This window comes from Salvelinus fontinalis, chromosome 29, assembly GCF_029448725.1.
Source record: "Salvelinus fontinalis isolate EN_2023a chromosome 29, ASM2944872v1, whole genome shotgun sequence".
Lineage (NCBI taxonomy): Eukaryota > Metazoa > Chordata > Actinopteri > Salmoniformes > Salmonidae > Salvelinus > Salvelinus fontinalis.
In genome coordinates this window covers 19,951,195-20,237,547 of record NC_074693.1, presented here as the reverse complement: position 1 = coordinate 20,237,547, position 286,353 = coordinate 19,951,195, and the positions used below count along the sequence as shown (strand labels likewise).

Here is a 286,353-nt window from a genome sequence, read left to right as displayed (position 1 = left end):
TGAACAAAAATGTTATGAGCCTTAGAGCACATCATAACCATCGATTGTTCTGAACAGAGTATTTAAAAAAGGCTAAACATATTAGATATACAGGTATAATGTTATCAGAAGGACAATGCAAACTAAACAGCTATATCATTAACATACAGGATTGCTATGAGGCAATCAATGTCACATATGAAATTGGTGCAATTCTGAAATCCATCAGTTATCAAACATTAATGGACTAATTCAAAAGCAGAATGCCAATATGCATTATTGGACTTCATCCTAATGACAGTACATCTAGCCAATCCACTGCTTGGCTGACCCCTGACCCAAGACATACTGAATTCAATGTCAAATACATTGGATGCTATCCAAATTGTTTTATTGTAATATGTATCCAGTGAATAACAATTACTCTTAACTCTTGACACAATTATAATGCAGAGTTAAAACAAAATACAAGAGATTTAACTAATGGTTTTGGTCAAATTCATTGACTTCTTCCATTCTACTGTGTAGAGTTCTTCAATGCTACTTTTGACATATTTCATTTTCTCTCATGATCAGACAAACAATATTTTCTGATTGTTGGAACTTCTATAACCTAAATTAGAAAAAAAGTAATTCTAATTGTTGTGATCTTTATCAGAATAACCGTTAGATTAGATAATTGAAACGTGGAATGTCATATCTCTAAAATATAACATTTTGTTGTGGCATTTAATAATGACCCGCGTTGTATAAGTAAGTACTAGAGATTTGAAGAGATTTGGGCCACTATAGATCCTCAGAATGCATTTAGGGCTCTAACAAAGCTTTGGGTGATAGACTAGGGCCTGCCATTATCCATTCAGCAAGAGTAATAAATTACTAGGCCAATGCATGCTATATACCACCCAACCAAGATAACAGCTGAGAGGGAAAATGAAATTCTGCTTTTGTTGAAACATTATGATTTATGTATTTGTAATATAGCACTGGGCTGTTTGTGTCTGCCGTAGTGTGTGTGTGTGTGTGTGTGTGTGTGTGTGTGTGTGTGTGTGCGTGCGTGCGCGCGGGGGTATTTATTTTCATTGAAGTCATAGTTTTGCAAATTGCTTATGATTACAAGACGCATACTATTCATTAACTGTTATTATTGTTATAATTATTAGTAGCACAAATTCTGGAAAAAAGTGTGCATCTGACATTATCTAAATTTGAGCAATTACAGTACAGTATATTACATTACATTACAGTATATAAAATTACAGTACATTACATTACAGTATATTATATTACAGTACATTACATTACAGTACATTACATTACAGTACAGTACATTACATTACAGTACATTACATTACAGTATATTACACAAAATGTAGGTCCTACTCACCTATGGAGGGAACCTATAAATCAAGTTAAAGTAGCTAGCTTGTCTAACTACATTATATACACAAAAGTATGGGGACACCACTTCAAATTAGTGGATTCGGCTATTTCAGCCGCAGCCGTTGCTGACAGGTGTATAAAATCGAGCACACAGACATGCAACCTCCATAGACAAACAGTGGCAGTAGAATGACCTTGCTGAAGAGCTCAGAGACTTTCATTGTGTTACCTTCATAGGATTGCCACCTTTCCAACAAGTTAGTTCGTCAAATTTCTGCCCTGCTAGAGCTGTCCCGGTAAACTGTCAGTGCCGTTATTGTGAAGTGGAAACGTCTATGTGCAACAGTGGCTCAACCGCGAAGTGGTAGGCCACACAAGCTCACAGAACGGAACCGCCGAGGGCTGAAGCGCATAGCGTGTAAAAATTGCCTGTCCTTTGTTGCAACACTCACTACCGAGATCCAAACTGTCTCTGGAAGCAACGTTAGTACAAGAACTGTTCGTCAGGTGCTTCATGAAATGGTTTTCCATGGCCAAGCAGCCGCACACAAGCCTGAGATTACCATGCACAATGCCAAGCGTCGGCTGGAGTGGTGTAAAGCTCGCTGCCATTGGACTCTGGAGCAGTGGAAACACGTTCTCTGGAGTGATAAATCACACCTCACCATCTGAGTTTGGTGGATGTCAGGAGAACTCTACCTGCCCGAATGCATAGTGCCAACTGTAAAGTTTGGTGGAGGAGCAAAAGTGGGACCAGCAAAAGTGGGACCAACTCCATATTAATGCTGATGAATTTGTAATGAGATGTTCGACGAGCAGGTATCCATATACAGTTGAAATCGGAAGTTTACATACACTTAGGTTGGAGTCATTAAAACTCATTTTTCAACCACTCCATAAATGTCTTGTCAACAAACTATAGTTTTGGCAAGTCGGTTAGGACATCTACGTTGTGCATGACACAAGTAATTTTTCCAAGAATTGTTTACAGACAGATTATTTCACTTATAATTCACTGAATCACAATTCCAGTGGGTCAGAAGTTTACATACACTAAGTTGATTGTGCCTTTAAACAGCTTGGAAAATTTCAGAAAATTATGTCATGGCTTTAGAAGCTTCTGATAGGCTAATTGACATCTAATTGAGTCAATTGGAGGTGTACCTGTGGATGTATTTCAAGGCCTACCTTCAAACTCACTGCCTCTTTGCTTGACATCATGGGAAAATCAAAAGAAATCAGCCAAGACCTCAGGAAGAAAATTGTAGACCTCCACAAGTCTGGTTCATCCTTGGGAGCAATTTCCAAACGCCTGTAGGTACCACGTTCATCTGTACAAACAGTAGCACGCAAGTATAAACACCATGGGACCACGCAGCTGTCATACAGCTCAGGAAGGAGACGTGTTCTGTCTCCTAGAGATTAACATACTTTGGTGCGAAAAGTGCAAGTCTATCCCAGAACAACAGCAAAGGACCTTGTGAAGATGCTGGAGGAAACAGGTACAAAAGTATCTATATCCACAGTAAAACGAGTCCTATAACGACATAACCTGAAAGGCCGCTCAGCAAGGAAGAAGCCACTGCTCCAAAACCGCCATAAAAAAGCCAGACGACTGTTTGCAACTGCACATGGGGACAAAGATCGTACTTTTGGAGAAATGTCCTCTGGTCTGATGAAACAAAAATAGAACTGTTTGGCCATAATGGCCATCGTTATGATTGGAGGAAAAAGGGGGAGGCTTGCAAGCCAATGAACACCATCCCAACCGTGAAGCACGAGGGTGGCAGCATCATGTTGTGGGGGTGCTTTGCTGCAGGAGATTCTGGTACACTTCACAAAATAGATGGCATCATGAGGGAGGAAAATTATGTGGATATATTGAAGCAACATCTCAAGACATCAGTCAGGAAGTTTGGTCGCAATCTTCCAAATGGAAGCATACTTCCAAAGTTGTGGCAAAATGGCTTAAGGACAACAAAGTCAAGGTATTGGAGTGGCCATCACAAAGCCTTGACCTCAATCCTATAGAACATTTGTGGGCAGAACTGAAAAAGCGTGTGTGAGCAAGGAGGCGTACAAACCTGACTCAGTTACACCAGCTCTGTCAGGAGGAATGGGCCAAAATTCACCCAACTGATTGTGGGAAGCTTGTGGAAGGCTACCCGAAATGTTTGACCCAAGTTAAACAAGTTAAAGGCAATGCTACCAAATACTAATTGAGTGCATGTTAACTTCTGACCCACTGGGAATGTGATGAAAGAAATACAAGCTGAAATAAATCATTCTCTCTACTATTATTCTGACATTTCACATTCTTAAAACTGCTTGTAACTGACCTAAAACAGGGAATTTTTACTAGGGTTAAATGTCAGAAATTGTGAAAAGAAGTAGTTGGCTAAGGTGTATGTAATCTTCCGACTTCAACTGTATGTAGTATAGCATAGCTGGCATGCCTGCTGGTAAGGTTGGCGAAGCAAGCAATATTTAAATGCACTGAATAAGACTCACATTCCATTCAATCTTTTACCCAGATTTGAGCGGGGATGCAGAGAAGCAGATTTCGTTTCTTTAAAAAAGAACTACCAGTCAGGAGGATACAGACTGATGAGGAATGATTAGAGATTCAGAAAAATAGACATCTTTTTTACATAGAAGTAAGTATAATGACTGTAGCTCAGGAAAAATACAAATTCTCCAACTTCCGGACGGAGGGCCTTAGCCCTCCTCACATACTTTGTGTCCCCTCATGACTCCCCTGGAGGGAGCACAAACGGTGTGTATCACTGTAGCCTTCTTCTCTGAGGTGACAGCTGAAATCAAAAAGCTGAGAAGATAATCGTTATATTTTGCATGCATTGGTAAACATAAGCAAAATGCTCATTTTCCTCATAGCTCACGCTCAGCGAGCTCATCAATCCTTCAGTCTAAGCGAGAAAAACACAAGTGGATAGAAAATCCATTGAGGGAAAAAAGGCCCCCAATCACAATAAAGAGGTCAAAACGCTGGCTGCTTGGGCAGATGATACATCCCCATTAAAATGGGGGAGCATCTACAACAAACAAATTTGAGGGTCTTCATATCGTATTAACAATGAGCCGTCTGATCTGAGGGAGAGGGCCATGGAGGACTCTCTATGGGATACAGGCTAATGGTTGGGACTTAGAGTAGCCGCAGTCAGTTGACCCCAGAGCAAATCACTTGACCCCCAACTCCCTCTGGCTCACACTCATATGAGCCCTCTGAAAGAGTGACTCACACACATACATGACACACACACACACACACACACACACACACACACACACACACACACACACACACACACACACACACACACACACACACACACACACACACAAACACACACACAAATACAAACACGAAAATATAGACATACAGTATACACACTCACAAATAAACATTTGAAAATACATATTAATAACACATCAGATAAACAAACTGTGTAGCCTTTTGGGACATACGTTCCATTAATTTGTAATTGGTTTTGACAGAGTTAAATAGTAGCTATACTATTACAGTTAAAACTGTTGATTCTGTTTCCTGTTACTACCTCGACACAAAACCTATGAAATGGCTTCGGAAACTTAAATTACCACTATATTCTAATCATACATTTCTGTGATATAGATATCTAATCATTCTAGTCATTCGGTGTTATATGTGTGTGTGCGTGTGCGTGTGCATGTGGATATGCGTGTTTGTTTCATGAGACACCGTCTCCCAGAGATCCCGGCTACTGCGGCTCACGCCTCAGGATTCCAACTGCTGTCCAGGTCACAGTTATGTCACAGGCAGGGAAATTAATACCATGTACCATGTTTCATATTGATCACAGGAGATACAAGAATGTCTTACACAATGTTTTAATACATTATCCTGTGGAGCAGGAATCATGATTAGGTAGATTAATGTGGTCCAATCTGACTTCTCAGGGGCCAGGAAGGGGGTGTGTGGAGAGGGAGGAGGATGAGGGTGGGCAGACAGCAGCTTGTCTATCTGTCTGTGTCTGTGTGTGTGTGTCTGTGTCTGTGTCTGTGTCTGTGTCTGTGTCTGTGTCTGTGTCTGTGTCTGTGTCTATCTGTCTGTGTCTGTGTCTGTGTCTGTGTCTGTGTCTGTGTCTGTGTCTGTGTCTGTGTCTGTGTCTGTGTCTGTGTCTGTGTCTGTGTCTATCTGTCTGTGTCTGTGTCTGTGTCTGTGTCTGTGTCTGTGTCTGTGTCTGTGTCTGTGTCTGTCTGTCTGTGTCTGTGTCTGTGTCTGTCTGTCTGTCTGTGTCTGTCTGTCTGTCTGTCTGTTCGTCCTGAAAGAGAGACCATTGAGAGAGACCATGACATCAGCATATGACATTATTACAATATATCCCTACTGCAGTATATGAAAGTTAAGAGTAGGTAATATGTTTATGAAGTCACAGCTCATTCTAGAGTAATATGGGGACATAGAGAACGGCTGCAGGGAATCCTATTGTCTGTGTGGTTTGACTTCTCGACGATATGTAGCTCTCTCACCAACACATTAGCCATGGGTTTGTGGGAGTGATTTCTACATGCTCTCTTTAAACCTTTATCCTCATTGATTCAAATGTAACTCTTGCTTGTGAACTGTGTGAGTAGGACTCAATCAAGAGACATGGGGCATGACCAAAACAAAATAAATAACTATCCTTCTGAAAATAATGACAGCCTTGACTTTGAATCAACATAACTCGAGGCTTAAAATTGAACAACTCCCTGTCATCTCCACCTATGTTAGACAGCATCTCAGTTTCTGACACTTTTAGAGATATGTATTTAGTAGTAAATAGAGGGATGGGTCAAAATGATTAGTGCCCTCTAGTGGCTACTGGTAATGTTGTGCTAATGTATGTCAGACACTGAAGGTTGTTGACTATAATATTATCAAAGAAAATCACACGATAATCACATTACTGTATCTGAAATATCCTGTAAAATCCGATTCTACATGCAAATGGATACAGAATGTAATAGCACAGAATGTAATAGAGCAGAATGTAATGGAGCAGAATGTAACGGATACAGAATGTAATGGACACAGAATGTAATGATGCAGAATGCAATGGTGCAAAATGTAATGGTGCGGAATGCAATGGATACAGAATGTAATGGACACAGAATGTAATGGATACAGAATGTAATGGTGCAGAATTTAGTGGTTGAGAATGTGATGGATAAAGAATTGAATGTGCAGAATGTAATGGACACAGAATGTAATGGACACAGAATGTAATGGTGCAAAATGCAATGGTGAAAAATGTAATGGTGCAGAATGCAATGGACACAGAATGTAATGGACACAGAATGTAATGAATACAGAATGTAATGGTGCAGAGTTTAGTGGTTCAGAATGTGATGGATAAAGAATTGAATGTGCAGAATGTAATGGACACAGAATGTAATGGATATAGAATGTAATGACGCAGAATGTAATGATGCAGATTGTAATGGTGCAGCCTGTAATGATGCAGAATGTAATGGTGCAGACTGTAAAGATGCAGAATGTAATAGATACAGATTGTTATGGATACAGAATGTAATGTGCAGAATGTAATGTGCAGAATGTCATGGTGCAGAAAGTAATGGTGCAGAAAGTAATAGATACGGAATGTAATGGCGCGGAATGTAATGTTGCAGAATGTTCCGGTGCAGAATGTAATGGTGCAGAATGTAATGATGCAGAAAGTAATGGTGCAGAATATAATGGATACAAACTGTAATGTCGCAGAATATAATGGTGCAGAACGTAATGGTGGAGAACGTAATGGATACAGAATGTATTGGTGCAGAATGTAATGGTGCAGAATGTAATGGACACAAAATGTAATGTCAAAGAATTTAATGGTGAAGAATGTAATGGTGCAGATTGTAATGGTGCAGATTGTAACGTTGCAGAATGTTCGGGTGCAGAATGTAATGGTGCAGAATTTAATGATGCAGAAAGTAATGGCAGAGAATGTAATGGATAAAGAATGCAATGGTGCAGAATGTAGTGGTTCAGAATGTAATGGAGACCGAACGTAATGGATGCAGAATGTAATAGTGCAGAATGTAATGGATAAAGAATGTCATGGTTCAGAATGTATTGGTGCAGAATGTACTGGTGCAGAATATACTGGATACAGAATGTAATAGATACAGAGTGAAATGGTACAGCATGTAATGGTGCCAAATGTAATGGGTACTGAATGTAATGATAAATAATGTTATGGATACTGAATTTAATGGATACAGAATCTAATGGTGCAGAATGTAATGGATGCAGTATGTAATGGTTCAGAATGTAATGTATACAGATCATAATGGTTTAGATCGTAATCCTCTCCGGGATACCTTGTCCTGGGCTTCGGGTCTTCCTGTATCCTGTCGGGCACACAAACTCAACTCCCTCGGCTTAGCTCGGGTAACCGTATCCAACCACATGGAAGTCACCTCACTTCCCCCAGTCCTCTCCCTGTGTGCTGCCCTTCTGGCAGCTTTATGGGCCTCGCACAGCTGGTGAGCAATCCGCCCTTGATTACTCACCAGCTCCCAATCAGCCCCAATTAGTCCTGTCCGGAGAGCTCGTCGAGACCTGGCACATCCAGCAGATGGAGCCACCGCCAGATGGAGCCACAGTGCAGTATTTCATGTTGCAGAATAACATGGTGCAGAATGTAATGGTGCAGAATGTAACGGATACAGAATATCTTGGAAACAGAATGTAATGGATAATGGCTACCGCCTCGTGATGTATACTCCATCTGTTACCAGCCCTCGACGAGTCTCCCCCTGGTGGCTGACCTGCTATTTATTTTCCCTAGGCATCAGCTTTCGGCTGATGTACATGATGGGGTGCTCCTCCAAACACGTGTACCTGGGACAGAACGGCCCCTAGTCCCGTATCACATGCGTCCGTCTGGACCACCCTCGGCACCTGGAAATCGGGTGTTAAGAGAATTGAATGGGAGCACAGCGCTTCCTTCAGACTGTTGAACGCCGCTTCTGTCTCGTCCGTCCATTTCACTGTTTTTTTGGGAGGCAGGCCCTGGTTAGATCGGTGAGGGGGGAAGCTATAGCCGCAAAGTTGGGAATAAACTGGCTATAGTATCCTGCCAGTCCCAGGAAGGACTTGAACTGTGTCTTGGTGCGTGGAACTCGCCAGTCACGCACCGCGTGAACCTTCCTCTCCTGGGGCTTGACGTTCCCCCGTCCGATCAAATACCCCAAGTACTCCGCCTCCTCAAACCCTAGCTTGCATTCCTTGGGGTTTGCGGTCAACCCGGCTTGTCTGAGCACATCCAGCACCGCCTGGAGGCGCATCAGGTGCTCTTCCCAACTTTGGCTGTGGATGATGATATCATCCAGATATGTCGCTGCGTACTGCTGGTGGGGTCAACGCACTCTGTTCATCAGCCGCTGGAGTGTGGGCGGGGCTCCGTGGAGACCGAACGGGAGCACCCGGTACTGATACAACCCGTCTAGTGTCGAAAACGCCGTCCCTTTCCCAATCGGTCGATGAGCTCGTCCACCCTCGGCATGGGATATGCGTCGAACAAGCTGATGTCGTTCACCCCCCGGAAATCGTTACAGAAACGGAGGCTACGGTCCGGTTTGGGCACCAACACAATGGGGCTGCACCATGCACTGTGGGACTCTTCCACGACCCCGATCCTCAGCATAGCCTCCACTTCCTCTTTCACGGCCTCCCTTCGGGCCTCCGGAATCCGATATGGCCTCTTTCGTACCGTTTCCCCGGGCCGGGTACGGATGTGGTGTTCAATGAGGGTCGTGCGGCCTGGCTTCTCGGAGAACAGCGCCATGTTCCGATCGACGAGCTCCCTGAGCTCTTGCTTCTGGGCCGAGTCGAGGTCCTCATTGCTCGGGACCTCCACTGGTACAGTTGGCGTCCTGGGTTCCGACCATAACACGGCCAAGGCTGTCCTCTTGTGCCACTTCTTCAACAGGTTCACGTGGTAAATCTGTTGGGGTTTCCGTCTCCCCGGTTGGCGTACACGGTAATTGATAGGTCCCAGCTTCTTGATCACCTCGTATGGTCCGTGCCATGTTGCCAGGAACTTTCTTTTGGCCGTGGGGATCAAGACAAACACCCTGTCTCCCACCTGGAATTCTCGGGGCTGGGCTCCCCGATTGTAGACCTGGGCTTGGGCGCATTGGGCCTTCTCCATATGTTCCCTCACGAATGGCCATATGATTGTCATCCGCTCCCGCATCGTCTCCACATGCTCTACCACGCTACATAAGGGGGTCGGTTGGGCTTCCCACACCTCCTTGGCGAGGTCCAGTAGGCCGTGTGGCCTCCTCCCATAGAGGAGTTCGAACGGAGAAAACACAGTGGAGGATTAGGGTACTTCTCGGATTGAGAACATTAGGTGGGGTAGTAGCTGGTCCTAGTTTTTCCCGTCCTGCTCGATGACCTTCCCCAGCATCTGTTTGAGCGTTTTATTAAAGCGCTCGACGAGCCCATCCGTCTGCGGGTGAAAAACGGATGTCCGGATCTGCTTGATCTGCAGGAGGGCACATAACTCTTTCATGAAGCGGGACATATCCTGACAGAGCAAGGTACGGGGTTTCTCGTTCGGGATGCCCAACCGGCTAAAGAGGTGGAACAGCTCCCGGGCGATTCCCTTGGACACCGCCGCCCGTAGGGGAATGGCCTCGGGATACCGGGTGGCATAGTCCACTATTACCAAGATGTACCTGTGTCCTCGTGCAGTCTTTACCAGGAGTCCCACTATGTCCATGGCGATGCGTTCAAAGGGCACCCCGATTATTGGCAGGGGGACCAGAGGGTTTCGGAAGTGTGCTTTCGGGGCAGTGAGTTGACACTCCGGGCAGCTGCGACAGTAGTCTTCCACGGCCCTCCTCATCCTGTGCCAGTGGAACCGGGCGACGATCCGTTTCCGGTTCTTCTCCATTTCCAGGTGTGCCCCCAACAGGCGGGTGTTGGCCAACTGTAGAACGGTTCCTATTTACCGTCGGGGCAGCAACAATACCTCTCAAAGTTCCCCCTGTTGGCGCGAAACCTGATACAAAAGGTTATTCTTAATTTGGAAATGGGGGTATCGCCAGTCACTCACCCCAAGAAGTAGCTGTCCATCCACTGCTATCACTTGGGCGGCTGCAGCTTTCAAATTCGGATCCTTCCACTGGGCCGTCCCGAATTGTTCCCTCAGTTGACTCCCCACGGGGGTCTCGACTGGCACCTTGAAATCGAGGAGGGGGAGGCTGGGCTCCTCTTCCCGTGGGTCCCCAGGGGGTTCGGGTTCCGGCCCCCCCTCAGAATCCGGACCCGTAGAGTCAGGTTGGTTAACCGGTGGCTTCCGGGCCGTATAGGCGATGGGTCGTCCTCGCTCTCTTCTTCGGCCAGCTCGTACTTTCTTCCTCCATAGGGCCGCGAACAGTGGACAATCCCTTCCCACTAGGAGAGGTACCGGAAGCTCTGGTACTGCACCCACCATCATCTGACAGCTCCCTTGTGGCGTCACGATGTTGGTCCATATGGTGGGATACCGTTTTGTGTCATCGTGGACACAGGAAATTGACATCTCCCTACCCCATTCAGTCTCCTGGTACAGCAGGCTCGTGGTTACGAGCGTAACCATGCTTCCGGAGTCTAATAGCGCTTCCGTGTAGTGTCCGTCAACCTTCACCGGGACCATGGGTGCAGTTGACTCATGGTGCGCCCAACAGGAGGTGACATAGTTCACGACGTGACCCACCTCGCCTCCGGGGCTAGCTGATGGCATCGTCTCCTCTCGAGCCGGGCAATTCCAGGCAATGTGCCCCGGGGCGCCACACTGAAAACACCTCCTTTGGTCTCCATCTACCTGGGGTCATCGGTGTCGGGTTTGCGGTCCTTTGGCCCTGCCGACTGTCGGTTCGATTGCGGTGGAGCTGTCCTTCCTTCGGACGGGTCGCCGACTCTTCCCGGCTCCCACTCAGCAGTGCCTGAGTGTTCTTCTGGGTCTCCACTGTTTCCAGGAGGCCCTCCAAGGTCTGGGGTGCGCATAAATTTGCTGCCCTCTTCATGTCATGGGGTAGCTGCCGTAAGAAGTGATCCAGGACCACTTTGTCGAGGATGGATAGTGTGGATTTCGTCGGTGAGGAGCCATGCCCTGGTGTTGCGCAGTAGGTCGCTCATCTGTGCTCGGGTACGAACCTCCAGTCGGGGAACCGTTGAGCCTGATGGGCCAGGCTGTACCCGTAGCGGCTGAGTATCTCCCGCTTGAGTCCATCGTAGTTATCCGCCTGTTCAGGTCCCAATACGCCTTTTGGGCATTCCCAGAGAGGAACGGTGTCAGCAGACTTGCCCACTGCGGCCTTGGCCATCCCACTGCTGCCTTGGCCAATCCGCCCTTGATTACTCACCAGCTCTCAATCAACCCCAATTTATCCTGTCCGGAGAGCCCGTCGAGACCTGGCACATCCAGCAGATGGAGCCACCGCCTCGTGATGTATACTACATCTGTTACCAGGCCTCGACGAGTCTCCCCCTGGTGGCTGACCTGCTGTACGCCACAATACATAGTTTAATGGTGCAGAATGTAATGGATACAGAATATAATGGTGCAGAATGTAATGGATAAAGAAAGCATTTTTTCTGAATGTAATGGATACGGGTTGTAATGGTGCAGAATGTAATGGTGCGGAATGGAATAAATACAGATTGTAATAGATACAGCATGTAATGGTTCAGAATATACTGGTTCAGAATTTTCTGTTGCAGAATGTAATGGATAAACATTGTAATGGATTCAGAAAGTAATGGTGCCGAATGTAATGGATACCGAATGTAATGGTGCAAATTGTAATGGATACAGAATGTAATGGTACAGAATGTAATGGATACAGAATGTAATAGATACAGAATGTAATAGATACATAATGTAATTGATAAAAAATGTAATAGTGCAGAATGTAATGTTGCAGAATGTAATGGTGCAGAATGTAATGGATACAGAATATATTGGAAACAGAATGTAATGGATACAGAAGGTACAAAATGTGATGTTGCAGAATATAATGGTGCAGAATGTAGTGGTGCAGAATATAATGGATACAGAATGTAATGGTGCAGAATGTAATGGATACAGAAAATTATTTTGCAGAATGTAATGTTCACGGAGTGTAATGATGCAGAATATACTGGTGCATAATGTAATGGATACAGAACGTAATGGTGCAGGATGTAATGGTGCACAATGTAATTGATAAAGAATGTAATGGTGCAGACCGTAATGGTGCAGAACATAATGGATATAGAATGTAATGGTTCAGAATGTAATGTTGCCGAATGTAACGGTGCAGAATGTAGTGGTGCAGAATGTGATGGATACAGAATGTAATGGTGCAGAATGTAATGGATACAGAAAATTATTTTGCAGAATGTAATGTTCACGGAGTGTAATGATGCAGAATATACTGGTGCATAATGTAATGGATACAGAACGTAATGGTGCAGGATGTAATGGTGCACAATGTAATTGATAAAGAATGTAATGGTGCAGACCGTAATGGTGCAGAACATAATGAATATAGAATGTAATGGTTCAGAATGTAATGTTGCAGAATGTAACGGTGCAGAATGTAGTGGTGCAGAATGTGATGGATACAGAATGTAATGGACACAGAATGTAATGGTGCCAAATGTAATGGATACAGATTATAATGATGCATAATGTTATGGATACTGAATCTAATGGATACAGAATGTAATGGTGCAGAATGTAATGGATACAGAATGTAATGGTTCATAAAGTAATGTATACAGATAGTAATGGTTTAGAATGTAATGATGGAGAATGTAATGCTTACAGATTGTAATGGATACAGAATGTAATGGATACAGAATGTAATTGACAAAAAATGTAATAGTGCAGAATTTAATGTTGCATAATGTAATGTAATGTAATGTAATGGATACAGAATATTTTGGATACAGAACGTAATGGACACAGAATGTATTGGTGCAAATTGTAATGGATACAGTATGTAATGGTGCCAAATTGAATGGTGCAGAATGTAATGTTGCAGAATGTAATGGATACAGTATGTAATGGTACAGAATGTAATGGATACAGAATGTAATGGTGCAGAATGTAATGGATACAGTATGTAATGGTACAGAATGTAATGGATACAGAATGTAACGGATACAGAATGTAATGGTGCAGAATGTAATGGATACAGTATGTAATGGTACAGAATGTAATGGATACAGATCGTAATGGTTTAGAATGTAATGATGCAGAATGTAATGCTTACAGATTGTAATGGATACAGAATGTAATGGATACAGAGTGTAATTGACAAAAAATATTATAGTGCAGAATTTAATGTTGCAGAATGTAATGGTGCATAATGTAATGGATACAGAATATATTGGATACAGAATGTAATGGATACAGAATGCATTGGATACATAATGTAATGTTGCGGAATGTAATGGTACAGAGTACACTCGTACCGAATGTACTGGTGCAGAATGTACTGGTGCAGAAAGTAATGCATACAGAATGCAATGGTTTCAGAATGTAATGGATGCAAAATGTAATGTCGCAGAATATAATAGTGCAGAATGTAATGGTTCAGAATTTTCTGTTGCAGAATGTAATGTATTCAGAATTTTCTGTTGCACCTTGTAATGGATTCAGAATGTAATGGTGCCGAATGTAATGCACACAGAAGGTAATGATGCGGATTATAATGGATACAGAATGTAATGGATACAGAATGTAATGGTGCAAATTGTAATGGATACAGTATGTAATGGTTCCAAATTGAATGGTGCAGAATGTAATGTTGCAGAATGTAATGGATACAGAATGTACAAAGAATATTTTTGAAATCCTAACAAAAGTACAGTTTTTTATCGTTATGTGTTTGACATACTCTTGTTATTAGAAGCATTTTCCAGCCCTAGCTGCAAATCAGTGAGCAACTCACTAAGCACAACGGATTATAAAACTGTTGATGAGGAGAATGAGGGTGCTCAGTGCTGATCTCCTGCACTGCCAAGTAATAGTGTGCCTGCCCAGGGAACATGGCTGCTACAATGCTAATCAAGGCTAATCATCCAGCTATGCATAATAATTGTGAGTGCCAGAGAAGGGATGGAATCCCTTCCAATTAGTGTTTTGGGAAGGATGGACCCTGATGGGCCCTGATGTAGCAGAACAGGACAGGACAGGGTTGCGTCCCAAATGGTACCCTATTCCCTATATATAACTCCTCACCATAGACAGGCAGAGGCCATCAGCTCTCTGTCACATCGAGGTGTCATGTTTGGCACGCTTTGGTGCCATCATGGCAGAATATTCACGTTGACAAAAACAATAATGAGGGCTTTGTCTTTTTGGCCTGGTTTCTGAACTGAGTCATGTAGATTGGGGTTTAATGAGTGTGGTCCTATGACGTGATATTGTAGATGTGCTAAGAGGAGAGCTGAGAGCTGTCAATGTGTTTGTTTTCCTCTGGTTATGGTAAGAAACCTCCAGTGACAAAAACAAATAATGTTCTTCAGTAGAAACATTATTTGAAAAGGCTTGAGTGTCAAGTTTTTCCTCTCTTTATCTAGATAGTATCTCTAAAACCAGCTCCCTCACTCCTTCTCTCCCTCACTCACACACAAACACATACTCTCACACACACAAACACATACTCTCTCACACACACACACATACACACACGAACACACGAGTGCACTTGTCTAGCATGTGCAATCCCTCACACAGTCAGTGATCCTCTGGTTTGGCCCTGGCCCGAGACTCCTGGTTCCCCTGGCAGTAGATACAGGCTATTTAAATGCTCCATTGGAGAGAGAGTAAAGTTTATGCAAGGTCACTGGGGATGTGATAATTATAATCACAGGTTTTTGGCTCTGCAATGACAGTCATTTGTTATTTTCACTTGAGTAATTCCTGCGGCCCGAGGATGTTGACAAGCGTGCACTGATTTAGTGGCCTCCAGCCCTCTCCTCCCTAAGCCCTCCCCATGGAGACGCCAGCCAGCTAGCCAGTCAGCCAAGCGGCCAGTCAGCCAGTCAGTCAACCAACAAGCCAGCCAGTCAGGCAGCCAGCCAGGCAGTCTGCGTCCCCCCTGCTAGAGGCTGACACTCCCTCAGAGACCAGAGGCACACCAGCGCCCGACCGGCCCCATCAGTCTGGGAATAGGGACTGGACATAAACAGAGGCAGGAGCAGAAACAGAAAGGGAGAGTAGTGGGGTCAAAGAGGGATTTGGGTGAGGGACTCCTTTAAACCCAATGTAGTCCGTTCGATTTCTGCAATAGGTTTCCGATCTTTGTCTGTTCAGTTTTCTCCATTTGAGAAGGTTGAGTAACACTAGTAACACCATAGTTCTTTTGGGGCCGCACAGCCTAGAAACAGGAGGCCAGACCTTTTAAAGTGGAGATGGGCTTGTGACTTTATCAGTGAGAGCATACGGAGAGAATGTACTTCTCCTACCGCTACTTCCACTATTGAGGTCTTAAGTCTTCTCCTACCGCTACTACAGCTATTGAGGTCTTAAGTCTTCTCCTACCGCTACTACAGCTATTGAGGTCTTAAGTCTTCTCCTACCGCTACTACAGCTATTGAGGTCTTAAGTCTTCTCCTACCGCTACTACAGCTATTGAGGTCTTAAGTCTTCTCCTACCACTACTACTGCTATTGAGGTCTTAAGTCTTCTCCTACCGCTACTTCCACTATTGAGGTCTTAAGTCTTCTCCTACCACTACTACTGCTATTGAGGTCTTAAGTCTTCTCCTACCACTACTACTGCTATTGAGGTCTTAAGTCTTCTCCTACCGCTACTTCCACTATTGAGGTCTTAAGTCTTCTCCTACCACGACTACTGCTATTGAGGTCTTAAGTCTTCTCCTACCGCTACTTCCACTATTGAGGTCTTAAGTCTTCTCCTACCACTACTACTGCTATTGAGGTCTTAAGTCTTCTCCTAGCGCTACTTCCACTATTGAGGTCTTAAGTCTTCTCCTACCACTACTACAGCTATTGAGGTCTTAAGTCTTCTCCTACCGCTACTTCCACTATTGAGGTCTTAAGTCTTCTCCTACCGCTACTACAGCTATTGCGGTCTTAAGTCTTCTCCTACCGCTACTTCCACTATTGAGGTCTTAAGTCTTCTCCTACCACTACTACTGCTATTGAGGTCTTAAGTCTTCTCCTACCACTACTACTGCTATTGAGGTCTTAAGTCTTCTCCTACCGCTACTTCCACTATTGAGGTCTTAAGTCTTCTCCTACCACTACTACTGCTATTGAGGTCTTAAGTCTTCTCCTACCACTACTACTGCTATTGAGGTCTTAAGTCTTCTCCTACCGCTACTTCCACTATTGAGGTCTTAAGTCTTCTCCTACCGCTACTTCCACTATTGAGGTCTTAAGTCTTCTCCTACCACTACTACAGCTATTGCGGTCTTAAGTCTTCTCCTACCGCTACTTCCACTATTGAGGTCTTAAGTCTTCTCCTACCACTACTACAGCTATTGCGGTCTTAAGTCTTCTCCTACCGCTACTTCCACTATTGAGGTCTTAAGTCTTCTCCTACCACTACTACTGCTATTGAGGTCTTAAGTCTTCTCCTACCACTACTACTGCTATTGAGGTCTTAAGTCTTCTCCTACCGCTACTTCCACTATTGAGGTCTTAAGTCTTCTCCTACCACTACTACTGCTATTGAGGTCTTAAGTCTTCTCCTACCACTACTACTGCTATTGAGGTCTTAAGTCTTCTCCTACCGCTACTTCCACTATTGAGGTCTTAAGTCTTCTCCTACCGCTACTTCCACTATTGAGGTCTTAAGTCTTCTCCTACCGCTACTACAGCTATTGAGGTCTTAAGTCTTCTCCTACCACTACTACTGCTATTGAGGTCTTAAGTCTTCTCCTACCACTACTACTGCTATTGAGGTCTTAAGTCTTCTCCTACCGCTACTTCCACTATTGAGGTCTTAAGTCTTCTCCTACCACTACTACTGCTATTGAGGTCTTAAGTCTTCTCCTACCACTACTACTGCTATTGAGGTCTTAAGTCTTCTCCTACCGCTACTTCCACTATTGAGGTCTTAAGTCTTCTCCTACCGCTACTTCCACTATTGAGGTCTTAAGTCTTCTCCTACCGCTACTACAGCTATTGAGGTCTTAAGTCTTCTCCTACCACTACTACAGCTATTGAGGTCTTAAGTCTTCTCCTACCACTACTACAGCTATTGAGGTCTTAAGTCTTCTACCACTACTACAGCTATTGAGGTCTTAAGTCTTCTCCTACCACTACTACAGCTATTGAGGTCTTAAGTCTTCTCCTACCACTACTACAGCTATTGAGGTCTTAAGTCTTCTCCTACCGCTACTACAGCTATTGAGGTCTTAAGTCTTCTCCTACCACTACTACAGCTATAGAGGTCTTAAGTCTTACAGTGCAAATACCAGCTCTAATGATGGTGCAAGGGAATATTGAATCACTTGTTCAGAAAGAACCCAGTCAGCGATAACAGGAGAAATGTGTTTATCTGTCAAATCTTTCAATAAACTAATTGCCTTTCGCATAGCCACCTTGAGCCAAGACCCAGCTGGCTGCAGGCATACAAGGCAGCCACGTCTCCAAGGTGACAATTTGCAACTTATTCTCCCTCTAATTGCGATGCAACTGTAGCTTCTTTCACAGTCAACATGTGAAGGACAACCAATCCTTCGCCGAAGCTTCATTAGGCATTCCACTCCAAAGGCCCTAATCCCAATTGGATTTGTGAGAAATCTGAAGGCAATGCAATTGTGCAATTTGCACTCAAAGTGGTCTGAATTGATCTAAAATAAACCCTCAACTTTAAATGTGCAAAAAAGACTAGCAGATAATTACATCATTTAGGAAATGGATTGCTTTGGCATCAATGCAAAAGCTTTCGGAAACAGAAGACAAATGGCGACAGGGTCTGATTTAGAGGGGAACCATTGACGTTGACGATGACCAAAGAAAGATTATATATTTCAAGCTGCACAAAAAGGTGATGACAAAATCTAAGTGCTTCTGAGGGCAGACAATGGAAGACAGAATTAGGGCCAACAAAAGATGTCATTAAGCCAAACAAGGATTACTACAAAATCAATATGTCATAATTAAACCAGGAGCTTTGCCTTTAGTGCAGAGAAAGAGAAAAGGTAGAAATGGACTTATTTGGACTAAAGGATGGCCAGGTTTATTAAGATTTGAAGATAAATGCTTTGGCCACACAAAAGACACTACTCAATATATATTTCTTCCTTTCCTTTGTGGAAGGCTTTCTTTCATGGTCAGAATCTGAGAGTAGTAGCTTGGATGTATCAGAGGGACTAAGCAGCACTACAGAGGGCAGACAGTGGAAACACTGGCCTGTTGGAGGAACCTTACGGGATACGGAGACAAGTGAAAGTTCTGTTGTACAAGTTTAACCAGGTTTGTTTTGCTCTTTCGCATTTAAGCAAAATCAACAGACTAGGGCTCTAGGCCTATATAAACCATGTCACACCAAGCAGCACATTTCCAAAAGAACTATTCAATGATTCAAAAAGAAAGCTAATCAGAAACATAGATGTTCATCTTAAAGCTGAGATTCACAATATGTAAACCAATAGCACTGGCTGCTCCAGGCGCATTTGTTATTGTTTTTGTTTTGAAGAAATTAGTATCCAGCATCGTGGTAAAAAACGATGTTGTTCATACTCTGTTGTTGTATTGCGTGTGCAATGACGTCAGAGGGGAAAAAACAGTGTCCATTGTTTCAAGTAATGTCTTCGTTGTTGTACTATCGCTAACGGACTTGGCAATTTCACCGCTATGGATTCCAGCTTTAAAATTCTGACCGAATATTTCATGTTATTTAGATCTCTTTGGCAGTTTTGAAAGCCTTGAAAATAATTATCCAATTGACATCTATACTATCTTAGAAGGGTAGCCATTGATCATTTCAGAGTTTTATTTTGCCTTTTAGAAGTGCCTCTTATTCTAGGTTATTAACTGTGAGCATGTTATAAACTGTGATCATGTTATTAACTGTGATCGTTATTAACTGTGATCGTGTTATTAACTGTGATCGTGTTATTAACTGTGATCATGTTATTAACTGTGATCGTGTTATTAACTGTGATCATTATTAACTGTGATCATGTTATTAACTGTGATCATTATTAACTGTGATCGGGTTATTAACTGTGATCATGTTATTAACTGTGATCATTATTAACTGTGATCATTATTAACTGTGATCGTGTTATTAACTGTGATCGTGTTATTAACTGTGATCATGTTATTAACTGTGATCGTGTTATTAACTGTGATCATTATTAACTGTGATCGTGTTATTAACTGTGATCATTATTAACTGTGGTCGTGTTATTAACTGTGATCGTGTTATTAACTGTGATCATGTTATAAACTGGGATCATGTTATAAACTGTGATCGTGTTATTAACTGTGATCGTGTTATTAACTGTGATCATGTTATTAACTGGGATTATGTTATAAACTGTGATCGTGTTATTAACTGTGATCATTATTAACTGTGGTCGTGTTATTAACTGTGATCATGTTATTAACTGTGATCATGTTATAAACTGGGATCATGTTATTAACTGTGATTGTGTTATTAACTGTGATCGTGTTATTAACTGTGATCATGTTATAAACTGGGATCATGTTATAAACTGTGATCGTGTTATTAACTGTGATCATTATTAACTGTGATCGTGTTATTAACTGTGATCGTGTTATTAACTGTGATCATGTTATAAACTGGGATCATGTTATAAACTGGGATCATGTTATTAACTGGATCATGTTATTAACTGGGATCATGTTATTAATGGGATCGTGTTATTAACGGGGATTGTGTTATTAACTGGGGATCATATTATTAACTTTGATCATGTTATTAACTGGGATCATGTTATTAACGAGATCATGTTATTAACCAGGATCATCTTATTAACTGTGATCATGTTATCAACTGGGATCCTGTTATTAGCTGGTATCATGTTATTACCTGGGATCATGTTATTAACTGGGATCATGTTATTAACTGGGAGCCTGTTATTAACTGGGATCCTGTTATTAACTCTGATCATATTGTTAACAAGGATCTTGTTATTAACTGGGATCATGGGGGAGTAGAGTACAGTAGATGTGGATGGTACATACTGGGATCGGTCCATTTTAGGATTCCTCTTTGTACAGAGAGGTCATCATTTGAGTGAATAAATTTAAACACCGTTCCACTTGAGGCGAGGGGTAGAGATTTAATGCATTTCAGTTGAATGGGAGTGCAGAATACCTACACACAGAGAACCTGACAAATGAACTTTTGTTCTACCTCATCTACATTTTATGAATACGGCGCTACATACGGCGCTACTACAATCTGAAAGTCATTGTTATGCTTTCTAATATCATCCTCTTTTTGTCTGTTTTATTCATTTGAGGCAGTGGGTGGGAATCTTCTATTCCCCCCCAAATAACCCTCACTGTAATTTATCAAATGAACATTCTGGACAGATGTAGGCTTTCCGTAAGATTCAGAAGTGATTGTTAACATGTTCATCTACTCTAAGTAATTTATTTTGCAATGACAAGGTTTTCAGCCAGGTCATAGTAAGGTCAAACACAATACCCCTCAGGCCACCGGCCTGGGTTGTCAGTACACAATGTTTGTGACAGACCATATAGGTTTTATCTTTCCATTCATTAGCTGTTATCAATTAATAGACTTGTAAATGTGTTCATTTTTGTCGACTTAATTTGGGAAATTTGCTTCTGAAACACTTCCCCTCAGACATGTGGGAGGGTGGGACTTTATACAGGAAAAGGGAGAATAGGGAGAGCGCCACCTGCTTAGGAAAAATGAGAGTAGAGTTGGTCTGGGCATTAAGACAATGAATCATTATGCGTTAAGTGCTATTAGCACTAATCCTGTTAGCAGTGTAATTAGAACATATGAGTATTATAGTGGGAATGTAGTATTAACCAAAAGGTTACTGGTTCAAATCCCCGGTGATGTAATGAGTGTTGTACTTGAGTTAGGTACTTACCCTGGATTACCTATCCAGCTGTTAGTGGACTACGCCAAATATTTGCATACATGGCTGCTGCAGCCCTTTCATTCTGGGAATTATAGACAATCCAAAATGTATTTTAAATGAATGAGCACAGATTCCTACTGGTAACTGATTTGCTATTGCCTTCCTGGGTTGGCAAATTTTCATTTTGCAAGTCAAAGAACAGAAAAGGGAAAACCAAGTAACAGTATCCCACAAAAATGAGGATTCCAAGCGCCCTTACAGGGATAATAATCCTAATCAGTGACACACACCTTTTTAATGGTCCCCATATTTCTCAGGTGTCAGCCTTATTATGGATACAACTTCTCTGAATCAATTATGAAATGACATACAGTATGTAGTAGAAATGACTGTCTTTCGCCTAATCTGTTTAGGGTCGCGACAGCCACCTTCCTGCAAGGAGTCTTTCATTAGTCCTGCCCGGGGCTCTGTGGCTGGTCGGTGGAGGGAGTAGGGCAGTATATGGGGGAGGGGGGAGCTGGGGGTGGGGGGAGGATATCTCTAGCAGAAATAACAAATGAGACCACTCTGCTGATAAGGGGAGCTGGTGGCCGGCTGCCTGGCGATAGCAGGGCCCCACTGCATCCGTCTCATTTCCAGGGGTCAGCCTCCGCCTCCCTCCCCACGCCTCCCTGAAACGCAGAAATGAATACGCCTCCCCCAAGTCATCACAGGAGTTTAGCCCCCCAGCGCCCCCCCCCCCCCCCCCCCCCCCCTTTAGACTCAGGGTTTTATCAATCTATTTATTTTCAGTGCATTAAGTGTTTGCAGGGTATGTGGGTGTTACACACTACAACTGTGACCACTGTGACACTAATGTGAAAGGAAACCAAAATCATCAGAACATGGTAGTGAATATTATAACCAGTTAAGTCAGAAGAATAGAGAATGTGCTGAACATTTTTCTCCTACTGCAATGTTGACTGAAAAGAGTGTCCGCTGCTACACACTAGCACGCTGATGTCGCTCTTGGCATGCATGATTTCACAGATACTGTATGTAAGCATAGGGTTAATATGCTTGCGCAATCTCACACAAAGCAGCCTAAATGCTGACAGGCTCCAGTGGATGACGACGTTAACCCTGGCTTCTTGTGACGACATTAACCCTGGTTTCTTATTTTCTACACATGTTCTGAAGCGTTAATCTGTGAAATTAATCTGAAATTGCTGTTGACTCCAAAGTTGTTCTAAAGTAACCCGGCCTCTCATGTGTCTTCTGTTTCAGGAGATTTATCTCAAACAGCGATTGCTCCTAAATGCTTTCAGAAAGTGGGTTTAACTGTCCAGCCGCTCCAAATACAACTAAAAACACTTTTAAAGAGAGAAAATGACAATTTCTGCTACAATGGATAACACAGCACAAAAAAGAGGACATAAAAATGTACTTTCACTATGGGTTTCATAATATTTCCTTTTATCATCTGAATTATAACACATTTTTCGAAGATACATTTTAGAACATTCTGCATTTAACATGAGCATAATAAGCATAAGCTTTATACTTTGGAAAAGAGTAAGGTATGACAGAACATAGGATTTTGTATCTCTGAAAGAGGTTACAATGTAATAGCATTGAATAATATATTACAGTAGAATCTGAGATGTGAATATTAGACTACAATATGCTACTCTCCCTCTTTTTCTTTTTAACATGGGACCTCTAATAGGAGTACGTCTTAGGGCCCCTTTTCTTCTGCAGGATGGCTTCAGCAAATAGGGGGAGATAAGGAAATCCCTGTAATTACACAGAGATGCATTGGTCAATTCAGCACTGTAAGTATCTGAGCATGTTTGCAAGAGAGGGAGAGAGAGAGAAAGAGAGAGAGAGAGAGAAAGAGAAAGAGAAAGAGAAAGAGAGAGAGAGAGAGAGAGAGAGAGAGAGAGAGAGAGAGAGAGAGAGAGAGAGAGAATGGGAGGGAGGGGGGAGAGAGGGGAAGGAAGAGCAGGAAGCCTTATCCTCTGTGATATTAAGTGATTGTAGTGAGATCAATAGAAGTGCATCAAGCCAGACTGTACAACGAGCTCCTGGGGTTTGGTCCCTTTGTAGCTGCTGGCCCCTTTGTGGCTGCTGGCCCCATTCTGGTTGCTGGACCCTTTGTGGCTGCTGGCCCCTTTGTGGCTGCTATCTCGCTCTGTAATTTTTTGGTAATATCATTTCTGAATTACATTTTATGGCTCATTACTTTTCCGGTGGAGACTGCCTGTAATGAAATCTAAAGTAGGGAGCCTTTGTGCCTGGGCTCTCGCTCTGTTAACATGTTATTTATTTCTAATTGACTGATTATAAAACACTGCATTATCATTTCTGATGTTTAAAAGTGAAGGAGTCAATCATCATTTGGTAAAAAGGTTTCCAAATGAACAATTAAGTTGTAATGGGACACTTGTTCTATCTAATGCAATGGTGTATGATGTCATTAAACAAGCTCCAATAATCAACTTGAGAAGACTACAGTTTTCACATGGTAGTCTATGACCTCATACCATGATAAAACAATATTCTAAGCTCTTTCATGCGATGTTATGTGCAGGAGCTGTATAGACTCAGGTATATTGAATCTATATACTCAGGTGTATAGACTATAGACTCAAGTGTATAGACTATAGACATGTGTATAGACTATAGACACAGGTGTTTAGACTCAGGTTTATAGACTCAGATGTATAGACTATAGACCAAGAAGGCAAAGATAACTGAACTAAATGACTATCGCCCCGTAGCACTCACTTCTGTCATCATGAAGTGCTTTGAGAGACTAGTCAAGGATCATATCACCTCCACCTTACCTGCCACCCTAGACACACTTCGGTTTGCATACCGCCCCAATAGGTCCACAGACGATGCAATTGCCATCACATTGCACACTGCCCTAACCCATCTGGACAAGAGGAATACCTATGTTAGAATGCTGTTCATTGACTACAGCTCAGCATTCAACACCATAGTACCCTCCAAGCTCATCATTAAGCTTGAGGCCCTGGGTCTCAACCCTGCCATGTGCAATTGGGTCCTGGACATGCTGACGGGACACTCCAGGTGGTGAAGTTAGGAAACAATATCTCCACTTCGCTGATCCCCACAAGGGTGCGTGCTCAGCCCCCTCCTGCACTCCCTGTTCACCCATGACTGCGTGGCCATGCACACCTCCAACTCAGTCATCAAGTTTGCAGATGACACAACAGTAGTGGGCTTGATTACCAACAACGACGAGACAGCCTACAGGGAGGAGGTGAGGGCACTCGGAGTGTGGTGTCAGGAAAACAACCTCTCACTCAACGTCAACAAAACAGAGGAGATGATCGTGGACTTCAGGAAACAGCCGAGAGAGCACCCCCTCTATCCACATTGACGGGACAGTAGTGGAGAAGGTTAAAAGTTTTAAGTTCCTCGGCGTACACATCACGGACAAACTGAAATGGTCCACCCACACAGACAGTGTGGTGAAGAAGGCGCAGAAGCGCCTCTTCAACCTCAGGAGGCTGAAGAAATTTGGCTTGTCACCTAAAACCCTGACAAACTTTTGAGGACAATACAGTGCCACTGACACGGCCCGCTACCATAACCTGCGGGCTCTCCTTCACCGCAGCCAACGTGAGTAAAACATTTAAACGTGTTAACCCTCGCAAGGCTACCGGCCCAGACGGCATCCCTAGCCAAGTCCTCAGACCAGCTGGCTGGTATGTTTACGGACATATTCAATCAATCCCTATCCCAGTCTGCTGTTCCCACACGCTTCAAGAGGGCCACCCTGGTTCCTGTTCCCAAGAAAGCTAAGGTAACTGAGCTAAATGACTATCGCCCCGTAGCACTCATATCCGTCATCATGCTTTGAGAGACTATTCAAGTGCTTTGAGAGACTATTCAAGGATCATATCAACTCCACCCTACCTGATACGCTAGACCAGGGGTCGGGAACCTTTTTGACTAAGAGAGCCATGAAAGCAAAAAAATTGGAAATTTATTTCAGTGAGAGCCATATAATATATTTTAAAAGTGAATTCAACTAAATGTCAGTATAATAAGCCTCTGAATTTGTCGAAGTGCCGCTTTACATTCGACCGTTTCATCGATGTAATTTTGTCATTGCAAATTAGACACACCGCAGAACCTGCTCTCTCCACAAAGGCGAATTCTTCGATCCATTCGTCCTGAAATGTACAATACTCGTCATCTTTTTTTCTTTTCGCCATCTTCTTCGTCGAAGGGTTAGCTTCGAGCTAATGACCGAGCAGACTGATTCAAAAGGAGGCGTTTACCTGTTTTACCTAGCAACGGCCAACGTAGGCCAGTATCATTTAATTAAAATAATGGAGAATTGCTCCTGCAGCCCTGAACAGGACATGAGCAGTGAAAAATCGATGGATGGATTAAAACAAGTGAGAATAGGCCTCCCGGGTCGACGCTAAGCCAATTGTGCGTCGCCCCACGGACCTCCCGGTCGCGGCCGGCTGCGACAGAGCCTGGGCGCGAACCCAGAGACTCTGGTGACGCAGTGCTCTAGACCACTGCGCCACCAGAGTCTCTGGGTTCGCGCCCAGGCTCTGTCGCAGCCGGCCGCGACCGGGAGGTCCGTGGGGCGACGCACAATTGGCTTAGCGTCGTCCGGGTTAGAGAGGGTTTGGCCGGTAGGGATATCCTTGTCTCATCGCGCTCCAGCGACTCCTGTGGCGGGCCAGGTGCAGTGCGCGCTAACCGAGGGGGGCGGGTGCACGGTGTTTTCCTCCGACACATTGGTGCGGCTGGCTTCCGGGTTGGAGTCGCGCTGTGTTAAGAAGCAGTGCGGCTTGGTTGGGTTGTGCTTCGGAGGATGCATGGCTTTCGACCTTCGTCTCTCCCGAGCCCGTACGAGAGTTGTAGTGATGAGACAAGATAGTAATTACTAGCGATTGGATACCACGAAAATTGGGGATAAAAGGGAATAAAAGAAAAAAAAAGAAAAAAAAGAGAGAATATTTTGTTTTATCTGCGAGACAGATGCAATCATCAAAAGAGCCACACCTGGCTCGGGAGCCATAGGTTCCCGACCCCTGCCCTAGACCCACTCCAATTTGCTTACCGCCCCAATAGGTCCACAGACGACACAATCGCAATCACACTGCACACTGCCCTAACCCATCTGGATAAGATGAATACCTACAGTGGGGAGAACAAGTATTTGATACACTTCCGATTTTGCGGGTTTTCCTACTTACAAAGCATGTAGAGGTCTATAATTTTTTTTATCATAGGTACACTTCAACTGTGAGAGACGGAATCTAAAACAAAAATCCAGAAAATCACATTTTATGATTTTTAAGTAATTAATTTGCATTTTATTGCATGACATAAGTATTTGATCACCTACCAACCAGTAAGAATTCCGGCTCTCACAGACCTGTTAGTTTTTCTTTAAGAAGCCCTCCTGTTCTCCACTCATTACCATCCAACTGCACCTGCTTGAACTCGTTACCTGTATAAAAGACACCTGTCCACACACTCAATCAAACAGACTCCAACCTCTCCACAATGGCCAAGACCAGAGAGCTGTGTAAGGACATCAGGGATAAAATTGTAGACCTGTACAAGGCTGGGATGGGCTGCAGGACAATAGGCAAGCAGCTTGGTGAGAAGGCAACAACTGTTGGCGCAAATATTAGAAAATTGAAGAAGTTCAACATGACGGTCAATCACCCTCGGTCTGGGGCTCCATGCAAGATCTCACCTCGTGGGGCATCAATGATCATGAGGAAGGTGAGGGATCAGCCCAGAACTACACGGCAGGACCTGGTCAATGACCTGAAGAGAGCTGGGACTACAGTCTCAAAGAAAACCATTAGTAACACACAACGCTGTCATGGATTAAAATCCTGCAGCGCACGCAAGGTCCCCCTGCTCAAGCCAGCGCATGTCCATGCCCGTCTGAAGTTTGCCAATGACCATCTGGATGATCCAGAGGAGGAATATGAGAAGGTTATGTGGTCTGATGAGACAAAAATAGAGCTTTTTGGTCTAAACTCCACTCGCCGTGTTTGGAGGAAGAAGAAGGACTCATGTGTAGACTCTATAGACTCAAGTGTATAGACTCAGGTGTATATACTCTATAGACTCAGCTCTGTAGACTCAGGTGTAGACTCTATGAACTCAGGTGTATAGACTATAGACTCAGGTGTATAGACTCTATAGAGTCAGCTCTCTAGACTTAAGTGCATAGAGTATATATACTCTGGAGTATAGACTCTCTAGACTCAGGTGTATAGACCTAGGTGTATAGACTATAGACCCAGGTGTATAGACTATAGATTCAGGTGTCTAGACTCTATAGACTCAGCTCTCTAGACTCAGGTGTATAGACTCTCTAGACGTAGGTGTATAGACTCTCTAGACTCAGGTGCATAGACTACAGACTAAGGTGTAAAGACTATAGACTCATGCGTATAGAATCTCTAGACTCAGGTGTATAGACTCTCTAGACTCATGCGTATAGAATCTCTAGACTCAAATGTATAGACTCTATAGACTCAGGTGTATAGACTACAGACTCAGGTGTAAAGACTATAGACTCAGGTGCATAGACTACAGACTCAGGTGTAAAGACTTTAGACTCATGTGTTTAGACAGGTCTAGACTCAGGTGACTCAGGTGTATAGACTCAGGTGTATAGACTACAGACTCAGGTGTTTAGACAGGTCTAGACTCAGGTGACTCAGGTGTATAGACTCAGGTGTATAGACTACAGACTCAGGTGTTTAGACAGGTCTAGACTCAGGTGACTCAGGTGTATAGACTCAGGTGTATAGACTCAGGTGTATAGACCACAGACTCAGGTGTTTAGACAAGTCTAGACTCGGGTGACTCAGGTGTATCGACTCAGGTGCATAGACTACAGACTCAGGTGTTTAGACAGGTCTAGACTCAGGTGACTCAGGTGTATAGACTCAGGTGTATAGACTACAGACTCAGGTGTTTAGACAGGTCTAGACTCAGGTGACTCAGGTGTATAGACTCAGGTGTATAGACTACAGACTCAGGTGTTTAGACAGGTCTAGACTCAGGTGACTCAGGTGTATAGACTCAGGTGTATAGACTCAGGTGTATAGACCACAGACTCAGGTGTTTAGACAAGTCTAGACTCGGGTGACTCAGGTGTATCGACTCAGGTGCATAGACTACAGACTCAGGTGTTTAGACAGGTCTAGACTCGGGTGACTCAGGTGTATAGACTCAGGTGTATAGACTACAGACTCAGGTGTTTAGACAAGTCTAGACTCGGGTGACTCAGGTGTATAGACTCAGGTGTATAGACTACAGACTCAGGTGTTTAGACAGGTCTAGACTCGGGTGACTCAGGTGTATAGACTCAGGTGCATAGATCCCACTCAGAAACCCAACCACATAACTGTACTAACGCACATCCCTTTGTTTCCATTTTCACACCGGTCCGTCTTTCAGAGTGCAATAATGCTCATATTTGTCTGATCAGATCAACGTCATATCCAGGTATAGTGAATGATATTTGTCTGATCAGATAAGCATCATATCCAGGTATAGTGAATGATATTTGTCTGATCAGATAAGCATCATATCCAGGTATAGTGAATGATATTTGTCTGATCAGATAAGCATCATATCCAGGTATAGTGAATGATATTTGTCTGATCAGATAAGCATCATATCCAGGTATAGTGAATGATATTGTCACGCCCTGGCCTTAGTATTCTTTGTTGTCTTTATTATTTTAGTTAGGTCAGGGTGTGACATGGGGAATGTTTGTGTTTTGTTGGTTTTGGGTGTTTTTATGGTAAAGGGGTTGTTGGGTATAGTATATGGGTTTGTGTGGAGTACATGTGTCTAGTGTTGTCTATGTATGTTTAGTTGTCTAGGAGAGTCTATGGTTACCTGAATGAGTTCCCAATTAGAGACAGCTGATTTCGGTTGTCTCTGATTGGGAGCCTTATTTAGGGTAGCCATAGGCTCTCATTGGTTGTGAGTAATTGTCTATGTCAGAACGTTTGTAGCCTGTTGTATGTGCACAACGTTTATTAGCTTCACGATCGTTTGTTGTTTTGTTAGTTTGTATTAAGTGTTTCGTGTTTATTTTTCGTCATCTTTTAAAATAAAAGAAGATGGCTTATTTTCCTAAAGCTGCGTTTTGGTCCATCAATCCTCCACACGATCGTGACAGAATTACCCACCAAAGGATCAAGCAGCGTGAATTGGAGCAGTGGCCTGCTACACAGGATTATTGGAGTTGGGAGGAAATATTGGACGGAGAAGATCCATGGGCACAGCCGGGAGAATATCGCCGTCCCAAAGCTGAGCTGGAGGCAGCGAAAGCAGAGAGGCGGCGATATGAGGAGGCAGCACGGAAACAAGGCTGGAACCCCGTAAGTCAAACCCAAAAATTTCTTGGGGGAGGGCTCTCGGGTAGTTTAGTTGGGTCAGTCGGGAGACGTGAGCCAACTCCTCCTGCTTACCGTAAGGAGCCGGTGAGGGCGGATTTGGAAGTGAGCGACGCAGAGACAGTAAAGGAATTAATGGAGAAATTGGAGGAGAGAGTTATGAGGGATGTACTGGTTTGGTGCATGAGGCACGGCATCCGTCCGAATGAGCGTGTTGGTGAGTTAATGTCACCGGGAACAGCTCTCCATACTCGTCCTGAGGTGCGTGCTAGCCGTCTGGTTAAGACAGTGCCTACAGCACGCACAAAGCCTCCTGTGTGTCTCCAGAGTCCTGTGCGTCCTGTTACTGTTCCTCCACGTACTAGCCCTGTGGTGCGTGTCTCCAGCACATTACCACCAGTGCCTACACCACGCACCAAGCCTTCTGTGTGTCTCCAGAGTCCTGTACGCACTGTTCCTTCTCCCCGTACTCGTCCTGATGTGCGGGTCCTCAGCCCGGTACCACCAGTACCGGTACCACGCACAAGGCCTATAGTACGCCTTGAGAGTCCAGTATGCCCTGTTCCTTCTCCCCGCACTAGCCCTGAGAAGCGTGTTCCCAGCCCGATACCACCAGTGCCGGCACCACGCACTAGGCCTAATGTGCGTCTCCAGGGTCCAGTATGCCCTGTTCCTTCTCCCCGCACTAGCCCTGAGATGCGTGTCCCCAGCCCGGTGCCACCAGTCCCGGCACCACGCACCAGGCCTACAGTGCGCCTCAGCCGGCAGGAGTCTGCCGTCTGCACAGCGATGCCTGAACTGCCCGTCTGCCAAGCGCCATCTGACCCATCCGTCTCCCCAGCGCCATCTGAGCCATCCGTCTCCCCAGCGCCATCTGAGCCATCCGTCTCCCCAGCGCCATCTGAGCCATCCGTCTGCCATGAGCCTGCAAAGCCGCCCGTTTGCCATGAGCCTGCAAAGCCGCCCGTCTGCCATGAGCCTACTGAGCCGTCCGCCAGACAGGAGCCGCTAGAGCCGCCAGCCAGACAGGAGCCGCTAGAGCCGTCCGTCAGACAGGATCTGCCAGAGCCGCCAACCAGACAGGATCTGCCAGAGCCGCCAACCAGACAGGATCTGCCAGAGCCGCCAACCAGACAGGATCTGCCAGAGCCGCCAACCAGACAGGATCTGCCAGAGCCGCCAACCAGACAGGATCTGCCAGAGCCGCCAACCAGACAGGATCTGCCAGATCAGTCAGCCAGCCATGAGCAGCCAGATCCGTCAGCTAGCCTTGAGCAGCCAGATCCGTCAGCTAGCCATGAGCAGCCAGATCCGTTAGCTAGCCATGAGCAGCCAGATCCGTCAGCTAGCCATGAGCAGCCAGATCCGTCAGCTAGCCATGAGCAGCCAGATCCGTCAGCTAGCCATGAGCAGCCAGATCCGTCAGCTAGCCATGAGCAGCCAGATCCGTCAGCCAGCCATGAGCAGCCAGATCCGTCAGCCAGCCATGAGCAGCCAGATCCGTCAGCTAGCCATGAGCAGCCAGATCCGTCAGCTAGCCATGAGCAGCCAGATCCGTCAGCTAGCCATGAGCAGCCAGATCCGTCAGCTAGCCATGAGCAGCCAGATCCGTCAGCCAGCCATGAGCAGCCAGATCTGTCAGCCAGTCATGGGCCGTCCCTCAGTCCGGAGCTGCAGTCCCTCAGTCCGGAGCTGCCATTCCTCAGTCCGGAGCTGCCATTCCTCAGTCCGGAGCTGCCATTCCTCAGTCCGGAGCTGCCCCTTACCCTGGTGCTGCCCCTTACCCTGGTGCTGCCCCTTACCCTGGTGCTGCCCCTTACCCTGGTGCTGCCCCTGACCCTGGTACTGCCCCTGACCCTGGTACTGCCCCTTACCCTGGTACTGGCCCTTAGTCCGGAGCTGCCATTCCTCAGTCCGGAGCTGCCCCTTAATGCAATGGGGTTAATGTGGAGGGGGGTCATTTGGAGGAAGCCTAGGAGGTGGTTAGGGACTGTGGTGACGTGGGGACCACAACCAGAGCCGGAGCCGCCACCGTGGATGGAAGCCCACCCAGACCCTCCCCTAGACTGTGTAATGGTGCGCCCGGAGTTCGCACCTTAAGGGGGGGGTTATGTCACGCCCTGGCCTTAGTATTCTTTGTTTTCTTTATTATTTTAGTTAGGTCAGGGTGTGACATGGGGAATGTTTGTGTTTTGTTGGTTTTGGGTGTTTTTATGGTAAAGGGGTTGTTGGGTATAGTATATGGGTTTGTGTGGAGTACATGTGTCTAGTGTTGTCTATGTATGTTTAGTTGTCTAGGAGAGTCTATGGTTACCTGAATGAGTTCCCAATTAGAGACAGCTGATTTCGGTTGTCTCTGATTGGGAGCCTTATTTAGGGTAGCCATAGGCTCTCATTGGTTGTGAGTAATTGTCTATGTCAGAACGTTTGTAGCCTGTTGTATGTGCACGACGTTTATTAGCTTCACGATCGTTTGTTGTTTTGTTAGTTTGTATTAAGTGTTTCGTGTTTATTTTTCGTCATCTTTTAAAATAAAAGAAGATGGCTTATTTTCCTAAAGCTGCGTTTTGGTCCATCAATCCTCCACACGATCGTGACAGATATTTGTCTGATCAGATAAACATCATATCCAGGTATAGTGAATGATATTTGTCTGATCAGATAAGCATCATATCCAGGTATAGTGAATGATATTTGTCTGATCAGATAAGCATCATATCCAGGTATAGTGAATGATATTTGTCTGATCAGATAAGCATCATATCCAGGTATAGTGAATGATATTTGTCTGATCAGATAAGCATCATATCCAGGTATAGTGAATGATATTTGTCTGATCAGATAAACATCATATCCAGGTATAGTGAATGCAGTATTTCCAAGTGGTACATTCATTCCTTAGTGTCTATGTGTGCAGGAATATCTAGCAGGAAGTGTTTTACTATCCTACTGCCTCCTCTCTTTCCATGAAGATAGAACGGCAGGCAGTTTCCTGGAGACTCTCAGGTCCTTGGTTGTCACAAGGTCATAGAGAAGATTTTAATTGCTGTGGGCTGTTATGTGCTTTCCTGGGCCTCGCCATGATAAATTACTCATTGGTTGAAAAGCTAGTCTATATAAACAAGCTTATCTCCTCTCCTCTGTAATGAAAAATGAGTTGTGAGTATCATTGTTAATCACAGTAATTGTTAATGTTAAGAGGGCTGGTTTTCACCATCTCCCCCTTATTGATTGATTTTTTTTACATTACAATCCTGCTGCTTCCGCCTCACATTCTAATTCCATATAATCCTCCTAATTAGTTCTGTTTGGCCCCGTGTCTCTCATATACACTTATCTACAACACAAAGGGAACTGCTTCTCCCACTATTCACACATTATAGTGTAGATATCCATGGTCTGTCTCCATGGTCTGTCTCCATGGTCTGTGTCCATGGTCTGTGTCTCCATGGTCTGTATCCATGGTCTGTCTCCATGGTCTGTGTCCATGGTCTGTGTCTCCATGGTCTGTATCCATGGTCTGTCTCCATTGTCTGTGTCTCCATGGTCTGTATCCAGGGTCTGTGTCTCCATGGTCTGTATCCATGGTCTGTGTCTCCATGGTCTGTATCCATGGTCTGTATCCAGGGTCTGTATCCAGGGTCTGTATCCAGGGTCTGTGTCTCCATGGTCTGTATCCATGGTCTGTGTCTCCATGGTCTGTATCCATGGTCTGTATCCATGGTCTGTGTCTCCATGGTCTGTATCCATGGTCTGTGTCTCCATGGTCTGTATCCATGGTCTGTTTCCATGGTCTGTGTCTCCATGGTCTGTGTATCCATGGTCTGTCTCCATGGTCTGTGTCTCCATGGTCTGTATCCATGGTCTGTGTCTCCATGGTCTGTATCCATGGTCTGTGTCTCCATGGTCTGTATCCATGGTCTGTCTCCATGGTCTGTGTCTCCATGGTCTGTGTCTCCATGGTCTGTGTCTCCATGGTCTGTGTCTCCATGGTCTGTGTCTCCATGGTCTGTATCCATGGTCTGTATCCATGGTCTGTATCCATGGTCTGTCTCAATGGTCTGTAAATTAATGGTCTGTCTCCATGGTCTGTCTTCATGGTCTGTCTTCATGGTCTGTAAATCCATGGTGTGTGTCCATGGTCTGTCTCCATGGTCAGTGTCTCCATGGTCAGTGTCTCCATGGTCTGTAAATCCATGGTCTGTAAATCCATGGTCTGTAAATCCATGGTCTGTATCCATGGTCTGTATCCATGGTCTGTAAATGCATGGTCTGTGTCCATGGTCAGTCTCCATGGTCAGTCTCCATGGTCTGTATCCATGGTCTGTAAATCCATGGTCTGTATCCATGGTCTGTAAATCCATGGTCTGTCTCCATGGTCAGTGTCTCCATGGTTAGAGCGTTGGGCCAGTAGCCGAAAGGTTGCTGGATCGAATCCCTGAGCTGACAAGGTCAAAATCTGTTGTTCTGCCCCTGAGCAAGGCAGTTAACCCACTGTTCCCCGGGCGCCGTGGATGTCGATTGAGGCATCCCCCTGCACCTCTCTGATTCAGGTTAAATGCAGAAGACACATTTCAGTTGAAGGTTTTCAGTTGTACAACTGACTAGGTATCCCCCTTTCCCCCCTAAATCCATTGTCTGTCTCCATGGTCTGTGTCTCCATGTTCTGTCTACATGGTATGTGTCTATGTTCTATATCTCCATGGTCTGCATCCATTGTCTGTATCCATGGTCTGCCTCTCCATGGTCTATGTGCATGGTCTGTGTTTCCATGGTCTGTGTCCATGGTCTGTATATCCATGGTCTGTATCCATAGTCTGTGTCTCCGTGATCTGTGTCCATGGTCTGTGCCTCCATGGTTTGTGGATTTTACAACTGCAACATAATAACTACTGATTTTAACCTTTAATTCTGAGCTAGATTAGTGACTAACTACAATCAAGATGATCCGCCAGCTCTTGCAATGGGGAGGGCTTTGATAGCGTGAAGCCTAATTCATTTTATTCCTTTATCAAAAGGAGAAATCACTTAATTTAGCTTTCTCAAGATGGCATTATTGGTGCAGAGGATTTAGCTGATGTAATACTCTCATAATCAGGTAATATCACAGAGACACTGAGACGCTGCTGTGGTTAGGGCTCAGGGTTCGCCTATACTTCTTCGATTTATGAATATTAGTGATCTTCACCAGAATTTGAGAGGGAGATCGGATTGCATACTACCTATGACACAATAATACAATTACACTGTTGAGTAATTAAATGAGTTATCAGTAACTAAGTGATAAATCAATAGACAACAGTTTAATCTTAGCCAACTAAACAACTGAAGTAACAGGAAAGCCCTACTACCTACTGCAGTTCTGACTGAAGCGGAAGAGTAGTATGTAGCTAATTAGTTTCATAGAATGGAAAGTGAAATGTTTCAATATTTCATGGCACCTGCATGACTGTTATGATGTTAATGAATGATCTGTTTGACAGTTAAAACAAACCCAAGGCCCCAGCCACCACTAACTCTGTGATGTTGTGCGATGGGAAGTCATTAACCTTTCCACTGCAATAGGATTCTCTTACAAGATCATCACCATGTTGATTATATAATTATTATAAATTCAATCTCTCTGTTTGGTTGGCGTTGTTAATTACTTGTCGGTAATCAGTGTCTGCTGATTATGCTGCTTCCTTGCGTCGCTTCAGAGAAGGCGGCATGGTGGAATTAGTGTGACTGGGCTATGTCCCGCTCCAGCTAGCTAGCTACCCCCCCCCCCCCCCCCCCCCCCTCCACACCCCACCCCACTAGAGCCTCCTCATGGGTGAACACTAGGCAGGCAGCCATGGCAGGCGCCAAATCTACTCACAATTAATTATCTTTTCAGTGGGAAAGATCCGTGCCAGATCGCAGATTTTTTCTGTCTAATTAGTAGGAGCTTCTTCAATTATCCAGAGCAGGGAAGCAAGTCCCCATTTGTCAATAAATCCACCAGGGCAATAGAAGCTCATTTGAGGCTAAATTTAGGAAATTATCCTATTTACAGACATGCCAATAAGCTACATGAAAGAGCTGAATAGTGTTGAACACTTCTTTCCGTGTTTCTCTTTAGAGGTAATTGCTGTCAGAGATTTAAGGGAGGAAGAGGGTTTTACTGTTACAGCTGGTAGGAATGAACAGAACTAGTTTCTTAGATCAGTACACATAATCACAATTAGGTTATCATGGCAAATGGCAGACTGAGTGAGGATTCATTCGTTCATCCAAGCTTTCCCATAAACTATAGAAATAACACAATGTTTCATCTAACAGGATCGGAGGTTTAGATATTTTGCGTGGAAATATTGGTAGATATTGTCCTCCTCCAGTAACACTGGTAAATGATGTGATGTGCATCAGCTGAACATCTCTCCAGATGACAGCAGACTGGTAGTGGTGACATGACAGGAGTCTATGCTACATTTACATGTTCTCCACTGATCACCGTTTCATCCCAGCATCCCGCCACTCGACCCACCCAGAGAATACATTTCTCAATTCACTGATTCTCAACCTTAGGAGGAGGAGTTTTGTGCATGTTTCTGTTTTCAATGATATTGTTAATTTCAACAACTTGTGACATGATACGCTTGTCTCACCAGCATCATACTGTAGCTGTCTACCAACACTACGCTATTGGGTTGTATTGGGTTGTAGACTATGGACCCCATCTATCCCCACCTCCAATGTTGAAGTGACACTTTGGGGAGGCATACAGCAACGTTCATTTAGCCCTGCGAGTTTTCATTCCCCAACCGTAACAGAATAGGACTTAAGGTCCTACTGCATGATTTTAATTAAAGATAAGTTCCCTTTGTCTGAGTCCATACTTAGGCTACTAATCTGAATTCAATACATCCATACGTGGCAGGTAGGAGGCTAATGTGTAAACAGGGAAAATATTGAAACCCATTGGATTTAATTTGGCTGTGATCAATTCAGATTGACTGCACTTAACATGCAAATGCTTCTCAGGTCAAATCTCCCTTTCTCTACATTGGCGGTGGTCCCAGAACCGCGGCTCTCCTTAATCTCTCCTTCCTCTTACAAGACACCAGTATCCACCCACTGGTCACCTAAAAGCCCTGTCTGGGGCAATGGGTACATATCATTCATTCATAAGTCCAAAAATGGATGTAGCAACAGCAGATTGCTGCTTTAAGCCATTTGGGTGGAAGAAGGAGACAAAAACCATATTCGAGCCAGGTTGTTGTTGACTACTTCATTATTCTCAGCATCAAATACAGGCAAAACATATATATTGAAGAGAAACAATTCCATCAAAAGCTAGGTAAACAACTTTGGGAACATTCCCATTGCCTCTAAAATCTAAACTTAACCCCTGTACATATCCCTTTCCTGCAGTCAAATGATCAAATCATACTCTAGTGGCTTCATGGGTGGAATTTTATTCATATTTTTCATAATTTCATCATTAATAAACATAGCTTTTTTGCCGTAAATCTGGTGTTTCTATGTCAAATGATTGTATTATATTTCAGTCTTCCGTGACGTATATAAAGTGTCATATGCAAAGTCAAAATTGAATACATTTCAACTCTATATCTGACATGGTACAGGTGTCTTTTTTTATAAGACTACCAAGAAACACTGTTTGTGACCCTGATTTAGCCCACTGCAGTAAAAGGTTAAAGTTCATATTGAAAAAAACAGAATAATAAACAGTGTGTTTTCTGGAGTGTGTTTGCTGAAGTGTGTTTTCTGGAATGTATTTTCTGGAGTGTGTTTGCTGTAGTGTGTTTGCTGGAGTGTATTTGCTGGAGTGTATTTTCTGGAGTGTATTTTCTGGAGTGTGTTTGCTGTAGTGTGTTTTCTGGAGTGTGTTTTCTGGAGTGTGTTTGCTGTAGTGTGTTTTCTGGAGTGTATTTGTTGGAGTGTGTTTTCTGGAGTGTGTTTGCTGTAGTGTGTTTTATGGATTGTGTTTACTGTAGTGTGTTTTCTGGAGTGTGTTTGCTGTAGTGTGTTTTCTGGAGTGTGTTTGCTGTAGTGTGTTTTCTGGAGTGTGTTTGCTGTCGTGTGTTTTCTGGAGTGTATTTGCTGTAGTGTATTTGCTGGAGTGTGTTTTCTGGAGTGTGTTTGCTGGAGTGTGTTTTCTGGAGTGTGTTTGCTGTAGTGTGTTTTCTGGAGTGTGTTTGCTGTAGTGTGTTTTCTGGAGTGTATTTGCTGGAGTGTGTTTTCTGGAGTGTGTTTGCTGGAGTGTATTTGCTGTAGTGTGTTTTCTGGAGTGTGTTTGCTGTAGTCTGTTTGCCTAAGTGTATTTGCTGGAGTGTGTTTGCTGTAGTCTGTTTGCTGAAGTGTGTTTTCTGGAGTGTGTTTGCTGTAGTGTGTTTTCTGGAGTGTGTTTGCTGTAGTGTGTTTGCTGTAGTGTGTTTTCTGGAGTGTGTTTGCTGTAGTCTGTTTGCTGGAGTGTATTTGCTGTAGTGTGTTTTCTGGAGTGTATTTGCTGTAGTGTGTTTTCTGGAGTGTGTTTGCTGTAGTGTGTTTTCTGGAGTGTGTTTGCTGTAGTGTGTTTGCTGAAGTGTGTTTGCTGGAGTGTATTTGCTGTAGTGTGTTTTCTGGAGTGTGTTTGCTGTAGTCTGTTTGCCTAAGTGTATTTGCTGGAGTGTGTTTGCTGTAGTCTGTTTGCTGAAGTGTGTTTTCTGGAGTGTGTTTGCTGTAGTGTGTTTGCTGTAGTGTGTTTTCTGGAGTGTGTTTGCTGTAGTGTGTTTTCTGGAGTGTGTTTGCTGTAGTGTGTTTGCTGTAGTGTGTTTTCTGGAGTGTGTTTGCTGTAGTGTGTTTTCTGGAGTGTGTTTGCTGTAGTCTGTTTGCTGAAGTGTGTTTTCTGGAGTGTGTTTGCTGTAGTGTGTTTGCTGTAGTGTGTTTTCTGGAGTGTGTTTGCTGTAGTGTGTTTGCTGAAGTGTGTTTTCTGGAGTGTGTTTGCTGTAGTGTGTTTTCTGGAGTGTGTTTGCTGTAGTGTGTTTGCTGTAGTGTGTTTTCTGGAGTGTGTTTGCTGTAGTCTGTTTGCTGGAGTGTATTTGCTGTAGTGTGTTTTCTGGAGTGTATTTGCTGTAGTGTGTTTTCTGGAGTGTGTTTGCTGTCGTGTGTTTTCTGGAGTGTATTTGCTGTAGTGTGTTTGCTGAAGTGTGTTTGCTGGAGTGTATTTGCTGTAGTGTGTTTTCTGGAGTGTGTTTGCTGTAGTCTGTTTGCTGAAGTGTGTTTTCTGGAGTGTGTTTGCTGTAGTGTGTTTTCTGGAGTGTGTTTGCTGTAGTGTGTTTGCTGTAGTGTGTTTTCTGGAGTGTGTTTGCTGTAGTCTGTTTGCTGGAGTGTATTTGCTGTAGTGTGTTTTCTGGAGTGTATTTGCTGTAGTGTGTTTTCTGGAGTGTATTTGCTGTAGTGTGTTTGCTGAAGTGTATTTGCTGGAGTGTGTTTGCTGTAGGCTAGAGCAGAAGAAACCAGTGAATCAATAAAAAATGGTCAAGTCTTTGTTATTGTTCGAATTACACATTTCCACACTGCTGCTCTGTAAAGGGGCTTGTTAAGCATTTAATAGATGAACGCTCTATGGGGTCTGGATCAGGAGTGAGTGGAACAATCGCACAGTTTTACAAGGTAAGCATGCTCAAATTGATTTGTTAAACAGCATTTTTAACTCCCCCTGTTTCCACTGGCCGTTGTTTGCCCTTTGCGAGTGCCACCGAGACGACGGTAATTACAGCAAAATGTAGCGCTGTATCTGTGAATAATTTCATGAAGCAAAAAGCCGTTTTGACATCAGTAAGAGGCTGACACACTTATTGCTTCCCACCGAGACACATCAAGGAAGTTTCAGATATTTAATTTGCAATTATGCTCCCCGTTCCATCTCGGTCACATTAGCGACCTGCTGGAGACATGACAGCGGAGAAAACAGGGCTGTAAATAAGAACAATATCAACAACTAAAGGAAGATAATGAGGCCTCGCCCAGGGAGAGACGTGACGACCGGTGGAATCAGCAGGCTAAACAGGGACACAGTCAGAATGCTTAATCACCAAGGAAGGAGGAGGAAACAGGGAAACCCAGAGAGAGCTGGGGATCATACTGACTACTGCCATGATGGGACTGCAGCCCATCTCTACTGAAGCTACGACTTCATGACCATCACAGGTAGGGTCAAATACCAGATGGTCTGAACTTTCAGTGACATTTTTAAAAATGTGTTCATAACTTTATATGAAATGTATTATGTAACTCAGATAATGTTTGCATTTTGAGTATTTATCATAGAACAGTACGGTTCACCCCAAAAAGTGTATCTTAAAAACGTTCAGATAGATGAGTTTCTCCCACGTTGGCAGAGTGATATCTAGGTGCTCTGCTTGACTCCAGGGCAGTGAGGGACTGTGTGTGTGTGTGCGTGTGTGTGTGTGTGTGTGTGTGTGTGTGTGTGTGCGTGTGTGCGTGTGTGCGTGTGTGCGTGTGTGCGTGTGTGCGTGTGTGCGTGTGTGTGTGTGTGTGTGTGTGTGTGTGTGTGTTTTCACGTGGGGAAAAGACACCGGTATAAAGGATGAAATTGAACGGATTAGCATGGGCCGTTCTGCTTTTGATTGCCTCTGACTGAAAATATTTGAAAGCCACCAGGGGCCCCTCAGATGTTATGATATGGTCAATTCAGGCCCCCTTTGTGTTTTGCGACGGGTTCCTGTTATAGAAATTGAATTGATATTTTGTAAACTTCATTTGCGGATAATGTGATCTGACAGGGACAAATTCAGAGCCGAATTGTTTTCAAACCGACTCCAAATGAAAGTTATTACGGGGTAAATGGGCATTTCTTTGTCTTCCCTCTTCCCCTCCTGCATTGGCCCAGTCCCTTATACCCTGAATATGTATCCATTTTCAGGGTAATTGAATTGATACTGTCATGTGCAGGGCAAACAGCATCACGCAGCAGGGCGGATAGCCCAGGTGATTGAATTGGAAAGGGGAGAAAATATTTCCTTCTGTGCAAGCCCACTAGGTCACAGTGTCATCATAAGATAGACACACCTCACTGTTTTCTGATTACACAGACGGCCCCAATTGTCTTTCCAATAATCTCCCCCTGATATAATGCAGACTTTTCCAATTCCGCAGGCTCCAGCCAGACCTCAGATGTGTTACATATTAATTCCCCTCCCCGGAAAATTTGCTCAGCTTTAGTTCAAATTCAGTTAGCTGGATTGATGAAAGTGGCAAAAGGATACGACGTTTACTGATTCTCCCTTTTCACCTTTGATTAGCTCCACTTGTGAATTATTCCTCTGCTGTCACTGCTATTAAGCTGCCGGGAGGCCCGGACTGCAGCTCCACAGAGGGAAAATTAGATGGGCCAGCCACTGCAACCTGCTGCGCACCGCTCTCTCTACACCTGCCCTAGGGCTAGGCAACAAGGACAGGGGGAAAAGAAGGTGTTTTATACCAAAACTAATGTGTGGGGTAATGCCAACACAATAACACTGAGAAACCTGATGAATCCTGTTGTAATGCAGATATTTGCTGTGCCTGACTTGGGGTCGACTGACACTTATGTTTGAGGCTGCATCTTATCTTTTCTGAACCACTTATATTAGGTGGGATGTTAAACTCCTCCTGTACACTAAAACAATTTCCATACAGACAAACAACAGAAAAAAAGAACAGTGTGAACTTGTATTTACACAATAGGTCTTTGTTAGTGAGTAAACACAAGCCTAATTACCTATCTCATGTTAAATAATTCTTTATGGACATTTAGAGGGCATGTAATTTCCACGGTCATAAACATTGACTTGGGTCTGCAGGACATGACTTGAATTCTGCCATAAAAATCATCTCTGATGGCAACCTGCCAAGCTAGCTTGATGTTGGCGCTCACACTTTGTCATAAAATACTAATTGCTTATTGACCAAGACTCTATATGGAGATAAGAGGCAGCGTGGACGCCAAGCATAAAGGAACAGATATCACGGGTCATTTGGAAATGTGATGGGAGGAGGTGAGTACTTAGTGCAAGTGTCTGAGAAATCTATGCACCCCCATATTCATATTTATGTCCACAGAGACTGTTGAAGAATTTAAGGTTAACCCACTGTCATTTTCCCCTGCAGTATCAACAACATCACAGTTCATCCTCCCTGTGCACTTCACCCAATTCATGGTGTGACTGTGATCAGTGTGATGTGACTATGGCAGGTGTGCATTTGACCATTTAATAGTGGAGGGACAAGCCCTGGTGGTCTTGCAGACAGACAGGTAGCCAGGATGACTGTCAGACATTCAGTGACACACAGCAGACCATTTCTGCTCAATGTGCACCCACAGCACCACCACCGCTTACCTTACAGGAGGCTAAAGATCTTTTAATGCTATGATTTCCAAAATGGTGTATTAACAGCAAATATTTAAGGCTCCAGCTAAGTGGACTGTTAATGGGTTAGATAGACTTGGGCTCTCAACGACACTCAGAGAAAAAAGTTGATGGGAGAAATTCCAACTGATGGTGGTTGGGACCATTAGGACGAGGGCTAGCTGATTAAAGCCACACGTCTTTATTTGGTCTCTATTACATTAAATAGCAGGATCTATTAAAGATGCACTCCGGGATCTTAAAAGCCCAACAAATTCGCAACATATTACACGAAATGGGATGCCGTACACAATTGGATGACATAGTACACAAAAACAGGTACCCGTTTTGACTCGTGAGCACCACTTTCAAAACTACTGGCTGAAATTATACAAAAGTTTGAGAGTGCATCTAACAGATAAAAGGACATGGTCTATTTCTAAGACTATTCAAGGAAGAGATTGGTTTGGTTCTGTAGCTTTTATTCATTAATCCTATTTTTAAGTGCTAGTATCAACTTATTGAAAAGGGGCAACTGCTTTTCAATGAACCTACTTGGTAGAAAAATAAATGAAATGTATGAATAAAACAGCATATTTGACTCTATGTGCATTATTCAGGACATATTGTATGAAAATGTCTTGTGATTGTTTTAGATTCACCTGCTGACTTTGATCTAAGTGTCTGTAGTCACTCACTGTCCCTCTTAAAACAGAAAATCAATGAATCAATTTCTAACCTTTACTCCTTTTATGAAATCACTGAAGTTGCTGCACTGTGATTGGGAATGGTTCCCTCAGGATGAATCTATACTTGGTTAACGTTATGTGAATATTCTGTTGCAAGCAAGAAAAACTTTTACATTGCGTTCAATACATGTCCCCTGCAGCTAAATGAATGCACAGTACATTATTTTCATATAGCCCTAAAAGTACAATGTCAGCAAACATGGGAACACATAACACTGATGCCTGTGTAAAATAGAAAGCCATATAAAATACACATTTGGTAATTTAGACAACAATATTGAAGAACCAAGTTAGGAGATAGAGGAGCTAGAAACAGATACAGTGACACACACACACACACACACACACACACACACACACACACACACACACACACACACACACACACACACACACAAGTTAGCGCTTCTGATTTCTTTCCGTGCCATGAAATTCCAGCAAAATGTAGTGTCCTGCCTCCCCTCCACAACTGAATGTGTTCTATTATTATGGTGTGGATGTCTGGGACAGGATTAGGCTGTGAGACTGTGTGGACTGTTATTACTACAGAAGATCAGGGCTTACACAGAGAGACACACACAGAGGTCCCCAAGGCCTGATGATACCCTGTTATTTCTGCATCATAACTTCAGAATCATTTTCCTCAAAAGGAATGTGCCTTTTAGATCATTAAAAAAATTCACAGACCAGATCCAATTTGAGATTATTCTATATGAAGTATCAAATAAAATATAATGTTATTTGTCACATGCTCCAAATGCAGACCATAATGCTGTGTGTGTATGTGCTTCTTAGTAGGAGGCAATCTGTAAGCCAACTCTAAATCACCAAACAAAATATTGAGACAAGACAATCACCATGGAACTATCATTGGCAAATGGCTCCCCAACCCTTCTCCAACATGTATTATCTCCAGTCAGAGAGTACCACTGCCAGGTGATGGTGCTTAGGGCAATAGGCTGAATGAAAGAAAGAGCTCCCTCAGTTACGTATATCCTGATCAACTTCCTCACAACTACTTCACGCAAAGTGTTGTGTCTTCAACACTGGTTCAATTAAACAGCCTTTTACCTCAGTATGAATCAGTAGACAGCCAATGCTCTGCAGCCAATATTCCAACACTTCAACCATACAGCACACTGGATAATATCACAAAAACCTCCTACAGTATAGTACCACTTTAAATGGTGAAATATGATTTCATTTTTTTTTTGTGAGCATCAAGTATCCCATAGCAGAAAGCTTCATTGGGGTTTTCTTAGGTTCCAGATGCAGAGGTAAAGAAATGACTCCTTGTCCTGCTCTTGCTCAGTGGCTCAGTGCCACCCAATGATGGTGCTGTTTTCATCACCCGCCCCCCGAACCCCACCCCACCCACCCCAAAAAATAGAGCGTAAAAAAGCCATAGAGAGAAATTAGATTCCTTTTTTCCATTTATACAACTGTGATAGCAAGTAAAAAGACCAAACATTATTTGAAGATAGAAGATACCCATGATAAGGGGAGCTGGCGGGCCACGGTGGCGCTGTGACTATTTCATCTTCCATGGTAACTTAAACACCAGAGAAAGGCCTTCACACTCCATGGCCCACTGCTGGCTTGCCAAGATTGACTGGGATTGTAATAATTCATAGAGTTTGGGTTTCGTTCTAGCCAAGGTGAGGAATCACATCAAGCTCTGATCAGATGGCCTGAGAGACTCTCTCTCTCTGCTGCGTGCGTGTGTGTGTGTGTGTGTGTGTGTGTGTGTGTGTGTGTGTGTGTGTGTGTGTGTGTGTGTGTGTGTGTGTGTGTGTGTGTGTGTGTGTAGCTGGTTAGTCTGTTCCAGGGGAGAGAGAGAGAGGGAAGGAATGGACTGGAGAGAGCGGGCTGCAGCGCTGCACTACATAACACTATGCCTGGACATCCATTACCCTTCTCTCAGAGCCTCTGGCCCACTGACATTAGGAATGTGTTTAGATACAGGGGGGCGCTCGCTCCTTACACTGCGTGACATTGGGAAAGCATGTTCAATTCACAGGCCTGGGGCAAGAGCTGTCACCGTCCTTGACCTGAAGTTAAATATGCCAGTTGCTAAGGGATGGACAGGTTGGTGCTCTAGGAAGCTCGTTGGTTGGACAGGTAGGTACTGTTACCTACTGTATGTGACTTAAAACAATGGATTGGTGATGAAGCTCCCCATTACTTTTAACACGACATCCAAATAAAAATTGCATAAACTAAATTGCCTATACTTGGAGAAATCTTTAGACACCCGTACACCAGTTTCTCCTGTGCTGTTTTGAGCCAAGGTCTAGAAGGCCATTCAGGATGACTCCTGCCTAAACAATGTGGATGACGCTGAGACTCACTTTGTCCACCCAACATCTTCATCCGCTTTCCCTGCATGCACTCAGCCACCCCCCATCCCCCCTTCTTATCATTAGCTATATTCCCTTGGATACTGATACTAAATAAGTAGCCTTTACAGTGGGCCATTAAACTGGCATTTAGGCAACTGTGCGTGAAGAGCCTTCAGATAACGCTCAGAGCTGATGCAGAACCAAGTTTTTGAATCATAGCCGTCTGCAGGGTGCTTAAATCCCACCCGGCACTAAAGCATTCGAGGGTTTCATTAAAGAGGAAGTCACTCAGCAAGACAAATACCATCACAGTGAAGGAAGGGGAAAAAACATCAACAGCATGCACCCAAATCTACTGGTGGGGGGGTATAATGATGTTATATTTCCTAATTGGATGTTTTGCTATATCAATGGAGGATTACATTGAATATACGTTGCATTCTTTGTTGTTTCTTTCAATGGTTCCAAATGTTGTTAAATTGGACAATATGGGTTAAAATGCTGCTTGTGTCTCCTTTTAGAAGAAAGCCCTTTGCATGATTTGTTATCTTTGCCTTAACACGAAAAATGATACCCTGCCCTCAGCATGTGAACGTGAGATACAGATTATGAATAGCATTTCTGGTCTGAATAAACTGCCTCTTACAGACACGATCTGAGCCTTGTTGAGGCCCCACTCTACATCTGTAAGAGTCATTCATTCACAGGAGCTCTCCGCTTTCAAAAAGCCCTCCTGCCAATGCATTAAATCCATCAGCTGGCGGAGATAGCATCGTTTATAGGGATCGTTCATGATGTGCTGCCTGTCGGCAAAGTAGCCACCGTGGCTTGAATAGCCTCTCTCCAATACCGTTTTTTTTTCAACACAGTAAATCAGCACTTGAAATAAATATATATTTTAGGAAGATAACCCCCATTTCCGGCAAGTATTCATTGAAATGATGTAATAACTGCCATGGAAAAGGAGTAGACCAAGAGTAGAAAAAAATAACTAGATAAATATGGTATTTGCAAGTTCCTTTGTGGAATGGTCTTTTGTAGCGAGAGGAATTTAAACACCCAGAGGCAGAGTTAAAGTGAATGCCAAAACCCCTCTAAGCTTGTATGTCTAAAAAGAAATTCAATTAAATGGGATTTTAGGGTTCTGAATGCGCCGGAGTCTCCTCTCCACTGATAAGGGCTTCACCAAGCTGAAACCACCTTTATGCCGGGGAAATATCTGCTGCCTCTAAACGTGTAATCCTTGCTCAAAGCACAATATGGATCGCTGAAATATCAATGCACCCTGGAACCAATTTTAACACATCAAATCAACCAGGGGGTGAGAGTTGAAGATGGACTTCCTGTGGCTCAGACAGGGGGGGCCACACAAGATTTGGCGTTGGACTCTGAAAAACCCCAGTGAAGCTCTCACTAAGGCTCCCACCCCACTCGACTCAGAGACCCACTCCTTATTGTTGCCTCTGGGTGACAGACATTTCATTCCTCTTTTCCTTTAAAGAGTTGAAGTACCTGCTCTACTGTAACTACTACAGATCATCTGTCCTTTATGAGTTCCTTACGAGTCCCTTGCGAGTCCCTTGCGAGTCCCTTGCGAGTCCCTTGCGAGTCCCTTACGAGTTCCTTATTAACTCCCCAAGGGTGGCAAATGGTGGTCATTGAACCTGTGTGTGATTTAAGTGTGTACTGTAGGTTTCTGCATAAGCCTGTATGAAGTACTTACACTAGTCTGTGATTTAGGAAACATTTAGTTTATATTTTAGTCATTGTGGCGCACTCTTTTAAAAAGTGAAGGGGTTGGTTTCAAACTATCATAAATCACTCAACTTAGAGTAACCAACAATAACGTGCACAAGACCAGAGGTAAGCATAATGTAAACACTGTTTACACACCTTTTTTATTAAGCGGGCATTTAACCACCTTTGGTGAAAAAATTCATTGAAAGTATAGGGAGTGTTACTTTAGGCTACTTTACCACGAACAGTGACTAGAGTTACCCACCACATCACTGCACAATACCCAGGTTTAAGATACCATAAACTCTTTCGGAGGTGGACTTTCACATTACAGGATTATCAAAAGATACTGTATATGTTTAATCCAAATGTTTAACTAATAGTTTGAGAGTGGCAGTATTTGAATAACATTGCAATAACCTACAGACAGCCACAGCACGCAAGATAAACATTCAATCTGAATGAGACTATACCTTCTTCAATAAAGTAGTTTATGGACAGTGCCCACCCTTTTAACAGAGTAATAAAAAGTAAAGCTACTGTAAAATGGGATCTGTATGATAATGTCTGAGACTGTTTATACAAAAACCACAGTGTATCAGCTAGATAAAATGGAGAGTTGAAAAGGAAAAAATATAAACACTACTTGATTAAAAACAGCTCTTGGACTCTAATCAGTTCAACAAACATTTAATTTAAATCAGTTGAAGATCAGAGCGAATTAAACAAAACCAAATCCCTCCCTTGCAGCCACAATGGAGAACCACTGTGTAGACCCTTAAATGATCCATCCTACATGAGTAATTGAATGTCTAAGATCAGGGTTAATTAATGAATTACAGGCAGACCCACACAATGAGCAACCATTAATGGGACTAAGCTGTTGGCGGGATGATTGGGTACATGAATGTTCAAGCCTACATATAGGAGGAAACTTGCGCAATCTCAAATTATTAATTAAACAAAATCTATGAAATTACTTGCTCCATTATGTACGCGAGGTCCTTCAATTTGCATTGTTGAGTGTTTCTTCACCTTTTCAGCACGGCCCAGATTAAAGTGCCTATTTGAAATCAATTTCTCTAATAATGATCTTAATGAGCTCATCAATTAAGCCTGCCATAATGGGATGTTACTGTGTGGTTCCAGTTATCACTTTAACTCTGCCACTAATTTCCATGCTTCATCTATCAAAAATGATTGGCTAATATTGTTGAGCTTCTGCTCAGGGTGATAGGGATATCAGAGCAGTGAAAGGAAATCAGAGCGCTGAGAGGAAGTCAGAGCGCTGAGAGGAAGTCAGAGCGCTGAGAGGAAGTCAGAGCGCTGAGAGGAAGTCAGAGCGCTGAGAGGAAGTCAGAGCGCTGAGAGGAAGTCAGAGCGCTGAAAGGAAGTCAGAGCGCTGAGAGGAAGTCAGAGCGCTGAGTGGAAGTCAGAGCGCTGAGAGGAAGTCAGAGCGCTGAAAGGAAGTCAGAGCGCTGAGAGGAAGTCAGAGCGCTGAGTGGAAGTCAGAGCACTGAGAGGAAGTCAGAGCGCTGAAAGGAAGTCAGAGCGCTGAGAGGAAGTCAGAGCGCTGAGTGGAAGTCAGAGCACTGAGAGGAAGTCAGAACGCTGAGAGGAAGTCAGAGCGCTGAGTGGAAGTCAGAGCGCTGAGAGGAAGTCAGAGCGCTGAGAGGAAGTCAGAGCGCTGAGAGGAAGTAAGAGCGCTGAGAGGAAGTCAGAGCACTGAGAGGAAGTCAGAGCGCTGAGAGGAAGTAAGAGCGCTGAAAGGAAGTCAGAGCGCTGAGAGGAAGTCAGAGCGCTGAGTGGAAGTCAGAGCGCTGAGAGGAAGTCAGAGCGCTGAGAGGAAGTCAGAGCGCTGAGAGGAAATCAGAGCGCTGAGAGGAAGTCAGAGCGCTGAGAGGAAGTCAGAGCGCTGAAAGGAAGTCAGAGCGCTGAGAGGAAGTCAGAGCGCTGAGAGGGTCAGAACCTTGATAACAATGACCATTAGGAACTCATGACCGCAACGTACATATGTGTGTGTGTGTACGTGTATGTGCGTGTCTATGTGTGTCTGTGTGTTTGCATGTGTGTGCATGTGCGTATGTGTGTGTCAGGATGGGTGGGGCTGGAGGAGCCAGGGTTACAGGCACCCTATTTGAAACTGCTTATGTAAATGAGTTGGATAATGGATTTCAACGTTTCGCCAGTATTTACATAAGTAAGCTGCTCAGTGGTCCGTTCCACATCAGTGATCCTATTATTCTCCCTCTTTCAGGGATGGTTATGAGCTTTGCCCTCTCCCCTGACCCCTCTCCTCACACTATGATGGCTTAACATACATATAGCTAGCCTACACACACCCACATACATATAGCTACCCTACACACACCCACATACATATAGCTAGCCTACACACACCCACATACATATAGCTAGCCTACACACACCCACATACATATAGCTAGCCACATACATATAGCTAGCCTACACACACCCACATACATATAGCTAGTCACATACATATAGCTAGCCTACACACACCCACATACATATAGTTAGCCTACACACACCCACATACATATAGCTAGCCACATACATATAGCTAGCCTACACACACCCACATACATATAGTTAGCCTACACACACCCACATACATATAGCTAGCCTACACACACCCACATACATATAGTTAGCCTACACACACCCACATACATATAGTTAGCCTACACACACCCACATACATATAGTTAGCCTACACACACCCACATACATATAGCTAGCCTACACCCACCCACATGCATATAGCTAGCCTACACACCCACATACATATAGCTAGCCACATACATATAGCTAGCCACATACATATAGCTAGCCACCCACATATAGCTAGCCTACACACACCCACATACATATAGCTAGCCTACACACACCCACATGCATATAACTAGCCTACACACACCCACATACATATAGCTAGCCTACAAACCCCCATATACATATAGCTAGCCTACACACACCCACATACATATAGCTAGCCACATACATATAGCTAGCCACATACATATAGCTAGCCACATACATATAGTTAGCCTACACACACCCACATACATATAGCTAGCCTACACACACCCACATACATATAGCTAGCCTACACACACCCACATGCATATAACTAGCCTACACACACCCACATACATATAGCTAGCCTATGGGGAATAACTACCTCTGTAGACTGTGTGATGGGGATATCTACCTCTGTAGATTGTGTAATAGAGGATATCTACCTCTGTAGATTGTGTAATAGGGGATATCTACCTCTGTAGACTGTGTGATGGGGATATCTACCTCTGTAGACTGTGTGATGGGGATATCTACCTCTGTAGACTGTGTGGTAGGGAATATCTCCCTCTGTAGATTGTGTGGTGGGGGATATCTCCCTCTGTAGATTGTGTAATAGGGGATATCTACCTCTGTAGACTGTGTGATAGGGGATATGTACCTCTGTAGACTGTGTGATGGGGATATCTACCTCTGTAGACTGTGCGGTAGGGAATATCTCCCTCTGTAGATTGTGTAATAGGGGATATCTACCTCTGTAGACTGTGTGATAGGGGATATGTACCTCTGTAGACTGTGTGATAGGGGATATCTACCTACACAAGGTTAAATATATTGGGCAAGAATCTTTTCAGTTGTCTTGAACAACTGAAAGTGAAAACTGTTCCACTAAGGAACAGGAGTCAAGCGCTGCTACCATGGCTCAAAGATATCGTTGATCACTTATTTCCTGGGTGAGTTGTATTTTTAGGATATCACCTGACCAGGGGCATCATGTACCCATTTTTTTTTTTAGAGGGGGCACAAAGTACGTGAAGATGGATTGGGGTGAATTCAAAAAGTTGGAGAATTTTGCACTTTCAAACATCTAAAACAGCTTTTTCCTGCATCTAGAGCCATAATCATTATGCCTAATTCTATGTCAAATAATATGTGTTTTATTCCTGCACAGGTTATCTAAGCATACCTCTTTGCACACCTCTTTGCTTAGATAAGCAAACATTGTGTTTTATTTGGAATAATACTGTGAAACTGTTAAAATTATGACAATGTCACATTTACTACTGCTCCCACTCTCCGGCGCTCAACGTCGCCAGTTTACTCATTATTATGCACACCTGCCACCATTGTTACGCGCACCTGTGCCTCATGAGACTCACCTGGACTCCATCACCTTCCTGATTACCTCCCCTATATCTGCCACTCCCTTTGGTTCTTTCCCCAGGCGTTATTGTTTCTGTTCTTGTGTTTAATGTCTGTACGCTACTCTTGTTTTGTTCCATGTTCCGTTATTCACTCCCTGTACTTGCTTCCCGTAACGGACACGTTACAGATAATGCCCTTCTAGTGCAAAAGCTGTTTGAAAAGACTGCCTGGAATTTAAGCCTGTTTGATGGGATGGAATTTTGGCCTGCCTGTGACATCAGCAGGTGGTAAATGAGTTAATTGACCAAAAACCTCAACCTCTCTGCCAATAACGGCTAGTTTCCCCTCCCCACTCAGACCACTCCCAGACAGTCCAAGCAAAATTCTTCCTTAAGTTATTGCTCTTTGTTAAGAAGCTATATTTGTTTCTTTTTGACTGTTTTAATTGAAAACAATCACATTAAGGTACTTAATTCTTACCCAGAAATGAAATGAAAAAAGCGGCTGCATCGGACCTTAAAGACTGTTATGCCTTAGGTGTTTGCACAACCGCCACACTGGTGTATGTGATCATAACCCAAGAATTAAAGCAATTCATGAATTGTGTATTTATTTATTGTCATTTGTCTTTTGAAAATAACAATCTTAACGTCTGTCAATCTTTGCATGCATAGCTGTCTATGAATTTCACAGTGGAAAATGCCTGAATTCACCTTCTATGAATTTCCAACTTCATTAAATTGCTAAGTAACTAGTATTACAGAGAAAAACATTTTAATTCCATATATTCATCAAGAAAAATCAATAACCTACATAGCTTGATTAAATCCATTTACAAACATTCTTCCTGCCATTCACCGGAAGCTAAAATCAAATCAAACACTGTGTGTGTCACTCTACACTCTCTCTCCTCCTCCACTGACAATATTGCTTGCACTAGAGTATCTAACATCCTGAATAGGCATCTTGCTCCATGCACCTTGGAAGGAACCACTTACTAGCGACAACCTGGTCAACTCAGTGTGCCCCCTCCGCAAAATAGAGCTGACAGAGAAAATGTGTTCTTAAAAATGAAGTTTAGTAATTCATTTAAAATCTGAAATTGTTTAAATATGTCAAATCTGAGGGGGCACATGCCTTTGACACCAAGGCACCTGACTTTCTCAGTATGAGAATGTTTTTTTACAGTACTTGAGGAATCTAACTTTGGATGGTGAAATCTTTTTTTTAATAAGCCAAACAAATACTACATGCCAGTGGAACTGCTAATCACTCAAGATTAAAAAGGTATTGTGACGTGTTGCAGTGATAAATTAGTGTACGGTTGCAAATTATTAATTGATTTATCACATTTTTGAAAAGTGCCATTTGTTATATCATGGTAAATGGTTAAAACGCAAACTCCAAGAGGGCAGGGAAAAGGAGGGGTGACAGTGGGTTAAATGATATTAATATGGTAGAACCTTTAATAGAAATGCTTAATTACTAAAGGGGGGTAGTGGAAACCCCTGACAAATGAAAAATGTACCACATCGTAAATGTCTGTTTAAAATTAATGGTATCTAAAGTGTCAAACTACTGCATAAATCAACAATAGCTTTTGTATTAGAAATTTTGACTATTAGAAATTTTGACTAATTCCAAAACTTTTGGGGAATTGATTTTGGAAATGCCAATGATTGTCTCTCATTCTGTATAACTTTAATGGAAGTTGCAGAAACAACCTCTGCTGGATAAGTTTGAACAGCTAAGTGAAAATATACTACATTGGAAGCTTCAGGATTGGCCATTTGAGAAATCTTCCATTTTCCAGAATATGTGACACACCCAATAGACAGATTGAGTTGAGGCGGGGGGGGATAGTGAGTGCACTGTGGAGTTAAACATGGTGGAGAGAGGAGAGGAGGCAGGCTGTACATCACTGGGGCGTAATGAAATGCAAAAATCACCCAGACTAACAACTGGAGGCCTGTGTAGCAGCTTAGCCTGTTGGTCCAAGGCTATTCATCATAATCAGCGGCACTTTTCTCATTAGTAAAAAGCCATTACCATTCGACTTTATCAGCCAGCCACTGTTATCGGCCTGCCGCAAGGCAATCCCAGCATGCCGTGGCAGGGGACGGACGACGACGGGCGTACTTACCCGTTCTTTAATAAGCCAACTATTCCAGAAGTCTGCGGTCAGATGTCACTTAATGCAGAGTTAGTCACCTACAGCCCCCCCCCCCCCCCCCCCCCCCCCCCTCGCCATCCCATCCTGCTCGTTAACTCATGCACTGCCAGGAGTACTTACCATGTGCACTAACCCTAATATGTCTCCACTTAGACCCTCTTTCGCTGTGATCCTCCATGTTAGGTGCACAGCGTGGGGGCTGTGGGAGTCCAGTACGAGGCCTTTGTTAGGCCGTCAAGAAGACCAATGAGGGCCATTGCCTTTTTGAGTGTGATGCATGAAAATGACCTAACGTTCACACTGTGATCAGATCTGACACCATCTAATCAGTAATATGCCTTATTCATTTGCCTGGACTAACGGTGAGATTGTGTTTTCGTTAGCAGTAGCTCTGCAAGTAACCTGAAATTTAACAGCACTCTGTCGGATGGCACCATGGTGTAGCCGGAGGACAGCCATTTTCTGTCCTCCTCCGGGTACATTGACTTCATGGTTCTCGCCCCCTTCCACAGACTTACATAGTAATTATGATGACTTCCGAAGGACGTCCTCCAACCTAAGAGCTCTTGCAGTGTGAACTACCTTCTTGTCCAATTTAAGGATCAGAGAATTAACATAGTACTGAAAGCATATGCTACAGCTAGCTAGCATTGCAGTGCATAAAGTGTGCTGAGTAGTTGACTCAAAGGGAGAGAAAGACAATAGTTTAACAGTTTTGAACAAATTAGTTTCTTCTAAAATTAAGGAGAAGCAGCAGAGAGAGAGAGAGAGCGAGCTAGCTATATTTCAAAGTATTTTTCTTCTTAGTTTATCTTTCACTTACTTAGCTAATGCAGCTAATTTAGCCTACTCAACAACCTGAATCAAACAGAGTGTCACGTTCCTGACCTGTTTTCTGTTGTTTTTGTATGTGTTTAGTTGGTCAACGCGTGAGTTGTGGTGGGCATTCTATGTTATGTGTTTCTATGTTGGGTTTAGTGTGTTGCCTGATATGGTTCTCAATTAGAGGCAGGTGTTTAACGTTTCCTCTGATTGAGAACCATATTAAGGTACGCTGTTCTCACTGTTTGTTTGTGGGTGATTGTTGCTGTGTCTGTGTTTGTGCACCACACGGTACTGTTTCGTTTTGTTTAGTCTGTTCGTGCGTTCTTCGTTTTATGTTAGTTTGCATGTTCAGGTCTGTTGACGTCGTTTGTTGTTTTGTAGTTTGTCTTGTATTTTCGTATTCGTTATTATAATTCAATTTCATTATGTCTACATACAACGCTGCATTTTGGGTCCGACCCTTACTCCTCCTCCTCGTCCGAGGAGGAGGCATTAGACAGCCGTTACACAGAGAGGAATGCTATTTATGTTCGCTAGTTGGCTAAGGCTATCCAACACGGCAACTCTTCAAGGTTGCCGTGATTGTACACATGGATTTGATTGTGGGTTTACTAACGCGTTAGTTTTAGTTTGTAGACTATAATGTTAATATGGTAACAACAATGTAGGCTGTGTAGCGGTTATGGTATGAAGGTTTGGCTTGGATACGGTTTTGTGCCTGGCCACAGACAGCTGTTGTGTTGTGCACAGAAGTCCAAAAGCAAAGGGAAAAGGTGAGAAGAGGAGAGCGAGTAGATGCAAGAAGGAATCCAACTATCCAAACAGCAAAATGATGATGCTGTATGTGGCTACTATCAAAGTGAACTGTGTGTGCGGGTGATCAGGGGTGTATTTATTGCGCCGATTCTGTTGTAAAACGTTTTTTAAACGGAAGCAAACAGAACGAAATAGGGAGGGACCTACCTGAATATGTCCAATATAAACTTGTTTTAGTTCCTAAACGGAACATTTTGCAACTGTTTGTAATAATGATTACAACCCAGATCAGCTAGATGCAGGCAAGAATGTGCAAGGTGGTATTGAATGTGTCACTGGCTACACTTGACACTTAGGCCTACTTACTGTACATATGACTTCTGCTATCAGAATACAAAGAACGCATTGAAAATACAGGTCTAGACGCACAAAAGTCGCATTGTGGTCGGATTGTGTTCAGATTGTGTTCCGATCTGGCTGACCACTTCAGGAGGTGATCAGCCAGTGGGCGACATCATCAACGTATACAGTGGCTGATGCCATCAGCACTCGCCCACAAGTCTTCAGAAAATGTGTGTTTTAGGGGAGAGAGAAATACGTTTTTAATGTGTAAAGAACGTGTTTGCTGGCTTCATAAATGCTGGCCAGCTAGCTTATCGGGAAATTCGTTTTTTGTTTGGCTAGAGTTATGCTAACCTGTTTGCAATCACTTTAGCTTTGCTAGCTAGCTTGCTGGTTAGTTACAGGGGTTCGCTGGCTAGTTAGCTCCAGTAGTTCGCTACTGCCCTCAAGTTGTAGTTGTGTTATTATCAGATTTAGCCTGTTCCACCGTTTGCAGAATGCATACTGGCATTTGAATATAGTGTCAGAAAGGGAATCCAGACACACTGTGGATACGGTAGACACATTTAAATGTAGGTGTAGATGCATGACGCGTTCGGAATTCCATGAACAGAACTCTATGATCAGAATACTAAAGCTGCATGAACAGTTACGTCTAGACACAGCATCTGTCTGTCACCTTGATTCCTCCACATTGTCTCCAGACTTGTGCACCTGCGTTATAAACTTTAATTTGTGGCTAGGTTGTAGCAACCTCATGATGGGTACAGGGAACATTTAGTAGTCTAAACCTATCAATGTTCCTTTGAGCTGGGTGAATGAAATATGATTGACAGTCAACCAATATCCTGTAATAGAAATAAGGCCTTGCTCATAAAAAAAAGTAATCCTCCCTAATCTTGAACTGCACGAACCACCACTGGTAGATAATACATTTACCAAACTTTTCATGAAAGGACCAAGCATGCTAAACCGTTTCAGTACAAGCATATAGACCAATCTAAAGATGCCTTTATTTTAATAATTTTATTAATTACAAGTAACAAGACTGCAGCCATGTCTAGAGCATAGGCTGTTCTTGCCATTTGTCTCAGGGTTCATTTCCAAACTAAAGGTCACTGCACTAAACTTTTCACCACTTTCAGAGGTGGCTCAACCATATAATCTCTGACCATAACTTTATCATATGAGTAACACTTTAGTTTTATACGTAAAAGGGTTGTGTTTTTTAAGATATTGTCACGGCTGTCGTCTACCTCCTCGTCTGAGGAGGAGAAGTTAGAAGGATCGGAGGACCAATATGCAGCGTGGTATGTGTTCATAACTAATACAAAAACAATAAACGACAACCGTGAAGCTAAATAACAAATAGTGTTGACACTAAACACTACACATAGACAATCACCCACAACCCACAATACAAAACAGGGTACCTAAATATGGTTCCCAATCATAGACAACGCAAAACACCTGTCTCTGATTGAGAACCATATCAGGCCAAACACATAGAAATAGACAAACCAGACATACAACATAGAATGTCCACTCAGATCACACCTTGACCAAACAAAACATAAAACATACAAAGCAAACTATGGTCAGGGCGTGACAGATATGGTACCACATCTAAGGCGTTTATATTAACTTTAATTCCCCCCAAAATGATCCTGTGGTTTTGAAAATACATATCATTAAATTGGTGGCATGTCAAGCCTCAGTCAGTTTTGTATCATTAATAGCCTTTATATTTCCAGATTGTTCACCTTTTTAAGCATTTGAATAAATATTAAATTGAATCCCATTTGAGTTCCTAATCACCAACATCCTTCCAAAAAGCTGAATACATGACTCTCCATTAGCTAGGTGTCTTAGAGCCAGCCCAACCCCATTAGCTAGGTCTCTTAGAACCAGCCCAATCCCATTAGCTAGGTGTCTTAGAAACAAGCCCAAAACCATTAGCTAGGTGTCTTAGAGTCAGCCCAACCCCATTAGCTAGGTCTCTTAGAAACCAGCCCAAACCCCATTAGCTATGTGTCTTAGAGTCAGCCCAACCCCATTAGCTAGGTGTTGAAGAGTCAGCCCAACCCCATTAGCTAGGTGTCTTAGAAACCAGCCCAACCCCATTAGCTAGGTGTCTTAGAAACCAGCCCAAACCCCATTAGCTAGGTACCTTAGAACCAGCCCAACCCCATTAGCTAGGTGTCTTAGAGTCAGCCCAACCCCATTAGCTAGGTGTCATAGAGTCAGCCAAACCCCATTAGCTAGGTGTCTTAGAGTCAGCCCAACCCCATTAGCTAGGTGTCTTAGAAACCAGCCCAACCCCATTAGCTAGGTACTTTAGAAAAAGCCGAACCCCATAGCTAGGTGTCTTAGAGTCAGCCCAACCCCATTAGCTAGGTGTCTTAGAGTCAGCCCAACCCCATTAGCTAGGTGTCTTAGAAACCAGCCCAACCCCATTAGCTAGGCACCTTAGAACCAGCCCAACCCCATTAGCTAGGTGTCTTAGAGTCAGCCCAACCCCATTAGCTAGGTGTCATAGAGTCAGCCCAACCCCATTAGCTAGGTGCCTTAGAGTAAGCCCAACCCCATTAGCTAGGTGTCTTAAAACCAGCCCAACCCCATTAGCTAGGTGTCTTAGAAACCAGCCCAAACCCATTAGCTAGGTACCTTAGAATCAGCCCAACCCCATTAGCTAGGTGTCTTAGAGTCAGCCCAACCCCATTAGCTAGGTCTCTTAGAAACCAGCCCAAACCCCATTAGCTATGTGTCTTACAGTCAGCCCAACCCCATTAGCTAGGTGTTGAAGAGTCAGCCCAACCCCATTAGCTAGGTGTCTTAGAAACCAGCCCAACCCCATTAGCTAGGTGTCTTAGAAACCAGCCCAAACCCCATTAGCTAGGTACCTTAGAACCAGCCCAACCCCATTAGCTAGGTGTCTTAGAGTCAGCCCAACCCCATTAGCTAGGTGTCATAGAGTCAGCCAAACCCCATTAGCTAGGTGTCTTAGAGTCAGCCCAACCCCATTAGCTAGGTGTCTTAGAAACCAGCCCAACCCCATTAGCTAGGCACCTTAGAACCAGCCCAACCCCATTAGCTAGGTGTCTTAGAGTCAGCCCAACCCCATTAGCTAGGTGTCATAGAGTCAGCCCAACCCCATTAGCTAGGTGTCTTAGAGTAAGCCCAACCCCATTAGCTAGGTGTCTTAAAACCAGCCCAACCCCATTAGCTAGGTGTCTTAGAAACCAGCCCAAACCCATTAGCTAGGTACCTTAGAATCAGCCAAACCCCATTAGCTAGGTGTCTTAGAGTCAGCCCAACCCCATTAGCTAGGTGTCATAGAGTCAGCCCAACCCCATTAGCTAGGTGTCTTAGAGTAAGCCCAACCCCATTAGCTAGGTACCTTAGAACCAGCCCAACCCCATAGCTAGGTGTCTTAGAAACCAGCCCAAACCCATTAGCTAGGTACCTTAGAAACCAGCCCAAACCCATTAGCTAGGTACCTTAGAACCAGCCCAACCCCATTAGCTAGGTGTCTAAGAAACCAGCCCAAACCCCATTAGCTAGGTACCTTAGAACCATCCCAACCCCATTAGCTAGGTCTCTTAGAGCCAGCCCAACCCCATTAGCTAGGTCTCTTAGAAACCAGCCAAACCCATTAGCTAGGTGTCTTAGAGTCAGCCCAACGCCATTAGCAAGGTGTCTTAGAAACCAGCCCAAAACCATTAGCTAGGTGTCTTAGAGTCAGCCCAACCCCATTAGCTAGGTGTCTTAGAGTCAGCCCAACCCCATTAGCTAGGTGTCATAGAGTCAGCCAAACCCCATTAGCTAGGTGTCATAGAGTCAGCCAAACCCCATTAGCTAGGTGTCTTAGAGTCAGCCCAACCCCATTAGCTAGGTGTCTTAGAAACCAGCCCAACCCCATTAGCTAGATACTTTAGAACCAGCCGAACCCCATAGCTAGGTGTCTTAGAGTCAGCCCAACCCCATTAGCTAGGTGTCTTAGAGTCAGCCCAACCCCATTAGCTAGGTGTCTTAGAAACCAGCCCAACCCCATTAGCTAGGCACCTTAGAACCAGCCCAACCCCATTAGCTAGGTGTCTTAGAGTCAGCCCAACCCATTTAGCTAGGTGTCATAAAGTCAGCCCAACCCCATTAGCTAGGTGTCTTAGAGTAAGCCCAACCCCATTAGCTAGGTGTCTTAAAGCCAGCCAAACCCCATTAGCTAGGTGTCTTAGAAACCAGCCCAAACCCATTAGCTAGGTACCTTAGAATCAGCCCAACCCCATTAGCTAGGTGTCTTAGAGTCAGCCCAACCCCATTAGCTAGGTGTCATAGAGTCAGCCCAACCCCATTAGCTAGGTACCTTAGAACAAGCCCAACCCCATAGCTAGGTGTCTTAGAAACCAGCCCAAACCCATTAGCTAGGTACCTTAGAAACCAGCCCAAACCCATTAGCTAGGTACCTTAGAACCAGCCCAACCCCATAGCTAGGTGTCTTAGAGTCAGCCCAACCCCATTAGCTAGGTGTCTAAGAAACCAGCCCAAACCCCATTAGCTAGGTACCTTAGAACCATCCCAACCCCATTAGCTAGGTCTCTTAGAGCCAGCCCAACCCCATTAGCTAGGTCTCTTAGAAACCAGCCAAACCCATTAGCTAGGTGTCTTAGAGTCAGCCCAACGCCATTATTAAGGTGTCTTAGAAACCAGCCCAAAACCATTAGCTAGGTGTCTTAGAGTCAGCCCAACCCCATTAGCTAGGTGTCTTAGAATCAGCCCAACCCCATTAGCTAGGTGTTGAAGAGTCAGCCCAACCCCATTAGCTAGGTGTCTTAGAAACCAGCCCAATCCCATTAGCTAGGTGTCTTAGAGTCAGCCCAACCCCATTAGCTAGGTGTCTTAGAAACCAGCCCAAACCCCATTAGCTAGGTACCTTAGAACCAGCCCAACCCCATTAGCCAGGTGTCTTAGAGTCAGCTCAACCCCATTAGCTAGGTGTCATAGAGTCAGCCCAACCCCATTAGCTAGGTGTCTTAGAGTCAGCCCAACCCCATTAGCTAGGTGTCTTAGAAACCAGCCCAACCCCATTAGCTACGTACTTTAGAACCAGCCGAACCCCATAGCTAGGTGTCTTAGAGTCAGCCCAACCCCATTAGCTAGGTGTCATAGAGTCAGCCCAACTCCATTAGCTAGGTGTCTTAAAACCAGCCCAACCCCATTAGCTAGGTGTCTTAGAAACCAGCCCAAACCCATTAGCTAGGTACTTTAGAATCAGCCCAACCCCATTAGCTAGGTGTCTTAGAGCCAGCCCAACCCCATTAGCTTGGTGTCTTAGAAACCAGCCCAAACTAAATTAGCTAGGTGTCTTAGAAACAGGCCAAAACTAAATTTGCTAGGTGTCTTAGAAACCAGCCCAACCCCATTAGCTAGGTACCTTAGAAACCAGCCCAAACCCATTAGCTAGGTACCTTAGAACCAGCCCAACCCCATTAGCTAGGTACCTTAGAACCAGCCCAACCCCATTAGCTAGGTGTCTTAGAAACCAGCCCAAACCCATTAGCTAGGTACCTTAGAAACTAGCCCAAACCCATTAGCTAGGTACCTTAGAACCAGCCCAGCCCCATAGCTAGGTGTCTTAGAGTCAGCCCAACCCCATTAGCTAGGTGTCTTAGAAACCAGCCCAAACCCCATTAGCTAGGTAACTTAGAACCATCCCAACCCCATTAGCTAGATGTCTTAGAGCCAGCCCAACCCCATTAGCTAGGTCTCTTAGAAACCAGCCAAACCCATTAGCTAGGTGTCTTAGAGTCAGCCCAATGCCATTAGCTAGGTGTCTTAGAGCCAGCCCAACCCCATTAGCTAGGTGTCTTAGAGCCAGGCCAAACCCATTAGCTAGGTGTCTTAGAGCCAGCCCAAACCCATTAGCTAGGTGTCTTAGAGTCAGCCCAACCCCATTAGCTAGGTGTCTTAGAATCAGCCCAACCCCATTAGCTAGGTGTTGAAGAGTCAGCCCAACCCCATTAGCTAGGTGTCTTAGAAACCAGCCCAACCCCATTAGCTAGGTGTCTTAGAGTCAGCCCAACCCCATTAGCTAGGTGTCTTATAAACCATCCCAAATCCCATTAGCTAGGTACTTTAGAACCAGCCGAACCCCATAGCTAGGTGTCTTAGAGTCAGCCCAACCCCATTAGCTAGGTACCTTAGAAACCAGCCCAAACCCATTAGCTAGGTACCTTAGAACCAGCCCAACGCCATTAGCAAGGTACCTTAGAACCAGCCCAACCCCATTAGCTAGATGTCTTAGAGCCAGCCCAACCCCATTAGCTAGGTGTCTTAGAGCCAGGCCAAACCCATTAGCTAGGTGTCTTAGAGCCAGCCCAACCCCATTAGCTAGGTGTCTTAGAGTCAGCCCAACCCCATTAGCTAGGTGTCTTAGAATCAGCCCAACTGCATTAGCTAGGTGTCTTAGAGCCAGCCAAACCCCATTAGCTAGGTGTCTTAGAATCAGCCCAACGCCATTAGCTAGGTGTCTTAGAAACCAGCCCAACCCCATTAGCTAGGTAACATAAAACCATCCCAACCCCAATAGCTAGGTACCTTAGAACCAGCCCAACCCCATTAGCTAGGTACCTTAGAACCAGCCCAAACCCCATTAGCTAGGTACCTTAGAACCAGCCCAACCCCAATAGCTAGGTACCTTAGAACCAGCCCAACCCCATAGCTAGGTGTCTTAGAGCCAGCCCAACCCCATTAGCTAGGTCTCTTAGAAACCAGCCAAACCCATTAGCTAGGTGTCTTAGAGTCAGCCCAACGCCATTAGCAAGTGTCTTAGAAACCAGCCCAACCCCATTAGCTAGGTGTCTTAGAGCCAGCCCAACCCCATTAGCTAGGTGTCTTAGAGCCAGGCCAAACCCATTAGCTAGGTGTCTTAGAGCCAGCCCAAACTCATTAGCTAGGTGTCTTAGAGTCAGCCCAACCCCATTAGCTAGGTGTCTTAGAATCAGCCCAACCCCATTAGCTAGGTGTTGAAGAGTCAGCCCAACCCCATTAGCTAGGTGTTTTAGAAACCAGCCCAAACCCCATTAGCTAGGTACCTTAGAACCAGCCCAACCCCATTAGCGAGGTGTCTTAGAGTCAGCTCAACCCCATTAGCTAGGTCTCTTAGAAACCAGCCAAACCCATTAGCTAGGTGTCTTAGAGCCAGCCCAACCCCATTAGCTTGGTGTCTTAGAAACCAGCCCAAACTAAATTAGCTAGGTGTCTTAGAAACCAGCCCAAACTAAATTAGCTAGGTGTCTTAGAAACCAGCCCAAACTAAATTAGCTAGGTGTTTTAGAAACCAGCCCAAACTAAATTTGCTAGGTGTTTTAGAAACCAGCCCAAACTAAATTTGCTAGGTGTCTTAGAACCAGCCCAACCCCATTAGCTAGGTACCTTAGAACCATCCCAACCCCATTAGCTAGATGTCTTAGAGCCAGCCCAACCCCATTAGCAAGGTCTCTTAGAAACCAGCCAAACCCATTAGCTAGGTGTCTTAGAGTCAGCCCAATGCCATTAGCAAGGTGTCTTAGAAACCAGCCCAAACCCATTAGATAGGTGTCTTAGAGCCAGCCCAACCCCATTAGCTAGGTGTCTTAGAGCCAGGCCAAACCCATTAGCTAGGTGTCTTAGAGCCAGCCCAAACCCATTAGCTAGGTGTCTTAGAGTCAGCCCAACCCCATTAGCTAGGTGTCTTAGAATCAGCCCAACCCCATTAGCTAGGTGTTGAAGAGTCAGCCCAACCCCATTAGCTAGGTGTCTTAGAAACCAGCCCAACCCCATTAGCTAGGTGTCTTAGAGTCAGCCCAACCCCATTAGCTAGGTGTCTTATAAACCATCCCAAATCCCATTAGCTAGGTACTTTAGAACCAGCCGAACCCCATAGCTAGGTGTCTTAGAATCAGCCCAACTGCATTAGCTAGGTGTCTTAGAGCCAGCCAAACCCCATTAGCTAGGTGTCTTAGAATCAGCCCAACGCCATTAGCTAGGTGTCTTAGAAACCAGCCCAACCCCATTAGCTAGGTAACATAAAACCATCCCAACCCCAATAGCTAGGTACCTTAGAACCAGCCCAACCCCATTAGCTAGGTACCTTAGAACCTGCCCAAACCCCATTAGCTAGGTACCTTAGAACCAGCCCAACCCCAATAGCTAGGTACCTTAGAACCAGCCCAACCCCATAGCTAGGTGTCTTAGAGCCAGCCCAACCCCATTAGCTAGGTCTCTTAGAAACCAGCCAAACCCATTAGCTAGGTGTCTTAGAGCCAGCCCAACCCCATTAGCTAGGTGTCTTAGAGCCAGGCCAAACCCATTAGCTAGGTACTTTAGAACCAGCCGAACCCCATAGCTAGGTGTCTTAGAGTCAGCCCAACCCCATTAGCTAGGTGTCTTAGAAACCAGCCCAACCCCATTAGCTAGGTACCTTAGAACCAGCCCAACCCCATTAGCTAGGTGTCTTAGAGTCAGCCCAACCCCATTAGCTAGGTGTCATAGAGTCAGCCCAACCCCATTAGCTAGGTGTCTTAGAGTAAGCCCAACCCCATTAGCTAGGTGTTGAAGAGTCAGCCCAACCCCATTAGCTAGGTGTCTTAGAAACCATCCCAACCCCATTAGCTAGGTGTCTTAGAGTCAGCCCAACCCCATTAGCTAGGTGTCTTAGAAACCAGCCCAAACCCCATTAGCTAGGTACCTTAGAACCAGCCCAACCCCATTAGCTAGGTGTCATAGAGTCAGCCCAACCCCATTAGCTAGGTGTCTTAGAGTCAGCCCAACCCCACTAGCTAGGTGTCTTAGAAACCAGCCCAACCCCATTAGCTAGGTACTTTAGAACCAGCCGAACCCCATAGCTAGGTGTCTTAGAGTCAGCCCAACCCCATTAGCTAGGTGTCTTAGAAACCAGCCCAACCCCATTAGCTAGGTACCTTAGAACCAGCCGAACCCCATTAGCTAGGTGTCTTAGAGTCAGCCCAACCCCATTAGCTAGGTGTCTTAGAGCCAGCCCAACCCCATTAGCTAGGTGTCTTAGAGCCAGGCCAAACCCATTAGCTAGGTGTCTTAGAGCCAGCCCAACCCCATTAGCTAGGTGTCTTAGAGTCAGCCCAACCCCATTAGCTAGGTGTCTTAGAATCAGCCCAACCCCATTAGCTAGGTGTCTTAGAGCCAGCCAAACCCCATTAGCTAGGTGTCTTAGAATCAGCCCAACGCCATTAGCTAGGTGTCTTAGAAACCAGCCCAACCCCATTAGCTAGGTAACATAAAACCATCCCAAACCCAATAGCTAGGTACCTTAGAACCAGCCCAACCCCATTAGCTAGGTACCTTAGAACCATCCCAAACCCCATTAGCTAGGTACCTTAGAACCAGCCCAACCCCAATAGCTAGGTACCTTAGAACCAGCCCAACCCCATTAGCCCAGTACCTTAGAACCAGCCCAACCCCATTAGCTAGGTGTCTTAGAGTCAGCCCAACCCCATTAGCTAGGTGTCTTAGAAACCAGCCCGACCCCATTAGCTAGGTACTTTAGAACCAGCCGAACCCCATAGCTAGGTGTCTTAGAGTCAGCCCAACCCCATTAGCTAGGTGTCTTAGAAACCAGCCCAACCCCATTAGCTAGGTACCTTGGAACCAGCCCAACCCCATTAGCTAGGTGTCATAGAGTCAGCCCAACCCCATAGCTAGGTGTCTTAGAGTCAGCCCAACCCCATTAGCTAGGTGTCTTAGAAACCAGCCCAAACCCCATTAGCTAGGTACCTTAGAACCATCCCAACCCCATTAGCTAGGTGTCTTAGAGCCAGCCCAACCCCATTAGCTAGGTCTCTTAGAAACCAGCCAAACCCATTAGCTAGGTGTCTTAGAGTCAGCCCAACGCCATTAGCAAGGTGTCTTAGAAACCAGCCCAACCCCATTAGCTAGGTGTCTTAGAGCCAGCCCAACCCCATTAGCTAGGTGTCTTAGAATCAGCCCAACGCCATTAGCTAGGTGTCTTAGAAACCAGCCCAACCCCATTAGCTAGGTAACTTAAAACCAGCCCAACCCCAATAGCTAGGTACCTTAGAACCAGCCCAACCCCATTAGCTAGGTGTCTTAGAACCAGCCCAAACCCCATTAGCTAGGTGCCTTAGAACCAGCCCAACCCCAATAGCTAGGTACCTTAGAACCAGCCCAACCCCATTAGCCCAGTACCTTAGAACCAGCCCAACCCCATTAGCTAGGTGTCTTAGAGTCAGCCCAACCCCATTAGCTAGGTGTCTTAGAAACCAGCCCAAACCCCATTAGCTAGGTACCGTAGAACCAGCCCAACCCCATTAGCTAGGTGTCTTAGAGTCAGCCCCACCCCATTAGCTAGGTGTCATAGAGTCAGCCCAAACCCATTAGCTAGGTGTCTTAGAGTCAGCCCAACCCCATTAGCTAGGTGTCTTAGAAACCAGCCCAACCCCATTAGCTAGGTGTCTTAGAGCCAGCCCAACCCCATTAGCTAGGTACTTTAGAACCAGCCGAACCCCATAGCTAGGTGTCTTAGAGTCAGCCCAACCCCATTAGCTAGGTGTCTTAGAAACCAGCCCAACCCCATTAGCTAGGTACCTTAGAACCAGCCCAACCCCATTAGCTAGGTGTCATAGAGTCAGCCCAACCCCATTAGCTAGGTGTCTTAGAGTAAGCCCAAACCCATTAGCTAGGTGTCTTAAACCAGCCCAACCCCATTAGCTAGGTGTCTTAGAAACCAGCCCAAACCCATTAGCTAGGTACCTTAGAATCAGCCCAACCCCATTAGCTAGGTGTCTTAGAGCCAGCCCAACCCCATTAGCTTGGTGTCTTAGAAACCAGCCCAAACTAAATTAGCTAGTTCTCTTAGAAACCAGCCCAAACTAAATTAGCTAGGTGTCTTAGAAACCAGCCCAAACTAAATTAGCTAGGTGTCTTAGAAACCAGCCCAACCCCATTAGCTAGGTACCTTAGAAACCAGCCCAAACCCATTAGCTAGGTACCTTAGAACCAGCCTAACCCCATTAGCTAGGTGTCTTAGAAACCAGCCCAAACCACATTAGCTAGGTACCTTAGAACCATCCCAACCCCATTAGCTAGGTGTCTTAGAGCCAGCCCAACCCCATTAGCTAGGTGTCTTAGAAACCAGCCCAAACCCATTAGCTAGGTGTCTTAGAGTCAGCCCAACGCCATTAGCTAGATGTCTTAGAAACCAGCCCAAACCCATTAGCTAGGTGTCTTAGAGTCAGCCCAACCCCATTAGCTAGGTATCTTAGAGCCAGCCCAACCCCATTAGCTAGGTGTCTTATAGCCAGCCCAAACCCATTAGCTAGGTGTCTTAGAGCCAGCCCAACCCCATTAGCTAGGTGTCTTAGAGTCAACCCAACCCCATTAGCTAGGTGTCTTAGAATCAGCCCAACCCCATTAGCTAGTTATCTTAGAGCCAGCCAAACCCCATTAGCTAGGTGTCTTAGAGTCAGCCCAACGCCATTAGCTAGGTGTCTTAGAAACCAGCCCAAACCCCATTAGCTAGGTACCTTAGAACCATCCCAACCCCATTAGCTAGGTGTCTTTGAGCCAGCCCAACCCCATTAGCTAGGTCTCTTAGAAACCAGCCAAACCCATTAGCTAGGTGTCTTAGAGTCAGCCCAACGCCATTAGCAAGGTGTCTTAGAAACCAGCCCAACCCCATTAGCTAGGTGTCTTAGAGCCAGCCCAACCCCATTAGCTAGGTGTCTTAGAGCCAGGCCAAACCCATTAGCTAGGTGTCTTACAGCCAGCCCAACCCCATTAGCTAGGTGTCTTAGAGTCAGCCAAACCCCATTAGCTAGGTGTCTTAGAACCAGCCCAACCCCATTAGCTAGGTGTATTAGAGTCAACCCAACCCCATTAGCTAGGTGTCTTAGAGTCAGCCCAACCCCATTAGCTAGGTGTCTTAGAGCCATCCCAACCCCATTAGCTAGGTACCTTAGAACCAGCCCAACCCCATAGCTAGGTGTCTTAGAAACCAGCCCAAACCCATTAGCTAGGTACCTTAGAACCAGCCCAACCCCATTAGCTAGGTGTCTTAGAAACCAGCCCAAACCCATTAGCTAGGTACCTTAGAATCAGCCCAACCCCATTAGCTAGGTGTCTTAGAGCCAGCCCAACCCCATTAGCTAGGTGTCTTAGAGCCAGCCCAACCCCATTAGCTAGGTGTCTTAGAAACCAGCCCAAACCCCATTAGCTAGGTACCTTCGAACCATCCCAACCCCATTAACTAGGTATCTTAGAGCCAGCCCAACCCCATTAGCTAGGTCTCTTTGAAACCAGCCCAAACCCCATTAGCTAGGTGTCTTAGAAACCAGCCCAAACCCCATTAGCTAGGTACCTTAGAACCATCCCAACCCCATTAGCTAGGTATCTTAGAGCCAGCCCAACCCCATTAGCTAGGTGTCTTAGAGCCAGCCCAACGCCTTTACCAGTGGTGTAAAGTCCTTAAGTTAAAATACTTTAAAGTACTACTTAATTAGTTTTTGGGGGTATCTGTAAATGACTTAAATGTAAATGTAAATGTAATTTTATTGTTGATATTTTGGACAGCTTTTACTTTTAATTCACTACATTCCTAAAGAAAATAATGTACTTTTTACTCCATACATTTTCCCTGAAACTCAGAAGTATTAGTTACATTTTGAATGGCTAGCACAACAGGAAAATAGTCCAGTTCATGCACTTATCAAGAAAACATCCCTGGTCATCCCAATTGCCTCTGATCTGGTGGACTCACTAAACAGAGAACATCCCTGGTCATCCCTACTGCCTCTGATCTGGCGGACTCACTAAACAGAGAACATCCCTGGTCATCCCTACTGCCTCTGATCTGGCGGACTCACTAAACACAAATGCTTAATTTGTAAATTATGTCTGTATTGGAGTGTGCCGCTGGTTATCCATAAATAAATAAACGGTGCCATCTGGCTTGTTTAATATTGGGAATTTGAAATTATTTATACTTTTACTTTAGCTTTCAATAGTTAATTATATTTTAGCAATTACATTTACTTTTGATACTTAAGTATATTTAAAACCAAACACTTTTAGACTTTTACTCAAATAGTATTTTACTGGGTGACTTTCACTTTTACTTGAGTAATTTTCATTTAAGGTATCTTTACTTTTACTCAAGTATGACAATTGGGTACTTTTTCCCACTACTGCCCATTAGCTAGGTGCCTTACAGCCAGCCCAACCCCATTAGCTAGGTGTCTTAGAATCAGCCCAACCCCATTAGCTAGGTGTTGAAGAGTCAGCCCAACCCCATTAGCTAGGTGTCTTAGAAACCAGCCCAACCCCATTAGCTAGGTGTCTTAGAGTCAGCCCAACCCCATTAGCTAGGTGTCTTAGAAACCAGCCCAAACCCCATTAGCTAGGTGCCTTAGAACCAGCCCAACCCCATTAGCTAGGTGTCTTAGAGTCAGCTCAACCCCATTAGCTAGGTGTCTTAGAGTCAGCCCAACCCCATTAGCTAGGTGTCTTAGAAACCAGCCCAACCCCATTAGCTAGGTACTTTAGAACCAGCCGAACCCCATTAGCTAGGTGTCTTAGAGTCAGCCCAACCCCATTAGCTAGGTGTCTTAGAGTCAGCCCAACCCCATTAGCTAGGTGTCTTAGAAACCAGCCCAACCCCATTAGCTAGGTACCTTAGAACCAGCCCAACCCCATTAGCTAGGTGTCTTAGAGTCAGCCCAACCCCATTAGCTAGGTGTCATAGATACAGCCCAACCCCATTAGCTAGGTGTCTTAGAGTAAGCCCAACCCCATTAGCTAGGTGTCTTAAAACCAGCCCAACCCCATTAGCTAGGTGTCTAGAAACCAGCCCAACCCCATTAGCTAGGTACCTTAGAATCAGCCCAACCCCATTAGCTAGGTGTCTTAGAGCCAGCCCAACCCCATTAGCTTGGTGTCTTAGAAACCAGCCCAAACTAAATTAGCTAGGTGTCTTAGAAACCAGCCCAAACTAAATTAGCTAGGTGTCTTAGAAACCAGCCCAAACTAAATTTGCTAGGTGTCTTAGAAACCAGCCCAACCCCATTAGCTAGGTACCTTAGAAACCAGCCCAAACCCATTAGCTAGGTACCTTAGAACCAGCCCAACCCCATAGCTAGGTATCTTAGAGTCAGCCCAACCCCATTAGCTAGGTGTCTTAGAAACCAGCCCAAACCCCATTAGCTAGGTACCTTAGAACCATCCCAACCCCATTAGCTAGGTGTCTTTGAGCCAGCCCAACCCCATTAGCTAGGTCTCTTAGAAACCAGCCAAACCCATTAGCTAGGTGTCTTAGAGTCAGCCCAACGCCATTAGCAAGGTGTCTTAGAAACCAGCCCAACCCCATTAGCTAGGTGTCTTAGAGCCAGCCCAACCCCATTAGCTAGGTGTCTTAGAGCCAGGCCAAACCCATTAGCTAGGTGTCTTAGAGCCAGCCCAACCCCATTAGCTAGGTGTCTTAGAGTCAGCCAAACCCCATTAGCTAGGTGTCTTAGAACCAGCCCAACCCCATTAGCTAGGTGTATTAGAGTCAACCCAACCCCATTAGCTAGGTGTCTTAGAGTCAGCCCAACCCCATTAGCTAGGTGTCTTAGAGCCATCCCAACCCCATTAGCTAGGTACCTTAGAACCAGCCCAACCCCATAGCTAGGTGTCTTAGAAACCAGCCCAAACCCATTAGCTAGGTACCTTAGAACCAGCCCAACCCCATTAGCTAGGTGTCTTAGAAACCAGCCCAAACCCATTAGCTAGGTACCTTAGAATCAGCCCAACCCCATTAGCTAGGTGTCTTAGAGCCAGCCCAACCCCATTAGCTAGGTGTCTTAGAGCCAGCCCAACCCCATTAGCTAGGTGTCTTAGAAACCAGCCCAAACCCCATTAGCTAGGTACCTTCGAACCATCCCAACCCCATTAACTAGGTATCTTAGAGCCAGCCCAACCCCATTAGCTAGGTCTCTTTGAAACCAGCCCAAACCCCATTAGCTAGGTGTCTTAGAAACCAGCCCAAACCCCATTAGCTAGGTACCTTAGAACCATCCCAACCCCATTAGCTAGGTATCTTAGAGCCAGCCCAACCCCATTAGCTAGGTGTCTTAGAGCCAGCCCAACGCCTTTACCAGTGGTGTAAAGTCCTTAAGTTAAAATACTTTAAAGTACTACTTAATTAGTTTTTGGGGGTATCTGTACTTCATTTTATTGTTGATATTTTGGACAGCTTTTACTTTTAATTCACTACATTCCTAAAGAAAATAATGTACTTTTTACTCCATACATTTTCCCTGAAACTCAGAAGTATTAGTTACATTTTGAATGGCTAGCACAACAGGAAAATAGTCCAGTTCATGCACTTATCAAGAAAACATCCCTGGTCATCCCAATTGCCTCTGATCTGGTGGACTCACTAAACAGAGAACATCCCTGGTCATCCCTACTGCCTCTGATCTGGCGGACTCACTAAACAGAGAACATCCCTGGTCATCCCTACTGCCTCTGATCTGGCGGACTCACTAAACACAAATGCTTAATTTGTAAATTATGTCTGTATTGGAGTGTGCCGCTGGTTATCCATAAATAAATAAACGGTGCCATCTGGCTTGTTTAATATTGGGAATTTGAAATTATTTATACTTTTACTTTAGCTTTCAATAGTTAATTATATTTTAGCAATTACATTTACTTTTGATACTTAAGTATATTTAAAACCAAACACTTTTAGACTTTTACTCAAATAGTATTTTACTGGGTGACTTTCACTTTTACTTGAGTAATTTTCATTTAAGGTATCTTTACTTTTACTCAAGTATGACAATTGGGTACTTTTTCCCACTACTGCCCATTAGCTAGGTGCCTTACAGCCAGCCCAACCCCATTAGCTAGGTGTCTTAGAATCAGCCCAACCCCATTAGCTAGGTGTTGAAGAGTCAGCCCAACCCCATTAGCTAGGTGTCTTAGAGTCAGCCCAACCCCATTAGCTAGGTGTCTTATAGCCAGCCCAAACCCATTAGCTAGGTGTCTTAGAGCCAGCCCAACCCCATTAGCTAGGTGTCTTAGAGTCAACCCAACCCCATTAGCTAGGTGTCTTAGAATCAGCCCAACCCCATTAGCTAGTTATCTTAGAGCCAGCCAAACCCCATTAGCTAGGTGTCTTAGAGTCAGCCCAACGCCATTAGCTAGGTGTCTTAGAAACCAGCCCAACCCCATTAGCTAGGTACCTTAGAACCAGCCCAACCCCATTGGCTAGGTACCTTAGAACCAGCCCAACCCCAATAGCTAGGTACCTTAGAACCAGCCCAACCCCATTAGCTAGGTGTCTTAGAGCCAGCCAAACCCCATTAGCTAGGTGTCTTAGAACCAGCCCAACCCCATTAGCTAGGTGTATTAGAGTCAACCCAACCCCATTAGCTAGGTGTCTTAGAGTCAGCCCAACCCCATTAGCTAGGTGTCTTAGAGCCAGCCCAACCCCATTAGCTAGGTACCTTAGAACCAGCCCAACCCCATAGCTAGGTGTCTTAGAAACCAGCCCAAACCCATTAGCTAGGTACCTTAGAACCAGCCCAACCCCATTAGCTAGGTGTCTTAGAAACCAGCCCAAACCCATTAGCTAGGTACCTTAGAATCAGCCCAACCCCATTAGCTAGGTGTCTTAGAGCCAGCCCAACCCCATTAGCTAGGTGTCTTAGAGCCAGCCCAACCCCATTAGCTAGGTGTCTTAGAAACCAGCCCAAACCCCATTAGCTAGGTACCTTCGAACCATCCCAACCCCATTAACTAGGTATCTTAGAGCCAGCCCAACCCCATTAGCTAGGTCTCTTTGAAACCAGCCCAAACCCCATTAGCTAGGTGTCTTAGAAACCAGCCCAACCCCATTAGCTAGGTACCTTAGAACCATCCCAACCCCATTAGCTAGGTATCTTAGAGCCAGCCCAACCCCATTAGCTAGGTGTCTTAGAGCCAGCCCAACGCCTTTACCAGTGGTGTAAAGTCCTTAAGTTAAAATACTTTAAAGTACTACTTAATTAGTTTTTGGGGGTATCTGTACTTCATTTTATTGTTGATATTTTGGACAGCTTTTACTTTTAATTCACTACATTCCTAAAGAAAATAATGTACTTTTTACTCCATACATTTTCCCTGAAACTCAGAAGTATTAGTTACATTTTGAATGGCTAGCACAACAGGAAAATAGTCCAGTTCATGCACTTATCAAGAAAACATCCCTGGTCATCCCAATTGCCTCTGATCTGGTGGACTCACTAAACAGAGAACATCCCTGGTCATCCCTACTGCCTCTGATCTGGCGGACTCACTAAACAGAGAACATCCCTGGTCATCCCTACTGCCTCTGATCTGGCGGACTCACTAAACACAAATGCTTAATTTGTAAATTATGTCTGTATTGGAGTGTGCCGCTGGTTATCCATAAATGAATAAACGGTGCCATCTGGCTTGTTTAATATTGGGAATTTGAAATTATTTATACTTTTACTTTAGCTTTCAATAGTTAATTATATTTTAGCAATTACATTTACTTTTGATACTTAAGTATATTTAAAACCAAACACTTTTAGACTTTTACTCAAATAGTATTTTACTGGGTGACTTTCACTTTTACTTGAGTAATTTTCATTTAAGGTATCTTTACTTTTACTCAAGTATGACAATTGGGTACTTTTTCCCACTACTGCCCATTAGCTAGGTGCCTTACAGCCAGCCCAACCCCATTAGCTAGGTGTCTTAGAATCAGCCCAACCCCATTAGCTAGGTGTTGAAGAGTCAGCCCAACCCCATTAGCTAGGTGTCTTAGAAACCAGCCCAACCCCATTAGCTAGGTGTCTTAGAGTCAGCCCAACCCCATTAGCTAGGTGTCTTAGAAACCAGCCCAAACCCCATTAGCTAGGTGCCTTAGAACCAGCCCAACCCCATTAGCTAGGTGTCTTAGAGTCAGCTCAACCCCATTAGCTAGGTGTCTTAGAGTCAGCCCAACCCCATTAGCTAGGTGTCTTAGAAACCAGCCCAACCCCATTAGCTAGGTACTTTAGAACCAGCCGAACCCCATTAGCTAGGTGTCTTAGAGTCAGCCCAACCCCATTAGCTAGGTGTCTTAGAGTCAGCCCAACCCCATTAGCTAGGTGTCTTAGAAACCAGCCCAACCCCATTAGCTAGGTACCTTAGAACCAGCCCAACCCCATTAGCTAGGTGTCTTAGAGTCAGCCCAACCCCATTAGCTAGGTGTCATAGATACAGCCCAACCCCATTAGCTAGGTGTCTTAGAGTAAGCCCAACCCCATTAGCTAGGTGTCTTAAAACCAGCCCAACCCCATTAGCTAGGTGTCTAGAAACCAGCCCAACCCCATTAGCTAGGTACCTTAGAATCAGCCCAACCCCATTAGCTAGGTGTCTTAGAGCCAGCCCAACCCCATTAGCTTGGTGTCTTAGAAACCAGCCCAAACTAAATTAGCTAGGTGTCTTAGAAACCAGCCCAAACTAAATTAGCTAGGTGTCTTAGAAACCAGCCCAAACTAAATTTGCTAGGTGTCTTAGAAACCAGCCCAACCCCATTAGCTAGGTACCTTAGAAACCAGCCCAAACCCATTAGCTAGGTACCTTAGAACCAGCCCAACCCCATAGCTAGGTATCTTAGAGTCAGCCCAACCCCATTAGCTAGGTGTCTTAGAAACCAGCCCAAACCCCATTAGCTAGGTACCTTAGAACCATCCCAACCCCATTAGCTAGGTGTCTTTGAGCCAGCCCAACCCCATTAGCTAGGTCTCTTAGAAACCAGCCAAACCCATTAGCTAGGTGTCTTAGAGTCAGCCCAACGCCATTAGCAAGGTGTCTTAGAAACCAGCCCAACCCCATTAGCTAGGTGTCTTAGAGCCAGCCCAACCCCATTAGCTAGGTGTCTTAGAGCCAGGCCAAACCCATTAGCTAGGTGTCTTAGAGCCAGCCCAACCCCATTAGCTAGGTGTCTTAGAGTCAGCCAAACCCCATTAGCTAGGTGTCTTAGAACCAGCCCAACCCCATTAGCTAGGTGTATTAGAGTCAACCCAACCCCATTAGCTAGGTGTCTTAGAGTCAGCCCAACCCCATTAGCTAGGTGTCTTAGAGCCAGCCCAACCCCATTAGCTAGGTACCTTAGAACCAGCCCAACCCCATAGCTAGGTGTCTTAGAAACCAGCCCAAACCCATTAGCTAGGTACCTTAGAACCAGCCCAAGCCCATTAGCTAGGTGTCTTAGAAACCAGCCCAAACCCATTAGCTAGGTACCTTAGAATCAGCCCAACCCCATTAGCTAGGTGTCTTAGAGCCAGCCCAACCCCATTAGCTAGGTGTCTTAGAGCCAGCCCAACCCCATTAGCTAGGTGTCTTAGAAACCAGCCCAAACCCCATTAGCTAGGTACCTTCGAACCATCCCAACCCCATTAACTAGGTATCTTAGAGCCAGCCCAACCCCATTAGCTAGGTCTCTTTGAAACCAGCCCAAACCCCATTAGCTAGGTGTCTTAGAAACCAGCCCAAACCCCATTAGCTAGGTACCTTAGAACCATCCCAACCCCATTAGCTAGGTATCTTAGAGCCAGCCCAACCCCATTAGCTAGGTGTCTTAGAGCCAGCCCAACGCCTTTACCAGTGGTGTAAAGTCCTTAAGTTAAAATACTTTAAAGTACTACTTAATTAGTTTTTGGGGGTATCTGTACTTCATTTTATTGTTGATATTTTGGACAGCTTTTACTTTTAATTCACTACATTCCTAAAGAAAATAATGTACTTTTTACTCCATACATTTTCCCTGAAACTCAGAAGTATTAGTTACATTTTGAATGGCTAGCACAACAGGAAAATAGTCCAGTTCATGCACTTATCAAGAAAACATCCCTGGTCATCCCAATTGCCTCTGATCTGGTGGACTCACTAAACAGAGAACATCCCTGGTCATCCCTACTGCCTCTGATCTGGCGGACTCACTAAACAGAGAACATCCCTGGTCATCCCTACTGCCTCTGATCTGGCGGACTCACTAAACACAAATGCTTAATTTGTAAATTATGTCTGTATTGGAGTGTGCCGCTGGTTATCCATAAATAAATAAACGGTGCCATCTGGCTTGTTTAATATTGGGAATTTGAAATTATTTATACTTTTACTTTAGCTTTCAATAGTTAATTATATTTTAGCAATTACATTTACTTTTGATACTTAAGTATATTTAAAACCAAACACTTTTAGACTTTTACTCAAATAGTATTTTACTGGGTGACTTTCACTTTTACTTGAGTAATTTTCATTTAAGGTATCTTTACTTTTACTCAAGTATGACAATTGGGTACTTTTTCCCACTACTGCCCATTAGCTAGGTGCCTTACAGCCAGCCCAACCCCATTAGCTAGGTGTCTTAGAATCAGCCCAACCCCATTAGCTAGGTGTTGAAGAGTCAGCCCAACCCCATTAGCTAGGTGTCTTAGAAACCAGCCCAACCCCATTAGCTAGGTGTCTTAGAGTCAGCCCAACCCCATTAGCTAGGTGTCTTAGAAACCAGCCCAAACCCCATTAGCTAGGTGCCTTAGAACCAGCCCAACCCCATTAGCTAGGTGTCTTAGAGTCAGCCCAACCCCATTAGCTAGGTGTCTTAGAAACCAGCCCAACCCCATTAGCTAGGTACCTTAGAACCAGCCCAACCCCATTAGCTAGGTGTCTTAGAGTCAGCCCAACCCCATTAGCTAGGTGTCATAGATACAGCCCAACCCCATTAGCTAGGTGTCTTAGAGTAAGCCCAACCCCATTAGCTAGGTGTCTTAAAACCAGCCCAACCCCATTAGCTAGGTGTCTAGAAACCAGCCCAACCCCATTAGCTAGGTACCTTAGAATCAGCCCAACCCCATTAGCTAGGTGTCTTAGAGCCAGCCCAACCCCATTAGCTTGGTGTCTTAGAAACCAGCCCAAACTAAATTAGCTAGGTGTCTTAGAAACCAGCCCAAACTAAATTAGCTAGGTGTCTTAGAAACCAGCCCAAACTAAATTTGCTAGGTGTCTTAGAAACCAGCCCAACCCCATTAGCTAGGTACCTTAGAAACCAGCCCAAACCCATTAGCTAGGTACCTTAGAACCAGCCCAACCCCATAGCTAGGTATCTTAGAGTCAGCCCAACCCCATTAGCTAGGTGTCTTAGAAACCAGCCCAAACCCCATTAGCTAGGTACCTTAGAACCATCCCAACCCCATTAGCTAGGTGTCTTTGAGCCAGCCCAACCCCATTAGCTAGGTCTCTTAGAAACCAGCCAAACCCATTAGCTAGGTGTCTTAGAGTCAGCCCAACGCCATTAGCAAGGTGTCTTAGAAACCAGCCCAACCCCATTAGCTAGGTGTCTTAGAGCCAGCCCAACCCCATTAGCTAGGTGTCTTAGAGCCAGGCCAAACCCATTAGCTAGGTGTCTTAGAGCCAGCCCAACCCCATTAGCTAGGTGTCTTAGAGTCAGCCAAACCCCATTAGCTAGGTGTCTTAGAACCAGCCCAACCCCATTAGCTAGGTGTATTAGAGTCAACCCAACCCCATTAGCTAGGTGTCTTAGAGTCAGCCCAACCCCATTAGCTAGGTGTCTTAGAGCCAGCCCAACCCCATTAGCTAGGTACCTTAGAACCAGCCCAACCCCATAGCTAGGTGTCTTAGAAACCAGCCCAAACCCATTAGCTAGGTACCTTAGAACCAGCCCAACCCCATTAGCTAGGTGTCTTAGAAACCAGCCCAAACCCATTAGCTAGGTACCTTAGAATCAGCCCAACCCCATTAGCTAGGTGTCTTAGAGCCAGCCCAACCCCATTAGCTAGGTGTCTTAGAGCCAGCCCAACCCCATTAGCTAGGTGTCTTAGAAACCAGCCCAAACCCCATTAGCTAGGTACCTTCGAACCATCCCAACCCCATTAACTAGGTATCTTAGAGCCAGCCCAACCCCATTAGCTAGGTCTCTTTGAAACCAGCCCAAACCCCATTAGCTAGGTGTCTTAGAAACCAGCCCAAACCCCATTAGCTAGGTACCTTAGAACCATCCCAACCCCATTAGCTAGGTATCTTAGAGCCAGCCCAACCCCATTAGCTAGGTGTCTTAGAGCCAGCCCAACGCCTTTACCAGTGGTGTAAAGTCCTTAAGTTAAAATACTTTAAAGTACTACTTAATTAGTTTTTGGGGGTATCTGTACTTCATTTTATTGTTGATATTTTGGACAGCTTTTACTTTTAATTCACTACATTCCTAAAGAAAATAATGTACTTTTTACTCCATACATTTTCCCTGAAACTCAGAAGTATTAGTTACATTTTGAATGGCTAGCACAACAGGAAAATAGTCCAGTTCATGCACTTATCAAGAAAACATCCCTGGTCATCCCAATTGCCTCTGATCTGGTGGACTCACTAAACAGAGAACATCCCTGGTCATCCCTACTGCCTCTGATCTGGCGGACTCACTAAACAGAGAACATCCCTGGTCATCCCTACTGCCTCTGATCTGGCGGACTCACTAAACACAAATGCTTAATTTGTAAATTATGTCTGTATTGGAGTGTGCCGCTGGTTATCCATAAATAAATAAACGGTGCCATCTGGCTTGTTTAATATTGGGAATTTGAAATTATTTATACTTTTACTTTAGCTTTCAATAGTTAATTATATTTTAGCAATTACATTTACTTTTGATACTTAAGTATATTTAAAACCAAACACTTTTAGACTTTTACTCAAATAGTATTTTACTGGGTGACTTTCACTTTTACTTGAGTAATTTTCATTTAAGGTATCTTTACTTTTACTCAAGTATGACAATTGGGTACTTTTTCCCACTACTGCCCATTAGCTAGGTGCCTTACAGCCAGCCCAACCCCATTAGCTAGGTGTCTTAGAATCAGCCCAACCCCATTAGCTAGGTGTTGAAGAGTCAGCCCAACCCCATTAGCTAGGTGTCTTAGAAACCAGCCCAACCCCATTAGCTAGGTGTCTTAGAGTCAGCCCAACCCCATTAGCTAGGTGTCTTATAGCCAGCCCAAACCCATTAGCTAGGTGTCTTAGAGCCAGCCCAACCCCATTAGCTAGGTGTCTTAGAGTCAACCCAACCCCATTAGCTAGGTGTCTTAGAATCAGCCCAACCCCATTAGCTAGTTATCTTAGAGCCAGCCAAACCCCATTAGCTAGGTGTCTTAGAGTCAGCCCAACGCCATTAGCTAGGTGTCTTAGAAACCAGCCCAACCCCATTAGCTAGGTACCTTAGAACCAGCCCAACCCCATTGGCTAGGTACCTTAGAACCAGCCCAACCCCAATAGCTAGGTACCTTAGAACCAGCCCAACCCCATTAGCTAGGTGTCTTAGAGCCAGCCAAACCCCATTAGCTAGGTGTATTAGAGTCAACCCAACCCCATTAGCTAGGTGTCTTAGAGTCAGCCCAACCCCATTAGCTAGGTGTCTTAGAGCCAGCCCAACCCCATTAGCTAGGTACCTTAGAACCAGCCCAACCCCATAGCTAGGTGTCTTAGAAACCAGCCCAAACCCATTAGCTAGGTACCTTAGAACCAGCCCAACCCCATTAGCTAGGTGTCTTAGAAACCAGCCCAAACCCATTAGCTAGGTACCTTAGAATCAGCCCAACCCCATTAGCTAGGTGTCTTAGAGCCAGCCCAACCCCATTAGCTAGGTGTCTTAGAGCCAGCCCAACCCCATTAGCTAGGTGTCTTAGAAACCAGCCCAAACCCCATTAGCTAGGTACCTTCGAACCATCCCAACCCCATTAACTAGGTATCTTAGAGCCAGCCCAACCCCATTAGCTAGGTCTCTTTGAAACCAGCCCAAACCCCATTAGCTAGGTGTCTTAGAAACCAGCCCAAACCCCATTAGCTAGGTACCTTAGAACCATCCCAACCCCATTAGCTAGGTATCTTAGAGCCAGCCCAACCCCATTAGCTAGGTGTCTTAGAGCCAGCCCAACGCCTTTACCAGTGGTGTAAAGTCCTTAAGTTAAAATACTTTAAAGTACTACTTAATTAGTTTTTGGGGGTATCTGTACTTCATTTTATTGTTGATATTTTGGACAGCTTTTACTTTTAATTCACTACATTCCTAAAGAAAATAATGTACTTTTTACTCCATACATTTTCCCTGAAACTCAGAAGTATTAGTTACATTTTGAATGGCTAGCACAACAGGAAAATAGTCCAGTTCATGCACTTATCAAGAAAACATCCCTGGTCATCCCAATTGCCTCTGATCTGGTGGACTCACTAAACAGAGAACATCCCTGGTCATCCCTACTGCCTCTGATCTGGCGGACTCACTAAACAGAGAACATCCCTGGTCATCCCTACTGCCTCTGATCTGGCGGACTCACTAAACACAAATGCTTAATTTGTAAATTCTGTCTGTATTGGAGTGTGCCGCTGGTTATCCATAAATAAATAAACGGTGCCATCTGGCTTGTTTAATATTGGGAATTTGAAATTATTTATACTTTTACTTTAGCTTTCAATAGTTAATTATATTTTAGCAATTACATTTACTTTTGATACTTAAGTATATTTAAAACCAAACACTTTTAGACTTTTACTCAAATAGTATTTTACTGGGTGACTTTCACTTTTACTTGAGTAATTTTCATTTAAGGTATCTTTACTTTTACTCAAGTATGACAATTGGGTACTTTTTCCCACTACTGCCCATTAGCTAGGTGCCTTACAGCCAGCCCAACCCCATTAGCTAGGTGTCTTAGAATCAGCCCAACCCCATTAGCTAGGTGTTGAAGAGTCAGCCCAACCCCATTAGCTAGGTGTCTTAGAAACCAGCCCAACCCCATTAGCTAGGTGTCTTAGAGTCAGCCCAACCCCATTAGCTAGGTGTCTTAGAAACCAGCCCAAACCCCATTAGCTAGGTGCCTTAGAACCAGCCCAACCCCATTAGCTAGGTGTCTTAGAGTCAGCTCAACCCCATTAGCTAGGTGTCTTAGAGTCAGCCCAACCCCATTAGCTAGGTGTCTTAGAAACCAGCCCAACCCCATTAGCTAGGTACTTTAGAACCAGCCGAACCCCATTAGCTAGGTGTCTTAGAGTCAGCCCAACCCCATTAGCTAGGTGTCTTAGAGTCAGCCCAACCCCATTAGCTAGGTGTCTTAGAAACCAGCCCAACCCCATTAGCTAGGTACCTTAGAACCAGCCCAACCCCATTAGCTAGGTGTCTTAGAGTCAGCCCAACCCCATTAGCTAGGTGTCATAGATACAGCCCAACCCCATTAGCTAGGTGTCTTAGAGTAAGCCCAACCCCATTAGCTAGGTGTCTTAAAACCAGCCCAACCCCATTAGCTAGGTGTCTAGAAACCAGCCCAACCCCATTAGCTAGGTACCTTAGAATCAGCCCAACCCCATTAGCTAGGTGTCTTAGAGCCAGCCCAACCCCATTAGCTTGGTGTCTTAGAAACCAGCCCAAACTAAATTAGCTAGGTGTCTTAGAAACCAGCCCAAACTAAATTAGCTAGGTGTCTTAGAAACCAGCCCAAACTAAATTTGCTAGGTGTCTTAGAAACCAGCCCAACCCCATTAGCTAGGTACCTTAGAAACCAGCCCAAACCCATTAGCTAGGTACCTTAGAACCAGCCCAACCCCATAGCTAGGTATCTTAGAGTCAGCCCAACCCCATTAGCTAGGTGTCTTAGAAACCAGCCCAAACCCCATTAGCTAGGTACCTTAGAACCATCCCAACCCCATTAGCTAGGTGTCTTTGAGCCAGCCCAACCCCATTAGCTAGGTCTCTTAGAAACCAGCCAAACCCATTAGCTAGGTGTCTTAGAGTCAGCCCAACGCCATTAGCAAGGTGTCTTAGAAACCAGCCCAACCCCATTAGCTAGGTGTCTTAGAGCCAGCCCAACCCCATTAGCTAGGTGTCTTAGAGCCAGGCCAAACCCATTAGCTAGGTGTCTTAGAGCCAGCCCAACCCCATTAGCTAGGTGTCTTAGAGTCAGCCCAACCCCATTAGCTAGGTGTCTTAGAATCAGCCCAACCCCATTAGCTAGGTGTCTTAGAGCCAGCCAAACCCCATTAGCTAGGTGTCTTAGAATCAGCCCAACGCCATTAGCTAGGTGTCTTAGAAACCAGCCCAACCCCATTAGCTAGGTAACATAAAACCATCCCAACCCCAATAGCTAGGTACCTTAGAACCAGCCCAACCCCATTAGCTAGGTACCTTAGAACCAGCCCAAACCCCATTAGCTAGGTACCTTAGAACCAGCCCAACCCCAATAGCTAGGTACCTTAGAACCAGCCCAACCCCATTAGCCCAGTAACTTAGAACCAGCCCAACCCCATTAGCTAGGTGTCTTAGAGTCAGCCCAACCCCATTAGCTAGGTGTCATAGATACAGCCCAACCCCATTAGCTAGGTGTCTTAGACTAAGCCCAACCCCATTAGCTAGGTGTCTTAAAACCAGCCCAACCCCATTAGCTAGGTGTCTTAGAAACCAGCCCAACCCCATTAGCTAGGTACCTTAGAATCAGCCCAACCCCATTAGCTAGGTGTCTTAGAGCCAGCCCAACCCCATTAGCTTGGTGTCTTAGAAACCAGCCCAAACTAAATTAGCTAGGTGTCTTAGAAACCAGCCCAAACTAAATTAGCTAGGTGTCTTAGAAACCAGCCCAAACTAAATTTGCTAGGTGTCTTAGAAACCAGCCCAACCCCATTAGCTAGGTACCTTAGAAACCAGCCCAAACCCATTAGCTAGGTACCTTAGAACCAGCCCAACCCCATAGCTAGGTATCTTAGAGTCAGCCCAACCCCATTAGCTAGGTGTCTTAGAAACCAGCCCAAACCCCATTAGCTAGGTACCTTAGAACCATCCCAACCCCATTAGCTAGGTGTCTTTGAGCCAGCCCAACCCCATTAGCTAGGTCTCTTAGAAACCAGCCAAACCCATTAGCTAGGTGTCTTAGAGTCAGCCCAACGCCATTATCAAGGTGTCTTAGAAACCAGCCCAACCCCATTAGCTAGGTGTCTTAGAGCCAGCCCAACCCCATTAGCTAGGTGTCTTAGAGCCAGGCCAAACCCATTAGCTAGGTGTCTTAGAGCCAGCCCAACCCCATTAGCTAGGTGTCTTAGAGTCAGCCCAACCCCATTAGCTAGGTGTCTTAGAATCAGCCCAACCCCATTAGCTAGGTGTCTTAGAGCCAGCCAAACCCCATTAGCTAGGTGTCTTAGAATCAGCCCAACGCCATTAGCTAGGTGTCTTAGAAACCAGCCCAACCCCATTAGCTAGGTAACATAAAACCATCCCAACCCCAATAGCTAGGTACCTTAGAACCAGCCCAACCCCATTAGCTAGGTACCTTAGAACCAGCCCAAAACCCATTAGCTAGGTACCTTAGAACCAGCCCAACCCCAATAGCTAGGTACCTTAGAACCAGACCAACCCCATTAGCCCAGTACCTTAGAACCAGCCCAACCCCATTAGCTAGGTGTCTTAGAGTCAGCCCAACCCCATTAGCTAGGTGTCTTAGAAACCAGCCCGACCCCATTAGCTAGGTACTTTAGAACCAGCCGAACCCCATAGCTAGGTGTCTTAGAGTCAGCCCAACCCCATTAGCTAGGTGTCTTAGAAACCAGCCCATCCCCATTAGCTAGGTACCTTAGAACCAGCCCAACCCCATTAGCTAGGTGTCATAGAGTCAGCCCAACCCCATAGATAGGTGTCTTAGAGTCAGCCCAACCCCATTAGCTAGGTGTCTTAGAAACCAGCCCAAACCCCATTAGCTAGGTACCTTAGAACCATCCCAACCCCATTAGCTAGGTGTCTTAGAGCCAGCCCAACCCCATTAGCTAGGTCTCTTAGAAACCAGCCAAACCCATTAGCTAGGTGTCTTAGAGTCAGCCCAACGCCATTAGCAAGGTGTCTTAGAAACCAGCCCAACCCCATTAGCTAGGTGTCTTAGAGCCAGCCCAACCCCATTAGCTAGGTGTCTTAGAGCCAGGCCAAACCCATTAGCTAGGTGTCTTAGAGCCAGCCCAACCCCTTTAGCTAGGTGTCTTAGAGTCAGCCCAACCCCATTAGCTAGGTGTCTTAGAATCAGCCCAACGCCATTAGCTAGGTGTCTTAGAAACCATCCCAACCCCATTAGCTAGGTAACTTAAAACCAGCCCAACCCCAATAGCTAGGTACCTTAGAACCAGCCCAACCCCATTAGCTAGGTACCTTAGAACCAGCCCAAACCCCATTAGCTAGGTGCCTTAGAACCAGCCCAACCCCAATAGCTAGGTACCTTAGAACCAGCCCAACCCCATTAGCCCAGTACCTTAGAACCAGCCCAACCCCATTAGCTAGGTGTCTTAGAGTCAGCCCAACCCCATTAGCTTGGTGTCTTAGAAACCAGCCCAAACCCCATTAGCTAGGTACCGTAGAACCAGCCCAACCCCATTAGCTAGGTGTCTTAGAGTCAGCCCCACCCCATTAGCTAGGTGTCATAGAGTCAGCCCAAACCCATTAGCTAGGTGTCTTAGAGTCAGCCCAACCCCATTAGCTAGGTGTCTTAGAAACAAGCCCAACCCCATTAGCTAGGTGTCTTAGAGCCAGCCCAACCCCATTAGCTAGGTACTTTAGAACCAGCCGAACCCCATAGCTAGGTGTCTTAGAGTCAGCCCAACCCCATTAGCTAGGTGTCTTAGAAACAAGCCCAACCCCATTAGCTAGGTACCTTAGAACCAGCCCAACCCCATTAGCTAGATGTCATAGAGTCAGCCCAACCCCATTAGCTAGGTGTCTTAGAGTAAGCCCAAACCCATTAGCTAGGTGTCTTAAACCAGCCCAACCCCATTAGCTAGGTGTCTTAGAAACCAGCCCAAACCCATTAGCTAGGTACCTTAGAATCAGCCCAACCCCATTAGCTAGGTGTCTTAGAGCCAGCCCAACCCCATTAGCTTGGTTTCTTAGAAACCAGCCCAAACTAAATTAGCTAGTTCTCTTAGAAACCAGCCCAAACTAAATTAGCTAGGTGTCTTAGAAACCAGCCCAAACTAAATTAGCTAGGTGTCTTAGAAACCAGCCCAACCCCATTAGCTAGGTACCTTAGAAACCAGCCCAAACCCATTAGCTAGGTACCTTAGAACCAGCCCAACCCCATTAGCTAGGTGTCTTAGAAACCAGCCCAAACCACATTAGCTAGGTACCCTAGAACCATCCCATCCCCATTAGCTAGGTGTCTTAGAGCCAGCCCAACCCCATTAGCTAGGTGTCTTAGAAACCAGCCCAAACCCCATTAGCTAGGTACCTTAGAACCATCCCAACCCCATTAGCTAGGTGTCTTAGAGCCAGCCCAACCCCATTAGCTAGGTCTCTTAGAAACCAGCCAAACCCATTAGCTAGGTGTCTTAGAGTCAGCCCAACGCCATTAGCAAGGTGTCTTAGAAACCAGCCCAACCCCATTAGCTAGGTGTCTTAGAGCCAGCCCAACCCCATTAGCTAGGTGTCTTAGAGCCAGGCCAAACCCATTAGCTAGGTGTCTTAGAGCCAGCCCAACCCCTTTAGCTAGGTGTCTTAGAGTCAGCCCAACCCCATTAGCTAGGTGTCTTAGAATCAGCCCAACGCCATTAGCTAGGTGTCTTAGAAACCATCCCAACCCCATTAGCTAGGTAACTTAAAACCAGCCCAACCCCAATAGCTAGGTACCTTAGAACCAGCCCAACCCCATTAGCTAGGTACCTTAGAACCAGCCCAAACCCCATTAGCTAGGTGCCTTAGAACCAGCCCAACCCCAATAGCTAGGTACCTTAGAACCAGCCCAACCCCATTAGCCCAGTACCTTAGAACCAGCCCAACCCCATTAGCTAGGTGTCTTAGAGTCAGCCCAACCCCATTAGCTTGGTGTCTTAGAAACCAGCCCAAACCCCATTAGCTAGGTACCATAGAACCAGCCCAACCCCATTAGCTAGGTGTCTTAGAGTCAGCCCCACCCCATTAGCTAGGTGTCATAGAGTCAGCCCAAACCCATTAGCTAGGTGTCTTAGAGTCAGCCCAACCCCATTAGCTAGGTGTCTTAGAAACAAGCCCAACCCCATTAGCTAGGTGTCTTAGAGCCAGCCCAACCCCATTAGCTAGGTACTTTAAAACCAGCCGAACCCCATAGCTAGGTGTCTTAGAGTCAGCCCAACCCCATTAGCTAGGTGTCTTAGAAACAAGCCCAACCCCATTAGCTAGGTACCTTAGAACCAGCCCAACCCCATTAGCTAGATGTCATAGAGTCAGCCCAACCCCATTAGCTAGGTGTCTTAGAGTAAGCCCAAACCCATTAGCTAGGTGTCTTAAACCAGCCCAACCCCATTAGCTAGGTGTCTTAGAAACCAGCCCAAACCCATTAGCTAGGTACCTTAGAATCAGCCCAACCCCATTAGCTAGGTGTCTTAGAGCCAGCCCAACCCCATTAGCTTGGTGTCTTAGAAACCAGCCCAAACTAAATTAGCTAGTTCTCTTAGAAACCAGCCCAAACTAAATTAGCTAGGTGTCTTAGAAACCAGCCCAAACTAAATTAGCTAGGTGTCTTAGAAACCAGCCCAACCCCATTAGCTAGGTACCTTAGAAACCAGCCCAAACCCATTAGCTAGGTACCTTAGAACCAGCCCAACCCCATTAGCTAGGTGTCTTAGAAACCAGCCCAAACCACATTAGCTAGGTACCCTAGAACCATCCCATCCCCATTAGCTAGGTGTCTTAGAGCCAGCCCAACCCCATTAGCTAGGTGTCTTAGAAACCAGCCCAAACCCATTAGCTAGGTGTCTTAGAGTCAGCCCAACCCCATTAGCTAGGTATCTTAGAGCCAGCCCAACCCCATTAGCTAGGTGTCTTATAGCCAGCCCAAACCCATTAGCTAGGTGTCTTAGAGCCAGCCCAAACCCATTAGCTAGGTGTCTTAGAGTCAACCCAACCCCATTAGCTAGGTGTCTTAGAATCAGCCCAACCCCATTAGCTAGTTATCTTAGAGCCAGCCAAACCCCATTAGCTAGGTGTCTTAGAGTCAGCCCAACGCCATTAGCTAGGTGTCTTAGAAACCAGCCCAACCCCATTAGCTAGGTACCTTAGAACCAGCCCAACCCCATTGGCTAGGTACCTTAGAACCAGCCCAACCCCAATAGCTAGGTACCTTAGAACCAGCCCAACCCCATTAGCTAGGTACCTTAGAACCAGCCCAACCCCATTAGCTAGGTGTCTTAGAGCCAGCCAAACCCCATTAGCTAGGTGTCTTAGAACCAGCCCAACCCCATTAGCTAGGCGTATTAGAGTCAGCCCAACCCCATTAGCTAGGTGTCTTAGAGCCAGCCCAACCCCATTAGCTAGGTACCTTAGAACCAGCCCAACCCCATAGCTAGGTGTCTTAGAAACCAGCCCAAACCCATTAGCTAGGTACCTTAGAACCAGCCCAACCCCATTAGCTAGGTGTCTTAGAAACCAGCCCAAACCCATTAGCTAGGTACCTTAGAAACCAGCCCAAACCCATTAGCTAGGTACCTTAGAACCAGCCCAACCCCATTAGCTAGGTGTCTTAGAAACCAGCCCAAACCACATTAGCTAGGTACCCTAGAACCATTCCATCCCCATTAGCTAGGTGTCTTAGAGCCAGCCCAACCCCATTAGCTAGGTGTCTTAGAAACCAGCCCAAACCCATTAGCTAGGTGTCTTAGAGTCAGCCCAACCCCATTAGCTAGGTATCTTAGAGCCAGCCCAACCCCATTAGCTAGGTGTCTTATAGCCAGCCCAAACCCATTAGCTAGGTGTCTTAGAGCCAGCCCAACCCCATTAGCTAGGTGTCTTAGAGTCAACCCAACCCCATTAGCTAGGTGTCTTAGAATCAGCCCAACCCCATTAGCTAGTTATCTTAGAGCCAGCCAAACCCCATTAGCTAGGTGTCTTAGAGTCAGCCCAACGCCATTAGCTAGGTGTCTTAGAAACCAGCCCAACCCCATTAGCTAGCTACCTTAGAACCAGCCCAACCCCATTGGCTAGGTACCTTAGAACCAGCCCAACCCCAATAGCTAGGTACCTTAGAACCAGCCCAACCCCATTAGCTAGGTACCTTAGAACCAGCCCAACCCCATTAGCTAGGTGTCTTAGAGCCAGCCAAACCCCATTAGCTAGGTGTCTTAGAACCAGCCCAACCCCATTAGCTAGGCGTATTAGAGTCAGCCCAACCCCATTAGCTAGGTGTCTTAGAGCCAGCCCAACCCCATTAGCTAGGTACCTTAGAACCAGCCCAACCCCATAGCTAGGTGTCTTAGAAACCAGCCCAAACCCATTAGCTAGGTACCTTAGAACCAGCCCAACCCCATTAGCTAGGTGTCTTAGAAACCAGCCCAAACCCATTAGCTAGGTACCTTAGAATCAGCCCAACCCCATTAGCTAGGTGTCTTAGAGCCAGCCCAACCCCATTAGCTAGGTGTCTTAGAGCCAGCCCAACCCCATTAGCTAGGTGTCTTAGAAACCAGCCCAAACCCCATTAGCTAGGTACCTTCGAACCATCCCAACCCCATTAACTAGGTATCTTAGAGCCAGCCCAACCCCATTAGCTAGGTCTCTTTGAAACCAGCCCAAACCCCATTAGCTAGGTGTCTTAGAAACCAGCCCAAACCCCATTAGCTAGGTACCTTAGAACCATCCCAACCCCATTAGCTAGGTATCTTAGAGCCAGCCCAACCCCATTAGCTAGGTGTCTTAGAGCCAGCCCAACGCCTTTACCAGTGGTGTAAAGTCCTTAAGTTAAAATACTTTAAAGTACTACTTAATTAGTTTTTGGGGGTATCTGTACTTCATTTTATTGTTGATATTTTGGACAGCTTTTACTTTTAATTCACTACATTCCTAAAGAAAATAATGTACTTTTTACTCCATACATTTTCCCTGAAACTCAGAAGTATTAGTTACATTTTGAATGGCTAGCACAACAGGAAAATAGTCCAGTTCATGCACTTATCAAGAAAACATCCCTGGTCATCCCAATTGCCTCTGATCTGGTGGACTCACTAAACAGAGAACATCCCTGGTCATCCCTACTGCCTCTGATCTGGCGGACTCACTAAACAGAGAACATCCCTGGTCATCCCTACTGCCTCTGATCTGGCGGACTCACTAAACACAAATGCTTAATTTGTAAATTATGTCTGTATTGGAGTGTGCCGCTGGTTATCCATAAATAAATAAACGGTGCCATCTGGCTTGTTTAATATTGGGAATTTGAAATTATTTATACTTTTACTTTAGCTTTCAATAGTTAATTATATTTTAGCAATTACATTTACTTTTGATACTTAAGTATATTTAAAACCAAACACTTTTAGACTTTTACTCAAATAGTATTTTACTGGGTGACTTTCACTTTTACTTGAGTAATTTTCATTTAAGGTATCTTTACTTTTACTCAAGTATGACAATTGGGTACTTTTTCCCACTACTGCCCATTAGCTAGGTGCCTTACAGCCAGCCCAACCCCATTAGCTAGGTGTCTTAGAGCCAACCCAACCCCATTAGCTAGGTGTTGAAGAGTCAGCCCAACCCCATTAGCTAGGTCTCTTAGAAACCAGCCCAACCCCATTAGCTAGGTGTCTTAGAGTCAGCCCAAGCCCATAGCTAGGTGCCTTACAGCCAGCCCAACCCCATTAGCTAGGTGCCTTACAGCCAGCCCAACCCCATTAGCTAGGTGTCTTAGAGCCAACCCAACCCCATTAGCTAGGTGTCTTAGAGCCAACCCAACCCCATTAGCTAGGTGTCTAAGAGCCAACCCAACCCCATTAGCTAGGTCTCTTAGAAACCAGCCCAACCCCATTAGCTAGGTGTCTTAGAGTCAGCCCAACCCCATAGCTAGGTGCCTTACAGCCAGCCCAACCCCATTAGCTAGGTGTCTTAGAGCCAACCCAACCCCATTAGCTAGGTGTCTTAGAGCCAGCCCAACCCCATTAGCTAGGTGTCTTAGAGCCAACCCTACCCCATTAGCTAGGTGTCTTAGAGCCAACCCAACCCCATTAGCTAGGTGTCTTAGAACCAGCCCAACCCCATTAGCTAGGTGTCTTAGAGTCAGCCCAACCCCGTTAGCTAGGTACCTTAGAACCAGCCCAAACCCATTAGCTAGGTGTCTTAGAGCCAGCCCAACCCCATTAGCTAGTCATTTTAGAGCCAGCCCAATCTCATTAGATAGGTGTCTTAGAGTCAGCCCAAACCCATTAGCTAGGTGTCTTAGAACCAGCCCAACCCCATTAGCTAGTCATTTTAGAGCCAGCCCAATCTCATTAGATAGGTGTCTTAGAGTCAGCCCAACCCCATTAGCTAGGTGTCTTAGAGCCAGCCCAACCCCATTAGCTAGTCATTTTAGAGCCAGCCAAACCCCATTAGCTAGGTGTCTTAGAGCCAGCCCAACCCCATTAGCTAGGTGTCTTAGAGCCAGCCCAACCCCATTAGCTAGTCATTTTAGAGCCAGCCCAACCCCATTAGCTAGGTGTCTTAGAGCCAGCCCAACCCCATTAGCTAGGTGTCTTTTAAACCAGCCCAAACCCCATTAGCTAGGTACCTTCGAACCATCCCCAACCCCATTAGCTAGGTATCTTAGAGCCAGCCCAACCCCATTAGCTAGGTCTCTTTGAAACCAGCCCAAACCCCATTAGCTAGGTGTCTTAGAAACCAGCCCAAACCCCATTAGCTAGGTACCTTAGAACCACCTCAACCCCATTAGCTAGGTATCTTAGAGCCAGCCCAACCCCATTAGCTAGGTGTCTTAGAGCCAGCCCAACGCCTTTACCAGTGGTGTAAAGTCCTTAAGTTAAAATACTTTAAAGTACTACTTAATTAGTTTTTGGGGGTATCTGTACTTCATTTTATTGTTGATATTTTGGACAGCTTTTACTTTTAATTCACTACATTCCTAAAGAAAATAATGTACTTTTTACTCCATACATTTTCCCTGAAACTCAGAAGTATTAGTTACATTTTGAATGGCTAGCACAACAGGAAAATAGTCCAGTTCATGCACTTATCAAGAAAACATCCCTGGTCATCCCAATTGCCTCTGATCTGGTGGACTCACTAAACAGAGAACATCCCTGGTCATCCCTACTGCCTCTGATCTGGCGGACTCACTAAACACAAATGCTTAATTTGTAAATTATGTCTGTATTGGAGTGTGCCGCTGGTTATCCATAAATAAATAAACGGTGCCATCTGGCTTGTTTAATATTGGGAATTTGAAATTATTTATACTTTTACTTTAGCTTTCAATAGTTAATTATATTTTAGCAATTACATTTACTTTTGATACTTAAGTATATTTAAAACCAAACACTTTTAGACTTTTACTCAAATAGTATTTTACTGGGTGACTTTCACTTTTACTTGAGTAATTTTCATTTAAGGTATCTTTACTTTTACTCAAGTATGACAATTGGGTACTTTTTCCCACTACTGCCCATTAGCTAGGTGCCTTACAGCCAGCCCAACCCCATTAGCTAGGTGTCTTAGAGCCAACCCAACCCCATTAGCTAGGTGTCTTAGAGCCAACCCAACCCCATTAGCTAGGTGTCTTAGAGCCAACCCAACCCCATTAGCTAGGTGTCTTAGAGTCAGCCCAACCCCGTTAGCTAGGTACCTTAGAACCAGCCCAAACCCATTAGCTAGGTGTCTTAGAGCCAGCCCAACCCCATTAGCTAGTCATTTTAGAGCCACCCCAATCTCATTAGATAGGTGTCTTAGAGTCAGCCCAAACCCATTAGCTAGGTGTCTTAGAACCAGCCCAACCCCATTAGCTAGTCATTTTAGAGCCAGCCCAATCTCATTAGATAGGTGTCTTAGAGTCAGCCCAACCCCATTAGCTAGGTGTCTTAGAGCCAGCCCAACCCCATTAGCTAGTCATTTTAGAGCCAGCCCAACCCCATTAGCTAGGTGTCTTAGAGCCAGCCCAACCCCATTAGCTAGTTGTCTTAGAGCCAGCCCAACCCCATTAGCTAGTCATTTTAGAGCCAGCCCAACCCCATTAGCTAGGTGTCTTAGAGCCAGCCCAACCCCATTAGCTAGGTGTCTTAGAAACCAGCCCAACCCCATTAGCTAGGTGTCTTAGAAACCAGCCCAAACCCATTAGCTAGGTGTCTTAGAGTCAGCCCAAACCCATTAGCTATGTGTCTTAGATCCAGCCCAACCCCATTAGCTAGGTGTCTTAGAGTAAGCCCAAACCCATTAGCTAGGTGTCTTAAACCAGCCCAACCCCATTAGCTAGGTGTCTTAGAAACCAGCCCAAACCCATTAGCTAGGTACCTTAGAATCAGCCCAACCCCATTAGCTAGGTGTCTTAGAGCCAGCCCAACCCCATTAGCTTGGTGTCTTAGAAACCAGCCCAAACTAAATTAGCTAGTTCTCTTAGAAACCAGCCCAAACTAAATTAGCTAGGTGTCTTAGAAACCAGCCCAAACTAAATTAGCTAGGTGTCTTAGAAACCAGCCCAACCCCATTAGCTAGGTACCTTAGAAACCAGCCCAAACCCATTAGCTAGGTACCTTAGAACCAGCCCAACCCCATTAGCTAGGTGTCTTAGAAACCAGTCCAAACCACATTAGCTAGGTACCTTAGAACCATCCCAACCCCATTAGCTAGGTGTCTTAGAGCCAGCCCAACCCCATTAGCTAGGTGTCTTAGAAACCAGCACAAACCCATTAGCTAGGTGTCTTAGAGTCAGCCCAACGCCATTAGCTAGATGTCTTAGAAACCAGCCCAAACCCATTAGCTAGGTGTCTTAGAGTCAGCCCAACCCCATTAGCTAGGTATCTTAGAGCCAGCCCAACCCCATTAGCTAGGTGTCTTATAGCCAGCCCAAACCCATTAGCTAGGTGTCTTAGAGCCAGCCCAACCCCATTAGCTAGGTGTCTTAGAGTCAACCCAACCCCATTAGCTAGGTGTCTTAGAATCAGCCCAACCCCATTAGCTAGTTATCTTAGAGCCAGCCAAACCCCATTAGCTAGGTGTCTTAGAGTCAGCCCAACGCCATTAGCTAGGTGTCTTAGAAACCAGCCCAACCCCATTAGCTAGGTACCTTAGAACCAGCCCAACCCCATTGGCTAGGTACCTTAGAACCAGCCCAACCCCAATAGCTAGGTACCTTAGAACCAGCCCAACCCCATTAGCTAGGTACCTTAGAACCAGCCCAACCCCATTAGCTAGGTGTCTTAGAGCCAGCCAAACCCCATTAGCTAGGTGTCTTAGAACCAGCCCAACCGCATTAGCTAGGTGTATTAGAGTCAACCCAACCCCATTAGCTAGGTGTCTTAGAGCCAGCCCAACCCCATTAGCTAGGTACCTTAGAACCAGCCCAACCCCATAGCTAGGTGTCTTAGAAACCAGCCCAAACCCATTAGCTAGGTACCTTAGAACCAGCCCAACCCCATTAGCTAGGTACCTTAGAACCAGCCCAACCCCATTAGCTAGGTGTCTTAGAGCCAGCCAAACCCCATTAGCTAGGTGTCTTAGAACCAGCCCAACCCCATTAGCTAGGTGTATTAGAGTCAGCCCAACCCCATTAGCTAGGTGTCTTAGAGCCAGCCCAACCCCATTAGCTAGGTACCTTAGAACCAGCCCAACCCCATAGCTAGGTGTCTTAGAAACCAGCCCAAACCCATTAGCTAGGTACCTTAGAACCAGCCCAACCCCATTAGCTAGGTGTCTTAGAAACCAGCCCAAACCCATTAGCTAGGTACCTTAGAATCAGCCCAACCCCATTAGCTAGGTGTCTTAGAGCCAGCCCAACCCCATTAGCTAGGTGTCTTAGAGCCAGCCCAACCCCATTAGCTAGGTGTCTTAGAAACCAGCCCAAACCCCATTAGCTAGGTACCTTCGAACCATCCCAACCCCATTAACTAGGTATCTTAGAGCCAGCCCAACCCCATTAGCTAGGTCTCTTTGAAACCAGCCCAAACCCCATTAGCTAGGTGTCTTAGAAACCAGCCCAAACCCCATTAGCTAGGTACCTTAGAACCATCCCAACCCCATTAGCTAGGTATCTTAGAGCCAGCCCAACCCCATTAGCTAGGTGTCTTAGAGCCAGCCCAACGCCTTTACCAGTGGTGTAAAGTCCTTAAGTTAAAATACTTTAAAGTACTACTTAATTAGTTTTTGGGGGTATCTGTACTTCATTTTATTGTTGATATTTTGGACAGCTTTTACTTTTAATTCACTACATTCCTAAAGAAAATAATGTACTTTTTACTCCATACATTTTCCCTGAAACTCAGAAGTATTAGTTACATTTTGAATGGCTAGCACAACAGGAAAATAGTCCAGTTCATGCACTTATCAAGAAAACATCCCTGGTCATCCCAATTGCCTCTGATCTGGTGGACTCACTAAACAGAGAACATCCCTGGTCATCCCTACTGCCTCTGATCTGGCGGACTCACTAAACAGAGAACATCCCTGGTCATCCCTACTGCCTCTGATCTGGCGGACTCACTAAACACAAATGCTTAATTTGTAAATTATGTCTGTATTGGAGTGTGCCGCTGGTTATCCATAAATAAATAAACGGTGCCATCTGGCTTGTTTAATATTGGGAATTTGAAATTATTTATACTTTTACTTTAGCTTTCAATAGTTAATTATATTTTAGCAATTACATTTACTTTTGATACTTAAGTATATTTAAAACCAAACACTTTTAGACTTTTACTCAAATAGTATTTTACTGGGTGACTTTCACTTTTACTTGAGTAATTTTCATTTAAGGTATCTTTACTTTTACTCAAGTATGACAATTGGGTACTTTTTCCCACTACTGCCCATTAGCTAGGTGCCTTACAGCCAGCCCAACCCCATTAGCTAGGTGTCTTAGAAACCAGCCCAACCCCATTAGCTAGGTGTCTTAGAGCCAACCCAACCCCATTAGCTAGGTGTCTTAGAGCCAGCCCAACCCCATTAGCTAGGTGTCTTAGAGCCAACCCTACCCCATTAGCTAGGTGTCTTACAGCCAACCCAACCCCATTAGCTAGGTGTCTTAGAGCCATCCCAACCCCATTAGCTAGGTATCTTAGAGCCAGCCCAACCCCATTAGCTAGGTGTCTTAGAGCCAGCCCAACCCCATTAGCTAGGTGTCTTAGAAACCAGCCCAACCCCATTAGCTAGGTGTCTTAGAAACCAGCCCAAACCCATTAGCTAGGTGTCTTAGAGTCAGCCCAAACCCATTAGCTAGGTGTCTTAGATCCAGCCCAACCCCATTAGCTAGGTGTCTTAGAGTAAGCCCAAACCCATTAGCTAGGTGTCTTAAACCAGCCCAACCCCATTAGCTAGGTGTCTTAGAAACCAGCCCAAACCCATTAGCTAGGTACCTTAGAATCAGCCCAACCCCATTAGCTAGGTGTCTTAGAGCCAGCCCAACCCCATTAGCTTGGTGTCTTAGAAACCAGCCCAAACTAAATTAGCTAGTTCTCTTAGAAACCAGCCCAAACTAAATTAGCTAGGTGTCTTAGAAACCAGCCCAAACTAAATTAGCTAGGTGTCTTAGAAACCAGCCCAACCCCATTAGCTAGGTACCTTAGAAACCAGCCCAAACCCATTAGCTAGGTACCTTAGAACCAGCCCAACCCCATTAGCTAGGTGTCTTAGAAACCAGTCCAAACCACATTAGCTAGGTACCTTAGAACCATCCCAACCCCATTAGCTAGGTGTCTTAGAGCCAGCCCAACCCCATTAGCTAGGTGTCTTAGAAACCAGCACAAACCCATTAGCTAGGTGTCTTAGAGTCAGCCCAACGCCATTAGCTAGATGTCTTAGAAACCAGCCCAAACCCATTAGCTAGGTGTCTTAGAGTCAGCCCAACCCCATTAGCTAGGTATCTTAGAGCCAGCCCAACCCCATTAGCTAGGTGTCTTATAGCCAGCCCAAACCCATTAGCTAGGTGTCTTAGAGCCAGCCCAACCCCATTAGCTAGGTGTCTTAGAGTCAACCCAACCCCATTAGCTAGGTGTCTTAGAATCAGCCCAACCCCATTAGCTAGTTATCTTAGAGCCAGCCAAACCCCATTAGCTAGGTGTCTTAGAGTCAGCCCAACGCCATTAGCTAGGTGTCTTAGAAACCAGCCCAACCCCATTAGCTAGGTACCTTAGAACCAGCCCAACCCCATTGGCTAGGTACCTTAGAACCAGCCCAACCCCAATAGCTAGGTACCTTAGAACCAGCCCAACCCCATTAGCTAGGTACCTTAGAACCAGCCCAACCCCATTAGCTAGGTGTCTTAGAGCCAGCCAAACCCCATTAGCTAGGTGTCTTAGAACCAGCCCAACCGCATTAGCTAGGTGTATTAGAGTCAACCCAACCCCATTAGCTAGGTGTCTTAGAGCCAGCCCAACCCCATTAGCTAGGTACCTTAGAACCAGCCCAACCCCATAGCTAGGTGTCTTAGAAACCAGCCCAAACCCATTAGCTAGGTACCTTAGAACCAGCCCAACCCCATTAGCTAGGTACCTTAGAACCAGCCCAACCCCATTAGCTAGGTGTCTTAGAGCCAGCCAAACCCCATTAGCTAGGTGTCTTAGAACCAGCCCAACCCCATTAGCTAGGTGTATTAGAGTCAGCCCAACCCCATTAGCTAGGTGTCTTAGAGCCAGCCCAACCCCATTAGCTAGGTACCTTAGAACCAGCCCAACCCCATAGCTAGGTGTCTTAGAAACCAGCCCAAACCCATTAGCTAGGTACCTTAGAACCAGCCCAACCCCATTAGCTAGGTGTCTTAGAAACCAGCCCAAACCCATTAGCTAGGTACCTTAGAATCAGCCCAACCCCATTAGCTAGGTGTCTTAGAGCCAGCCCAACCCCATTAGCTAGGTGTCTTAGAGCCAGCCCAACCCCATTAGCTAGGTGTCTTAGAAACCAGCCCAAACCCCATTAGCTAGGTACCTTCGAACCATCCCAACCCCATTAACTAGGTATCTTAGAGCCAGCCCAACCCCATTAGCTAGGTCTCTTTGAAACCAGCCCAAACCCCATTAGCTAGGTGTCTTAGAAACCAGCCCAAACCCCATTAGCTAGGTACCTTAGAACCATCCCAACCCCATTAGCTAGGTATCTTAGAGCCAGCCCAACCCCATTAGCTAGGTGTCTTAGAGCCAGCCCAACGCCTTTACCAGTGGTGTAAAGTCCTTAAGTTAAAATACTTTAAAGTACTACTTAATTAGTTTTTGGGGGTATCTGTACTTCATTTTATTGTTGATATTTTGGACAGCTTTTACTTTTAATTCACTACATTCCTAAAGAAAATAATGTACTTTTTACTCCATACATTTTCCCTGAAACTCAGAAGTATTAGTTACATTTTGAATGGCTAGCACAACAGGAAAATAGTCCAGTTCATGCACTTATCAAGAAAACATCCCTGGTCATCCCAATTGCCTCTGATCTGGTGGACTCACTAAACAGAGAACATCCCTGGTCATCCCTACTGCCTCTGATCTGGCGGACTCACTAAACAGAGAACATCCCTGGTCATCCCTACTGCCTCTGATCTGGCGGACTCACTAAACACAAATGCTTAATTTGTAAATTATGTCTGTATTGGAGTGTGCCGCTGGTTATCCATAAATAAATAAACGGTGCCATCTGGCTTGTTTAATATTGGGAATTTGAAATTATTTATACTTTTACTTTAGCTTTCAATAGTTAATTATATTTTAGCAATTACATTTACTTTTGATACTTAAGTATATTTAAAACCAAACACTTTTAGACTTTTACTCAAATAGTATTTTACTGGGTGACTTTCACTTTTACTTGAGTAATTTTCATTTAAGGTATCTTTACTTTTACTCAAGTATGACAATTGGGTACTTTTTCCCACTACTGCCCATTAGCTAGGTGCCTTACAGCCAGCCCAACCCCATTAGCTAGGTGTCTTAGAGCCAACCCAACCCCATTAGCTAGGTATCTTAGAGCCAACCCAACCCCATTAGCTAGGTGTCTTAGAGCCAACCCAACCCCATTAGCTAGGTGTCTTAGAGTCAGCCCAACCCCATTAGCTAGGTCTCTTAGAAACCAGCCCAACCCCATTAGCTAGGTGTCTTAGAGTCAGCCCAACCCCATAGCTAGGTGCCTTACAGCCAGCCCAACCCCATTAGCTAGGTGCCTTACAGCCAGCCCAACCCCGTTAGCTAGGTGTCTTAGAGCCAACCCAACCCCATTAGCTAGGTGTCTTAGAGCCAACCCAACCCCATTAGCTAGGTGTCTAAGAGCCAACCCAACCCCATTAGCTAGGTGTCTTAGAGTCATCCCAACCCCATTAGCTAGGTCTCTTAGAAACCAGCCCAACCCCATTAGCTAGGTGTCTTAGAGTCAGCCCAACCCCATAGCTAGGTGCCTTACAGCCAGCCCAACCCCATTAGCTAGGTGTCTTAGAGCCAACCCAACCCCATTAGCTAGGTGTCTTAGAGCCAGCCCAACCCCATTAGCTAGGTGTCTTAGAGCCAACCCTACCCCATTAGCTAGGTGTCTTAGAGCCAACCCAACCCCATTAGCTAGGTGTCTTAGAACCAGCCCAACCCCATTAGCTAGGTGTCTTAGAGTCAGCCCAACCCCGTTAGCTAGGTACCTTAGAACCAGCCCAAACCCATTAGCTAGGTGTCTTAGAGCCAGCCCAACCCCATTAGCTAGTCATTTTAGAGCCACCCCAATCTCATTAGATAGGTGTCTTAGAGTCAGCCCAAACCCATTAGCTAGGTGTCTTAGAACCAGCCCAACCCCATTAGCTAGTCATTTTAGAGCCAGCCCAATCTCATTAGATAGGTGTCTTAGAGTCAGCCCAACCCCATTAGCTAGGTGTCTTAGAGCCAGCCCAACCCCATTAGCTAGTCATTTTAGAGCCAGCCCAACCCCATTAGCTAGGTGTCTTAGAGCCAGCCCAACCCCATTAGCTAGGTGTCTTAGAGCCAGCCCAACCCCATTAGCTAGTCATTTTAGAGCCAGCCCAACCCCATTAGCTAGGTGTCTTAGAGCCAGCCCAACCCCATTAGCTAGGTGTCTTAGAAACCAGCCCAACCCCATTAGCTAGGTGTCTTAGAAACCAGCCCAAACCCATTAGCTAGGTGTCTTAGAGTCAGCCCAAACCCATTAGCTAGGTGTCTTAGATCCAGCCCAATCCCATTAGCCAGGTGTCTTAGAGTCAGCCCAACCCCATTAGCTAGGTGTCTTAGAGTCAACCCAACCCCATTAGCTAGGTGTCTTAGAGTCAACCCAACCCCATTAGCTAGGTGTCTTAGAGTCAACCCAACCCCATTAGCTAGGTGTCTTAGAGTCAACCCAACCCCATTAGCTAGGTGTCTTAGAGCCAGCCCAACCCCATTAGCTAGGTGTCTTAGAGCCAGCCCATCCCAATTAGCTAGGTGTCTTAGAGTCAGCCCAACCCCATTAGCTAGGTGTCTTAGAGCCAGCCCAACCCCATTAGCTAGGTGTCTTAGAGTAAACCCAACCCCATTAGCTAGGTGTCTTAGAGCCAGCCCAACCCCTTTAGCTAGGTGTCTTAGAGCCAGCCCAACCCCATTAGCTAGGTGTCTTAGAGTCAGCCCAACCCCATTAGCTAGGTGTCTTAGAGCCAGCCCAACCCCATTAGCTAGGTGTCTTAGAAACCAGCCCAAACCCCATTAGCTAGGTACCTTCGAACCATCCCAACCCCATTAACTAGGTATCTTAGAGCCAGCCCAACCCCATTAGCTAGGTCACTTTGAAACCAGCCCAAACCCCATTAGCTAGGTGTCTTAGAATCCAGCCCAAACCCCATTAGCTAGGTACCTTAGAACCATCCCAACCCCATTAGCTAGGTATCTTAGAGCCAGCCCAACCCCATTAGCTAGGTGTCTTAGAGCCAGCCCAACGCCTTTACCAGTGGTGTAAAGTCCTTAAGTTAAAATACTTTAAAGTACTACTTAATTAGTTTTTGGGGGTATCTGTACTTCATTTTATTGTTGATATTTTGGACAGCTTTTACTTTTAATTCACTACATTCCTAAAGAAAATAATGTACTTTTTACTCCATACATTTTCCCTGAAACTCAGAAGTATTAGTTACATTTTGAATGGCTAGCACAACAGGAAAATAGTCCAGTTCATGCACTTATCAAGAAAACATCCCTGGTCATCCCAATTGCCTCTGATCTGGTGGACTCACTAAACAGAGAACATCCCTGGTCATCCCTACTGCCTCTGATCTGGCGGACTCACTAAACAGAGAACATCCCTGGTCATCCCTACTGCCTCTGATCTGGCGGACTCACTAAACACAAATGCTTAATTTGTAAATTATGTCTGTATTGGAGTGTGCCGCTGGTTATCCATAAATAAATAAACGGTGCCATCTGGCTTGTTTAATATTGGGAATTTGAAATTATTTATACTTTTACTTTAGCTTTCAATAGTTAATTATATTTTAGCAATTACATTTACTTTTGATACTTAAGTATATTTAAAACCAAACACTTTTAGACTTTTACTCAAATAGTATTTTACTGGGTGACTTTCACTTTTACTTGAGTAATTTTCATTTAAGGTATCTTTACTTTTACTCAAGTATGACAATTGGGTACTTTTTCCCACTACTGCCCATTAGCTAGGTGCCTTACAGCCAGCCCAACCCCATTAGCTAGGTGTCTTAGAGCCAACCCAACCCCATTAGCTAGGTGTCTTAGAGCCAACCCAACCCCATTAGCTAGGTGTCTTAGAGCCAACCCAACCCCATTAGCTAGGTGTCTTAGAGTCAGCCCAACCCCATTAGCTAGGTCTCTTAGAAACCAGCCCAACCCCATTAGCTAGGTGTCTTAGAGTCAGCCCAACCCCATAGCTAGGTGCCTTACAGCCAGCCCAACCCCATTAGCTAGGTGCCTTACAGCCAGCCCAACCCCGTTAGCTAGGTGTCTTAGAGCCAACCCAACCCCATTAGCTAGGTGTCTTAGAGCCAACCCAACCCCATTAGCTAGGTGTCTAAGAGCCAACCCAACCCCATTAGCTAGGTGTCTTAGAGTCATCCCAACCCCATTAGCTAGGTCTCTTAGAAACCAGCCCAACCCCATTAGCTAGGTGTCTTAGAGTCAGCCCAACCCCATAGCTAGGTGCCTTACAGCCAGCCCAACCCCATTAGCTAGGTGTCTTAGAGCCAACCCAACCCCATTAGCTAGGTGTCTTAGAGCCAGCCCAACCCCATTAGCTAGGTGTCTTAGAGCCAACCCTACCCCATTAGCTAGGTGTCTTAGAGCCAACCCAACCCCATTAGCTAGGTGTCTTAGAACCAGCCCAACCCCATTAGCTAGGTGTCTTAGAGTCAGCCCAACCCCGTTAGCTAGGTACCTTAGAACCAGCCCAAACCCATTAGCTAGGTGTCTTAGAGCCAGCCCAACCCCATTAGCTAGTCATTTTAGAGCCACCCCAATCTCATTAGATAGGTGTCTTAGAGTCAGCCCAAACCCATTAGCTAGGTGTCTTAGAACCAGCCCAACCCCATTAGCTAGTCATTTTAGAGCCAGCCCAATCTCATTAGATAGGTGTCTTAGAGTCAGCCCAACCCCATTAGCTAGGTGTCTTAGAGCCAGCCCAACCCCATTAGCTAGTCATTTTAGAGCCAGCCCAACCCCATTAGCTAGGTGTCTTAGAGCCAGCCCAACCCCATTAGCTAGGTGTCTTAGAGCCAGCCCAACCCCATTAGCTAGTCATTTTAGAGCCAGCCCAACCCCATTAGCTAGGTGTCTTAGAGCCAGCCCAACCCCATTAGCTAGGTGTCTTAGAAACAGCCCAACCCCATTAGCTAGGTGTCTTAGAAACCAGCCCAAACCCATTAGCTAGCTGTCTTAGAGTCAGCCCAAACCCATTAGCTAGGTGTCTTAGATCCAGCCCAATCCCATTAGCCAGGTGTCTTAGAGTCAGCCCAACCCCATTAGCTAGGTGTCTTAGAAACCAGCCCAAACCCATTAGCTAGCTGTCTTAGTACCAGCCCAACCCCATTAGCTAGGTGTCTTAGAGCCAACCCAACCCCATTAGCTAGGTGTCTTAGAGCCAGCCCAACACAATAGAAGTGAGGCAGAAGTTCGTGTTGAGCACCATACTATATAACACCTTGGTTATGGAACATTCAGCCATGCACTTGAATGAGCAAAGGTCATTACAGCATGGCCGCGGTGTGTCGGCACGTAATTAATACTGTTGCGTTAACATTTCAGCAGCCGCAGTCCTGAGTGAGTTAATCACAGGGGCTACAGGCCTGAAATGGCTCTGTGCTTTACGAATGGCTCTCTCCTTCCCATCTTAATCTGTATTTTACGAGTGAGAAGCTTTGCATTATGCAAATCGTTGGATGGGAACAGGTGACATTTCTACAGTGAACACGAGCGACGGCCCGGCCTGGTCTGGGACGCTGATTTAGACATTAGTATCTGTCAGCGCAAGTGCCCAAGCCTTGATCTGCATAGCAAAATCTCTCATTTAATCTTCACGTTTTAAGGTGGACTGCAAAGAATGGGTTTGTGTCTGTACATGTGCATATTTGTGTGCACATGCGTGTGTATACGGGCGAATGCGTCTAGTGAAAATTATTCACTTTCTATACGTGTGTGAACGCGTGCAGTGAAAATTATTCCATTTCAAACCAAGCTATTTTTCCAGATTTCCTGATTTAATAACAGCATAGTGTATATCAATACAACAAATATCAACAAAACATAACAAATGATAAAAGTACTGGCTTAATATGTATGGGAGGGGGTGTCAGAATATTCACTGGCATTAAAGTATCTGACATAAACATAAGGATAGGTATTGAGCGAGTATTTAACGGATCCTATTTAACCCCCTAGTTATCTGATAAAGCTCTTGAATTCACTCATTCTTAGTATTTGTTCCATTCGCAGACAGACAGACATTTTCTCATTTTGGTTTCGTATGTTGTAGTTTAGGAAGAATATTGGAAGAAGAGGAAATGCATATAGAAAAGCCACAAAGCTGCTGATGTTATTTACTATTTGCGTCTCTTAAGGGACATGTGGTTGAATTCAGTCTGACAGCCCAAAGGGTCCGTCTGGTTCCACCTTAAATGAGAAGCGTCAGCCCCAAGGTTCGCTGCCCCAGGCTAATGTTTGGTTCCAATAAAGAACAAATCAGTACCCAACTTGACTCATTTTATCATGCAGTCAAAACTGATGATCAAAGAAGTCATAAAGATCCCATTTAATCTTTTGGCTATCTATCAGGCTGATGTCTTTATCTTCTTTGTGCAGCGGTAATATCAGCCGATTATGAAGGCAAAATAGATCTGGCATGCATACAAGGCGAATGAAGTGCTCAGTTTGATGTGACAGCGTGATCAGTGAAAGTGGTAATCTGCGAGGAATAAAAAATATCTCAATTATTCTATAACAGTAATGTGGGAGAGCAGGGCCGAGAACGCACATCTGCTTTCATATATTGTGACATGCACTGATAAAACATCCTTGCCAATTTACACTCTCCCTGCTTGACTAATCTCCAACAGTACTCATAACCTCTAATCACTTAATCAGTAGTGAGAGAGGGAAGGAGGGAGGGTAAGAGAGTGAGAGAGTGAGAGAAAGGGAGAGAAAAAAGGGAGAGAAAATACCACTAAAGAAAGAAAAATAGGTTCAATTGGGATCCAAATGAGTGGAAGATTGAGAGACTATCTGAAATTCTAATTGCATTTGTAAATGAGCCAGGCTCCTTTACTGTGAGAGGATTAGTAATTTAATCTGGTGGATAGGAAACACAAAAGGGCATTATTGCAGGAGCCCTCCGAGGCTGGCTGTAGAACACAGCATACCATTCCTGGCTGGGAGAGTTACTGCTGACACGTGAATCAACTGTCCCTATTGGGATGCAGGCCCTCCTATGAATTTACCTGATCTCTCCAACTATTCATATAAATCCTTTTCTCTGGCCTTACACTACACACAATATGGAAAATACAACCAGAGAGGCTTGGAAACACTATATACAGTAGGAGCTAAAATGTACAAAACTATTCCTAATAATGATGTCAGGAAATCCTATGCAGATTGCCTACTAGGTTAGAACAGGTTAAAGTATAAATATTTGGTTCATGATTATTTTTTTATCTCAGCATTATCTATCAGACATTGCCTCCTATTTGATAATAGGGAAATAATGGAACAAGCTGCCTGTATGGACACTTGGCCTCTGGAGAGGAGATTATATTACCACAGCACAGAATAAGTGGATCAATAATATTCCATAAAGTGTTGGGCAATAGGAGTGAAATATCCTGCCTATTATTTAATGGTAGGCTGTGATTGTCTGTCGTTTTATGTAATTACTCCTTCAGCTTGGAGCTTGTCTCTTCCCTTACTCTCACAACTATTATTGAGCCAATTATCATACATTTCCCCCTTGCACCAATTAACAATATAGGGGGGGCAGTGCTGCATGCATTTTTAGTGTGTATAATTAAGTCGTGCCGCTTTTGTTAATTAGCTCGATCTGACTCTTTGCTTTTTATGCTACTCGTCTGCTCATTACCGGAGCCATTTAATTCAATTAGCACCTTAATTAGACAAACAGCCATGTTCTGATGTTGCCAGTCTTGTTGGAGGAGAAGCTGTGATTAGCTAAGACAAACACGCCATGCAAATCATCATGGGGCCATGATGCTGGAGGGGAGGGGAGAACAGAACAGAACAGAACGCTGGAGGGGCTGAGGGGAGCCAGAACAGAACGCTGGACAGGCTGAGGGGAGCCAGAACAGAACGCTGGACAGGCTGAGAGGAGAGGAGCCAGAACAGAACGCTGGAGGGGATGAGAGGAGAGGAGCCAGAACAGAACGCTGGAGGGGATGAGAGGAGCCAGAACAGAACGCTGGAGGGGATGAGGAGAGGGGAGGCAGAACAGAATGCTGGAGGGGCTGAGGGGAGGGGAGCCAGAACAGAACGCTGGAGGGTCTGAGAGGAGAGGAGCCAGAACAGAACGCTGGAGGGTCTGAGAGGAGAGGAGCCAGAACAGAACGCTGGAGGGTCTGAGAGGAGAGGAGCCAGAACAGAACACTGGAGGGTCTGAGAGGAGAGGAGCCAGAACAGAACGCTGGAGGGGATGAGGAGAGGGGAGGCAGAACAGAATGCTGGAGGGGCTGAGGGGAGGGGAGCCAGAACAGAACGCTGGAGGGTCTGAGAGGAGAGGAGCCAGAACAGAACGCTGGAGGGTCTGAGAGGAGAGGAGCCAGAACAGAACGCTGGAGGGTCTGAGAGGAGAGGAGCCAGAACAGAATGCTGGAGGGGCTGAGGGGACGGGAGCAAGAACAGAATGCTGGAGGGTCTGAGAGGAGCCAGAACAGAATGCTGGAGGGGCTGAGGGGAGGGGAGCCAGAACAGAACGCTGGACAGGCTGAGGGGAGCCAGAACAGAACGCTGGAGGGGATGAGGAGAGGGGATCCAGAACAGAACGCTGGAGGGGCTGAGAGGGAAGGAGCCAGAACAGAATGCTGGAGGGGCTGAGGAGAAGGGAGCCAGAACAGAATGCTGGCAGCAGGGCTGAGGAGAAGGGAGCCAGAACAGAACACTGGCAGCAGAGCTGAGGAGAGGGGAGCCAGAACAGAATGCTGGAGGGGATGAGGAGAGGGGAGCTAGAACAGAACGCTGGCAGCAGGGCTGAGGAGAGGGGAGCCAGAACAGAACGCTGGAGGGGATGAGGAGAGGGGAGCCAGAACAGAATGCTGGCAGCAGGACTGAGGGTAGGGGAGCCAGAACGCTGGCAGCAGGACTGAGGAGAGGGGAGCCAGAATGCTGGCAGCAGGACTGAGGGCAGGGGAGCCAGAATGCTGGCAGCAGGACTGAGGGTAGGGGAGCCAGAACGCTGGCAGCAGGGCTGAGGGGAGGGGAGCCAGAATGCTGGCAGCAGGGCTGAGGGGAGGGGAGCCAGAATGCTGGCAGCAGGACTGAGGGGAGGGGAGCCAGAATGCTGGCAGCAGGACTGAGGGTAGGGGAGCCAGAACGCTGGCAGCAGGGCTGAGGGGAGGGGAGCCAGAATGCTGGCAGCAGGACTGAGGAGAGGGGAGCCAGAATGCTGGCAGCAGGACTGAGGGCAGGGGAGCCAGAATGCTGGCAGCAGGACTGAGGGCAGGGGAGCCAGAATGCTGGCAGCAGGACTGAGGGTAGGGGAGCCAGAACGCTGGCAGCAGGGCTGAGGGGAGGGGAGCCCGACGCTAGCAGCAGAGTTGAGGGCAGGGGAGCCCGAATGCTGGCGGCAGGGCTGAGGGGAGGGGAGCCAGAACGCTGGCAGCAGGGCTAAGGGGACGGGAGCCAGAACGCTGGCTGCAGGATCATGCAAGGGGCCATGGGGCTAACAGACGAAAATGAGCAACACACACGTTATATACACACATTATATCCACTACACACACATTGTTTACACACACATTATATACACACACATTATATACACACATCATACACATCATACACACACACATATACACACACAACACACATTATATACACACACATCATATACACACATACACAATGAACAAAAACCAAGATGACACACCAAACTCAACATAATGACCTTAATATTTACATTGGAAAGCTAATATTTGAAAAGACCACCCATTTCAAGAACCATTGTTTTGGGACAGGAGAACAGTGGGGTGTAGCGAATCCCTTCCTCAGTTCTGGGTGCTGTTTGCTGAGAGGAGAGTGACGTGGAAGATTAACACCATGGGATTGCAGCAGAGAGCTAGTCTACTCTCAGATCCCTGCCGGCCCCGATAAGAAAGCCCATTCGATGACATGGAGGGACAAACTCAATTAACTATAATAGAGAAGGACCATTCCGGCTGTGCTCTGACGGACGGGTACAGGGTTCACTTTTCACTCTCACAGAGATATTAAAGCATGTTGAATGGATAGGGAACAAGCACGGCCACTTCCTACGACAAGTCGAATCAAAGGCTATCGATGAGAAATATCCTAATCTGTGGATTAAATGGTCTGGGCACAGTTTAATTTGAGATGGAATACAGACCAGTTCCACATCAGGGGCGCTGCCCGCCTGTCACAGACAGGACACACAGGCTGGGATGCCAGTAAAAGGATACTGTTGGGGCTGAAGTACATGGTGGGAAAAAATAAAACAATATAGTTTTTAAGCATAGATTTTGGCCCGGAATAATATAGGAGTGACCTATACAACTCGAGTGTGAACAGACCAGTTGTTACACATATAGATCCATCCTAAAAGGAACATTTCTCATTAAGTTAGCTCAGATATAACATGTTGGTATTGGAGGCTGCTTGAGCCTTGAGCTTGGTCTACTACAAAACTAAATCCCTGGGAAAGTAGAACAATGATGTTATGTTAAGATAAAATGCAGAATTCAAAATGCAGGTCTGTCCCAACCTTTATTCAAGCATGTTCTAATCATACAACAGAACTGTTTAGGTGGACGAAACGGTTAGCCATGAACCAGGGATTAACTCCATAGCATTAGCAGTGCTGGGCTCCCCGAGACATACTGTCCCTTTGTGTGGTGTGGTGGGCTGACTGTGGTGTAGTGTGCGTGTGGAGTCTGTGGAGGTGCAGCAAGGTGTTGAAGGTGGACCTGGCTCTAGGTGACGGGTTCATGCAGCACATCACATCAGGATGACAGAGGTGATGGGAGGATCTGCCTGCACCAGGACATTACAGGTCATTTAGATTACAGCTCCAGATGAGAGAAGCATTGGCTCTATTTCAACATGGTGAGTCTTCACCTAACTCATGACCTCTCCAAAATGTTTTCTTATGGCCGTGGATGTATGTGGCAGCTCATCCTCTTTAATGACACACTGAATAAATAACAGTGCTCAACGCCCCCCCCCCCCCCCCCCTTGGGGCTTAGTAGTAAGAGGAACTTAATGCCAAAAGAAGGATTTCAGGACTGTTTTGTTACAGAGGCAATTTACATCAACAGCCTTTGTACTGAACAAAAATATAATGTCAACATGCAACAATTTCAACAATTTTACTGAGAAACAGTTCATATAAGGAAATCGGTCAATTTAAATAAATTGGGAGCCAGGTCCACCCACTTGGGAGCAAGGCCCAGCCAATCAGACTGAGTTTTTGCCCACAAAAGGGCTTTATTACAGACAGAAATATTCCTCAGTTTCATCAGCTGTCCAGGTGGCTGGTCTCAGGCAATCCCGCCAGATGTGAGGTCCTGGGCTGGCAGGGTTACACGTGGTCTACGATTGGCATTGTGTTGTGTGACAAAACTGCACATTTTATTGGCCTTTTATTGTCCCCAGCACAAGGTACACCTGTGTAATGATCATGATATGCTTCTTGATATGCCACACCTGTCAGGTGGATGGATTACCTTGGCAAAGGAGAAATGCTCACTAACAGGGATGTAAACAAATTTGGGAACAACAGTTGAGAGAAATAAGCTTTTTGTTCATAAGGAACATTTTGGGGATCTTTTATTTCAGCTCATGAAACATGGGACCAACACTTTACATGTTGCATTTATATTTTTTGTTCAGTATAGTTTGAATCAATACAACTGTGGACTTCGAGACAAAATTGAGACCTAAAAATGTCAACACCACCACCAAGATGTGTCATACAAGAGATGGTTCTTACACAATTAGATTACTTTTAAGTCAAGCAAGCTAGAATCCAGCAGGTGATTTTTGCCTCTCTTGGGAACTTAAATGTTAGTACTTAAACAAAAAAATATGTGAAAATGAACATGTTCCTTTGTAGCGTTGAAGTAACTCTCCTACATTAGAACCATTCTTTCCTCTGGAAGGTAAGCCATCTGGCTGCTAACTGGTTGTGAAATTTCTCACATTAATTAATTAGTGTAATAGTCAAGTTAATGAGGAGTTGTTAATGGCCACTTGGACCTCTTGTTTAAAATGCTTCTTAAATGAGGTATCTGAGTGCTTTAGAAGTCTATGTACTTTTTAATGCAGGTCATGGACTCTTAAAGAAATGATTCTGGATAATATTCAGGTGCAAGAGGTTTGGAATTGGACCATCAGTGATTGGACACGAGGGAATACCAAGTACAAAATGATTAAGCACACTATAAGACCATCTACACTACGTGAAACAGACTATGCACACTATAGAACAGATGTAGCACCAAATAACTAAATAGACTATACTTTAGAACAAGATTTCCCTGATTTTATTTGGCCCCCATGTTCTGAGCCCCCCCCCCCCAAATATATATATATATATATTCTGAATTTTTGTTGTTGGACATAACATATTTGAATTTAGGAAATCTCCTCCCAAGTATTCCTACCAATAAACAGAGAGGCATATGTGATCTTATCCAAATGTAATTAAGGTTTGAAATAATCTTATTTTTGTCAAATACTATATCTGTTTGGGATTCTATATCTGTTTGGGGCTCCTGAGTGGCGCAGCAGTCTAATGCACTGTTTTGCAGTGTTAGAGGCATCACTACAGACACTGGTTCGTTCCCAGGCTGTGTCACAACCGGCCGTGATCTGGAGTCACATAGGGCGGTGCACAACTGGCCCAGCGTCATCCGGGTTAGGGGAGGGTTTGGCCGGGGAGGTAGGCCATCATTGTAAATAAGACTTTGTTCTTAAATAAAGGTTAAATAAAACAATAAAAAATGTGCAGTCAATATGCAATGTACAAATTATTTATAACTATGTTCTGCCCCCCCCCCCCCCGACCAGCCACTCAAGGTAAAATTGTCCCCCAGCGGAATGTAGTTGGGGGCCCCTGCTTTAGAATGCAGTAAACACACCATAGGACTGACATAAACACAACATTGGACAGACTAATGGTATCATTCTGAAAAACGGCAAACTAAGAAAGACTGATAAACAAACGTAGCTTTATCTATCGGAGGCAATTCTGTGTGTTATTCACATGGTTTCCAGCCAGAAGATTAAGACGTAATGTAAAGGGTTAACTGTATCTACACACCACACAACATTCACATCATGTAATGACTCACAGGTTCATGAGATTGCAGTATGTATTCCTCAAATACAGAAGTCAAGTGGCTTATTTGTTTGAGCCCTTGTGCACATTATTGACATGAGTCAGGGACAACAATGGGCCAAATGGGGTCCCCTTGACCAAAGGGTCCCCTGCCTCACCAAACAAATCAGATCAATTACTGACAACCCCAACGGCGTGATTACAAAAAAAGAGAGGGGGGGGGGGGGGTGCAGACTGTCAAAACGCCTAAACAACAGTGTGGGCTTGTAAGTATCCTCCTTGTATCAGCTGATAAATGAGCGGCTCTTTAAGGAACTTATCTCTTTAGCACTCGCAGCATGAGGAATGGCATCATTTGTACTGTTTGCCTGGCTGGACGAGTCAAGCTGGATCCATTTAAAAGATAGTGAGATACTGTCGACGGCAATAGACAGGGTAATTGCAGAGCCACTACTGTGGTATAAATTAAATCACTCCAAATGGCAGAGGCCCGAGGAGAGCAAAAAAATAAAAATACGGACAATTCACTCCTCCCGCTGCCCCCTCGCCTGCTTATCACCGCTCAGCAGAAGAAAAAAAGAGGCAGGTGAAAAAAATTAAGTATTGATCAAATTAACCGTTTTTAAGTGGGGGGAGACGTGATGGGACAATTAAATTCCAGGGACAATATGAGGTGCTGGATAACAATTCACCTCCAGAAAGGTCTCTAACCATGCTGGAATAGTTTTAAACATCTTGGCATATATGCAAAAACATTCATAACATGTGATGTCATACAATACATAAAACACAGGTCAAATATATAATATCTATCCTAATTGTATGGACAGTGTATTATCATTTGACAAAGACAAATTAAACTAATTAGGTTATTATTTTTCCACCATATAAAATATGAATAAGTTAAACCACACAATTAATAATCAAATCATAAATCGGAATATTCCAATGTATTTTTTCAAACATGAATTTATGTTTTGGACATTCTTCACATGGATAAGGGGGAATATGATATTGCCATCTAGGAAAATGTTCCCATGCCATTGTTCCGTAAAGGGGACTATGTTGTGGGAGAGCCGCCGAGCTGAGCACCGGAGGTAGTATTTGTTTTCTGCTTGGTGGTTTTATGTATCCGCTGCTTGATCTCAATTTGCATGTGTGTTCTATATGGCTGTGTTAATTTGGGTGCGGTAGTTAAATCAATGAGAATACTGTGTAACCTTCCCAGCTAAGACAAGTGAAGCATTATGAGGCATCGAAGCAGCCATATAAGGGATCCTCTTCTCATTATTTAATTTGTCATGACCTTGCTGATATCCCTACATAAAGCTCACCAGACAGACATGAGGGAATACACAGATGCTGCTGTTGTTGTGTTTACTACTACTTTCTGAAATATAACATCTTACCACATTTACAACTTCATTTTTCTCAAGGATATAAGACATTTGACCTGGCAGTTGACCTGAGGAAAAACAGTTGACCTGACAGCTGACCTGAGAAAAAACAGTTGACCTGACAGCTGACCTGAGAAAAGACAGTTGACCTGACAGCTGACCTGAGAAAAGACAGTTGACCTGACAGCTGACCTGAGGAAAAACAGTTGCCCTGACAGCTGACCTGAGAAAAGACAGTTGACCTGACAGCTGACCTGAGGAAAAACAGTTGACCTGACAGCTGAGCTGAGAAAAGACAGTTGACCTGAAGAAAGACAGTTGACACGAGGGAAGACAGTTGACCTGACAGTTGACCTGAGGAAAGACAGTTGATCTGAGGAAAGACAGTTGACATGAGGAAAGACAGTTGACCTGACAGTTGATCTGAGGAAAGACAGTTGACCTGACAGTTGATCTGAGGAAAGACAGTTGACCTGACAGTTGATCTGAGGAAAGACAGTTGACCTGACAGTTGATCTGAGGAAAGACAGTTGACCTGACAGCTGATCTGAGGAAAGACAGTTGACCTGAGGAAAGACCGTTGACCTGACAGTTGATCTGAGGAAAGACAGTTGACCTGACAGTTGATCTGAGGAAAGACAGTTGACCTGACAGTTGATCTGAGGAAAGACAGTTGACCTGACAGTTGATCTGAGGAGAGATAGTTGACCTGAGGAAAGACCGTTGACCCGACAGTTGATCTGAGGAAAGATAGTTGACCTGAGGAAAGACAGTTGACCTGAGGGAAGACAGTTGACCTGACAGTTGATCTGAGAAAAGACAGTTGACATTAAGAAAGACAGTTGACCTGACAGTTGATCTGAGGAAAGACAGTTGACCTGAGGAAAGACAGTTGACTTGACAGTTGATCTGAGGTAATACCGTTGACCTGACAGTTGAGCTGAGAAAAGACAGCTTACCCGAGGAAAGGCCATTGACCTGACAGTTAATCTGAGGAAAGACAGTTAACCTGACAGTTGACCTGAGGAAAGACAGTTGACCTGACAGTTGACCTGAGGAAAGACAGTTGACTTGACAGTTGATCTGAGGAAAGACAGTTAACCTGACAGTTGACCTGAGGAAAGACAGTTGACCTGACAGTTGATCTGAGGAAAGACAGTTGACCTGACAGTTGATCTGAGGAAAGACAGTTGACCTGACAGTTGATCTGAGGAAAGACAATTGACCTGACAGTTGATCTGAGGAAAGACAGTTAACCTGACAGTTGATCTGAGGAAAGACAGTTGACCCTTTAGTTGACCTGAGGAAAGACAGTTGACCTGACAGCTGACCTGAGAAAAGACAGTTGACCTGACAATTGACCTGAGGAAAGACAGTTGACCTGAGGAAAGTCAGTTGACCTGAGAAAAGGTCAACAAGTTTTAAAACAGTCTTTTACATTGTAAGTGTTATCTTTATTTAAAGTTGAGGTTTGATAGGTCATATGTTAATTACACATTCTAGAAAATGCCCTTTTACTAGATACATGCCGAAAGTAGAAGTTGCTAGGGACCAAAAATTTACAAAATCAAGCGTACCTTACAGAGAACCCAAACACATCGACAAAGTGGGGACAGGAACACTTAATATCCTGGAGCAGTTCCTCTATGCTTCTGTGGTCCAGACATTACTCAGAGCACATTTTTCCAAACTCTAACAGTATCTTTACAGATAGAATGCTCCTTCTTTACTGCATAATGTCCTCTAAAGGAATTCAAGATCTGTATGTTGCAGGATGTCTATGTCTCCAGCTAGGCCTGCTTTAATTCCCAGACACCTTATAGTGATGGCTTCAATTTCCAGGGCTTTTGATAAAATCACACAGTCTCTTGTGTATTGGGATTGAGTACCCAGCGATGGAGGCAGTTTAATGAAGTGCCTTAGTCTCACCACCTTGTGGCTTGACATAACCTCAGTCACAACAGCAATAAATGCCCCGTGATAAATGTGGGGGAAGCAATAATAAAATATATAGTTGTAATTGAGTTAATATGATTTAAAATACTAACTATTTATTATCCTCTACAGAGTCGACATGTGACTTATTTCAGGTGAGTTGCAGACGATACAAGGTATCCATTACATTTTATTATTTTGTTCTTGTGGATGATGTGTCTCAGACATGCTGGTCTGCTGGAGGACAGACAGGGCAGTCTTTCAGGGAGCAAAGTGATGTATCCATTAGATGACACTTGGGAGAATATTGGAGAAGGCATCTAAATCAAAACACACTCCTAGACACATCTGGCATGCTTTTGAATAGCATTGTATCAAACGTTGTGTAGAAAACTCTGAATGATAATATTTCCAGACACATTTTCAACACCAATAGAGATAGTTGGATATTATCTTGGATGCTCAAGTAAAGACCTCCTCAGTTCAACACATTGTGAAATATGATTTCATCATATAATACATAGCACACTAGAAAATTCCTTTATCAGACTGGGACAGAATCAAGAATGTAGCAATAAGAGTCATACTGTAGTGAACGGTTCGCAATAAGAGTCATACTGTAGTGAATGGTTTGCTATTGTACATTTATGTACACAGTATGTAAACTAAGTGTGTTTTATTAGATTTTTTTGAAATATTTTTGATCATTTCGTGGGCTCAACAATGATATTTCTAATTGTATTGCCTTTTAATATGCTGATCGTTAGTCAGTGGCCGTGTCCGAATACCCAATGCCTGCGTCCTAAATAGTAAGCTGTGTGAGTGCGAAAAAAATATATAGTTTAATAATATTTTTAATTTAACTTGGCAAGTCAGTTAAGAAAAAAATCATATTTACAATGACGGCCTACCCCAGCCAAACCCGGACGACGCTGGGCCAATTGTGCGGCGCCTTATGGGACTCCCCATCATGGCAGGAAGTGATACAGCCTGGATTCGAACCAGGGACTGTAGTGATGCCTCTTGCACTGAGATGCAGTGCCTTAGACTGCTGCGCCGATCGGGAGTTGTATGCTACATGCTACATTTTGAAAATCTAGCATACTTTAAATGCCCAGATATCATACTCATTTTGGCTTTGACAACAGCTGATCATTAGATATGGGGATGTGTTACCGAAATCAACGAATAGCGGGAAACAATCATGCATTCTCAGTATGCCAAAATAGAATGTGTTATAGTATGGGAATTTTCGAAAATCGAGTATGGTTTAAATGCCACAATTTTATACTCATCTCAGCTCTTCATCTAGTAGAATTCAATGCACACTTTCCACAATGCATTGGAAAAAGTTATCTTCAAGTAGCCAAACAAAATTAGGCTAATTAATTGGTCAACTTCTGCGGTGGTGTTCAAATGTAGTAGGTTCATTTCTCCTTGAAATGATCACAAGTATTGCAACGTAAGCTACATATTTGGTATGGTATATGTGGAATGCGATAGTCTGCCTATAACCAGCCTGAGTAGACCTATAACTCCATTCCTATTCTATTCAGAGTTTAGAGAAATTCATGGAATTGGAAAATGAGCTCTATGAAGTACCACAGTATGAGTCATTAAACCTAGCGGTCAAACATGGGAATGGTTCCAATCGTTTTTCCACCATTCATTTTTCCCATAGGGGATTTTAGAAACACAAAAAAAAGGATGTGTTTCATGTAGGCTTACCCGGGCGTGACGTTTTGCTAACTGTGTAAGTTTCTCTAGGACAAGGTGACTTTTATCAATATATTCCCCCCCCTAAAATGAAATGCTAATTAGCTTCTAATATGGCTATCATAAAGAACTACAAACGCCATAATGATCTTGATGAGACTGCCGAATCGAGGCAAAGGTAAGAATCTCTGGATTAACTATCTAATGTTAGCAAAATGTTAGTAATGAATAAATTGTCTACATTTCTTTAAATAGACAATTCTGTGAACTGTCTTGCGCAAGTTTTAAATTGACACAATACCTGTTAGCAAAGGTGTCAGCTAGAGATGATGTGCAGGAGCTTGTCTACTTTGATGCTAATTAGCATTTTCGAGTCAGAGTAAATAGAGCCAAATATATTGATAAAAGTCACCTTGTCCTCCTAGAGAGATTTACATGGTTATCATAATGTCACACCAGGGTAAGCCTACATGAAACACAGCCCTTATTTTAAGTGTTTCTAAAATTCCCTATTGGAAAAATGTGTGCTGGAAAAATTATTAAAACCATTTCCTTGTTTGACCGCTAGGTATAATGACACTTCTACTGTGGGGTTCTATTATCAGGCTGATTAATGGATGCATGTCTGTTGAATTTGGAAAAATCCACCCTCACTTGGCCCATGCCCACCTACTGAGCCATTCAGGAGCTGCATTCAGGTACTGCATTGCGGCCGTGGCATACTGCATACTTTTTACTAAACAGTACGTGCTAAATGGTATGCAATGATAAGTACATAGTATGCTGTTTATGTAGTGCTCTAGTATGGTATTCGGACACAACCAGTTTATTTCTGTTGTACTTGTTTTTTAGGTTCATTCTTTTTTTTAATAGTCTGGGGGGGTGTTAAATGTATATTTATTTTGTTTCCTCTGACTTCTGTAAACTGTGAAACGTGTAATCTAAAGGCATTAAATAAAAATACAATAATAATTAAGATATCCAATTAAAGTTATATAAAAAAAAATAAAAAAATAAAAGATAATTTTTCATTGGTGAGGAACCCTTGACCAGTCAGGGTCTGCCTCCAGTTAAGGTCTTCAGATAGTAAAGCCACTGATGTATCCTGACAGCTCAGGGGAATCACTTTCCTGTTGTAAAACCCAGCCAATCGCTCTCCTAACAACTCAATAGCTTCTGCTTTATTCTGTACGGTGGAAGATGGCCATCATACCAGGGACTTTGTGCAGGAGTCACTACCAGGATATCACACAGGTCACATCATTCCCCAAAGGTTGATGACTCGGTTATATCTTCATCACACCACTCAGCCTGGGGAATATAGGCTCAACAGAAGATGGCAAGAGTCAGACTGGTTCAGCAGTGATGGAGCCCTGCTAAGGGGACAGGGGTATTGGTAGGGGGTACCATGGGGGATTCCTGTATTAGACCTGCTGATCTTGACACTATACAAGGAATGTTTGGGTCTGTGGTCTTCATCTGTACATTTGCTTTAGTGTCATGGGGTAGGGGTTACCCTGATCTATAGATGCTGTAGTGTCATGGGGTAGGTTACCCTGATCTATAGATGCTGTAGTGTCATGGAGTAGGTTACCCTGATCTATAGATGCTGTAGTGTCAAGGGGTAGGTTACCCTGATCTATAGATGCTGTAGTGTCAAGGAGTAGGTTACCCTGATCTATATATGCTGTAGTGTCAAGGAATTCTAAGCCTTATAGTGTCCACATAGGCTACAGCCTAAAGCTTGGGCATGTCCATACAGGTTTGACTGTGTCTTTCTGGGGCTTGGCAATACCTGGATGCATAAGGTTCTGAAAAATAGCCCGAATGCAAGACATTGTGTTTTGCATTGGATTATTTTTCTAATAAAGGAATAGCCTACTATACTTGCCAGAAACAAGAAAGCTTTTGCCCTGCAACCTTTACAGTGCATACGTCTCAGGTAACACCAGGTCAAACATTGACGGCTGCATTCATTTGTGCTGGGGAGCAAATAATCCTGACAACTTTATAAAGTGCTTGGGTGAAGAAGTTGTTCACTTCGAGAACCGTTTGCCTGTAATTTAAAACAACTACCCTCCGATTTGTGCAGGGGCTTTTTCACCCTCCCTCCCTGGTCTCCCTCCGTGAAAGTTTTCAGCAGGATATTACACACAAGAGCAGGCAGCAGATTGTGTGAGATTACGACAACATCCCGGAGCAGTCCAGCCTCTGTAATATCCTCATGTTTGTAGTCATGGCCCGTCACCCCCGCTGACCAGTAGGGACGTCCGGTGAGGCCGCCTGCGTTCCTCCATCAACCTCAACTGTTATTAAATACTGACCTCCATAAAAAAAAAGTACAATGTAATGATGTCTTAAACAAACGCAATTTATCATCCTCTTGGAGTTGACATTGCTTTAGCCTCCTGTAGCCAGCCAAGCAAGTGCACTTCAGCTGGTTGGGGAAGGCTCCCTTTGGTTAAATCTAATTCTGAGGTTGTGCTGCCATTGGTTTAAATGTCTAAAAAGTAATTGAATGTACAGTATTTGCATTGTAATGTTCCCAGTCTTTTCCCTTTACCCCGGTATATTACAATTTAGAAAGATTTAAGATGGAGTTATTCTTATGGAAACAATATGGCAAGACCATTTAAAGTCACTCCTATGAAGGACATGTATAGAGATGTCTTGCTTGATGATGTCCTTCAGGATCTTGGACAGTTCCAGAATCTCCACCAGGTCAGACTGCCTACTTCTGCAGTCACATTAAGCTTCTTTCCCAGTTATGAAAATGGAAGCAGTCGCTGTCACGATCCACACACAATCAACTTTGAAAATTTAGCCATATTTGTACATTTTCATGGTATTTTTAGTTCTACACAATTTTGCAGATAATTATTAGCTGCGGTCGAAATAAGGACAAGTTTGTTATGTAAAGATCTCCTGTGTTTCAGCAGATCAGCAGAGTAGCTATGCCTCAGGACATCACTAGTTGAGTAGCTATGCCTCAGGACATCACTAGTTGAGTAGCTATGCCTCAGGACATCACTAGTTGAGTAGCTATGCCTCAGGACATCACTAGTTGAGTAGCAATGCCTCAGGACATCACTAGTTAAGTAGCTATGCCTCAGGACATCACTAGTTGAGTAGCTATGCCTCAGGACATCACTAGTTGAGTAGCTATGCCTCAGGACATCACTAGTTGAGTAGCTATGCCTCAGGACATCACTAGTTGAGTAGCTATGCCTCAGGACATCACTAGTTGAGTAGCAATGCCTCAGGACATCACTAGTTAAGTAGCTATGCCTCAGGACATCACTAGTTGAGTAGCTATGCCTCAGGACATCACTAGTTGAGTAGCTATGCCTCAGGACATCACTAGTTGAGTAGCTATGCCTCAGGACATCACTAGTTGAGTAGCTATGCCTCAGGACATCACTAGTTGAGTAGCTATGCCTCAGGACATCACTAGTTGAGTAGCTATGCCTCAGGACATCACTAGTTGAGTAGCTATGCCTCAGGACATCACTAGTTGAGTAGCTATGCTTCAGGACATCACTAGTTGAGTAGCTATGCCTCAGGACATCACTAGTTGTAAACGTTAAAAGTTTGGCTTTTTACAGTTCGTTGGCACTTCATCTTTGATGGGATGATTTTTCTATATAAGATATTGATTCGCCCTTTATTGATCCACTAGAATGTATCACACAAATCATTTTGCACCAAATCAATAAAGAAATCTCCTGGAAAATGTATATTAAAAGGCCTTTGTTTGCTTAACTGGGTTTAAGACAGGGCGTATTGAATATTTTGCTGATTAATTGAATATGTTTAAATTTGACCAAGGCTAGCCCATTAAAGAATGAATTCTTAAATCAAGTTCTGCCATTTCTGATTGAAATGAGTTTCCGATGCAGTGAGAGGACTGTTAGATAAATCAGCTGTGCATTTTACAGTGTGCAATAAAAGGGACATAATTCTTATGAATGCACTGTCTCCTCATCTTAAGCTGCTCTGTGAGTAACTTCCCTCAGGTAGCCTACAAGTCACCCTCTGTAAAATAGTTTAAATGACTATAGTTTAAGGTGACTTGCTGTGTGTATCATCTTAATTATGCAGAAATACGTTTGAGGTCAGTGTTTTGATCATTCCAAATTGATAAGTGATTATGATTTTTATTGCAATAATAATCACACATTTATTTTCAAATGAGTTTCTCAGGTACAAACATCCCATATGGTTTGGTTGTTAGTCACTGAATAACAACTAAGCGCATAATTTCAAGGATCTTGATAAATTGTCAATTGAAGATCAACTGTCAATCAAATGCATCTTTCTAATGATTCATCATAGACTCAGCAGTAATCTCAACACAATGTACTTTTCCAGGCACCATTTCTAATGAGCAATTAGTTTGGCACCTGATAATGCCCATTTTGTCCTCTAACTGAATTGTCACTGGTGAGTCCAGTCTGACCTAAAGCATAAGACCATACAATCAGATAGACAACACAGAGCAAGCACACAGGGACTGACAGCTCACCTCACTGGCACTGAAGGGCAGACACTTCAAGGATGCCAAGGTTTTTTTATATAACTATCAGTTGATCATTTCTATTTAATTATGTGGGGTGGATTTTGGAGTAGATAACAAGCTGTTATCTGTAGGTGAGGAGGATAGAAAGGATATCAAAAGATAAAGATGCCTAGATTGCCACTGTTAAAATATTTTAATGATTTTTTCTCTAAAGGAATGGAAGATGTTAATGTTTTACTTAAAAGAGAATGAAAAAGCTGAAAAAAAGACAGGCCTGCCGTTTGACCTCCTCGTGTGAAAGTGACAAATACATTGGGACATCAGCCAGACAGCCACCTCCATCCAGACGGAGCAGGGGGGTAAATAATGACGTGAGGGGAGGAAGGCAGGCAGGGTGAGGGGTAGCTAGTATAGGAGACCTGGGAGGTTCAGCAACACTGCAGAAGTATTGGCTCGGTGGATTAAAAGATCACGGGAGTCAGGAGGTGTGCTAAGCGCAATAAAATGCAGAAACTATTCTGAAAGATATACCTGGTGGAGTGAGGTTGTGGAGAAATGGAGGAGGACTCTGTTGACTGGGCATCCATTAAACAGGCCGCGCCGCACAGCACAGCATTGGCCCCAGGAACCAGACAGATGGGAGTGACAAATCTCTCTGCATCTGGGTGGCTTTCACTCTCAATACGTATGTTATAAGCATACAGTTGTTCCATTTGAAGCAGTCAGCCAAGGTCTCTCTTGACAGATACCCCTAACCCTTTGACATTATGATCAGTAATGTTAACATCATGAGCTGATAAGATGATGACTACCTGTGAAGATTTGGACCTACTTTACTATCAGCAGCGTTCCAACATGTCATTATGGTTGAGCAACAGGAAGTCTGAAGAGATCTAACCTAAGAGGCTTGGGTTGTATTAATAGCCCAAAATAAAACACTCTGCACTACTTGGCTCTACATTAGATTCAATCTAGACACAAAAATGCAGTACAATATTATCAGCAATGTGTTGACTTTCTGTGTTTAGGTGGAAATAAAGCAAGGTAGGGTGCTAAAGGTATACACAAGCATGGATCTGGGTGGTAGGCAACACTCAGAAGAATGTATACCACTTACAGCACAAGAGAAGGAATTTAGGAAACATTCAAATGGAAAAAGGAAGTGGGAGGGAGTGGGAAACAACTCATGAATGATCGGAATAGGAGATTGGCTGCTTAATTACAAGAGGATTTATTCAATAAGCTGTCTAAACTCTTAATTAAAGGAACTAATTATGCTATCGAAAGACGTCGTCGCCCTGCCACCAAAAGTGGGCCGCCCACTGCGGCCGCCTCCACCCCCCCCCCCACCCCACCCCACATGAGCAGCGAAGGTGATGACCTTGCGATAACCTGTGTGTTCATTAGTCAAATTACTGTCCCCAGTAATGGTAATGGCAAAGCACTGGAACACTGGGGCCAGCTAATCTGTATTCAAATTACACGCCACCAAACGGTGAGGTGCACTCCTGGGTCATAACTCAGCTGAGCTGTAAGGGACAGAGAGCCAGGTGGGTGGGTGGGTGAGAGACACAGAGAGAGAGACAGAGCGAGAGAGAGACAGCTGTAAGTGAGAGAGAGAGACAGAGAGAAAGACAGCTGTAAGAGAGAGAGAGGGACCGAGAAAGAGCGAGAGAGACAGCTGTAAGGGAGAGAGAGACAGAGAGAGAGAGAGAGAGAGAGTGAGAGATGTAAGAGGGCGGGAGAGAGACAGCTGTAAGGGAGAGAGAGAATTCAAAAACAAATCCAATTTTGATAAACTCCCATATCTATTGGGTGAAATACCCCAGTGTGCAATCACAGCGGCAAGATTTGTGACCTGTTGCAACAAGCAAACGGCAACCAGTGAAGAACAAACATCATTGTAAATACAACCCATATTATTGATTATTTATTTTCCCTTGTGTACTTTAACTATTTGCACATCGTTACAACACTGTATATAGACATAATGACATTTGAAATTTGAACTGAAAAGGACATTACTCTTTTTGAACTGTCGTGAGTGTAATGTTTACTGTACATTAGTATTTTTTACTTCAGTTTTGTTTATTGTCTCCTTCACTTGCTTTGGTAATGTTAACACACAGTTGAAGTCGGAAGTTTACATACACCTTAGCCAAGTACTTTTAAACTCAGTTTTTTACAATTCCTGACATTTAATCCAAGTAAAAATTCCTTGTTTTAGGTCGGTTACGAGCACCACTTTATTTTAAGAATGTGAAATGTCAGAATAATAGTAGAGAGAATGATTTATTTCAGCTTTTATTTATTTCATCACATTCCCAGTGGGTCAGAAGTTTACATGCCCTCAATTAGTATTTGGTAGCATTGCCTTTAAATTGTTTAACTTGGGTCAAATGTTTCGGGTAGCCTTCCACGAGCTTCCCACAATCAGTTGGGTGAATTTTGTCCCATTCCTGACAGGTCTGGTGTAACTGAGTCAGGTTTGTGGGCATCCTTGCTTGCACACACTTTTTCAGTTCTGCCCACAAATTTTCTATAGGATTGAGGTCAGGGCTTTGCGATGGCCACTCCAATACCTTGACTTTGTTCTCCTTAAGTCATTTTGCCACAACTTTGGAAGTATGCTTCCATTTGGATGACCGTTTGCGACCAAGCTTTAACTTCCTGACTGATGTCTTGATGTTGTTCCATAAATAACATTTTCAGCCCTCATGATGCCATCTATTTTGTGAAGTGCACCAGTATCTCCTGCAGCAAAGCACCCCCACAACATGATGCTGCCACCCCTGTTCTTCACGGTTGGGATGGTGTTCATTGGCTTGCAAGCCTCCCCCTTTTTCCTCCAAATATAACGATGGCCATTATGGCCAAACAGTTCTATTTTTGTTTCATCAGACCAGAGGACATTTCTCCAAAAGTACAATCTTTGTCCCCATGTGCAGTTGCAAACCGTAGTCTGTCTTTTTTATGGCGGTTTTGGAGCAGTGGCTTCTTCCTTGCTGAGCGGCCTTTCAGGTTATGTCGATATAGGACTCGTTTTACTGTGGATATAGATACTTTTGTACCTGTTTCCTCCAGCATCTTCACAAGGTCCTTTGCTGTTGTTCTGGGATTGACTTGCACTTTTTGCACCAAAGTACGTTCATCTCTAGGAGACAGAATTCCTGAGCCTTCCTGAGCGGTATGACGGCTACATGGTCCCATGGTGTTTATACTTGCGTACTATTGTTTGTACAGATGAACGTGGTACCTTCAGGTGTTTGGACAATTTTTTTTTCTGATTTCTTGGCTGATTTCTTTTGATTTTCCCATGATGTCAAGCAAAGAGGCACTGAATTTGAAGGTAGGCCTTGAAATACATTGACAGGTACACCTCCAAATGACTCAAATTATGTCAATTATCCTATCAGAAGCTTCTAAAGCCATGACATCATTTTCTGGAATTTCCCAAGCTGTTTAAAGGCACAGTCAACTTAGTGTATGTAAACTTCTGACCCACTGGAAATGTGCTACAGTGAATTATAAGTGAAATAATTTGTCTGTAAACAATTGTTGGAAAAATGACTTGTGTCATGCACAAAGTAGATATCCTAACCGACTTGCCAAAGCTATAGTTTGTTAACAAGAAATTTGTGGAGTGGTTGAAAAAGGAGCTTTAGTGACTCCATCCTAAGTGTATGTAAACTTCCGATCTCAACTGTATGTTTCCCTTGCCAATAAAGGCCTTAAATTGGAAAATAATTTAATTGAGAGAGAGAGACAGCCAGCTTAAGGGAGATAGGAAGTTTGATATTGAAAATATGAATCAAAGGCAACCCGACTCCGGTTTAATGGTCAATTTGAATTCATTGCAGAGGCGTGTGAAGGAGGGGCATTTATTGGTTGCAGAGAGGTGCAGTATAGGACTGTGTTGGGGCCACGGGTGAAACTCGGGAATGAAAAGGTCAGCAACTCTTTTTTCTCTTAGATCTTAGCTATGGGTCAATCTGACCAGACCAAGACCCCCTTTGTATGGTGTTTGACCCTGTTATTTACCTACCATAAAAGTAATTGAAGGGTAATATTTACAACTTTGGATATGGTCACCAAGTGAACTAAGAGATTATGGAAATTGTCACTATAAAATAGTTATGGTGTTCAGGTCTGCTTGGCCCAGGAGCAGACAGAAACACAAGACACCTGAAGTTGTTCATCAGCAGTTTAACACTTTCATATTCACCAGTCAATTCTGAACAATATTATGTGGTTCTCAAAATATAACCAGAATATTGTACATTTATTTACATCTACAGATTGATTACATCTACAGCCCTGCATCAATGTCTGTGTGTGTGAGGCTTAAGCTTACAGATGCCAGACAGATAATAGTCTCTCTCCAGATGAAATCCTCTGACTAGTGAGGTCCGGCAACCCGACAACCTGACGCTCGACCCCTTCCCCTCCTCCAGACCATCTCTAGAGACCCTTTGCCATTCCTCATTTCCCTCATCAACTCATCCATGACCACTGTCTGCGTCCCCTCTGACTTCGAAATTGCCTGAGTCGCTCCCCACCTCAAGAAACCAACACTTGAACCCTCTGACATCAAAAGCTACAGACCGGTATCCTTTCTTTTCTTTCCAAAACACTTGAGCGTGCTGTCTGTGACCAACTCTCTCGCTATCTCTCTCAGAACGTTCTTCTTGACCCTAACCAGTCAGGCTTCAAGACGGGTCACTCAACCGAGATTGCTCTTCTCTGTGTCATAGAGGCTCTCTGCACTGCCAAAGCTGACTCTCTCTCCTCTGTTCTCATCCTCCTAGATCCATCCACTGCCTTCGACACCATAAACCATTAGATCCTCCTCTGCCCCTTCTCAGGGCGTCTCAGGCTTTGCACACTCTTGGGTTGCATCCTTCCTGGCAGGCTGCTCCTACCAGGTGATGTGGAGAGGATCTGTATCTGCACCACATACTCTCACTACTGGTGTCCCCCACAGCTCGTAGCTAGACCCTCGCCTCTGACACTCAACTACTTTTCTTCTTCCCCCTTTCTGACACCCATGTTGCGACACACATCTCTGTGTGCCTGGCAAATATCTCTGCTTGGATTTCGGCCCACCACCTCAAGCTCATCCTCGACAAGACAGAGCTGCTCTTCCTCCCAGGGAAGGCCTGCCCAACAGTCATTATGCAGGAATTATCGTGAATAACTGCTATCAGCCAGCATCCAAACAACCTGTTTTTATCCAGTGTAATTATGTTAGATCTGCTAAAAACAGAACAGTTGAACTGCAAATTACCTCACGTAGAGCACTGGACAGCCTACAAATCCTAGTTGAACTCCTGCACTGTAACTGCAATTGTTGTAATTGGGGTGATGTGCTATATGCTGTTATTATACTTGGCTATTTACATAACTTACCATAGGCCTACATTAGAGATTGTGATGTAGCATATGCTTGAATGTTATCTTTCTATATCTGGCAAAAATTATTATTTAGAGCATCACAGCTCATTTATGTCAGAGTGGATTTCTGGAAAGTATCCTATGGTTTACGTTTAAAAAAAATCACACTTCCTTCCACACTCTATTTTCAGGTGCCCTACGATGCCAGATCATCCCTGCACTCAGCTGCCAAAGAAACTCCATCCTTGCACCTACATGATGCTACAGCCTAGGTCTAACCCACCCAGAAATGATTGGGTCAGACATTGGAATACGTAGCCTAATTACTCATGACAAGGCGCTTTGCTCATATTGGGCATGTCTGTAAAATAGGAAAGGAATAGCCTGTCTTCAGATAGGTTGTCATTATGTTAGTAGTGGTGCTTGAGCTGCTTTTTCTGTCCACTAGGTGTCATCCGAGGGTTAATAATGTATTTCTGTTGGCAACAGAGTGTTTGTTAAGCCAAGTGTTTGTTAAAAAACACTAAATAAACCAACTATTGCTGATTACAGCCTACTGTTTACAAATGTCCAGGTCATCTAAATTTGTTTTCAATTCAATAATTATATCCAGAAGAAAATTCCACCCCTTGTACAAATCATGCTAATATATCATAAAAATATATTACACTTGGCAAATGCTTTTATGCATAGCAACTTACATCCATATGTGTGGTCCCGGGACTCAAACCCGCTATCATGGCATTGCAAGAGCTAAGCACCATGCTGTACCAACTGAGCTGGAGGACTACTCTAGGTCTCTGTGGTATTATTTCCTGTAGTCTAGTTTAAAGGGGCAATCTGCAATTCAAACAACAACCACAAAGTGGTTACCCCACCTCCGTTTTGTTAAACAGTTGAGGGATAGTGGTGGAGAAGTATAAACCCTCTTAAATTCATGAACAAAGATGGATGCAATGACTAACCATCCATGAGTTCAGCATTCTATTTATTTGAAGCTATATGGTGTTTGTTTACATTTACATTGTTTAAAAACAATGTATTCAAATAAGCTTCTATTTGGGTTACGGTGGGGTGTGACAGTTGAACTATGCTCATGAAGCATTTTTCAGTCATATTCTTTTTTCTTTCTTTTTTATCTATGGGTGTTAATAAGCCTATACTGTAACATATCCGGGGGGTTCCAAACCCCTTGATGCGGTCGCTAGTTATTAGGTTAAGGTTGCTACAATTGGCTTTACCCAGGGCTTTTGATGAGGCTCTTTTGTTCAGATATCGGTAAGTGGACTGGAGGCAGGGCATGAAAGGGATAACGAATCCAGTTGTTTGTGTCATCCGTTTCGGGGAAGTACCTGTGTAATTGCGCACCCAACTCACTCAGGTGCTTCGCTATATCACATTTGACATTGTCTGTAAGCTTGAGTTCATTTGCACACAAAAAAATCATACAATGACTGAAAGACCTGTGTGTTGACCTTGTTAATGCAGACAGAGAAGAGCTCCAACTTCTTAATCATAGCCTCAATTTTGTCCTGCACATTGAATATAGTTGCGGAGAGTCCCTGTAATCCTAGATTCAGATCATTCAGGTGAGAAAAAACATCACCCAGATAGGCCAGTTGTGTGAGAAACTTGGCATCATGCAAGCAGTCAGACAAGTGAAAATTATGGACAGTAAAGAAATCTTTAAGCTCAAAAACTTTGCCCTTTGATAACCAGTGCACTTCTGTATGTTGTAAAGGCGTTACATGGTCGCTGCCCATATCATTGCATCGTGCAGAAAATACATAATAGTTCAGGGGCCTTGCTTTAACAAAGTTAACCATTTTCACTGTAACACTTTTAAAACATATTCATTGACCCCCCATGCAAAGCTGTCATCAAGGCAAAAGGTGGCTACTTTGAAGAATCTCAAATATAAAATATATTTTGATTTGTTTAACACTTTTTTGGTTACTACATGATTCCATATGTGTTATTTCATAGTTTTAATGTCTTCATTATTATTCTATAATGTAGAAAATAGTAAAAATAAAGAAAAACCCTTGAATGGGTATGTGTGTCCAATCTTTCGACTGGTACTGTATATACTTAAATTCAAACATTGACCTTGAGAATTAGCTAACAAACATGGTAGGTAAAACAATAATGCTATCAAACACTAGTAATATTCTATGAAGTGGATCCAGGACAATGTACTGTAGCACCTTATATCCCATCACATGGTAATGACACAAGGAGAAGTGTATGATGTAGACTAGGCTACAATCCTTCAGCTTTACATTGTCAGATCTTTTGAAAGTGATATACAATCTCACCTTTGTCCAGGATCTCTTTGGCCACCTGCATTCAGGCCCCACCGATGTTAAAATGCATTGGGACAGTTGGGACACTTAATGCCTTCTCCCTCTGCATGAACTCTCTGCCCATCTAGGTCAGCCTTTCTTAATGTATGGGTCGCGACCCGGACCTGTTAATAGTGGGTCGCGACGTGTCAGAGTAAATGTATAATTACTGAATTAATTACAGGAATTGATTTGGCCAAGTGCAACTGCGCTCATTCAAGTCGTTGACTGCTAAATCCCCTTTGCACGTGAAATCTTTGGAAAGAAACACTTGGATGAACGTTAAGGCTATTTTCTGGTAATTGTGTCGTTATTATGATTTTTATTTTTATTTTTATTTTTATTTATTTATTTTTTATTTAACCTTTATTTAACCAGGTAGGCAAATTGAGAACGTTCTCATTTACAATTGCGACCTGGCCAAGATAAAGCAAAGCAGTTCGACACATACAACAACACATAGTTACACATGGAGTAAAAACAAACATATAGTCAATAATACAGTGAAAAAAAAAAAAAAGTCTATATACAATGTGAGCAAGTGAGGTGAGATAAGGGAGGTGAAGGCAAACAGATATATGTATAAATAAATAAAAATATAAAAAGGCCAAGTGAGTACAACACAGCAAGTAAAATAAAAACTAAAAAAAAAAACACTGGAATGGTTGGTTTGCATTGGAAGAAAGTGCAAAGTAGAGACAGAAATAATGGGGTGCAAAGGAGCAAAATAAATTAATAAATAAATACAGTAGGTAAAGAGGTAGTTGTTTGGGCTAAATTGTAGATGGGTTATGTACAGGTGCAGTAATCTATGAGCTGCTCTGACAGCTGGTGCTTAAAGCTAGTGAGGGAGATAGGTGTTTCCAGTTTCAGAGATTTTTGTAGTTCGTTCCAGTCATTGGCAGCAGAGAACTGGAAGGAGAGGCGTCCAAAGGAAGAATTGGTTTTGGGGGTGACTAGAGAGATATACCTGCTGGAGCGCGTGCTACAGGTAGGTGCTGCTATGGTGACCAGCGAGCTGAGATAAGGGGGGACTTTACCTAGCAGGGTCTTGTAGATGACCTGGAACCAGTGGGTTTGGCGACGAGTATGAAGCGAGGGCCAGCCAACGAGAGTGTACAGGTCGCAGTGGTGGGTAGTATATGGGGCTTTGGTGACAAAACGGATGGCACTGTGATAGACTGCATCCAATTTATTGAGTAGGGTTTTGGAGGCTATTTTGTAAATGACATCACCGAAGTCGAGGATTGGTAGGATGGTCAGTTTTACAAGGGTATGTTTGGCAGCATGAGTAAAGGATGCTTTGTTGCGGAATAGGAAGCCAATTCTAGATTTGACTTTGGATTGGAGATGTTTGATGTGGGTCTGGAAGGAGAGTTTACAGTCTAACCAGACACCTAGGTATTTGTAGTTGTCCACATATTCTAAGTCAGAGCCGTCCAAAGTAGTGATGTTGGACAGGCGGGCAGGAGCAGGCAGCGATCGGTTGAAGAGCATGCATTTGGTTTTACTTGTATTTAAGAGCAGTTGGAGGCCACGGAAGGAGAGTTGTATGGCATTGAAGCTCGCCTGGAAGGTTGTTAACACAGTGTCAAAAGAAGGGCCAGAAGTATACAGAATAGTGTCGTCTGCGTAGAGGTGGATCAGAGAATCACCAGCAGCAAGAGCGACATCATTGATGTAAACAGAGAAGAGAGTCGGTCCAAGAATTGAACCCTGTGGCACCCCCATAGAGACTGCCAGAGGCCCGGACAACAGACCCTCCGATTTGACACACTGAACTCTATCAGAGAAGTAGTTGGTGAACCAGGCGAGGCAATCATTAGAGAAATCAAGGCTGTCGAGTCTGCCAATGAGGATGTGGTGATTGACAGAGTCAAAAGCCTTGGCCAGGTCAATGAATACGGCTGCACAGTATTGTTTCCTATCGATGGCGGTTACGATATCGTTTATGACCTTGAGCGTGGCTGAGGTGCACCCATGACCAGCTCTGAAACCAGATTGCATAGCGGAGAAGGTGTGGTGTGATTCGAAATGGTCGGTAATCTGTTTGTTGACTTGGCTTTCGAAGACCTTAGAAAGGCAGGGTAGGATAGATATAGGTCTGTAGCAGTTAGGGTCAAGGGTGTCCCCCCCTTTGAAGAGGGGGATAACCGCAGCTGCTTTCCAATCTTTGGGGATCTCAGACGACACGAAAGAGAGGTTGAAGAGGCTAGTAATAGGGGTGGCAACAATTTCAGCAGATAGTTTTAGAAAGAAAGGGTCCAGATTATCTAGCCCGGCTGATTTGTAAGGGTCCAGATTTTGCAGCTCATTAAGAACATCAGCTGACTGTATTTGGGAGAAAGAGAAATGGGGAAGGCTTGGGCGAGTAGCAGAGGGGAGGGCAGTGCTGTTGTCCGGGGTAGGGGTAGCCAGGTGGAAAGCATGGCCAGCCGTAGAAAAATGCTTATTGAAATTCTCAATTATAGTGGATTTGTCGGTGGTGACAGTGTTTCCTATCTTCAGAGCAGTTGGAAGCTGGGAGGAGGTGTTCTTATTCTCCATGGACTTTACGGTGTCCCAGAACTTTTTTGAATTTGTGTTGCAGGAAGCAAATTTCTGCTTGAAAAAGCTAGCCTTGGCTGTTCTAACTGCCTGTGTATATTGGTTTCTGGCTTCCCTGAAAAGTTGCATATCACGGGGGCTGTTCGATGCTAATGCAGAACGCCATAGGATGTTTTTCTGTTGGTTAAGGGCAGTCAGGTCAGGAGAGAACCAAGGGCTATATCTGTTCCTGGTTCTAAATTTCTTGAATGGGGCATGCTTATTCAAGATGGTGAGGAAGGCATTTTTAAAAAATGACCAGGCATCCTCTACTGACGGGATGAGATCAATATCCTTCCAGGATACCCCGGCCAGGTCGATTAGGAAGGCCTGCTCGCTGAAGTGTTTCAGGGAGCGTTTGACAGTGATGAGTGGAGGTCGTTTGACCGCTGACCCATTACGGATGCAGGCAATGAGGCAGTGATCGCTGAGATCTTGGTTGAAAACAGCAGAGGTGTATTTGGAGGGCAAGTTTGTTAGGATGATATCTATGAGGGTACCCGTGTTTACGGAATTGGGGTGGTACCTGGTAGGTTCATTGATAATTTGTGTGAGATTGAGGGCATCAAGCTTAGATTGTAGGGTGGCTGGGGTGTTGAGCATGTTCAAATTTAGGTCGCCTAGCAGCACGAGCTCTGAAGATAGATGGGGGGCAATCAGTTCACATATAGTGTCCAGAGCACAGCTGGGGGCAGAGGGTGGTCTATAGCAGGCGGCAACGGTGAGAGACTTGTTTTTAGAGAGGTGGATTTTTAAAAGTAGAAGTTCAAATTGTTTGGGAACAGACCTGGATAGTATAACAGAACTCTGCAGGCAGTCTTTGCAGTAGATTGCAACACCGCCCCCTTTGGCCGTTCTATCTTGTCTGAAAATATTGTAATTGGGGATAAAAATGTCTGAATTTTTGGTGGTCTTTCTAAGCCAGGATTCAGACACGGCTAAAACATCCGGGTTGGTAGAGTGTGCTAAAGCAGTGAACAAAACAAACTTAGGGAGGAGGCTTCTAATGTTAACATGCATGAAGCCAAGGCTATTACGGTTACAGAAGTCATCAAAAGAGAGCGCCTGGGGAATAGGAGTGGAGCCAGGTACTGCAGGGCCTGGATTCACCTCTACATCACCAGAGGAACAGAGGAGAAGTAGGATAAGGGTACGGCTAAAAGCTATGAGAATTGGTCGCCTAGAGCTACTAGAGCAGAGAGTAAAAGGAAGTTTCTGGGGGCGATAAAATAGTTTAAAGGAATAATGTACAGACAAAGGTATGGTAGGATGTGAATACAGTGGAGGTAAACCTAGGTATTGAGTGATGATGAGAGAGATCTTGTCTCTAGAAACATCATTGAAACCAGGTGATGTCATCGCATATGTGGGTGGTGGAACTGAGAGGTTGGATATGGTATAGAGAGCAGGGCTAGAATCTCTACAGTGAAATAAGCCAATAAACACTAACCAGAACAGCAATGGACAAGGCATATTTACATTAAGGAGAGGCATGCTTAATCGAGTGATCAATAAGGGTCCAGTGAGTAGAGGTTGGTTGGGGTCGTGGCGATCCAGACAGCTGGCCGGGTATATGGCTATCGGTAGCAGCATAGGATGGAGGTCTGTTTGTAGATACCTCGTGCGTTTCCGTCGGTAGGTTCCGTGTAGTGGGGTTTTGTTCAGATAGCAGCCGATAAGACAGCTAACGATTAGCGGGCCTCAGATGAGCGTTCAGGTAACGTCGGGACGGAGGTGCCGGTTGGATAAATCCCTCGGGCAGATAACGTCGGCAGTCAGTCGTGAAGGCCCGGTGGGGTTCCGTATCTGCAGCAGCAACAAAAGAAACGGGTCCGGATGGTGATGGAACTCCTCAGCTGGCTAGCTCCAGCATGATTTGAGTTTGCTCCGGGGTCGACGTCGACGTAAGCCAATAGTCACACGGTATGCAGCTAGCTAGCTGCGAAATCAAGGTGCAAGTGTCCAGAGCCTGCGGTTGGAATCCGGGGAAACTGAGAGAAAAAAAAGTCCCGGAATGCTCCGGTCCGAGTCGCGTTGCACAAAAGTGCCGGTAGATTATCGAGCTAAAGGAATAGCTGATGACCGCAAAACGTGGGCAGCTGAAACACCAACGCTAGCCAGCAAACCGGCTAATTTCGGGGCAGCTACAGATTAGCTTCTGGCTAGCTATCGGAGTAGCTTCTGGTTAGCTTTCAGGCTAGCTTCTGAATTAGCCCCTGGCTATCTTCCACGATGGATTTTCAGATTGAGGTAAATAATACTTATTGTAATTGGTGAAGCGGGTTGCATTAAAGCTTTTGCAGGAAAGCTTTTGTAGTTGAGTTCTTGGATAATAAAATAAATAAAAGATATGTGAAGAAAAGGTGTAAATATATATATATACAGGACACGACACGACAATACGGAAAAAGACGTCTGAACTGCTAAGCCACCTTGGATGATTGTGCCAGATGTCAAGACTACAAACCATTATAATTGGGTTATTTGCGGAATTTACTCGTAATTTCAATAGCATTGGGTCCATGTTACTGACTGAATTGAAGTTGTGGGCAGAAAGAGGCTCATGTATTGTGAACTATTTTAAATCCCATCGAAATGTATCTTTTCCCTTAGGAATTGGCTGATGTATTTTGTGGATTTGGCACATTACATGTTAATCTTATAATAATAGAGGTTTAATAAGTATGAAGCAGAAAGGGAATATCCCGCAGAGGTTGGTATTAAAAATATAGAGTAATATTGTTAGGATGGATTGAAATTAAAACAATGCCTTCTAATAATGTGAATGGAAATATGTTATTAGTGGTTTTTGGATAGACTCTAATAATGCCATGTTTAATTCCGTAGGTGAAAGCGAGTCGTGCTCGCTGGGCTATATCAGGCTGCAAGGGACGCAATGAAGCAGAGGTCTGAATAGTTGAATCCGAAACATTCTTTGACAGTTTCTGATTATTATTGCTCAGTTTTGTAGTTTAGGTAACACCAGTGAATTTGAGCAGGAAGGTAATGTCATTTAAAACGATACTCTGTTTCCATTACATGGAACAGTGGAAAGTATCTGAAGTGAATGTTTTAGTACTGAATATTGAGCTGATGAGTATTGAGCTGATTTGTTAAAACAGGTTTTATATTTTGACTAAATCAATGCAACAGGTTAAAATGACAGGATTACCAGAAAGGGGCTCTGGTACTGTTTACTTTAGAAGGTGTCTATTCCTCATAATGGGACACAGTATTATCTGATGTGTTTTCAGTAGGATTCTATCTTCCAGGACTGATGGAAGTCCACTACAATATGCATGTTAAGGGAACTCCCACATTAAATAAGGCAATGAAAATGTTGTTTGTTTTTACCCTACAACATGAATGTTTATTAGTGTTTCAATATCATGTCTGATTTATTGTGTGGGGTTATTTTATTTGTTTTCTGTGGGTTTTTCACGGGTTAGAGCCGAGGTATCTTGAAAGGGGTACACAAATGACATTTTCTGAAGTTTTACTTTCTGAGTTTTAATTGAACATGTGTATTCTATTGATAAGGAATGTACTGAAGAAACTGTAACCTTGGATACGAAATGTATGACATGTATGAAATGTTTGACATGTATGAAATGTTTGACATGTATGACATGTATGAAATGTTTGACATGTATGAAATGTTTGACATGTATGAAATGATTGACATGTATGAAATGTTTGACATGTATGAAATGTATAACATGTATGAAATGTTTGACATATGAAATGTATAACATGTATGAAATGATTGACATGTATGAAATGATTGACATATATGAAATGTATGACATGTATGAAATGTATGACATGTATGAAATGTTTGACATATGAAATGTTTGACATGTATGAAATGTTTGACATGTATGAAATGTATAACATGTATGAAATGTTTGACATATGAAATGTATAACATGTATGAAATGATTGACATGTATGAAATGTTTGACATGTATGAAATGTTTGACATGTATGAAATGTATGACATGTATGAAATGTATGACATGTATGAAATGTATAACATGTATGAAATGTTTGACATATGAAATGTATAACATGTATGAAATGTTTGACATGTATGAAATGTTTGACTGTTTTTAAATAATTAATCTATTACAGAAAGAAACACTTATTTGAAGGGTTTGAATGACCTCTGACCTCTGTCCTGACTTTCTAGTGTGGTTTGATCGCCCTCACTGGAAAGCCAAGAGATGATTGGTTGATGATTTAAGGTAATTTGTAAGACTGATTTCAAGGTCATTTATAATACTAATATTTACGGAGAAGTTTATAATTAATAGTTATATGTGTGATTCGGACCACGAGATGGATAGTCCTGTCTCTAGTCTATTTTTCTATTCCTTGAATCAAGTTATGGGTATAATTATTTTTCTTTATGAAGTTATTATGGGTAGTGATTCTAATTCGATTTTGTTATTTTAATTTGTTTAATTTGTTTATTTCTTGTTGTTTTTTACATGTTAGTCACTATGGTGAGTCATGTGTCAAAATGGGGGAATTACCAGTGTTTTGAGGTTTTTGGATTGAAGTTTACACACCTTGAGTGATATGTAGGGATGTATAGAGTGATATATGAAGGAGTGTATTGTTGCATTGTTTGTTCTGTTTTGTTCAGATAAATCTCACCAGATTGGGTCTGCTGGATGATCGGGTAATTTCCTGATCCTATGACTCTGCGATGAGGTTGACAGTGTGATAAGGGGAGCATAACCAATTTGGAAAAATTGTTTCAACAGAATGTGTTGTTATTCACTTTGACATTTGTTTTAGAGATTTGTATTAATAATATTGGTCCGAAGTAATAATATGTCATATAGTAGATCACTTGTCAGGATTTCCTGAATCAGATATAAACTGAACTGAATTGTTGTTCTGATCTGGCCTTTCTCGGGGTTATAGGATTGGTCAACTGTCATCATTTATTTACTTGTCTAAAATTGTTGTTTTGGGGTATCAGGTTGATTGAGGAGGTTTACACACTGCTAAATGTATAGTTATTTAGGCTAAGAATGCATTGAGATACCGATCTGTCATTAACATGCCACTCACGACAGTGTAAGACGGGGATAAACGGGGGCTGTAATGATAAAAAGTAATAAGTAGTACAAACTGTCTATATATGATCCCGTTTGTAAATGTATAATCTAACTGTATTGGTGTGTGCTAAATTGAGGGTCTTGAATTTGAGTGATAGACTCAATGTGGAGCACTACATTTGGGATAAATGACATTGATAGTAGAGGTTCTATTTTACCATGTTATCAGAATTCTAATGTTAAAGCACATCAATACATATGGCTTTCTGGATGATACAGTACAATTGACCTGAGCATGTTTTAGTATGTTTATAACTATGTAAGTGGACTAGCAGTAGTGACTAACGTGTTATGAATTAGATAGAATGATTAATTGTGCAAAATGTATTTGTAGCCGTAGGCTAAGTACATATGGGGACAGAATGTTTTCACAAGAGTGTGCCATATGATAGGTGACCATTGCTGTACATTCATATCCCAGGGTGAGGGTAACTTCACTATTGTAGTGGAAAATCTGAAAGAGCTCAGTGGGGATTTGAATCTGTTTGGATGGGTTCAGTCATTATTTGGTGTTATGGGAGCTACAATATTTAATTGGTTGATTTATGGCTTAGTTATTTTTTTTATTACAATAATTCTGATTATAACTTGTGTTAAGAAATTGTGCTGCAAAGCCGTTGAGACCATTCTTGCCATGCCATTACTGACCCCTGAAGGAGATGCCTCAGAACCCTATTTACCTGATTTATTTCCTATGCCTGATTACATGTCTGATGAAGACTATGATAATCCATAACATAGAGGTACACATATTGAGTTAATGGTACAGCATGTCCATAGGCCATGCTCACGGCAGGGGTTATGTGAATGGTGCTCCCAAGGTAGGGTACCATCGTGGTGACCCTGTGGCAATATGGACAGTCTCAACAAAGCTATTGCCTTGTGTGTAGTGATAAAGTATGTACAGATGTTTGAATTCATATGTTCCTTTCCCCCTTCTGAGAATGAATTGCACTATAATGAAGGGTTGAAACTGAATGACAACAGAGGTAATTTACAATTTTTTTTTTTTATTTTATTTTTTATTTCACCTTTATTTAACCAGGTAGGCTAGTTGAGAACAAGTTCTCATTTGCAACTGCGACCTGGCCAAGATAAAGCATAGCAGTGTGAACAGACAACAACACAGAGTTACACATGGAGTAAACAATAGACAAGTCAATAACATGGTAGAAAAAAGAGAATCTATATACAATGTGTGCAAAAGGCATGAGGTAGGCAATAAATCGAATAATTACAATTTAGCAGATTAACACTGGAGTGATAAATCATCAGATGATCATGTGCAAGAAGAGATACTGGTGTGCAAAAGAGCAGAAAAGTAAATAAATAAAAGCAGTATGGGGGTGAGGTAGGTAAATTGGGTGGGTAGTTTACAGATGGACTATGTACAGCTGCAGCGATCGGTTAGCTGCTCGGATAGCAGATTTTTAAAGTTGTTGAGGGAGATAAAAGTCTCCAACTTCAGAGATTTTTGCAATTCGTTCCAGTCGCAGGCAGCAGAGAACTGGAAGGAAAGGCGTCCAAATGAGGTTTTGGCTTTAGGGATGATCAGTGAGATACACCTGCTGGAGCGCGTGCTACGGGTGGGTGTAGCCATCGTGACCAGTGAACTGAGATAAGGCGGCACTTTACCTAGCATAGCCTTGTAGATGACCTGGAGCCAGTGGGTCTGACGACGAACATGTAGCGAGGGCCAGCCGACTAGGGCATACAGGTCGCAGTGGTGGGTCGTATAAGGTGCTTTAGTAACAAAACGGATGGCACTGTGATAAACTGCATCCAGTTTGCTGAGTAGAGTATTGGAAGCTACTTTGTAGATGACATCGCCGAAGGCGAGGATCGGTAGGATAGTCAGTTTTACTAGGGTAAGTTTGGCGGCGTGAGTGAAGGAGGCTTTGTTCCGGAATAGAAAGCCGACTCTAGATTTGATTTTGGATTGGAGATGTTTGATATGAGTCTGGAAGGAGAGTTTGCAGTCTAGCCAGACACCTAGGTACTTATAGATGTCCACATATTCTAGGTCGGAACCGTCCAGGGTGGTGATGCTAGTCGGGCGTGCGGGTGCAGGCAGCGAACGGTTGAAAAGCATGCATTTGGTTTTACTAGCGTTTAAGAGCAGTTGGAGGCCACGGAAGGAGTGTTGTATGGCATTGAAGCTCATTTGGAGGTTAGATAGCACAGTGTCCAGGGAAGGGCCGGAAGTATACAGAATGGTGTCGTCTGCGTAGAGGTGGATCAGGGAATCGCCCGCAGCAAGAGCAACATCATTGATGTATACAGAGAAAAGAGTCGGCCCGAGAATTGAACCCTGTGGTACCCCCATAGAGACTGCCAGAGGACCGGACAACATGCCCTCCGATTTGACACACTGAACTCTGTCTGCAAAGTAGTTGGTGAACCAGGCAAGGCAGTCATTAGAAAAACCGAGGCTATTGAGTCTGCCGATAAGAATATGGTGATTGACAGAGTCGAAAGCCTTGGCCAGGTCGATGAAGACGGCTGCACAGTAATGTCTTTTATCGATGGCGGTTATGATATCGTTTAGTACCTTGAGCGTGGCTGAGGTGCACCCGTGACCGGCTCGGAAACCGGATTGCACAGCGGAGAAGGTACGGTGGGATTCGAGATGGTCAGTGATCTGTTTGTTGACTTGGCTTTCGAAGACCTTAGCTAGGCAGGGCAGGATGGATATAGGTCTGTAACAGTTTGGGTCCAGGGTGTCTCCCTCTTTGAAGAGGGGGATGACAGCGGCAGCGTTCCAACCCTTGGGGATCTCAGATGATACGAAGGAGAGGTTGAACAGGCTGGTAATAGGGGGTGCGACAATGGCGGCGGACAGTTTCAGAAATAGGGGGTCCAGATTGTCAAGCCCAGCTGATTTGTATGGGTCCAGGTTTTCCAGCTCTTTCAGAACATCTGCTATCTGGATATGGGTAAAGGAGAAGCTGGGGAGGCTTGGGCGAGTAGCAGCGGGGGGGGCGGGGCTGTTGGCCAAGGTTGGAGTCGCCAGGTGGAAGGCATGGCCAGCCATTGAGAAATGTTTGTTGAAGTTTTCGATTATCACGGACTTATCAGTGGTGACCGTGTTATCTAGCCTCAGTGCAGTGGGCAGCTGGGAGGAGGTGCTCTTGTTTTCCATGGACTTTACAGTATCCCAGAACTTTTTGGAGTTAGAGCTACAGGATGCAAATTTCTGCTTGAAAAAGGTGGCCTTTGCTTTCCTGACTGACTACGTGTATTGGTTCCTGACTTCCCTGAACAGTTGCATATCACGGGGGCTCTTCGATGCTATTGCAGTTCGCCACAGGATGTTTTTGTGCTGGTCGAGGGCAGTCAGGTCTGGAGTGAACCAAGGGCTATATCTGTTCTTGGTTCTGCATTTTTTGAACGGAGCATGCTTGTCTAATATGGTGAGGAAGTAACTTTTAAAGAATGACCAGGCATCCTCAACTGACGGGATGAGGTCAATATCCTTCCAGGGTACCCGGGCCAGGTCGATTAGAAAGGCCTGCTCGCAGAAGTGTTTCAGGGAGCGTTTGACAGTGATGAGGGGTGGTCGTTTGACCGCGGACCCGTGGCGGATACAGGCAATGAGGCAGTGATTGCTGAGATCTTGATTGAAGACAGCAGAGGTGTATTTGGAGGGCAAGTTGGTCAGGATAATGTCTATTAAGGTGCCCATGTTTACGGATTTAGGGTTGTACCTGGTGGGTTCCTTGATGATTTGTGTGAGATTGAGGGCATCAAGCTTAGATTGTAGGACTGCCGGGGTGTTAAGCATATCCCAGTTTAGGTCACCTAACAGAACAAACTCTGAAGCTAGATGGGGAGCGATCAATTCACAGATGGTATCCAGGGCACAGCTGGGAGCTGAGGGGGGTCGGTAGCAGGCGGCAACAGTGAGAGACTTATTTCTGGAGAGATTAATTTTTAAAATTAGAAGTTCGAACTGTTTGGGCATAGACTTGGAAAGTATGACAGAACTTTGCAGGCTATCTCTGCAGTAGATTGCAACTCCTCCCCCTTTGGCAGTTCTATCTTGACGGAAAGTGTTATAGTTGGGTATGGAAATCTCAGAGTTTTTGGTGGCCTTCCTAAGCCAGGATTCAGACACGGCAAGGACATCAGGGTTGGCAGAGTGTGCTAAAGCGGTGAGTAAGGCAAACTTAGGGAGGAGGCTTCTGATGTTGACATGCATGAGGCCAAGGCTTTTTCGATCACAGAAGTCAACAAATGAGGGTGACTGGGGACATGCAGGGCCTGGGTTTACCTCCACATCACCCGAGGAACAGAGGAGAAGTAGGATGAGGGTGCGGCTAAAGGCTATCAAAACTGGTCGCCTAGAGCGTTGGGGACAAGGAATAAAAGGAGCAGATTTATGGGCGTGGTAGAATAGATTCTGGGCATAATGTGCAGACCAGGGTATGGTGGGGCACGGGTACAGCGGAGGCAAGCCCAGGCACTGGGTGATGATAAGAGAGGTTGTATCTCTGGACATGCATTACAATTTACAATTGTAATGTACTAAGTGTAAGAAAGCATTTTCTTTTCCCTCATGTTAATGCTTGTTTACTGGAAATGCTTGTAAGTAATTTTCTATTAGGTTGAGACTTAGTCTCAAAAGGGAGGAAATGTTGTAGAAAATTATATAATTATTCATGCTATCCCGTGTTTTAATGCTTAAAGAATAGTCTCTTGTTATATGCTAGTGTTTTTCTAACCTGATACAAACTTGTCTTGATGTGACTTAGTCATAAGACTGGCCTTACAGCTGAGAGACTTTTGTGTGCAACCACAGCATGTGAAATCCCGTGGGTTAACTATCTACAGAAAGTCACATCTTTGGAACCTTGCAGAAAGCAGTACAATATAGTGTTTGTTGTTGTGAATACAGTTAGACTGTTGAGCCCTAGGCCTTAAGTTTACACAGACAACAAATGATCTTTTACACACTATCTGCTGACTGCCAAGCATTGAACCGGCACTGTTTGTTGAGCTTTTCAACTATGCACTGTTGAGTGGATAGTTAATTCTAAATTTTTGTAAATCTTATAATAAAGTGTTGTTTGAAAGACTCTGCAGTCTCTCTTCCCTTTGATTAGATATTCCACGACAAAGTCTGCAGATAGACCTCAGAACTCATTGTAGTTACAGGCCCCAGTCGGGCGGGCTCATGGAACGCACTGACCAGACCCCAAAGATTAAGATGGTAAAACTTATGGCAGAAACGGGTCTCCCATGTGTGACGGTTATGCCATTGGCATTGATGTACATGATGGGGCGGGCCCACAGGACCACAGGGTTGTCCCCTCATGAGATACTGATTGGTAGACCTATGAGAATGATAGATACCCCTTTCCCACAGAAAAGGTTGACCCTGATGGGCTGTGATGACCAGATGGTAAGTGACTGTACAGCTCTATAACAATGTTGTGAAAGCTATCTTTCCCAGGGTGAAAGCAGCACCGTCTCAGCCTAAAGAGGGGTGGCTACACAAACTTCAGCCTGGTGACTGGGGGGGGGGTGAAGGACCTGCGCCGGAAGCATTGGAGTCAGAAGCACTGGACGGGGCCATTCCAGGTAATCCTGATAACTCCAACTGCTGTAAAGATCGCAGAGAGGTCAACATGGGTCCACGCCGGTCACTGCAGGAAGGTGCCACACGATCCAGCTGAGGATGTACCGGAGGATGGGCCGCCACCAGGTGCGACCTAGAGGGCTATGGGAGGACCAGGACCTGACTCTATGCATCATGCTGGGGGCCATTGTGATCAGTCTGTTCATCGCAGCTGTGGTATGGGCCCTGGGAGGAGCAGAGACGTGCCAAGGAGTAAATGAGACCAGTCCAGCCGAAAGAAACACCAGCAAAGTCCCACGGTGGGACTTAAATAACAGCCGCTCCAGCTCGATCCAACGGCAGGCTCAGGACAGGAGCCTGACCCACATGATAACTTAACAGCATTAATGGACAGGCTTGAGGCATTGGTGCACTCATTTTCCCCCTTTGAGAGTGCGGGTACTTCGACAAAATCATGGTTCCACAATACATTAGGCCCATGTGGTACTATGCTCCTTCAAATTCTCCTTCCGGTTGGGATTGTTTTATGCCTCATGTTTTGTGCTTGCACTATAGTAATAGCATGCATTAAAGCTGTTCTGGTGCGATGGGTTGGTACAGCTCTAGGACCAAATACACTAACCACACCATTATTGAAGGGCTGAGCCCAAGCGCAGTCTGATGATGAGGAAGGTGAGGAAGGTGAGGAACCTGACAATGATCAGGAAAGCACTGATGGGTACATGTCTGATTTCCCTGACCCATTCCCAATTCCAGGCTACGTTGAGGATGATAATGATCCAAACCCTGAGCACAGGGCTCAAATTGACCTGATGGCTCATTTGGTCTGTAAACGTAGTCCTAAGAGGGACAACTGCAGATGGTGTTCAAAGGGAAGACGTGGTCCCAGAGTCGATGGTCATTTCCACCATGCTGACCCTTATCATTGTGCCTGGTGCCAGCATGATGATTGTCCTGTGTGTTTTAATGAAACTTGTGTGTAAAAACTATTTGATGTAGAGAAGACTGTGCTGGTGGCAGAAAGGGATTATTTACCATGTATGGGTTATTTAGGTTATTTACCACGTATGGGTTATTTAGGTTATTTACCATGTACGGGTTATTTAGGTTATTTACCATGTATGGGTTGTTTAGGTTATTTACCATGTACGGGTTATTTAGGTTATTTACCATGTATGGCAGTGGCGAGCACTAGAGGGGTTTTATTGCTCTTTCTTTTATTTTAACTTTATTGTTTGTATGATTATTTTTAACGCTGTAAGGGTTTAACTGAAAGTTTAGAATAAACTTAGTTTCTTAAGTGGGGAATGTGAGGGAATTGTCTGTTAAACCTGACTAATGCTTGTGTACTAAAATATCATTATTTAAGCCTAGGCATTGAGATTGTCAAAGAAACTAAATCATATAAGATAGAAAAGTGTATGTGCATTAGTATAGGCCTGTTGTAACTGTTGTGTGTGTGTAGCATGACCCCATGATGTCTGGGCGCTCAGCCAAGAGCTGACAGAAACTAACTGGTTCCTCTTAGCTTAACTGGAGACAGAGCAAAGTGTTCTATCCTGCACACCAGGGGTAAGGCTGTTGTTCTGTTTGGAGCCTGCTTCTGGGTGAAAGGTTCATGCTTGTGTGTGTGTATAATTAACAGACTCAAATACATTTAGTTCACATTTTTTCACAAAAGTAGTGCACTGGGCATTTACTAACCCTCTATTAGTGGATGATATCTTCGGCGTGGAAGAAATAGTTAAAAAAAACAAAAAAAAAACATGTTCACTAAAGTTTTGAAAAGTTCCTCTTTGTGATGGCATGAGACTTGGATTTTTGTAGTTTCACATCTCTAACACAAACAACTGGGCAATAGTCCCTTATGTCTTGTGCGAAGACACCAGTAGAAACGTATTTATCTGTATTCGTTAAAATAAGATCAGAGTTGACTTTGAAGAATCTTTAGGGTTGGGCCGTGTAGTCTTAGTCACCAGCTGGGTTAGGTTTAGATCATCACACATGTCTTTTAGATTGTCTGAAGCCTACATTTCTCAATCATTGTTTAGGTCACTCAGGATAATAACTTCTGATTTAATAAAAGAAGACAAACTAGTTAACTCCTCGAGTACAAAGGTTAGCCGAGGGAGGACGGTAGACCTCTATAACAGTTATGGATACTTTTTTCTGGGGGGGTTGGACCCTCAGACACCCTCGAGACACCATCAGACAACCTTGAGACACCATCAGACACCCACAAGGCCTGATGTGAGATGGAGAATAGTGGACATCAAGAGAAACTGCACCACACACACACAGTAACCTTCAAACAGATGCATGCTTTGCATACATTGCTGTGTTTTTATTAGACACTATTAGATATGTCCAACTAGACATTCAAAAGTGCAGTACATTTGGAATGCAGAACACAAACAACTGGCAAGAGGTCAGGGAACACATTACACTTGTCTATAGATCTCTAGCATATGTGGATCGTAAACATTTAAAAATGATAATTATGACATTAAATATGAATTTATAAATCAGGGAACTTCCAAATGGGAATTCGTATTGGTGTGTCATGGATTAGGGACATAAGTGACTTTGCTACAAGTGATTTTAGCTCTTTGGGTCATGCAAGTAGACTACAGTAGGCTAAAGTAGGTTACAGAAGGCTATAGTAGGCTATAGTAGATTACAGTGGGTTATAGTAAGCTATAGTAGGATACAGTAGGTTACAGTCGGCTACAGTACCCTGCAGTAGATTACAGTAGGTTACAACAGGCTTCAGTAGGTTACAGTAGACTACAGTAGATCACAGTAGGCTACAGTAGGTTACAGTAGATTACAGTGGGTTGTAGTAGATTACAGTGGGTTACAGTAGGCTACGGTAGATTACAGTAGGTTACAGTAGGCTTCAGTAGATTACAGTAGGTTACAGTAGATTACAGTAGGTTACTGTAGGCTTCAGTAGATTACAGTAGGATTCAGTAGGATTCAGTAGGTTGCGTATGAATGAGAAAGATCATAGGCCTATTTCTGTTATTTTTTAATTGTTTTACTTCATTTATAGATTTTCAAATATGAGAACAAAAACAGTACCACCCCAACAATTGGTCACAATCCTGGATCCGGGAGCATCCTCATCAGTAAAAAAGCTGACTAGCATAGCGCCACAAGTAAATACTAGCATATAAATATCATGAAATCACAAGTCCAAGACACCAAATGAAAGATACACATCTTGTGAATCCAGCCATCATTTCAGATTTTTAAAATGTTTTACAGCGAAAACACAATATGTATTTCTATTAGCTAACCACAATAGCAAAAGACTCAACCGCATATTTTCACCATTTTTTTACCGCCTAGGTAGCTATCACAAAATCGACCAAATAAAATTATAATTAGTCACTAACCAAGAAACAACTTCATCAGATGACAGTCTTATAACATGTTATACAATAAATCTATGTTTTGTTCGATAAATGTGCATATTTCAGGTATAAATCATAGTTTTACATTGCAGCTACAATCACAAATATCACCAAAGCAGCTAGAACGATTACAGAGAGCAACGTGAAATACCTAAATACTCATCATAAAACATTTATGAAAAATACATGGTGTACAGCAAATGAAAGACAAACATCTTGTGAATCCAGCCAATATTTCAGATTTTTTAAGTGTTTTACAGCGAATACACAATATAGCATTATATTAGCTTACTACAATAGCCAACCACACAACCGCATTCATTCACCGCAAAGGTAGCGATCGCAAAAAAACAGCAAAAGATATAAAATAATTCACTAACCTTGACAAACTTCATCAGATGACAGTCCTATAACATCATGTTACACAATACATATATGTTTTGTTCGAAAATGTGCATATTTAGCGGTACAAATCGTGGTTTTACAATGTGAATACGTTGTCAAAATGCACAAAATTGTCCGGAGAAATCTTGGACAGTCACCTAATCTAATCAAATAACTCATCATAAACTTTACTAAAAAATACATGTTGTACAGCAAATGAAAGATACACTAGTTCTTAATGCAACCGCTGTGTTAGATTTTTTTAAATAACTTTAGTACGACATACAGCTTACGTTATAGCGAGACAGCGCCCAAAATAAGGGCGGAAAATATGACTAAACATTTTCAACAGAAATACGAAATAACATCATAACTTGTTCTTACTTTTTGCTGAGCTTCCATCAGAATCTTTTCCAAGGAGTCCTTTGTCCAGAATAATCGTTGTTTGGTTGTAGAATGTCCTCTTCTCCTGTCGAATTAGCAACCAAAGCTGGCCATGTGGCGCAAACGTGCCCAACTTCACATAACGCAAAGAAAAGAAAATCGCAATAAACGTTCAATAAACTGATATAACTCGGTTTAAAATAACAACTTTATGATGTTTTTATCACATATATCAAATAAAATCAGAGCCGGAGATATCTAACGTCTATACCGAAAGCTTTTCAGAACGCAATCTGGGGTTCCTTCTCGCGCCTTCCAAGACAATGAAAATTCCAGACACGTCATTCCAAAAGCTCTTGTTCAGCCTCAGATCAAGCTAGACACCCCATTCCACCTCTCACTGCCTGTTGACATCTAGTGGAAGGCGTATGCAGTGCATGTAGATCCATAGATTTCAGGCAAATTAATAGGAAGGCCCTGGAACAGAGCCTCGATTTCAGATTTTTCACTTCCTAATAGGAAGTTTGCTGCAAAATGAGTTCTGTTTTACTCACAAATATAATTCAAACGGTTTTAGAAACTAGAGAGTGTTTTCTATCCAATAGTAATAATAATATGCATATTGTACGAGCAAGAATTGAGTACGAGGCAGTTTAATTTGGGCACGATTTTTTACAAAGTGAAAATAGCGCCCCCCTATTGACAAAAGGTTTAAGATCTAAGCACCTCTCGACTGGACACTTAGTGGGCTAGAGTGGAAATGAAGGGAAAAGCTGTGAGTTTGCAGATATCTAAAAAATGTGTATTGGGAATATTATGGTCAACCCTCAGAGTATCGAATGAGACGAATGTGTTGTCAACAAATAGGTCACAAGAAAACACCAGGCCGTTCCTATGCCAGAACTGGAATGCCGTGTCAATCTGTGACGCTAGGAAGAGATGATTAGATGTCAATGGAAAGAAGCCACTTGCTTGTTTAAGGCTAAAGTGATTTCGGAATTGGGACCAGATTTTAAGGGAGTTCTTGACAATGGCATTCAAAACATGGGTGCCAAGGTTCATGAGCAGTGGGGAGCACAGCAGCGAGACTGTCACGGCTGTCTTCGTCCTCCTCATCTGAGGAGGAGAAGTTTGCAGGATTGGAAGACAAATACGCAGCAAGTGTTCGTCATTTTAATGGAAAAAACTGAACACTACAAAATAACAAAAAAACAACCGTGAAGCTAAATACCAATCGTGCTGACACAAACACTACACATAGACAATCACCCACAACGACAAAACAGGCTACCTAAATATGGTTCCCAATCAGAGACAACGACTAACACCTGCCTCTGATTGAGAACCATTATCAGGCCAAACACAGAAACAGACAAACTAGACATACAACATAGAATGACCACTCAGATCACACCCTGACCAAACAAAACATATAAACATACAAAGCAAACTATGGTCAGGGCGTGACAGTAGGTGCGGACTCCGGCCACAAAACCTGAACCTATAGGGGAGGGTCTGGGTGGGCATCTGTCCGCGGTGGCGGCTCTGGCGCTGGACGTGGGCCCCACTCCCCCATAGTCCTAGTCCACTTTATAGGCGTCCTTTGAGCGGCGACCCACTTGAAGGGCCCCACTGGACTGAGGAGCAGCTCCGGACTGAGGGGCAGCTCCGGACTGAGGGGCAGCTCCGGACTGAGGGGCAGCTCCGGACTGAGGGGCAGCTCCTGACTGGCGGACGGCTCTGGCGGCTCCTGACTGGCGGGAGGCTCCTGACTGGCGGGCGGCTCTGGCGGCTCCTGACTGGCGGGCGGCTCAGGTTACCTTCGCTTTCTTGGGCACAGGGACTATGGTGGTCTGCTTGAAACATGTAGGTATCACAGACTCGGTCAGGGAGAGGTTGAAAATGTCAGTGAAGACACTTGCCAGTTGGTCCGTTCATGCTTTGAGTATACATCCTGGTAATCCGTCTGGCCCCTCGGCTTTGTGAATGCTCACATCGGCTACCGAGAGCGTTATCACACAGTCATCCAAAACAGCTAGTGCTCTCGTGCATGCTTCAGTGTTGCTTGCCTTCAGTGTAGGCAAGCATAAAAGGCATTTAGCTCCGTCTAGTAGGCTTGCATCACTGTGCATCCGACGAGCGTCAGAGCCGGTGTAGTAGGATTCAATCTTAACCCTGTATTGACACTTTGCTTGTTTGATGGTTCGTCTGAGGCCATAGCGGGATTTCTTATAAGTGTACGGATTAGTGTCCTGCTCCTTGAAAGCGGCAGCTCTAGCCTTTAGCTTGATGCAGATGTTGCCTGTATCCATGGCTTCTGGTTGGGATATGTACGTACAGTAACGGTGGGGACAACGTCGTTGATGCACTTATTGATGAATCCGATGATTGAGGTGATATACTCCTCAATGACATTGGATGAATCCTGGAACATATTCCAGTCTGTGCTAGCAAAACAGTCCTGTAGCGTAGCATCCGTGTCATCTGACCACGTATTGAGCAAGTCACTGGTACTTCCTGCTTTAGTTTTTGCTTGTAAGCAGGAATCAGGAGGATAAAATTATGGTCAGATTTGCCAAATGGAGGGCGGGGGAGAGCTTTGTATGCATCTCTGTGTGTGGGGTAAAGGCGGTCTAGAATTTTTTTAAATCTGGTTGCACATGTGACATGCTGGTAAAAATGTGGTAAAACTGATTTAAGTTTGTCTGCATTAAAGTCCCAGGCCACTAGAAGCGCAGCTTCTGGATGAGGATTTTCTTGTTTGCTTATGGCCTTATAGAGTTGGTTGAGTGTGGTCTTAGTGCCAGCATCCATCTGTGGTGGTAAATAGATGGCTATGAATAATATAGATGAAAACTATCTTGGTAGATAGTGTGGTCTACAGCTTACCATAAGGTAGTCTACCTCAGGCGAGCAATACCAGAAGACTTCTTTAATATTAGACATCGCGCACAAGCTGTTATTGACAAAAAGACACACACCCCCACCCCTCGTCTTACCAGACGTAGCTGGTGCATGGAAAATCCCGCCAGCTCTATATTATCCGTGTCGTCGTTCAGCCACGACTCGGTGAAACATAAGATATTACAGTTTTAAATGTCCCGTTGGTAGGATAATCTTAATTGTAGGCCATACATTTTATTTCCCAATGATTGCACGTTAGACAGCAGGACGGATGGCAGTGGGAGTTTACTCGCTCGCCTACGGATTCTCAGAAGGCAGCCCGACCTGCGCCCCCTTTTCCCCAACCTTTTCTTCACGCGAATTACGGGAATTACGGGAATTTGGGCCTGTTCCCGGGAAAGCGGTATATCCTTCTCGTCGGACTCATTAAAGGTAAAAGCTTCTTCCAGTTTGCTGTGAGTATTCGCTGTTCTGTTGTCCAGAAGTTATTTTCGGTCATAAGAGACAGTAACAGCAACATTATGTACAAAATAAGTTTCAAAATAAATTACAAACAATGCAAAAAAACTAACAAAATGGCACAGTTGGTTTGGAGCATGTAAAACATCAGCCATCCTCTTCGGCGCCATCTTATCAAATAGTCACCTGGGTAAGTGTCTGTGGTCGTTTCTGACTAGAAAGGATTTCATTGTACATTGAGCTAAGTATAGGGGATAGTTTAGAGGAGAATTCTTTATAAAAATTCATTAGGGAAGCCATCAGGCCCAGGAGCTTTACCGCTCTGCATGGACTGGATTGCCAGAGTAGCTTCATCATCACTTAGAGGCATCCATGTTGGTTTGTTCTGAATTGAGACAGGGGATGTCCAGATTGTCTAGAAATGCATGCATACGAGATGTGTCAGGAAGAGCCTCTGAAGTGTAAAGAGTAGAGTAGAATTGTTTAAAATGATTGTTGATTTCTTTGGGATTGGTTGAAGTTGAATCAGCTGCAACACAGATTTCAGGTATGGTGCTGCTGGCAGCGGATTGTCGAAGCTGGTGAGATAACAACTTGCCAGCTTTCTCTCCGTGTTCATAATGCCTCGACTTAAACAGAAGCTACTCCGTTTGTTTAGTGTAGAGATGGTCAAATTCCGATTGGTGTAACAGTCTCTCTTTGTAGAGTTCAGGAGTTGAAGAGGCATATCTGTTGTCCACATCTAGAATGAGTTGAGATAGCTCCGATAAGCGTTTAGTGCGCTGTTTGTTGTCATACGCTGTGTATGAAATAATTTGGCCTCCTTAGATATGCTTTTACCGACTCCCACACACTAGAGTGAGACGCGTCAGGGGTGCAGTTGATCTGTAAAAAGACATCAATATGAATTTATATTTTTATTTATTTTTTACCCCTTTTTTCTCCTCAATTTCGTGGCATCCAATTGGTAGTAGTTACAGTCTTGTCTCATCGCTGGAACTCCCGTACGGACTCGGGAGAGGCGAAGGTCGAGAGCCATGCGTCCTCGGGAAACACAACCCAACCAAGCCGCACTGCTTCTTGACACAATGCACATCCAACCCGGAAGCCAGCCGCACCAATGTGTCGGAAGAAACACCGTACACCTGGCGACCTGGTCAGCGTGCACTGCGCCCGGCCAGCCACAGGAGTCGCTAGTGCACGATGAGACAAGGATATTCCTGCCGGCCAAACCCTACCTAACCTTGACAATACTGGGCCAATTGTGCGCCGCCCTATGATATGTATTTTTTAAACGCACTCCAGGATAGTAGTAGTGGGTCAAGTCACTGCGCACGTTGACACAGTACTGTCCGGAAAGCGGATATCTAGCTGGACAGGTCTATGGTCTGAGATAAAGATGCTGTGATATTGGTTATTAGTTACAAAAGGAAGAATGATATTGTCAAGCAGGAAAAAGCCAATGCTTGAGTATGAGTGGTGGACTGGAGAAAAAAAAGGAGTATTGTTCAGCAGTGGGAATGCTCCTCCTCCATGGGTCAGACAAATTATAGGATTCTAGAAATTAGTTGATTATTGCGTCTGATTTTGAAATTACATTGTTGGGCTTCGGTCTAGATCTGTCTAGACTTGGATGCAATACATAATTGAAATCTTGGCTCAGTTTCAAGTGATGAGAGATAAGGTCGGGAAGTGTTGCCATGAGGTCAGAGAAAAAATTTGCGTCATCCCAATTAGGACCATAGAAGTTAGCCAGAATAACATGTGTGCAAAACAATTTCCCCATCACTATAATATATGTGACATTAGTATCTGAAATTACTTTGGAGGAGACAAACGGGGTGCCTTTTCTGATAAGGAAAAGGCACCCCGGCCTTAGCACCAAAGTTGGAGTGAAATATTTGGTCTACCCATCCTCTCTTTAGTATATCATGGTCACTGGACCGGAGGTGGGTCTCTTGGAGAAAAACTATGTCCAGACTTAAAGACTTAAAATGAGCAAACACTCGGCTACGCTTGACCATATGGTTAATTTCTTTTAAGTTCCAGTTGATAAAGCAAGTGGAACCTAGAGTATGTGAATTAGGCATAGTCATAGTAATTAGAAATTAATATTAGTATGATCACATGTCCAGTGTGCTGAAAGGTCAGAGTAATAAAATATGCATATTTGAAGGATAGTAAAACAATATATAAAAAAGGAGGTATACTGTATGTTCTCCCCACCAACCCCATCCACTTGAGATGACTAAAGGAAAAAAAATATTTATAAAAAACATTGAAATAAGTAAATAGGAAAACAAACCAAGTATAATTCAACACTTGTATAAATGTAACCCTCGGTTGAACATCGTAACAAGCCAGAACATCGAAAAATGACTGGCAAACGCTTGGTAATTAATACCCGTCCTGCAGTGTTCGCTCGGCTATACAACCTGCGCTCTCGTGCCAGCTGCCACTAAGCACCAGGGCAGACCAACTAGTCAAATAGTAAAGAATAATACACGTGGTCCTTTGGGAACACGTATTAAACATGCTCACAGTATGTTATTAGGGTATCCTATTAAGGCATGGAAAGAGAGCTCAGTGGCTAGCCTTAGGTAGCGACAAGGCTTATTAGTAACGCGCCACCTAGCACCAAGGCTGTACAGCTGCAGCTAGTTGGTAAAAGCTAATTGTGCAATGTACTGTAAATAAAATACTATTCAAACTATATTTTCCTTGTGAGAACATGTGACCCTATACATACCATCATTGTTCATAACATTAAGTTACTGGAAGAATAATGGTCCTTTTTGGCAGCAGGGTGGAGGCACGTTTCTAATCACGATATGAGTTCACTAGTTGGTCCTTTGTCCCGTTAGCATGGCTAGCGCAGGAGCAGAGTATGGGCCTACAATGGCTAGTTTGTCGTATGTCGCCTGTCCTCCTGTGGATGTCGGTGCGCGACAATGTATTCTTTGGCCCTGGTTGGGTCTAAAAATGTCTTCTGCTCGCCGGAGGAATAGTGATCTTCAGTACAGCTGGGTAAAGAATGCCGAACTTGGTGCCCAGACAGCAGTGTAGGAGCACCCTCACCTCGTTGAAGGCTGACCTCTTCTTCATGACTGCCGCCGTGTAGTCCGGGTAAATGTGAATATTCTGGCTGTCGTAGGAGATGGGAGCCACTCGGAAGACATCCTCCTTCTGAAGATAGTGGAATTTAACTACGATGGGTCTGGGCAGCTCCCCATTCTTCAGTGCAGAGTGTAGGCTTCTGTGCGCACGGTCAAGGGTGGGGGTGTAATCAAGATCTGGAATTTCCTATTGCAATTTAGCTATGGAGAGGGTAGGCTGCAATCCGCTTAAGGTCTCGAGTTCCTCTCTCACGCCAAAAATGCGACCGTTCCCCAGGCCTTCGACCTTGGAAGTTAGTTGAATTTTTTTTTTTTTAATTATTATTATTTTTATTTTTTTACCTTTATTTAACTAGGCAAGTCAGTTAAGAACAAATTCTTATTTTCAATGACGGCCTAGGAACAGTGGGTTAACTGCCTGTTCAGGGGCAGAACGACAGATTTGTACCTTGTCAGCTCGGGGATTTGAACTTGCAACCTTCCGGTTACTAGTCCAACGCTCTAACCACTAGGCTACGCTGCCGCTTGACGAGTTTGACGACATCTGATGAAAGCCGGGTGATTTGCTCTTCCTGTGTCACCACTTTGTCGGAGTAAGTATTTGCACCGCCTTCCAAGCTATTCAGACGCGTGTCATGTTTTGCCAAGTCGTCTTTAACGGACTCGATCTTTGTGTTGACCTCAGTGGCGAGAATGGCTATTTGTGCGGATAGGTCAGTGGATAGTGACACCACCTTAGCCAGCAAAGTCTGTTCAACTTAATGATCGCCACCATTACCTTGGCTAGGTCGGGGGGATCAGAGTCAGTGTCCGATGAGCCCGAGACTTCAGTAGAGGCCTGCTCTTTTGTGACTCGTGGCCGTGGTTGTTTCGACATTTCACAATGAAAAGGCCAAAAATGTCAGAAAAGAATTGCCAAATTAGTAAATTGAGTTTGATTCCAAATTAAATATTACAAAATAACATGGTAGGGGAGATGTTGGTCAAGTATTAATAGTACATTGTTCGCCCTGGACAGGAGCACCGAGAAAACGTATCTTCACATGTTGCTGCTCACCAGCACCGCTGCCCATTTATGCTTTTTGAGTTGATATTTTCATATAAAATCCATGAAATATAAACAGGTTAACATTTTTAAATGTAATTGTTGTGGGGAAAAACAAAGTTGGTTTAAGATTTCTAGATCATTTAATTGAGACAAAAAAACAGTTTTTCTGTAAACACCAGGTTTGGCTGATTGCACTTTTAAGACAGTCCCTTAGCCGCCCATGCATAATATTCTCCCATTGAAACCAAAATAAAGTCACGTTTTGAAAAAGGAACAGAGAAGAAAAAAAAGGCTGTACCGTGCTCTCTAGCGTCATCTGATTCTAGATATATCACCCTAATCATCCTAGAACCTTCTGTCGAAGAGGTATTGATTAGCAAACTCCAAATATCAAACCAATATCCAAACTGAAAACAAATTTACTGTGCTATGTTGGACTAGAACAACAAGTAATGAAGATTGCTTCCTTCCCCCTCCCCTGGTTAATCTGAATCTGCAGAAGTGATAAGACTTCATGGAAGCAATGTTTATGCTTCTACACCTGCATTGCTTGCTGTTTGAGGTTTTAGGCTGAGTTTCTGTACAGCACTTTGTGACATCAGCTGATGTAAGAAGGGCTTTATAAATACATTTGATTTGATTTGATGGAAGCAGGGATGGACAATATAGAATTTTCTGTCAATAAATCAGAATGAAATGTACTGTCAGCAAATATGCAACGGAAGAGTTGGACCTCCCAAAGATTGTTTAAGGCAGCCAGTCTAGTCTCTTCACAGCTGTTTTGAAGAGACTACAGACAGTCTAGCTCAGAGTTTCTCAACCTCTGGTCTGTGGATCAGCACTGGTTCCTAGGATGATGTTGGGATTGTCCAGCAAGGCCAGATTCTTATAGTGGTACTGATGCCCCCAATGGCACGTGCTAATTATTAGAGAGCTAAGGTAATGATTAAACTAACATGCTGCCTCTGATATCTCAAGTGATAAAAAAAAACTGGCAATTGTCCATGGTGACACCCAAAGTTACGTCAGTGAGGTAAGTATCAGGAAGAAGCTTCCGTAGAAGCATCAAGTTATTATACACTAGAACTTGCTCATTATTTTTATAACTTTGCCATATTTGTAGTAAAGTCCAATCACGTAGCATGTTCACCTCATACAGTACAGGATGTTTTGATATTGTGCAATTAAGGTTTTCAAAAGTGAAATAAAATAAAAGTTAATGAATTAACATTTAAATAAAAAATTTCATCTTCACATAAGTCTTGTATATGAGCAAATCACTGTTGAAAAGTGAAATTATGTGTTCCTCCCCGCTCCCCTGGTTAATAAGAATCTGTAGAAGTGATAAGACTTCACGGAAGCAGGGATGGACTATATAACATTTTCTGTAAATGAATCAGAACGAAATGCACTGTCAACAAATATGCAACGGAATGAGTTGGAACTCCCAAAGATTGCTTAAGGCAGCCAGTCCGGGTGATTTGCTCTTCCTGTGTCACCACTTTGTCGAAATAAGTATTTGCACCGCCTTCCAAGCTATTCAGACGGGTGTCATGTTTCACCAAGCCGTCTTTAACGGACTCGATCTTTGTGTTGACCTCGGTGGTGAGAATGGCTATTTGTACGGATAGGTCAGTGGATAGTGACACCTTAGCCAGACAGTCTGTTCAGACTTAATGATCGCCGCCATTACCTTGGCTAGGTCGGAGGGATCAGAGTCAGTGTCCGGTGAGCCCGAGGCTTTAGTAGAGGCCTGCTCTTTTGTGACTCGTGGCCGTGGTTGTTTCGACATTTCACGATGAAAAGGCCAAAAATATCAGAAAAAATTGGAAAATTAATAAATTGGGTTTGATTCCAAATTAAATATTACAAAATTAACACGGTAGGGGAGATGTTAGTCAAGTATTAATAGTAAATTGTTCGCCCTGGACAGGAGCACCAAGAAAACGCATCTTCACATGTTGCTGTTCACCAGCACCGCTTCACATTTATGCTTTTTGAGTTGATATTTTCATATAAAATCCATGAAATATAAACAGGTTAACATTTTTAAATGTAATTGTTGTGGGGAAAAACAAAGTTGGTTTAAGATCTCTAGATCATTTAATTGAGACAAAAAACAGTTTTTCTGTAAACACCAGGTTTGGCTGATTGCACTTTTAAGACAGTCCCTTTGCCGTCCATGCATAATATTCTCCCATTGAAACCAATATAAAGTCCCTTTTTGAAAACGGACCAGAGAAGAAAAAAAAGGCTGTACCGTGCTCTCTAGCGTCATCTGATTCTAGATATATCACTCTAATCATCCTAGAACCTTCTGTCGAAGAGGTATTGATTAGCAAACTCCAAATATCAAACCAATATCCAAACTGAAAACAAATTTACTGTGGTATGTTGGACTTGAACACCAAGTAATACAGATCACTTCCTTCCCCCTCCCCTGGTTAATCTGAGTCTGCAGAAGTGATAAGACTTCATGGAAGCAATGTTAATGCTTCTACACCTGCATTGCTTGCTGTTTGGAGTTTTAGGCTGAGTTTCTGTACAGCACTTTGTGACATCAGCTGATGTAAGAAGGGCTTTATAAATACATTTGATTTGATGGAAGCAGGGATGAACGATATAGAATTTGTCAATAAATCAGAACGAAATGTACTGTCGGGAAATATACAACGGAATGAGTTGGACCTCCCAAAGATTGTTTAAGGCAGCCAGTCTAGTCTCTTCACAGCTGCTTTGAAGAGACTACAGACAGTCTAGCTCAGAGTTTCTCAACCTCTGGTCTGTGGACCAGCACTAGTTCCTGGGATGATGTTGGGATTGTCCAGCAAGGCCAGATTCTTATAGTGGTACTGATGCACCCAATGGCACGTGCTAATTATTAGAGAGCTACGGTAATGATTAAACTAACAGGCTGCCTCTGATATCTCAAGTGATAAAAAAAAATGGCAATTGTCCAATGTGACACCCAAAGTTACGTCAGTGAGGTAGGTATCAAGAAGAAGCTTCCGTAGAAGTGTCAGGTTATTATACACTAGAACTTGGTCATTCTTTTTATAACTTTTCCATATCTGTCCAATCACAAACCTCATACAGTACAGGGTGTTTTGATATTGTGCAATTAAGGTTTTCAAGAGTAAAATAAAATAAAAGTTAATGAATTATTAACATTTAAATAAAATGTATCTTCACACAAGTCTTGTATATGAACAAATCACTGTTGAAAAGTGAAATTATGTGTTCCTTCCCCCTCCCCTGGTTAATAAGAATCTGTAGAAGTGATAAGACTTCACGGAAGCAGGGATGGACTATATAACATTTTCTGTAAATGAATCAGTACGAAATGTACTGTCAGCAAATATGCAACGGAATCAGTTGGAACTCCCAAAGATTGCTTAAGGCAGCCAGTCCGGGTGATTTGCTCTTCCTGTGTCACCACTTTGTCGAAGTAAGTATTTGCACCGCCTTACAAGCTATTTAGACGGGTGTCATGTTTTTCCAAGTCGTCTTTAACGGACTCGATCTTTGTGTTGACCTCGGTGGTGAGAATGGCTATTTGTGCGGATAGGTCAGTGGATAGTGACTCCACCTTAGCCAGCAAAGTCTGTTCAGACTTAATGATCGCCGCCATTACCTTGGCTAGGTCGGGGGGATCAGAGTCAGTGTCCGGTGAGCCCGAGGCTTTAGTAGAGGCCTGCTCTTTTGTGACTCACATATTACCTCAACTAACCGGTGCCCCCGCACATTGACTCTGTAAAGGTACCCACCTGTATATAGTCTCGCTATTGTTATTTTACTGCTGCTCTTTAATTACTTGTTACTTTTATTTCTTATCCCTATTTTTTTTCAACGGCATTGTTGGTTAGGGGCTCGTAAGTAAACATTTTACTGTAAGATCTACACCTGTTGTATTCGGCGCATGTGACTAATAAAATTAGATTTAATTAGATTTAATATTCACTAGAACTAGGTCATGATTTTATATGACCCTGGGTAGCCTATATAACAACTTCCTCTCAATAGATATGCAGCAACCCTTGTAGTACTCATCGAACAGTGAATAGATTTGGGATTTAATCTTTTTTTACAGACCATCTCTATATTTATGGGTGTTGATGACAACACAACAGGCAACATTAGGATTTGTGTAGGCTACTGCTTTCATTCACATGTAAGTATTGCACTTTACCCTATGTTATGCTCAATTTTCAATCCTCTGCCTATCAGAAAAATAGCATTATTATGATGTTGAAATGCACTTTTAATAAAGTTGGATTTTATTAGTTGGTCAGGCATATCACAGTAAATGTAGCATATTTTAGTACATTTTCAAACCAAAATGATTAGGTCTACTGCTGTAGGTGTGCATATTTTAGCGTCTGTCTCATTGTGATTATGGTTGCAGGCTACAGGTGTCTGTTTGTGATAGACGTACACATGGAGAAGCAGACTGTGGACGTTGCCAGGGACGCTTATCTCACAGGGAGGTCCCAACCCCTGAAGTTCAGAGTTCAACAGTTAAAGTCCCTTCAGAGGCTGATCACAGAAAGACAAGGAGAGATTGCCATAGCGCTCCAGCAGGACCTCAACAGGGTGAGAGTTTGGAAGTCATTGAATCATTTTTTGTTGATAAATAGACATACACTGAGTGTAGAAAACATTAAAAACACCTTCCTAACATTGAGTTGCAAGGTGTCGAAAGCATTCCACAGGGATGCTGGCCCATGTTGACTCCAATGCTTCCTACAGTTGTGCCAAATTGACTCAATGTCCTTTGGGTGGTGGACCATTCTTGATACACACGGGAAACTGTTGAGTGTGAAAAAAACAGCAGCGTTGCAGTTCTTGACCAAAACGGTGCGCCTGGCACCTACTCCCATAAGTTCAATGGCACTTAATCATTTTGTTTTGCACATTCACCCTCGGAATGGCACACATATACAACCCATGTCTCAATTGTCTCAAGGCTTAAAAATCCTTATTTAACCTGTCTCCATTTCCTATACACTGATTGAAGTGAATTTAACAAGTGACATCAATAAGGGATCATAGCTTTCACCTGGATTCACCTGATCAGTTTGTCATGGAAAGAGCAGCTATTCTTAATGTTTTGTACACTCAAATGTATCAACAAAGGGCATATACAGTATATCACAAAAGTGAGTACACCCCTCACATTTTTGTAAATATTTGAGTATATCTTTTCATGTGACAACACTGAAGAAATGACACTTTGCTACAATGTAAAGTAGTGAGTGTACAGCTTGTTGAACAGTGTAAATTTGCTGTCCCCTCAAAATAACTCAACACACAGCCATTAATGTCTAAACCGCTGGCAACAAAGGTGAGTACACCCCTAAGTGAAAATGTCCAAATTGGGCCCAAAGTGTCAATATTTTGTGTGGCCACCATCATTTTCCAGCACTGCCTTAACCCTCTTGGGCATGGAGTTCACCTGAGCTTCACAGGTTGCCACTGGAGTCCTCTTCCACTCCTCCATGACGACATCACAGAGCTGGTGGATGTTAGAGACCTTGCACTCCTCCACCTTCCGTTTGAGGATGCCCCACAGATGCTCAATAGGGTTTAGGTCTGGAGACATGCTTGGCCAGTCCATCACCTTTACCCTCAGCTTCTTTAGCAAGGCAGTGGTCGTCTTGGAGGTGTGTTTGGGGTCGTTATCATGTTGGAATACTGCCCTGTGGCCCAGTCTCCGAAGGGAGGGGATCATGCTCTGCTTCAGTATGTCATCTATAACATGTTGGCATTCATGGTTCCCTCAATAAACTGTAGCTCCCCAGTGCCGGCAGCACTCACGCAGCCCCAGACCATGACACTCCCACCACCATGCTTGACTGTAGGCAAGACACACTTGTCTTTGTACTCCTCACCTGGTTGCTGCCACACACGCTTGACACCATCTGAACCAAATAAGTTTATCTTGGTCTCATCAGACCACAGGACATGGTCCCAGTAATCCATGTCCTTAGTCTGCTTCTCTTCAGCAAACTGTTTGCGGGCTTTCTTGTGCATCATCTTTAGAAGAGGCTTCCTTCTGGGACGACAGCCATGCAGACCAATTTGATGCAGTGTACGGCGTATGGTCTGAGCACTGACAGGCTGACCCCCCACCCCTTCAACATCTGCAGCAATGCTGGTGTAACAGTATAACTTTACGTCGTCCCCTCGCCCCGACACGGGTGCGAACCAGGGACCTTCTGCACACATCAACAACGGTCGCCCACGAAGCATCGTTACCCATCGCTCCACAAAGGCCGCGGCCCTTGCAGAGCAAGGGGCAACCCTACTTAAGTCTCAGAGCAAGTGACGTAACTGATTGAAATGCTACTAGCGCGTACCCGCTAACTAGCTAGCCATTTCACATCCGTTACACTCACCCCCCTTTCAACCTCCTCCTTTTCCGCAGAGTACTAACCAGTGATCCGGGTCACGGCACCAATGTAACAGTATAACTTTACGTCGTCCCCTCGCCCCGACACGGGTGCGAACCAGGGACCTTCTGCACACATCAACAACGGTCGCCCACGAAGCATCGTTACCCATCGCTCCACAAAGGCCGCGGCCCTTGCAGAGCAAGGGGAAACCCTACTTAAGTCTCAGAGCAAGTGACGTAACTGATTGAAATGCTACTAGCGCGTACCCGCTAACTAGCTAGCCATTTCACATCCGTTACACTGGCAGCACTCATACGTCTATTTCCCAAAGACAACCTCTGGATATGACGCTGAGCACGTACACTCAACTTCTTTGGTCAACCATGGCGAGGCCTGTTCTGAGTGGAACTTGTCCAGTTAAACCGCTGTATGGTCTTGGCCACCGTGCTGCAGCTTAGTTTCAGGGTCTTGGCAATCTTCTTATAGCCCAGGCCATCTTTATGTAGAGCAACAATCCTTTTTCTTAGATCCTCAGAGAGTTCTTTGCCATGAGGTGCCATGTTGAACTTCCAGTGACCAGTCAGTATGAGGGAGTGTGAGAGCGATGACACCAAATTTAACACACCTGCTCCCCATTCACACCTGAGACCATGTAACACTAACGAGTCACATGACACCGGGGAGGGAAAATGGCTAATTGGGCCCAATTTGGACATTTTCACTTAGGGGTGTACTCACTTTTGTTGCCAGCGGTTTAGACATGAATGGCTGTGTGTTGAGTTATTTTGAGAGGACAGCAAATTTACACTGTTCAACAAGCTGTACACTCACTACTTTACATTGTAGCAAAGTGTCATTTCTTCAGTGTTGTCACATGAAAAGATATACTCAAATATTTACAAAAATGTGAGGGGTGTATTCACTTTATTGATATACTGTACATATACACCAAGCTTTTTAGACGTAATAAAGCCTTTGTAAATCGTAATGCATTTATACGACCTAAATAGATGATTCACAAATCATAAAAGTAACAAAGTGAATGTCTGAGTTTTCATAACTTTGAGGGAGAAAAGAGGGAGATACCCCTTACCATATTAGTAAAGTCCAACCACCTACTTCATTTAATGACTAATCCAGCATGTTTAGGCACAGAGTGTGTTGATAAGTGAATAATAACGATCCATATAGCCTCGATACAGACAGACATCACTGCCCTGTCGTTTTACAGAGCCAGTATGACACAGCCCTCTCTGAGCTGATTGGCCTGGAGAATGAGATCAGCCTGGCGGTGGGGAAGCTGTCTCAGTGGGCTGCCCCTCGCCATGTGGAGAAGAACATCATGACCTTAACAGACCAGGTGTACATCCTGCCTGAACCCCTGGGAGTGGTGCTCATCATTGGGGCATGGAACTACCCCTGGGCCCTCACTCTGCAGCCCCTGATCGGGGCCATCGCAGCTGGTATATACCCCAGGCCCTAGTTCAATTAAATTCCTTCAAATGTTCCCACTACAAGGGGAGCAGAGGGGTATACTACAAAGCAGGATCAATGAGTTAGCCACCTAACGTTGATAAACAACCAGATATAACCACTTATTTGATGGCTCAAACTTAGAGATGTGTTTTTGGTTGTTGAGTCAACTAGACCATGTCCATTTCAAGCTTATCTTCAAAAATAAAAGGTTATATACCAATATTTAGTCAAGTTACCTGGCCAACTCATTGATCCTGTAATGGATGCATATTTAGTTTTCTAACTTTCTCTCAGCAATCCTCTCACACTGTTCATACTTCCTCTACAGGGAATGCAGCAGTGGTGAAACCCTCTGAGTTGAGTGAGCACTCAGCCAGTCTCCTCAAAGCACTGCTCCCTCAATATCTGGACAAGGTCTTACATTTTGCTAACCTTGTATCAGTAATAAAAAAAAATCTAAATTTGTGGTTTTGGGGTAAACTATCACTTTAATGTTGGGTTATTTTCCATGTCAGGAGTTATATCCTGTGGTGACAGGTGGAGTTCCAGAGACCCAGGAGTTACTGAGGCAGCGTTTCGACCACATCTTCTACACTGGGAACAGCACAGTGGGGAAAGTGGTGATGGAGGCCGCGGCCAAACACCTGACCCCTGTCACCCTGGAGCTGGGGGGCAAGAGCCCCTGTTACATCGACAAGGACTGTGACCTCATCGTGGCCTGCCGGTAACAGCTATTTGCTAGTTTGCACCGTTGCTCAGCAACCCATTTTATCCATAGTCACATGGCTCATATAGACATGTCTTGATACGTCATGTGTTTGTTTTTATAGCCGAATCACATGGGGAAAGTTTTTCAACGTTGGGCAGACGTGCATCGCCCCTGACTACATCCTGTGTGAGCCCAGCATTCAGAACAAAGTGGTGGAGGGCATCCGGAATACACTACAGGTCTGTTCCAGATCTGTCTTCACCCAGCAGAGTAGTCTATTACCATGGACAATATATCAGGGTTCTATATCTGTCTATCACACTGTGCGTATGGATTTAGACAGCATCTTCGTTTTAGACAGCATCTAATCCTCATTTGTAGACAGCATCTAATCCTTGTTTTAGACAGCATCTAATCCTCGTTTTAGACAGCATCTAATCCTCGTTTTAGACAGCATTTAATCCTCGTTTTAGACAGCATCTAATCCATGTTTTAGACAGCATTTAATCCTCGTTTTAGACAGCATCTAATCCATGTTTTAGACAGCATTTAATCCTTGTTTTAGACAGCATCCTCATTTTAGACAGCATCTAATCCTCGTTTTAGACAGCATCCTCATTTTAGACAGCATCTAATCCTCGTTTTAGACAGCATTTAATCCTCGTTTTATACAGCATCCTCGTTTTAGACAGCATCTAATCCTCGTTTTAGAGAGCATCTAATCCTTGTCTTTTGTTAATTCCAGGAGTTCTACGGCCCGGACCCCAAAACTTCCCCAGACTACGGTCGCATCATCAACCTGCGCCACTTTAGTCGAGTGATGGGTCTGCTGGAGGGGTGCAGTGTGACACTAGGTGGAGAGAGCGACCCATCACAGTGTTATATTGGTAGGGAGGAGCCTTATGGGGGAGATGATTGGCTGGACTCTTGCCAAGCTTCTTTATTTATGCAATTGGTATACAAATCCATATTGAATCAATTCTGGGATGAACTTTTGTCAGTGCTGTGATGTGCCGATGTAACTGACTGTACCGTCCCTGTGACCTTCCTGTGTGTCTGTCAATAACAATGACCTCCCCGGGCCTCCCGGGTGGCGCAGTGGTCTAGGGCACTGCATCGCAGTGCTAACTGCGCCACCAGAGTCTCTGGGTTCGCGCCCAGGCTCTGTCGCAGCCGGCCGCGACCGGGAGGTCCGTGGGGCGATGCACAATTGGCATAGCGTCGTCCGGGGTAGGGAGGGTTTGGCCGGTAGGGATATCCTTGTCTCATCGCGCTCCAGCGGCTCCTGTGGCGGGCCGGGCGCAGTGCGCGCCAGCCAAGGGGGCCAGGTACACGGTGTTTCCTCCGACACATTGGTGCGGCTGGCTTCCGGGTTGGAGGCGTGCTGTGTTAAGAAGCAGTACGGCTGGTTGGGTTGGGCTTCGGAGGACGCATGGCTTTCGACCTTCGTCTCTCCCGAGCCCGTACGGGAGTTGTAGCGATGAGACAAGGTAGTAATTACTAGCGATTGGATACCACGAGAATTGGGGAGAAAATGGGATAAAAAAATAAAAAAATAAAAAAAAACCAATGACCTCCCCCATCTGCTCCTCCAGCTCCCACAGTGGTAACGGACGCGTCTCCTCACACCAGACTTATGCAGGAGGAGATCTTCGGACCTCTGTTGCCCATAGTGACTGTTGCTGATGTGGGTGATGCAATTCGCTTCATCAATGGGAAAGAGAAGCCCTTAGCGCTGTATGTTTTTTCCTCTGACAAGAAGGTAAGCTACTACCGTTGAAACAATAGGACTCCATATTAGGAGAGAGTGGAGGATCACGCAGACTATACTATTCTTGTTTCTCTTTTTGCCAATGAGGTGATAAAGCGAATGATTGCTGAGACCAGCAGCGGCGGGGTGGTAGTCAATGATGTCATAATGCACTACGTGCTCAACTCCCTTCCTTTTGGCGGCGTAGGTAAGACCGATAACCAACAAGTATTTTAATCGTTTTGGCCAGCACATTGGTGAATTTTCCTAGTTTAATATCCTGTCTTATAATGACCTCACTTGCTGCTCCCTGAACTCTGACCCCCTACAGGTCAAAGTGGAATGGGCAGGTACCACGGGAAACACACCTTCGACCAGCTCAGCCACCACCGGGCGTGCCTGATCAAGTCCTTGGGCATGGAATGCATTAACATGGCCAGGTACCCACCCCAGGACCGCTCACGGGCACGCAGGGCCAGACAGGCCATGAGGAGCTCCCTGTGTGACCAATCCAAATCCAGCTTCGTGTGGGCAGTCTTGGCCACCATCTTAGCCTGTGGTCTCCTTGTCGCCCTGATTGTAATTCTAGTCATGGGTGCCAGGTAGTCCAGGTTCTCACTACTTCAACTCATCAACTGTAAATGTTTTTTGCATCAAATGCACTTCTTGAAGTTGCTATATTGTAATGTATCATCATCAATGTATTATGTCGATACTTCTGTAATCTTACTATGAGAGGTTTTACTATCTATAGATCAACCATGATCATCTATTTTATGACCTGATGTTTCCTTTTCTGCGATTAAAAAGTAGACAAAACAAACGCCTCAGGAGCCAGAGATGAAAAACAAATCTTTACTTTCCATTACTTCATTAGCACGGATTTAGAAAAATATGTTAAAGTATATGCACATGACATGGATACACACAATATTTGAAATGTTGTTTTGAAAAGAAAGAAAATAACTTTTCAGTAACGTTATTGCTTTGTACCTTTTGTAGCTAATGATAACATAAATAACTTCATCAATACTAATCTATTGACATGACTTTGATTTGTTTAGATGAAGTCCTAGGAAATGTAACATCCAAATGTTCCTAGTAACTTCCTAACCTAGTAAACTAAACTCTAACCATCCATCATTTTGCTGTCTGGCCCTAGCGCATTGACACATTTATTATTTCAAAGAGCAAAATGTCTTCCAGATGCGCAGCCTTGTAGGACAGCCTTTAGGCCAAAAGGCTGTTCATTTCCAGTGTCTGGTCTGGAGGAGGAATGAGTTTCTAGATAGAATACCTGAGGGTTAGGGCTCTGACCTTGTCAGGCACTGCAGCCCAGGGAGCTTCCTGCGGTTTCCATTGTGTATGCGCAGGTCCAGCCACTCTTGCTGTGCCACGGCCAGGTAGGACTCCTGTGGGGTGGAGGCCAGCAGCTCAGGGCTCATAGAGCCCTCTGCCTGGGCCAGGGCCTGTTGACATGCAGACTGGAGGTCCATGCTCTCAAAGTTATTCAGACTGCTAGACGATTGGTCCACCATATTGGCACTACTTGGACCTGACGGGTAGAAATCACAAGATTGTCAACAGGAGAAACAGGCCAAATACATTGCTATAAAGTGTTGCGGTACGTCTGACTTGCCTGTGTGGATTACTTTTATAATTCCACTTTAGTGGGATTCAACTAAAAATCATGTTATCAATGATGAAGGCACCCCCCCCGGTGGACACTTACAGCAGCGTCTGAAGGGCTCCCAGCCCCGTGAAGGCATGTAGGGCTTGGCCATGGGCTGCTGCAGCAGGCACACGATGGCGTTGTCCACCTGGTGGAAGACCCGGAGGGAGAGCAGCCTCTGGTGGATCTCCTCTGACAGGCTGTATTCCTCCGAGCGTATCAGGTTCCGGATCAGGTCAAAGTCTTGCTTCAGCTGTAGAGCCCCCTGGATACTACAGAGAGAGAGAGAGAGAGAGAGAGAGAGAGAGAGAGAGAGAGAGAGGAACAGAACGGTTGGTGAGTGGGTTAGTCTATCACTCCCCTTACTAGTGCCATGTTAGGAGATAACAGTAATGATAATCAGTATAATCACAGAAATAGAATCACTAGTATGCGCTCCCAAGTCAGAGATTCTATGCCCATTCTAGTAATTGTATTTCTATGGTATTCAGCACAGTTGTATTTGCTAATCTAAAATCAGGGAATACTGTACACATACCTGAACTTGATCTTCTGCTTGAGGATGTGCTCCATCCAGGCCTCCATAAAGGCTGTCATGGCCTCTGTCAGGGCGGGGATCCGAGCCTCCTCAGGCAGGGCCTGCACCCCCTCCAGTACCTGTCCTATTACACTCTGAGCTGCAGTAGCAGCGTAATCACTAGGGCTGCTGGGGAACTCTACAGATACAATAAGATGAAGGAAAAAACAAGCATCAATTACATTGGCTCCATACACAAAGTACAAGAGAAAAAAACTCAAATAGTGGACATGTTTCTTATGTTTAGAATATAGGATATTTCAGTTCTAACAGTCTGTAATTTACCTGTTTTATAGTTCACTCTCCAGTGCTTTGCTGAGGGCATGGTCTGCAAAAAGATCTCCTCAGACATCCTCTTACAGTCCATGGAGAAGATTCTGAGCACCAGTTCAGAGAATACCTTCAACAATGCAGACATAATAGAACTAACTGAGTTTATTTGAGTAAAAAACTCAAATCGGTTATAAGAGATGACAGGTGGAACATTGGTCTAGAAATTGACAGATCAACCATTATATTGTCCCTCACCTGTAGATCTGTGACACCCTGAGTAAGCTGTGCAGCCAGAAGCTTGAGATGATGATTTTCATTCACACTCAGAGCCTCCACATGCTGCAGTAGCCTCACCACTGATGCTCTCAGCACCTTAAAGCACAGAACACACTTATGTAGGTGCATCCCTCAATGTCAAGATAGGATTTCTCACTAAAGACAAGAAGAAAGATGGAGACCACCTGAAGCAAGGCCAACATACATTCAATAGGGAAATAGAAGATGTGTCCCAAACGTCACCATATTCCCTATATAGTGCACTGCTTTAGACCAGAGCTCTAGTTCAAAGTAGTGCACTATATAGGAAGCCATTTGGGAAGCATATCAGATTGAATCCTCACCTTGAGGTCTCCTAGGGTGACGAGCAGGAACTTGTTGAGGGACCAGGAGGAAAGGAACTGGTAGGCCTTTCTCATGACCCAGAAGGTAGAGGATCGGACGGATGCCACCGCTCTGCTCAGCGTTCCTATGTGAAGGGACCTCATAGTCCGAGCATTACTGTCACCTGATGAAGGATGAAAAGCAAGATGACTACCATGTGGCCTGGTAGAATGTTTAAGAGGTAGAGAAGAAGAATGATCTAGGGATATTTGGAGGTGATTTCCAGATTAATAAGCAGTTTAAATCATATGGATATGGGGGTTACCTTGGACCAGGTGGGCTGATATAGGGGTTACCTTGGACCAGGTGGGCTGAAGTTTGAAGACACTGCAGCACTGTGAGGAGTGGAGGGGACAGCTGCAGGAGTCTTTCCATGGTACATGTCATCACCATGCAGTTCTCACGCTCAACTCCTGGAAGACATTTATCTTTCAGTCCTGAGCCCAGTGATGCACACATCACTGCAAGAGAGGAAGAAACACACGCACAAAGATGAGAGGCAATAGCTTAACAGAAACCAAAAACATTGTGTTGTTATATTACTGTAACTACATGATGCAGATGGATGTCAAATTACACTGTATTAAGGATGTTTTAAACACAGAAACTGACCCTCGTCCCAGTGCCTAAAAGCAGTGTTGGACAGGAGCTGTAAGCTGAAGTCATCAACCACTCCTCTACACTCCTCAGGGATGAGCTCTGCAAGGCATTCAACTATTATTTATTGAAAGTGTGTCACAGTCACACATCAACTGATTAAAAACAGGCAGCATTTGTTACCTCCTCTACAGCCATGGTTGAGCCACATCACAAGCTGGAAAACCATCTGGTCGTTCCACTGGTTAACACTGCCCAAAGGGTCTCTCTTTGGTGGCTGGTGGAAGCGCTGGATGACTGCTTTGCCAAACTCCCTCCACAGCATTGTCCTGTAATGACCAAAGAGCTCCACACAGGCCCCAGACTGGACTGACTTGGGTCTCTTTATCTCCTGCCTGGCCTCATCTGTGGGTGAGGACTCTCCCTCACAGCACCTGGGAGAATGTTCTGGGGTGTTGGTCCACTCCGGCCTGGGTCTGTTGGGGATGTGTGGAGCCAGCAGGTCTGTGGAGGACACCAGGGCCTGGAAGAGAATTTCGAGAGACTTTCGGTCCTGACGGATGAAGGCTGTAAAGGGGAGATCAGAGGAGCAGGGACAGGGCTTTCCCAACCTGGATTCATCTGAAGAGGGCCCAGGGAGGTTCTCCAGTGTGAGCCCATCAGGACTGGGCTCTGAGGGGTGTAGAGCGGAAAGCAGCGGGAATAACAGTTTTAATTTCTCCCACGTAGGGGCTGGGGCTCCAGTGTGCAAGACCTGGGAGTGGAGGAAGCTCTGTTGGGAAGCCCATTGGTACAGCTGCTCTGCCGCGATCTGCCCCCTGTGCTCTGCCAATATCCTCATCAGTTCAACCACTGGGAACGGTGCAGGAAGGCTACCCCTCCGGGTGGGCTGCCTACTAGACAGCCCAGGCCAGTCAGACAGCTGCAGGGTCTGAGTTCTCCACCGCGAGCCTCTATGCTGGAATCTCTGCTCCTCCAGTACCTGGTTAAAGACCTCTGCCCCAGCCAGCAGGTCCTCTAAGGCATCTCTAGGCACCCTGGCCAGCTGAGCTGAGGCCAGAGCGGAGAGGGCTGTATAGATACAACGTTCCATCAGAACCAGGGCCTGAAGTCCCAGCACTCTCAGTGTCCGCCGCATGACAGCAAGGGTCTCTGTCCTCTGGAACAGAACAGTTCTCAGCCAGACGTCAGACTGGGCTTTGGCACATAGAGCATCCCAATGGCTCACGTGGATACGTAGTTCCTGGCACAGGCCTCCCATCCCAAAGCTCCAGGCAGAGTTTGGTCGCTCCAGGACTCGACTCCTGTCCATCAACAAACCTAGCTCCCGCTCCAGCAGGCTAGTCAGTTTGTCAACATACACAGCGGTGACTCTGGTGCGCCGGGCATACTCATGGAGGAAAAGGAGCTGAGCCCGCTGTTCCAGTAGGTACTGCAGCTGCCCATAGTGCTGGCTGAGGGTAGCGGCTGGAGGGTGGTGGTAGAAACTTCCCTCTGTAGCGAGGCCCCTGACGCAACTCTGCAGCTGGCCTGTCCGTGGCCCCCGCAACACTTGGCACTGTGGACTGAGACCCAGCATGCCCTGGTCTAGCCGCTGCAGCCTGCTAGACGACTGAGAAGTGAGGTTCTGGCACGCTACAAAGCTATCCCGGTTCTCAAATTCCCACATATCATCACTTTTCTGCCTCAGTAGCCACCTCAGGCTGGGGTTGAAGCGAGTCCTCAGCAGGGCCTCCGCCTTCTGCAGAGACTTGGTGAAGGGGCAACTCGGGGACCAAGAAGCTGAAGATGACAGGAGTATAGTGCTACTGTAATGCCACACAAACAGCATGGTCCTCTTATCAATTTGTTTCTATTTACATAGCTCAGGTGTTGAAACTATCAAAGCTCAGGTGTCAACTATCAAAACAGTAACAAAGAAGACGTTGCCCATACCATCAAGCTTGTCCTTTGAAAGAAAGTCATCATCTGACAAAGCAATTAGTCTCTTCTGAAATAAGAGAGAATGGTCAATAATAAAACCATAACTTAATGTTTTTTACATTGACTTAAGCCTACCACAAAATATTTAATTGAGAATGTTAGTCACTTACCTGTTCATCTTCAGAAGAAAAGGGTTCTGGGTTCTCATTCACAAGGGATGTCTCTGTTTTATCTGGATGGAGACAAAGAGTGGTATCAAACCACGCAACAGTGTTCCTCTTCTGAAACAGAACACGAAGTAACAATAAACTACGTATTCACAATGTCAGTGTAGACTTTAGGAAACAGAGAAGGTTACCTCTTGCCTTGTCCAAACCTCCCTGCCCCTCTATTTCCAAAGCGGTCCCATTCTGGGTTTCCTGGTGGGTGCATAAAATCTGAGCCATATCAAACAGGACGCAGCATTCAGGGGTCTTCCCCAAAATGGCTCACATTGCTGTTGGAAACAAAGTTATTAATTAAATGCCCTCATAGTCAGAATAAATAGAACACATTTCCAGGAAACAGCACTGAGTTTTAACGTTAGTCAAGGTAACATGATCACCCTCTTTACATTTCGTCTTCAGGTCACGTCTAGCTCTTAAACTTTAGGAATGAGGTCATGTTCGCCTGCTGATGTTTTCTGATAGTATTCCTTGACAAGCTGTCGCCACCAAATACTCCATCTGTGCGGTCTCTGATAGTGGACTATCGTATAGCAAGGCAACAATAGCCAACGTTCACATAACTAGTACAAGTGTCTATTTGAAAACGATTTCACACTTGCTTGTCATTGCCAAATTCTAGTGAGATTTATAGCAACTCTATCACAGTGACACACACCCTAACATGGTAGCTGACGCGTTGGCCATCTGAAAAGTATAGGCTATTTACTGCCATAATAAAACGGCAATAACACAATACCTGTGAAATCAGTATCCGACGTAAAGGCCCAGTAAGAGAACCCCATTTAGCTGGCTCGTAAGTCTATGTTTCCTCTTCTTGACACCTAGCGTTGGCAAGTTAATTTGTCAACATTGCTTTTTACTCCAAGTTGTTTTCCACGACTCGCGCTAGCAAGCTAGCGAATATTTTCTAGTTAACAAGCGATGGCCAAATTGAAGAAATTAGCATCCATTGTTGCTAGCTACCGTTAAAGGTAATAAAACAAACATCACATTTGTACTTGAATACTTCCGTGTTTCACATCAACACTTTCTGTGAGGATTACAGCAGTCAACTGTTAGTAATTTAGCCAATCCTATTTTGAGTTTTAATCCTAGTGCTCACGAAAGTAGCGGGCTTGGTCCACGAATAGCATTGCTAGCTCAAAGCTAGCTAACTATCATGAGATACAAACAGCCAATGAAAAGAGAGCGTCCCTTGTTGTTATGGTTAATACAGGGCGGAGCTATGGTGCTCCTCCATGCTTCCGACCTACACAATTTATCACAGCTACCGAGTATAAACGAAATGTTCTCTTATTAAGTAATAAGCATTAATGTACTATGAATAACTAGCTAAGAACATATTATACACTTCGCAGCTACAGCCAGAACGCTGAAAATGCATATGCAGAAAACTGATCATAGACTATAATAACCTTGACGCATAACTTCTCATTTATTTATTTAAAAACTGCCTATAAAAATCCCAATGTCAACATAACCCTTCAAAATACAGTACAACATTGTATTTCAAAACAGTTTACACAGGCAGCCCATTTCTGATATTTTTTCCTAATTGGTCATTTTACCAACCACAGATCTTTTTCAGAGCTGATCTGATAAAAAAGATCTGATTTGGACTGCCTGTCTAAACGCAGTCAAATTTCCACTCCCAACTACTCACAATAAATGTATTTTCTTAACATATAAAGGCATTAACAATTATAAAATGCAAGCATCCACAGCACAACGTAAGAAAATTGTAACTATATACAATTCAGGTCACTGACTTGAATTAAATCTATCATGAATTTATCCTGGAATTTTAATTAAGCATTCAATATTTTTTTTCCTGCTAGGGTAATAGCCATGGATTGTCTTTCAATGCACAACAGTTAGGCCATGTCAAGATCAACTGATGCATCTATTTTCATCATCTTGCTGGGAGTTCCATGGCAAGAGTCCTAGAACACCAAGAAAAATCAAGATTAGTTTTATACTGACAAAATGCGGCACAAAGTCACTCCAATTGTGTTTGGTAAGAGTCCAAAAGTGCTTCACAAAATTGCTTTTGAACATGGACCAATAGTTGTCTTCAAACATGCCAAGACTGGTTAAAAGAACATACTGGTTGAGATGAAGAGGCCTTGCTGACTTTAAGAGGCTGTGCGCTCGAGTCTGAATCCAGCTCAGGGAAGTCCAGCTCAATATCCATGACATCGTCCAAGTCAACCTCCTCTCTAAATGATACATGAAACAAAGAACAACTGTATTACAAACTTGTTTTGAGTAAGCCATCTGGCACAAGGGTGTTCTCTCATGAAGGATATACCCTGAGACTAGCTAGATACATTTTTTTCGACAGGATGGCTTTAACATATTTCCCAAATCCAATTTAAGGAGAACAACTTGTGCTTACAATTGAAGGACTATATCAAAGGGAGTATAAAGTTCAATGGCATAAAAACATTATATTTATAAATAAAAAAAATTGCTTGGTCGTTTTAAATGCCCGGATATTTGAGGGGCTTACATGGCCTGCAGCTCACTGCCTTCCAGGGCTGGGGGATCCCACGCGTGAATCTTCACCTTCCACAGCTTAATCTGCTGGTCCCATGAGCGCCGGCTGTACTTCTTAAACTTGTTGGGAGTCTTAGGATGAACTCCCGGCTGCCTCAAGTGCCTGGCAAAACAATGGAAAACAAACGGGTTAATATTAACTTTGATCTATTAGGGTGGTAGCTGAATGAAAACCAACACCATTTTACTCACTTGGGTACTTCCTTGATGTATCTGTCGTAGGCGAGTGTGTTCTTCCCGTAGGTGATCTGTTTCTGCCTCCTCATCAGGACTTCCTCATCCTCCTCCATGACCTCACCAGGGACAGGAGAATCTCTGGACTCTGAGCTGAAGAGACAGGAAACAAATTAATGCAATGAATGGATGTAGTCTGAGTGCCAGTCTGTTTGTGCTATCATGCCAACCCCTTGTCACGCACATTGTTTGTTTGGCTTGACAATGAGCGAGCAATGGAGTTGGCAAGAGCACAAAAATCTGGTACCAGGCTCTCATGCAAAACACAGTATGAGACATACATTTTCAAATATACCTTCCAGAAGAGTTCTTTCGTTCCCTTGGACCAAAATCTGATGTTAGTATCCTCCGCCTGTAACTAAAAGAAACAATACCATAAGCAATTGAAAGCTTTTACAAGCACATTTAACTAAAAGGGGAAACTACGCAGTGACTGCTGACCGTTGCATATCACGGCGGACACTTGAGCGCCTTTCGTCAGTCTCCACTTCACTCCCCCAATCCGCGCATCTAGGAACTGGACCTTCACTTTCAGGAGTGGTAAAACTGAAAGAGGAATGAAATGTACAGTTATTTCTATATTTTATCTTTAGTTAACTAGGCAAGTCAGTTAAGAACAAATTCTTATTTTCAATGACGGCCTAGGAACAGTGCCTGTTCAGGGGCAGAACGACAGATTTGAACCTTGTCAGCTCGGAGATTTGAACTTGCAACCTTTCGGTTACTAGTCCAACGCTCGAACCACTTGGCTACCCTGTTATTATGAGCCTCCTCTCCAGAAGATGTCTCAAAACACCTTAAATTGGAAATGGCTGATGGTGTGAAAAAGACATTAAACAACACCACCTATTTTAATGTAGGGAATTGTGTGCCATTTGGGACACAAGGGCTCAACAGAAAATCAACCTAAAATATTGGTTTGATAACTCCCAAGTGAGCAGTCTGAATATTACCTAACAGGTCTGTGGTTAGCGTTAATCTTCAGATCACTGGTACCCGTCGAGTCCAAGTCCTCATTTGATCTCATACTGCCATCAGCTCCCCGTTTCCGGCAGTTGGACCACCTTGAAGGGCCCCTATTCCTAGAAACAATGATATTTGGATCAACAAGACTGAAAGATCATGCCATTGTCAAGAACATCATTTTCCCGAAGAACTTAACATTAAAACAGTACTACAAATTCATTGTTCCCTTTGTTTTAGTTGATTCTTGTCAATCACTACAGACACTAGTAGGTACACTAGTTGACTATTTATGAGATATTTCAAACACCGTACAATAGCTGCTTCGGCGCCATACGACCCATGAGCGCGAAATGTTATGCTAGTCAACCAACGTTAATATAGCTAGCAAGCAAGCTAACGTTAGTAGCTAGTTAGCTGTTGCATTCAAACCAGTTACATTAGTTAGCTACATTTTGAGGGAAATTAGTTGTTATACAGTTGGCTGGCTAGCTAACGTTAGTTGGATAAACAAATGATTTGCACTTTCTATTTAGCTACAGTAACTAGTTAAGGCAAGTTAGCAAGCTAAAGTTAGCTGATTAGCTATCCAGCAGTAAACTTAGCTAGCTAACACCTGATCAAAATAAAAGGTTAGATGTCTAGCAAACACTACATTACTGTACGTAGCAAAACTAGTCAAGCATGCATAAGCCAGCAATGCAATAAATGCTCATATACTAATAACATGATAGGAAACACACATTAGCTGGAAAAGTGTATCTAGAAACAGTTAGCCAGCTAGCTAACCAGTTCAGCAACAATTCCTGATTTCGCGGGAGAAGACTGGCGCGAGAAAGCGAACTAGCAAAATAGATTTTTAAATATATTTTTGTTTCTAAATTACACTTACAAACTCATGACAACTCACCTATTTTCATCTCCGTTATATTCAGCATCGGTGCGTCTGGATTTGTGGCGAAAAGACATTTTTTTCTAAACTTACAGAGGAACGAAGGGCTTGTAGCTACTTCCCTTAAGCAGAGATCTTTTGATTTTGACGTAAACGCGCCAAAGCTAAGGAATGGCGCTTCACTGACGTCAGTCAACAATTGGAGAAGTCATTTCGCATGGCCCGGTGCCCAATGAGTGTAGAGATATCGCTTAAAGACCCAATGGAATTGTCTAATTTCGCAAGCTCTGCCGTTCCGGGGCACCGTGCCATGTACAAACGAACATGCCCGTTGTTGTCACGTGACAGAAGGGGAGGGATTTGACGCGCTTGTTTACGAAACCACAGATAGAACAAAGCTAGGACACAGAACAGTGAGTGGTTTAGTTATAAATAGAGCCATATATTTAGGGAGCTAGGCAAACTTTTATACATTTTAATATTGTTCTAATTTATACATTCTGTTACATAGCATTGTCTAAATATTCCCCATGTAATGGTAATGGAGAGCTAACATGGCTGCCATAGAATGTTGTAGTGTCATGTAAATGCGTCATAATGCTCATTCTAGACATTCAGTTTTATAGCATTTTTTTGTATATTCCCCATGTACTGTTAATGTGCAGCTAACGCCACGTCAATGTGCTATACTAGGAAACTCCGAAATTTCCAACTTTTTAACTGGTAGTAGTTATACACGTGCTGCGTTCAACAAATCAGTAAGTCGGAAATGTCGCGGCATAACATGGCTAGAATGTTGAAGTGTCCTTAATACATCATAATGCAGAAACCGCATTGGCCCAACTGTCTATTGGTGCATTCAGGACAACTGGGACCCCTGAAAAAATGGGGTCAAATCATATCAGTGACATTCTGGTCAGAAAGTTAGGGATCTACAGAAATGCCAGAGTTTTCGACATGAAACTCCCACTTAATTGGGAATTAGATACTTCAGTGTTCTAGATCCGACTACCACGTGAATGCAGAATCATCTTTGCATCTGTGACAGCATGGGCAGCGCCAATGAGTAGTAACATGTATTCTGTACGATTGTCTCCAGCAGGAGCCCTGCTGTACAATTCAAACTGATCCTTCCTGATGACCCGATTGGACATGACTCCAGCAGGGTCACCAGGAGAGATCAGTCAATGAAGTTGGACGTCTCGCCCTGTTGACTACATTAAAATGGTGGAAGCCCCAATGGCGCTGCCCATGCTGATGACAGCATTTCGTCCGCTAGAGGGCTCTATCATTCTCTATGGTTAAAAATAATTTTCGCAGTCTGAGCTTGTTTTTTTTTTTTTTTTAAATCGAGCTCCCAGTTGTCTTGAACGCACTGAAGTCGGACATTTCCGAGTTCAAAATTATTTTAAACGCGGCGCTAACACATGTTCTGCTTATACATTTCGTTGATAAAAACCTAATGGTGCTGCGTTCAAAACAACTGGGATCTCGGAAATCTGTGACTTCCAACTTCAGTGCGTTCAAGACAACTAGAAACTCTCGAAAAAAACGAGCACCAACTGAGAAAATCATTTTGAATGTTCATCCAAGTCGGAAACTCCGGCATCTTTCTAGTACTCCGACTTTCTGACTTGAATATCACTGACGTCATGATTTGTCCCCAAGTTCCCATTGAATGCGCCATTACTGTTGATAGCCACAAAGAGGCGCCCAAGACCGTCATGGTGGATCACTAGGCCTACTGATCAGTGTAGTTAAGTAATTTCCTCATCCATTCTTGGTATTGTTAAAAACATGTTTTGTGGCAATTCTCACACAACAATAGTTAAACCTTTTTGTTCCCAGGTCAGGTTAGTTAATTGTCTGTTGACAAATCCTCATTGAAATGTGGTATCACGCAGTGGACATTCAGCAACAAACAAAACAAATAGAGGGTAGTATTATTTTAATAAAGGTAACATAATTGTGAAATTAGGTATATGGCAATTTTATATACCATGTACCACATCAGATTTCCCCATTTCATCAACTGACTACTTAATTTAATATATTTTCATAGCCCTAATTGACAAAATTCCGTAATTGCATAACAGACAGATGAAAGACTGATAACACAAAGGTAAACAAAATGTTTCCATTACAGCACCCTTGAAAAAGAGACAGTAAAACAGAGTAAAGATATGTTGTGCCGTACTGTCCAGATCCTACTACATTTTGCCCCATTTGAGTCATCAGAACGATCAACTGGAAGATTTTGAAAACCACACAAGGTAATAGCTCAAGGGGCAGACAAACATTTAGGCATAAGTGACTCAGCGATATGACGTAGGTGCACAAAGTACACAGCATAGTGGGTTGATTTCCACAACAACTACGAGCATTGACTCGCGAGGCTAAACTTCACAGCTGTTTTGGTCCGTACCTACCACTCTAACAGTGTGACACGAACACATGCACAGATACTGTCGAGTCTTGCATCTCGCTCATCGCAATATCTTTGGTGATGCTCATGGCAACGTCATTTTGCTGAGACTAAATTTAACCTCTACTTAGCAATCTACTCAGCTTCAAAGTTCATGTTGTAGCCATATTGTGCAGGGGAAAATATTTGATCAAATCAAAATCATGAAGAGCAAAGTTGGAACAAAACTACAATATGCCAAGGTTTCCCATAGCAGAGTAATGGCACTAATGATGCAATAGAGACAAGGCACAATTAGAAAAGTAATCACAAGGGCAATCTGATGCACCAAGCCACCAGCAGATACCTATGCATATCTTTAGAATTGACTGAGAAGAAAACAGTATTGAGTAATCAGGGGACAATGCAGACATCCAGGATGCAGAACTTGGCCCTACAGGTGGGGCAAGGCACTCTGTTGCCCAACCAGGTCTCAGGTTTCTGCTGGTCCTGGCGGCTGGCAAACCATTTGCCCATACAGGTGAGACACCACATGGGTCTACAGTAGCACTGCTGGCACTCTCCTTCACCTTCCTCCTGGCATAGCCGTAACAGTTTGGTGTTGGCGGGCACCTGCATGCAACCAATGCAGGACTCCAGCTCCTAAGAACAGAGGCAGAGAAATATTGGGCATGATATTTCTAGTTTCTACTACACTGAGCAGAACACATTTTTTCATTACCATTTATCAAGCATGTTGGGAGAATTCATTTAAAGGTAGACTCAGCAAAATTATGTCACGAGCAACACCGGATATTGAGGTGAGCACCTTGCTCTCACACAGTCAAAGGGGGATACCAAGTCAGTTGTACAACAATGCCTTCAACTGAAATGTGTCTTCCGCATTTAACCCAACCCCTCTGAATCAGAGAGGTGCGGGTGGCTGCCTTAATCGACATCCACGTCTTCGCCGCCCAAGGAACAGTGGGTTAACTGCCTTGCTCAGGGGCAGAACAGATGTTTACCTTGTCAGCTCGGGGATATGATCTAGCAACCTTTCGGGAATTGGCCCAACGCTCTAACCACTAGGCTACCACACACAGTATGTGCACAGGTTCACTTCACGCTGTGTCATTTACTTTCTGCATCATATCGCTGAGTCTACCTTTAATGTTGAATACATTAAATTGTTCACCCATAGACAATATAACATGGGTGCACCTGTCCGCTTGTCAGCTGGTAGACTTGGTTCATTTCCACCTGGGATTTGAATGTTTCCAAGAAGAGGTCACTCATAGTCTGGTGAATGACCACATTGGCAGCGTTCCTGATTGGTGCATGCAGCTTCTCTCGCAGTTCTGCATATTCTGTTGAATTGAGCCTACGCAGGTACATAATTCAGAACTGAGTATTTCACATACATAGTACAACAGCATTATGCATCAGAAAAACAATCTTTGCATTAAACAGGTGTTACGATGGGAAAGAAATATGGTAGTTCTATTTAAGGTTTTGAAAGGGGTTGAAATTTACGGTTTACTTCTCAAATGAGCTGACAAGACAACAGCAAGCTTAGCCTATAGCTCGTGTTAGCTACTGTACCTTATGTCAAAGGGCTTGACGCTGGGGTTGATGCTAGCGACCCGGAGTGTCAGGATCTGAACAGGAGTGGCTGAGTCAGGGGAGAGCTGGTGTTGCCTTGAGTCTGTGACTGTCAAGTGAGTGTCTTGCTGCAGTGCAATATGTACATAATAGGTAGTGACCTTCATGATCCAGGTGTCAGTGATGAGAACCCTTGCACCAGGAGCACCCGTTGCAAACTTGTCAATGCGGCGAAATTCTGTGTTGACAGAGGAGGCAACTGCCCCCCAGCCGGACTGGGGCAATGCATGGGCTTTAAGGTTCTGTGATATTGGATGATTTCCCCATTTGTGCCGAGACCAGTAGATGACGAGCACCCAGCTAAAGAGCTGAAGAGCCAGTGACAATGTGAAGAAAGCCCTCCAGCCATCACTTATTAAGTGGACATAGGCCAGATACTTTTCTGGAGCAGCTATGCACATTCCCATGTAGTACCCTGTTGGATACGAACAGAAAGTTTGCCTAAATGTCAATAGACTTGACGTTTGAATGATGTGGCTAGCTACTAGCTAGGCAGAATTATCACAGATAAAAGAGACTAGCTATACTATAGTAAAAAAATAAAACTATTCAATCAGTTAGTATGAATGATCACTTGACAGGACAGTGATCAATGTGGGTATTGCATGTCATTAGCTATTTTTCACTAGGCCCCTGGCCGCTAGTTATCTGCTAGCTAAGTGACTTACCAAGTGGCAAAGTTGAATGAACTAGTAAAGTGACGCTCGTTCTCCTCACATGATATTGAATGAAACCAATATCTTCACTTCCAAGCCATCCTGAAAACAGATTTTGCACGGTGAAACCAGCTGATCGAAATTCATTTGGCGTGAATACAAAGCAAAACGCTAATACTATGTAGGCTAAAGAAAACGTTACTTCTGGCCGATCCATGTTACCAATGTATTTATATCTAGTGAAGTTAACAGTCTAGCTAATTTTATTAACACATTAGCTAGCTAGAACTGAATAGGAAGAAACCAGACCAAAAAATGACAACATCCTGTGCCACGACTTTCGCTATCCCCTGAATTTTCAAAATAAAAGTCAGGTGCTGCAGTCCAAACAAGTTATTTCTACTACCCTTTCATTTAGGGGAATCCCCGTTGAAACCGGATGCAGTTTGATTTCCATCTTAAGTAAAGGTCCAATTCACTAACTTTGCCCCCTCGGTCCTCGATTTAGCTCAAGGGAACGAGTGACGAATTTAGACCACTTGTGTTTGATATGACCCACAATTCAATGCAAACTGTAGTTAAGCGCCATACTCCGGTGGCCGCGAAGTGTCACATTTAATCAACGTAGTCCATTATATATAATCTATATATACTTGTGTTCCCTTATGTACTTTCTGTATTGATTTGTTGTTAATAAAAAATAAAATAAAAAACATTTAATCAACGTAGCTAGCTTTTAGGAATACTAAAATGCATTGGAATAAATTACCAAACTAAAAAACTAGCTAGCCAGCTATGGGTAACTGTAGCTAGCTGCCTGACACGAGTGCTAGCTAGCTACGTTAGCTTGCTAGGTATATTCATAGCTTTAAGTTGGTTGTTTTTAACCTCAACTTCCAAGATTTCCACCAAGGACTTTGCATCTGATCATCACTCTCCCTTACTTTAAGGGCTCCCTAGTGGTGCAGTGATCTACGGCACTGCATCTCAGTGCAAGAGGCGTCGCTGCAGTCTCTGGTTTGAATCCAGGCTGCATCACATCCGGCTGTGATTGGGAGTCCCATAGGGCGGCGCACAATTGGCCCAGCGTTGGCCGGGGTAGGCTGTCGTTGTAAATACGAATTTGTTCTTAATGCCTAGTTAAATAAAGCTTAATTTTTTAATAATTGCTTGGGCGAGGGACAAATCGGACGTGACGATGTAAAACGTTATTCAAGGGCTGAGGGTTTAGCGCTGACAACCATGAGTTTGGACGGCAGCCTGGGTGTCGCAACAAACTTCTGTGCATTTTATGGCACACTACAAACCAAAAAGGTGTACTGGGTTGAAAAAACCAAGGTAAAATAAAACCCATATGTGATAGGGAAAACTAACTTAATCAACCCAAAATAAAACACATTGACAAAACAAAAACTCCTACTTCTTCCTTCCTTCAAATCTCCATATCTTCCTTCTCAGGCTCTATGACTTGAGAGGGTGGTACGGCTTGTGACAGTACTCCATGCAACTCCTATGCCGAGAAGTCTTTCAAAGCCAGAAGTCTTTCAAAGCCAGGAACCGTTCCGCCGCATCCACAATATCTATTTTCCTGGACTTTCTCTCCACCTTGGCAGTGCCATTAATCACCATAGCTATAAATACCACAAAGTCCACCTGCTTAACCTTAAACATATCTGGGTCCCGCTGTTGAAGGGCAACCCCTGCAGCCTTCAGTGAAGGCCTATCCACCACCATGGACTCTTCAGGAGAACCATTTGAACCCTCAACCCTTTTAACAGGCGCTGCATATGAAATGCTCTGAACAGCCCTGACTTTGGACACCTCATTCTCTTTCACCCTTGTTGGGCATTCCAAAGACATAGCTTCATGGTTCTCACCACAATTGCAACATGTCACATTTTCATCACTTTTAAAACACATGATATGATCTTTTCCACAACTTGAACATCTCGGCTTCTCCATTCTGCAAACACTTGAAACATGTCCAAAAGCTTTACAATGATGGTCTTGGAACACATGTTCTGGCTTGGTAGTTTATATATCCCAAATGCACTTGAGTAGGGAGAGACTCCATATTAAAAAACACAAGAACAGATAGTCTACACTTTTTCTTCATTCACCACACAATTCATCCAACGAGCATCATTCACTCCAGGAATATTTTTCATGACTGCAAGATATTACCCCCTTGAGGAATGCCCTGTTCCGAAGAGGCACACATGACATATCAAACTTCTCAAATCGGGTGAGAGGCAACACGCTCCTTCTGATCCTCAGAACAAAAAATCTAAACAAACCCGCCTCTCGTGATCCTCACAGCCTTCACTTTACCCAGCACTCTCTCCACCAGTTTGGATATATCAAATGGATTCTTTAAAATTGGTAATCCAATCAGCTGCTTTTTGAGTAGTTCGTTCTCAAGTAAATTTCCCAACCACGTGAGCCTTATCAGGTTATTTTGTTGAGTATAGTCAACCTATCACTGCAGCAGTAGCATTATAAATTAGCAAAACCAAACCAAGAACCAATCTGCGTTCATAAACGTTATGGTGAATAAATATTGTAGTGACCCTTCTGGGGTAGGGTGGGCAGACCACGGGCCTGAGTAGGTCACTCCTACTAAGGCCAACTTTGAGTGGTTAATATCCCCGAATTAGTGTGGATATAACTAGTGGGGAGAGCCCCATTTGGCTATCTCGTGATTATCTCTCTGGGGAGATACTTCCCGCTGGACTGTGAGTTACGGTATGGCTAGTTAGGTTGTTTTGTGCAGCTCCCCATTACCTTGTGCAGTGTAACATTAAAACGGCTGTTGTTGGCATTAACTATGATTCTCTCTCCATTCGTTTGTTATTTAAGCTAGTAATGTTATAAGATCGGGAACCCCGTAAACGCCACAATATATTCTTTCAGTATGTAACATGAAAAATAATGTATTTTTAAAAAGGTAATCTCATGGTCAAAAAAGTGAGACAGAATAGCCTACTTTAAGTTTATTACAACCTCTGTCTGCCAAGTGGTCTTGACCTTTATGACACTTTGTAATGCTGGTTCAAGATCCACTCCTGTTCATCAATAGTCCAATAAAAGATAATCCAGTGTAATGTGACAAAGTAACAGTTAATATAGTATTTGTTGGAAAGAGGAAAACAAATTAACAACACAGATGTGCCTCCAAATGAGTATGATGAAAACTATATTTTAACTGTACGATCCTAACAAAAAAACGATGAATTACCTCACCAGAGCAGCACAGCAACAGTGTCAGCTGGAAATATTTACTCTTGAGACCTGGTGGCGGCCTGGCGTCAGCCAGGGCAGAGTACATGCCAGAGGAATTTAATATCAGGAGGAAGCAGCAACAGGTCGCTCAGCGGCTGGCACTTTGCCCAGGAACAACTGGAGGCCTTTGGGTTAAAAAGAAAATAAAGAAGAGCCCAAGCCTGTTTGGATCTCTTCACTCCCGAAAATGTTTATAACATTAAAGCCTGTCTATATATAAGGTCACTGCCTACATTTTTTATGTATTAAATAGTTATCTTGGATTACATGAAAGGCTGTATTTGTTCAAAATCTTTTTTGGACTTCTGTGTGTGTACCAACCAACTGATCTATTTCGTAATACCTTCAAATATGGCAGAAAGGGCCAACATGAGAGTGACTTCCGGACAAGATAAACACCTTCTTCGCCCGCTTTGAGGATAACACAGAGACACCGACGCAGCCCGCTACCAAGGACTGTGGTCTCTCCTTCTCTGTGGCCGATGTGAGTAAGAAATTTAAGCGTGTTAACTGTCGCAAGGCTGCCAGCCCAGATGGCATCCCTAGCCACATACTCAAAGCATGCACTGACCAGCTGGCTGAAGTGTTTACGGACATATTCAATCTCACCCTATCCCAGTCTGCTGTCCCCACTTGCTTCAAGATGTCCACCATTGTTCCTGTACCCAAGAAACAAAGGTAACTGAACTAAATGACTAACGCCCCCTAGCACTCACTTCTGTCATCATGAAATGCTTTGAGAGGCTAGTTAAGGATCATATCACCTCTACCTTACCTGACACCCTAGACCCACTTCAATTTGCTTACCGCCCCAATAGATCCACAGACGATGCAATCACCATCGCACTGCACACTGCCCTATCCCAGCTGGACAAGAGGAATACCTATGTAAAAATGCTGTTCATTGACTATAGCTCAGCATTCAACACCATAGTACCATACAACACATCAATAAGCTCGGGGCCCTGGGTCTGAACCCTGCCCTGTGCAACTGGGTCCTGGACTTCTTGAAGGGCCTCCCCCAGGCGGGGAAGGTAGGAAACAACACCCCCACTTCGCTGATCCTCAACACAGGGACCCCACAAGGGTGCGTGCTCAGCCCCTTCCTGTACTCCCTATTCACTCATGACAGTAGTAGACCTGATTACCAACAATGACGAGACAGCCTACAGGGAGGAGGTGAGGGCCCTGGGAGTGTGGTGTCAGGAAAATAACCTCTCACTCAATGTCGACAAAACAAAGGAGCTGATCTTGGACTTCAGGAAACAGCAGAGGGAGCACGCCCCTATCCACATCGATGGGACCGCAGTGGAGCAGGTGGAAATCTTCAAGTTTCTCTGCGTACACATCACTGACGATCTGAAATGGTCCACCCACACAGACAGTGTGGTGAAGAAGGCACAAGAGCGCCTCTTCAATATCAGGAGGCTCAAGAAATTTGGCTTGGCACCTTAAACCCTGACAAACTTTTACAGATGCATAATTGAGAGCATCCTGTCGGGCTGTATCACCGCCTGGTACGCCAACTGCACGCTCTCCAGAGGGTGATGCGGTCTGCCCAACTACCTGCCCCCCAGGACACCTACAGCACCCGATATCACAGGAAGGCCAAAAAGATAATCACGGACAACAACCACCCGAGCCACTGCCTGGTCACCCCGCTTTCATCCAGAAGGCGAGGTCAGTACAGGTGCATCAAAGCTGGAACCGGAAGACTGAAAAACAGCTTCTATCTCAAGGCCATGTTAAATAGCCTTCAATAGGTGGCTTCCACTCAGTTACGTAACCCTGCACCTTAGAGGCTGCTGCCCTATATACATAGACTTGAAATCACTGGCCACTTTAATATTGGAACACTAGTCACTTGAATAATGTTTACATATTTTTGCCTTACTCATCTCATATGTATATACTGTCTTCTATTCTACTGTATTTTAGTTTATGCCACTCATCCTAATATTTTTATATTCCTTAATTCCATTATTTTACTTTTAGGTTTGTGTGTATTGTGTGTATGAATTGTTAGATATTACTGCACTCTTGGAGATAGAAACACAAGCATTTCGCTACACCCGCAATAACATCTGCTAAACATGTGTATGTGACCAATAAAATTTGATTTGTTTGTGTTCTTCTGCAGTAGGTGGCAGCATTGTACTAACTTCTTCCATAGTACTTAAAGTAAAGGTTCACCCATTTTGAATGTTCCATTGTTTTTGTGCATCTCTGAGCGATATTCTGCCTATTCCCTGGGTCATTTCATGTTTTCATGTGTATCTGAGCTATTGCCGTTCAAGCAGGCAAAAATTAGGTCTGTATAACATTCACTACATGACCAAAAGTATGTGGACACATGTTCATCGAACATCTCATTACAAATCATGGGCATTATTAATATGGAGTTTTTATTTTATTTATTTATTTCACCTTTATTTAAACAGGTAGGCCAGTTGAGAACAAGTTCTCATTTATAACTGTGACCTGGCCAAGATAAAGCAAAGCAGTGCGACAAAAACAACAACACAGTTACAAACAAACGTACAGTCAATAACACAATAGAAAATTCTATGTACAGTGTGTGCAAATGTAGAAGAGTAGGGAGGTAAGGCAATAAATAGGCCATAGAGGTGAAATAATTACAATTTAGCATTAACACTGGAGTGATAGATGTGCAGATGATGATGTGCAAGTTGAGGTACTGGGGTGCAACAGAGCAAGAGGATAAATAACAATATGGGGATGAGGTAGTTGGGTGTGCTATTTACAGATCGGCTGTGTACAGGTACAGTGATCGGTAAGCTGCTCTGACAGCTGATGCTTAAAGTTAGAGAGGGAGATATGACTCCAACTTCAGTGATTTTTGCAATGCATTCCAGTCACTGGCAGCAGAGAACTGGAAGGAAAGGCGGCCAAAGGAAGTGTTGGCTTTGGGGATGACCAGTGAAATATACCTGCTGGAGCGCGTGCTACAGGTGAGTGTTGCTATGGTGACCAGTGCGCTGAGATAAGGCAGGGATTTACCTAGCAAAGACTTATAGATGACCTGGAGCCAGTGGGTTTAGCGACGAATATGTAGTGAGGGCCAGCCAACGAGAGCAAACAGGTCGTAGGGGTGGGTAGTATAGGGGGCTTTGGTGACAAAACAGATGGCACTGTGATAGACTACATCCAGTTTGCAGAGTAGAGTGTTGGAGGCTATTTTGTAAATGACATCGCCGAAGTCAAGGATCGGTAGGATAGTCAGGTTTACGAGGGTATGTTTGGCAGCATGAGGGAAGGGCGGCTTTGTTTCCGAAATAGGAAGCCGATTCTAGATTTAATTTTGGACTGGAGATGCTTAATGTGAGTCTGGAAGGAGAGTTCACAGTCTAACCAGACACCTAGGTATTTGTAGTTGTCCACATATTCTAAGTCAGAACCGTCCAGAGTAGTGATGCTAGTCGGGCGGGTGGGTGCGGGCAACAATCGGTTGAAGAGCATGCATTTAGTTTTACTAGCATTTAAAACCAGTTGGAGGCCACGGAAGGAGTGTTGTATGGCATTGAATCTTGTTTAGAGGTTTGTTAACACAGTGTCCAAAGAAGGGCCAGATGTATACAGAATGGTGTCGTCTGCGTATAGGTGGATCAGAGAATCACCAGCAGCAAGAGCGACATCATTGATATATACAGAGAAAAGAGTCGTCCCAAGAATTGAACCCTGTGGCACCCCCATAGAGACTGCCAGAGGCCCGGACAACAGGCCCTCCGATTTGACACACTGAACTCTATCTGAGAAGTAGTTGGTGAACCAGGCGAGGCAGTCATTTGAGAAACCAATGCTATTGAGTCTGCCGATAAGAATGCGGTGATTGACAGAGTCGAAAGCCTTGGCCAGGTCGATGAAGATGGCTGCACAGTACTGTCTTTTATTGATGGCGGTTATGATATCGTTTAGGACCTTGAGCGTGGCTGAGGTGCACCCATGACCAGCTCGGAAACCAGATTGCATAGTGGAGAAGGTACGGTGGGATTCGAAATGGTCGGTGATCTGTTTGTTAACTTGGCTTTCTAAGATTTTAGAAAGGTAAGGCAGGATGGCTATAGGTCTATAACAGTTTGGGTCTAGAGTGTCTCCCCCTTCGAAGAGGGGGATGACCGCGGCAGCTTTCCAATCTTTGGGGATCTCAGACGATACGAAAGAGAGATTGAACAGGCTAGTAATAGGGGTTGCAACAATTTTGGTGGATAATTTAAGAAAGAGAGGGTCCAGATTGTCTAGCCCGGCTGATTTGTAGGGATCCAGATTTTGCAGCTCTTTCAGAACATCAGCTGTCTGGATTTGGGTGAAGGAGAAACGGGAGGGGTTTGGGCAAACTGCTGCACGGGGTGCTGAGCTGTTGGCAGGGGTAGGGGTAGCCAGGTGGAAAGCATGGCCAGCTGTAGAAAAATGCTTATTGAAATGATTGATTATTGTAGATTTATCGGTGGTGAAAGTGTTTCAGTGCAGTGGGCAGCTGGGAGGAGGTGCTCTTATTCTCCATGGACTTTACAGTGTCCCAAAACTTTTTGGAATTAGTGCTACAGGATGCAAATTTCTGTTTGAAAAAGCTAGCCTTAGCTTTCCTAACTGACTGAATATATTGGTTCCTGACTTCCCCCTGCATATCGCGGGGGCTATTCAATGCTAATGCAGAACGCCACAGGATGTTTTTGTGCTGGTCAAGGGCAGTCAAGTCTGGAGTGAACCAAGGGCTATATCTGTTGTTAGTTCTACATTTTTTGAACGGGGCATGCTTATTTAAGATGGCGAGGAAAGCACTTTTAAAGAGCAACCAGGCATCCTCTACTGACGGGATGAGGTCAATATCCTTCCAGGATACCCAGGCCAGGTCGATTAGAAAGGCCTGCTTGCTGAAGTGTTTTAGGGAGCGTTTGACAGTGACGAGGGGTGGTCGTTTGACCGCGGACCCATCATACACGCAGGCAATGAGGCAGTGATCGCTGAGATCCTGGTTGAAGAAAACAGAGGTGTATTTAGAGGGCAAGTTGGTCAGGATGATATCTAAGAGGGTGCCCATGGTTACATATATAGGGTTGTACCTGGTAGGTTCCTTAATAATTTGTGTAAGATTGAGGGCATCTAGCTTAGATTGTAGGATGGCCGGGGTGTCAAGCATATCCCAGTTTAGGTCACCTAACAGTACGAACTCTGAAGATAGATGCGGAGCAATAAATTCACATATGGTATCCAGGGCACAGCTGGGGGCTAAAGGGGGTCTATAACAAGCATCAACTGTGAGAGACTTGTTTCTGGAAAGGTGGATTTTTAAAAGTAGAAGCTTGAATTGTTTAGGCACAGACCTGGATAGTATGACAAAACTCTGCAGGCTATCTCTACAGTAGATTGCAACTCCGCCCCCTTTGGCAGTTCTATCTTGCGGGAAGATGTTATAGTTAGGGATGGAAATTTCAGGATTTTTGGTGGCCTTCCTAAGCCATGATTCAGACACGGCTAGTACATCTGGGTTGACGGAGTGTGCTAAAGCAGTGAATAAAACAAACTTAGGGAGGAGGCTTCAAATGTTAACATGCATGAAACCAAGGCTTTTACGGTTACAGAAGTCAACAAATGAGTGCCTGGGGAACGGGAGTGGTGCTGGGGGCTGCAGGGCCTTGGTTAACCTCTACATCACCAGAGGAACAGAGGAGGAGAGGATAAGGGTACGGCTAAAGGCTATAAGAACTGGTCGTCTAGTGCGTTAGATTCAAGGCATAATGTACAGACAAGGGTATGGTAGGATGTGAGTACAGTGGAGGTAAACCTAGGCATTGAGTGACGATGAGAGAGGTTTTGTCTCTAGAGGCACCAGTTAAGCCAGGTGAGATCACCGCATGTGTGGGTGGTGGAACAAAAGGGCTATCTAAGGCATATTGGGCAGGGCTAGGGGCTCTACAGTGAAATAAGACAATAATCACTAACCAAAACAGCAATAGACAAGGCATATTGACATTAGGGAGAGGCATGTGTAGCCGAGTGATCATAGGGTCCAATGAGTAGCACTAGATGAGTCAGGGAGCCAATTCTGTAGTCGCTGCTACGCTAGGCGAGCTGGAGACACAGAGATTCAGACAGCTAGCGGGCCGGGGATAGCAGATGGGCATCCGGCGATGTCGCAACGGAAGAGCCTATTGAGACCACCTTGGCCGGTTACATCGGCAGACCAGTCGTGATGGATTGGCGGGGCTCTGTGTCGACAGTAAAGGGTTCAGGTCAATTGGCAAAAGAGGTATTGTAGCCCAAGAATTGTCTGGTTGACCTCTTTGGCTAGCAGGGAGATGGGCCTAGCATGAGGCTAGCTCCAGGCTAACTGGTGCTTGCTTCGGGACAGAGAGACGTTAGCCAGGAGTAGCCACTCGGATAGCAGCTAGCTAGCTGTGATGATCCGGTGTAAAGGTAAAGGACGGGACAAGACAAAGACACACGTCCGACTGCTACGCCATCTTGGAAGACCCATGAGTTGGTCTCTCCTTTGCTGCTATAACAACCTCCACTCTTCTAGGAAGGCTTTCCACTAGATGTTGGAACATTGCTGCAGGGACTTGATTCCATTCAGCCACAAGAGCATTAGTGAAGTTGTGTACTGATGTTGGGTGATTAGGCCTGGCTCGCAGTCGATGTTCCAATTTATTCCAAAGGTGTTCGATGGGGTTGAGGTCAGGGCTCTGTGCAGGCCAGTCAAGTTCATCCACACCGATCTAGACAAATCATTTTTGTATGGACCTCGCTTTGTGCACAGGGTCATTGTCATGCTGAAACAGGAAAGGGCCTTCCCCAAACTGTTGCCACAAAGTTGGAAGCACAGAATCGTCTAAAATATCATTATGCTGTAGCGCTGAGATTTCCCTTCACTGGAACTAAAGGGCCTGGCCCAAACCATGAAAAACAGCCTCAGACCATTATTCCTCCTCCACCAAACTTTACAGTTGGTACTATGCATTTGGACAGGTAGCGTTCTCATGGCATCTGCCAAACCCAGATTTGTCCGTCAGACTGCCAGATGGTGAAGCATGATTCATCACTCCAGAGAACGCATTTCCACTGCTCCAGAGTCCAATGCTTGGCACCACTCCAGCCGACACTTGGCATTGCGCATGGTGAACTTAGGCTTGTGTGTGGCTGTTTGGCCATGGAAACCCATTTCATGAAGCTCCCGACAAAGCTCCCGACGTTGCTTCCAGAGGTAGTTTGGACCTTGGTTGTAAGTGTTGTAACCGAGGACAGGTGATTTTTACGCACTACAAGCATCAGCACTCGGTGGTCCCGTTCTGTGAGCTTGTGTGGCCTACCACTTTGCGGCTGAGCCGTTGTTGCTCCTAGATGTTTCCACTTCACAATAACAGCACTCACAGTTGACCAGGACAGCTCTAGCAGGGCAGACATTTGAGGAACTGACTTGTTAGAAATTAAAGCATTGTATGGCTCTGTCCTCGATTTTATACACCTGTCAGCAACGGGTGTGGCTGAAATAGCTAAATGCACTCATTTGAAGGGGTGTCCACATACTTTTGTATATATAGTGTTACAATGGAGGCTGCTGAGGGGAGGACAGCTCATAAAAATGTCTGGAACGGAGCGAACGGAATGTCATCAAACCATGTGTTTGATAGTTTATGATTGCGATAAAGCCACTCTCACTACACTTGAGGTTAATAAGAATACGACTTTCAGATCGCGAAAACCTCTATCATACATGTCAGGTGTCAATACTGGCCGATGTCATAACGCGGGAGGTTGTCTTCTCTCGAATGAGCCATTGACCATATTTTTTGCGATATTCCTACCACGACGAATTTGTAATTTAACAGAGGATCTAACACATTTATCCCCTCTGTGTGCCTCATCAGTCCAGCGTGCATTGCATTACTTTTGCGAATGTCAGACTACATTCGGGGAGGAACATATATCTGCAGGTTGAACATGGTGAGATTGTAGTCCACTAAATTGACAGTGCAGTTTGTTTTGGCGATTTTAGAGCTAACTAGCTACTGATATTGACTTTGGTATTATTTTGTAGCTACGTTTGCTAGCTAGCTTGCCAGCCCATAGGGAGCATTGCATTGTGGGTTTTGTAGTCGATTTAGCTACAACAGATCTCCACAACCATTTTTTGCTACTAAACTTATTATAACGACAAAATGAAAAATGTTTTCACAAAAAATATTGTTATCACATGTTAGTGTTATGTAACACAGTAAATTATAGGTATGAGTGGTTTTGGGTGGATTTTTCCTGGACTGTCGACTGTTGTCTGCCCTGTTCCAAAAACTATCTTTGCTATCTAGACGCATCAAAAGGTCTAGGTTACACTGTTAGCGGTTACCATGTGCACCATACTGCACTTAACTACAAATTTTGCTTGCTAAATGAAGACCAAAAATAATATGATGGGTATGCTCCCCAGCTCTAGGAGGCCTATAGCCTAGACCTAAGTTGTAAGGCATACAGATTGTGATATAATAATAATCAAAAAACGCGTTATTATACTGAATTTATGACGATAAATATTGAAATGCAATTATAATTGTCCTTCTGTTGGCCTGTCCATAAAAGTCACCAAGTAGCCATGCGCGTAATCAGTGGTTTAATATGTTATTACGCACGGCGAGAGATATTTTGGGCGGTCTCTCGCTGTAGGCGGCGTGGCGACTTATCTCACCGACAAGGGCTTCTATGTAAACTGAGGCAAAACTAAAACAGATGAAACTCAGAGCACATTCACAAAAAATGCTGCCAATTTTGATGTCTCCAGAAGACGCGGAATCCACGGGAGAAACACGCGCCTGCACATGCGGTCTATTCTTTATTTGTGTTATTTAAAGTAAGCTTGTCGATGCTTGTAATCAGAGTGCTGCATTGCATAGTGATTTGTCCGGCTATATTTTATTGATTAAGTTACAATATAATATTATTATACTTTTGCACGATATTGTTTAAGGCAGTGCTGTCGGTTTTCAATAGTGCCTTTTTTGTGTAGAAATGAGGAATCCACATCTACTCAGCGATGGCTGGAAGACAATCAATGCAAAGGATTCAACTGGGAATAAAAAGTTTAAACGGAAAGGTCGGGACCCCAAACGTGTCACCAGTGACGAAGTCAAACATTTCCAATATGATTCAATAATGGACGACGATTCTATGGGGGAACTGATGGAAGAGACATGTAGAAACATTGTCCAAAAAAGACTACAGGACCCTGGTTCAGTTCTATCTGTGGAGAAATCCATTATTTCATCTGGAAACCCGAATACTGCTCTTGACATGAGGATAAATGCTTCACCATCAACAGTTACTGGGAAGCCCCCATCATCACAGTCACAGCCTTTCTCCGAGTCAACAGCGACAAGCAGAGCACATCTCAGCACATTCCCGCATGTTACAAGTTATGGCCATCAACAGTCATTTGGGACTGATCACACATTACAGTCCCGGATCGTCCTGTGCCAGCGCTCCGAGAAGTCCCTCTCCTCAGCCTCTCAGACAGCCTACATCAATAGCAACGACCCGGTTGAATCGCCAAAGAAACGGCTAGGAGAAACGTCTGGCGTCGTCACTGAGATCAAAGCCGTTCAGCAGACACGGAGGCTACTGGCGAATGCCAGAGAGAGGACCCGGGTGCATACCATCAGTGCAGCCTTTGAGGCGCTGAGAAAGCAGGTATTAACACTGAATTCACTAAACAAACAATCCGTACAATGTCGCCTCTTGTTCAACATGTGATGTTCATGCTGAACTAAGTGTAACTTGTTGCACTTAAGTGCCCATTTCAGTATGCCACTGTATGGAGATATGGAAATTATGAAAATAACTGTGAATGTCATCATAATATATCCTACTTGAGTATGAATGTAGGCTAATATATCCCACTTGAGTATAAATTGTAAGGCCCCTTCTATAGATAATTTATTAAATTGATTTTACTGTCAACAATTTACAATTTGGTATTATTGACATTATGTTCAAAATATGTGCTCAGTTTGCTACATTAAAGATATGAGAAAGAACAGTCTGTAAGACAGGTTAGTCCAAACAGTTAAATTGTCACTCTGATTCTTATTCTGTTCTACATACACAATTATTTGTCTGGCCCCCCCAAAAACATGTTCCCCTTCTGTAGGCCTATGTAATAGTCTATTCATGTCATTTATATGCAATCAAAATATCAGTGCAAATCATATCCACATGACACCTCTCACAATGACAGAAAAATATGTCAAATGCATATGAAACAGGGAACAGGCTTCTTAATGACAAAGCTCTTCACACTCCAGGTACTCCAGTAGGTCTGATACTAGTAGGTGTACTATGAAATATCAATGTCAACTACAACTAACTCTTAGTTGACCAAAACCAACATGGAATATATATCCTTTGAAAACAAATCAGGGAAGTTGTTGTGAACCAATTTTACTGGGTCATGTCATCACCAGCTGTTTTGGCACTTAGAAAGATATGGTGGAAAACTGTCACATGACACCAACTGACACCAGCAATAGTATCTAAAGAGCATGTATACCGTAGCTTAACTGAAAACTTCCTCAACTTGGTTCTAGCATCCTCTCATATCAGTATGATGGGCCTCCTTAACCTAACCAAACTTTAACCCATTACAGGTGCCCTGCTACTCCTATGGACAGAAGTTGTCAAAGCTGGCTATATTAAGAATCGCCTGTAACTACATCCTGTCGCTAGCTCAGCTGGCAGACCTGGACTACACCCCAGATCACGGCAACATGAGCTTCAGAGAGTGCGTGGAGCAGTGCACCCGCACCCTGCAGGCCGAAGGACGCTCCAAGAAGAGAAAGGTAAATTGGATATATGGAAGAGGGGGGGTGGGGGGGGGGGGGTGCAGTATTTAGGCTACTGTCCGACGACGGTCTGGCCTGAGATTTTATCCTGTGCATGTCTTCTTTGGCTGAAGGCCTCATGTTGCAATGACTAGGTGGGGTGAGACATTGACATGGAAATGGACTCCTGCAAGTGAAAAGTATTCAAGCACACGTTTGGAAACATTGCTGAAGCATTGCAATACGTTTGCTTTAAAGTTAAAGGCTATCAAAGAAGAGCATGGCCTCTGAGGCATCAGTAGTTACAGAGAGGGAATGGAAAGCCAAGTCAAAGCCAGCTTCTCCTTCAAACGTGTTTATTGCAATATAGCATATCAATAACATGAAACATATTTCAGTTGATTCAACTATGCTTATAAACAAGGCCGTTGATAAAGAGCAACAGGTGACCATACAAAGCCAATTAAATAATTGGTCATGGATATTTGACTTTAAAATAAAGCTAAATTAATGGAGCTTTTCTTTCTGCTCGTTTAAAATCCTTCCTCCTACACTGTCATGTCACATACTAACAAATCGATCAGACATTTTAGAAGGACTGGTAAATTGATAACATCATAGCATTGAAAACTTAGCAGAATGGCATTATTGATTTATTTTATTTGACATTTTGCAGGATGAAATCTCTTGACATGCATTCTCGTTTTCAAGTGTCCAAATCAAAAAATAACTAAACAAACTAACAACACTTAGTCACAAGAATAATATGGCAACTACTGTCTAATAATAATAACAATGAAATAATAAGAATTAAAATAAAACAACTAACATTAACAGTATAAAACAGTTGTACAACTACTAATAGGCCTACAACTAATAAAATATACTGCTACACCTACTTATAGAACTAATAAAACTACTGCTACTACAACTAATAAAACTACTGCTACAACTACTAATACAACTAATACAACTACTAATACAACCACAAATACAACAAATAAAACTACTGCTACAACTACTAATAAAACGAATAAAACTACTGCTACAACTACTAATACAACTAATAAAACTACTGCTACAACTACTAATACTACAAATACAACTAATAAAACTACTGCAACTAATAAAACTACTGCTACAACTACAACTAATAAAACTACAAATACAACTAATAAAACTACTGCTACAACTACTAATAAAACAAATAAAACTACTGCTACAACTACAACTACTAAAACTACTAATACAACGAATAAAACTACTGCTACAACTACTAATACAACTAATAAAACTACTGCTACAACTACTAATAAAACTAATAAAACTACTACTACAACTAATAAAACTACTAATACAACGAATAAAACTACTGCTACAACTACCAATACAACTAATAAAACTACTAATACAGCTAATAAAACCTACTGCTTCAACTACTAATAAAACTACTGCTACAACTACTAATACAACTAATAAAACTACTGCTACAACTACTAATACAACTAATAAAACTACTGCTACAACTACTAATACAACTAATAAAACTACTAATACAACTACAAATACGACTAATAAAACTACGAATACAACTAATAAAACTAATACTAGAACGAATAAAACTACTGCTGCAACTACTAATACAACTAATAAAACTAAGTAACTATAATATATGCATTCATATTTACAAATATCTTCACATGGTGATGTTTCTATTAGTTAAAACACAAACAGTTTGATTTTAATGCCCTGATTTCTATAGGTCAATTATTCCAGTCAGTTGGGCATTTGTATCCGAAAGATAACCTGCTGCGTAAGTTCCCCTAACCTGCTAGTCAAAACCGGCAGATCTGCCCTATCTACTAATGATATACAGCGAAAACTTCCCTTTGACTGATCAGGAAGCTGCAAATAGAAAAACATGGGGCAGTGTGACAGACAGAGGGATGGTATTTCTAACAAAAACGACAACAAAAGAGGGAAGAATACACTCTCTCCAATTAAGACGGGCAGTCCTTTGCCTACTAAGGATCCCATTAAATTAAATCATCATCAACTCGTTTTTGAAAGAGAACTGGGTGTTTTGCCAGTTTTTTGTCCAGAACAGAATAAAAAGTGCCCCTGATGAATAAAAGGGGTGATTGATGCCTTTGTGTTTTATGACACTGGGAGTCATGTAAACTGAGGCTGAACTTCCTCCAGCTCTCTTCTGGATCCACACATCTCCATGGCCTCTCTATAAATCAGCAAGGTTTTTAATGCATGGATGAGACCCAAGTATGGAGAACGTTCATTTACACATTAACTTCTTCACACTGATCTATCAATTACTGTCCTTCCAGTTCTTCATCTGTCTCGTCAGTCCTCTCCTCCCCCAGTTCTTCATCTGTCCCCTGTCAGTCCTCTCCTCTGTCACCCTCTCATCCATCCCCCTTTTTCTCCCATCTTTCATGGTGAAACAACATTATAAAGGAATATAATTGAATCTATAATTGTGTAGTTATATAAAGGTTAAATGAAATAATTTAATCTACATTTTTAACACACATTTAGTCATATCTGTAATTTAATGTTTTAAATGTCATTTAGCAACTCTTCACCTATTGCCAAAACTCATAACATAACATAGTAACATCACACAATAGGTTGATTACCCTGAACTTAAAAACTGTAAACAAGTTGTATTTCACTAAAAATAACTATTGTAATCTATACATTTTGTAAATTGCAAATTACATCAAAGTTGATGCAAACATTTAAACACTTTTCTTAAAGATAAAGAAAACTTGTCTAAAATAACATAATGATGAATTAGGTGTTTGTTCATAGATTACATATCCAACATAATTACACACATACAACTTTTCCCTGCACTCCCAGTTCTCTGCTCTCTCTCCCTCACTGGGAGCTAATGTGTTTCCCTAGCATAAAGCACATTCAATAGCTGAGCGGTTGTTTTCCTGGCAGTCCCAGACACCAGATGTTCGTAACGCTAGTTGGGAAGTCCTGCTGGCGCCACTCAGGGCAGAGGGCAGGGTGAAGGCACGCGAGCTGGGGCCCAGAGAACTCACTCGCTACAGGAATTGGCACATTCCCCAGTGCGGTACTGGCACATTCCCCAGTTCTCCCCTGGCCATCTGTTCCAAAAAAACACTTTGAAAAAAAAAATACACTGATCATCACTCTCTCAGGATACAGCACTGAGCAGCAGCTGTTACAGAGGCCGGGGAAAAAGAGGGAGGGAGAGAGAGGGAGGGGGAGAGAGGGGTGGGCTCTGTGAAAGAAAGAAATCCCTTTGTCAGAGAGAGCCAGTGAGTCTAAGGGGAAACTTTCGAGGGGATAAAAAAACTTTTTCCCAATGCATACTTATTAAAGACATTTAGAAGTTATTCCTGCGCTTGCTTAAAGCCCTGCACTCTGCTCTGAATTCACTTATTGTCTACTTGTTGGAACTCTTTTCAATAACATTTCAAATCTAGCACTTAATTAATACTTTATATTTCAAATTTTATCACATGCAAACTGGAAGACCTATTTTCAGAAGTATTTGCAAAACAAATGAATTGAAATGGAATCAGAGAGTTTTAAAAGTCAAGTCTTCAACAAACAAACTGACAGCATCAAGTCATAAACAAATGTTACAATTCCCTACCATGTGTTAAAGATGGGGAAGAAGGATCTGTCTCTTTTGTAGACACATTAAGGAAAATGTTTTGGTTGGTTTGCATCCAACGCTAAAGAGAGGGAGAAAGAATGTTGTTGTGTCCCACTCAGTTGTATACTGCATCTGATCTGACCAAGCAGTTCCTTTACTGGTATGGGTTATATTCTTCTACCCCTTGTATTTACATAGACAACTCTGCACCTATGAAGTCATGGGATATGCATGCTTTATTTTTACAGTTCTATTTGTACGCATCTCACCACCTCTTGATATGCACCCACAGGAGATTGTGTTTTCAATGCCTGATACATTCTTTTATGTCTTTTATAGGAGTAAAATTCTCACAGCATCGGTGGCGTGAGCCAGACTTTATAACAAGGCCCTTGAACAAAAGAAACTCTTTCCAGCTCTGTTATTGAGGTTATTCAAGGTCACTCCTGGAGGAGACTACAACCAGTCACTTGGACATACAGTATGCTGGACCTCATTTCATAGGCCTACCTGTTGAGCTAGTAGAAATATCAAGAATCTCCAGTTATGGATATGTTTCTGCCCGTCGGGAGTTGGAATGAATCTCATTCGGTTGATGTTTGAAGAGTTAAAAGCGTGAGACAGCATTGATGTTCTTTAAGCAAACACGCCTGGTGGATGAAATCAGATTGTTCAATCATATGACAATTGGAGGCAGAGACAGCAGTGATTATAACCGTTCATAAAGGTGATTATGACAGTTTTATTCAACTATGAACCCCGATGCCTTTTCAATGACATACAGATTGTTGTTTTTCTTTATAGTATGATTGGTAATTTTTGCTTGATGGAAGCTAACTAGTGAAAGCGCTAGTAACATATATTTGATTACAAGATAACTTAAAATGACATAGTAATGGTATTTTATTCAGCAACTGTTTTTATGTTTTGAAATATGAATTAAGTTACATGGGTTATTGTCTGCTACCTGAGCTCAGTATTTTAAAATATCCCAGATTGACACATTTAAAAGTGACCTGCCTTTCAGCTGGCCTTTTCTAATGACAAATCTCTGACTGTTGTGTGCTAATCAAGCACTTTTTAACCAAAAATAAAGGAACTGTTGTTAATTTATTTGAATGGATATGCATGATCATTAAACACCTCTAACATCTTTAAATCGTTATCTCAAGTACTGCCAACCTAAATCTCACACAACAATCACACACTACACCTTTAAACAGCTTATAGCAGCTGTCAAGCTTCCCTCAAAACAAAGTTGTAATTATGACGATGATCATGAAAGAAAGTCATTTCATTTTCTATCTGAATCTACCTCGTGTATGTGTGTCTAAATCTTGATGTGTTAATGTGTTGTGTTCTCTTAATCCTAGACTACAATACGTCTTTTTGAGGCACGTCATAGAAAGGACTTGTTAAGAACACCACTGTTGGTGCCATAGAAGATAATCGATCAGTATTTTCCGTTCCATTTAATAGAATTTGGCAACAGCTCAAAAATGTGTAATGGTAATTTGTATAGTCTATTTGCATAGGATACTGGATCCAAAGGTCAACAGAGAGGATTGAATGATGTTGTTCTGCATTACATTACCTTGTGCCTTTTCAACAAAGAACTTTCTTTACATTAACAAGTTACAAATATTAAAATAACTTACTTTTCTAAAAGGGAACAAAAGTCATGATGTAATTGCAAATATATTCTAATAGATTAATTTAATTATCCTGTAATAAAGGGCCCATGTGTTGTATTATCAAGAAAATAAGTACTTTACTTTCACTTCTCATACAGAGGAGAATTTTAATTAATAGTAGATATTTTATACAACTGAATAGTATATCTAACAACATTAGAAACAGGAAAACCTGGTTTTCAAGGTATTTACCCGAGCACATTGTCAGTGAAAGCAATCTGTTTTCTTCTAGCGTTGCTAAGCTTTGGAAGCTGGAAACCGTTCAGGCTTTTACAGTCCTTAAAATTGGGTCTGGAGCCGGAGAGGAAACACCAGTATCCTGTATATACAACTTCTGTCTGTCTGGAAAAAGAGGCAGAGCAAATGGAAAGCAAGCTGTGGCGGCCAGGAATCAATCTCATCTGAAAACAGTGAAAATATACACAACCAACACATTGTTGAATGTGTAGATTTAACTTATTAATGTTCCAATTTAAAAATAGTTTAACAATGTGCTCTCTTAAAAAATAAATTACACTGAATATTCCCATCGTGATGAAGAGAACATTATGTATGAAATAAAAGGGGACATGTTTACTAGTTTGGGACCCTAGGGAAAACTTGACCTGAGCGAACATCCTAAACACACACATCAAGTCTAATGTTAATCATTATCGACTATAGAACTAATCCTGTGCTGGAACAGGAGCTTGGGATGATGAAAACAAGTTTTTGAAGCCCTAATATATATAAAAAAAAAAATATTGAACCTTTATTTAACTAGGTAAGTCAGTTAAGAACTTATTTTCATCTACAATGACGGCCTTCACCGGCCAAACCCGGACGACGCTGGGCCAATTGTGAGCCGCCCTATGGGACTTCCAATCATGGCCAGTTGTGATACAGCCTGGAATCAAATCAGGGTGTCTGTAGTGACGCCTCTAGCACTGAGATGCAGTGTCTTAGACCGCTGAGCCACAAACACCACCACAGAACCATGGTGTCTGTAGTGACGCCTCTAGCACTGAGATGCAGTGTCTTAGACCGCTGAGCCACAAACACCACCACAGAACCATGGTGTCTGTAGTGACGCCTCTAGCACTGAGATGCAGTGTCTTAGACCGCTGAGCCACAAACACCACCACAGAACCATGGTGTCTGTAGTGACGCCTCTAGCACTGAGATGCAGTGTCTTAGACCGCTGAGCCACAAACACCACCACAGAACCAGGGTGTCTGTAGTGACGCCTCTAGCACTGAGATGCAGTGTCTTAGACCGCTGAGCCACAAACACCACCACAGAACCAGGGTGTCTGTAGTGACGCCTCTAGCACTGAGATGCAGTGTCTTAGACCGCTGAGCCACAAACACCACCACAGAACCAGGGTGTCTGTAGTGACGCCTCTAGCACTGAGATGCAGTGTCTTAGACCGCTGAGCCACAAACACCACCACAGAACCAGGGTGTCTGTAGTGACGCCTCTAGCACTGAGATGCAGTGTCTTAGACCGCTGAGCCACTCGGGAGCCCATATATGATACATGTAGCAGACTACAGTACTTTCCACTCCATCTAATGGAAGAATAGAATTACTGCAGGGGGAATTGAACCACTTTGGTCTACTACAAAGGCAAACGAAAAGGGTTCTGATATGTTCCATGACAAATATACATTATTTAAGCCTATAGTTTGATAATGACAGGGTTGATGGGAAATTTTATCACGCAATCCAGTCTCTCTACAAAGCACTAACTGCCTGTGTGTTAATCAACATGGTACAGATTGGTTTCCCCCATCCTTGGGTGTAAAACAAGGAGATGCCTTATCACAGACTCTGTTTGCTATGTTCATGAATGATTTGGCAAAATAAATTAAATAGTAAAATATGATGACATTTTAACTATCCTCTTATATGCTGGTGATATTATTTTAATGGCAGAAACTGAACAAGACCTGCAGAAAATGGTATTATGTACAGTCAATTGGTGCAAAAGATGGAGACGCATGATCAATCAGAAAAACTAACAGATATTGCATTTTAGAAAACCGGGTACCAAGAGAAGTGTTTTTCAGGTGTGTTTTGGTGAAGAAATGCAAGGTTACTAGCAATTATAAATATTTGGGTCTTTATTTTGATGAACATATGACCTTTCTATATGGCACATCTGCCCTGGCCGACTCAGCAAGTAGAGCTCTTGGAGTTATAGGCAAAACAAAACCACTCAAAGATATTGGTTACACTACATATTCCAAACTGTATCAGACATGCATGTGTCCTGTTCTGGACTCTTCAGCAGGAGTGTGGGGTGCTAAGAGGTATCTCAAAAATTAACACGTCCATAACAGAGCAGTACGTTTTTTTTTTTTTTTTAGGTATCCACAAGTGTGCACCTATACTGGAAATAACTGGGACATGAGCTGGGAATCCTGTGAGGTGAGATGGAAGGCGTGTATGGTGAGACATTGGAATAGACTATTGGACATGCCAATTGCCAGAATAGCCAGCAGCGTTTTTCAATGAGATCTCAACATAGGGGGAGCCTGGTCAACTGAAATGTCTGACATTTTCCAACAGTCTGACTGTGAACAGTTGTACGAAAACCAAATGAAGTGAGACATAGATGCTATTAAAAAACAACTGATGATGCAATATGAAAATAAATAAGTGGAGATTAATCATAAACCTTTTCATTAAGGGGGAATTTGTGTGTGAGAAATATAATGTACAACCTCCGAAAAGCAAGAGATCGCTATGTAAGATCAGGGATATTGCCTCTGGGTATTGAAACAGCTAAGATCAGGGATATTGTCTCTGCGTATTGAAACAGCTAAGATCAGGGATATTGTCTCTGCGTATTGAAACAGCTAAGATCAGGGATATTGCCTCTGCGTATTGAAACAGCTAAGATCAGGGATATTGTCTCTGCGTATTGAAACAGCTAAGATCAGGGATATTGTCTCTGCGTATTGAAACAGGTCGGTATTGTGGTGAAATGGAAGTGGAAACACTATGTAACCATTGTGACCTCAATGAAATAGAGAATTCTATTAATTTGATCATCTATGGCCCTTTCTACCACGATATGCACGTGTCCTTATTCCAGAAAGCCCACCAAATATACCCTGGCATTATGTGGCTCAGCCATGAGGAGAAAGCCCACCAGATATACCCTGGCAGTATGTGGCTGAGCCATGAGGAGAAACTGTCCATTGTGTATTTCCGTTTGTGGAATCTTTTGATAAAGCCTGGAATAAAAGAAAAACAGTGACCGATAATTAAATTATAAAAATATTTTCCAAATGGCACATGCATATATAGGTTGTGTGCTGGCCTGCCTCCCATTTGAATCTTCTCTTTGTGCCAGACTGGGTTCAAAGGCCTTTCTTTACATTTTTCTGTATTTATTTGTATGATTTTCCCTGCTTTAGTGATATAATTATGTTTTATTTAACTAGGCAAGTCAGTTAAGAACAAATTCTTATTTACGATGGCAGCCTACCCCTGCCAAACCCTAACGATACTTGGCCAATTGTGTGCCACCCTATGGGACTCCCAATCACAGCCAGTTGTGATACAGCCTGGAATCGAACCAGGGTCTGTAGTGACGCCTCTAGCACTGAGATGCAGTGCCTTAGACCGTTGCGCCACCTGGGAGCCCTGTTTGTTTACTCCTTGGAAAATCTTATTTACTATCGATTTATTTTTCAGTCTTTATGCAGTGCGCACTGCACAGAACACCAGAATAATTATTACTGAATTATCGTAATGTTTGTTTGTGTCTCAATTAATCCTGTAAGGGATAGGTTGCCAACTGGCAATTTGACACAAAAATAAAATGTCAGTAATTCATACTGTAAGTTCAAATCTTTTTTCTTTACTGACAACCAGGCCAATTATGGCGACATTAAAAAACAAAACATTCAATAATTTTAAATAAAATGATATGATTTGGACACGAGCTCACTGGAGCCAAGTGCCAGCACCTCAAATTACTGCTTGAGCTCCTGTTCCTCTTATAGAATATTATCTTGAAAAGTATTGTAGAGCTCCTGTATCCAAGTCAAGCACTGAGAACATACATTATTATAATAAAAATAATCTAATAATTACATTAGAAAAATGTAAAAACACAACCAAATTCAGACATCTCACGAACAAACTGGACATTCAACTTAAAATCAAAAGCATAAAAAAGCTAATGTTAATTATTGTTAGTCAATCTGTTCATTCTTCACAATAATTATGGTAATGTTTGTACACTTTTTAGCATCAACTTTATGCTAAGATTTAATTAAGTAATTATCCATTAGCTTTTAAAATACAAAAAACATTTAAGTTTAGCAGTGATAATACTTCCCTTATAGAGGGATTTGTAATAGCTGTACTAGTACATCTTTAGGCTTGTCGTTTTCAACTGCGCAGGGGAGAAGTGTACAGCTTCACTGTTCCCCATCATGTCGGCACATCTAGTCCATGCAGATTCAATATGCTGGCATGCACTAGAACATAGAAGAGTTTTCATTCAAGTCCCCAGATCCATAGTCTCAAACCATTTTTTGAATTCCATGGAATTAAATTGGAATGCTGTTCTCAGGGTGAAATGTTTTGGAATGATAAGTCAGTGGAAGGTAGATCGTTGGTGTGTCGCTAGCTGCGCTGCAGGCCTAGATCAGTCTCTTTCAGCTGGGGCAGAAGGTGCAGTGCAGGCCCCCTGTGAGGTCTGATACAGTCCCTTCCCTCACCAGGCTCTGGAGGAGAGCCCTCTCACGGTCCACGTTGTGCATGTTCTGCTCCAGCATAGCCGTCATGGGTATATTGTCATAGTAATGCAGGGGCATCTCCTTCTGGCTGAGGTTGTAACCAAAGCCTGCTAGGCTGACCTCGTCACACAGGTAGGTGGCCAGGTTGAGGGCTGAGATGCCCATGGTGGGCACGTTCTGCACAAAGAGGAGAGCAAACAATGTCAACAAGGTATAGAGGACAGTGAATACAAAATGTATTTGAAAACAGGCACGGCCCTTTCCTGGGCCAAAGAAACATGTGCTCCAGGTAAAGATTGCTGCTGGTTGCTAGCAGAACAATCAGTTTACAGAAAAGGCATTGACACATTTTTTACACCCACAATTTGAACAGTCAATATTGAGTCTCCTTAATCTTGCCAGGGGATGGCAAAGATAAACATTCTACCAACTGGGATGAGTATGTGCATAGAATGTCCGACTAGTAGAGAACTCTTCCAAAACGGCCCATTATGTCTATACATCAAAGCTTTTTTTTTATTATTATTGTTCCTTTAATTTCAGTTTAGTTAGGGTATGAAAATGTTTTGCAAGTCTTCAGTGTAATGGTGTAATGTGCGCTGTTTAACTGGTGAAAGGTTGTCTGACCTGGTCCCAGCCCCAGAGGCGTTGCTGTGGGGAGGGGTAGGCTAACAGGTCCATCGCCATCTGCCTGATGATCTCCAGATTCAACAAACGGAACTTTGATAGGTCTACTGGAATCTTCTCTGGCACTTTCTGCCAGAAAAACAGCCAGTCCCAAAGGGACTGAAACAAAAACAAATCTAATGTTAGGTAAAGTAGTAGGCAGTGTCTGAATTTGCATTTCAAATCGCTCAGCAATGTCTGTACATTACCTGATTTCATTCCCTTTTTCTTTAAATTAATATTTTGTTCATGTTTCTGGTGGTGGGCTTTACAACTCACAACTCTCTGTCTGTTGATCATTGCTCTGATCCAATTGAAGTCTACAGCCTTGTAGACCACCGCCACAAACTGCAGCTCAGGGTCCACATCTTCCCAGACCTTGGGGCTTCCCTCTGGGTAGCTCATCCGGATGGAGGTCCGGTTCCCCACGTCTTTACTGTAGTTCCTCATAGGACCACTATTTAGCCTGTGGCGCAGTGAACAGAATGTCAACGTGACACAGGTCCACTCATGTAACCATTCGCTCTTTGGATGAATCAACAATGATATACTATAACAGTTCTACCCTTCTTACTTAGAAATGTTATCATTATAGTGATGACTTCTGTTCCACAGAAAGTCTCATCCTGTTGATAAGCGGCAGGTAACCTGACGGTTAGAGAGGCGAGCCAGCAACCAGAGGGTTGCTAGTTCAAATTCTGGGTCCAAAGCGGAAAATCTACCGGGAAGTGAGCTGGCAACCTGAGGGTTACTGGTATCAAATGCTAGATGCCATTGCCTACCATTGTACCCTTGAGTAAAGCACTTAACCCCCCACAACAACTGCTCCCCGGGTGCCTAGTGTGGCAGCCCTCCACACCTCCAAAGCCTGTATATGTACATGTTATGTGTGTCTTACGGAGGGGTTGGGTTAAAAGCAGAAGTCATTTCGGTTGGACCTTGCATGCATTTGACCAATAAAGTTACCTTAATCTTAATGTGTGACAATAAAAAAAACAATAAACCTGGTCAAAGGTGAATTCACTGCCTGGTCTAGAGATGAGCCATTTGAAAATCCAGGTACACAAAGCAGGTGTAGTCTCACCTAATGACAACATCAAACTGGTCAAGCAGGGTGCCCAGCTCAAGGCCACGGAGGATTCCTCCATTTCCCATGACCACACAGCGTCTGCACTCTTTCTTCAGCTGCTCTGGTTGAGCAGGGAGGAGGTTGAGAACATCCTTCAGTTTGCCATGCATGTCATGGAACCCGAATGGTGGAGGGTACTTGAACATCTCTGGAGTCAGCAGTGTGTCCCGCCACAGGAAAGGATCAGTCACATGACTAGAAATCTGGAGCCTTGCTTCTACTCCCTTTCTGGCAAAGGCTGGTCTGCACTGGTTCGAAAGAACACCCCGTACAAAAGAGTGCACAAGCTGGAAAGATCATATAATTGTATCAAATGCACCACTATAAATAAACACATTAAAAGGAGCTATCTACAATTGATAAATACATTTTTTGGACTTTTCAATTCATGATAACGACGCATTGATTCTTGAAGAATATAACTTATAAATGCCTCATGAGCTTAGCTCAACTGTACTATACACCCCATCAGAACTCAAAATATAAGCTTTGTTTATAAACAATGAAGTAATAAAACAATGTAATTGTAAACAAATACGGTATAGCCTCAAAACATGGTTAAAACTATAATTTTACAACATGAATGGTTAGTCCTTGCACCCATAGCCTGTCTATGAATTTGAGGGTGGTTACATTTCTCCAGCCCCATCCCTGTGTTGTTATTGTTTGAACAGCAGATTATCCCTTTAATTTGGGGTTCCTGAAGTAGCGCAGCTGTCTAAGGCACTGCATCTCAGTGCAAGAGGCGTCATTACAGTCCTTGGTTCGTATCCAGCCTGTATCACATCCGGACGTGATTGGGAGTCCCATAGGGCGGCACACAATTGGCCCAGCGTCGTCCGGGTTTGGCGTCATTGTAAATAAGAATTTGTTCTTAACTGACTTGCCTAGTTAAAAAAAAAAAAAACGAAAGTCATCGCTGAACATTTACAAACATAGATGAAGAGCCTTACCTTTCGGTGGTTGGGATCCACGTGCCATGCCAAAGGCATCTGTGATTCAGTATCAAACCAATTAAGGGTTACAACTGCCAGTAAGATCATCAACCCAAGGACCATCAAGGGCAACAACAAACGTCTGCAAGAATAATATGTTCACTGTTACACTATCCATCAAGAACAATGCTTCTTTATATATAATATCATACATGATCATGACGTAATTCCTCCAGGACAAGTTATGTACAGTGTGCTTCTGAGCCAGGTAAGGAAATTAAGCTAGTATTTCTAAACAAATTTGTGGCCGCATGATGAAATGCCCATGAGCTCATTCCTGACACAGGGACATGCAAGCACCTGGAGTAGCCTAATAATAACTGAGTAACAACGTAATGAGTCATCAAGCAGGCAGTTGGAACTCTGTAAAACAGGGTTTCAATAGTGTCTTCATTTAGCTACTGATTATTAATAAATAGAGTGAACTAACTAATAATATGTACCTGTTGGAGCCACAGCGCTTTGAAATCCTCATCTTGTTGTTGTCAGGAAGTTAATGTGCCTCCCTCTGTCCTTAGCGCTGATTAGCCTGTTCCTCATGTGACAGTTCCTACACCCAGTGGCAGGTCAAAGATAATTCAGCACAGCCAAGCCAAAACAGTACAGTATGTGTATGGGGTAAATCCATTTGAATTCAATCACTTTTTGAAAGCATCCCTTTGAATTTGAACGAAAGCTTCCATACACATTTGCCCATTGTAGAAGTGCTCAGAAGGTGACTCTTTGGACCTCAATGCAAAAACATTCAAGAGATAAAGGGGCTCAAAGTTGACCTATTTTGCATACCCCACCATACCATCTGACATCCATGTCTTCATCACTGGAAAAAATAAACGGTTCAGATTTATATAATTTAAAAGTTTACAAACAACGTTATCCAACTATTTTATTATATTTTAAAATATATATTTTTTTATAAAAATGTTTTTTTAATATCAAAAAATGCATAAACGTTGATTTTTTTCCCATATTCGCATATGCTGTAGCTTAAACCCTATTTAAAAATCAGCTGAGGTTTTTGTGTTGTGCCTGCCGTCGGTTGAGACAACATCCTCTTGAATACAGGGTGGGTGTCATGTTTTGGCTGATAAAATGTACTAAAATGGGAATACAACTGAAAAAAAATATATACTTTCAAATTGTACCACAAAGATGGTTGGAGGTCCACACATAACAGAATGTTGACTTGAAGGAACATGTTTAAATTATACTGTCAATACTCCATAGGAAAAATATTGAAATATTGATAATAGACCATAAGTTTACATTCGACAGTGGGTGGACCAGCGGCCATCTTTATGCTAGAGATTACACGTAAAACGGTCCATTCAATTTCAATGGTGTACCAGCTAAATTGCAGTGGTCTGAAGGGATAAGTCCATTCTATTAATTACATTTATATGATTGAAATGACACTATATTGGATCACTCCAACATGGTATCCTTCTATTCGGCAGGATACATTCCGAGTAAGACTGTCAGATTAGTCCTGTGCAGCGGGTAGTACTGCGGCTCAGTGCCGCCACACTCCTTCCACCTCTTCCTCTTCACGGCTCATTACAGAGAGGAATTCACTTGGTAAGAGCTCTATGTTAGAGTGTACAGTGCATTCGGAAAGTATTCAGACCCCTTGACTTTTTTTACATTTTGTTATGTTACAGCCTTATTCTAAAATTGATTAAATTGTTTTCTCCCCCTCTTCAATCTATCTACACACAATACCGGATAATTTAAAAGCAAAAACAGGTTTAGACAATTTTGCAAATGTATAAAAAAAAACGGAAATATCATATTTACATAACTATTCTGACCCTTTACTCAGTACTTTGTTGAAGCACCTTAAGCAGTGATTAGAACCTCGAGTCTTCTTGGGTATGACACTACAAAATTGGAACACCTGTATTTGGGGAGTTTCTCCCATTCTTCTCTGCAGATCCTCTAAGCTCTGTCAGGTTGGATGGGGAGCGTCGCTGCACAGCTATTGTCAGGTCTCTCCAGAGATGTTCGATCGGGTTCAAGTCCGGGCTCTGGCTGGGGCACTCAGGACATTCAGAGACTTGTCCCTAAGCCACTCCTACTTTGTCTTGGCTGTGTGCTTAGGGTCGTTGTCCTGTTAGAAGGTAAACCTTTGCCCCAGTCTGAAGTCCTGAGCTCTCTGGAGCAGGCTTTAATCAAATCAAAGTTTATTTGTCACGTGCGCCGAATTGGGTGGTGGGACACAATGCAAATAGTCTGGGTAGCCATTTGATTACATGTTCATGAGTCTTATGGCTTGGGGACCAAAAGGCTTCTGTTGAATAGCATTTTGGTCCTAGACTTGGCTCTCCGGTACCGCTTGCCATGCGGTAGCAGAGAGAACAGTCTATGACTGGGGTCTTTGACAATTTTTAGGGCCTTCCTCTGACACCACCTGGTGTAGAGGTTCTGGGTGGCACGCACACCCCTGTAGTGCCTCACGGTCGGAGGCAGTAATGCAACCAGTCAGGATGCTCTCGATGTTGCAGCTGTAGAAACTTTTGAGAATCTGAGGACCCATGCCAAATCTTTTCAGTCTCCTGAGGGGGAAAAGGTTTTGTCATACCCTCTTCACGACTGTCTTGGTGTGCTTGGACCATGTTAGTTTGTTGGTGATGTGGACGCCAAGGAACTTGAAGCTCTCAACCTGCTCCACTACAGCCCCGTCGATGAGAATGGGGGCGTGCTCGGTCCTCCTTTTCCTGTAGTCCACAATCTCCTTTGTCTTGATCACGTTGTTATTCTGGCACCACCCGGCCAGGTCTCTGACCTCCCTATAGGCTGTCTCATCGTTGTCAGTGATCAGGCCTACCACTGTTGTTTCCTCTGCAAACTTAATGATGGTGTTGGAGTTGTGCTTGGCCATGCAGTCGTGGGTGAACAGGGAGTACAGGAGGTGACTGAGCACGCACCCCTTAGGGGCTCCAATGTTGAGGATCAGCGTGGCAGATGTGTTGCTACCTACCCTCACCACCTGGGGGCGGCCCGTCAGGAAGTCCAGGATCCAGTTGCAGAGGGAGGTGTTTAGTCCCAGGATCCTTAGCTTAGTGATGAACTTTGAGGGCACTATGATGTTGAACGCTGAGCTATAGTCAATGAATAGCATTCTCACGTAGGTGTTCCTTTTGTCCAGGTGGGAAAGGGCAGTGTGGAGTGCAATAGAGATTGCATCATCTGTGGATCTGTTAGAGCGGTATGCAAATTGGAGTGGGTCTAGGGTTTATGGGACAATGGTGTTACTGTGAGCCATTACCAGCCTTTCAAAGCACTTCATGGCTACGGACGTGACTGCTACGGGTCTGTAGTCATTTAGGCAGGTTACCTTAGTGATCTTGATCTACATATTGGAGTGATCCAATAGCTCACATACGTAACCTTCGTTCTCCTGTATTCAATAGCATGTTGTCTCAACTGATGGTGGGAACGACACAAAAAACCTCAGATGCAGTCCAAACACGTTCATTTTACTTCCTTTACACACTTTTCCTCAGGGGAATCCCCATCGAAAATGGATGCTGTTGGATTGCCATCTTAAGTGGAGGCCCAATTCACAAACGTTGACCCCTCTGCCCTCGATTTAGTTTGAGGAAGCGAGTGAAGAACTTTGATCAAGTGTGGGGTTGATATGACCCAAAATTCAATGCAAACATGTCCAATTTAAATCAACATAGCTGCATTTTCGGCATGTGAGAACAAAATGACTCAAGCTTGCTAAAACATATATATAAACCCATTTCTGTGTTTACAAACATTGCAGCACGAGGGAGATGCGCGCAAGTTGATGGCAGAACAAGAGTTCTTATAGAACACCAGCAAAAAAAGCCTCTATTTACATGTTGCTTATGCGTGCATTTCACACCACTTTTGGATTATAATTGCATTTTAAGGCTCGTATGAATGTCCTATTTAATATAATGTTTGTGTCATCATCGCAAATCAACTGCATTATACTTTTAAAAACACTTCAACCTCAACCAGCAAAATGGCTCTTGGTATAGCTTTTGCTACAGCCTATATCAATGAGTGTTAGCATCTGGCTAACAACTTCTGCATCCAAAAGTTATTTTGCAAAGAGCACAACCAAATTCCTTAGCAACTGTTCAAGAAAGAAAAACAACATAATTGTAAGCATAAGGAAAAAAAGTTGTGTTTAAATTAACACAAGTCTAGATTAAAGTTATGTTGAATGGGCGAGGATGGCGATGGCCTTCTTACTGCCACCAAGAGTCGCGCACATCTGTGCGTGACGTCAGTGTGTCGTGTACTGGAAAGGGTCAATATAGATTACATTGATTTTAGCGTTGGTAAATGCGAAATTGGCGTAGTCTCGTAGTGAGGAGCCTATAAAAACGTTGCTAGCTTCATAAACATATGTGGGGGGGGGGTTCTGAAATGTATTGGAATAAATGACCAAGCTATAAAACTAGCTAGCCAGCTATGGGTAACTGTAGCTAGCTACCTGACAGGAGTGCAAGCTACGTTAGGCTGCTAGGTATATTTTTAAACTCAACTTCAAGACTTCCACCAAGGACGTTGCCTCTCCGATCATCACTCTCCCTCGCTTGGGTAAGCGACATTTTAGGTACACTCGGATGTGACGATATAAAACGTCATTCAGGGGATGAGGGTTCAGGGCCGAGGGCTCTTTGCGTTTGGACTGTAGCGATGTAAAGTAGGGTCAAGTGCTTTCAATAATTGTGAACTTGAAAAAAAAAAACATGACGTCAGTGATAGTCAGGTCGGAAAATTGGAGATCTAGAAAGAACATAGCTGGTAAAGAAATTATTATAAGCCAGCTGGCTGACGATACTACACTTTTTCTGAAAACGCTAACCAAATTCCCATATCGATCAATATCTTAACATTAATAAATGTGAACTCATGGCTGTCAAAGATTGTGTGACACCTACATATTATGGTATTCCAGTAAAATAATAATTTACCTATTTAGGCATAACCATTACAAAGGATCAGAAGTCTAGAAGCTTACTACATTTTAACCCTCTTATTAAAAAACCCCAGAAGAAGCTAAATCAATGGCTAGAGGGACTTATCTTTAAAAGGTAGAGTCCGCATAACCAAGGCTGAAGGTATCTCTAGGCTAACATATGGTGCTCTATCTTTATATCTTGACAGTAAAATAAGCAAGGAGATAGACCAGATGCTTTTCAACTTTCTGTGGAGAAACCGTACCCATTACATTAGGAAAACTGTTGTAATGAACACTTATGAGAATGGTGGGATGAATTTGGACTGGACTTTACTACCTTAAATAATATTTTTAAGATCAATTGGATAAAACAATTCCTAAGAAGACTCATTTCTATCTGGAATTTTATTCCTCATCATGTCTTCTCTACTTTTGGTGGCCTTACCTTCATGTTGTTTTGCAATTATAATATTGACAAAGTTCCAGTGAAACTTTCTGCTTTTCATCGGCAGGTTTTCTTGTCATGGTCCTTAATTTATAAACACAATTTTTCTCCACACAGATATTATAAATGGAATAATAGGGATATATTGTATAAAAACACTTCTTTGTTTTTAGAATATTGGTTCTGAAATAATATCTTATTGGTGAGCCAACTGGTAAATGCAGAGGGTCTTTTACTCAGTTATAAGGAATTCTTATCACTTTACAAGGTCCCTGTAACACCTAAAGATTTTGCAATTGTTTTAGATGCCATTCCCTCAGGTGTTGCTCTATTAGTCAGGAACGTGTCAAGACCTGACCCTACCTTCTATTGACCCTGTTGACTCATCAGTAGGAAAGATTTGTTTCTCTTTTGGTCCATTCAACAACAGAGCGATACGAACCTTGTTTCAGCAGGATGTTGTAACTATACCTTATGTCATGCCTTATTGGAATGGATTTATTGATAATATCTGTTGGGGGAAAAGTTTGGATGTTGCCACACACATACATACTTGTTAACAAAATTAAGGAAGTTTCCTTTAAAAATATTCATAAATATTATCCTGCCAACCACTATATGAAGAAGTTTAAGGAAAACATCAACTCAAATTGCTCCTTTTGTAATGACCACCCAGAAACAGTGTTGCTTCTTTTTTGGCATTGTATTCATGTAAGAAAACTGTGGCAAGACATCAGTAGATTTATAATTGAACACTTTTATGAAGGTCTTGGATTCTTTACCTACGATAGGAATAAGCTGAAACATTTTTATGTAATTAATTTCATTATATTCACAAATGTAAATGTACAAACAAAAAAACACACTTTCTTACACTACAAAAACAACTATTTTAAGACAATTAAATACTCTACTAACAAAAAAGCTGTTAGAATTATAAGTTTATGTATGTCCCTTACGTTATTTGTGTAATGTGATATTGTACCCCCTAGCTCATTTGTCCATTGTATATAATCTATATATACACTTGTGTTCCCTCATGTACTCTCTGTATTGATTTGTTGTTAATGAAAAAAATAAATGAAAAAAAAGAGAGAGAAAGATGCCTCAGGTTCCGAGTTGGATTTTCAAGTCGATGACCATTCAAAACGATTTTCCCCAGTCAGGGCTTGTTTTTTCCGAGTTACCGGCGTAAACATACGATTATATAAACAAATAAGAGTTTGTTTTTAGACGTTGAAGGTTTACATTTGTATTTATTTAAATGCTTTTCTAAATCGTTAGACAACCCTGTTGTAAGCTTTTTAATGATAGCAAACTCAACCGTTTAGCTATATTTTCCAGTGATGAAGTAGACATAGATGTCTCATGGTATGGCGGTGTATGCAAAATAAGTCAAATGAACACCTTTAACTAGTCCTGAATGTTTTGGCACAATGTCAAAAAACAATTGAATTCCAATGGATTTAACCTATGGCTTGACAGTTGGCTAGCTACTGAAGCCCATAGCTAGATAGCTAACGTTAACGCCCTAAAGATATGTCTGGGAAGATCACATAACGTTACATAGGAATAGAAAAAGTCCAAAATCGAAGGCAACGTGTTATTTTGACACAAACGGTTACGCGCTAGCTAATGTTAGCTAGCTTTTATCATATTATCACCAGCAAGCGAACGTTGGATGCTTATTTAGCCAGCTACTGTAACTACTTACCCATCAGCGGACGTTTATATGCAGTCATCTTGACAGTACAATTAATGTTCGTTATCTGACGATATTTTATTTGATGTAGCCAGCAACAGTAACGTTGATAATCATGGAAGGGACGTGGTTGTCACTAGTATCCACAAAGTCATAATTATGACTAAACCCCGTCTATTTCTACAATGTATCTTCTTAAAACCTGGTTTTAAAGATAAGCCAAATCACACTGCTCGCATTATGTCTAACCGTAAATTTACCCCAAAAAGCAGGGTTTTCATACATTTTTACGACAGCCAATATAGCTACTTTGTAGCTGTGGTAACTAGTAACGGCCAAGGGACGTCGTACTAATCTGAATAACCAATGAGCGGCGAGCAGATTCATAATTGCTTCCGGTACGTGACCTATCCTTCAAATTAAAAGACCACCCATAGCTTCTTATTATAACTCAGTGACCCAGAGTGGATGGTCAGTGGATGTACTCACTTTCATATAATAATAACCTAATAATAATAATTGTAATAACAACCTCTGGCAGTCTCTATGGGGGTGCCACAGGGTTCAATTCTCGGGCAGACTCTTCTCTGTATACATCAATGATGTCTCTTTTGCTGCTGGTGAGTCTCTGATCCACCTCTACGCAGACGACACCCTTCTGTATACTTCTGGCCCTTTGGACACTGTTAACTAACCTCCAGACGAGCTTCAATGCCATACAACTCTCCTTCCGTGGCCTCCAACTACTCTTAAATGCAAGTAAAACTAAATACATGCTCTTCAACCGATCACTGCCCGCACCTGCCCGTTCGCCCAGCATCACTACTCTGGACGGCTCCGACTTAAAATATGTGGACAACTACAAATACCTAGGTGTCTGGTTAGACTGTAAACTCTCCTTCCAGGCTCACATTAAGTATCTCCAATCCAAAATTAAATCTAGAATCTGCTTCCTATTTCACAACAAAGCATCCTTCACTCATGCTGCCAAACATACCCTTGTAAAACTGACCATCCTACCAATCCTCGACTTCGGCGATGTCATTTACAAAATAGCCTCCAACACTCTACTCATCAAATTGGATGCAGTCTATCACAGTGCCATCCGTTTTGTCACCAAAGCCCCATATACTACCCACCACTGCGACTTGTACGATCTCGTTGGCTGACCCTCGCTTCATACTCGTCGCCAAACCCACTGGCTCCAGGTCATCTACAAGTCTCTGCTAGGTAAAGCCCCGCCTTATCTCAGCTCACTGGTCACCATAGCAGCACCCACTCATTGCACACGCTCCAGCAGGTATATCTCACTGGTCACCCCCAAAGCCAATTCCTCATTTGGCTGCCTTTCCTTCCAGTTCTCTGCTGCCAATGACTGGAACGAACTGCAAAAATCACTGAAGCTGGAGACTCATATCTCCCTCACTAGCTTTAAGCACCAGCTGTCAGAGCAGCTCACAGATCACTGCACATAGCCAATCTGTAAACAGCCCATCCAACTACCTCATCCCCATGCTGTATTTATTTATTTTGCACCCAAGTATCTCTACTTGCACATTCATCTTCTGCACATCTACCATCCCAGTGTTTAATTGCTATAGTGTAATTACTTTGTTTGGCCTATTTATTGCCTTAACTCCCTTATCTTACATAATTTGCACTCACTGTATATAGACTTGTTTTCTACTGTATTATGTATGTTTTGTTTATTCCATGTGTAACTCTGTGTTGTTTTAAGTGTCGAACTGCTATGCTGTATCTTGGCCAGGTCGCAGTTGCAAATTAGAACTTGTTCTCAACTAGCCTACCTGGTTAAATAAAGATGGGAAAAAAATAGAATCTCTGTGCTCTATTTGGCCCACCAGAGTCACAAATACAATTCATACAAATAGGTTCCAATATCAACAGCTGCTTCTGGTATCGATACTACATGGCATGCATTGGTCTTCCTTTAGCCTTGGAAACCAACGCTATTTTGACTCCACACCCAAACAGACCGTGTGATTCAAATGTATTCAAATAAAGAGGCCATACAATAACCACTTCAAGACATATTTAATAGTCAAATATAAGACAACATACAACAAATAAAAAAAAACTGTCCCTTTCCTCATTGTCATAACAATGGCACGTGCAGTGAACTGGTGCATTCACTTCCTTCCTGGGTATCTGATGCATTTAACAACATTTATTGCAATGGCTGCTTGAGATCAAAGATCCCGGTCCCTCCCTTTACAACCTTACCCACCACTAAGCAAGCTGAGGGAGAGACCAACTTATCATGGGAGCCTGTTGAGAGAGCAAAGACCAGACACCTCGTTAAACCAACAACTAATGAGGGGCAGACCATGTATTGCTCTATTTGTTTTATGATGTATTACATCTCCTGTTGTATTATGTGTACAGCCTACAGATGTGTTGTGTAATAATGCCTACCCTGCATAATGGCCTGCTTCAGGAATTTGTAGCTCGTCTCGAAGGTCATCTGTTGCAGTGGAGAGGAGTTGGACTGGATGGCGAAGCGGTTGAGAGGTTTGTACACACCCTCAAAACACATGTAGTCTGCCACCAAGGATAAATGCCTGGGGTCCACCTCAATACCTGCACAGGAAAGGAGAGCAGAGAGACTCAGAGAGGAGATCACACAGCTCTCCAGAGCCTGTTGTTGGGAAATTAGTAGATAGCTAAAGAAGTTGTGAGCCTGTTTGTACCATAGACAGCGAAGACATCTTTAATTTCCTTCTCAATGACTCTCAGGGCCACCTCAATGCCGTACGTGTTTGCCATGGCGTGGACCTCATTGGAGTACAGCCGATTCACATCAAGAATCTGAGATTAAAACAGTATAGCATAGAATGTATAAACAAAGATATCCACATGAAGAAATTATGTTTTTACTGTACAAGTACTCTATACATGTGAAAGTTTGTGGATTATCACTCACTTCACTGTGGTTAAACAGCTCGTGCATGTTGATGCCCTCAGTTTTGAGCTCCAGCGCCTTGGAGCCATCTTTCTTAGTGACCTCACTGAGCAGACATCTGGTGATGCCCTTAGTCTCCATCACCACTGCATTTTGGGCCACGGCCACCACCAGCGACGTCAGGTCAAAGTGCACCTTGCTGACAGGCAGGACGAGCGTAACCTGACAAACAGAGAAATGCAAAACTCCACTCAATCCACATTCAAAACATTTATATTCAAGTCAAATACTTGGTTTCGTGAGAAACAATGTGGACCATCAATGAGGCAACCATTGGCTGAAATAAGTATTTTAGTATCTTAAACCCAAAAAGTAATATTCGAAAATCAGACAGAACGGCACAGACTGGGGGTACATACCTCACACCAGAGACCCTGCTGGCTGTCATAGGAATAGTCCTCGATGCTGGAACTAGTTTCCAGCACAGTGTTGACCCTCATGCTGTCTTGTGTGTGTGTGCTTTTCTGCTTTGACCTCTTCCTTGCCCCAGCACGACCAGGCTCTGCAGTGGCCAGGTCACCGGGCACCTCATCAGGCACCTCTTCAGAGTTCTCCTCTGCCTGGTCCTCTTTTTCCTCCACCAGATCCTCTCCCTCCTCACTCTCATAATCCACTTCCTCCTCCTGATTCTCTCTCCTTTTCGCATCCGAGGCGTCAGCGTCTCCCTCATTCCCCACGTCGTCCACAATCCTGCTCTCCTCCTCCCCATCCTCTTCTCCACTCTCCTACAACAAAGAAATTACTTACACAAATTAAAATTGGGACAAAAGTAGCATAATTCTACATTTAAGAACAATGTCCACTTTGGTAATGATTAAGTCCAGGCTTTAAAGCCAAATGTAAAGCTATGGCTGAAAGGAACAGATGAATATGGAAAAGTCCATGCTTGTTTAACACACCTGTCTAGCTGAGGAGTCCCCTACATCCTGGTCATTATCTCGTACTGTAGCCTTGCGTGTTTCCACTGCGTTGATAGAGGCCAGCTTGGTATTGCGCTTCTTAATGGCCTCCAGTAGTAGGCGGAAGAATCTGGAAAAGACAAGGTAGCAAAGAATGCCTTACATTGGTTCAGACCGACAACACGGAAGTACATTTGTCGGACTAGTAACCGTGATCTGATTCTCACACACACATAGGTTGTGTTGGCAAGAGAATGTGTGGGCCCAGCGCTGGTTATAATAGCTCACCTGTTCTCCATGTAGTGGAGGATCTGATGGGGAGTCAGCATCTTGTCTTCCTGGTAGCGCTCTGGGGAAAGAAAGCGGAAGATGATCTTGAAGACGCGGTCCTTCTGTTGTTTGTTCTTCACCCGGAGTGTCTCCAGGACATCCACTTTGTGCAACACCTTTGAACAACAATGGACAGAATAATGACTCTCACTCAAAATTCATTGAAACACAAGAATGGAGTGATAACCATAGAAAAATGTATTATATTTCTATGGTAGTAACGATTTAATTACTTTGGGATGTAATGGTTCATAAACGGTAAGTAAATAGAGCCAATGTAATAACCTCAGCTAGACACACGCGAGTCAGCTTCTTCCTTAGTGTCTTCACCCGCTTGATGGCTTTTTTACTGTTTAACACAGGAATACTCATCATCGGAGTCTTGATGCTGGAACTGGCAATCATCAATATTTCTCTAAGCCTGTGGGTGACAGAGACAATATTCAGCCACTAATGTCCAGAGTTTATACATTTTATTCTGGCAAAGAGTCATTGCACCGTTATATTCCAGGGGAGACCATACTGTACCTTGGGATACCGAGGGTAACGTTCATCTCCCCCCTGCCGGCAAAGTGGAAGGTGTTGAGGGTCATCTGGGTGGAGGGCTCTCCTATGCTCTGAGCAGCCAGCAGACCCACCGCCTCCCCTGGGTCACACAGGGCTCGCTGCCACTTCAGCTGCAGCAGATGCTTCAGTCTGCATAGACAGAGTGGAGACCATGACATAACCTAAGCACTCAGTAAAAAATACAGTAGCTACAATGGCTTCTAAAATTATGTACAACAGCCCAATCTTAGTTTCTACATCTAAAGTTTGTCATTTTTAGAAGACGTATTATTCTTTATTTTACTTGGCAAGTCAGTTAAGAACAAATTCTTATTTACAGTGATGGCCTAAGAATAGTGGGTTAACTGCCTTGTTCAGGAGCAGAATGACAAATGTTTACCTTGTCAGCTCAGGGATTCGATCTAGTAACCTTTCGGTTACTGGCCCAACTCTCTAACCACTAGGCTACCTGCCGCCCCTCTAAAATGTCCATTTAGGTAAATGTCCATTTAGGTAAATACTATTTGCAATATAGATGATCTGGATTGAAATCTCACCTTTGTGCATCAAGGTTCTTCGAGCTTCCCTCGGGTAACTGCTTGACTTGGATGTCCTTTAGATAGGACTCCACAATGCTGTCAAACGTCTCTGACACCGACCCAAATGAGATGTCAGGCCTGAACAGGCTCAGGCAGGGCTCAGGACAGTGTGAAGTCTTCTTCAGGTACTTAGATCTGCTGTCCTGGCCTAGAGAACTCCATCTATCCACCAACTAAGAAACATGGGAAGGTAACATATTAGAATGTTTAACAAAACAGCAAACTACCACAGAGTTTGATATGTCACATTGAAAAAGTAGAACGACAAATAATACGTCGCAAAAAATTGGTATATATTTGTGGAGGGATATTTCATCTGATAACATTGTGGTGTCGCAGCAGTGGGACAATACATTACCTTCAGAGTGGCAGTATCCCTGCCATTGGCCAGGTTCTCCAGAGCCTGGCGCTCTGCCTTCTTCAGTTTCTTCTGGGAGAAGAGCAGGAAGGCCCCCTCCCTGGGAGAAAGATGCTCCCTCTTGGCTTTCCACTTCCTGATGGCTTTGAAATGGTTGGTGGCAGCCTGAGGGTCCAGTTTGGCCAGGACCTCATCCAAGCACTTGGACTTTCTGATGACCTGTGAGTAACGGGAAATTCTAAATGGGTGCTGCAAAAAGTAATCTTTAAAAAAATAATGGATGTAATGTTTGCCATGCACGGTCTTGAAATAAAGACATGCTTTCAGTCTCAATAAACACTTTAGAAAACAGGATCAGTTGACTAGAGCAGCGCCAAATCCTACCTCATAGTTGTCCTGTATGAAGGGAAACTGCCTTGGCTGGAGGAACTGTGTCTTGGGGACGTCCAGGCCATCCTCTCCATAAAGAAACTGGACCACACTTCCGTCACTGTCCCTCACAGTCAGGTCATACTGAACCACCAGGCCCTCCAGGTGTTTGATCACACATCTGGAACCACAATGAGTCAGTTCAGAAAGGGGGAAATTTAAATAGTGTGAATCCCACAGGACTCTGGTCGAAAGCTGTGTACTATATAGGGAATAGGGTGCCATTTGGGACGTAGACATTCACACTTCTGTAAAAACGTTCAGACTTCTGTAATGCCAACTCACCTCTGAAGGTACCCTGATCGACTGGTCTTAACAGCTGTATCTACCAGACCCTCCCGGCCAGCCATGCAATGGAAGAAAAACTCCTGCAATAATGAATCATGAACATTCAGAGACCTTCAATTATGAAGTGGAACAATCAAACGCACAACTTGGGGCAGAGAGAAGTCACGTACCGGGGGCTTGATTCCTGTCAGGAACCTGCCAGACACAAAACCTCCAGAGCGGGGCGAACTTTCGTACGGCTGGAAGCATGGCAGAGATTTCCCAGAAGGCATCAGGGGAGGACGTCGGCCCTCTAGCTCAATCTGACCCAGCAAACATGAGATCTAAAAAAACAAAAGAAACGTACTCATCAAGTTATGATTGGTACACATGGAGACAAAATGCATATCTGTTTATGGTTCGATGTCTGCTTGGTTCCTTAAAGGAGTACCTGCATGGTATTGACAGTGGAGCCTTTAGCCCCAGACTGCACCATCAGCTGGAGGTTGTTCTCAGGGAAGCTGCAGTGGAGACCCAGGGGCATGACCACCTGGCAGGAGAAAATATCATCAGTCAAAACCGTACAGCAGTTAACAGTGTTTTCTGCTACCAGGAACTCCTATCAACTTTCCTATCAAAGTCCATTAGAAATATATGCAGAAACTTTCATCCAAAGCGACTTATAGTGATGTGTGCATACATGTTTTACGTATGGGTGAGGGTCCCGGGTATCGAATCCACTATCCTGGCATTGGAAGAACCATGCTCTAACAACTGTGCTACAGAGGACCACTAAGGAATATATTTTTCTTTACAATGATGGCCTGACAGTCACACGCAAACAGATGATGACTACCATCTGATGGTAACCTCTTCACAAAACTGAAGGATGAGCAAATCAAACAACGCAAACTCCCATGTAGCTCACCTTGTTGATGTCGTTGTTGACCTGATTGGCCACCTCCTTAAACTTGAGGTCCACCATATTGAAGTCTCTCTGGTCTGGGTTGAGGTGGGCGTCCTGCCAGCGGCCCCTAGCCTCACTCTCATCCACGGTGTCAGGCAGGTTAAAGGCTGCCTGCAGGGCCTGGGTTACACCAGAGCAAACAACTGTTACTGCCACACTAATGTATGTCATTCAATTTGTTTATTTGTTCCTGGAACATGTGGATCAACTGATTGATACTGGCATCTTTACCTTAGTCCCACACGTGACAGACTCTTTTATGATCTGCTTTCTCTGTCTGTTGGCTCCTAGTTTCACCAAGATATCCTCCACACCTGAAATGCATTCAATAAATAACCCTTCGATTTTGAGAGGGCCTTGTGATGGATCCCTGAGTCTGTTCAGATAGATCTAGAACATCTGTTATTATGGTCCCAAATAGCACCCTATTCCCTATATTGGGCACTACGTTTGTCAAAAGTAGTGGGCTATATAGGGAATAAGGTTGAAGTTGGGATGAAGCCCATGCCTTACCCATAGTGAAGCCCCGGTACAGCTGGAGGTAGGCAGTGAAGAGGCGAGCCAGGCAGCTGAGGAGTTTACCACTGGTCTCTCCTCCATACAGCTCGTAGCAGCAGTGGACCAGGCCGTATGCTGAGCTGCCATAGTGGGCCTTGTCCAACACCCCCACCAGCAACTCTCCCTGACGGAAGATCACCTGCAGGATCAGACACAGTTAATGGCAAAGTCTAGGACTAGGTGTGCATTGCACAAAGTAAAAAAAATGGTTTAACATACAGCTAATACAAACTATGACACTAATAATACATCAAATCAAGGTGGGTACATGTGCAACATTGGTAAGTTGAGTAGTACTGTTAGTGAACAGTCTGACCTGGGAGTCACACATGGTTTCAGGCTTGTAGCCAGGAACACAGCGTGGACACTCCTTGATCCAGGCCTTACTGGGGATCTTGGCCTTCCCTGTCAGGTTCAGAGGGATGTGGTTTCCTGGAATGACGTTCATCAGTAGTGTAGACACCACCTGAATGACAAAGGACACCTGTGTTATTACCTGTACAATTATGAATTATGACCTACTAAACCTCTCAACCCATGGGTAGGTCCTTCTGCACCTGTTTCCCAGTCCAGAGAGGGAATGGTTTGAGTATGGCGGGCGGCAGCAGCTTGACTCTGCCGACCTTGTCGGTCAGACCTCGGTAGACCAGCTCAGTGTACTGGTCACGGGGGAAGAAGCAGCCGCGGATGGTCATCCTAGTGCCTGACACCATGTGATCCTGGATCAGACCCGCCAGAGGCTTCCCATCCTGGGGGACAGAGACAAGGCAGTGAGGCTGTACAGCAACAGTAGGTGTTGAGGGTGAGCAAACAATAGCTTATCTATCAAACATAGAACATCATTAAATTCCTCTCAAGAAAAAGGAATTTGTATGTTTGCAAAAAAATACATTTAGTAAGGCTGAGCAATGAGCATTCACCTTGGGCACAAGGTACTGCTGGTCAGTGCTGACGAGTGTGTAGGCCTCAGCCCTGCCCAGTTCACTCTGAGGGAAATGGGCATTCATCTCATCCCCATCAAAGTCAGCGTTGTAGGCCTTACAGTTAGCGTAGTGAAGCCTTAACACTTTCTCCCCTGGCAGGATGCGGGCGCAGTGAGCCTGGATGGACGGCCGATGCAGTGTTGGCTGCCGGTTGAGGAGCAGGACGTCGCCATTCTTGATGTGACGATTCACCTATAAGAATATGAACATTGCTCAATAGATAGCAAATATAATAGAAATATGAAATGCGGAAGGAGACTAGTTATATCATCTTTAATGAAGTTACATTTTAGTGGGAAAGTACATGAGTACAATAAAAATGAATTAAGGAATCAAGGTTAATGAGGAATCAAGGAACCATTAGATAGGGAGAGGAAACGGCTGGTGTAAGTGGTGTTATAAAGATGGGCCTTACTATCTTCATGGGCATCATGTGCTGCCCGGTGCAGGGTGTGAGGAGCTGCTTGGCGATGGCCTCTCTCTGGGTAAGGTTAGTACTGCTCAGGATGGTGCGGGAGCCGTCCTCGTTAATGACCATGGAGGCCCCAGGGTGAACATTGGGACCATTCAGAACTGCCTGCCTCAGTTCCTTAACATTCCAAGGCGTCACAGGTTGGGGGTAAGTCAGCTTGGTGGCAAACACCTGTAGCAAAACAGATGGAGTTCATCATGCGAGCTCACACAATGCTCCCACTATCAATGGACATGCAGAATGCAGGCAAAGGCAATGACTCTTACCATGGGTACTCCAATCTCATTGGTCCCAATGTACATGTCAGGACAAATAACAGAGCGTGCTGCATAGTCCACACGTTTACCCATCATGTGCTTCCTGAACAAACCGTCCTTCTTCTCTAAGATCTGAAAGAGAAAACAGTAACAGCATGAACAAAAAATGTATGGGTTGGAAGATGAAGGTACACTGACATTTTTCACTCCCTTTGGCTAAAAGGCTGCATATATGGAGCAGGTGGCAAGAGATTTCCATGGGAAAACATACCTGACGAATGCCAGGGTACTTCTCCGTCATCAGTTTGTCCATGTCACTGTCAAAGACTATGTTGACGTGACTCTGGAGCCGAATCCAGGTGTTGTAGAGTTTATCTGTGAGTGTGGCACCGGGGATCCCTGCCAGGAAGGCCTGGTCTGTCTGAGACGGGTCGGCTTCCAGTACCTTTAAATTTAGAGTACAGAGGAATGGCAACACTTAACACACAATTGGTTAACTTTATTTCATGCAAAAGACACAGATATATATTTCTAGGAATGTGGAGCTGTGTTTGTGTCTTGACTTTGCTTTTGTTGTTTTTTCCCAAATGTTCTGTATGTTTTTTTTACATTTCTTAACACTTAGTGAGGTAAAAGAGAATCAAATCAACAATACAGTACGAGATGACGAACTAATAAAAGGTTAATTTATATACATACATGGAAAATCAAATCACCTTTGACCTTTTCATTCCCTCAAAATAATGTTTAAAGAGCAAATGCGACACCACTCCATCGGTTCACATACCTCCTCCAGCTCCAACTGCTTTTCCTTCAGCTTCTCTCCAGCTAGAAGTGCTAGGAGCTTCTGGATAACGCCACTGTCCTTCATCACTGCCTGCATGTTAACCGTCTGGCCGTTAGTGAACATCTGGTCTCCCAGACGGTTAATGGGCCGATACCTGGGGAAAACAAGAGGGTTACTCTCATAAGTTACTGGAAAGCTTCACAACTAGGAGGTTTTTGTGATGCAATTCCAGACACTATCTTATCAATAACTAAGAGAAGCAAATAACTACATTCAAAACAAACCCACAAATTGTAAGGCTGTTCTCTGAGAGATTCCTCACCTGCATGGAGGGACCACCATAAGCTCCAGGAAGAAAAGGTCTGGGTAAAAGCCATCGGGTGAGCTCTCCAACTCCTCCAGTCCGGAGAACAAGCACTTCAGGAAGAAACCTTCTTTATCCCACAGTTTGGCGATGTGATCCCGTGCCGTGCTAGGGGTCAAGTATCCACGTTTTCCAGCCATCCCATCTTCTGAAAAAGGACAAGAGACCAAGGGCACTTATTCAGGACAACAGAGTTACAGAAATGTCGACTATTCAATATCTTTTAGTCCTCTACCAAATTACCAATCTTGAAAAAGAAGATTGAATGGTATGCATTACCTTCATCCGGTCCCTTGATGGCACCATCTTTATACATAGCCGCAGGTAAGGTGACAATCAGTTTGCTGTTGTGCTCCCTACGCACTTGTGAGCGGCCACTCCTTTTTGGGAACAGTAAAAATCAGTGTGAATCTTCACACGGGACAGAACTGGTATGAAATAAATGGTAATTGACCAGAATGGTCTATACTTACTTGCAGTGGGGGCATTTCCTGGAGTTCATTTGGACCCTCCAGAAGAGTGTTATAAGCTTGTTCTTCTTCTCACAGAGATGCTTGATCTGAGAACACAAAACATTACATTTTATCACATTGGCCCGAGTTGTGATGTTCAGTTTCTATGACACATTCACAATCAGCTCTTACTGGTGAGCTGTGATCGCCGCCTGTCTTCTGTTTGTTGACATGAGCACAGTAGTCCTCTAACACCACCTGGATCTCAACCCCAGAAGCTTGAACATTGCCTTCCAGGAACTGCAACAGAGAAAGGGTCAAAACCAGTTGTGAGAGTGATTAAAACTCAGAACTTGGATGAATTTTATGAATCAAACTATCAATTCAAAAGACTTGCATACATTACCAGAAACAGCAGTGTGATTTCAGAGACAATATTATTTTTTAATATTACCCCTCCTGTCTGTGTGATGCTCACCTGGTTCAGCACATGCTCCAACTCATAGACCTCCTGTAGAGCTCCCACATCCAGCAGCTTCAGCTGGTTCAGCAGGAGATGGATCGCTGCTCTGGGGCAGGACAGCATGTGGCAGTTCAGACATGACCCTCGGATCAGCAGGTACAGTTTCTAGTGCCAGAGTAAAAGCGAGAGAGCATATTACTTTAAAAGAAGACGTACCCCACTGTAACTTGTAGCCTATCGACTGTGTTTTGGATTGTGTAACGGTTTATCTGGAAACAGGCCATGGTACTTGTAATGACTACTGGGATAAGCGTGTTCAATGTTGTTCACTTACATCAAATAAGAGTGGGTTGTATACGGGTAAGGGTAGCTCGATGTGCCCAAGGTGCCCAGGGCAGTTGTTGAAGTCTTGCATACAGGTGGAGCACACCTCTTTGGAATCAGCTGGGCCCAATGACAGATCATAGAGGCCATTGGGGGCAACATTACCAACATTATCCAGGAATCTGAAGTTGGTAATGTTCTTGACACTCAACTTTCTGTGGAGAAATGGGAACATGACATGATAATGTTACATTGACTGAATGCAATATTTTAGCAGTTAACTAGTAGCATAATATCCATAGTAGCAATACCAGAAACTGACAGTCCAAGAACAGTGAACACTAACCAGTTAACTATAGTTAGCTAGTCCAACACACTCAAATCCAAACGCAAAAGTCATGCAGGGGCATGTTATTATGGCTTCAGAGCATATGCACTCATAACAACTTGTATTCTTACCTTATTTCTTCGGCAGAGTACATGCCAAATGTCAGTCCCTCCAGCCGCCTCCATGGTACTTCTTTCCCAAAATGCATACTTTAGAAAATCCAAGTAAATTGTTTCTATTATTGTATGCGTTCCTTACATGAACTGTGTAAAATCGACATGCGCTACGAAGTTAGAATTCTCCAACACGTGGGACCTTCCTCTTCATGGACGGTACCATTAGGAGTTAGGAGTGAAAAGAAAGCACTTATTCTCATTCAACTGAAAATGTGAATACATCATCGGTTAATTGATATAAGTAATTACGAAACAAGTATTGTGTCATTCACCATAACCAAAGCTACCTAATCAATCACATAATACTCTCCGTTGGTGGGTGTTACTGCAGCGCTCCCCTATGAACACGTAAATCGTAATTCCTTACCATGAGCCCCCTGGGTTGTTTCCAAAATGGCGGCCCCCGGTAAGCACGTAGGGCATTACATTTACAAGAATGGTCGCTTTCTTCTAAGTAATTTTGAACAATTCTGTCTTCGGAGGTAAGTTTTACTTTACGCTGGCATTGCAGTGACAGCTGTTAAAGCATTGGTTGTGTGTTTGTTCCGGTGACTGACAAGGCAGATCATCATAATTTGCTTTGTCACTGACAAGAGGTCACATAAGTAACTGCTGTCAATGCACAACCGAACTATTTTCATGAACCTAATTCTAAATATGTTTATATTATTGATTAATGCATCATTAATTTCAGGAACTTTGGATGGAATGCAGTCGTTTGTCAACAAAATGCATCAACTGAAAGAGGTACATTTAAATCAATGAATGGCACCCAGTAGAAGAATCCCAAGCAAAAAGAACCAGACCAGGATAATTTACTTCATAGATGGTGTTAATTGTAGAATCCTTCTTTTTCTAACTATTACAGAGTCTGCAGAGGCAATTGTCATTCCCAAAAAGAAAACATGGTATGTTGTCTTCAATCTATTTGAAATCACTCAAGACCGAGTTAACAATTGTTTGATATTGTGATGAATAATAACCATTTTTGCTCTGACAGGAGCAAATGGGCTGTGCTGCAGGCTCTTGCATCCACTGTCAACAGGGTAAGAAGTCTGCATTGCATTTCCATGTATATTTTGACAGAAGTAGTAGTAGTAGGCCATGATGCCTAAACAATGCACAACCATCATTTTCAGGACCCCACTGCACCACATTACATGTTCCAGGATGATCCTTATCTTACTCCAAGGACGTCTGCAGAGTTTGTAAGTAATGGACAGGATTTTTTTTGAACTGTGCTGCTTCTTTTTAGACAGTTTGCACTGATGTTTTTTTTTTTGTCTTCTATTTTTTTGTCATCTACAGAAATTATACTCCCTCTCCCAGGAGTCTGGCAGAATGGCAGGTAACCACATTGTCAACAAAAACCCCAAGTTCTTCCAGAAAGACTTTGCTGAACCACATATTCCAGTAAGTTTGATTCTAGTGTGTTATTTTGAATTAGGAAAGCTGCATGATGATAGATAGGTAATTTAGACTGCTGTGTGTCTGTCCTACAGTGCTTAATGCCAGAGACCATGGAGCTGCGTATTGAGGAAGTGAGTGAGGCAGCGCTGCTGGAGCGCATCATGCTGAGGAAGGTGAAGGCTGCAGTAGACATGTACGATCAGCTGCTACAGGCAGGTAAGTCACCCACATTTCTATTAATTGTCATGTATTATTTATAGAGTACAATTGACATTGGGAGTGTATTATGGGGGGTTCAATAAGACTGCGATTAGAAATGTTTGTTTGGTAAGTGTCTGCCTGTTCTCTCTATGCAGGCACCACCGTGTCTACTGATGCCTCTAATGACCTGCTGGACCTTATTTGTCTCTATGGAGACCGTGACCCTGTGCAAGATGACAAGCCAGAGGCAGAAGATGTGGTAGGATATTATTTATGTGGCCTCTACTTGTTTATACTTAATTTTTTTTACCCCTTTTTCTCCACAATTTTGTGGTATCCAATTGGTAGTTAGTCTTGTCTCATTGCTGCAACTCCCGTACAGACTTGGGAGAGGCGAAGGTCGAGAGCCGTGCGTCCTTCGAAACAAAACTCAACCAAGCTGCACTGCTTCTTGAAACAATGCCCATTCAACCCGGAAGCCAGCCGCACCAATGTGTCGGAGGGAAAATCTGGTGACCGTGTCAGCATGCACTGCGCCCGGCACGCCACAGGAGTCGCTAGTGCTGGATGGGACAAGGACATCCCTGCCGGCCTAAACCGGACGATGCTGGGCCAATCGTGCGCCTCCTCATGGGTCTCCCGGTCGCTGCCGGGTGGACTCGAACCCAGAATCTCTAGTGGCATAGCTAGCACTGCTATGCAGTGCCTTACCACTGCGCCACTCGGGAGGCACCGTTGTTTATACTATATAGCTATTTCTTCTGTCACAGCTCAGTGTTGTTTACCTATGGACCTCTGTTGGATTTCCCTCAGGCTCAGGAGGCGCAGGAGGAGGGCCGGAGGAGGAAAGGGAGGCTGCGGAGAGCCTCCGACCTAGTGAGGATAGTTTGGAGGTGAGTTGTTTGAGTGGCGTTACGTTTCGAGAGAAAATGCTGCAAGTAATGCATTTAATGCCTTTTTGACATGCACTATCCTATAAACGTATCACCCCGTCATACAGGGAGAACAACAATGCAGAGAGGATCTTTAACCTGCTTCCAGAACGTGACACACGAGCATACTCTGCTTTGATCAGAGGCATGGTCAAGGTACGTCAGATGTTGAATTGGACAATGTTTTCTGTACAGTCGGTTTGTTTCTTCTAAGGTGTTTCTGATTAAATGTGTGCATTAAATCCCCAGTATGGAGCTCATGTGAAGGCATTCAACGCATACACAGACATGCTGAACAACAGACTGACTGGTGAGTATATTTACAAAGACAACATGCCATACAATACAACTTTATTGTCCATGCAAACAACTGAATTTGTCTTCTACTCTCATTATTCAACGAGAGAGCGAGAGAGTTTTTTTCTCTCTCCGTCTGCCATTTACAATTCTGATTACTGATGATAATACTTGGTGTGTGAATTGGAACATTTCTTGTCGTTACCACCTCCAGCGGATGTCCACACCTTCAATGCTCTGATCTCTGCGGCACCAGAAGTCCGGGAGAGGTACACTGAGAAATGGGACCTGATTGTTGTAAGTGTATAGGAAGAAACTTATACTGGAGAACCTTTTCCTGTTGTCTAAGGACTGCCCTGTTTTTTGTTTTTATGTCATGCCCATATCTCTTTCTCTTTTTTTTTTTCTTCTCCTTCCTGGGTTCTTAGGATTTACTAAAGCAGATGAATGAGCAGAAGGTGAAGCCCAATCTGCTGACGTTTAATGCTTTGCTGAAGGCCCTTCGCCGCTGTGGCTCCTTAGCCAGGGCTCAGTCTCTGCACACGCTCAGTGAGATGAAGGCTATGGGCATTGGTGAGTAGGAAAATGCATCACTGACCAGTAACACTCCTGAAGGAAATGAATGTCAGTTTATGTGAATTATAGCAGTGTCCTAACAGATTATTTATTTTCTTTTAGCACCCAGTTTGGCTTCTTTTGACCATGTTCTGGGCATTTTCTACAAAGCAGGTGAATACCTACAGTACCAGTCAAAAGTTTGGACACACCTATTCATTCAAGGGTTTTACTTTATTTTTACTATTTTCTACATTATAGAATAATAGTGAAGACTTCACAACTATGAAATAACACGTATGTAATCATGTAGTAACCACAAAAGTATTACACAAATCAAAATATATTTTAGATTCCTCAATGTAGCCACCCTTTGCCTTGATGACAGCTTTGCACACTCTTGGCATTCTCTCAACCAGCTTCATGAGGAATGCTTTTCCAACAGTCTTGAAGGAGTTCCCACATATGCTGAGCACTTGTTGGTTGCTTTTCCTTCTCTCTGCAGTCTAACTCATCCCAAACCATCTCAATTAGGTTGTGGTCAGGTGATTGTGGAGGCCAGGTCATCGGATGCAGCACTCCATCAGTCTCCTTGGTCAAATAGCCCTTACACAGCCTGGGGGTGTGTTTTGGGTCATTATCCTGTTGAAAAACAAATGATAGTCCCACTAAGAGCAAACCAGATGGGATGGTGTATCGCTACAGAATACTGTGGTAGCTATGCTGGTTAAGTGTGCCTTGAATTCTGTCACCAGCAAAGCACCACCACACCACTTCCTCAATGCTTCACGGTGGGAACCACACTTGCGGAGATCATCCGATCACCTACTCTGCGTCTCACAAAGACACAGCGGTTGGAACCAAAAATCTCAGATTTGGACTCATCAGACCACATTATAGATTTCCACCGGTCTTATGTCCATTGCTTTTGTTTTTTGGCCCAAGCAAGTCTCTTCTTACAGGTGTCCTTCAGTAGTAGTTTCTTTGCAGCAATTCGACCATAAAGGCCTTATTCACACAGTCTCCTCTGAACAGTTGATGTTGATGGGCCTGTTACTTGAACTCTGTGAAGCATTTATTTGGGCTGCAATTTGAGGTGTAGTTAATTGTCCATTTCTGAGGCTGGTAACTCTAATGAACTTATCCTCAGCAGCAGAGGTAACTCTGGGTCTTCCTTTCTTGTGGCGGTCCTCATGAGAGCCAGTTTCGCCATAGCGCTTGATGGTTTTTGCGACTGCACTTGAAGAAACTTTCAAAGTTCTTGAAATTTCCGGATTGATTGACCTTCATGTCTTAAAGTAATGATGGACTGTCGTTTCTCTTTGCTTATTTGAGCTGTTCTTGCAATAATATGGACTTGGTCTTTTACCAAATAGGGCTAACTTCTGTATACCACCCCTACCTTGTCACAACACAACTGATTGTCTCAAATGCATTAAGAAGAAAATCAATTCCTCAAATTAACTTTTAACAAGGTACACCTGTTAATTGAAATGCATTCCTGGTGACTACCTCATGAAGCTGGTTGAGACTGCCAAGATGCAAAGCTGTTATCATGGAAAGGAGTGGCTACTTTGAAGAATCTCATATAAAATATATTTTGATTTGTTGAACACTTTTCTTTTGGTTGCTACATGATTCCATATGTGTTATTTCATAGTTTTGATATCTTCACTATTATTCTAGAATGTCGAAATAGTATAAAGAAAAACCCTTGAATAAGTAGGTACTGTAGATATTTTGTCTTGATTTCTATTAAACAGTTTCTTGATTGGTTTGTGGTGGTATTTTAGCGGGAGAGTGGTTCCATGTTTCTGTTACTATCTTTTTCTCTCGGTCCTGTCTAGCGTCTCCTTCCCAAGTGCAGACTGATATCCTACAGGAAGTGATGACTGAGGTGGCAGGAAGGACATTCGTTGCTCAGGATCCAGATGATGGTATGCCTGCAGCATTTCAATCTTAAAGGCCGATAGTAGAGGTTCAAATATCAATAACTTCATTGACCAAGTGATTCATGCCATTTTTGAATGTAGCTTTGACTTTATTTTTCCTCCCAGTAAACTTTTTCTCCAGTGCCATGAGAATTGTAAGTAGTCTAGAATACATCTATGTATGTTTTTGAATTTTTCAGTATGTTTGTGGTGACTGTTTAAGACCTGAAGTTGTTTCTGTTCCCAGTGTCTGGATACCAAGGACATTGAGGCGGCGTACAGGGTGCATGACCTGCTCAGTGTGGGAGAGAACTGGAGGCTGCTGGGAGATTCCTTCCAACAGAGTATCTATTAGTGAGTAAACCTTCTAAAAAGGCTTGCAAATCAACATCGGAGAGTAGCATTTCTCCACCTTATTCCTGGTGGTTTTGCGCCAATACACTGTCACCTCTGACCTCTTGTTGTTTGTTCAGTGGCAGAATGTTCAACCTGCTCTGCATGATGGAACACATAGATGTGGTGCTGAAGTGGTACAAAGAACTGATTCCTTCTGTAAGCACTGACATGGCAACATTGACATTTACATTGTATTCATACTCTCACATGCATTCTAAGACTAATGTTCTGAACTTTTTTGTTCCATAGCTCTATTACCCCAATCCACAAGGAATGAGAGATCTGCTCCAGGCACTGGACACTGATAACAGATTGGACATGATCCCACAGATATGGAAAGGTGGGTTGGAAGTAAATGTACTGCCTGATTCATTAACTAGGTTTCTATCCAATTGGCGACAGATTTTCATGCAAATATTCTAGAATCCGCATAAAGAACATTTTCCCACCAGTGGTATGTTTCCACCAAATGAACTAAAAATCAGTGTGATAACATAGAGCAAACAAAATATACATTTTCACATACCGAATAAAAGTTCACTGTGTTTCAATCGCATGATCAACTCTACCGATACTTTTGTCACCACTGTTGCGTTACATAGTAAATGTGCTTACTCTGATCTTGGCAACTGCGCTCTACCCAACAGCTCGTAGATAGTGCAGGTAGGCTGGCCTACATGAGATGATTATTATTGTGGATGAGCGAGAATATTTTAATTTGTCAAATGATGATCGATGCTTGACTGCCATGTCACCAGAAGCAGCGCCCTCAATATTTTTTGAAAAGGAGCATCAAGATCACACTGCACTTTCACCACCCTGTGAAGTTCATCATTTATTTAATCTGTAGCCCAATAAACTGCATGGTTTCCCGAGTCATAGTGGGAGGACCACATACCATGTCATCGTGTGCCTCCAAATTTACTTAGATATGTTATTCTATCAATATTTGCGCAAAGCCATTTCCACTGGCATTTCTTGCATAATTAATTTGAACTGACAAAGATTACACAATTGTCTGCATTCATTAAATTATGCCGAAACTTCCTGTTGCTGTCGTGATTAAAAAATAAATACAATATGACTTTACTCGCATAAAAACTGTGGATGGAAACATGGTTGTAGTAGTGGAATGAAAAATACAAAACAATAATCAACATGTGGATTGTCTGACAAACAGGTTAGAGAGATTGTAAAGGCCTGTAATCAACCTCTGCTTTGGTTTACCCCCCTCCCCCCACTCCACTCCAGACATCCGACGGATGGGGCATGACAACAAGTCCGATTTAGTGGATGAGCTGCTGTCACTCATGGCCAGGGACAAGCACAGCCCTGAGGTGAGGCGGACACCTAGCTAGAAAATAAATTACTATTTACAGTAAAAAATAAGTAATGGTAATCTACTTTGCAATCTATTGGGATTCATGCAGATCCAGGAGTCTTTTGCAGTGTGTGCACTGGATGTTAGGAGCCTGTATGAGCAGGGGCAAGGAGCCAGGATGGCTCTGGAGTGGACAGCCACTGCCATGACCAACATCACCTCCGTCCTACTGGCAGCCCAGAAGGAGCAGGCATGGTGAGTAGACCTGGACACCGAAGCCACAGGGTACTTAAGTTGGAGCCAATTGACATGAAACAAATAATTTTAATCCTTATCTTTCAAATCTAGGGATATGTTGAAGCTCTTCAAGACCAAAAACAAAGTGCCATCGTAAGTCTATTTTACATAGTATTCACGTAGTGTAAACACCATCTAGGCACCCTAGTTCTGACCCATCTATTAACTGTACTCTTGTAGTGAGGAGCTGTTGGAGGAGTTCCTGGCCAGCATCAAGAGCCGCAACGACCCTCAGCACGCCATGGAGCTGGTACAGATCTCAGCTAGCTTCTGTCTCCCCAGTACCCCCAAACTGGCTGAGAGGGTACTGCAGGAGTTTGAGCTCTCTGAAGAACAGAAGTATGACTACGTAGTCTCTATTTTTCATGTGCAATCAACTCTTTTGGGCACCAGATGTCTAATTATGTCCTTGTTCCCTTTCCCATGTAGGACTATTCTGTCCGAGCTGCAGGTCTCAACTGAAGTGAAGTCTAATACAGATTACATGACTTAATCTACCGGTTGAGCCAAACCTCTGACATCAATACCATTCTGAATGGCCACACTAGAGGTTGACATGCAAAATATGAATTGAACAGTAACATGTTTGTAGCCAACTCCAGTACTACAATTAATTCATTGTAAATGCAGAGGCTATGCATTTTAAGCTAAACCATTAGCTACAACAAATATAGTGAATGTGAAAGTCATGTGATTAACAGTGTACAACAGACCAATAAATATGTACCAACTAACTCAACAGCCACAATTTATTGATATATCCAATATTAACAGGGAGGAAATAGCATGACAATTGATTCTGCACAAAACATGATCAAAGTGAAAAACACATTGTGATCTGAAACAGTGAACAAGGCTAGTGAGAGACAAGTTACAGGACCAAGGGTCCAGCTATCTAAACCAGTGGTTCTCAACTCCAGTCCCCTCAACAGCACACATTTTGTTGTAGCCCCAGACAAACTCACCTGATTCAACTTGTTAAGCTTTCAGGTGAGTGTCTGGGGTTACAACAAACGTGTGCTGTTGAGGGGACTGGAGTTGGGAACCACTGATGTAAACAGCACACCCAGTGAGGGATCTCATACATTACACCTGCTGAGGACACCATAGGTACATCAAACGCATTAGTACTACTCAGTAAGTCATTTTCTTGTAGATGCTTGGGAAGGTTCTAAAGAGGGCATGTTTTAATACAATTCTGGGATACGCCCCTCAGTGGTATAGTGGTGCTTCAAACAGACTTCCTCTATTCATAAATTAATTCCTCATGGAGAGGGCAGAGCTTGCTGTTGATGCAGATGGGGACACTCCCATGTCATGGACCTGGACTGATCTAAGGCGCCATGGTGGTGCCCAACCCCACTGCATTGGCATATGCAGACAGGAGGCTGACCACCTGTTTCGTTTCTAGTGTGAGCCGGGCCTCTTTGAGCCAGTCCTGAGCCACCCTGCGCGACTCGCCCTTCAGCTGGTTGACAAGCTTGGCGGCCAACTCCAGGTCTCCATGCTCCAGGCTGTAGGCAGCGTAGGAGAGCAGCTTGAACGTGTCGAGATCTTCGGCCGACAGCTTGGCGGGGGGGGCCTCCTGTGCCTTCTCAAAGAGCAGCGTGGCCTGCAGGTAGGATAGGAAGTACTGGTAGAGGCTGTTGCGGGTCTCGTCAATCAGGGCCACGCGGCGGGCCAGCTGGCGGATGGCGTAGAAGCGAGCGCGGAGAGAGGCCTCGCTGTAGACGCCGCGGCTGAGTGACTCGGAGGGCAAGGCAGTGGCCAGGGCCTGGGCAAACTCATCCTCAGCACAGCTCTCCTTGATGGCCTGCACGGCACCCTCTAGGGGCTCGGTAGGGTCATTTAGGGCAGCAGTCTTCAGAGTGTAGTTCAGAGCCTCCACTGAGAGCCACAGCTGATGGGCCTTACGGGCCTCCTCCTCTGCTATAACATGACCTGTAGGGTAACATGACTACACTTTAGAATCTCATACAGAACCCACCACAACAGGTTACGAGTACAGAACCCACCACAGCAGCGTGTGTCTCACTCACTGTCAATGGCCTCCTCCATGCCCTTGAGCCTGGCGTAAGCTGCATTCATGTCCAGGGTGAAGCTGTCCAGTTGGTCCTGTGTCAGACGACGGTACTCTGTCTCCTTCTCCATCAACGAGCTGTTCAGGATCTGGAGACGATTAAAATCATGTTCATTCAGTTTCCATTAAATAGGATTTTAGGGGTTCTTAATGTTTGCATTGCTAAATAGTAAGAGGAAGTAGTTCAGCTGTAGCAGTGACAAGCACTCAAAACACTGAATAAACAATTGGCTTGTTGGATGGCTAAACTTATCTCCTGGATTTCAATATGAAGGATGTTTGATAGGCTGTGGTTATGTATGCGTCACAGTAGATGGATATACTTGCCTCCTCTGCCTCGGAGCGCAGTTCCTGCTCCTGTACCTTGAGGACGTCATGCAGGTGGTCTGTGTGTGCTGCAGCCTGCCTACGCAGCTGGGTTCGCATCTCTGCCTCCATCACCTCCCGAGTCTCCTCTACCTAGTGATGGACACAGATAAGTCTCATTCTACTCATGTGTCCAACAGAGCAAACATTTAGCTTGATTGCTACAACCTGTGCGAGGAAAGGAAAAGTCCATCCATCAAAACAGATGAATGCTGCCCTATAACGAGGTAAAGACCTTAGGATCATTTGGTTAATAGTTAGACAAATAAAGGCCCTTTAGCTCACCTTCTTCTCCTGCTCCAGACGCATCTGTTCTCGGTTGTGTTCCAGGGCGGTGGAGACAGCCACCTCCAGGGCCTTCTTGTCCTCCAGCTTCTGCTGCTCTAGGGCAGAGTCGATGTGGATCTGCTCCCTCACCCTCTGTTCAGCCAGCTCTCGGTTCAGCTGATCGATGCGTCGGTGGGCATGGGCAATCAGGGAGTTGAGGTCATCTTGAGTCAGCTTCCCTGCTGGGAGACGGCCGAGGCCAGTCCGTGAATTTAAGAGCAGATTTATCCTGTGCCCCCCCCCCCCCCCTCCTCCTCATGGTTATAGCCTAAACCAGTTATCTTTCCTTGCATCCTCTCAAAACTCATTGGGGATGGCTTGGACCTTCTCCAATACGGTTGGACAAGGAGGCGAAGAATCGCAGAAAGACTAACTGAACCTAAGCATGTCATTGATGCTGTGCACAGTTTTTCAAAGGTTTACAGCAAAGTCGAACTGTTAAAATGTGGGTGGGTAATGGGAGTAAGGTGTAGGGGTGAAGCTGACTTACTGAGTCCCTTCCAGTTGGCCTGGATCTCTGGAGTGATGCTGTTCAGCTCCTTCTGGAACTGGGCCTTGGCCTCGTTCACCAGCTCGCTGTACTGGGACACAATCTTAGCCTCGGACTGGGCTGTCTGAACCTGCAGTAACGACGCATCAGGATAGGTTAAACACAAACATCTAACCAGAAAGACAAGTATGCAGAGTATGACGTAAGAGATAGACAGTATTTATCATTCCATGTATGTGTCCAAAATAACACCCGAGTGGTGCACTAATATATACACACAAACATGCACACAGGGGAAAAAAGATAAAATGCAACAATTTCAAAGATTTTACTGAGTTACAGCTCATAGAAGGCCCAGCCACTGGAGAGCCAGGCCCAGCCAATCAGAATGAGTTTTTCCCCACAAAAGGGCTTTACTAGAGAGAGAAATACTCCTTAGTAGCCCCCCCTCACCAGACGATCCCACAGGTGAACAAGCCAGATGTGGCGGTCCTGGGCTGGCGTGGTTACACGCGGTCTGTAGTTGTGGGGCCGGTTGGACGTACTGCCAAATTCTATAAAAACGACATTGGGTGGTGGCTTATGGTAGAGAAAGTAACATTCAATTCGCTGGCAACAGCTCTGGTGGACATTCCTGCAGTCAGCATGTAAATTGCACGCTCCCTCAACTTGAGACATCTGCGGCATTGTGTTGTGTGATAAAACTGCACACAGAGGGGCCTTGTCTCCAGCACAAGGTGCACCTGTGTAATGATCATGCTGTTTAATCAGCTTCTTGATATGCCACACCTGTCAGGTGCATGGATTATCTTGGCAAAGGAGAAATGCCCACTAACAGGGATGTAAACTAATTTGTACACAAAATATGAGAAATAAGCTTTTTGTGGTCATGGAACATTTCGGGGATCTTTGATTGAATCTCATGAAAAATGGGACCAACACTTCCATGTTGCGTTTATACTTTCTTCAGTATATGAAATAGGTTGGGATGCAACCCATGTGTTAACAGTATAAAACAGTGCCAGTTTACCCTGGTCACCACGCTGTCCAGATCTACCACCATGCTGTGAAGGTTCTCCTCTGCAGCAAGGATAGATGGCCGGGCTGCAGCAATCTTTAAATGCTTGGCTTCATTGATCACTCCTCTCAGCTTGTCTAGCTCAGCCCTAAACACCAGAGATACAGAATTAATCCGTTGCACAAAGCCAAACATAGCAAGCACAGAGTCATTGATGCTTTAAAAGTTAGTTCTGTTGTATAATATATACACAGTACTGTGCAAAAGTTTAAGGCAGGTGTGAAAAAAATGCTGTAAAGTAAGAATGCTTTCAAAAATAAACATGTTAATAGACTAGATGTATCAATTAACAAAATGCAAAGTGAGTTAACAAGAAAAATCAACATCAAATCAATATTTGGTGTGACCCCACTTTGCCTTCAAAACAGCATAAATTCTTCTAGGAACACTTGCACAGTTTCTGAAGGAACTCAGCAAGTAGGTTGGCCCAAACATCTTTGAGTACTAACCACAGTTCTTCTGTTGATTTAGGCAGCTTCAGGTGCTTCTCTCTCTCTCTTCTTCTAATCCCAGACAGACTCGATGTTGAGATCAGGGCTCTGTGGGGGCCATACCATCACTTCCAGGACTCCTTGTTCTTCTTTACGCTGAAGATACAGCGAAAGTCATTAAGAACTACGGGCAAATCAGATGCCTCCCTGATGGTATTGCATGATGGATACGTATCTGCCTGTTCTTCTCAGCATTGAGGAGACCCATTAATTCTGACCAAATCTTCAACTCCATTTTCAGAAACGCAGCACCAAACTTGCAAAGAACCTCCCCCATGCTTCACTGTTGACGGCAGACACTCATACGTGTACCGTTCTCCAGCCAGTTGGCAAACAAACTGCCTTCTGCTACAGCCAAATATTTGACTCATCAGTCCAGAGCACCTGCTGCCATTTTTCTGCACCCCAGTTCCTGTGTTTTGTGCATAGTTGAGTCGCTTGGCCTTGTTACCATGTCGGAGGTATGGCTTTTTGTCTTCCATGAAGGCCATATCTGACCAGACTTCTCCGGACAGTAGATGGGTGTACCAGGGTCCCACTGTTTTCTGCCAATTCTGAGCTGATGGCACTGCTGGACATCTTCCGTTTGTGAAGGGAAGTAAACATGATGTGTCTTTCATCTGCTGCAGTAAGTTTCCTTGACCAACAAGTTCGTCTACGGTCCTCAACATTGCCTGTTTCTTTGTGCTTCTTCAAAAGAGCTTAGACAGCACATCTGGAAACCCCTGTCTGCCTTGAAATTTCTACCTAGAGACCTTGCTGATGCAGTATAATTACCTTATGTCTTGTTGCTGTGCTCAGTCTTGCCGTGGTGTATGACTTTTGAGAGTAAACTGTCTTCAGCAACCTCACCTTGTTAACTGAGTTTGTCAGTTCCTCGCCCAGTTTTATTACTCCTACACAGCAGTTTCAGGTAATGATTGCATTGATGATCATTAGCACCTGTTTGGTATAATTGTTTAATCATACACCTGACTATATGCCTACAAAATCCCTGACTTTGTGCAAGTGCGCCTACAAGAATTAGATGCTGTTTTGAAGGCAAAGGGTGGTCACACCAAATATGGATTTGATTTAGATTTTTCTGTTCACTCGCTTTGCATTTCAAATACAGTGCAGTAATATCTAACAATTCCACAACAACTACCTAATACACAAATCTAAAGGGGTGAATGAGAATATCTACATATAAGTATATGGATGAGTGATGGCCGAGCGGCATAGGCAAGATGCAGTAGATGGTATAAAATACAACTCATATCACGTGTATATACTGTAAGATATGTAAAATATTGAAGTTTCATTATTTAAAGTGGCAATGTTTAAAGTGACCCATTTATTAAAGTGGCCAGTGATATGAGTCTCAATGTAGGCAGCAGCCTCTGAGTTAGTGATTCCTGTTTAGCAGTCTGATGGCATTGAGATTGAAAAACCGCTTCTGTCTCTTGGTCCCAGCTTTGATGCACCTGTACTGACCTCGCCTGCTGGACGATATCGGTGTGAACTGGCAGTGGCTCGGTTGGTTGTTGTCCTTGCTCTTTTTGGCCTTCCTGTGACATCGGGTGCTGTAGGTGTCATGGAGGGCAGGTAGTTTGCCCCCGGTGATGCGTTGTGCAGACCGCACCACCCTGTGGAGAGCCTTGCGGTTTAGGGCGGTGCAGTTGCCGTACCAGGCGGTAATACAGCCCAACAAGATTCTCTCGATTGTGCATCTGCAAAAGTTTGAGTGTTTCAGGTGACAAGCCTAATTTCTTTAGCCTCCTGAGGTTGGCCTTTACCATGCTGTCTGTGTGGGTGGACCATTTCAGATTGTCAGTGATGTGAATGCAGAGGAACTTGAAACTTTCTCCACTGCTGTCCCTTCGGTGTTGATAGGGGGTGCTCCCTCTGCTGTTTCCTGAACCCACGATCATCTTCTTTGTTGACGTTGGGTGAGAGGTTGTTTTCCTGACACCATACGCCGAGAGCCCTCACCTCCCTGTAGGCTGTCTCTTCGTAGTTGGTAATCAAGCCCACTACTGTTGTGTCGTCTGCAAACTTGATGATTGAGTTGGAGGCGTGCATGGCCACGCAGTCGTGGGTGAAAAGGGAGTACAGGAGGGGGTTGAGCATACACCCTTGTGGGGACCCAGTGTTGAGGGTCAGCAAAGTGGAGGTGTTGTTTCCTAACGTCACCACTGGGGGCGGCCCGTCAGATAGACCAGGATCCAGTTGCACTGAGCGGGGTTGAGACCCAGAGCCTCCAGCTTGATGATGAGCTTGGAGGGTACTATAGTGTTGAATGCTGAGCTGTAGTCAATGAACAGCATTCTTACATAGGTATTCCTTTTGTCCAGATGGGATAGGGCTGTGTGATGGCAATTGCACCGTCTGTGGACCTGTTGAGGCGGTATGCAAACCGAAGTGGATCTTGGGTGGCCGGTAAGGTGGAGGATATGATCCTTGACTAGTCTCTCAGAGCACTTCATGATGACAGAAGAGAGTGTTACAGGGCAGTAGTCATTTAGTTCAGTTAACTTCACCCTCTTGGGTACAGGAACAATGGTAGCCATCTTGAAGCATGTGGGGACAGGGAGCGATTGAATATGTCCGTAAACACACAAGCCAGCTAGTCTGCGCATGCTCTGAGAACGCGGCTAGGGATGCCGTCTGGGCCAGCAGCCCTGTGAGGGTTAATTTTACTCACGTCGGTCACGGAGAAGGAGATGGGGGTGGTGCAGCCCTTGTTAGCGGACCACGACAGTGGTACTGTATTATCCTCAAAGTGGGCAAAGAAGGTGTTTAGTTTGTCTGGAAGCGTGACGGTTTCTGGTTAGGGTAGGTTTTAATAGTCAGTGTAGGTACATCATCTCCAATGCATTTCTTTATAATCTCACTCACCGAGTCAGCGTATAGGTCGATGTTGTTCTCCGAGGCTGACCGGAACATATTCCATTCCGCGTGGTCACAACAATCTTGAAGTATGGATTCCGATTGGTCAGACAGCGTAGAATGGTTCTAGTCACGGGTACATCCTGTTTGAGTTTCTGCCTAAAAGACGGTAGGAGCAAGATAGAGTCGTGGTCGGATTTGCCGAAGGGAGGGCCTTGTATGCATCGCGGAAGCTTGAGTAGCAGTGATCGAGTGTATTATCCCTGCGCGTAGTGCAATCAATATGCTGATAGAATTTAGGTAGCCTTGTTCTCAAATTTGCTTTGTTAAAATCCCCAGCTACAAAAAATGCAGCCTCAGGATATATGGTTTCCAGTTTACATAGAGTCAAATGAAGTTCCTTGAGGGCCGTCTTGGTATCTGCTTGAGGGGGAATGTACACAGCTGTGACTATAACTAACAAGAATTTTTGGTTGGTAAAATGGCCAGGATTTGATTGTAAGGAATTCTAGGTCGGGTGAGAAGGACTTGAGTTCCGGTATATTATGATTACACCATTAATCATGAAGCATACACCCCCCGCCCTTCCTCCTCCCAGAGAGGTGTTTATCTCTGTCGGCGCGATACATGGCGAAGCCCGGTGGCTGAACCGATTCTGACAACATATCCCAAGAGCCATGTTTCCGTGAAACAGAGAATGTTACAATCTCTGATGTCTCTCTGGAAGGCAACCCTTGCTCTAATTTAATCTACCTTGTTAAGAGACTGGACATTGGCGAGGAGTACACTCGGGAGCGGTGGGCGATGTGCACTTCTACGGCGCCTGACCAGGAGACCACTCCGTCTGCGGCGCCGTTGTTTTGTGTCGGCTTCTGGAATTAGATCCATTGTCCTGGGTGGTGGTCCAAACAGAGGATCCGCTTCGGGAAAGTTGTATTCCTGTTGGTAAGTTGACGTTGCTCTTATATCCAATAGTTCTTCCCGGCTACATGTAATATGATTTACTGGGGTAACAATGTAAGAATACATTTTTAAATTTTTTTTTTTTAAATGCATAGCTTCCTAAGAACTCGAAGCAACCATCTCCGTCGGTGCCATCTTCCATTAGTTAATTGATAAATATAATCTATTAATTAACATGTCTATTTTTGAAAGCATTCTTACTTTACAGCATTTTTTCACACTTGCCTAAAACTTTTGCACAGTACTGTGTGTATGATATTTTTTAACAATACATCCACATACAGACGCACACAAACATCCACAACATCACCCATGCCCAGACCCTACCTGCTCACACCCCCAATCTACAGCATCACTCTCCTCCACATGGCCTCAAACTGCACCATTTTGTTTCTCTCCGTCACCCACGTACTTTCAACATATAGAAAGCTCAAATGCTTTATCTATAGTGTTAACGATGGAGGATTGGTTAATTTCCAACTTAAGTATACGTTTTTTCAAGATGAACGACGAGAAAAGTATTGTCCATCACACTGCACCCTCATATGCCATGACCCCTCTTTGACACTACTGCTACTCTGTATATAATCTATGCATAGTCACTAACTCTACCTACATGTACATATTAACTCAACTAACCGGTACCCCTGCACAGACTCCATACCGGCACCCCTTGTGTTTAGCCTCGCTTGTTATGTTACTGCTGCTGTTTAAATATTTGTAACTTTTATTCTCTACTTAATAAGTTTAGGAAAAAAAGTGTTAAAGCATTGTTGGTTAGGGGTTTGTAAGTAAGCATTACACTGTAAGGTCTACATCTGTTGTATTCGGCACATGTGACAAATAACATTTGATATATGCAGACAGACGGATTAAAAGTACATTTACATTGCAATACTTCTGACAGTCAACTTTCTAACTCTGCCCATAACTTAATGACTTTATAGCATTCCCAGAAGGCATGGATTACTGAGTCATTGTTAGTTTTACACTTAAGACTGCTGTAGAATGTGAATGGTCTTGTGTAATAAATACATTTGTTTATACTGGATTAAGCTTACATTTTCATTAACTAATTGATAGCGTTGCTTGAACATTCCCTCAATCTTGTGCCAACAGTTATTTTAAAGTTGGTTCTAAGAGATTGTCAGTTGGATAGGCTCTCTGCAAGGTTTTGTATATCTTACCTATCATATGAATATCCCTTTCTTACTTAAAGATTGCTCTGATATCCAAAATATTTCAAAACAATTTCTTGAAAATATCTACATTTGGTCAGTCTAAAATTGCTTTTTAAAATTGTATCATGGCAACAAATGCATTTCCTATTAACAAGTAATTTATGGTTACTATGCCTTTAGTTTTCCCCATGTACCAGTTTCTGTGAATTCTGAAAAGCTATCCAAGGATTGTTCCATAGGATTGTGTTTTTAGGGAGTGATAGTTCTTGTAGAATACAATTAATTTTCTTAAATATTGTTTAGTGTCCTTAACTATAAAGTTAATGTTCTTAGATTTATCCTTTGAAAATAGACAAGTAAAAAAATTCTGGGTATGAGCATGCGCATCTTCAATATGTACCCATTGTTGCTCTTGAGTGCATTGAACTGTCGCAAGTAAAAGCCTTGGGTGGCAAGTTGATACAATTCCATGTCTGGAGGTTAAAACCACCCTCTGACTTAGGAAGATGTAAAACGTACCTTTTTATTTTATGAGTTTTATTTGCCCATATAAAAAGTATGTTATGACCGAGTATACTTTTAAAGAAAAAGTAAGGTCCCGTGTGGCTCAGTTGGTAGAGCATGGCGCTTGCAACGCCAGGGTTGTGGGTTCATTCCCCACGGGGGGACCAGGATGAATATGTATGAACTTTCCAATTTGTAAGTCGCTCTGGATAAGAGCGTCTGCTAAATGACTTAAATGTTAAAGAAAGTCTTTGGTTGGGTAATTGGTATTACAGAGAATAAACATTTGGGGAGCCATGCCTTTATGTAGAGGTTTAGTCTATTTTTCCATTTAATTAGATCTGCTTTCATATTGTTGAGTAACTGGATAACATATTTATATATTTGTTGTCACTTATTAAGCATCATAAGGGTGAGTTGGACCAACATGGATTAACTCTTAAACTGGGTTAAATCAAGATTTATCTATTAATCTTGTTGCACCAATTTCTAAACCTAGTTTTAAATGAATCCTAGTTAGATTAGAGGAAGGATTTCATTTAAGTTAAGTTCTCACTTTAATTTTAAGCCTGTTGCTCAATGAATAAAAAAAAATATATATATAAACTTAAATGGGAGATTAATTCTAAACTGCCATTTGAAGTGGGTTAACTGATAAAATGACAGCATATCTACAGTGGAGAGTCCAAAACGAGTTCCTCAGAATGGAGACAGGTTGAATCCTGTTGAGTTCTATGATAATTAACTCACTATTAGTAGGCTATTTACATGCCCATTTTGTGCAACAATTGAATTGAAGTTTATATGCCCAGCCTTGGTACGAATGATGATGTTAAGCAACATGCTGTAACGGGCCTGATAACGGTAACATTGTAGTGAAGTAGCATTAACGTTGTTTATACGTGCGTTATAGGCATTGATATTTACCAGTTATTTATGCTTACCAAATATTGGTGGGCCAAGTTCTCCGTCGTCATCATAGGGGTTATGGAGAGGGGCAAACTGCTGGGGAATCTTGCATGTCTTCTGGGCGATAGGATCACTGCCCTTGGACGGAGGCCCCCCTCCAGCTCCGGTCTGAAATAGCCCCAGCCTCTCCTTTGCCACACCCTTTTTAGTTTTACATTTTTTCCAGCACGCTTTCATCCGATTTGTGTCCTCTTTAAATCGGTGTCGATCCATTACATTTGTTGCATAAAATGGACCAGGTGTCTTCCTTCTTGACAGTCGTGTGGTCTGTCTTTTTATCCTCCAGTACGTTACTGAATTACTCCATCAGCTCCGACAATAGTTTTTCATTAGCGGAGAATCTTTTACCTTTGACATGCCATGATCAGGTGGCTAGCGGACAAATAATTAATTGCTAAATATCATTAAATAAATTACAAATAATATTGTACGCTAGCTAGCTTGGTTTATAAACTAGCTCGCTACAATAGCTAACAAATGTATTTTCTGTCTAGTACTGGCAAATCACAGTTTATTATTTCAAATCAGCCAACTCATGAGAACCTTTCAGATGGAGTTGCAGGAGTTCTAACGTTACATTGTTATTATTTTAAATCAAGAAACAGCAACTTTTTGGCCTCATTTGTCAAGTATTCTAGCTACTTTGTTTTAGCTCACGAAATACCTAATTTTGGTGTAACAAGTCACTAATCAGTCTAAAACCTTTAATCATAATGTTTAATCTGGATAAGTAAATCTAAGTGGTGCAACACATCTGATTAATAAACCTAGATAAATTTAAACCATGCTGGTGCAACCCACCGTTAGTATCTTAGATTTTTTTGTGGTCCACTGTAGATCATGAGTTATTCTTTTTCTTATAGCCATCATTTCATTTTTTCCCACGTGCATGTTATATCCTGAGATTTTAGGTTATCCTGAAAATATTTTTAGGGGGCATTGAGTTTTCAATATTGGTCAGGTACAGGAGGAGAACTGCAAATAAATTTAGTTTATATTCATGTTTACCAATATCTCTTACGTTTGGTCCTGTCTAATTATTTACGGTTCAATTGTCAGTGCAAACAAGAAGGGGGAGAGGGGACATTCTTGTGCCCATTCCTAAAACAATTTAATCAGAAAAAGCATCATGTGTGTATATTTTTGCTTTAGGACAGTTATATTTTTTTATACAATTCATTTCAGCTGGAAAGTTGAAAGCTTCCAAAGTTTTGAATAGGAAATGCCATTAAAGCCGGTTGAAAGCCTTTTCGGCATCAACAACAATTATTGAGATATAGTAAAAAAGAAAAAAAAGAGATGTATAAGTTCATTTTAGTGAGCATAAAATAGTAAATACACCACTTCAAACTTTATATCACCAAATGTATTATCAAATCGGCTGAAACAAAATAAAGTAGTGTATACTGGTGACCACAACATAACGTTAATAAATTATCAAGCGGCTCTTACTTGGCCTTGAGGACGGCTGCTCCAGCCTCGTCTACTGATCGGCTGCGTTCACTCAGTGCGTCTTCCAGGACTCTCCACTGGGTAGACTTCTTATCAGGGGGTGCCTAAAGACCAAATTCACATCATGAATGATTCACAATAGAAATTTGTTTGGATTAGGGCTGGGCAATATATTTAATTATTAAAATCACATTTATGCACATTATCCATATCAGCAATATTATATGGAAATAGCCATATTGCAAGAGACTGCAATACTCACTCTGCATGCACACACACTACATATCTTTCCAAACATGATGCAGAGCGTAAAGAAAATGCTGCTGCTTTCCAATAAACATACGTGTTTTGGGGAAATCGTGAAGGAGACATTTACATTACATTTTTCTGCAAGAATATCGTCAAATATGTATACTTGGACTTTGATTCAGCTTTTCCAGTATTAGCCATATTATAAGTTCAACATTTGCAAAACACCCAGTTTACATAACTCTCCATATTCTTATAATTCTTGTCCAAAAGGAAAAGGCATACTGTCGCACAAGGTTAGCAGCTACATTTTGCCACAGATACAGGGTTTCTGGATACTCCCGTAAAGCCCAACTCATTGGCTATCTAGTTAGCTTAGTTTGACCCCGATTGGTGCTTATCTGACAAAGTTACAGTCGATCAAGTGGAGACAGCCCGCATCATCGGCGTGCCATGAAAGTGTCGCTCTCTGACCAAATGTGGTGTCCTATAGGATATACGACACCCCTAATGATATAGTGAAGTCTGGTTAAGTTCTAGGATCTGAGGAATGCATACGAATGTGATTTGAACGGTTGAAACAACAATTAGGGTAAGATTTTCATAGATTCCTTTCTTAGAAAATGAAACATGTGGAAATACAAAAACGATTGTGCATGCTATATGGACCTTTTCAGAATATGAAAAGGGATTGTATCTAACAAAACGACACTTCATGTTCTCTCAGACCCTTTGGATGATAAATTAGAGCAAGATCTCAGAAGTACACATTTCACCTTCAGAGGTGAATTTATCAAACCTATTGCGGTGAAAAAAGTGTTTTGTTAGTGCTCTTCAAACAATAGCGTGGCATTTTTTTATAGCCATAATAGCTACTGTAAATTGGTCAGTGCAGTTATATTAACAAGAATTTAAGCTTTCAGCCGATATAAGACACTTATATGTACCGACATTTGTTGTTTCTCTAAAATCTGTGATCGTGACACAAGGCGCTGCATGATTTACAACTGTCCCATTGACGGGACGCAGATCCCTAAGAAGATTTATTCTCTTGATCTTATTCTCTGAAAATAGGAGGTGCGAGTTGTGGTGGTCCAGATCTACTGCAGCATCTCGTTTGTGCAATGCCCCATTCTGATAGGGACTGGGGAGGCATGTTGGGATGGAAAATAACTCATCCCTGCGGCGTGCTCTCTTTGTCATGCCCAACAGCACTATATTCCAAGCGTTCACCCAAGCGTTTTGCAACATAGCAACTCATATCGCTATTTCAAAAAATGAAAAAATATAATTGCAATATGATATTTTGGCTATAGCGTGCAGCACTATTTTAATGTAATGAAAAACTGCTAGACGTGAATAGCTAGCAGAACTCCCCTTTTCACACTTGAGAATATGTCCACCCCCCCCCCCTCACCTCAGCCCCCTCCCTGGCCTCCGATGCCTAACAATACAAACATCTACAAAAGGATTTAATTAGGAAATCACAAGTATGGGTTACACTTTTTCAAAATGTGTACCCGTGTCCCTTCCTCTCCTCAGACGCTGAGGCCTTCTTCAGTTTGAGGGTCATAAAACAAACATTCACAACAGAACGTGGATGTAATATGAGGCTAAAAACATTTGAAAAATTTCTCCAGTTTGGGTTGTTTTTGAAGATATGTCCCTTCCTCACCTCAGCCTCCATGGCCTCCCTCAGTTGGCGGGTGTGCTGGGCAATGGCCTGCAGAGCTGCCTCCTGAGCACCGATGGCCTGCAGGGTCACCTTGGCTGTGCTGCCCAGAGCATCTTCCAGATTGGATGACAGAGCTGCAACAGTACACACACAGCCTGGTTACCTTGTTAGTCAATCATGATGCCATCTAAGCAATCCCCATGTCAAACCTGCACTCCATAATGTAACAAGACCATGCATCAATGGCAATCTGCTGAAAAAAAACATGCGTCAACTGTACTCATTGACTCATGTATTGCATTTGTCTTCATTGTATATAATGCTTTAAGCCAGAGTAAATGTATGTTGTTACGGTGTAACAGGCTCCATAACTACCGTAATTGCTGGACTATTAAGCGCACCTGAATATAAGCCGCACCCACAGATTTTTTTTTTTTTTTGTACATAAATAAGCCGCACGTGTCTATAAGCCGCAGGTGCCTACCGGTACTTTGAAACAAATGAACTTTACACAGCCTTTAAACGAAACACGGCTTGTAACAAAAATAAATAGGCTTTAACGAAACACGGCTTGTAACATTTTTTTTTTTTTTTTTAAATAGCAGTAAACAATAGCCTACCAAGAAAGTCCTTGGTCACTATCTTCCTCCTGTGCACTGAAACCACTGAAGTCATCTCCTTTGGTGTCGGAGTTGAATAGCCTCAGAATTGCTAAATCCGATGTTGGATCGTTTTCTTGGCGCTCTCCTCACTTTCATCCGGAGGCAAACTCATCCAAGCCTCATTTTCTAGTTCGGGCCATCTGCTTTTCTTTCCTCTGAAAACTTTTGTTGTCTTTTTGCACTAAGTCAGTTTCTCACGCTGCTGTTTCCAACATCTTATCACCGACTCATTAAGGCTCCCGTGCAGCAGCACTATTTCCTTTTCCAACAGCCAGATCGATCGCCTTCAAATTGAAAGCTGCATCATATGCATTTCTCCGTGTCTTTGCCATGATGAGGGTGACAAAATGACTACCGTAATCAGAATGATGGAAAGTTTGAGCGCGCTCGATTTACGTCACATTATGTGACGGTGCCCAGTTTTTTGGCGGCATGAATTTGTGAAAGCGGGAAAAATCCATAAATTAGCCGCGTCATTGTATAAAGCGCAAGGTTCATAGCGTGAGAAAAAAGTAGCGGCTTATAGTCCGGAAATTACGGTAATAGCAAAAGGTGACAGGGAAAGATGAGACACCTACATGTCAGGAGGTCCTGCTCAGCCTTATCCTGCTCAGCAAGACGGGCAGCCACTTCACCCTCAGGACGCTCCTTCACTGCAGGCTCATGTTCACACTCAGTACATTTTGCTGCCGCTAGGGGGATACAGAACAACCTCAGTACATTTTGCTCTGCAGACAAAATCATGGCCACAAAAACACATGCCCTACATTCCATTCACACATACATGTAGCGCTTACCTGCTACTACAGATTACACTGTACAGTTGTGGCCAAAAGTTGAGTGACACAAATATAAATTTTCCCAAAGTCTGCTGCCTCAGTTTGTATGATGGCAATTTGCATATACTCCAGAATGTTATGAAGAGTGATCAGATGAATTGCAATTAATTGCAAAGTCCCTCTTTGCCATGCAAATGAACTGAATCCCCCAAAAACATTTCCACTGCATTTCAGCCCTGCCACAAAAGGACCAGCTGACATCATGTCAGTGATTCTCTAGTTAACACAGGTGTGAGTGTTGACGAGGACAAGGCTGGAGATCACTCGGTCATGCTGATTGAGTTCAAATAACAGACTGGAAGCTTCAAAAGGAGGGTGGTGCTTGGAATCATTGTTCCTTCTCTGTCATCCATGGTTACCTGCAAGGAAACACGTGCCGTCATCATTGCTTTGCACAAAAAGGGTTTCACAGGCAAGGATATTGCTGCCAGTAAGATTGCACCTAAATCAACCATTTATCGGATCATCAAGAACTTCAAGGAGAGCGGTTCAATTGTTGTGAAGAAGGCTTCAGGGCGCACAAGAAAGTCCAGCAAGCGCCAGGACCGTCTCCTAAAGTTGATTCAGCTGCGGGATCGTGGCACCACCAGTACAGAGGTTGCTCAGGAATGGCAGCAGGTAGGTGTGAGTGCATCTGCACGCACAGTGAGGCGAAGACTTTTGGAGGATGGCCTGGTGTCAAGAAGGGCAGCAAAGAAGCCACTTCTCTCCAGGAAAAACATCAGGGACAGACTGATATTCTGCAAAAGGTACAGGGATTGGACTGCTGAGGACTGGGGTAAAGTAATTTTCTCTGATGAATCCCCTTTCCGATTGTTTGGGGCATCCGGAAAAAAGCTTGTCCGGAGAAAACAAGGTGAGTGCTACCATCAGTCCTGTGTCATGCCAACAGTAAAGCATCCTGAGAGCATTCATATGTGGGGTTGCTTCTCAGCCAAGGGAATGAGCTCACTCACAATTTTGCCTAAGAGCACAGCCATGAATAAAGAATGGTACCAACACATCTTCCGAGAGCAACTTCTCCCAACCATCCAGGAACAATTTGGTGACGAACAATGCCCTTTCCAGCATAATGGAGCACCTTGCCATTAGGCAAAAGTGATAACTAAGTGGCTCAGGGAACAAAACATCAATATTTTGGGTCCATGGCCAAGAAACTCCCCAGACCTTAATCCCATTGAAAACTTGTGGTCAATCCTCAAGAGGCGGGTGGACAAACAAAAACCAACAAATTCTGACCCACTCCAAGCATTGATTTATGCACGAATGGGCTGCCATCAGTCAGGATCTGGCCCAGAAGTTAATTGACAGCATGCCAGGGCGGATTGCAGAGGTCTTGAAAAAGAAGGGTCAACACTGCAAATATTGACTTTTTGCATCAACTTCATGTAATTGTCAATAAAAGCCTTTGACACTTATGAAATGCCTTTAATTATACCTCAGTATTCCATAGTAACATCTGACAAAAATATCTAAAGACACTGAGGCAGCAGACATTGTGAAAATTAATATTTGTGTAATTCTCTAAACTTTTGGCCACGACTGTAGTATGGCATGAACAGGTATAGTAAAATACCCACTAACATGAACAACTCACTTATCCACAACATATAACCTCTAAATACAAATAAATTGCAGAGTAACACAGATACATATCATATGCTTTACAAGCTAGTGTAATCTAGTATTAAGGGTTTTGTGAGGGGTAGTGATTAGTTTAGAGGCTGGAAGTGGACAGCATGAAGAGTCTTTATGCAGAGGTGTACAGTAAACAGAGGTGAAAGGGTGAGATGGCAAATACAAATCACCAGGAGAATAATGAACAGGAAGGAAAAACAAGTATTAGAGAAGAACAGGCATAGAGCATGGAGCCATGCACCCTAGGACCCCTTATATTAGTGAAAGAGAGAGCGCCATGCACCCATGCAGGGGAGGCTGTATCCACCCGGTTCTGACCTGCCGGGACCCCCTCGAGGGCGGCTGGGGGTGGCACGGCCTCTGCCTCGTGGGTTCCAGGGGCTGGCACAGAGGGCACCTCGCCGATGGCTGAAAGGATTTGTGCCACTTGAGCAGAAGCTTCTGCAACAACACAGTGGAGCTCAACATCAGTGGACTGACTGGTCTTCTTGGCATGGCCGTGTTATGGTAACCAACAGGACATGTGAAACTGTCACACTCAAGAACACAGCAGCAATATTGACTAATAGCATAGCTGTAGATAATAAGGCAAACCTCTAAAGTAACACAGGCAGATACCCATTCTCTCACTCCAGTGATTTACACTGACGGACTAGATCTGTCACCTGATCGTCAACTGGTCTTCTCAAAACCCACAGCAGACATGTGACCTGCATCACATTCCTCTACTTTAGTACGGAAGACTCATTTAGTTGAGATGAAATACTCAGTTCCCATCAACAGTCAAGTCCTTCACTGGTTTGATGGGATCCCAATTTTATCAACACCACAGACAGACTCAAGGCCCTTAAACGAAAAATCGTTAACCTAGCTAAATAATATTGTAAGTTCTGCAGAGGTATAATGACCACCTTGTTAAAGCCATCAGCTAATTAAGAAACTTGCCACATGTCAAGATATTGAACAATTAGCTAACAAAGAAAATTAAGAGTAAATTAATGACTTACTCTCCAAGGAGATACCGATTTGAGGGGAAAACTAAGATAATATATCGCATAAATAGATTTAAAGGCATAAAATATCATGCGATTATGCAATGTTCAGTGATTTAGAGGATAACTCTTTGCTAACCTGAAAAGTGTCTAATCATGCATCGACAATAGCAATAAAACTTAACAGTTCAAGGCAATTTGTATTTGTAAGAACAATGAAGTAAACCATCCCAAGAAAACAACACAATTTCAGCAGATCCTTTCAGTTCGACAACGGAGAGAAGAAATGGGTTTGTTGTGAAAAATTTGATTCCAGAAGCATGCAACGTCTAATGGATGATATTCACATTAAGCACCTGATCCCTCTTAATTGAATAGTCTTAAAAATAATGGCGTGCCAACGTTCTTAGTACTTGACTCACAAGATAATTTTTTTTTCAACACCTCAGAGAGCATGAAGTACGTCAGCTCTCTCAGGCACAGCTGTAACTCACCCTCTAGGGTCTCCTGAGGTGCTGGAGCAGGGGGTCCCTCAGCATCTGGCTGCTCTGCTTTTTTCTCAACCTCTTTGGCCTTTGGCTGCTTCGAGTCTTTCCACACTTCAGACATGGAGGAAATCTGAACAGGTTCAACCTTTCTCTTCAGGACAGTAATAGAATAATAGTGTCAGGGAAGATTGAATTGAATGTGAACATCTGTATGTGGTTCTTTTGTTAGATGAGCTAGCTTGTGTTTGACAACAGACTAAGTAAAATGTAATGACACGAATGACAAACTATGACTCCTCAAAATGTGCTCTAGAACACAGGTTATTTGACTTACTGGTTTATTTATAACAGGTGGCGGTGGTGCTGGGCCGAGAGCCAGTCCAAACACTTGATCTGAGTATGGTATGGATTTCTCAATATTGGCCCTGAATTTGGGATCCCAATTGGCATATAGAATTGTGCCACCAACTCCTCCACCTACAGTGAGGACACTGGCAGCTACAATCTTTCCTGCAGAAGACCTGCAAGTACAGTCAGAGTTAAGATATTCAAACACACAAGAAAGCAAACAAAGCAGCGGCCAATCAGAATGATATAAGGGAATATCACATTGATAATGGCTTTAGTGCTTGTGTGCAGCTTTAGAGTAACTTACTCCTTCCTCTCTTTAATTGATTTATTTACAAGCACGGGTCAAGGACAGTAAGGTCCTTGACCCGCTCTCTCCAAGGTGGCTTAGCAGTTCAGACGTCTTTTCCGTATTGTCTTGTCGTGTCCTGTATATATATATATATATATATATATATATATATTTACACCTTTTCTTCACATATCTTTTATTTATTTTATTATCCAAGAACTCAACTACAAAAGCTTTCCTGCAAAAGCTTTCCTGCAACCCGCTTCACCAATTACAATAAGTAATATTTACCTCAATCTGAAAATCCATCGTGGAAGATAGCCAGGGGCTAATTCAGAAGCTAGCCTGATAGCTAACCAGAAGCTACTCCGATAGCTAGCCAGAAGCTAATCTGTAGCTGCCCCGAAATTAGCCGGTTTGCTAGCTAGCGTTGGTGTTTCAGCTGCCCACGTTTTGCGGTCATCAGCTATTCCTTTAGCTCGATAATCTACCGGCACTTTTGTGCAACGCGACTCGGACCGGAGCATTCCGGGACTTTTTTTCTCCCAGTTTCCCCGGATTCCAACCGCAGGCTCTGGACACTTGCACCTTGATTTCGCAGCTAGCTAGCTGCATACCGTGTGACTATTGGCTCACGTCGACCCCGGAGCAAACTCAAATCATGCTGGAGCTAGCCAGCTGAGGAGTTCCATCACCATCCGGACCCGTTTCTTTTGTTGCTGCTGCAGATACAGAACCCCACCGGGCCTTCACGACTGACTGCCGACGTTATCTGCCCGAGGGATTTATCCAACCGGCAAATCCGTCCCGACGTTACCTGAACGCTCACCTGAGGCCCGCTAATCGTTAGCTGTCCTATCGGCTGCTATCTGAACAAAACCCCACTACACGGAACCTACCGACGGAATCTACAAACAGACCTCCATCCTATGCTGCTACCGATAGCCATATACCCGGCCAGCTGTCTGGATTGCCACGACCCCAACCAACCTCTACTCACTGGACCCTTACTGATCACTCGATTAAGCATGCCTCTCCTTAATGTAAATATGCCTTGTCCATTGCTGTTCTGGTTAGTGTTTATTGGCTTATTTCACTGTAGAGATTCTAGCCCTGATCTCTATACCATATCCAACCTATCAGTTCCACCACCCACATATGCGATGACATCACCTGGTTTCAATGATGTTTCTAGAGACAAGATCTCTCTCATCATCACTCAATACCTAGGTTTACCTCCACTGTATTCACATCCTACCATACCTTTGTCTGTACATTATTCCTTTAAACTATTTTATCGCCCCCAGAAACTTCCTTTTACTCTCTGCTCTAGTAGCTCTAGGCGACCAATTCTCATAGCTTTTAGCCGTACCATTATCCTACTTCTCCTCTGTTCCTCTGGTGATGTAGAGGTGAATCCAGGCCCTGCAGTACCTGGCTCCACTCCTATTCCCCAGGCGCTCTCTTTTGATGACTTCTGTAACCGTAATAGCCTTGGCTTCATGCATGTTAACATTAGAAGCCTCCTCCCTAAGTTTGTTTTGTTCACTGCTTTAGCACACTCTACCAACCCGGATGTTTTAGCCGTGTCTGAATCCTGGCTTAGAAAGACCACCAAAAATTCAGACATTTTTATCCCCAATTACAATATTTTCAGACAAGATAGAACGGCCAAAGGGGGCGGTGTTGCAATCTACTGCAAAGACTGCCTGCAGAGTTCTGTTATACTATCCAGGTCTGTTCCCAAACAATTTGAACTTCTACTTTTAAAAATCCACCTCTCTAAAAACAAGTCTCTCACCGTTGCCGCCTGCTATAGACCACCCTCTGCCCCCAGCTGTGCTCTGGACACTATATGTGAACTGATTGCCCCCCATCTATCTTCAGAGCTCGTGCTGCTAGGCGACCTAAATTTGAACATGCTCAACACCCCAGCCACCCTACAATCTAAGCTTGATGCCCTCAATCTCACACAAATTATCAATGAACCTACCAGGTACCACCCCAATTCCGTAAACACGGGTACCCTCATAGATATCATCCTAACAAACTTGCCCTCCAAATACACCTCTGCTGTTTTCAACCAAGATCTCAGCGATCACTGCCTCATTGCCTGCATCCGTAATGGGTCAGCGGTCAAACGACCTCCACTCATCACTGTCAAACGCTCCCTGAAACACTTCAGCGAGCAGGCCTTCCTAATCGACCTGGCCGGGATATCCTGGAAGGATATTGATCTCATCCCGTCAGTAGAGGATGCCTGGTCATTTTTTAAAAATGCCTTCCTCACCATCTTGAATAAGCATGCCCCATTCAAGAAATTTAGAACCAGGAACAGATATAGCCCTTGGTTCTCTCCTGACCTGACTGCCCTTAACCATCAGAAAAACATCCTATGGCGTTCTGCATTAGCATCGAACAGCCCCCGTGATATGCAACTTTTCAGGGAAGCCAGAAACCAATATACACAGGCAGTTAGAACAGCCAAGGCTAGCTTTTTCAAGCAGAAATTTGCTTCCTGCAACACAAATTCAAAAAAGTTCTGGGACACCGTAAAGTCCATGGAGAATAAGAACACCTCCTCCCAGCTTCCAACCGCTCTGAAGATAGGAAACACTGTCACCACCGACAAATCCACTATAATTGAGAATTTCAATAAGCATTTTTCTACGGCTGGCCATGCTTTCCACCTGGCTGCCCCTACCCCGGACAACAGCACTGCCCTCCCCTCTGCTACTCGCCCAAGCCTTCCCCATTTCTCTTTCTCCCAAATACAGTCAGCTGATGTTCTTAACGAGCTGCAAAATCTGGACCCTTACAAATCAGCCGGGCTAGATAATCTGGACCCTTTCTTTCTAAAACTATCTGCTGAAATTGTTGCCACCCCTATTACTAGCCTCTTCAACCTCTCTTTCGTGTCGTCTGAGATCCCCAAAGATTGGAAAGCAGCTGCGGTTATCCCCCTCTTCAAAGGGGGGGACACCCTTGACCCTAACTGCTACAGACCTATATCTATCCTACCCTGCCTTTCTAAGGTCTTCGAAAGCCAAGTCAACAAACAGATTACCGACCATTTCGAATCACACCACACCTTCTCCGCTATGCAATCTGGTTTCAGAGCTGGTCATGGGTGCACCTCAGCCACGCTCAAGGTCATAAACGATATCGTAACCGCCATCGATAGGAAACAATACTGTGCAGCCGTATTCATTGACCTGGCCAAGGCTTTTGACTCTGTCAATCACCACATCCTCATTGGCAGACTCGACAGCCTTGGTTTCTCTAATGATTGCCTCGCCTGGTTCACCAACTACTTCTCTGATAGAGTTCAGTGTGTCAAATCGGAGGGTCTGTTGTCCGGGCCTCTGGCAGTCTCTATGGGGGTGCCACAGGGTTCAATTCTTGGACCGACCCTCTTCTCTGTTTACATCAATGATGTCGCTCTTGCTGCTGGTGATTCTCTGATCCACCTCTACGCAGACGACACTATTCTGTATACTTCTGGCCCTTCTTTTGACACTGTGTTAACAACCCTCCAGGCGAGCTTCAATGCCATACAACTCTCCTTCCGTGGCCTCCAACTGCTCTTAAATACAAGTAAAACCAAATGCATGCTCTTCAACCGATCGCTGCCTGCTCCTGCCCGCCTGTCCAACATCACTACTTTGGACGGCTCTGACTTAGAATATGTGGACAACTACAAATACCTAGGTGTCTGGTTAGACTGTAAACTCTCCTTCCAGACCCACATCAAACATCTCCAATCCAAAGTCAAATCTAGAATTGGCTTCCTATTCCGCAACAAAGCATCCTTTACTCATGCTGCCAAACATACCCTTGTAAAACTGACCATCCTACCAATCCTCGACTTCGGTGATGTCATTTACAAAATAGCCTCCAAAACCCTACTCAATAAATTGGATGCAGTCTATCACAGTGCCATCCGTTTTGTCACCAAAGCCCCATATACTACCCACCACTGCGACCTGTACACTCTCGTTGGCTGGCCCTCGCTTCATACTCGTCGCCAAACCCACTGGTTCCAGGTCATCTACAAGACCCTGCTAGGTAAAGTCCCCCCTTATCTCAGCTCGCTGGTCACCATAGCAGCACCTACCTGTAGCACGCGCTCCAGCAGGTATATCTCTCTAGTCACCCCCAAAACCAATTCTTCCTTTGGACGCCTCTCCTTCCAGTTCTCTGCTGCCAATGACTGGAACGAACTACAAAAATCTCTGAAACTGGAAACACCTATCTCCCTCACTAGCTTTAAGCACCAGCTGTCAGAGCAGCTCATAGATTACTGCACCTGTACATAACCCATCTACAATTTAGCCCAAACAACTACCTCTTTACCTACTGTATTTATTTATTAATTTATTTTGCTCCTTTGCACCCCATTATTTCTGTCTCTACTTTGCACTTTCTTCCAATGCAAACCAACCATTCCAGTGTTTTTTAGTTTTTATTTTACTTGCTGTGTTGTACTCACTTCGCCTCCATGGCCTTTTTATATTTTATTTATACATATATCTGTTTGCCTTCACCTCCCTTATCTCACCTCACTTGCTCACATTGTATATAGACTTATTTTTTTTTCACTGTATTATTGACTATATGTTTGTTTTTACTCCATGTGTAACTATGTGTTGTTGTATGTGTCGAACTGCTTTGCTTTATCTTGGCCAGGTCGCAATTGTAAATGAGAACGTGTTCTCAATTTGCCTACCTGGTTAAATAAAGGTTAAATAAAAAAAATTAAAAAAAATAAGGTAGCTGCTCTATCAATTAACATAAACAGCTCAATGTAGCATTTGGCCACTTAAGTAACTCAGCAGGAGACAAGTCACCTACCCTGAGCCTCCTGAAGTGTAGCTACGACATTGCTGGAGGGGGTGAAGGGGGACACCATTCCCACACAGGCATTTCTATGGAAAGGAGAAGAAGATCAGCATACACACGCACTATCCACAGGAGCACCACATGTCTATTATGGGACCTATACAAAATACACCAGCACTATTAAAATTCATTGGAATAGGATAGCTGACAAGAAAAGCTCATTAATCAGTTATTACATGTGTGCAATTCTGCAATGGAAACATTTCCACAAACAAAAGCCAATTTCTTCAGGTCATTCTATGAACTAAGAATTTGCCAAGGTCATGTCCCCTTGATATGAATGTGCATTTGTCCTTTCTTTTTCACGTAGCTAGTTGAAATTAAACTGATTGTGCTAGGAATCAGTAGCAGAGACAGCATTTCCCCTACACAGATACATGAACGTGTGTAGCAAAACAACTTGACTACAACATTTGCGTTATCGCACATGTACACAACATTAATATAAAAATGTATCATACAACCACCGAGCCCCGCCTCCAATTCTACGGTGTGCATTGGTGCACGCTCGTGTCACTCTCCAGTCTTTGTTTTATTCGGAAGGCAGTGCAGTCAATCAATAGAAATACGCCTCTTTCCACTACGTAATTACGTGATTTGCATGAAATTACAAGATTTGCGTCAAGTTACGTTCAGTAACCTAAGTTTAGCGCAGCTTTCTTTCAATGAAGGCATTTAACATGAAACTTTATGTTATGACATTGAATTCCCACCTTAACGTACACTATATGTTGTGATGAGAGGTTATAAAACATGTCTGAAGACGTGCACTGTTTATTTCTCCCAACAACAAGCACAGTGGTGTAGGCCCGGTCTCTGGGTCACTGAATGACCGCTCGGCTAGCATGCTAGCTAGCTAGCTAGCTAGATATTCCATTTAGAACACAGTGATACTTACCCGCGCTGCAGAATTTGCCCCTTTCAAGCAGACACGCAGCATTGTTGTCGGTACTCCCTTTCTTCGTTATTTATGACAAACTGTTTCAATTCAGCAAAGCATGACAAAAACTGTCAATCTCAAGCATTAAAACACACGAGATACTTCCAAACACTTTTTCACCGAGGGTGACACACAGCCGAAGGGTTGCGCATGCGCAACCGGTACGCCCATAGAGATAGATAGAGGCCTAATTTTTATATCTGTGTCATTATGGCCTACGTGACAGCATGGGCAGCACCATTGCGGTTTTACAACCCATAGGAATCTCCACCCAGTTGACTACTTTGACTCCTGTAAAATGGCGGAAGCTTGTTTGGAAGCACTCAATGGCGTTGCTCATGCTAAAATTGACTTTTGGCCACTAGAGGCCTCTATTATTCTTCACGGGTACGCCCAACTGCAAAAATAAGCATTACGTCACGGGTTCATAGCTCTTTCGTTTATACCTTTATGAATGCCACGTGCATTCAGTTATATCAGTACACTTGTAACAGCCTACACAGTACGAAAATTATATTCGATCAAATAAGTATGTCATTCGACACTCATATGCCTCCTTAGAACGAAATTGCTTATCTCCCCACGACATTTTGGCGGAGTAATGCTGCATTCAAGACAACTTCGAATTCGGAGAAGAAGAAAAACCTCATGAAGTCAGTGATCTTCAGGTTGGTAAGTCTAGAAAGATGCCAGAGTTTCGGAGCTCGTTTTTTCCGAGTTCCCAGATTTTTTGAACGCACTGAAGTCGGAATTTAAGAGATTTCCGAGTTCCCAGTCTTTTTGAACGCGACATTCCTCTGCCAAAGATAATTTATTGCAATGTCACTAGTTTTGTTTTTCAGGTGTGATAGGGATGTTTTTATTTATATTAAACTTTATTTAACTAGGTGACTTGCGAATTCTTATTTTACAATAATAGCCTACCCCGGCCAAACCCCAACCGCGTTGGGTCAATGGTGCTCCGCCCTATGGGACTCCCGATCACGATCGAACCAGGGTCTGTCGTGACACCTCTAGCTCTGCGATGTAGAACCACATCAATATTTATGCATCATATTTTTGGTTACCATTCGAACAAATATTTCACATTTTTAAATTTATTTGATTTATTGCAAACGCATATAAACAATGTATGACGCGTTCATAATGAGCCCTTCCCCACATAAATCTATGGTGTTGCAGAAGCTATCAACATTTCGGGCTCCCGAGTGGTGCAGCGGTCTAAGGCACTACATCGCAGAGCTAGAGGTGTCAAAGGCAGCTGTCAATGATCACGTTAGGCTGCGTTTCATTTTTTTTTTTTTTATGTCGGTTTGATCGCGGGGGAGACACTAGTAATGTCTGCAGTTTTCGGTTTGTTTCAAGCGTATTAGTCTATAAATAAATATCTTATCCAAAATGCGTCATCTCTCCCATATCTTACTCGACTAGTAGTTGTTCTGAAGTGTTTATTGTTTGACCACATTTTACTCCCTCCTATAGGTTTAATATAACACACATACATTAATTATTAATTTCGGTTGCCTATCCTGGCGTGAAGTTTGTTCTATAGAAAGTATTAAACTAGTGATAAAATTAAGGAAATTAGAAGGGAGGAGGGAGATTTCGGCAAGGCCATTTTCTTGCCTGCCGAAATCCCCCCCTCTAATTCCCTCACTAGATTAAAATACTTTGTGGCACACATCAGAGTCAAATACTTTCCAATAGAACAAACTTCACGTTAGGATAGGCAACCGAAATGAATCAATGTGTGTTATATTAAACATAGAGGGAGTAAGATGTAGGCAAGCAATAAACATTTCAGCTACTAGTCAAATAAGACATGAGAGAGATGATGAATTTTAGCAAAGAGATTTATTTATAGACTAATACATTTGAAACAAATAGCCAAACCGAAAACTGCAGACATTACTAGACATAAGGCATTCTTAGGGAGATTTTCGGCACAACACCGGCAGCTTTGGGAAAAACGACTTAGTTGTAGCTGTTGTTCATACGCGCATCTGCCCACTCATTAATCTCTCATGTACAGAAACTTTCGCGAGAGAATTTTACTGCAGCGTAACGTGTTAAGCCACTCATAGTTTTTTGAATGTTTTATTTAACTAGGCAAGTCAGTTAACAAATTCTTATTTACAATGACAGCATACACCGGCCAAACCCTAACCAGGACGACGCTGGGCCAATTGTGCGCCGCCCTATGGGACTCCCGATCACGGCTGGGTTGTGATACAGCCCGGGATCAAACCAGGGTATGTAGTGACGCCTCTAGCACTGTAATGCAGTGCCTTAGACCGCCGCAACACTCGTGTCAAACCTGATCTCGCCTGCATTCAATAATTAAGGACATGCATTTCCATTGTTAGAGCGGTCATTCAACTATCTTGTCTATATAATAGATAATCTTCGGTTATTTTGTCATGGTTAGTGCTGTCCGGTATCCTAAGGACATCCCTACCGTAAAACCTAACCATTTTACTTCAATGGGGCGACGTCAGAGTTGGACGTCCGTTTACCAAGGAACATTTTGTCATAGGCTGAGCCGAAATGGCAAATGTGTGGTCTTAACAAATGTTTGCAGGGAGATAACTGTAGTTACTTAGAAACCTGTACAACCGGTACCTGGTTTCTGGGTTCAGGAATGGGAAATCCAGCAAATACCAACCGACAAGAAATTCCAGATGAACATTTTTATTTTATTTTAATGAGTAACATGTTACATGTCAACACTTCCAATTCTCTTTTCAAACTCGAACACAGATGACAAGAACAAGTGAATAGACTTGTTGGGATCCCCTACCTACATGATGTTAATCCGTTAAAAAACACAGACAAGAGGCATTGACATGCTCCAACAATACATGAAAACTGAGTCAGCAGAGCTGCATAGCACATCGCTTCAAGGGTCATTCCATTATGAACTAAAAACGTTTTCGTGCTGCAGGGTAAGAGAATGCACTGATACAATTAACCTTAAAAACCAAATCACATGCCTGAAATATAACTTTCTAAATACATCTGGGAATGATTGGCTTCAAGGCCCATATATAGAATTCTTAGGTAGTAGAGCAACTCCACATCAGATTGATACTGATCATGAATAAAGTAGACCATGTTGATAGACAAGATTGTGCAAAGAGAGGACAAAATGTATCCTACTTGGTTTCCTATACATTTCCTTGTTCATAACAGTTCCGAAACTTTTGTTTCTCCAAATGACTTTTTGGGGTGGGGCAAAACATCAAGATAGGGCATTAAGGTCTCTTCATGACATAGTTTAAATGCATTTTTGATCATCTACTATCTGAACAAAAGCCAGATTTAATATATTATTTAAGCTATTATTTTTGAGTGAGACTAGTAGTATTAGAAATACATTTCCCCTCACAATGGATATACCCTATTGTGTGTAGGTTTGGTTTACACTACCAAAATGTTTAATGAAAACCAACTACAAGGATCCAAGGACTGACGATGGACACATCAAGTATTTCTATAAGTTAAGTGCAGGACAGGAGGCAGGTTGGCAGACAGAAACATTCTGCTATTCCTGCTGCTCCAGTAGGTCCAGACCAGATGATCTAACTGGCTTCCTCTTGTAGGATGGCCCCCTGCACACCGGGCAACAGTGCTGTCCACCTGCCAGCCAGACCACAATGCACTGCTGGTGGAACACGTGGGCACAGGGCAGTCCCATGACGACGCAATCAGTCTCAAAGTTCTCCAGACACACAACACACTCTGTGCAGTGTATCATGTCACTGGGCCATTGGGACCAATCTGCTTGTTGCTCTTGTGCTTCCCTTTTCACGCATGGTACATCCCCTCCATTTTCAGAATGACAACATGAATCAGAGGCACAATCTCTCTCTTTACCACAGCCATGTTCTTCATGCTCACTGTTTAAGCCTTGGGTCTGTCCTCCTGTAGTGTTTTGTATGTTGCTGTCCAGATCTCTGCCGCTGTTCTCTTCAGAGTTTGGCCCACAGACATGTGTGCACTTGAACCTCCAGGTGGGCAGGTTGTTGATGTAGTCAATGGGGATAAGCGGGTGAAGCCAGAGATCGGGAAAGGCCAACCTCTCCAGAAGGAAATTGGGGTCATCGTCCCAGTCAGACTCGTTGGGGAAGTTATGAAAGGAGGTTATGGGATGGACCAAGTAGCTGGTGTACCAATCCCAGAGGCTAGACAGCCACTCCAAGTTATTGGGGTTCTCTTCTTCATTGTTGCATCTCCTCTTCTTCTCAAAGTAGTCGATGAGAAGCCCATGTGCTAGGTAGGTGCTGAGGAACAGGGCGGGGTGGGAGGAGTAGAAGGTCCAGTCGGTCCTCACCCAGGAGGCGATGGTGGTGGTGTCTGCGTAACGCAACAGTTTGAGGCTGTAGTCGTAGAAGCCCTCCAGATATGGCAACTGTAGGAACCCCAGGATAGGCAGCCAGGAGATGATGAGCAAGGAGTTGTAGGTCCCCAGCGTACTGATGAGAACAACGAAGCGCTTGATGGTGGCGCCCTGTGTTATGAACAGGTCCAACCAGGCCATGAGGTTGACCATCACTAGACTCAACACAAACAGGTCATTGACCTCTGGCTGAACCGAACGGAGGAAAGTGTCCATGGCCTGTAGGGAGATGAACTCTCCAATGCTGTTCCCATATCTGTAGATGCCCTCCGGCATTTTCAGGATGTACGATGGCAACTGTTGCACACCTATCTCTTCCAAGGAGGTTATATTGTCCCAGCTCTGCACATCTACAAAGATGAACTCAATCCGACCTGTGAACTTGACACTGAGTGCTGAAAAAAAGGCTGGAGGTTGTGCCAGCTTGGCAAATAGGAACATCTTTACTGGGTGCTTCTCACTGGGGTGCCACTCTTCAACAAGCTGCTGAGACATGCGGATGGTTTTTATACGGGACGCTACGTGTGCCGTCATCCACTTGAAGATGTGCTCTGTCTCAATGCGTCTGCCATTGTACTCTTTCAGCATAACCTTTCCTTTTGAAGCATAAGTCTGAGGCACAGACATTATAAGTGTGGATTTCATCCAACCCCGTTTACGACAATACCTGCAAGAGATAACAGGATCATCATCTAGGCTACTAATATGCAAATACTGATGTGGCTTATACCAGAATGCAACTTGAAGAATTACCATACACCTTATGGAACAGTGGGGACTGTGAAGCAACACAAACATAGGCACAGACATGCATACACACACGATAACATACACACACGTACACATTGATTTTGTGTTGTAGATATGTGGTGTGGAGTAGGGGCCGGAGGGCACACACCTAGTGTGTTGTGAAATCTGTTATGAATATATTGCATATTGCAATGTTTTTAAAATTGTATAACTGCCTTAATTTCTCCAGTCCCCAGGAAGAGTAAGCAGCTAATGGGGATCCATTTTTTATTTATTTTATTTTACTAGTCAAGTCAGTTAAGAACAAATTCTTATTTTCAATGACGGCCTAGGAATAGTGGGTTAACTGCCTTGTTCAGGGGCAGAACAACAGATGTTTTATTTTGTCAGCTCAGGGATTCGATCTTGCAACCTTTTGGTTACTAGTCCAACGCTCTAACCACTAGGCTACCTAAATACAAATAACATGCACTTAAATCTAATTAAGTATTGTGCAGTTCCAAGTATGCATCCAACTTACCTTGAGTCACTGGAGCAGTTAAAAGTACCAGTGCGAATGCCAAACTGAGAAACCTTTTGGACCATTTTACCCCAGTTGGCTTTGCTCAAAAGAGCATCTCGATCTTGGGCAATTACCTACAGAAAGAAATAAAGGATGATATGTTAACATCGGTGGTTAATGTAGGAATTGTATAATTTATTTCACTGCTTGATGTTTTGTGTTAATGTATCTTCATCCTCAATATGTGAAAAGTAGCAGACATTGAGGAACAACATTGAGGAACAATTGTGGTATTGACAAAGTCAATACCACAATTACTTATTTTAGTCTGAAAATTTCAACAACATTTTGAACATTCAAAAATGTTCCTTCTGGAAGAGCTCCTACATTTTCTGTTAAAAATGTTAGCTATGTGAGGTAATATATAAGATGCTGTATTACTTTTGGAAGAGGTCTAAAGGGGGCATGCAATAAAGCAATCATATCCACCTACCTGGACCAACCAAATGCCATCTTTGGTGTCCTCCACCAGCTCATAAAAGTGCATCTCCCCACTGAAGGTAGTGCTGGACTCAGACTGGGACTCAGCTTGCTCCTTTTCATTCTTGATGGCAGAGTACAACTCTCCTTGCATCAGGTCACCTAGAAAAATAAAACACAGTTGTGAGGAGTACTGTTGCAGATCATGATACCTGAGGAGTACTAGCAGATCATGATATTGAGTACTAGCAGATCATGATACGCAAGTACTAACAGATCATGATACGTAAGGAGTACTAGTGAATCATGAAACCTTTGAGTGAGACAACTTTGACCCACTTTCTAGCAGCTTTCAGAATGGCAAGTGCACTGATACTGTCATAGACAGTTTTTCCACCACCAATATTGATTTATTTGTACGGAATTTAAAACAAGCCAGAGTAGATCAGATCACTGTATTTGCAAGTGTTTTGTTAACATTGGTTTGTCATGAAGCTTTACCTGACTTTTCGACTAGTTCTCTGACATCCCTCTTCTCTGCAAGCCCAGAGTATCCCAGTCCTCGACATTCTAGAATGGTCTTTAATTTATTGAAACTCAGGGTTACAGGATCAACCAACTGGGTGGCAAAAAGACCAGTTTCATACCAGACAACTGCTTCAAAAAATCTGGCCAAAACGAATAACACCAAAAAATACAGTAGGAGAAAAAATAGTTTTAACCACATCTTACACTGTAAGAGGGTTACTGTAGTTACCGGTGTAAATAGCAGGGTCAGAACCCGTATCTTTTCATTGGTGTCTCCAGGTTTTGTTTAGCCTACTCGATGTAGCAGTTGTCACTCACTGCAACTTATGTTACAGTAAACAGTTAGCTAGGACAACTTCAAGGCTTATCTCGTTAGCTAGATGTATCAGGATACAGACGCTCAAAACAAGGCCAATTTTAGGCAAATACACTACCCGATGCCCTTAGGGTAAACTATTCGTTCTCAGTGTCCACCATTTTCACAAATAGTTTCGGAAGCTAGTTACATGCATCTAGAACGCTAGCAAACGAGACGTAAGAATGTTCTTAGCTAGCCAGGTATTTTCGGCCCTGACAGCACAGTAAAATAATCAAGAGAAAAGCAATGTCACCGGAAGGATAAATAAAGTCCCCCACTCGTTAGCTCATTTCGCAAAACCATCTGATAGATTTTGATGCAGTCTGGTGATCGCTGTAGTCTGATAATCGTCGTCTTTACGGCCAGATCAGCTGGTGTACATAACAAAGTGACGCTGTCACTATACACGTCATAACAGTTTCCGGTTCCACCCCCACGTGCCGATTATATAACAATATCCTTGGTTCTAACTTAAAGTCCCTGTCGATAATTACAAAGGCCATGGTGTCCTATTGTACCATTCCGAAAGACTATGAATGACAGGAAAGTAGAAGTTTTTAATATTTTGATGCTGTGGAACAAAAATAGTGTTGCTGTAAATTATAGGGTTGTACTCTAATTGCTACATGACTATCGGCTACAGATTGTGCCTGGCCCCAGAACCACTACACCAGATTCCATCTGGCCCTATTCTGTTGCCATTAGATTATGTATGTGGTCCTATTGTGAAGTCATCACATCAGAAATTCTACCCCCAGAAATGGTCTGTCCCTGCTGTGATGTCATCTGATTCCTTCTGGCCCAAATGTCAGAGTTCTGTATGGCTCTTGATACTGTTCAATACAGTATCAGAACCATCGTTACAGAACTGTACAGATTCCATTCGTTTTGCTCATCTGGCCCAAACGGGATGGTTTTTATCTGTTCATTTTGCCTTTGTATACGTACAACGTCATACACCCAATGGTGTCACAAACTATGTATATGACCTAAACAAAACTTTCATATTATTCTTAAGGTCAACTGTTTTCATTGTTCAATGTTCATTGTGTACTGCATATGAATGAGCATGTAAACACTTGAGTTGCATTCCTGATTTGAGTAATGTTACTTAGATTTTGGCAAATGAAAAATGTTTTTGTAGATGTAACACACCTGAATGAAAAACAGACAGGAATTGATAGAGATTGACCTTTTTATTTCAGAGTTTAAAAACAGAAGGTCCACTGGAGTAGTAAAACATTGATTAGGAACATTTGTGATAATTATAAAAAATTTGGTTTATGAGGGAGTAAACCATTTACTATTAACTCTGTGTTTACTCCAATACTGGAGAGCTACTGTCCTATAGGTTAACTCCAACCCTAATCTAGCACACCTGATTCTAATAATTAGCTGGTCGATATGCTGAATAAGGTTAGTTACAACTGGGGTTGGAGCAAAAACCCACAGAAGGGTAGCTCTCCAGGAACAGTGTTGGAGAGCCTGCTCTGACACAATATCCCCCATCTAAACTTTTGTAAGAAGTAGCAGGTGTATAACATGTTAGAGCAGGGCAGGATCAGAAATATTGTGAATAATTCAATGTGGGGCAGGACAGGTTTGGGGGAAAGATATGAACATGTTAAGATAAAGTGAGGCGCATCTTGATCAAAGCCTTTAGTCCTAGAATAACAGGTGAAGGCATCAACATGGATAAAGATGGGTTGAGGAGCACAAAGTGTGGAATTGGCAAATGTGGGATCATGCGTGAGCTTTAGAAGACATCTATACCCATATAAACAATAGATTCCATTTTTTACATGTAACTATTGTCATTTCTGTAGCACCACATTTTAATTGTATGGATAACATGTTACAAATGTATCCTTCATGATTTGTTTGACATTCTCAAATTGTACTGCATACTTTGAAATTATTTACAAATTAGAAAACGGCATCCTTTTCCTGTGAGGATGAGTTTCTGTTTAAGTGGCTAGGTATTGGAATACTTTTCAAGGTATCGGTCGTAGGCATCATAGATGGCTTGCCTGTAAGACAAACATACCAAATAAGTATTTCAGAATATTACAATAAGACAACAATGGGCATCTGTCTCTGTCAAATTGTGGAACCATTTACTCACCGAAAAAGTCCCTGTTTGAAGAGGTAGGCGCTGACGTGGCCACCGTTGAGATACCGCACCTCACAGCCTGGCCAGATCTCTTGTAGACTGCGCACACCGGTGCGTGGAATATAAGCATCTTCCTTTGCCTGTATCACAATGATCAGACTGGGATCCAACGGCACTGGAAAACCAAGATAGCCAGGCTTGAGTGTTACTCAATTGAGCTAAACAAGTTATACTGCATGGCTGCAGCATTTTTTGGGTCCCAGCTCTATAAGAATCTGTCAATTCTCACCTGAGAAGTTAGCGATGTGTGTGCACTCATCCATGACACCCTTCATAAAGTCCAGAGACTCAATGTGGAGGGACTGGCGCTGCCACCCGCTGCCACTGCCCTTGTTGATGTTGCTGTGCTGCATGTTCACAGAGGAAAGAATCTGGTCCAGCCCATGATCGTGTTCCCGTCCAATCAGTTGATCCTGTCCATTAGCTTCTTCCCCGGCCCGGGAGTGCAGGGCAGAGGTGCGCAGCCCCATGCGGTTCCTCTTGGGGGCATGCAGACCCAAGATGTCCGTGGAGAGATCCAGACCAGAAAGCGTGTCAAGTGAGCTCTTTAAAAACTCCTGACCCATCTTGAAGGAATCAACCTGAAATGATAGGTTGTCTTGTCAATTATGAACCAATTGACTGCACTAATAATGTACCAATTATTAAATAATGAACCAATCTGTAAAGCCATCTATGACAACTGCTGTAAAATTGACATCTCAAGCTATAAAACAGATGGTACGATATGTAGACCTAACATTATGTTATGGAATTAAGGTTTACCCCACAGTACTCCAACAGTCTGATGATCTCCTGTTCGTACACAGAGTGCATTGCATACTGCTTCTCCAGTTCCCTCCAGTTCACAGCTTTGCTCAAAACACCCTGTAAAACACAAAATATGTATTTCAGAGCACAGCACTTAACAAATTTGGGCAGTTTACTGATTTGCTTTTAGTTTAAAAATAAATAAATTAAAGACTGAGAAATGGGCTTTGGAAATGAGATGGATAAAGGAATACTTACTGTGGTAAAAACATTGGAAGCTGTGGTCCAGGAGAGACAGGGAATCAGCGGTATGGGCTTTGGCCAGTTGGTTACAGCTAAGGATGCCATCTGTGAGAAGATGAGAGCTTCCATTGATTGTTCCATCTCCTTTAGGAATTAACTTAAACTGATGTCTACTTTTGGTAATAGAATGAATGATTGTGTGGCGTGTGCTTACATGCCCTCCCATTGAGATACCAGTCATGCCGAGGGGCCAGTAGTCCTCCCTCTCTAGCCAGTGTAGCAGCACTGCAGACTCCAGGATGAGTGCTGCTCCCATCACAAAGAGGTCAGACACATTCCTCAGGCTGGAACGACTAGACAAACACCAAGCATAAAGCACAAATCATAACGACATTGCCATGACACTCAAATAATGGTAGAGGTTTTGGAGAAAAAAAAACAATGACAAGGTTATGGGGATGACTTACACTTGTTCTTTTGGTTTCCGGTATCCATGTACAAGTCGTGGTTAAGGAATTAGAATATTTAAAAACAGTTTACAATGTAAATAGTATATTAATACTTATTTTACTATTTTTCTAATTAAAAAGGATATAATAAGGGTTTTCCAGGAGAAGTGAAGCCATTCCTGCCTCCTTTATCATGGGCCTGGCCATGAGGGTCCGTCTCTTCCAGAAGAACTGAAAATAAAGCTATTTTCTATGAGAGGTTGTACATCAAAGAAGGTTGATACCTGGTTTGTGCAGTTGATCAGGGTAAGCTATTAAATTTGATTGACAAATGTAACTACCCTGTTAGTGCAAAGAATATTATGAAGAGTGTAGTAGCTAATGTAACTTACATGATCTCCAGTCCCAGCCAAGTGAATACATACTGGCTTGTGGTTTTTCCACTTCTTTGGAACTACAAACTGGAACCTTACAACACAAAAAAACAGGCTTTGTGATTAGTGTCTGCTTTGATACCAAAGACTAAAAATGGGACCCAATGCCTCTCTGCTTGGCTGTTAACATGAAGGAGTTGGGGTGATGCCCTGCGATAGCATCCTGTTCGGAGGGAGAAACTACCCTATGGGCAGTTCTGGCTCAGACAAGGCTTCATACTTTACTTAAATCTGAGATCCGCATAAGGTGAAACAGCACCACTGGTCAACTTTTTGTTGTTGTATTATATATTTTACAGAATTTTATTTTTTACAGGTCAGGAGGAGGATCCAGCATCATGGGGGGGGAAAGAAAATCATAGTAGAATACTGTTTTTCTGTCAGTATCACTGCTACCGATACCAGCTTTGACAACAAAAACTGCATAAAATAAACTCAGAGGTAAGATCAAATAGGAGACATAGTCTATTATTACTATATGGCAATTTGCAAAAGTTGACAGTATTATTTCCATTACCTGGCTTTGATGGACTCTGATGGCAAGATACCAGGAACAATATGTTCCAGGGGAGATATGAAATACCCATTGTGTATTTTGCAGTCAGATTGGTCTTCTACCTAAGACAACAGCAAAAATATATATACAACTGCATGATGTTTCACCATAAAACAGGTTGAGTCAATGGCAATGTGCATATTATTCAAATGTGAAACGGCTCACTAGGCTACAGACCAATAAAAAAAAAATTGGAAAGGCACTAAGCTTTCAGACCAAAATGCATTTGTTAAGACTTTAGGCTGAACAAAAACGCTATCAGATTGAAGTGAGGGAGGGGTACCTTGTCAATAAACACAGGATAGTCTTTAGGTACCAGTTCCTTACACTTCTCTCTATTGCCAATGATTTTCCTTAACTTAAATATTCTGTGGAAATATGAAAAGGTGGTTAAATATACACTGCCACAAAAATAAGAATTAGGTGAAAATGTACCTAGTGATTGCCATGCCATATGACAGTGGGGATATTTTAGGCTACCTTTTCAGATCATCAGGCTTTCCCCAACCTTGGATGAAAAGCTTGGTGAGAAGAAGCTTTCTGTAAAGGACATCCAGCCGGCTCACACCCATTGACAATGATCTCTCATCTGAATGATAAGCCAGAAAATAAGTCCATTAGATTTCACTTAATGTCTACCAGAAACATTTATCCCTGAAAACCAGAAACACAGGCTCTCTCGAACCCCGTGGAGTTCACACAACAGGTGACAACAGGCGCGTTTAAGAGTGTCTGAGATCCTTCGTACGTGTAAATTCAGATTGCCATCCTAGCGTCGCCTTCATGTTGGTGCTAACAAGCAGCCTAGATAGTGCTAGGAATCAATAGTCAATCCAGTAGGGGCTGGAAACTATAGTGAGCTTCGAATGGTCAATAGCAACGGGATGTCCCGAAATGCAAGACAAAAGTTCAGATACCCCCAACTTGGGTCCAGCCCTGTTCACGCTCCTTTGGCCATACTTGCAGCGCCCAACGTCCCCCGGCACACTTAATTGAAAATGAATGGGGATTCCGTTATTGCATAACCTCCAACGTTTTAGACCTGGGGTGGGCAAACTTTTACATATGGATTTAGACATTCAATGGAGGGCTGCATTTTTGGGGTGACCAATTGTTCGTTAAAAATACATTTGCGGGGGTGGCGCAGCAGTCTAAGGCTAAGGTCTAGGCATCACTACAGACCCGGGTTCGATCCCAGGCTGTGTTTCGGAGGATGCACGGCTCTCGAACTTCGCCTCTCTAGAGTCGGTACAGGGGTTGCAGCGATGGACAAGACTAACTCCCAATTGGAAACCACGAAATTGTGGGTAATTTTTTAAATAATTTTGTCGTTCGGCTGGCTGTACTTTGCCCCCCTTGTTTTAGACGAACGTCTAGGAGTGAGCTCTGCGACAGCTGTACGTACACAAATTATTATTTTTTACAACAAGGTTCAGGCCAACATGGTAGTGTTGGCATTGTTTATACATTTAAGCTTTATAATGTCGAAATAAACATAGCTCCAACTCCCATGTCAAAATCAGTCCCAGAAAATAAAATGTGTATAGTAGCCTCAAATGTAACATATATCCACTCTATAAATTAATCGCGCCAAAGTTGTTTCCTGTTCCAGTCATGTCTTTGGTCACGTTCGCGTAGTCAAACAAAAACACCCTAATGATTGGTTGACAATAGAGTCTCCAACAATGCAGGCGACGGCTGCAGGATGAAGTTGGTAAAGTGCATTTAGAGACACTTGCAGTCTAAACTTCATGACCTTAGATCACATGATTTGTCAAGTTCATGCAGCCGCAAGTCGGACAATGATTAAATAATACAACACACGTTGTAAGGCTATGACCAACGATGGTCACTGACTTGACAAAAGTGATCCACTCCAACACGCCCAACGTTAGCTATCGTGAATTAACAGGTCTTACCATTAAATTAATTGTTGTTTGCCGACGTAACGCCTAAGGTAATCACGAGAGACAACAAAAAAATAGGCATTAGAAAGAGGATATTATACCTCAAATTGAAACGGAGTGTGGTGGCCTTTCGCTGATAACTCAGTCTTGGAATTGCATGGTTATCGTAGAGGGCGAATTCCACTACCGCTGGGCTCCCAGCGTGCCATGCGAATTGTGAAACGGATGTAGCTATTTCCTTTTCTGTGGTGTTTGTAAAAGTCACTTGGAGATTGCTGCCACCTTTTGACAAGGAATAGTGACAAAAAATGCATGTATACGCTACTCATACAGAGTTTACTGGTGCAAAATAAACTTTTCTTAACTGTTGGATAATAAAACAAAATTTGTATTTTGATGTCCAAAAATGTTATGGTGTGACCAATGATATAAATATAATTGGGTGTGATTTGACATATTGGATACATTGAGGAGTGGCATGAACTCTTGTTGATTGTCCAGCAGGTGGCGGTAGTACTCAATATTCTGCCTGGGTTTGTGTTCACTAGCTAGCTAACGTTACATGTCAACAGAAGGCATCAGGAGACAGGAAGCTTTTAGTCACTAGCTAACTAGTTGGCTTGGCTAACGTTACTGTTTGCTGACTCGTGTACATTCTGAATTCGACATATAGTGGGAAATGTTACTTATGTAGCTAAGCACTTTTTATTTTTCAGTCGGTCTGCAATACTCGGCCAGTTAGCTTACCCGAGTTGCCTAGCTAGCTAGCATTAGCTGGCTTGGTAAGTAGCTAGTTTGCTAATCGCCTTTACTACAAGCTAACATTTCTGTCACTGTGTGTAAGTCGACAATTGATCATAACATGAATGTGTCAACGTGAATGTAGCCAGCTATTTCCACGAACCAATGCAATGCAATCCAATGTTATTGCCTCTTTCTTTCTGAATTGACTAGTGATTGTGGTTTTGCCTAGCTAGCTAATAGTACGGCCATTGTAAGCTAAATCACAGCTGTGTGATTGTATTTGTATGGCAGTCATCAGCTGTAACAACTGTCAATACTTGCGACTTGTTGTTTGACTCACATGTTGTTTGTTTATTGTGTTTTTACTGTTTTAGTATTCTTTTCACAATGTACTCGCAATTCTGCTTGTTTCTGCCAGTTGTACAATGTCTTGTTGAAGTAAAAAAAAATATATATATTTCTCATCATATGAACATATGTTGTGCACCTGTCATTGCAGACGTACATAGCTATCTATAGTTGTAAACAGTCTGTGTTGTCTGTTCCATGTTCAGATTGCAGCAGCATCAATCATGATGAGTCCGACCCAATGGGATCTGCCCCCGGAGCTGTGCTGCCGGCCCATGGCCTTTGTGGCCCTGACTGGGCTGGATGTAACTTATAACGCCATCCATAGGGCAATCTGGGATGCCTTCTGTGCCAACAGGAGGGCCGACAGGGTCCCCATCTCATTCAAGGTCCTTCCAGGAGACCATGAATACCCAAAGTGTAGGACCAAAGTAAGTGCTGCTTGATGAGGTTACCCACTTACATAATTTGTTCCCAAACACAAACATTTGGTGCGTATACACTAAAGCACAACGGTAGCAAAACGGTGTGCAATGGAAAACGTAAACAAGCGATCAGATAGTAGACGAGGCTACCTTCCCGTTTCAACCTGTTTTCTTCAGTTTCATGCCTACAAGTGAATACGACCCTGTTCTTTTTTTCTCAGAGAACCTCCTATGAGTGGTACATCCCCAAAGGGATCTTGAAGACAGGCTGGATGAACAAGCACCTGAACCTGGTGCCTGCCTTGCTGGTGCTGTTCTATGAGCTGGACTGGGATGACGCAGTTTGGAAGGAGAAGCAGTCCGAGTGTGCCACTAAAGTAGAGATAGTCAGGTACTGTAGTACTACTCCTCTTCACTGGTCATACATGAAGATCTATAGTGATGGTTTGTTGAGTTGAAGCAATGTATATCATGAACATGTCATTCACAGAACAAGCCTTCAAGGAAGAAACACCAAGGTTGCAGTTGTTTTAATTCAGAAGAAAACCCCTCTTCCTCCAGGTAATTGCATCTACAGTTATACAGATCATATATGTTGATTGTAGTGTTATGTTTTATGATCAACATAGCCACAAAATTACATCTGTAGGACTGACAACCATGTCAGTACTGTAGAAATTGTATTGTGTCATGCAATGTATGTTTAGGCTGCATACTTGACTGAATTTGTGCTGCTGCTGTCTGTGCCAAGGTGAGGACCTGGTGGCTTCAGAGAGGGCTGCTTCCCTGTGCAATGCCTGTGACCTGTCTGGGAAGTCTCTCTTCGTCCTCCCTCACACTGATCACCTCGTGGGCTACATCATCAGGTAAGTAATTCCTCTTGGTGGGACCCGGGATCAGATCAAAGACCCTGAGCCAAGTTACTGATAGCCGTGTTGACACCATCTCTTAATATATTTAAATGACATGTACAGTACCAGTGAACATTTTTAGAAACTACTCATTATAAGGATTTTTCTTTATTTTTACTATTTTCTACATTGTAGAATAATAGTGAAGACATACAACTATGAAATAACACATATGGAATCATGTAGTAACCAAAAAAGTGTTAAACAAATAAAATAAAAGTAGCCACCCTTTGCCTTGATGACAGCTTTGCATTCTATTGGCATTCTCTCAACCAGCTTCAGCTGGAATGCTTTTCCAACAGTCTTGAAGGAGTTCCCACATATGCTGAGCACTTGTTGGTCGCTTTTCCTTCACTCTGCGGTTCAACTCATCCCAAACCATCTCAATTGGGTTAATGTTGGGTGATTGTTGAGGCTAATGTCCATTGTTTGTGTTTCTTGGCCCAAGCGAGTCTCTTCTTATTATTGGTGTCCTTTAGTAGTGGTTTCTTTGTAGCAATTTGACCATGAAGGCCTGATTCACGCAGTCTCCTCTGAACAGTTGATGTTGAGATGTCTGTTACTTGAACTCTGTGAAGCATTTATTTGGGCTGCAAGCTGAGGTGCAATTAATTGGCAATTTCTGAGACTGGTAACTCTAATGAACTTATCATCTGCAGCAGAGGTAACTCTGGGTCTTCCTTTCCTGTGGCGGTCCTTATGAGAGCCAGTTTCATCATAGTGCTTGATGGTTTTTGCGACTGCACTTGAAGAAACTTTCAAAGTTCTTGAAATTTTCCGCATTGATTGACCTTCATGTCTTAAAGTAATGATGGACTGTCGTTTCTCTTTGCTTATTTGAGCTGTTCTTGCCATAATATGGACTTGGTCTTTTACCAAATAGGGCTGTATACCAACCCTACCTTGTCACAACACAACTGATTGGCTCAAACGCATTAAGAAGGAAAGAAATTCCACAAATTAATTTTTAACAAGGCACACCTGTTAATTGAAATTGATTCTAGGTGACTACCTCATGAAGCTGGTTGAGAGAATGCCAAGAGTGTGCAAAGCTGTCATCAAGGCAAAGGGTGGCTACTTTGAAGAATCTCAAATATAAAATACATTTTGATTTGTTTAACACTTTTTTGGTTACTACATGATTCCGTATGTATTATTTCATAGTTTTGATGTCTTCACTATTATTCTACAATGTAAAAAATAAAGAAAAACCCTTGAATGAGTAGGTGTGTCAACATTTGACTGGTGGTGTATGTTACCCTTATCACGAAGCCTCCCTAGTATGTGTTATGTACTTATTTGCAGGCTGGAAAATGCGTTCTATGAGCATGCACAGACCTACTATTACACAGAGATTAGGAGGGTCAAATCCCACAAAGAGTTCCTCAACAAAACAACACATCAGGTGAGATATGACAGAAATAATGTGTATGTTTTCCTGGTTCCCTATGACCTCCACCACCACTATGTTAATCAATGACTCCTCCAAGTCTCTCTGTGTAATTTTTATTTTAATGACTTAATTTGCAGCTAAGCTAATGCTGGTTATATCACTGCAATGTCATCAACCGGTGCATGTTGTTGTTGCAGTTGCTGTTTGTGAGACACCAGTTTAAGATTGCGTTCTTCAGTGAGCTCAAGCAAGACACACAGAATTCCCTAAAGTAAGTTCAACACAGCTCTACTGGCTTGTGTCGTGTGTGTAATAATGATCTATCTTACAATACATCTCTCTAGTGCTGTCTGTCTGTCTGACACATCATTAGGACTGTTTTTGATGCAGGTACTACAGGACTGCCTACAGCCTTGTACAAGAGCTGAGAACCCACGAGACCAACATGCTGGAGATAAAGACCATGGCTGGATTCATAAACTACAAGGTGCTTTTGGATCATAATGAGCTGGAATGCAGACATTGCGCTCCCAACATATAGACTGTGCTGTACACCCTGTTGAGTTACATGTGTAACAGAAAACCTCTTTTCAGATCTGTCGACTATGCTTCCAACACAACACACCTTTGGATGCCATTGCTCAATTCAGGAAGCATATTGATCTGTGCAAGAAGAAGATTGGTAGCGCAGAGCTGGCGTTTGAGCACACAGCATGGATGTCCAAACAGTAAGAAGTCAATACCCACTTCCCTACCATTCTTCCCTGATGCCATCCTTGATAATAACCCATCTCCATCCATTTCCTCACTCCCAGGTTCCAGTCTTTTGGTGACCTGTTTGATGAGGCGATCAAGCTGGGTCTGACGGCCATCCAGACTCAGAACCCTGGCTTCTACTACCAGCAGGCTGCCTACTACGCCCAGGAACGCAAGCAGCAAGCAACTCACCTGTGTGCCCATGAGGTACAGCAATGCATGTGTGACTCAGACAGCTGTCTTTCACAAGACTGCAGAAGCTTGAGAGGGGAAAAATGTATATAGAGCCACTATTGCTGCACTTCCAACTGAGACTTACCTCATACCGGTGTGCCTCAAGAGTTTTATGTTAATGTCAGCTGTGAGAGCAGGTCCTCTGCAGCCAATGGCCCAGTGAGACACGGGTGCTGGCTCATGTAGATGGAAACAGAAAAGTCTGAGCCTTTTGGGTCAAACAGTGGGGCAGATCTCAGATGGAAAATCAACATATGAGTATATAATGTGTAATGTATGGCATTGATATGGGCTAATATTTTTATTGATGTCTGCATCGTAGATTCTTCATGCAGTGCAATCATTCTAGTTTACACACAGCACAACAATCGTGTCAGAAGGCCTTTATGCCCCCTCATGGCATCCCCACCCATGACAGTTATCACATGTTGACGGACCGTCATTGTATTTCCCTTTCACAGGCCAGTGTGAGCTACCCCACCCCAGACCACCTGGAGACGCCCAGCGGAGCTCTGGACTTCTATGGGCAGAGAGCCTGGAGACAGGGCCACCAGAGTGAGTATTCCCATCTCAACACTAATCTTTCAGCACTAAAATTAGCTTTTATGTGTTTATACTTGTGTGTACAGCTCAAATCAAATTTTATTTGTCACATGCGTCAAATACAACAGGTGTAGTAGACCTTACAGTGAAATGCTTACTTACAAGCCCTTAACCAAACAATGCAGTTTTAAGAAAAATACAGGCGTTTAAACCAAGATTGCTGTCCTGATCAGTCTCTCGGTCTCTTAATATTGATTGAAATAGGTCTTATTTTGTATTTGCAGGTATCGATCCCCCACACATGGAGAAGGAGAAAGGAGGGATCCTGGCGCTGCAAATGAAGGAGAAGGATGTTCCCCACTCCGTTAGTCCACATTCACTCGCTCATTCAGCACGACACAGCCATTCTCATGTTCTACTAACTCTGAAGCCTCTTTCAGTGCATGAAGGCTACATTGCTACACAGGGTTGGGCTTGCGCAGTCCATGAGTGTAGACCTATAGTAGGTTAATGGATAGCAAGCTCTCACCCTCATGGTAAATACACTGACGTTTGTGGAAGAAGGCCATGCCAGGTTCTCAGGTCAAAGGAGGTTCAGTTTTATGGTGTATGACAGTGAATAAAACCACTAAGCAGATCAAAAGTGAATTCTGGATTTGGATGATACTGCAACGTTACGAACTGAAATGACCGATTTGCTCCATGAACAGTGAGGGTTGAATATTTATTAACAGCTTTACCATATTGCCAGGTCTGTTGTTCAGTGGACGTTCATTTGAAGGGACAAAGTTTGTACTCCGTAAACAGAAGGGTCAGACTTGTGGCATCCTTCACTAGTGATGTAGAAGGATGGTAATATATCTGGTATCTGGTAATATATGATTCACTTTTAGTAAGAATACCATGAGAACCGCATGGTTGTAAAAGGAGAAAATTCTAATAGGATTATTAAGCCAAGCAAAATACTGATTCTTCTTGGTTTAACTTGGTTTATTATGCCAAAAGTGTGTGAGAGAGAGTCTCCGATTGTTCTGTTTGCTGTATTACAGGAACTAATTATTGCTCTGCTCAGCAACGCTGTGGCTCAGTTCAAGAAATACAAGTGTCCTCGGATGAAGAGCCATCTGAGTGAGTTTTACCCTGAGCTGAAGGGGAACAGTGCATTTGGAGCATATTGTTACCATAAGCATCACTTTTGTGTGCGTCTACATGTACTTGTCAAAGTTTGTCTGTCTGTCTCCAGTGGTGCAGATGGGAGAGGAGTACAACCATGCCAAGGACTACACCAAAGCACTGAAGTAAGCCTGACTCAGCAGACACAGTGGAACAAAAGTAAAATGTGTTACTAATTCAATTAGAGTATAATAACAAATCCCCACTGTCATTGGGCGCAAGCCTGACTTCCAGAAAATTACTGGACCAATTGCAACCATTGATGGCGACGAGATTATCGGCAACGGATCTCCTGTTATACCATAAATAGGCGCTAAAATCACTTGCACATCTGATCTCAATTGCAACCAAATCGGCCAGCTATTTACCTCTTCCTAAGTGAATGTCGGGGTTTACTCTTAGTCCTGTTTGCATCCAACATTTGTCAAGAATATTTCTCCCTCTATTTGGGTATTATCATCGGAACTATTGAATCCTACAATTTGAGGAGACTAAGGGCAATTTGTCTATTTGACAATCATTCTGTACAACTGATATAAAATATTTAATTTCCTTGTTTACCATGGCAAATCTACTATGGCAAGGTAGCTTACCCTACACATTTTATGAATGGAAAACATCATGGTGTAGGATCCATTTTTCGCTTCCAATTTATGTATCCATTAATGTTTTTACTTGTCTTAAAAATATAGCCTATGGCCATTTCTCATCAAGAGGTGAAGGACGTATTCCTGAACTGTAGGCTACACATTTGAAACTAAATTATAATTGTGTTTTTTTATCAAATTATATTGTATTCTAATAAAGCTATTTTAAAGTTGCACAAATTATATAATAATTGTTAAAATAAGATATTTTAAAGCTTTAAAAAAACAAAACAGACAAATAACATAGAGTTTTGTCTCTACGTCATTGTGATGAGCTTGTTCATGGTTAAGCTGGTAGTGAAGAATGTTGTGTGGATAGCAGAGATTATTTCTTTATTTGTAGAACAGTGTGATGACACTGAATAGTGAACGTTTTATATGTTCCTACAGGACTACAGTAATGAATCCAGTAGATCTACTGTGGCGTATTGTACTGTCTGAATTGAAAATAAATGTGGTAGGGAGAGTAGACTTACTTCGTAATGTTTTGAAGTTGTTATTTTTACCAAAGAAACAGATGCATGGTTCTTTGTTTTATAATGATATTTAAATTGTCTTTCACATGTTGTTGCCATCCATATCACTTTCATTTGCAGTGTGGTTATTCATTAAAAGTTTATTTTCGCAGATTATTCGCCTCTATGTAGACAGACAGACATTGTTTTCAATTGAACGTGTTAACTTAAATCAGCGTAATTGACATGGGCTACATTTCTAGTCAAGTCATTTTATTTCCGTTGTAATATGTCATAGTCCTGAAAGAAAATAATTTGCTCTGTCATGGTTGCTGACAATTTATTTTAGCCGGTGTTTGCCATGCATTTCAGTAATTACGCCGTAACTCGCTATTATTTTGGCAGTCAAAGCTGAAATATTATAAATGTGATTAGATTGGATAATTAGAAGTTTTGGATAAGAGAATCATTGTGAAACTTACCTACCTATGTTGGTCTGTGTGTCTATATGCAGACTGCTGGACTATGTGATGTGTGACTACCGTACAGAGCGCTGGTGGAGCCTGCTCACCTCCATCCTCAGCACAGCGCTACGGTGCTCCTACCTGATGGCCCACGTCAAGGACTACATCACCTACTCCATGGAGCTGGTCGGACGAGGTACAGGATGGTATAGTACAGGACACTCTTCAGCTGCACCCAGCTCTCCCCAGATTAAATGTTCTGCTTCTTTGGGCTACTTAGTCAGTTTAATATGTTGCTTATTTACAATGTTCAGTTTGTTTAGAGCCTGGCCATCACCTTATCAAGAGCAGCAGAATTCGTCATTTACATTTTTCCTTAAGTTCCCTTTTGTCTATTTCTCCAGCTTCTACTCTACGGGAGGAGCAGAAATCCAGGATTGAGAAGAATCTCATCAAGGTCCTGATGGTGAGTTGAAGAAATAGCATCCGTCACATCACCCCATGTTCATGTGACTGTGTAGCCCCTGTTCTGTGGATGTTAACGCTGAGCCTGTGTCTGTGTTCATAGAACGAGGTCCCAGAGGCAGAACCAAATTGCGACCAGGCCTCAGCCAAGGCTGCCCAGGCCCTGTGGAGCGACCGCATGTCTCTGGCTGGCAGCAATGAGTTCACCATCGAGGTGCAGGACTACGTACCCTTTGGTTAGTACACTTCTACAGTATACCTCCCGAGATCATACAATTATGCATCAAGATCTTAAACGATACAAGAGAGATTCTGTGAACAGCTACCTAACATATACCACACATTTGTCTTTCCAGTCCAGTGCAAGGCCAAGTTCCTGTCCCCTAGTTTCCACGTGGATGACCCGGTCCAGCTGCATGTCTACCTGAGGGCTGACTGCCCTCACCCTGTCCGCTTCTCTAAACTGTGTGTCAGCCTCAGCAACCAGGTACTGACCCACTACATAACTCTACTACTCCACCACAATCCATACAGGTACAACCACTCTCTGTTGACTCTCTGTCCTTCTTCAGGAGTATAACCAGTTGTGTGTGGTAGAGGAGCCGTGTAAGTCTCAGGATATCCTAGAGGCCTCCAGTCAAGAGAACATGTGCCTGGTCCCTGGCAAGACACGCATATACAGCTTCAAGTTTGTGGCTAAAACTGAGGATGTGGGGAAGAAGATAGAGGTAAGGGAAAAAGTGTGTCACTCAGGGTGTCGTAAACTGTGCTGTACTGGCATAGCAGACACACAGATTTAACATAACCAAGAGAGATGAAGAGCATCACCTTTTTACCTGTGATCTATCTTATGGATTTGTGCACACTGTGTGTATAGCTTTGTGTGTTTAACTTTGTGTGTGTGTTAGATCACAGCGGTGGACCTGATGCTGGGCAGTGATAACGGCCGCTGCGTCTTCCTCAACTGGCGAGGCGGGGGAGGAGATGCTGCCTCGTCCCACGAAGCTCTGCTGGCGGCCAGGTCCTTTAAGAGCAGGGGGCGTGTCCCAGAGCAGCATGTGGAATGGGACACCGTGTCTATCCAGGCCAGCACCATGTGAGTCTCCATAGTGTTCAGTTTAATCACACTATGTCACGTCACTGATTTACAAGATCCAAGAATGACATGCTTCACTGTCTGCACACCAAGGTAGAGAGACATTTTCCATAACGCACTGCAACATTCTAAGTAACGGGAGCTGTGATGCTGTACCTTGCCATTGTGTGTATCGCATTGTTTACTAAATCTCTGGTTAAACTAACCAGTTAAAACTAAGGTAATTAGCTCACAGCATAGAGGAAAAGTCGCCCTCAGTTTTTTCATACAAACAAGTTCAAAACATAGTTGAGTTGGTTACAGACGGTGCGTCATCCTAATCTGACAATGTGTTTTGTTCTTCAGGATAATTTCTCGCATTCCCAAGATCTCTGTTCAGCTGAGTCACGAGCCCCCTGCTCTGAACAACGAGATGTACCGCATCACTGTCTCCATCCAGTCCAACGAGGAGACAGTGACCAAAGACGTCAAACTTACTGCCGGACTCAAACCAGGTAGGCGGCATCACACCAGAATTGTTTGACGCAGCACAGGATCAAATCAAATTAAATTTTATTAGTCACATGCGCCGAATACACCTTACAGTGAAATACTTACTTACGAGCCCCTAACCAACAATTCAGTTTAAAAAAAAATACAGATAAGAATAAGAGATAAAAGTAACAAGTAATTAAAAAGCAGCAGTAAAATAACAATAGCGAGACTATGTACAGGGGGGTACTGATACAGAGTCAATGTGCGATGGCACCGGTTATTTAAGGTAGTATGTAGATGTAGGTAGAGTTATTAAAGTGACTATGCATAGATGACAACCGAGAGTAGCAGTGGTGTAAAGAGGGGGTGGGGGGGCAATGCAAATAGTATGGGTAGCCATTTTACTAGATGTTCAGGAGTGTTATGGCTTGGGGGTAGAAGTTGTTTAGAAGCCTCTTGGACCTAGACTTGGCGCTCCGGTACCAGGGTAGCAGAGAGAACAGTCTATGACAAGGGTGGCTGGAGTCTGAGAATTTTTAGGGCCTTCCTCTGACACCACCTGGTATAGAGGTCCTGGATGGCAGGAAGCTTGGCCCCAGGGATGTACTGGGCCATTCGCACTACCCTCTGTAGTTCCTTGCAGTCGGAGGCTGAGCAGTTGCCGTATCAGGCAGTGATACAACCAGTCAGGATGCTCTCAATGGTGCAGCTATAGAACCTTTTGAGTATCTGAGGACCCATACCAAATCTTTTCAGTCTCCTGAGGGGGAATAGGTTTTGTCATGCCCTCTTCACGATTGTCTTTTTGTGTTTAGACCATGTTAGTTTGTTGGTGATGTGGACACCAAGGCACTTGAAGCTCTCAACCTGCTCCACTGCAGCCGAGTCGATGAGAATGGGGGCGTGTTCGGTCCTCTTTTTCCTGTAGTTCACAACTACAGAACCAGAAACTGCTTGACACAGGATAGAACCATGGAAACAGAATTCTCAGAATGGGACTTAAATGGGAAATCTCAGTTCAAGGAATTCGATTTCTATGGATCTTACAGCATTGAGAAAACACTGACATACATTGGTTAGGTATCACAAGCTTTGATATTTGTCCCACCACCTTGTTAAGGTCAGGATGCAAACCTCACACAGTCCACCCATGTGACCCTGAACGGTTTGGAGATGTGTGACGAATCCCATCCTGCACTGCTTCCAGACATTGCCATTGGAGACCTCCAGCCGGGAGAAAAGGTACATCCCCCACCCACCCTCAGGCCTGCACAACCTCACTGTCCATCATGAAAAAAGCATGGCCAATGGAGAATCTCCATTAATATAGCTTTTTGCTGCCAGGACAAGGCTTCATCTGTGTCTGGGAAACCAGCCCCCCTTATTTTACTGAGATCTCTTGAGGGACATCAGCAGTGTGTTGTTTGTACTAATCGTTCTCTATTGAACAGGTTGAGAAGTGTCTGTATGTTCGCTGTGTCACCACTGGAGCCAGAATCTTCCTGTTCCATGTTGCCTATGCCTTGAGCACCAAGGTGGAGGGCAAAGACATCACCTGCAGGTGTCACAAAGTGAGTTTGTGCACTGAAACCTCACTCATTGGTAGTTTCCGTATTTGTGACTTGTGTCCATAAATATGTATGAAATTAACTGTTTGTTGACCATAGCTTTCTTTTTTGTAGGATGAAACCGTTACCATAGAAACCGTTGTTCCATTTGAAGTTGCTGTGAAGTTTGTATCCACAAAGGTTTAACTTCTTTTCCCTCTATTGATGTTGTTGGCATTGTTGTGCAAATGTAGTTTTGAGTGCTGTTTTAATGGTGTTTTGGGCGCAGTTTTAATGTGGTGTTGAATGTTCAATGTTGGTAAGTCAGTGCTTGTCAGTGCAGCGACTTCAGTGATAATGGATCATGTTGTGTTTCAGTTTGAGCACCTGGATAGAGTGTATGTGGACATCCCCTTTCTGCTGATGACGGACATCCTGAGTGCGTCCCCCTGGCCTGTCCACCTCGTGACCAGCCAGCTGCAGCTGGCCCCCACCATGGCTGCCATGGACCAGCCTCAGTCCCAGGTGGAGCAGGGTATGACACCACCGCCTCTATGGTCGCGTCCCAGTTGGCACCCTATTCCCTCTAAAGTGGTCAAAAGTAGTGCACTATATAGGGAATTTGGGATGCACACTAAAGCTCCCTCTGACATAGCTCTGCAGGGGAAGCCTCAACAGCTCTCATCTAAGACCATATATTCGAATGACCCCAGTCGTTGTAGTTTCAGTGTGTATTAGTAGTTTGTAGCATAGAAACACACCTGAGTTCCTTGTTGCCTAACCTTCAGGTTTGGTTGTTGTTTTCCACCAGTGGTGCTGCAGACAGGGGAATGTGCCAGCGAGTGTTTCAGCCTTCAGTGTCCCCCTGTGCTCAACGGGACGAGCAGCGTGGCGTCTGGACAGTACCTCATCTCCTGGAAGAGGTGTGTCTGCTTGACTCCAGTCGGCCATTCTCCTCTTTTCCACTCTGACATTTCTCCTCCTGTCAAGCACAATGGGAAATTCACAAAGTCAAGACATTTTCTTTTCCTGAAGCTTTAACTCATTACATTTGTATTGCTATTTCAGGAAATCTTGGTGTGCAGATGCACCTGTTGTGACGACTGTTGCCACCCTCCCCCATGTGATGGTGGAGACCATTCCTCTATATGTTCATGCAGGTACAGCATGACTTGATCTGAATTATGTATTATTTTCACAGTTGAGTCTAAAAATAATGAATATGTCTTTTTTCCAGTTTTTCTGTCCCATTCAGATGTAGATAACAATGGTTCCCTGTGTTTGGTGGTTACAGAGCTGCCGTCGTTTGGAAGGGTGCGTGAGTCTATGCCAGTGAGGTACCACATCCAGAACCGGACGGGGCTGGTCCAGGACGTGGAGATGTCTGTGGAACCCAGTGATGCCTTCATGTTCTCTGGTCTCAAGCAGGTAGGTCTCTGCTCCATGCCCCCCCCCCCACCTCCCCCTTGGTAAACACATCAAACAAACTGTAAAGTAGCACAAACATATTACTCACTGGCTTTAACTGCAACCGTGATTTGGTGTTTCTATTTCTGTGCAACTCAGCGACGAGTCCACTACAAGCCTGATACAATCTTGAGTACTATTGTGAGATTCCATACAACCTGAGACAAATTGAGTACAGGACAGTGCAATAGTTACAAGCAGACAACTCTCTACTACACTCCTTATTGTTGTCAGTTCAACATGCAAGCCCAGGGTACAACTTAACTGAGTGCCAGAGTTCGACTTGACACTGGTCGGTTTTGAGGCTGGAGTTTCCACCATGATTTTTATTCCAATTTAAACTGCTGCCTAACAACACATGTAGTAGAGTACCAATGATTTTCATTCAGAATTAGACTTGAATACACCATACCATTTGAGGACCCATGCGGTCTCCAGTCTCTTGCTCTACATGCCCTTAGTGTCACGGTGTTTCCCCAGGTGCGTCTGAGGATCCTGCCTGGAGCGGAGCAGGAGATGTTGTATAACTTCTACCCTCTGATGGCAGGGTACCAGAACCTTCCCCAGCTCAACATCGGCCTGCTGCGCTTCCCTGCCGTGTCCGGACAGCTTCTTCGACGCTTCCTCCCCTCACGCATCTTTGTCAAGGTACACTTAGCTTAGAACCCAAAGAAATAGAATGAGGGGACTTCTTCTCTATTCATTCTAATTCTATGTTAGCAGCCACTAGGCTCTTCCTAACCACATGGCATATTCTGTAGATCCAACTGTGTTAGCTGCAGCGCTGTTAACTGACAGTAATATTGAAACATATTTACATAGAATACAGTTGCAAAATGAACCAACTTAAACCCGAAATTCACCTTCCAATCACCAGTGAAGTGTTCATATAATTATGTTTGAGTAGACTGTGTAGTGCAAAATCAGTAAACTATCCTAATACTTAAAAAATATATATATTTCAGCCCCAGGGCCGACAAGCAGACGATGCCTCCATTGCAGCGGCTTGAGATCCATAACAAGACCCCACCCCTGAGTGAATACTAGTTTACCTGAAACGCATCTCTCACCTATTGGGCTCAACTGGAAAATGTTGTACCACAGATGCATTCACTTTTTGACCTCCTGTAAATCACGCTTTTAAAAGGATGCTTTGTGCGTTAACTACAATAGTTTACTTTATAATCTTGATTGATCCGTAACTGATTCATATTGTTGCTTGCAGATCTAAAACCATAGGCTTTTGTTATCATGTCATGTAGCTGTTACACAGGGTGCGTTTGTAAATTCACTCTGGCTATCTACTCTGATTTCAGAGCACACTCGTCTGAGTGCCAGAGCGCAGAATAACTGATGGATTTCTGAATGAGCAACACACCCTGAATGTGACCAGTGTCAGTAAACGTAGACAAAAAGTGTAGTTAAATTGTTGCCACCAGTAAAGTTACAGTCACCAATACTCTGGATAACATGAAAGCCTAACCAGCTCTGTTAGGGTGAGTAAAATAGTTAGGTGTTCTCTCATTTGTGTCTGGAAGTAGCTAGCAAGCTAGCCAACTTCAGCCAGTTAGCTTGGATGCTTGCCATTGTAAGGTCAGAACGCTCGGCTCATTCCTACTCCTCGGCCAGAGCAGAGCCTCCAGTGTGCACTCTGAACGCTCCGAGAGTGAAACGCTCTGAATTTACGATTAGAGCGCACTCTGGCACTCCAGAGTGAATTTACTAACACACCCACAGTAATTGCCCTCACATTTTACTTGATCAATGATGCTGTTCTTCATTAATCTTCAATCTAAAACATTTTGGTGAGTTATGATTGTGTGTGTCACTGACTGTCAAATGTAATGAATACAGTATAACTAAGATGGCATAGTATTAAAGTTTTTTGTGAAGATTGTACAGCCTCTCAAATGCCTTGTTTTAACTTGAACCAACTGTAATGATGTGATGTCATCAGGCCTGCCCTTGAATTCAAAGTTCAGTGATGTTTCAGCATTTAGACTGGTTAAATCCAACTCTGCTGTCTACTTTTCCTGAGAACAGTCAAGTAGCAGATGATGGCTAGTGGTTCAAGTAGTATTTAACAGAGTTGGAGTCAATTCAGGAAATATACTGAAATTCCAGTTCTCTTAAATGCTTTTCAATGAGGAATTAGAATTTGGTTTAGTTTCTAAATTGACTGGAATTGAAATGGAATTCACCCCAGTCCTGGTATCTGATTTATGAGGAATGAGACTCATCATGGGATAAGTTAAATATTTGCTTCAATTTCCCAATTTATTGGTGTGCCATTGGAAGTTCCCACCTTATACAATGTTTGGAGCATTTGCTCAGTGGTAATGAGCAAATACATTGAGATGAAGGGTTGCTCTATTGCAGGGATCGACAACGGGCAGCCAGTGGACGATGTAATTTGACCCCCAAAGTTTTCTGGGCAAAAGAAAATTATACAGTACCAGTCAAAAGTTTGGACACCTCATTCCAGAAATTGTCTTTATTTTTACAAATTTCTACACTGTAGAAAAGTAGTGAACACATCAAAACTATGAAATAACACATGGAATCATGTAAAAAAATAAATAAAA

At 43.6% G+C, this 286,353-nt stretch overlaps 12 protein-coding genes across 22 annotated transcripts; 4 read left to right on the top strand and 8 right to left on the bottom strand.

Moving 5' to 3' along the window:
* The first annotated feature begins 155,015 nt into the window (after positions 1–155,015).
* Positions 155,016–162,796, top strand: LOC129827587 (aldehyde dehydrogenase, dimeric NADP-preferring-like). Of its 2 annotated transcripts, none has more exons than XM_055888563.1 (11): positions 155,016–155,160; positions 155,803–155,883; positions 156,118–156,305; positions 159,339–159,570; positions 159,912–159,997; positions 160,099–160,307; positions 160,414–160,531; positions 161,038–161,179; positions 161,888–162,054; positions 162,151–162,250; positions 162,374–162,796. In XM_055888563.1, exons 3-11 carry the CDS (start codon positions 156,150–156,152, stop codon positions 162,646–162,648), a joined length of 1,485 nt encoding a protein of 494 aa, XP_055744538.1. In that variant the 5' UTR covers positions 155,016–155,160; positions 155,803–155,883; positions 156,118–156,149; the 3' UTR covers positions 162,649–162,796. The 2 variants fall into 2 exon arrangements, with proteins under 2 accessions (XP_055744538.1, XP_055744539.1); XM_055888564.1 differs by lacking the exon at positions 155,016–155,160 and adding an exon at positions 155,185–155,584.
* An 87-nt stretch (positions 162,797–162,883) lies between these two features.
* ccdc142 (coiled-coil domain containing 142) lies at positions 162,884–169,292 on the bottom strand. 2 transcript variants are annotated; one of them, XM_055888561.1, is made up of 13 exons: positions 168,708–169,292; positions 168,103–168,240; positions 167,915–167,976; positions 167,757–167,811; positions 166,005–167,603; positions 165,837–165,938; positions 165,521–165,685; positions 165,185–165,348; positions 164,820–164,936; positions 164,577–164,691; positions 164,253–164,430; positions 163,775–163,986; positions 162,884–163,597 (listed from the first exon to the last, which is right to left on the bottom strand). In XM_055888561.1, exons 2-13 carry the CDS (start codon positions 168,188–168,190, stop codon positions 163,347–163,349), a joined length of 3,108 nt encoding a protein of 1,035 aa, XP_055744536.1. In that variant the 5' UTR covers positions 168,191–168,240; positions 168,708–169,292; the 3' UTR covers positions 162,884–163,346. The 2 variants fall into 2 exon arrangements, with proteins under 2 accessions (XP_055744536.1, XP_055744537.1); XM_055888562.1 differs by having other exon boundaries at positions 165,837–165,923.
* Positions 169,293–169,382: 90 nt separating this feature from the next.
* On the bottom strand, positions 169,383–172,946 carry slbp (stem-loop binding protein). 2 transcript variants are annotated; one of them, XM_055888570.1, is made up of 8 exons: positions 172,638–172,946; positions 171,718–171,846; positions 171,206–171,310; positions 171,060–171,116; positions 170,723–170,857; positions 170,484–170,633; positions 170,079–170,190; positions 169,383–169,914 (listed from the first exon to the last, which is right to left on the bottom strand). In XM_055888570.1, exons 1-8 carry the CDS (start codon positions 172,694–172,696, stop codon positions 169,846–169,848), a joined length of 816 nt encoding a protein of 271 aa, XP_055744545.1. In that variant the 5' UTR covers positions 172,697–172,946; the 3' UTR covers positions 169,383–169,845. The 2 variants fall into 2 exon arrangements, with proteins under 2 accessions (XP_055744545.1, XP_055744544.1); XM_055888569.1 differs by having other exon boundaries at positions 171,060–171,122; positions 172,638–172,945.
* Positions 172,947–174,550: 1,604 nt separating this feature from the next.
* On the bottom strand, positions 174,551–178,372 carry tmem129 (transmembrane protein 129, E3 ubiquitin protein ligase). Of its 3 annotated transcripts, none has more exons than XM_055888568.1 (5): positions 178,286–178,372; positions 177,354–177,443; positions 176,626–177,100; positions 176,245–176,404; positions 174,551–175,686 (listed from the first exon to the last, which is right to left on the bottom strand). In XM_055888568.1, exons 3-5 carry the CDS (start codon positions 177,090–177,092, stop codon positions 175,438–175,440), a joined length of 876 nt encoding a protein of 291 aa, XP_055744543.1. In that variant the 5' UTR covers positions 177,093–177,100; positions 177,354–177,443; positions 178,286–178,372; the 3' UTR covers positions 174,551–175,437. The 3 variants fall into 3 exon arrangements, with proteins under 3 accessions (XP_055744543.1, XP_055744542.1, XP_055744541.1); XM_055888567.1 differs by lacking the exon at positions 178,286–178,372 and adding an exon at positions 177,651–178,210; XM_055888566.1 differs by lacking the exon at positions 178,286–178,372 and having other exon boundaries at positions 177,354–177,644.
* Positions 178,373–188,305: 9,933 nt separating this feature from the next.
* Positions 188,306–196,217, top strand: atoh8 (atonal bHLH transcription factor 8). 3 transcript variants are annotated; one of them, XM_055888560.1, is made up of 4 exons: positions 188,306–188,585; positions 189,640–190,319; positions 191,276–191,467; positions 195,444–196,217. In XM_055888560.1, the coding sequence occupies exons 2-4, from the start codon at positions 189,642–189,644 to the stop codon at positions 195,447–195,449; spliced, it is 876 nt and encodes a 291-aa protein (XP_055744535.1). In that variant the 5' UTR covers positions 188,306–188,585; positions 189,640–189,641; the 3' UTR covers positions 195,450–196,217. The 3 variants fall into 3 exon arrangements, with proteins under 3 accessions (XP_055744535.1, XP_055744534.1, XP_055744533.1); XM_055888559.1 differs by lacking the exon at positions 188,306–188,585 and adding an exon at positions 188,610–189,483; XM_055888558.1 differs by lacking the exon at positions 188,306–188,585 and having other exon boundaries at positions 188,610–190,319.
* Positions 196,218–198,884: 2,667 nt separating this feature from the next.
* Positions 198,885–211,773, bottom strand: st3gal5 (ST3 beta-galactoside alpha-2,3-sialyltransferase 5). The gene is made up of 7 exons (XM_055888557.1): positions 211,431–211,773; positions 204,770–204,876; positions 204,285–204,408; positions 203,287–203,618; positions 202,482–202,668; positions 202,164–202,322; positions 198,885–201,713 (listed from the first exon to the last, which is right to left on the bottom strand). The coding sequence occupies exons 2-7, from the start codon at positions 204,799–204,801 to the stop codon at positions 201,456–201,458; spliced, it is 1,092 nt and encodes a 363-aa protein (XP_055744532.1). The 5' UTR covers positions 204,802–204,876; positions 211,431–211,773; the 3' UTR covers positions 198,885–201,455.
* A 1,681-nt stretch (positions 211,774–213,454) lies between these two features.
* Positions 213,455–224,255, bottom strand: polr1a (RNA polymerase I subunit A). Its single transcript, XM_055888546.1, has 32 exons — positions 223,916–224,255; positions 223,467–223,671; positions 223,148–223,297; positions 222,862–222,969; positions 222,691–222,776; positions 222,497–222,597; positions 222,176–222,365; positions 221,854–222,007; positions 221,338–221,511; positions 221,076–221,198; positions 220,753–220,980; positions 220,275–220,529; positions 219,912–220,103; positions 219,671–219,820; positions 219,310–219,493; positions 219,028–219,110; positions 218,758–218,916; positions 218,281–218,379; positions 218,021–218,173; positions 217,848–217,930; positions 217,518–217,683; positions 217,134–217,352; positions 216,734–216,948; positions 216,159–216,326; positions 215,916–216,051; positions 215,589–215,746; positions 215,301–215,430; positions 214,761–215,126; positions 214,363–214,563; positions 214,130–214,247; positions 213,855–214,019; positions 213,455–213,707 (listed from the first exon to the last, which is right to left on the bottom strand). Exons 1-32 carry the CDS (start codon positions 223,990–223,992, stop codon positions 213,607–213,609), a joined length of 5,097 nt encoding a protein of 1,698 aa, XP_055744521.1. The 5' UTR covers positions 223,993–224,255; the 3' UTR covers positions 213,455–213,606.
* A 78-nt stretch (positions 224,256–224,333) lies between these two features.
* Positions 224,334–232,034, top strand: ptcd3 (pentatricopeptide repeat domain 3). Its single transcript, XM_055888553.1, has 24 exons — positions 224,334–224,442; positions 224,655–224,707; positions 224,829–224,868; positions 224,961–225,006; positions 225,100–225,168; positions 225,269–225,373; positions 225,463–225,586; positions 225,727–225,830; positions 226,385–226,464; positions 226,572–226,659; positions 226,753–226,813; positions 227,015–227,097; positions 227,229–227,373; positions 227,479–227,529; positions 229,203–229,292; positions 229,413–229,441; positions 229,534–229,640; positions 229,760–229,838; positions 229,932–230,022; positions 230,934–231,019; positions 231,113–231,258; positions 231,352–231,393; positions 231,481–231,639; positions 231,730–232,034. The coding sequence occupies exons 1-24, from the start codon at positions 224,354–224,356 to the stop codon at positions 231,791–231,793; spliced, it is 2,031 nt and encodes a 676-aa protein (XP_055744528.1). The 5' UTR covers positions 224,334–224,353; the 3' UTR covers positions 231,794–232,034.
* On the bottom strand, positions 232,032–257,395 carry immt (inner membrane protein, mitochondrial (mitofilin)). Of its 3 annotated transcripts, none has more exons than XM_055888550.1 (14): positions 257,056–257,395; positions 256,110–256,183; positions 250,950–251,136; positions 250,622–250,766; positions 249,454–249,576; positions 247,237–247,350; positions 245,997–246,130; positions 244,073–244,176; positions 235,594–235,729; positions 234,564–234,693; positions 234,032–234,255; positions 233,708–233,839; positions 233,340–233,469; positions 232,032–233,241 (listed from the first exon to the last, which is right to left on the bottom strand). In XM_055888550.1, exons 1-14 carry the CDS (start codon positions 257,095–257,097, stop codon positions 232,634–232,636), a joined length of 2,283 nt encoding a protein of 760 aa, XP_055744525.1. In that variant the 5' UTR covers positions 257,098–257,395; the 3' UTR covers positions 232,032–232,633. The 3 variants fall into 3 exon arrangements, with proteins under 3 accessions (XP_055744525.1, XP_055744526.1, XP_055744527.1); XM_055888551.1 differs by having other exon boundaries at positions 234,032–234,252; XM_055888552.1 differs by lacking the exon at positions 249,454–249,576.
* A 152-nt stretch (positions 257,396–257,547) lies between these two features.
* Positions 257,548–285,667, top strand: trappc11 (trafficking protein particle complex subunit 11). 2 transcript variants are annotated; one of them, XM_055888547.1, is made up of 30 exons: positions 257,548–257,769; positions 271,925–272,149; positions 272,365–272,534; positions 272,634–272,704; positions 272,895–273,009; positions 274,360–274,459; positions 274,645–274,718; positions 274,838–274,934; positions 275,042–275,175; positions 275,263–275,410; positions 275,899–275,992; positions 276,265–276,344; positions 277,030–277,108; positions 277,224–277,278; positions 278,770–278,915; positions 279,124–279,185; positions 279,288–279,420; positions 279,541–279,671; positions 279,757–279,912; positions 280,093–280,280; positions 280,626–280,774; positions 281,875–281,996; positions 282,206–282,325; positions 282,437–282,502; positions 282,680–282,836; positions 283,113–283,224; positions 283,370–283,461; positions 283,596–283,729; positions 284,249–284,416; positions 284,734–285,667. In XM_055888547.1, exons 1-30 carry the CDS (start codon positions 257,746–257,748, stop codon positions 284,776–284,778), a joined length of 3,447 nt encoding a protein of 1,148 aa, XP_055744522.1. In that variant the 5' UTR covers positions 257,548–257,745; the 3' UTR covers positions 284,779–285,667. The 2 variants fall into 2 exon arrangements, with proteins under 2 accessions (XP_055744522.1, XP_055744524.1); XM_055888549.1 differs by lacking the exon at positions 257,548–257,769 and adding an exon at positions 271,152–271,408.
* rnf103 (ring finger protein 103) lies at positions 259,773–264,531 on the bottom strand. The gene is made up of 4 exons (XM_055888554.1): positions 263,730–264,531; positions 263,242–263,390; positions 262,767–262,882; positions 259,773–262,163 (listed from the first exon to the last, which is right to left on the bottom strand). The coding sequence occupies exons 1-4, from the start codon at positions 263,953–263,955 to the stop codon at positions 260,642–260,644; spliced, it is 2,013 nt and encodes a 670-aa protein (XP_055744529.1). The 5' UTR covers positions 263,956–264,531; the 3' UTR covers positions 259,773–260,641.
* abhd18 (abhydrolase domain containing 18) lies at positions 265,292–270,847 on the bottom strand. The gene is made up of 13 exons (XM_055888555.1): positions 270,728–270,847; positions 269,200–269,308; positions 269,003–269,087; positions 268,681–268,781; positions 268,122–268,197; positions 267,876–267,960; positions 267,748–267,775; positions 267,495–267,633; positions 267,296–267,385; positions 267,053–267,154; positions 266,517–266,868; positions 266,240–266,402; positions 265,292–266,144 (listed from the first exon to the last, which is right to left on the bottom strand). The coding sequence occupies exons 2-13, from the start codon at positions 269,289–269,291 to the stop codon at positions 266,090–266,092; spliced, it is 1,368 nt and encodes a 455-aa protein (XP_055744530.1). The 5' UTR covers positions 269,292–269,308; positions 270,728–270,847; the 3' UTR covers positions 265,292–266,089.
* Positions 285,668–286,353: the final 686 nt, after the last annotated feature.

Excerpts from the sequence above, each read along its gene's own strand:
- LOC129827587 (XM_055888563.1), top strand. The coding sequence starts at position 156,150 with ATGGAGAAGCAGACTGTGGACGTTGCCAGGGACGCTTATCTCACAGGG. Across the intron at positions 160,532-161,037 it reads GCATCCGGAATACACTACAG|GAGTTCTACGGCCCGGACCC; the intron begins GTCTGTTCCAGA and ends TGTTAATTCCAG. Across the intron at positions 162,251-162,373 it reads CCTTCCTTTTGGCGGCGTAG|GTCAAAGTGGAATGGGCAGG; the intron begins GTAAGACCGATA and ends GACCCCCTACAG.
- ccdc142 (XM_055888561.1), bottom strand. The coding sequence starts at position 168,190 with ATGGCTCAGATTTTATGCACCCACCAGGAAACCCAGAATGGGACCGCT. Across the intron at positions 167,812-167,914 it reads TTTCTTCTGAAGATGAACAG|AAGAGACTAATTGCTTTGTC; the intron begins GTAAGTGACTAA and ends CTCTTATTTCAG. Across the intron at positions 164,937-165,184 it reads TCACCCTAGGAGACCTCAAG|GTGCTGAGAGCATCAGTGGT; the intron begins GTGAGGATTCAA and ends CTGTGCTTTAAG.
- slbp (XM_055888569.1), bottom strand. The coding sequence starts at position 172,696 with ATGTCTTTTCGCCACAAATCCAGACGCACCGATGCTGAATATAACGGA. Across the intron at positions 171,847-172,637 it reads TATAACGGAGATGAAAATAG|GAATAGGGGCCCTTCAAGGT; the intron begins GTGAGTTGTCAT and ends CATTGTTTCTAG. Across the intron at positions 170,191-170,483 it reads GGCAGTGAGCTGCAGGCCAT|AGAGGAGGTTGACTTGGACG; the intron begins GTAAGCCCCTCA and ends TGTATCATTTAG.
- tmem129 (XM_055888566.1), bottom strand. The coding sequence starts at position 177,558 with ATGGATCGGCCAGAAGTAACGTTTTCTTTAGCCTACATAGTATTAGCG. Across the intron at positions 177,101-177,353 it reads TCATTCAACTTTGCCACTTG|GGTACTACATGGGAATGTGC; the intron begins GTAAGTCACTTA and ends CGTATCCAACAG. Across the intron at positions 176,405-176,625 it reads GTCAAGCCCTTTGACATAAG|GCTCAATTCAACAGAATATG; the intron begins GTACAGTAGCTA and ends GTACCTGCGTAG.
- atoh8 (XM_055888560.1), top strand. The coding sequence starts at position 189,642 with ATGAGGAATCCACATCTACTCAGCGATGGCTGGAAGACAATCAATGCA. Across the intron at positions 190,320-191,275 it reads TTGAGGCGCTGAGAAAGCAG|GTGCCCTGCTACTCCTATGG; the intron begins GTATTAACACTG and ends AACCCATTACAG.
- st3gal5 (XM_055888557.1), bottom strand. The coding sequence starts at position 204,801 with ATGAGGATTTCAAAGCGCTGTGGCTCCAACAG. Across the intron at positions 203,619-204,284 it reads TGGATCCCAACCACCGAAAG|CTTGTGCACTCTTTTGTACG; the intron begins GTAAGGCTCTTC and ends TGATCTTTCCAG. Across the intron at positions 202,669-203,286 it reads CAGTTTGATGTTGTCATTAG|GCTAAATAGTGGTCCTATGA; the intron begins GTGAGACTACAC and ends ACTGCGCCACAG.
- polr1a (XM_055888546.1), bottom strand. The coding sequence starts at position 223,992 with ATGCATTTTGGGAAAGAAGTACCATGGAGGCGGCTGGAGGGACTGACA. Across the intron at positions 222,598-222,690 it reads AGGAAATGCCCCCACTGCAA|GAGTGGCCGCTCACAAGTGC; the intron begins GTAAGTATAGAC and ends GTTCCCAAAAAG. Across the intron at positions 219,494-219,670 it reads AAACCATGTGTGACTCCCAG|GTGATCTTCCGTCAGGGAGA; the intron begins GTCAGACTGTTC and ends CTGATCCTGCAG.
- ptcd3 (XM_055888553.1), top strand. The coding sequence starts at position 224,354 with ATGGCGGCCCCCGGTAAGCACGTAGGGCATTACATTTACAAGAATGGT. Across the intron at positions 226,465-226,571 it reads CTAGTGAGGATAGTTTGGAG|GGAGAACAACAATGCAGAGA; the intron begins GTGAGTTGTTTG and ends CCCGTCATACAG. Across the intron at positions 229,839-229,931 it reads ACAAAGAACTGATTCCTTCT|CTCTATTACCCCAATCCACA; the intron begins GTAAGCACTGAC and ends TTTGTTCCATAG.
- immt (XM_055888550.1), bottom strand. The coding sequence starts at position 257,097 with ATGCTGCGTGTCTGCTTGAAAGGGGCAAATTCTGCAGCGCGG. Across the intron at positions 250,767-250,949 it reads CACCTGTTATAAATAAACCA|AGAAAGGTTGAACCTGTTCA; the intron begins GTAAGTCAAATA and ends ACTGTCCTGAAG. Across the intron at positions 234,694-235,593 it reads TGGACAGCGTGGTGACCAGG|GTTCAGACAGCCCAGTCCGA; the intron begins GTAAACTGGCAC and ends TCGTTACTGCAG.
- trappc11 (XM_055888547.1), top strand. The coding sequence starts at position 257,746 with ATGAAGTCAGTGATCTTCAGGTTG. Across the intron at positions 280,775-281,874 it reads TACTGCCGGACTCAAACCAG|GTCAGGATGCAAACCTCACA; the intron begins GTAGGCGGCATC and ends CACCTTGTTAAG. Across the intron at positions 284,417-284,733 it reads CCTCACGCATCTTTGTCAAG|CCCCAGGGCCGACAAGCAGA; the intron begins GTACACTTAGCT and ends TATATATTTCAG.
- rnf103 (XM_055888554.1), bottom strand. The coding sequence starts at position 263,955 with ATGTGGTTAAAACTATTTTTTCTCCTACTGTATTTTTTGGTGTTATTC. Across the intron at positions 262,883-263,241 it reads ATGGCATTTGGTTGGTCCAG|GTAATTGCCCAAGATCGAGA; the intron begins GTAGGTGGATAT and ends TTCTTTCTGTAG. Across the intron at positions 262,164-262,766 it reads AACTGCTCCAGTGACTCAAG|GTATTGTCGTAAACGGGGTT; the intron begins GTAAGTTGGATG and ends TATCTCTTGCAG.
- abhd18 (XM_055888555.1), bottom strand. The coding sequence starts at position 269,291 with ATGGGTGTGAGCCGGCTGGATGTCCTTTACAGAAAGCTTCTTCTCACC. Across the intron at positions 267,634-267,747 it reads CGGAAACCAAAAGAACAAGT|TCGTTCCAGCCTGAGGAATG; the intron begins GTAAGTCATCCC and ends GTGTTTGTCTAG. Across the intron at positions 267,386-267,494 it reads GTATCTCAATGGGAGGGCAT|ATGGCATCCTTAGCTGTAAC; the intron begins GTAAGCACACGC and ends ATCTTCTCACAG.